The sequence below is a fragment of the Strix aluco genome, chromosome 4, assembly GCF_031877795.1.
Source record: "Strix aluco isolate bStrAlu1 chromosome 4, bStrAlu1.hap1, whole genome shotgun sequence".
Taxonomy (NCBI): domain Eukaryota; kingdom Metazoa; phylum Chordata; class Aves; order Strigiformes; family Strigidae; genus Strix; species Strix aluco.
In genome coordinates this window covers 113,419,307-113,707,664 of record NC_133934.1, presented here as the reverse complement: position 1 = coordinate 113,707,664, position 288,358 = coordinate 113,419,307, and the positions used below count along the sequence as shown (strand labels likewise).

At 39.8% G+C, this 288,358-nt stretch overlaps 4 protein-coding genes and 1 long non-coding RNA gene across 10 annotated transcripts in view; 4 read left to right on the top strand and 1 right to left on the bottom strand.

Moving 5' to 3' along the window:
- The first annotated feature begins 2,330 nt into the window (after positions 1 to 2,330).
- Positions 2,331 to 36,214, top strand: TC2N (tandem C2 domains, nuclear). Of its 3 annotated transcripts, none has more exons than XM_074824956.1 (12): positions 2,331 to 2,450; positions 17,601 to 17,727; positions 18,393 to 18,623; positions 21,793 to 21,957; positions 24,980 to 25,071; positions 25,674 to 25,749; positions 26,775 to 26,875; positions 27,734 to 27,850; positions 28,714 to 28,905; positions 30,796 to 30,910; positions 31,384 to 31,583; positions 33,939 to 36,214. In XM_074824956.1, exons 2-12 carry the CDS (start codon positions 17,661 to 17,663, stop codon positions 34,047 to 34,049), a joined length of 1,467 nt encoding a protein of 488 aa, XP_074681057.1. In that variant the 5' UTR covers positions 2,331 to 2,450; positions 17,601 to 17,660; the 3' UTR covers positions 34,050 to 36,214. The 3 variants fall into 3 exon arrangements, with proteins under 3 accessions (XP_074681057.1, XP_074681055.1, XP_074681056.1); XM_074824954.1 differs by having other exon boundaries at positions 18,390 to 18,623; XM_074824955.1 differs by lacking the exon at positions 2,331 to 2,450 and adding an exon at positions 2,670 to 3,149 and having other exon boundaries at positions 18,390 to 18,623.
- Positions 36,215 to 56,615: 20,401 nt separating this feature from the next.
- LOC141922427 (uncharacterized) lies at positions 56,616 to 58,923 on the bottom strand. Its single transcript, XR_012622983.1, has 2 exons — positions 58,782 to 58,923; positions 56,616 to 57,046 (listed from the first exon to the last, which is right to left on the bottom strand). It is a non-coding gene; the product is annotated as an uncharacterized LOC141922427 (long non-coding RNA).
- A 51,172-nt stretch (positions 58,924 to 110,095) lies between these two features.
- Positions 110,096 to 156,329, top strand: PPP4R3A (protein phosphatase 4 regulatory subunit 3A). 3 transcript variants are annotated; one of them, XM_074824951.1, is made up of 15 exons: positions 110,096 to 111,474; positions 119,327 to 119,382; positions 129,217 to 129,315; positions 131,787 to 132,404; positions 141,571 to 141,648; positions 141,748 to 141,864; positions 142,363 to 142,479; positions 143,816 to 143,947; positions 144,039 to 144,141; positions 145,425 to 145,583; positions 146,826 to 146,995; positions 149,423 to 149,565; positions 152,170 to 152,360; positions 152,888 to 153,114; positions 155,456 to 156,329. In XM_074824951.1, exons 1-15 carry the CDS (start codon positions 111,333 to 111,335, stop codon positions 155,567 to 155,569), a joined length of 2,466 nt encoding a protein of 821 aa, XP_074681052.1. In that variant the 5' UTR covers positions 110,096 to 111,332; the 3' UTR covers positions 155,570 to 156,329. The 3 variants fall into 3 exon arrangements, with proteins under 3 accessions (XP_074681052.1, XP_074681053.1, XP_074681054.1); XM_074824952.1 differs by lacking the exons at positions 110,096 to 111,474; positions 119,327 to 119,382 and adding an exon at positions 119,756 to 119,939; XM_074824953.1 differs by lacking the exons at positions 110,096 to 111,474; positions 119,327 to 119,382 and adding an exon at positions 128,458 to 128,504.
- Positions 156,330 to 169,792: 13,463 nt separating this feature from the next.
- Positions 169,793 to 277,344, top strand: CCDC88C (coiled-coil domain containing 88C). 2 transcript variants are annotated; one of them, XM_074824949.1, is made up of 31 exons: positions 169,793 to 170,271; positions 170,378 to 170,478; positions 178,762 to 178,870; positions 216,111 to 216,180; positions 227,849 to 227,907; positions 229,528 to 229,611; positions 230,910 to 231,050; positions 231,834 to 232,018; positions 232,604 to 232,685; positions 233,140 to 233,298; positions 239,352 to 239,498; positions 240,865 to 241,009; positions 243,744 to 243,925; positions 247,396 to 247,533; positions 248,977 to 250,047; positions 252,364 to 252,491; positions 253,407 to 253,548; positions 254,134 to 254,322; positions 254,681 to 254,842; positions 256,357 to 256,634; positions 261,364 to 261,507; positions 263,012 to 263,198; positions 263,438 to 263,583; positions 265,004 to 265,093; positions 265,933 to 266,171; positions 270,088 to 270,270; positions 270,595 to 270,663; positions 271,456 to 271,524; positions 272,295 to 272,596; positions 273,574 to 273,789; positions 275,019 to 277,344. In XM_074824949.1, the coding sequence occupies exons 1-31, from the start codon at positions 170,212 to 170,214 to the stop codon at positions 276,030 to 276,032; spliced, it is 6,291 nt and encodes a 2,096-aa protein (XP_074681050.1). In that variant the 5' UTR covers positions 169,793 to 170,211; the 3' UTR covers positions 276,033 to 277,344. The 2 variants fall into 2 exon arrangements, with proteins under 2 accessions (XP_074681050.1, XP_074681051.1); XM_074824950.1 differs by lacking the exon at positions 273,574 to 273,789.
- Positions 277,345 to 287,409: 10,065 nt separating this feature from the next.
- Positions 287,410 to 288,358, top strand: part of GPR68 (G protein-coupled receptor 68) — a 17,126-nt gene continuing 16,177 nt past the window's right edge. Inside the window, exon 1 of the mRNA XM_074821572.1 lies at positions 287,410 to 287,426. The gene's annotated coding sequence lies outside the window, so the exon portion shown is untranslated. The remainder of the gene's footprint in view (positions 287,427 to 288,358) is intronic.

Genomic DNA, 288,358 nt, shown 5'->3' with positions numbered 1-288,358 from the left:
AAACAGCCTCAGCAACAAGTGAAAGAGTGTGCTGTGCAGAGGTTCAAAACAGATGAGACAGGCCTCACTGGGGGATATGAGAGGTGAAGCATAGCCCAGACTAATAAATTCTCCTCTGTTGGCTCTGCACGGGTCTGCTCAAGTGTCTCAGCCCTGCATTTCTGGAGCTGAAAGCGCCGTGGTTTGGCACAGCCAGACAAAACCAGCCCAGTTTATTAGCTTGGTCTTAGTACTGGAGCTACCCTGGGTGGAGGCAGCATGGGGAAGGCAAGAACAGCTGCAGAACACTAGGAACTAGTGAGAATGAGTGGTTGCAATGACAGTCTGAGATGGACACGGAGGAGAGAGAGGCTGAGAGCAGGCATCAGTGAGGCATGGGAACATCACCAGTTTTCTCAAGCAAGGTTTAGTTACAGAAAGATTAGCAAGTGATAGAGCAGAGCATGGGGCACTAAGCTGCCAGGAGGCTGGCAGGGAAGAAAAATCGTATTTTCAGCTGACAGAGAGGTCTAGGGAGCAAAGAACAGAAGTAAATTGGTATCACTGCTGATCTTCAGTCTAGATTTGTTTGGGACAGAAATCTTCTAAGGGAGGGGGGAGGTTTGTTTCCCATTCCAGCTAAAAAAAATCACAGCACAGTAATGTTCTCCCCCTCCATACAAAATCAGGTCGGCCATATTCCTTACCATGCACAGCTGAATTTTGTGCTTATTGAAATAAACTTCCCAATTTTCAAGCAACTGAAAGCAGAGTGGAACGTGTGTTCCAAACCATCAAATGAGCACTGAGGATGTGAGAAGAGGCCCCGTCAAATTACAGAGGACAGCCTTGCCTTGAGAAAGAAGGAAGGTAGTCTTGCAAACTGGTTTTGTCCTTTAACTGCCTTGTCAAAAATACGTTTTTAATGTCCTTTCCTTCATCAGAGAGGCAGCATGCTGTCCCAAAGGCTGCCTGCTACTGCAGTGCCAACTCCAGCCGCTGGAGAGCCACTCAGGCAGGACTGGAAGTTGCTGAAGAGCCTGAAAAACCCTTGAACGTGAAAATGCTGATGTAACCTGATAGCAGCAAGCTGCATACAGGAATGTTATCAGTAGTTAAACAATGTACTTCTATGAACAGTGAAAATAAAGCTGTTGGATCATGTAAATTAATTCAGTGAGACGCCTTGAAATGTGTGCTTAATGAGCACCTCAGGAGGACTCAGATAATTTTGGAAGTATACCAGGTTACTGGTATTTCTTTAAAATAGTGACCACACATAATTGCACGAGCTCCATTAACGGGAATCAGAGCCACTCCGCTGTGTGATACCTCAGTACTGTGTGACTGGCTCTGTGCAGAGATGAACAGAGATGCTTTGTTAGCTCAAATATTATCAGTCTGTGCTTTTGGAAAAGGATCTCTCCTTACAGGGGCTCTGGAGCTCGAAGTAGCTGTGTTACACTGCATGACAACAAGCACGAAATGGTGAGTTAGCAGCAGGACCGTGGTGCTATTAAAATAAAAAATCATCATAGAAAAACTGCAGTCCTGGTGGATGGGGAATCCACCAAGGCTGCAATTCAAGAGTATTGGGGTGACTATAAAACTTCACTGACTGGAAATTTTAATACTCTTAGAGTGTAAACAGCATTTCCTTGAGGAAATACTCCCTTTTTCCTACTAATGCAGCCCAACTTCTTGCTCATATTTGCCTCCCAGGGTATTTTAGCACTTCTAGTTCTTTATCAGAAACCAGAACTGAAGAGGGGGCGAGACCACCCTGAGTCTCACAAAACTTTTGCTTCCTGCAAGGAAATTTCTGAACCAGGATTTCCTGGTGAAATTTCTGAATCAATCCACTGTGTGTGATCCATAAATTATCCTACAACTATGCACTCTGTGGCAGGGGCTTTCTCTCACATGTCTACATAAAGCCTGACTTGACAGGGATCCGTACTCCAGCTGGACATGCCATATATGAAGAACATTATAAAAAATTAAAAATTCACTTTTCCTCTCTAAAGTATAGGCCTGGTTTTGCTCCCAGCAAAGCGAGGGGCTGCTTTGGCACCGACTTTGCCGGTGTCATGGTCCAGCGAGAGACGAGGAAAAGTTACTGGCAGCTATTTGGAGATAAATCTGCCGCTGTGAGTAGCTTTGGTGAGGTGGGTGAGTCCCAACTCAGCGGGGAAACTCCCCCTCCGCGATAGGGATCGGTGACTAAGCGCTGTGGGAGCTCACCTGAAGGGCCGTGCGGGCGGCGAGCCCGGCAGCGCCTGGCTGGGCCGAGCAGGCGGGGGCCGGCAGCTGCCGGGCGGGAGGAGAGGCCTGGGCGGGAGAGGCAGCGGGCGGCCGGGCAGGAGCCGCGGGGCAGGGCGCGGCCCCGGGGCAGGGCGCGCCCGCTGGAGCTGTGGGCAGCAGACGGCCGGCGGCAGCCGCGAGCGGGCGGCGGGGCGCCCTCCCGGCAGGTACCGGCCCGGGGCGGGCGGGAGCGGGGAGCGAGGGCCGCAGCCCCCGCCCGGGGCACCGCGGCGCCGGCTCGCTGAGGAGAGGGGGGCGGCGGGGCGCGGCGCGGGCAGCGGACGGGCGGCAGGTGCGGCCAGGGCCCGCCGGGGAGGCCGAGCGCCGGGCCGGGCCGGGGGACCTGCCCCGGTGGCCGTGCACAGCCCGCGGCCCCGCCGTGGCGGCCGCCGGCGGAGCACGGAGCCGGGCGTACCGCGGCGAGGCGGCGCGGGTGTCCCCTGCGGGCGGCCCTCCTGGCCACCGCCGCGGGTGGTGGTTCGCTTGCCTAGTCGCCCATCGGAAACGTGCCGCTGGGCGTTCTGATTCCAGCAGAACCACTCGGTTGCCCATCTCCGGCAGCCTCGGTGATGGTAGCACACCGCAGCCACATGGCCGTGCGTGAGAGCAGTGGGACGGAACCAGCCGGGAAGGATGGCTTTTGTTGGGCTGTCCTGCTGAAGTGACTCTCCATATATATCACTGATGTGGCTGAATATAACGTAACTGCCTTGTGTATTGATACCTGGAGTATTGAAGCGTGAATAGACAGCGGTAATTTGCAATTTGTAAATTACTGTTTTCTCACTGTGCATACAAGGCTCCTGAGAAGCAAAACCTAATGATCTTCTTTACAAACCCTGATGTATTTCACCTGGTGCATACTGGTAGGTATATTGAATGGGACAGCACGTTTTTAAAGTCAGAATTCTTTAGCATGTTGATCTCAGGTTTTCAAAGTAGGCTAAAACTTGACTAATTCAACTTGCAGAACATGAATTGCAGAAGGCAGTGTTACTGGGCAGTTTGTATTAGAGGAGATGCTGCACATCTGTAGTGCCCTTGCCACCATGCTACAGTGTCAGTGGGGGTTTGGGAGTGAAGACCTTTCAGTGCCTGGGGTTTGGTTTTTTATGGCTGTATGAGTGTTAATTTGACAGTATGCTTCCAAGATTTGGCTTGACTATATTTTCTATCAAGTGACAGACCTTGAGAAATGGAGGCAGGTAGAAAAACAGTAACTATATGGAATTACTATAGAAGTAAATCTTCGTAAAAATTAGGTCCGAGATTAAATTGTACTTAAAACCGTCTCAAACTGATATTGCTGTAAGAAAATTGTAAAATCCAAATATTCTGTGTAGATTTATCTAAGCATTACCATCATCAAGAAAGAACTAATTAGATCATGTTGTCTAGGAACACTTTAGGTAATTAGAGATCTGGTTTAGCCAAAATTCAGAAGGAAGTTGTGAATACAGCTGGACAGTTTCCTTTCTGTACTAGATGAAATTAGCATCAGAAAATACATTATATTTACTGAATTTACAACCTGCTGTATCAAAGAGCACTGTTAAAGCAGCAGTCATGATAGTAAGCAGTTTCAAACTGTCCTGTTCAAAAGCCACAATGTACTTCTTTAATGCATACCATACTGCTGGATTCCTGGATGGTTTAGATCACTCTGGTTATTAAGCAGCAGTCTGAAATAAGTATCAAATTAAACTGGTCTTGTAACTCTCCTTCAATGTGGAACTGTGCCAAATGCCTCATGTGATGCATTTTTCTAGATAAGGATGGAAAGGTTGATATCATGGCCATTCCTACAATGTACGCTTCCAGTCAGTGCTGTTGTAATTGTGCAGGAAGAGAACTGGATCTCAAGGGAATACACTGGGCCACAGCTGTCAAGTCCTTGGGCATCTAAATGATTCTGTGGGCACCTGCTCCTCAGGGCTAGATCCTTGCAGTCCTAACCCTTGGTCTCAGATCTGTGCAGGCTCAGGTTTTTTCCAGTAATACTCGCTTGAATGTATTGAGGTCTGCTGCTTTATGTGGCTTTAGTTTTGACAGTGTTGATTAGTCACGTGCCCAAGTTGTCCAGGGATCCAGAATTTCCTTGGCAAGTTGTTCTTGGGAGAGCTCAAGTGTCTTCAGATTACATATAAATGATCAGGACCACTTAAAAAACATGCAGGGGAGAATATTGCCATACCTTTTTTTTTTTCCCCCCCTTAATATTCTTTCTAGGCTTTGTCTGGAGCTGTTAACCAGATGTGAAGAGCCAAGTTCTGAATTTGCATCTTTCATTTCTCGAGAGAGTACTAGAACCATAAACCTGTGTGTTCTAGGCTGGTGGTCTCTGACTCCTTACTTACAAAACTGTTTCGCCTTCCTTTCAATACAGAAATATTCATAAGGTGAGCTGTGATCCTACAACTCAGTGGCTAGGGCATAAACCCAGGAGTAGTGAAGTTTGATTTCTTGTCCTTTTTCCAACTGTATGTTAAATATTAAAAATATATTTGCAGAATACATGTGGTTAAGCAATATTGAATTTCAAGAAAAATATATTTATTTTTAAAGTGTCCCTTGATTCTTGCAAATACTTATAAAAATCATACCTACTAAAAACACTGCACCTAAAGGGTATGTTGGACTCCACAGAAGTCCCATCAATTCCACTGCCCTTCCCTGCACTTAATTTAGGTGATGGATCCCCAGGTGACCAAGTCCTCTTTCTTCTTATGCTCTGGAAAGAGTGAATGTGGGCAGGATTGTTCAGTCAGTCATGTGTGTGTAAGCTATTGATTTACAGAGTTGGAGAAAAAGCTCGGACTCAGGTCTCTTTTTTTTTTTCTTTTGTCCTAATCATTAGGCTCAGTCATTTTACTTGTTTGTTCTGTCACTTGTGTTTTGTATCAGCTGGCTTGATTTTTGCTCAGCCTCTCTTCATCGTACTCACAGGTGTTTTAGTTTCAGATGTACTTTACTCAAAATGTGCTCCCCAGGGTTGTGGGCTGGCTGTGAAAAGGGCAGTCCTGCTCTGGCCCCCTGCTTTCCCAAACACTGTGCATTCTGACCTCACCTTGTGCAGTTTGTTTATTTTGGTGGTTTAGTTTTGCATCTAATCAGTGAGCTGGGCCAACTCATGGTGCAGCTGCATGTTTACTAGATCTAACAGGAATGGTTGTTGGCAAGGGAGAGCCAAACTGCCCCTCCGGTAGCAGCCAGCCCTTTAGGCAAGTTGAGGACAGGCGGACGCAGCCCTCATGTGTGATGGGCAGAGCCTTAGAAGGGCAGCCTCCACTAGGAAGCCAGGCTTTGGCTAGCTTAGGCCTACTCTCTTCCTGTGAATCCTACATGCTCTGGTTTATACCAGAAGTACCCTTTGACTTTGGTGGAAACATTTATTGAACTTGTTTGCTTGATTAAAATGCTATTTACTTCATTTAGTGAATTTTGCATGATGCGTATCCTGACCTATTGCTCCCCTCTTCAGACTCTTGTTTAATTTTATCAAAGAGCAACTTTGTTTACTCTGAATTGCTATCTCCCAAGATACCTTAATTCTGGTAAATATTCCCTCTCTAATCTAAGTAGGACAACACCCAATCTCTGTCAGCAGAGAACCTAAGATCTCGTCTCTCTAAAGTGAAGGGCAAAGCATGCTTTAAGTAGGACAGACTGAGTTTAGGTTAAGCCGTGTTGTTATTCTGGTTAATAATGCTATTCAGGCTCCCTCAGAAAGATTGCTTATGCAGAGAAAAATTATGTTGATAGCATTTCGTGGCCTGGATGAATCTTCAGACCTAAACTGAAGAGCCTCATGTGGGAAGAGGTTCAAATTCTGCGTTTGGTTTGAGCTCATCTGTGTTGCATCATATCTCTTACTCATGTTAATACGTTGAACTGTGCAGAATTGGTGAGGAGACTTCTCTTAAACTTAGTGTGTTTGCCTGTCATCACAGCTGAAGTTTACATGAATTCAGTGCCAAAAAGAAATTATGTCAGCAATCTGATGCTTATCTTTCCTGTAAATTGTATCCTGGTGATTTTGTTTTGAAGCTTTGTTTTTCAGTGATCTAATAGCCACACTTAAACTGGAGAGAACAGATATTTAGGCCCCAAACGAAGGCTCTTGGTGTTTGGGGGGGGTTGTGTGGTCATTGCAATGAGCTTTGGGTCTGGCCTGAAGAGCAAGTTCTGGAAATGCTGCTTTGGCAATTAAACTAGATTTGAAGTCCGAAAAAGCAATCTAGAAGGACCATGACCCAGTGGCCTCAAAACCTGTTAGGCATTTAAATTAGTTTGGCACCTATGCTTTGGATCCTGGAACCTGGCTGTGGACTTGTACAGTGTGCTCTAGCATGGGCAGGTGGGTGCCTGGCTCCCTGCCCAGCTCTCCTGGCCACTGGGCAAGGCAGAGGGTGGTGTGCTGAGCCAGCAGCCCCTGTGCCCCCATTGACAGAGCATGCTGGGGAAATGTTAATGCACACGTGTAGTGCCTCAGCTTCGTCTGAAGTGTGGCGAGCTAGAAGGCTGCTTGGCCTTTGTGGGACAGTCTCCTCACCAGAGCTGTGGGAGGGTCCCTTCCACCTGCAGGAATGCAGCCCCTCGCTCCCACAGAGCCCTTGTGCCTGCGGGCTGAGGGGGCTGGATGTGGCCCTGTCCACCCTGCTTGTGGAAGCTGGGCCAGGGTGAACAGTGTGAGGTGGTTCATGTGGCCGGAAGGTGGCCCAACCCTTGACCAGGGGCTGAAGGGGGCAGATAAGGGGAGCTAAGGGGGGGTTCTCTTTAGAAAATTCAGGCATCTGGTCTGCTGTGTGTGTACTTCTTCTGACGAGGAAAGCACCTGCCATATAGAGAGGAGGGTTAGTCAGAACAAAGTTTAAAAGTAGCTTGAGCTATGAGTGATTATGTGGTTAGCAGTGAACCGGTACAAAAACAAATGGTGTTTCCTATTTCTGAGGGATTCATAAATTGTTTAGTACTGATCTTCTAGGTGACAACAAAACATTCTCAAGACCAGTTTCATTCGCAGTAGAGGAACATTCAAAACCTTTTACTTCTGGGTTGGGTTTTTGGTTTGGTTTTTTTTTTTCCAATTTACTTTTGCAAAATAGGATTGTTGGTCTCTAGGTTGGGAACTCTCTGTCAGTCTTCTGTTCAGGTTCTCTGTCTGCTCAGCAGTGACTGGAGTAGCTAAAAAGTTTCCTCCATGAAACCTTGATTAAACTCAGAACATCTCCCTGAATCATCCTGACTTTCATTCAGTTCAGCTGGTATGTGTACTTCCAGATCTAGTTTCACCAGCATGTGAAATCATGGGTCAAAAATATCTTGTGAAGAGCATTGATTTAAACTCAACAGGATTAAAAAAACCCATACATTCATGGTGTAGCTGTTGCTCACTTTGTAGTTAAGCAGATCTTCCCTGAGAGTAAAAAGGGAATGGTAAGTTCATGCTGCCAACTTCTGCTCTCAGGACCTCTGTCTTCTCAGGAGGGAGCAGAGCCCCACCACTGTGCCCCATAGTTGTAGCAGCATTTGGCCAATAATAATTGGGATGTTAAATGCTCCCATAAAATTAAGACAGTTCTGATTTCTGCTGTTTTCTCCCAATATCTATGCAAATTTTTTTAAAAATACCTCTTTTATGCAGTGCCTGGTTACCACTCATCTGCCTGGGCAGCTGCCAACTACTCCAGCCAGTACTGCTCTCTGAGAGGCTCTGCTGGGGTTGTTAAAAGCAAAAAATAATAAATACTTGTACCTTATAAAGATGAGATCCTCCTGGACTTGTATTTTAAAGTGTGTTTAGACAGCTTCCTGAGCTCAGTGCATGTGCCCAGTGGAGCCATATTCCCAATCTGGTTTGGATTTGAATTAATTAAGATCAGTTCCCATTTCCTGTTCTAGAGTAATTAATTTAATCTGTTTTCATATGAGTTGTACTTCAGTCACCTGTTTCCTTTCTTAATCTCAGCTATAGTCTTTTAGCCTTCCTTTTATACAATTTATGTATTTCCTTCCTCTCACTACAATGCTGTAACTGGTTATAGAGTGACAGTGCGGAGCAGAACTGCTGAACAGGGAATCATCATCCTGTGGAAACTCCATAGTTTAAAGGAGTTTTTGTTTTCATCATGAAACAGAGGAGTAATTATATGTAAAATAACTATTAAATAATTAGCGTAAAATAACTAATAAAAACCTGCTTCACCTAAAACAAAGCAGTAGATGTGTATGTGCATGTATAGATGTATATATAAAAAACTAGTCCATCTTGACTCTTGTAGGTCAACAGGGTTTCCGTAAAGTAGTTTTAATGGTAATGAAACTATTTTTCCATGCAAAACTGTTTGGGTTTTCTTCTTTTTTTCGTATATACAGGAGGAGCTATTTTTCATTAGCTGTCTGGATACTATATGAGTATCCATGTGTTTACTGTGTGACTCTGTAGTCATGGCAGAGGCTGAGGAGTCCTGGATGCCATTCAGTGCTCTCTTTCAGTGTTTCATTGGTTTCCAAGGGCCATCTCTTCAAAGCTAGACACATTTAGCCATGTTAGGGTACTCCACTGCACAGGCAGATGCTTTTGGCTAAAATACCTTCTTCTTGACTGTCCTATTGAAAAATGCATCCAGATGTTTCCAGTTTTCTTTGGTATCAGGGCTATAGAGAGACGGCTGACAGTTCTATTTTTGTGGCCTCCTGGCATTACTGCAGAAGGAGAAAAAAATTGGATTAAAATCTGACACAGAAAACATAAAGAAAGTCTTAAGTTTTAAGTTAGATTATAAAGTAACCATCGGTGATTTTTTTCCTAATCTGCTTAGAGCAAAGGACTTATCTTATGTTGAATTCTTTCCATGTTCTCATCAAAAGCCAAGTTCTTTTCACAGACATTTTAGTCTCTTAAGTTTTCTTTACTGGTGTCCTGACTTCAACTCTTGCTTTGCTGTTTTCCATCTGAATCCAAAGTGATCTGCAGTCCAACATAATGGATTTATTCTTTTGTGTTTACTGCCCCAATACATACCATATTGTACATCCTTGTCCAAGTCAGTGAATTTATCTACAGTTCACAGGAACATTGTTGTCAGTTCAGTATCTGGATGAATTGGTTACTTGCCTAATGCAGCATTAGGAAGAAACACTATCTCTATCAACTTTTACAGCCCAGAGCATAGGGGATTCAGCATATTAAAATCCCAAGTTTTACGCTTTATCATGGAATAGATTTATGATATTCCCTTCTTAATTCAAATATAAATCTCCCATGAGAAAAATTGGCTCAGATTTATGGAAGTTGTTCTTTTGGCCCTTGTAAATGATATTATTAATCTTCTGCATACTGGGGCAGGCTTGGATTAAATCTGCATTTAAGGGCTGCAGGTGCAAGGCTATAATGCTGAGCTAGAGTCAGGGTGTCCCTGGGGGCAATGTCAGAAGGACGACTTTGGATCATGTACTCGTGCCAGGGCTTGTTCCCGTTCTCCAAGGGGTGCCTGGAAAGCAGAGGCAGTTGTTCCTGTAGCACAATAGCTCAAGCACACACACCTGCTCGGCTTTATTTTTCTTCAGGGAAGTAGGCAAGAGCAATTAGTTCTTTGTGACGTACTCTGTTTGGTGGTCTGTGCCTGGGCTACGTGTGCAGATGCTTTGAAGGCCATTTGGCCTCTTCCATTCTGGAGCCCTGGGAAGGAGCAGCTGCTGAGCTGAAGGAGACCACAGCTAGATTGCACAAAGTGCCCTTTCTGTAGGGTTCAGCTCAGGGCCTGCATGAAGGGAGGCATATATTAGGTCATCTTTGTATAGGCAGAGAAGCTGAAGGGAGAAGGGGAAGTTGCAGTGGGACACAGCATGGTCTCTCACAACTGCATTTTGGAAGACACGGCTGCTCCAGGTAAAACTTCTGTCCTGGTTCAGTTAGAGCTGGACATCCTCAGCAGGAGAACATATGAAGCACCTCGTGGGATCAGAGAGAGCTCTTCTTTTACTGCTATGAAAACAGCTCAGCTAAGAATTGACTTCTGAGGTGGTTTTCTTTGCCTCAGAAGAAGCCTGCTAAGGCTGAATAAGTAATATATTTGTACAATTGTCACCCCCAACTGACAGTAGTGAAGTATTGAGCACTCCTGCTGATTACAAGGGGTTTAAACTTTACGTGCAACTGTTATCTCTAGGTGAGCCCAGCAAACAATATCTTACCTGAACACTATGACAGTCACCAAGAGGGACTGTGGAGATGCTCTCTGCAGGCTCCCATCCTCCTCCTCTCCTCTACTCGCTCAGAATATAGTCAGGAGGATGCAGAGGCAATGGTGAACCACTAACCATTCTGGATCTCAATGCAATGCTGTGGAAATGAGAGCAATCTTGCCCTTACAAGTATTAATGAAATATATTCTCACCTTAGATTATCCTTTGACATTGTTGAGTTTGAGGTGTGTAGTTCAGTTGTGGTATCAGCCTGAATAAAAGTGATCAGAGAAGTGGGATAATGTTTTGAGAAGAACTGTATAAAACAGACTTGAATGCTGTAAAACTTACAGGTTTAAACTTCTCTACATGGCTTGATTTGGCCTATTTAGCTTACTGAAGAGAAATAGAAGGTTAGATCCTAACAATTTAAGATCTAAATGAATAAAAGAGATACTCCTGGTAATTCACACTGTTAATATAGCAAAGACCTAAAAACTGGGAAAAAAGTTAAACTGGAAATAGAGTTAAAGTATTAGCAGTGAAGGCAGTTAGCTATTGGAATATTTTCTGAAATAAAACCCGAGTGTCTTCCTGCTTAAGTTGCTCAGTGTAGTGCAGGAGTAACTGTTTGAAATCCAGTGGTGTCAGTAACTGAGGAGGGTGGGACAAAAGCACATAACGGGGCCTTCTGGTGAATGAGAGGAATTTGCAGGACGGGACCGTGCTGGTTTGGACCAGTGGTCCGTTCGAACCTGTAAAGCTTCCCCCAATGGGCTGTTGTGCCATCATTTACCAGCACGGGAAGGTGCTTCCTGTGCCTCGGCAGTTAGTGGTTTGTTTGCATCATGGAGCATGACACTTCTCCCAGCAACTCTTTACCATCTATTTCTGTTAGCAGATTTAATTGTGTAACTACTTAATGGCAGTAGGCTCTTTGCCCCAGGAAAGCTGTGCATCATAAAATTCCCATCATCTAAAACAGGTTAATGATGCGTAGTCTTTTTTTTCAGTTTTAAATATGTAATTACACTTTTTCTTCATTTATCTGCTGCACTGGGAGAGCTTTGCATCCCTTCATTATGTTTCTGTCAAACTGTAAAGTGTCTCTCACAAGAATGCCTCTCTGGTTGTGTCCTTCAAAAGCCTTCTCATAGCTTCTTTTTTTCTGTTGTGTTACTTAAGCATCTCCTTTGTGTTCCACTGCTTTCAGGCACAAAAGAAAGGAAAGCTTCACGTTTTCTTCGTTTCCTTGGAAGGCAGAACTGGAATAATCTCTGTGTGCAAATTCCCAGTGTTTTCATGCTTTTCCTTGAGTTGTGGTTACAAGTAGCGAAGGAAGGTGTATGTACAGACGCACCCCTAATCACTGCAGATTGTTGTGGGATTCTCCTGAAACAGGCATAGACAGGAGCCTCTTATCATGTAGCTGGTAGGTGTGTGTTGGCATGATCACTTTTGTTTCCTTTTTTTTTGCCCCCCTCTCTTCCTCCAGACAATCTAGTACTGCTATAATGAATACTGCTATAAATGCTAGTACTACTATAATGAATAGGAACAAAAGCTTGTGTCCTGTCTTTTCACATGCTGACACCCACTTGAAGTGCCTCTCCCTCCTGTATGTATGGTACAAATCAGACCTGCCTACAGTCCCCCCAAAAAAGGGCTTGTTTAAAACTCTGAGCTTTATGTCTTTGGCAAGTGTATGCCCATGCATGGTGTTGTGTGTGTAGGTGTGTGCATGTGCTGTCCTTGCTGCTACAGTAACGAAGTACCTGAAGGCAAATTTCTCGAAACCATTTAAGCTGTTTCGCTAGTGTTGACCAGTTTTGAGATGCAGAGGTCACAAGCCACCGCTCTTCAGATGAAGAGCTGTGCTCAGACCAGTGCACAGCTCCAAGATGCTCTCCCCCAGAAACAAAACTGCAAAACAGCTGGCCGTGGAAGTTAAAGCTTTTGCAGCATCTGCGCCGTCAAAAAAGCATCCGTCTGACTTGCAGCAGAAGCAGTTTTTTCTGTGCTGTGGTTTTGTTAATCATCTGGAGACCTGTGGTGGTATTGTTATGCTCTTTGAAGGATTTATATGACTGGGATTGACTGCATCTCCTGGATCTGAAAGGCAGAAAGGCACAGAGGTAGCATAAACGTGGTGTTTGGCTGAGGTGTGAACTGGCAAGGTTGAGCTCGCTTTCTCCACAGGCATGTCTTCTGATGTTGCAAAGTGTCATGTCTCCACTGGGGCTACTGGAACTGTAGACGCTTATGTCATTCAAGGATCTGTCCCAAATGCTTAATAACAACCCATCATCCCTGTTTCCGGATATTTTCTTTTACACCTCCTGCTTTGTGAGGACTTACTGCTACTGGAAATTTTACCATGATGTGTTTCTGGAACTCAGATCTGAGAATGCATTTTACACATTTATGTCTGGCAATAAATTTCATAACGTCTGAAACCTCTGGTTTAGCCAGCTTTCCCAGTTTGAGATCAGCTATTTCACCTTTGTGTCTACTGAATAGTTTTAAATATGTTACCTGTTCAAGTTCTGTGGAGCAGTGCTGTGCCTAAATGCAGTAAAATACATTGGCAGCCTACAAACTTGTTGCAAAACACACCCTTTCATCGTAGGGCAGCAAAGACATGACATTTCTTTTCAGACTGCTTTCAGCTTTTAATATTTAATATTGTGATCATCCGTTTTCGATCATGTTCTTTTTATTTAATAAGCTGTTGAAAATATTTACTTTCTTCTCCAAACATCTCGTGTCTTGTAACCATTCTGGAGGCATCTGGAACTGAAGTCTTTGATACCCTGTTTATCTGATTTTAGCTCATTCAAAATTTCTATCAGAGAAATCTGGAAATCATTAAGATAATTTATGTTCCCCATCTAAACCCATTAAAATAGTAGTGATTGTAATTCTCTAGGCTCTGTGTATGTGTGTGGTTGGTTTTTAAACTTTGTTGTTTCCAGGATGTTCTAATAACCTTGGCTCTCCTTCTGCCTTAGTGTGGAAGGACTATTGCTGAGTTACATTTGATTATCTTACTTTGGCTTGATACTGAGAAGAGAGAAATGAAAAAAAGCTTACTGAAATCAGTGGAAAACACCAAGAAAGAGAGAATTTGAAACAGAGTGATAAGATCTGACTTCAGTTCCTTCTTCTGCTGCAAGTGATTTGATTTCTCTATCTCAGTTTTTTGTCTGAAAATCAGGGATAATTCTCCTTTTCCTCCTGTACTTTTCTCAGTCTAATATCTCCAGAATGGAGGATGTCTTTGACGTATGCATATTGCCCAACAAAAACTGACCCCAAAACTTAGGATTCCTTGACTCTGTCTCTAACTTCTAGTTACAATGGATGGCATTGCTGTACTTTTTTGGAATTTGGTGGTGCACCTAAAAAATGTCTCTATGGTTCAGGTTTATTTGGTAAATTTATTCCTAGACAAATGCATGTTAGCACAACCTTTTAACAACTGTTAAATTATATACTGAGGTTTTTCGGGTAGCTGACACCAGCAGAAGGTTCTGGCATGTGGGAGAAGTTTAACCTTTGATAGAAATGTCAGCTTCTGTCAAGATCATGAAATACTTTTTTAATCTTCTACAAGATTTTTGTTCATTTTCAGTTAATAATAAAATTGAATAATAATTCAATTTCAGTTAAATAACATGCAAAACAACCTTCTAGATTTCTCTCTGTCCCACATGGTTAAGACAAAAGTTTTGCATGGAATGAAAGTTGTATAACTGATCATAGGCAACTTGGGAAATACAGATGTGAGAAAGTAAATGAACTGGGAGCCAAGCCATGTAATTTACTGCCAGGATTGCTCTTCAGAACTAAAACAAAAGCCCAAATATATTTATCTCTGTAGCTTAGTTAAGTGAATTAAAACTTTAAAAAGTAATTGAGACCATCCGTGTCGTGATTTCGCGAACAAAGCAAAGTGCTCTAAGCAGAATGAGGGAGGACTGTAATGTAGATGATGTGTCCCTCAGCAAATGCTACCATTTTTTTGTAATGTGGCTGTGGTATAAGTCTAGGAACACAAGCGCAAATTTTGTCATTGAAACCAGTACATTTTTAAACTTGAAAAAAGTGTAAACTGTGTTCTAGTCTCTTTCTCTTGGAACTTTCTTTTCAAAATACTGTATTTAAGCTGAAAATGAATGGGAAACTCTTAAGCTAGTGTCTATGTACTTTGGCACTGACTACTGAATATTACCTTGCCTACAAAACGGTAATCTGTAAATAGTGTACTCTCTTCCATACAGTAGGCAGTGATGAATTGCTTTATATTTGTCTTCAGATAGGAAAAAAAAAAAAAAAGTATGAATGTTTGCATATTGATAAATGCGAAAAAAAAGATAATAGTCAGACTGTCATAGGTTACTTGGTGTTACTGTGAAAAACATGTTTTTTTTATAGATAGAAGTACAAAAGATGTAGAATTGCATTATTACTGTTATATCCTCAATACCCTTATGTAGCCTTTTCTTTCTAGGTAAGGCACTCAACCCCGAGATAGAAAGACAAGTGCTTGTGACAGACAATTTACATTTGTTTATTTGCTCACGTTAATGGTTCCAGCTAAACAATTCTGGGGAGAGAAGTTACTACTGTGAACTGAATTTTCTCTGATGCAGAAAAACTAATTTTTCCACTTTATGTAGCTGGAAAGCAGGGCGGTTACTAACATTTTGGTTTCTCCACCAGCAGTAGCGAATAAATTCAATCTGGACATTTTGAGATAAAAGACTGTTTTCCCTGTGCAAACTGCCACTGAGGCTTAGATACCATTGTTGCAAAGCTTAGAGCAAACAAAGCAGCTGTTTCAGCCCACTTTAAACATGGTGAACAAGAGTAAAGCATATTAACTCCAGCTGTGTACTGATAACAGCTGGGAAGGAAAATCACTGCAAGAGAACCTTAAAGTAAACTTTGAATTCTAGCAGGCTTAGCTGTCATGAGTGCACCTTCAAGGGAGAAGCAGCAGTGAAAATTTGATCCTTAGAAACATAGAGAATTTAATGAGAAATTCCTGTACGTCTTTTTGTGCTTATGTAAAGATGCAGAGCAGGTTCTGGAGTCGGTGGCACTGCCTCTGAAGATTCTTCATGCAGATTTCATACTGTACTTACACTCATGGACAATTTTAAGATCAGGACAAGTACTGAGTGATGGATTCTGTGCAGAGTAATGGTGTCCCCTTTAAAGCAGGCTATTGCACCCCAGCCCTGTCTGGTTAGAGACTATGCTGTAATCTCTTCAGTAGTGTTCTGTTTTCCAGAATAATGTGTACCAGTATTCAGCCTACTTCTGAGGTTTTTATGTTCGGGTCACTTGTGTTTTGTTAATTTTGGTCTGTTGAGCACAAAGAGCAGTATAAAACTAGAGGCAATAATTAATTTCACTTAGTGGTAAGACCAGCAAAAATTATTCAGAGAAATTGTATTAAACCAAATATTCCCTAGGTCCTTGTTGCAGTAGAATAATGGTTTACTTAGGTTTAGGTCTAATGGGAATATATTTTAAGAATTTCCTTCTAATCAGTACTTTGTTATAGCGCATGATTAAGAATAATTCTGGAACAGTTATGTAGTTGTAGTAATAAACCTTCATTGTATTTCACACTAGTATTTTAGAGATAACAAGTTAATTCAAGGCTTCCTCATGAAGCCACGTGCTCTCAGTGACTCTGCAAAACCTGTAAGTTAAAACATAAATAGCAATGCTGCGGTACTGTAGAGTGCAAAAGAGCAGGTCACTAAGTATATGCTGTGTTTGGTCAGTATTTGCAAATTGATATGTCTATTGATAACTTCCAGTTGCACCCTACCCATAGAAATAAATAATGTTAAGACAAGAAAGCACATGTCTGCTAAGTTAGATTAAGTGTCCGTAGCTTAATATCTTAATTGGCATCCATCAGAATTTTGAGGGGCTTTTAATGAAAGAAAAGTTTGGGGGGTATTAGTGTTGTTTCCATAGTATTTGTGTGGTTCACATACAAAGAAAGTGACGTCACAGTTCAAGCTGCAGGTGGGAATGGGTTCTGTGCTGGAGTGCAGAAGCTTTCAGCAATTTCTTGCGATTGAAATAACCGAGCAAATGTGTCCATTTTTGTGTAATTGTCATCTCTCTGTGCTTTCCCCCTTTCTCTCACTTGTTTTCTTCCCCATCCCTTCAGCTTATGTTCACATTCTGTTTGGTGTCTCCTAACCTCCATGGAGTTGGACTCATGTCTTGGGTATGTTCTGCAAAGAACCTTGTGTACTTTAGGTAGATGTAAAAGGACTAGACTTAGACAGCTAAGTTTTGGACGGGAGGCAATGTAGCTGTCTCTGTCCCTCTGAAAAGAGAACATAAGGATATGAATAAAGACATTTAAATGAGGCCAGTTAGTATTGTCATAAAGTTCTTTTAATGTTAACCAGCTGTTACAGACTTGTTCTCATTCTTTAGTAGAGTGCATGCCTCTTATTTTGCTGGAAGTCAACGCGCTCTATTTCTGTATGCATAGCAGACAATTATATAATAAAACAGGTCTTCAGTTTCATGTGTATACAATTATGAGAAAGCAGTAGTTCCTCAAAGAAGGCAATTTTGGCATCATTCATAGAGTGTTTTCAAATATAAAGTATGGAGTATGTTGAGTGAAAAATGTAAACGTGTATGGATGTATGTGAAAATAGTACATGAGTGAAAGAGGATAGGAGAAACATGAACAAGGGAAACAAAATAAAAACCACATCTTGCAAATGACTTGACAAGACCACTTCAAAACAGCTGTAAAGCTGAGTAAACTCCAAAGCCCAGTGGGACACAAAAATATGAGGAGAATTTTAGTACTCCTGAAAGGCAGGGACCTGTCTGAGTGGATCACTGAAACTACTTGAATGCCGTACATTGAAATTATCTCTTTTCTTGTGCTTTTATATAAAAAATAATTTGGCTCAGTGAGAGAAATCTGATGGCTGTGATCCTTTTATGACTGAAGTAACTTTCTCACTGACCCTGGGACTGTGTCCAGTAAGCAATCACTTACTAAATAACTGATAATATTGCATTTTGATTTCAGTTATTCTCATTACTACGGTTTGTTTTATTGTGTTTTTCAGGTTTGATAGCTACACTGAATCTTTGATTGTAGACTCCTCTAAACTGCAACGCTGAAAACAATGGCAACAGAATGTATAAAAAACTGCTGTAAATGGTGTCTCTGCATGGAAAAAGAAAAAAATGATCGTGAGTTCTGACATAATGACATTGACTAAGGGTTTTGCTGTTCTGGCTTCATTAATGATGAGACTTCCTATTAATAAAATGATTGTGTCACCCCTGATAAACGAATTGTTTTACAAAATCCAAAATTTTTTCCATACCTCTACTTGGAGATTGAACACATGCTTGCTAGTGTTATGAATTGGAATTGGAACTGAAAAATAACACTTGTCTCTAGTCTGCTCCTTGAACCCTAGAATGCTGTCCAAAAAAGCCAGCTTTTTTACCCAAGGTTGTGTGAAGGTCTTGTGTCTTTCAAAGTCTAAGAGTGAACACTTTTTTTTTTTAACTCTCTGCGTATTTGCTGTTAGAATTTTCTTTGGTGTCTTAGTTGTTTGAAGAACTCTTCTGTGATACAAGTGTATCTCTTGTAAAAAAATCATTTAAGAGCAAGGTAGCTATAAATATAGAAGCTTGGGTAACAAAGTGTTTGGATCAGTACAGGTGTCATGAGGATGAATATCTTTACCAGGTGCTAGTCCTGAATGCTGGTAGAACTGAATACTAGCAGCCGTTAAGTAATGTATCAAGAACAGATCCTATTAAATAAAAGAGGTCTGTTCATAGTATTGTTCAAAACTTAATGCACATGTGGACTGTCTGTGTTTCTTGCTCTTTATTTTTAGCAGTTTCCATGGTGCAGGAATCCGAAGCAGTAGCCGGAAGCAAGCCAACTATTGTAGAGAAGCCTCCATTGTCTTCTGTGTCAGTGAAGCGTCAAGTTGGCTGCTCAGAGGATTATCTGCTTTCTAAACTGCCCCTGGATGGTCAGGAGGTACCATTTGTGGTCCCTCCATTCAAACTGGCTTATGTACAGCCGAAGAACCTTCCTAGTATCTCACATGCTGGAGGGATTCAAGGTAAAATATAAACAGCATTAGCTTCTGCTACTTCTTGAAAGTTGTCAAGTATTTCTACTGAAAACATATGTTTGCAGAACTCTAGAAGACTGGTCCTTGTTTCTTACCTCTCTGGACACCCAGAGAGGTTTTGGGAAGGATGTCATCCCACTATGAATCTCTGTGATGCTGCATGAATAAAACAGAGAGGGAGGATTGCACACCAGTGCTCATACTGAAAGTAATAGAAGACACATGAAGGAAACAGATGCTTTAGTAAAGAATTTATTGGAGGCAAGGAAAGACCTAACACATCCTCAGCATCCAGATCACTCAAGTAAAGGAGGGTGGTCTGGCTTTCATGTTTAACGTACTGATATGTTTTAACATACTAACACATATTCCTTTTCAAATTTCACCAATAGATAGCATGTGCTACTACATGGTGGAATTTTTTGCCCCTATTTCCTCCTCTTTTTGCTGCTCTTTAGGAGACCAGAGGTCACAGATCTCAGTGGTATAAGGTTGCCCATGATACTATGATTCTTTGCTTCACAACAGGCTTGTGCTTCAACCTGTCAGTCCGATGCGCAAACTGCCAAAATGATGCACATATTGCACACAGGCACAGTGGCGTTTTAAAAGAATAGGAGCCTGGCCCAGTAACATGAGTTACAGGACATATGCTATTGCTAGGCTCTTGGTCCTGCCGGGAGATGCCTAGAATTAGGTAAGGGAAAATTTCGGCACAGGGGCATACCTGAATGGTTGTTTTCTCTAGAATTGCTTTGCCTCAGTGGCATAATATGCTGGTAGTATGCTTTTAGTCCCATGTGATTGTATTTCTTTTCTGAGGGTAGAAACCTAATAACTGAAAAAAGTCAACTGCATGTTACATAATAACTAACGCAGTACTATCTTAACTTTTTTGTGTTTGTGTGGTTTTATTCCCACCCTTCTCTCTTCTCCCTTGCTGTTGCTTCTTTTTTCCTTCTGCGTGCCTATTATCAGACTTCCTCCTCACCCTCACCCACCCCTTCTGGTAACACTGGCACCAGAGCCAAGCTAATCAGCCTAGCAGAGCTTTTCAGTATAGATTGGTCATTCTGTGCCCAGTCTTTTTAGTGGGCTTTTTTTGTGATGTCTGCCTCACCAGATATGGACAGGCAACCTAATAGCTGGAGGAGGCCCTCCTCATCTCTGAGTCTGATCTCCTTCAGCCTTCCCACTTGCCTGCTAGTTCTTGTAAGTCTGTATTTGGACAAGGTGTGGAAGTGCAGGACATGATCCTGGTAATCCCCTTTCTTACTGGGTCTTGGTTCAGGCTCTGCCTTACTTTATCCTACCTCATCCTCAAGATACTGTACAGAGAAGTCCATCAGGGATTCTGAGGCATGTGAGTTCTCCAGGGAGAAGGAAGATGTGTCTAACAACCTTTAGATAAATGTTTTCTTTGTTCATGCTGTTCTACACAATCTTACCAGTCAGTGAGTTATAAACCAGTGACTTGTATTCATTGGGAATTCTGCATCATCATCATTTCTGAAGGACCTGGTGAACAGAGTGGTCCTTAGGCTATGAAGCTGGCAGATCTTCTAGCACAATGACCTGACTCTTCATCATTGTCTCTCTTGAGCAAGTATTTTAAATTCTTGAACAAATATTTGAAAAGTGGCTCTTATGTCAAGTAGGCAACTTCCATTTCTCTTTCCAAATATAAATACTTCTTTTTTTAAAGTACAACTTTTTAAGCCTCATTAAAGTTGTGTTTAAAAATGCAAAGTTTACTTTTTCGGGAGATTTACTAAATGCAGTGAAGTGTTCTGTCATTCCTTCTTCACATTAGCCAAAGCACCAGCATATTCAAAAAATGTATTTAGAGTATTTTCTTAGACCATTGTTAAATATCTGTAGAAGTCCAAGTTCTGCTCTCAGTTCCATTCCATTTTCCTTCAGTGAGACAGGACATACTCAGCATTAGTTCTTGGCATCCCTTCTGAAAGCAATTAAGTTCTGGCAGCCTTTCTCTTCAATACTCACTGCAGCGTGTCTCATGCTCTCACAGAAGTAAGCTAGCAGGAAGAAGTGTGCTCCTGGTCTGGAACACTGGCTTTTCCGTCATCTGTTGTGTAGCAATTCTTTATGGCCTCACTTCTAGCATTCATCCCAATTTACGTCATGCTGAAGCCCATTATACTTGAATTCTTGCTTTATCATCTCTCATGTTCCATCTCACTGTTTTAGTTATTCTTTTTTACTTACTCTACTAGCACCTGGAGGAAAGGATTTTACTGCAATGATAGTTTGCCTCTTATGCTGCAACATATTAGCAGACTTGAAGGCACTTTATACTGGGGTAAAGAACTCTTTAACCAATAGGTTGAAGTCTAGGGAGGTGAAGTGACAGAAGCAAATGTCAGACTTTGGCAGAGTCCAGGTCACCCTATCCCCATTCTCTACTGTACTGTTATATGTGTCTTATTTTTGCTTCAGACAGACAAAATGAAGCACTACAGCCATGTTCTTTACTGTTCTGGTGACCAAGACGTGCATGTTTTTCTGAAATTATTATAAATAAAGGAAATAAAAATAGGGCAGCTGTGCTGTAATGGGCTGAGTAAAAGGCTGGGATTCAGACATTCTCAGATCCGTCTACTTGTGCCTGAGCCAACGATTCAAGTCGTTTTGGACCAGTGATTTTACCACTGACAGACTTCCTATGGAAATTGGATGACACAGAGACTGCAGTCACAAGTTGTATTATCTTTCCATACAAGACCCTCTTGAAGGTCTGGAGATCCATTAGCTGAGTGGGAATGTCCTGAATAAGTCAGAGGTTTTCTGTACACATGGCCTTACTCTCCCTGTTAGTTTCTGTCTTGCTGTCTGTCTTCAGAGCCTTCTGTATTTTAACTAGTTAGGCATTTATTATGAAACTCCAAGACAGGGTATACATAGCTTTTCATGGCCAATTTAATTCCAGTGTTTGCTAGCACACTGTGGAAATCTGACATAATGCATATGTGTGTTTTCTTTACTTTTTCTTTTTTTTTTTTTTTCCATTTCCCAAAGTAGATAATACTGAAATATTTTGTCCTTTGCCCTGAAGGCACTCTGCCTGCCTTATGAAGCCAGGCAGCATGTGTTATGTCTGGAACTCTTGCATTTGATGTTTATTTGTGCTCTGCAGAATCTGCCAGAGCCTCATTTGGTGACCGGAAAGCAGAACTGCACAGCGTGTACCAATGGCCCCGCTATGACGTGTACAACCCCTTCTATTTGGAGCATCGGGTTTCGCCAGATCTGATTAGGCGCTTCCAAGCAAAATCAGATCATAGGAAATTATATGGATCAGGTGAGAAGGACTGCACTCTTACTGTTCTGTCTTTCTCCCTTTCCCAAGGTTTATAGGTAAGACAAAAAAGCCATTAGTCTGGAGAAGATTACAGCAGTTCTCAAACTGACCTGGATGCTGCAGACACTTCTTGGTTGGTGAATCACTCTGTGGAGCCAGCTCTGCTTGATTTCCAGATGTGTTGTTACTTTCTGTCTTTTGGGGTCTTGCATGCATCATATGAAGGTAGACGAATTGGCAAAGCAAGCTAGCCTAGCTGCTCTCAATCCAAAACAGGATGTAGTACTGGAGATTCCAGCTACCAGTAATAGGAGTGTTTGAGGGAGACAGAAGAAGGAAGTCGGCAGTGTGTTGAGTGGAGAAATGCCTGAGGAGTATATATATGGAGAGAGGAACAAGCATCAAAAAACATCTGGGAGCAGATGATAATCACAGGTGCAAAATGAGAAATGATGCTGTATGCCCACTTTTTTGTAGTTTGCTTTCAAAGGTGCATAAATGTCCCCACTTCTGTGAGATAGTAAGTTTAGATACAAAGTGTTTGGCTACCTTGGTAAAAATTTTCTTCTGTGCTGTTCATTGGTATATGTATCCTATAATGAATGTTTAGTGTAAAGTAGATGACTAGCTTGCCGTAAGTGATTGCTAATGCAAATGCATTCAGAAAACTCACACACTCGAAGAAATGTACACACCTCTATCAAATCGGAAGCTGGCAACAGTATGCATTTTTAAAGATGTTTTATTTAGAATGGTATAGCATGCTTATCTTACAGCTGCAGGAAATGTCTCCGTCTGTGTCCTGTTTTAAAAATAATTCTGAATCACCATAGAGACTACATGAAGAGACTACTCCATATATTATTTTTTTTTTAAGAGAACAAAACACATGTAGAATTTTGCTGTCTTTAAGGCATGTGGTTTTGCTAGGCTTTGTAAGCACCTCTGGTGGGAGCCAAACGGGTTTTATAAAACTGTCTTGAACATCTTCCCTTCAGTTCTTCATCTCTTTTTCCATTTTTCTTCAAGCTAAGTAAACACTTCACTAGTTTTGTCTTAGTAAGCTTAAATACAAGAAAGGTCACTGTAGTGTGTCTAGAGTACAGTTCTAAAATGCCTCTTCCGCCGGAGTTTTTTGACAGATGTTTCAAAAGCTAGATGACTCTTCTCATGCGCATTCATAGACTATTTAAGCAAAATTCTAAACCTATTTTGTTGCAGCAAGTGCTATGATACTTTACACATGTGAGGGCTTGAGAACTACAAGAATGTGTTTATTTGGAAGGTATGAAGAGAAATTCTTGAATTTTCATGTGCAGTCCCTTCTCTTCATCTTAAAAAAAAAACAAAACAAAACAAAAAAACAAACAAAACCAGCAACAAACTGAAAAATTGATTAATATTTTCCCAAAATTCTAGTTGTTACTGGTAAACAACATATGTTTATGGTTAAAATTTTTCTGCTTTTTTATGTTTTACAGCCAGCTTTCTCAGTCATTTTTTTCCATTAAAAATGTACATTTTTGAAAGAGGCACCATCTCTTCCCCCACCACCTCCATGTTCTTTGAAAACTTGAAACAGCGTATCATACTGTTTTTAAAGCATTTCAGTGGTTGGTAACCTGTAGGCTCAAGTGAATGTTTCCCACTAGTTTGTGAAAGTCATGAGTACTGAATATGAAATTTCCATAAACATAATCAATTTCAAATCAAGTAATGGGCTGGTCTCTCCTATTTGCTCCCATTATATCAAACAAGGTTTCTAGGCCTCGTATGATATTATAACGCTATTTCTACACCAGACTCAGTGAACAACTCAGCCCTTTTGTGTTATGCACAAGAGAGAATTTGGAACTTACGCCAGACATACAGATCTTCATTAAATTTTATCTAAATTATGTTGTCACTTTTCTTTTCCTGCCATGGGTTGTCAAAACTTTCTTCACCTTTTGTTCTCTTCTTTGGGAAAAGAAAAAATTAGTCTTTATTGTCACATCTCACAATAAACATAATTGGCTATTTCTTTTGATAGCAATAAAAGGGAAATACATTTTTAGTAATGAGTGATGTAATTCTATTAAGCTATGATCTGTGAACTGTAATGGAAGTCTTCTGAAATACCATAACAGAGTACTGCAATAAAAAGCAATTTATTGCATCAGAGAGTCCTAGAAGTTAAACCATACTGCTTTCATTCATTTCAGTATGGTACAGTTTTGAAGTTGGGAGGCTTTGAAATCCTCTTGAACATTACTTGAGTCAGCAAAGATTCCTGAAACAGTGGCATTAATTCAGCTCTCATTTTCTACTGTTGTTGCATGATATGCATAGACAATGTGCTTTAGCTCTGTATTCCTTTGAGGTCAAAAGAAAACTGATAGGATCTCCTTAACCACCTCCAACTGCTGAGGAAACTACCCTTCTATAAAATAAAGATCTTGCTTTTGTGCCATAACAAGTACCTGTCTCTAAGAGTTAAGACTTGCTTTGTTTGAGATCTAGTAGGAGTGCAGAGTATGGTGCTTTGGCACTGTGTTCAGTAAAGCCAGGGAGATGAGGCCAAGTTTAGCAGGCAGCATGTTTCTGCCACTGGGATCTTTACCGTGGAAAAAGTTAAAAAAGGAGACCAGGCTAAACCCCAGTTCTGGCTGACTAGATTTAAAGACAAGGCTTTTATGTTTTGCTAAAGCATCTACTAAAAAAACATTTCTCTTGAGGCAATAATTTTGAGTCAGGCTCCCCATTCTACTGATGCTACCAATGTGACCAGTAAGTTTGAACTATTTCAAAGATGGAATTGATCAAGGTATTCTGATGTCTTGTTCTCTCCATTTTGTCATTTCAGGTAAGTGTTTTGGGAAAAGGAAGTGGGAAAAGGTGCTGATGTCCTTCCTTAGATATTATTTAGCTAGGTTTCAATTCTGCCATAGGTCTACTTAAATTTTTTAAAAATCTTCTTTTTTTTGTTTTTTTTCTAGCAGTGATGCTTACATGATTTGTATTGTTCTCCTTGTCTTTTTAGTCAGTGATTTAAGGCCTAGTGCTTTGCCTGGATCATTTGATGTAAGTCGTTCAATGTTTGATCTCAGAAGCCCACCTCATCGATTCATGAAGGTGAGTTCCCTTGTAACTTAGATTATACTGATAACTCTTGATGTATCTGTTCCTGTTGCATTGCATTTTCAAAGTAAACACTGAAGGGCATTGTACTATGCACTGGAAGGACCAGAGGGAAAAGTTCAGTGTCTTGACCAGCTTCAAGAGGCTGTTTCCTGGTGTCTTCTCTGACTACTGCCGTTCTGGCCCAACAGAGCTGTTGAGAAACCTGAGCAGGCTGTTAGGCAGGACAAGACAGACAAGAGGTTGTGGTTCATCATCTTGTGATTTCTCCCATCAGTTGCAAAATGGAACATTAGAAGTTTCCGTTGTTGCAAAAAACACTGCATTTTTCTTCAAATAATCGTCTTTTACATAGAGAAGTTGCATATATATATCAGTGAGCAAAAAAAAACCCTGTGCTGGCCATCTGTGTCCTGTATTAGCTTCTTGTGTCAAAGTAGTAATTCCATGCTACTGAATCAAGAGATTAGTAGGGAATGCGACAATTGTTTGAAATTGGGTGTTGTTTCATTTTCATCATGTCTTGTCTGATGGTAGAATCTCTCTGGCTTTTTGCATCTGTTGCTCTGAATGAAGTGACTTTTTTTTCCCCCCAGAGATATGATTCAGTTTCCAGTGTACCTAGCAGTACCTCTTCCAGGAAGGATTCGCAAGGCAGTAACAGGAGTCTGGGTAATGTATTATCTGTTCACCTTGTAACGAAGTATTTCCCTTGCACTTGGAACATTAAGCTGTCTAAGATGTCTCTACTGTTGGTGACTATTTTTTTTGAGATTAATCTGATTAGCAAGTCAGTTTGGAGATTACTTTGCAGTTTGAAATTAAGAGTTTTGGACTTGCACCTTCCTGTTGTCAGAAGACTAAGCAGGTGAGCCTTTCAGGAGTTCTCATGCTTTTGAAAAGTTGATCCCTGGATTTGCTACCCCAGTGGACTAAGAAATGACAGATGTTCTGTTAGAATAGAATGCAGCACCTTGGTCATAGCTCTAGTCCTTTTTCATGTATTGGTGTTTTTCTGTGGGAAGTGCCTGGAATGCCATACCCATACGACACTGAGAATTTGACAGGCAAGAATATTGCATGCAAACCTTATTTATGAAAGAATGCTGAAGAAGTGGAGATACTGCAAAATAAACACTCAAAAATTAATCAAATCCCTACAAAAGTCACCCTGCTGGAAATCAGAATTTCACCTAGTCTCCTCAAAAAGAAGACTAGGGGGCAGTGACCTAGTTTCAGTCATGACAGAGAAACGCTGAATATTAAATGGCTCTTCTGACTTGGAGAAAAGAATAATAATAAAAAGTTTACTAGGCTGGAATTGAAATCTGAGAAAGATAAAAAGCAGGCCAATTTATAAACTTTACAGTGGAAGTGATTAAGGGAAGTGATAGATCATAAATATGTTCTGGGTGTCTCAGGCACGTGTGGTTTTTTTTCCTTCTGTAAGATGTTTGAGTATGATACAAGTTGTTAAATGCAATAGAGATAACTGAGGTAAATGTGAAGGCTTTTAGCTATGCAGAAGGTCAGGGCACAAGACTTCATGGATATTTTGTCCTTAAAATGTAGGTGTTAAGATATTTGAAAGTTATTTTAAGAGTTTTCAAAGATAGGCAGTCTACTAATCAGTTCCTTTATTCTTGGAATGAACTTTTAAGATGTTGCTAAAAACACTAATTGGCTTTCTTCCATAGATACTATTACATTATCAGGTGATGAACGAGACTTTGGAAGACTGAATGTGAAGTTGTGTTATGTTTCTTCTGTAGAACAGATTTGGATCACGGTTTTACATGTAAGCAAATATAAATAACTTGATTATTATTTACTCAAATAGCTATTTTACTATACTTAGTGTTAATTCTCATTAAAGTTGGCTCTCTTACTTTAAGGAATACTTTTACAAGAAAAAGAAAATGACTTCAAAGTATTAATGTTAATAAAGTTCAGTCAAATATAGTACTGGACTTCATTCAAAGTATCTTCCTCTCTGTTTTTTTTTTTTTTCCTGTTGCAATCTCTGTTCCACTGCGGTCAATAGTAAAAAGTAGTATATAACTCTTTATGTTACTATACATATGTTCTGATTGTGGAGTGAGGAACTGTTCAGCATACATAAGAAAGCTGGGCTGGTCCTGCTGTAGAAATTTTCCTGTGGAAATTTGGAAGCAGCAAATTGGAGCAACTTTGAAGGCAGCATTTAACTGACTTTAAACATAACAGCATAATAGCACTTTGAGGACATGTAGCTTCTTGTGACTTTTTTGTTAGCTAATGTGATACTGTTATGCTGGCTGTTTTGTACACTTCCAGGAACTGTGAATAATTTTTAGGCAGTAGATCTCTGAGTAGTCAGAAACCTCATAATTGCATCAAGTGATAAATACTACGTAAGGGATTTCATGATTTATCTGTTGTCAGATTGCCGCATAGTGAAATCATTAAGATCTACAGAATAACTTTTTACCCTCTGATTGTGAAAAATAATTATTAAATGATCTGAAGTGACACAGTCATTACACTGGCTCTGATTTATATTCAATATTACAGGAGTTATGCATAATTCTAGAACGGTGTAAAAGACTCTATTTCTAAGTAGGCTGAAGGCCAGAGTCTTACATTGTCTAAACTGACTGTGTTTTCAATGTTGCAGTGCAAAGACCTGAGCTGGCCTTCTAGCTGTGGAGAAAATCCTCGTATCTGTGTCAAGGGAATTCTCACACTGCCCAAACCAGTGCATTTCAGATCTTCTGCCAAGGAGGGGTGCAATGTAAGTAGAGGCAGGGAAAACACCAAGAAATCTTTTTTCCCAAAAAAATAAAGGTGAAATGTAAAATTATTTTTAAAATGGACCAAACATCTACTCCTATACCACATTTGCTGTGATGGTTGCCTAGGTTCAAGTTACTTCCCCCCCACACCCAACTTCTCAAAATTCTATCAAAATTCTTGTTCCACTTCCTCTCCATTCCTCCTCTCTTGCATTGTGCTGCTGCCCTCCTCCTCTCCCAGGTCTGCAGGACAGATAGGCTCATAGGGGACTGAACCATGAACTGCTGGCCTTGGCAACTCAGTGGTGGGGGACTGAAGGAAGACCGGGCATACCTGTAGGTGCACATGCACTCCAGGGAAGGTGGATGATGTACTGCCTCTCGCTAGCGCAGGAGACAAGGTTCACACTTCCTCTCTACAGAAAGCAGTAATGTTGCATGGGACAAGACTCCTGATAGTGGCAGTAAAGGAATATTAAGGGGGTGGAAGGTAAAGCAACGTAAACCTCCCATAATGTGAGTCAAAGGTGAAATAAAATAAAATTAGCAAGAGAGACTGAAGCAAAAGGCCACAGGAGAATTTGCTATGACAATGTGCATGTGCTGTTGTAAAGCTCTGGAAGAGATGGCCTCAACTTGTTATGGTAGTGAAAAATAATCCAGAGCTTTGTCCCTGCCAGGGTGTGACAATGAGGTGGTGAGTCTGTGGGGGCTTATCACTGTAAAAGCACACTTTTCCATAGCAAGCTAAAATGGTAGCGGTGAGCAGTGGCTATAGGACCAGGAAGCCTTGGTTTCTAGGTGTCAGTCTCGGTGTAACTCTCTTACAATGGTGATGTTACCCCTCTGTTTTTCTTTCTAGGACATTGAATTTATGGAAACTTTTGTATTTGCTATTAAACTGCAAAGCCTGCAGGCTGTCAGGTTGGTATTTAAAATCCAGACACAGACACCCAGGAAAAAAACAATTGGAGAGTGCTTCTTGGCGCTGCGGGAGCTGAGCTCAGAGGAGTCAAGTCATTGGCTGGATATATCTCCTCCTTCCAAAGCACCTGTAAGTGCCAATACTGCGAAAGTATGCTGTTATATCACCTAGAAAGAGTTGTTGGAAATGAAAGTAAAATAATTCAGTACTAATTTAATGTTAACAACAAACAGAGTTTTTATTTTTTCTTTTTTTTTTTTTTTTCCTTCCACTTACTTGGGGAAAGGCATTTTGATGATGAAAAAAAAAGACTTTTGAACTCTGCACATAGCTGTTCTGGTCGTAAACTGCAGCTGTTTCTGGGGAAAAAAGCTAGAGCAAGCTCCTCCACACCAAGGCCCACAGCTTGAGGGAGGGGCATTCTGGGGAAATGTTCAGCAAAGGACACGGGTTAATTGCCTTTTCTGACCAAAAAAAGCATCAGAAGATCCTTAGGACTCACAGCAAGAGCTCAGAGCAAATGGAATCTGCTTTTGTTATGGAAGAAAAGTGCTAAGACCTTCAGTGGCTTGAAACTGCAGAGATAGCTGTATATTTAATATTCAGATTGCATGCTGTGAAGTAATAATTCAGACAGTTCATTTCCATTAGTGTAATAAGAAGCAGGTGGTTTTCACAGTGGGATTTCCTTTCCCCCTACCCTCACTTTGTTTGTTTCCTTTACAGATTGTGTCTAGACGTTTGTATTTTCAACAAATTAAACTTGTATTAGCGATTCAAAAGCAAATTTTATCTGTGTGTCTGAGTAGTATGACACTCCTGATTTCTGAAATAAGTTACACTTGACATTTTTTTAGTTCTAATAAGAATAACCATATTGCTTCAAAAGCAATAAGATTAAGTGAAGGAGGAAGCTGTTTTAGAAACTGCTTCATCCCTGAATCATCTCATAGTTTCTCTCTCTTTGTTGGCTTTCCTCACCATTATATCCAAGAGACCTCCAGACACTGCTGGAATTCATCCCTGTATTCCCCTGTGAGGCAGCAAACTACCCTACTTGTCGATAGAGAGCCAAAGCTCAGAGTCTGGCTTCCTCTCAGGGTTACACAGAAATTTTGTGGCTGAGCTGCAAAGGGGATTTGGGTCTCTTCGATGAACTGGCCTGACTTCTCTTTATCTGACCTGTTGCTCTCTTGCTTGGTGCATTTTGCTTCACTGAAGTGCATTAAAACTTGAAGGGGAACCAGGACTAGCAAAGTTTTTTTAAATGGAGGCTGTCAGGAAAGCTGGATCTCTGCTGGTCTTCTTCAGCTGTTCTTACAGTGTTCAGAGTGCATTAGCATCTGACAGGAGAGTAATGAGGATGCCTCAATGCAACTTTGCCACTAGCAAAAATTCTAAAAAAATTTCAGACTGGAGATCTCAGTACATACAGAGTGTGTGGGGGGGTGTATGGGTAGGCATGTAACACACAAGTACTTCCATATCATAGGAAACTCCACAGCATGCAGTTACCCTGAACATTCATGACATTAAGCGACAGGACCTGGTATATATGCAAAGCATTGCAAAATTCAGAAGCATGGGAGGAGAACTCCAAAAGTTTTTGTGTTAGTGGAGCATACCCGGTCTGTCACTTCCACACGCAGGTTTAGTAGAGCTACAGCTGCATGACCGGTTTTCCCTGTATGTGTCTGCTCTTACCATTGAGGAATCTTTTCCAGGTGAAAACTGAGGACTCGTTTATTTGTCCATTATCTCTGGCTGCAGCCCACGAGGGCCATGTGTGCGCTGCACATAAGCAGTCCATCAGTGGAGCACGTGTACTGCAGTATGACAAGTGCAAGATGCACTTGCTTACTGTGAATCTGCAGGTTGTGTATACAACACATGCTTATATTTCTGTCCAGGAAATCCCAGATAGAAACGTGGGAGCCCAACATATGACAGAATTCCTGTGTTTCCTGAGTTTATAAGCAACTTAATCCAGATGTTATAGCAACATTCTTCTGCTTGTAGGTGTGCCATGCAGAACTTCAAGTAGGAACTTGTTTTCAAGCAATAAACAGGAGGATTCAGTTACAGATTCTTGAAGCACAAAACCTTCCAGTTTCATCTACACCACTGTCTTCAAGTAAGTTAATCAGCTGTCTTATGCCTCCTGTCTAAAAGCATTTGTAACAGGTAGATTGTTGCTCAAATGGGTTGGCAATTCATAACATTCCTTACAAACCTCAGACTAAGATATTGTGCAGTAGATTTCCATCGCCAAGGCTTGTTTCCACAGATGTCTTACTTGATTACTTTTTGTTTGGTTTGAAGCTATGTGTTTATGTATTTTGGAAGATTTTTATTCCAGTATTAATCCTGACATATAAGAGCATTAGCTTGCACTTGCTGTTTGGATACTGTGTTAATCAATTCAATATTATTGAACATGGTCTGTTTGTGTGACTAGTCAGGAAAGCTATTGTACAGTTCTTTTGGCCAGACTTTTGGGAAATTACTGCAATCTGAACCATACATGTGGATCTTGTCTGTTCCTTTTGGGTGTGTTTGTGAGTAACCCTTTGTGTGCTATGCCTTTTTCCCTCCCTTTTGTGCTAGATTTCTTTGTGAAAGTTGGAATGTTTAGTACAGAAGGGATGATCTATAAGAAGAAGACTCGTCTTCTGAAGTCAACTAATGGCCAAGTGAAATGGGGAGAAATGATGATTTTTCCAGTTAGCCAAGCTGAACAAGGAATTAGCTTTCTCATCAAGCTCTACAGCAGAAGCTCAGTGAGAAGAAAACACTTCCTAGGACAGGTTGGTTTCTGCAAACTGGCATGATATCCTTTACTTAAAATTCAGTTCCACAGGTTTCTTGGTATGAGTTTTAAAATACTTTAAGGTGGCATATAGCAAAATAGTAAAGTCTAATAAACTCTTCTGGATGTAACCCAGGAAAGAATAGTAGTGCACTCTTAAATATGCATAAACATCAGAATGGGAGTTGACATTTGAGTTTTCTTTTAAAAAGAAATCCTTAAGTCTTTTTTGTGTGGAGTATTACTATGTGAAAGATTCCTTCCTACAGATGATCTCCTCCTTGCCTCTAGGCTTTCTAAAGAGAACAAACATAGCACTCACAGGAGCTCCACAACCTACAATGTACTGTACAGAAGAGGGGTGTGCTGGCTTACCATACCAGTACACTTACAAACAGGTGTATGTAAAAGGAAGTATCAATAGCTACAATATCAGACTGCCTTCCTGGGTAAAACAATGCCAAAATCAGCACATTATTCTAAATATGTATGTTCAAGTGATAACATACGTGACCAAATATAAAATAATTGTTTAGTTGAATGATTTTCTTTCCTCTCTCTCTTTTTTTTTTTTTTTAAACAGCTGGAACTTCAGTAGTATCTCTTTAAAAGCATTTGTGTGATCGTATTTATTTAACACAGTAAAGCTTGGTAGTCTGGTCTCTTTTTATTCTCTCTGTCCTCTTCCCCTGTTTGTTCTAATTTACCATCATTCTGTCTCTTCTTTCTCTCCTTTTCTTCTTGGTATAGTGAGCCACAGCTGTTCTTAATGCTTTGTGCTTTTGCAGACCCAGCTAAATTTAGTAGCAGAATTTTAATATATGCATAAATGAGTTACGTAGGATTAATTTTGAGACACCAACTTAATGTCTCTTGTGAGGTGAAGGACTATGCTATCCTTAAGTACAGAAAATGGTACTGTCCCATTCTGGTGATGTTTCTTGTGCCTGCTGAAGACATGCAGTTATAGGAGATGCTGATGTGCTATAGCAGTGATGTGCCAGCAAGAGCTATGTGAAGTGTTTCCATTTTATGGAGCCTCATGTCACACATGTTCCATCTTTCAGTGATTCCTGTTGGTGGAATTGGATTTGGAATACGAAAAGGAAAAAAGAAAAAATGTTCCTTTTAGCAGTGCTACCTTGGGGTGAAAATAACTGGGTATGATTTTGCAGTCACTTAGCAATATGTGAGGTCATCTCAATCTGACGAGTTACATTTAATCATGGATCTTATTTTTAGGGGGAGGAAATGAGCTACTTCTGCTCCTCAGAGGTTATTTGGAAAAGGTTGTTTCAGCTCATGCAGGCAGACATTGCCACATAACACATGAAGACATAAAATATGGCTCAGGGAAAAATGTACTTTGAGCAATTGGCTGGGTAGCTGGAAAAAGATGAATATAGCTGGATCTATTAACTTTATTCTTCAGAGAATGATGTTTAATTGGATGCTGTTCTAAGCAGACAATACTTAGATTAGGCTGCTTTTACAGGCATGTCTTTAATCATGAGCAATATGTATATTGAATCTCTGTGGATGAAACATCAGCTGTCTGTGGTATTCTGGAAGACATTATTCTCACTTCTTGAGGACTCATGCCTCAGCAGTGTAGGCTAAATGTACTTTACGGTGAAGGTTTCTCAGAAGTCTTAAAAGGACTCTTCTTGGAAGACTTGAGGAAATAGAGTCCTGTAAATAAAGATACCTACTTACATAAGCAGAATTCTTTTGGCAATGGGGGCTGGTGATAATGTTCCAGGGGAAAACTTCCTACTTGTACCTCATTTCCTCATTTAATGGCCACTATCCCTTACTTGAACAACAAGAAGAATCGGACTCTTACTGCATGACTATGTGTGGTATGGGCATGTTAGTAACCTCTCTGGAATGCAGGTTTGGCCATGTCTCTTGGAGTGTGCAATTTTAAATGCTTATGAAAATGCTGGAGAGCTAGCTCGGGATGCCAAATGGCTTGCAGCCAACTGGAGTTTGAATGCATAGAGCCATCTCTGGCCCTGATGAGCCCTTGACCCCAGCACGTGCATTTGAATGGAGCAGGGAATGCTTGACTTAAAACATCTTATTAAGTAGAGAAATGTTAGTATGTAGTGAGTTCTCTAAACTATTTTAGAGGCTAAATTTAAACCCAGACTCCCTGTGTTCCCAGCTGAAAGCCAAAATATGTTAGTCCTAACAGAACTGTGTTTGTTACTATTATGCTTTGGTCACAGTCTACACGCTGTATCTCGTTCTACACTTCCATGGCATTTATTTGGAACTAATAAAGGCCGGGCCTCTGTGTTCTATCACGTAAACTCAATTTTATTTTTCTTTTTGTTTCTTACTGCAGATCTGGATAAGTTCTGATAGCAGTAACAGTGAAGCAGTAGAGCAGTGGAAAGATACTATTGCCAACCCTGAAAAAGTTGTTGTTAAATGGTACACCATTGGTCCATCTTGAAGACTGGAGGTGAAACTCAGGACTGATTTTTCTACAAAGATAGTCCTATGCTGTTAAAATAGTATAAATAAAAAGAAAAAGATGGTCTACACAACTTCATCAGAAGTTCTCCACTGCATCACACCTCCATGGTAACAGAAAATTCAGTTTCAGCAAGAGAAATACTGGCTAAATATTATTAAGAAAAAGACGTAGGAACTGGGCAAAGTGCTCATTTGATTTTAAAAAATCCACCTTGAAAAATGTATTTTTACCCCTTTCAGGCTCCATAAGAGCACAGAAATCCAATCTTGGAGAGAAGTAGCTTGAATCAGCATTTTCTTCACTAGTCACTGACATCATCCTCATCTGCAATCTTGTCTTTGGCAGACTCCAAAGTCCATGGGAATAAGTTGGTCTGTGGCTTGATCCTAGGTACCTCTGAGCCTCTGGGGTTACACCTGTGTGGCCACCATTTATCAGAGGAACATGTGCCTGAGCAAGTGGGAAAGCAATGGCAGTAGGAGAAGGCATAAGGGGATCGACACAATAAGGCAGTAGCCAAAGGCTTTTCTAATCTCCATCTTTGAAGATGGAGATGTTCGGTACCCTGATGTGCCTGTAGCTTGGGTTTTCCCCCATCCTTCTCTCTAAATGGAAGGATTGAAAGAGAATGGTTTCTCTGACTAACTGTAATCTGCGCAAGTGGGGTCCTCCAGACTTGCTCTGTTTGGGTGAATTCTGGTTGGAATCAGTAGAATAACACAAAGAGGCAACGGCCCTGCCTAGGATCAGGACCGATATTTTTAGATAAACTACTTTCTTAAAAAGAATTCTTATATGTAAACCACATACTATCTAATCAACAATGTTCTAGCATTTGCTTACATTGCTAAAACCCAGACTAACATGTATGAAGGAGTAAGCAAATATTTACTGACATAAGTGCTTTTTGATATTAATTAAAATGCAGCTCAGTAAGGGACTCAGACTTTGTTTAAAAGATGGGCTACTACTGCAGAAGTATTTGTTACATGTCTAGGATACTGAAAAATTATGTGTGGGAGTATATTTTTCTTGTTTATAGCAAGAAAAAATTACCATATTTTTATTGCAAATTATATTTTTCCTACAAAATCCTAAGATTATTTTTCTATTAGTCCCCATATTTTCAGGGGTTTATTCACAGTTATTTTTAAGGTGGGAAAATGCCATGTATATAATCTTTGCACTACTGGATTTAAAAAATATACATATTCCATTAAATCCACTGCTTGCACATTTACTGTTGGCTGTCTGGACTGTACAAATATGTATGTTCATATAGGTGCTGAATAATTGTTTGAATGGGATCCAAGTTATAAAAAAGATACATCTGACATGAACTATAGTGGCAGTGAGAGCACTTGCTGCTGGAAGGCAAAGGAACAGCGGGGAGCAGAGAAAACACTGTAACAGGAAAGCATGTTGTATTTAAGCATAGAGCTCAGAGCATCTTTATTTTAACTTTTTTGACTTTGAGAGTCAAGAAAAAATGGAGTCTCTTATTTTTTTTAATCAGCTGATAATTGAAGCTTTTAGAACTTCAACGATCCAGATTGTTGTTGAAATTTAGTATTTCGAAAATGGGCAAACAAAAGGATTTTCCTAGGTTCTTACACATTCTGCTTGTTGATCAGTTTTTATAAATGAACTGAAAAAGTTTTTGCATGTTACTCAGAGAACAAACATCAGTTCTAGCTCTTACTGACACTCTATGCAAAGCTCGCAGTAGGCACAGAGGGTCTTGACTGACAGTGTTAACTCCCAGCCAGTTCCAACACTTGGGATGAGCCTGGCCTGCTGGGTAAAATGAAAAAAGGAACTGGACTGAGCTGATATTCTTGGAGTACCTTTACTTGAATGCGTGGATCTTTTTTACACATTGTGGCTGAATTGCAGTAAACAAAAGTGCAAGCTAACATTTCCTTATGCAGAATGCTGCTCTATTTGAAAAAGAGGATGGGAATATCCCGATGTTTTGGAGGTTCGATTACCATGGCAGTGGTTCTACAGATACTGTGTAAAATGGACTTTTAGGGCTGTTTTAAGACACATAGCCTTTTAAAGGCCTAATTAGTAATGTCTTCTTTTTCCTATGTTAATATTTAATCTATGTGTTTATAATAAAAGTTATGAACAGAAAATACTCCTTTTCTTTTTTCCCATTGTTTATACCAATGTTCACCAGCATCTCAAAATGAAGTTCAAGTCCTACCTTTTTCTCTGAGAAAATTCCAACTAAGGAACTATATTTCACGTAGTGTTACATGTAGGGGAGTTGGCTGCTAACACACTGAAGAGATATATGTAGCCTCTCTTTGCAAGGTGCACGCAGGTACTAGAGCACTCTGGAGAACGTACTCTGGGGCACTGCTTCATCCTGTGCTCATTCCGGGGCTTTGGGGTTTTCTGCATTTGTCTGTGCATTCAGGTAAGAATTCAATGAATTCTTAATAGCTGGCTCAAGACACTGTGCTTTTTTTTTTTTTTTTCCTACTAAATCAGATCATTTAAGCTGCTTGTTGCCCAGATTTGTTCCTCAATTTGTCCAGAACACTACAGTGTTCTTGAGGAAACTGTATTTCAGGTTTAGAAAGCAGAAAGTCCTTTATTTGTCTCACCACACAAGATTTGGCTCTGCTGACTCAATGCACACGCCATTACTGAGAGCATGGCAGTGGAGCATTGGGATGTCCATCTCTGCGTGCGCTCCAGCTTTGTTGTATGGAGCGCGGTGGAGAGGGAAACAGGCAATACTTGGCTGCAAGATGATGAGGAAAACAAACATGTTGCACTATATATTTTGGCTTTTTTTTTTTTTTTTAATACTGCTGTGTCCTACTTGTGTCCTAATTACTGACTCCCTAGATCCTGGGAGGAAGCCAGGAATTCTGTTTGCTTTCACTACTGAGGAAAATCAGCTAAGGATGGAGAGGGACCTGCCCAGCTCAAGAACCAAAAAGTGCCCATTCATTGCATCAGCATTTACCTTGCAAGTAGACCAAAGCTGTGCTTCAAACAACCCATCACCTGAAATAATAGTCCAGTCTTCATAATAATGCCTGTTTTGGTGCTTCTGAGGATGCCTGCCAGGTAAAGGGGTTGTCCAGAGGAGTGCTTACAGTGGGTTGGAAAATGAAACTCTTTTGGAGGATGGGGGCTGCCATTATGTGAGGTTATCTGTATAAGAGGTGCAGAGAATGTATGGGAATGGAAAATGGCTGGAAGGAGAAGTCTCAAGTGCACGTTGAGAAGACACTGGGGTGCATGCACACTGACACTCTTGAACAGAATTGTGAAAAATCGAAGATAATTTGTGGTGTAGTACAATCAACCAGTTAGATAAACTTACTAGCTGTCACATAAAGCATTTTTCATTGATGATTCAGTGGGTCTAGAGCTTATCAGTATGGTTGTTATGTTAGACAGCAGTCCTGAAGGAAAAAAATGAAGCAAGGGGATACCTGCACGTTCCTAGCACCAGTCCCAGGGCACAACTGGCTTTAAATTGGGGTGTTCCAGCAGATGTTATTTCAATTTGAATGTCTTAAAAGGCCAGTTAGAAATCACCTGGGATGTCTTGCTTTGGAAGTGCAGAATATTTTGCTTTACTGCTTAGTGACTGCCTCACTATAAATGCATGTGAGACTTTGGCTCCTCTAAATTCAGCTCCTGGCTTATTTGAGACTAAGGCAGTTTTCCAGAAAAGGGAAATAATACATCATTTGAAGTCCAATCTACAACATAAATTAGCAAGGAACTTTATGTACTCTAGGATACATGCAAGAAGGAAAAAAGGTGTCTCGGAGCACTCTTCTAATGGTGACAGCTGTATGTTGTCCCTCTAATGCATGCTCAGCCACTATTTTGATAGTTACATCCAAGATTAATGTCACTGAAAATACTGTTATGAAAGCTGTTTTGTCAGTTCACTTAATTTGTAGATAAAAGGCACACATGGTATATAGTTCGATTTGCTGTTGCTTCTATTTAGTGACTCACTCAGCTTCCTAACATAACAATTTTGATGAAAGCAGCAGAGGTTCAGAAGCTGCACCAGTTTTATTTCAATCAGCTCCAAAATGGATGTAAGTGAACTGGCAGAACAGTTATGATCTTATATTAAACGTTATTCATACAGAGATCTGTGCATGCTTAGAAACCAACCATAGACTAAACTTAATCAGATTTTCCAGAATGTGTGTATATAGTTGCACTGGTTAATCAAACAATTCTGGTTTAAGTTTATTTATTTATGATTAATAGCATTCTGTATGTAAACGAGGCCAACAAATTTATTTTTCAAGTCTTTACATCTCAATGGCACAGCATGGCATTCCTTTTAAGGAAAAAATATGTAAGATTCTACCTCAAAAGCTGAGTGGGCGTAACAGTTTGTAAACCACATTATCATAAAACATTACATGGAAAATAATTGTATTTGAGTATGCAATCTTCTGTGATCACAATATAAATAGGGCCATGTTGCTAAATCCATTAGACATCCCTGATTTGTTCTTTTATTGGCAAGACATTTGTATAAAACTAAAGGTAATTTTGTAAGCATTCAATTAAGCACATATGCTGCTTGACTTGAAAACTGTCTGCCCCATGGAGGTTGCTTTTTGAGTTACGAATTGATTTTGCAGCCAAAGCATAAAGTTGTCTAGAAAGTGGGAGCAGGGTTGTCCCACTTCTTGCTTTCATCCTGCCAACATACGTATGACATGGGAGGCAGGCTGAGTAGTTGTGGACAGCTTGGTGTAAATCATTCTGGACATGATATACCCCCCCTTGTTTTTCCAGTTTCTGCTGTAAAATTACATCACCATGTAAATACAGCCCTGTACATGATCTCATGCTTGGTGCATGGAAAAAGCCATCACAAAATCAGCACCATGTTCCACAAACACTGCTCCAGCAGATTTACATTTTCTCTAGCACCGAGGGGCACGCTATCTCGCAATCTAAGGCAAAACTCCCATTGCGTTCAGCAGAAGCAACCAGTCTTCAAAGCTGTTTTAGTTATTTCAGCATTGATGGTGTTTATCTAACAAAAGGTTGCACACAGCTTAATTTTTTAAATATTTTAAAAATAGATAAAAATCTGTTCATAGTGATGTTTCCGTAGAAACTGAATTTTATTGGAAGTGGATCTGCATCTCTTAAACATAATGCAATTCTTTTCATAGATTTCAGTGGCTTTGAAACAATCTTCTGTGCTGATTTTTTTCCCCCATATTTCTGACTGTGCAACTTTTTCCTTCCTTTTATTTGCTTGTAGACTGCTCTTCTCCCTCAGCATAAACAAGTCTTTAAATGATGACTGCTTTTTGCAATTAACTTTCTGCTTTTCTAGTAATGTTTCCCACTTCTTTATCTAGTATTGGGACCAGCATTATGCATGTCCTACTTTAGATGTTTAAAGAACTCCCTACAAGGAGGCAGCTCTCAATCCTAGGCTTTGGATCATGTCTGATGCTCTGTGTTTCTGAGCTACCTTTGCTTGCATCTTTGATGGTGTAGTTCTTATGGAGCTCCCTGAATTTCTGTGTTGTCTACTACCATTAAATACAACAATGGGACAAATCAGTTGTAACTTCTTGTTGTGTACCTGGGTATCTTCACTTGCCTTTCTCATCCTCCAAAAATTACCTTAGGAAATTATTTTGGGTGATGCGAAGAAGCAAGCTGTTTGTGCTTCTGGCCTTCGAGGACAGTGTGGTTGTTGGACTGCCGTTACCTGTGCTGTGAGGCAAAGAGGAAGGCTCAAGGACAAGTCATAAAAAGCTGCACCTCCAGGTGGAGGGAGGCTTGCACCTCCTGTATATATGATCTGGGAAATGCTGCTTAGCCTGGGGACTGGAATGCCTTGCCAGATGCCCCAAGGGAGGGGTCATCATATTGTACTTTTTATGCTTATCTAACTAAATAGGGAAATTTTCCATAGGAGGAATGGTATGGTTCACAGATTTCTATGAAGCACAACACTGACTGAAAGATCTTGGCAGTCTTTGAAAAAAAAAAAAAGTCATAGGAATGTACTTGTTAGTTTTAAATATAGCCAAGCTTTGTCACTTCTCATAGGAGAGGAGTGAATTCTTAGTCTGTGATACGTAGCAGAAGAAGAAAATGCATGTACACCCAAACCAGGGCTGGGTCTCCTCTGCAATGGTATTCTTAGTCCTTCAAACAACTGAGGTGGAACCATACACGCTTATCTGCCCCTCTTCCTGCAGTAAGGACAGGTTGGGTGAGGGATTGTTAAGGGCAGGGAGTGAAGGAGGTAGAATAAAAGCAGTGCTTTTGTTTTGAAAAACATTGTTTTTCAAAGCAATGTAACATGCCTGTAACTATTGACAAAGCTCTTAATTGACGTGACTTAAGATAGATGATTACGCATTTAGATATTTGCATAGGTTCTTTCAGTGCCTCCCTGGCATAAGACTGAATTAAGTGCTTTAATTCTGCTGTGTTCATTGACCTTTGAGCTCTAGACCTAATTATGCCTGATTTTCTATGGATTCTTCCCTTGTGGTTGATTGACTTTGGTGTGCAAATTGGGGTAGACCTTCTTGAGTCTTTTTGCTGCACATCAGGTAGTTACAGAGGTTCTCTCCCAGATAGATTCTCTGATTTCTAGGAAGAGCTCATTACAGCTATTCCTTCACCTGGGAAACTGGGAGCTGGCTCTTCCTTGTCTACCTGAATGTTGTTGGGTTTTCTTGAAACCTTTGAAAACAGAATTATCTGTGACATCTCTGCTATCAGTCAAATTCGGCTGCAGTGACTAATGGACTAAAAAAAATATTGTGGGCCTTGGAGAGAATGAGAGAAAAGATGCTATGCTGCTTCAGGACCCTGGGGCTCAGCTGTGTTTTCCTCTGTTCTGCCATAGGCCAGGGAAGCTTTTCAGATTGTTGCTGATCATAATTCCAGCATAGTTCTCAAGGCAGCTCAAGCAGTTTCACTGAAGATGCATTTGTTAAAGCATGGATATTTTGGAGCAGTATGCTATGGAGCTGGCTGCTTGCTGGGGTGTCACAGTAATGCAGTTTTAAAGATCTGGGTGAAGAGAATTTTGATGTACCTTGAAATTACCATTGACTAAAAGCAGAAGCAGAGGTTTAATTAGGGTTAGTATGAAGAAATGCTTTAAAGGCTTCATTTTTAGATAATAAAATAATGAGTAGCAGCAAACATCAAGTCCCCTTCTAATCTCCAGCATGTACATCTAATTAAGACTCCTTTAAAGCTCACAGGCAATAACAATGACTTTTTTAAGCCACTAGCCTTGCTACATTTAACTCGGCGCTGAGATTGAAAAGTCCCATGTTCCACGGGCAGAGTGCTGACTGGCAGCTACAAACTGTCCTAAACCTTAGGAGCAGGATCTGAGATTTCTAATCATTGTTTTCAGATCTACCCTGTGACTTGTGCAATGGAATCAGCTTAGTTTCAGGTAGTCTGGCTTGCTTTTGGAGCACATACCTTATTGAGAGTTGTGAGTATGTGGATCTAGACCTACTGCACAAACATGTCCAAAGAACTGGATGATTGAATGAGGACTCAAATCAAAAGTTTGAAGGGTTTTTTTTAAGAGCAGGACAGATGAGCCCAAGGAATTTTGGATGAAACTGCGACAATGAAATCTGCATTTGTGATTAACATGACTGGCTCGAGCTGATAAACCCATGTGGGGGAAAAAAGTGGGTCAGAATGCCCATGAAAGAAAAGTAGGGAAAATTCGATAAATATAGAGAAAGGGCTGCAAAAATCAGGATTAATACACTCCCCTAATTTCAAAGGCAAGGAAGGAGAGTCTTGGCGATGTTAGGGGCACTTTAACCAAGCTCTTGTGCTAAGGTGAATTAGATCCTGGGAGTAGAACAGGATCTCTGAGGCTCTAGTTCTTTGCTGTGACTTGTTAGAATTTGCTGTCTCTCCACATTATGCATTTTGTTGACCAAATGCAGCCCTGCTGATTACCATTCTTTAGTGTAGACAAATTGCATTGTGTGTATAAATTAAAGCCTTAAGTGTGATGAATTCAAAAGCTTACCACAATGGGATTTCTGGTATTAACTCTGCACGTAATGCCAAAATTCATAGAGAAGGAAATGTAACCTCAGTGTGGATTCAGTATTCTCTGTCGCACAACACTGTTCCTTGCTGTGGGAGTAAAAATCCTACAAATACGGTTTTACAAAAATACAGCAGGTGCTGATATTCTCGTTGAACTGAGTGGTATTTATGGCATCAACTTGTTCTTGGCTACTTTATTTCATCAGCACTTTGTTCCCTTTTCCTGCCTGCACGTCTCGTAGTTGCCTAAGAGACAAAGCACAGTCAAACACATCCAGCTGTTTTACTTCCTTTAATCAGCCCCTGGAAGGTCATCAGAATGACAAGTTTCTCCTGCGTTTTAGAAACGTATGTCAAATCTGTTTGCAAATGTCCCTCTGTATGAACAGATCAAAGCACTAGCCTAGTCAACAAAAGCAACAAGCATATTCACCATGCCAACTGCATCAACCCTTCAGCAGGAATTTTGGCAGAACAAGCCATGAATCCAACATTCAGGTGCAGATCCTCAGCTGCTGTAACATAAACTGGACTGCAGTGGTAGATCTGAGCCAGCTCATCTTAGCTGGAGGTCTGGACATGCAAGACACAGAAGCTACAGTCTTCTGCTAAAAAGTAAGAAGATTGTGACTGCTGCTGTTCATTCCTTGGAAAGCTTCAGTGGGCTGCACTGGGGTCCCAGAAGTAAGTGTTCAGGACTGGAAATACACTTTTAGCAGCTCATGTGAAAATTGGAAAGAAGAACCCTCACCTATGATTGGGACTGATACAGATTTATTCTGCATGGCCTTTCATATCCCTGGAGATCCATGATTTGCTTTCTCAGTTTTAGTGTTTCCTGATTAAGATACAGCTCCATGATCAACTAATAAGCCTTATCCATTTCTATCTGTCTTATTAAATAGGATTCCTTGATGTGACAGGGAAGAGGGAGGTAGAGGGGAAGCATATTTAGTGTGATCCTTGTCAACACTCCAATAAGTTACTTTAATATTTCTCTGAACTAATTGTCTGTGAGCTGCACGTGGGAGGCCACTTTTACTCTAATAAAAAAGGTTAAGATACTGAACTCAGGAAAAAAAATGGACTAATTCAAGTTTTTGACACAGACACCGAGTTTGTTTCTTTGTGTGATGCAATGAAGGTAATTCTTTCTTACCTCACAGAAGAGACCTAAATCAATAAATACATAAAATATATTGCTTATTAATGACAATATGGTATTATATGTCCTTGCCTATGTTACTAAATACCTCAAAGAGTTAAAACAGCAATGATTTTTGCAGACATTCGGTTTTCTTCATCTGAGCTCCTGCATTTCTGACTTTGGGCAATGCAAATAAATTGGCCATATTTGCTTTGAGTGAGACTAAATTTCCTTTATGCAGTATTCAATAACTGGTTTTCTGTAGAGGATGTTTAATAACTTCTTTTGTTGACTGAATTTGATCTAAAATCTGAATTCTGGTTTCATTTTAATATTATGTTACTTGCTTATCTGCAGTACGCCAAATAAAAATTATATAGGTTGTCAGAAGCAAAGGTGGCAAAGCATTTACAGGAAGGGTAGATCTTGAACGATGCAGAACTGATGATTGAGCTGTAGTTCTAACAAGTTCAAATACAACCCTGGAAGTGGTTAAGTGTTTGAGGTTGTTCAACAGTCTTTGCAAAACAATGTGATGCTTTCAGTCCAACGGTGTCTCCTTCTCTCTGCAGAAGGTCTCTGCAGCTGTTAAAAGAAACAATGGGAAAGACAAGAATGAAATTAGGATTATTCTTCGACTGTGGGCCTTTTGAGTCAGGCTTGAGGAACACAGAGGCATCAAATGTTGAATTGCTGCTACCCATGCTGTGTAAATTTTGTGCTAAATCAAAGGACTTTGTTCTCCAGCTCTGTTGCCAGTCATGGGACTCAAATCATAGAATCATAGAGTGGTTTGGGTTGGAAGGGACCTTAAAGATCATTCATTTCCAACCCCCCTGCCATGGGCAGGGACACCTTCCACTAGACCAGGTTGCTCAAAGCCCCGTCCAACCTGGCCTGGAACACTGCCAGGGAGGGGACAGCCACAACTTCTCTGGACAACCTGTTCCAGTGTCTCACCACCATCACAGGAAAGAATTGCTTCCTTACATCTGATCTAAACCTACCCACTTTCAGTTTAAAACCATTACCCTTCGACCCATTACTACACTCCCTGATAAAGAGTCCCTCCCCATCTTTCCTGTAGCCCCCTTTAAGTACTGGAAGGCTGCTATAAGGTCTCCCTGGAGCCTTCTCTTCTCCAGCCTGAACAAGCCCAACTCTCTCAGCCTGTTCCCATAGACAAGGTGCTCCAGCTCCCTGACCATCTTTGTTGCCTTCCTCTGGACTTGCTCAAGCAGGTCCATGTCCTTCTTACTCTGAGGGTGCCAGAGCCGGATGCAGTACTCCAGGTGGGGTCTCACAAGAGTGGAGTAGAGGGGGAGAATCCTCCTCTGCAGGGCTGCTCTCAATCCACTCATTGCCCAGCCTGTATTTGTGCTTGGGATTGCCTTGACCCCTGTGCAGGACCTTGCACTTGGCCTTGTTGAACTTCATATGGTTTGCATAGGCCCACCTCTTCAGCCTGTCCAGGTCCCTCTGGATGGCACATCCCTTCCCTCCAGCATGCCGACTGCACCACACAGCTTGGTGTTGTCATCAGACTTGCTGGGGGTGCACTCAGTCCCACTGCCCATGTTGCCAGCAAAAATGTTAAACAGCACCAGTCCCAATACTGACCCTGAGGAACAGCACTTGTCACTGGTCTCCACTTGGACATCAAACCATTGACCACAACTCTTTGAGTGTGACCATCTAGCCAATTCCTTATCCACCAACTGGTCCATCCATCAAATCCATATGTCTCCCAATTTAGAGACAAGCATGTCATGTGGGACAGTGTCAAATGCTTTTCACAAGTCCCGGTAGATGATGTCAGTTGCTCTTCCCTTATCTGCCAATGCTATAACCCCATCGTAGAAGGCCACCAGATTCGTCAGGTACAATTTGCCCTTAGTGAAGCCATGTTGGCTGTCACCAATCATCTCCCTATTTTCCATGTGCCCTACCATAGTTTCCAGGAGGATCTACTCCATGATCTTGCTGGGCACAGAGATGAGATTGACTGGCCTGTAGTTCTTCGGGTCCTATTTCCCTGTTTAAAAATGGAGGCCATGTTTCCCCTTTTCCAGTCAGCAGGAGCTTCACCGGACTGACATGACTTCTCAAATATGATGGATAGTGGCATAGCCACTTCATCCGCCAGTTCCTTCAGGACCCTCAGATGCATCTCATGAGGTCCCACAGACTTGTGCAACTTCAGGTTCCTTAGATGGTCTTGAACCTGATCTTCTCCTACAGTGGGTGGTTCTTCCTTCTCCCAGTCCCTGCCTTTGCCTTCTGCATCTTGTGTGGTGTGGCTGGAGCCCTTGCCAGTGAAGACTGAGGCAAAAAAGTTGTTGAGTACCTCAGTCTTCTCCATATCCCGAGTGATCAAGTCTCCCTTTTCCTTCCAGAGAGGGCCCGCTTTTTCCCTCATCTTCCTTTTATCATCAACATCCCTGTAAAAGCTTTTTTTGTTGCCCTTGATGTCCCTGGCCAGATTTAATTCTATCAGGGCTGTGGCCTTCCTAACCTGAGCCTTGGCTACCTGGACAGTTTCTCTGTATTCCTCCCAGGCCACCTGTCCTTGCTTTCACCCTCTGTAGGTTTCCTTTTTGTGGTTGAGCTTGTCCAGGGGCTCCTTGTTCATCCATGCAGGCCCCCTGGCAGTCTTACCTGACGTCCTCTTTGTCAGGTTGCATCACTTCTGAGCTGGGAGGAGGTGATTCTTGAATATCAACCAGCTTTCTTGGGCCCCTCTTCCCGCCAGGGCTTTACCACATACTACTCTGCCAAGCAGATCCCTGAAAAGGCCAAAGTCTGCTCTCCTGAAGTCCAGGGTAGCGAGGTTGCTGTGCATTCTCTTCACTGCCCTAAGGATCTTGAACACCATTTCATGGTCATTGCGGCCAAGGCTGCCCTTGAGCTTCAATGTATTATGTATTATAATACATAATATCTAATAATAAGCTTGCAAAAGTTCTGATGAACTGTTTTTGTGCATTAGAGTGATTTCTAGTTTCTGTGATCCTCAGTCTTTTACAGGGGAGCCAACAATGCATGCTTGGAAATTCATCTGCTAAAAAATTAGCCCAGCAACCCCCTCCCTGGGATTTAAGGAGTTCCACAGTGCCCAGACTTACAGGTACTACAAGCCCGTAGTCAAGTAGAGCTATGCTAGTTTCAAGGATAAAATTTTGAGAATTTGGAACATCAAAAAATATTTCACTAACAAGAATCTGAAAGGTTCTGAATCTGCAACACATAAAGGTTGCAGTCATTACAAAGCGTGCCCAGGGAAGGAGTCTGGAAATGGGGTATGCCTGGCACTTGGGTGCCACAGCCTCCTGGGAGCACACCTGACAATGTGGTGCTTGAGGCTTTTAGTACTTCTTAATGGAGATCTATTTTATAATTAATGGAAATTAATTTAGGCTGTCTATTAAACTGTCTTACAGAAATATAAGGACTGCACTACATGTAAAAGTGAAAATTACTAAATTAACATTTTTAGAAAGAGAAGGTGAAGTATATTGCAATCTTTCAATTTGGAGGAGTTCACTGAGGCCCCAAGAAGACACTAGATCATACCTGGAAACTAAGATAAGAAACTGCAACACTACAAACTGCAAATAATTTGTGATAAAACCATTGGACTTTGCAAAGCAGTGGCAGTCATCCAGCTCATAAAAGCTTGTGCAGAATTACTAAGGCTATGACAACATATGCAATAGGTGATCCAAAATACAAGAAGAAAAGAAGGTTAAATAATAAAGGCGTGCAACACTAATGAAGAGGTCATAGGGGAAAAAACATGCTGATTCCCCATGCTGCAGCAAATAGCACAAGCTAAGACAATGCTCAGCATTTTGATGAAAGTGAAAAACCTGCAGTAGATTGGACAGACACACAGGAGTTTCCTCATGCCAGTACCCTGTGCACAGATGAAGACAGCGGCATTGCTACCACAAAGAAATTCTTTATGGGGAAAGGATCAGGGAGCCATGTTGTGACAGGTAAAGCACATGGTCCTCATGAAAACAATATAGCTGAGAAACTAATGGGACTGTGTTTATGTTGGAAACTGGCATCCAACTGCCCAGATGTCAGTTAGAGCCAGAGATGGTAAAGAGGGAAAACCCCAATATTCTGGAGTTCTGGGACCTGTCACTTACTTGGCATCATACATGCATTTACACACACACAGACATATATATATATATACATACACACATATAGTCTGGGAGACAAAGGGTCTTGGTAGCAGCATCATAAGAGGTGGTCCTGTTGTTGAATGAGCTTGTTACTACAAGTAGAAATAAACCAGCCAACAAAGAAGGTGACACTTGATTCAAATCCCACCCAGCTAAACAGCACATTTTGCCCAGGGACCCAGAATTCTTATCATCTCCCTCAGTGAAGCTGGCATCTTTCTCTACAAATATGAAGCTGGCAGTCATTGAGTTTCAGACACATATTCCCCACAAGCCTATGCCAAGTGCTTCCATAGAAAAGGCTGTCCATCGCTTTGGCAGCAGATCTCTTTGTTACATTGGTTGTAAATGTAGAAAGAAGGTGCAAAATAACATGAACTGTGAAGGGGGCATAGCTCAATATCACGTTTGTAAGGCCAGGTATAGGGACACTATAGACTCAGCCAACTATCAGACAGAAAGAAAGGCACGTCTTGGTACCACCATCCCAGCCACTGGTGTATGATATGATGGCATTGATTCCATTCAATTTTCAGTGTGCAATCATGTCAGGGATAATATTCCAGGGTGCTGAAGTTAATTGCTTAATTGCTGTTTATCCAAGCTGATTGCAGGCCTCCCAAATTTTATTTACTTTAAAAACATTGAAACATTTCCTGATGCCTGTAATAAATTAGCCTGCTGTTGAAATTTACGGGAAGGAGGTAGTAAAGGCAAAACTATAGCATGGTAATTTCTGGAGGTTCATACTGAAAGCAGAAATGGGCACAGTGCACATTTTCAGAGTGAAAGTGGTATTTGTGCTTCAGAATAAAGATAATTGAACTGGCAATATAGTAGTGTTGCAAAAGTGGGAAATACTGTGCTGAGACCATAGTTAAGAGTTTTGCACAGATGACACAGAGCTTCACTTGGTGCTGGGAAAGCCCCAGTTGGAGGATGGTGTCAAGCTGTAGTCATCATCTTTCAAGACAGATACAGACAAAATTGAGAGTGTTTACAGGAAATTATGACATTAAGAACAAGAAAATCTGACCTGTGAGTAAGGATTAAAGGTACTGGGTTGTTTAAGATGGAAAAGAAAAAGCATAGAGATAAAATTCTAATATACTAGTATGCAAAAGTCTGTTGAAAAGCACAACAGAGAATGACTGCTCTCTATGTCTGCTAGTGATGAGCCGAACATTCACATCATCACAGATGACAAGGAAGTTTCAGCTAGAAAATATCTGCTTCAATTTTTCAGACTGCCCAGCAATGTGTTCATGTCTCTATAAGATACTGAAGCAAGAAGAATGTGATACCCGTGTATCTTAAAAGTTTGATTATTGCTGAAGACGAATGAAAAGGTGGTTTTCTTTATTTCTTTAGTTTGCTGGCCTGCAGGAGAGTCTTTAAAAAACAGTTCTTACCAGCAGTCCAAAAATTATATATGAAAAGTTTTTAGTGAAATTAAAATAATATCTCTTTTCATCTGGCTTTTTAATCCTTTCATGAAAGGATCTGGCAGTTCTCAGAATTAAGACTGACAAAAAGTTACTTTTGCAAAGGATATGTGAAGCACTCACCTTGCTGATGACAAGGAAATAACCTTATATAATTCACCCATTGGGTAGATATATATTTCTGATACAGTAATGGTCCACATGGTAAATATAATGTTAGCTTTAGCACAAAGCACAACTTTCAGCAAACACAGCATCCCTACCTTTTGTTTAATCCATTAATTCCTTATTGTCTGTTCTGTCCCATAAACACTCTTTTGTAAAAGCTTTCCATTACATCAGGTATAAGCAAAAAGCTAAAACAAAGGTTCATTGACTTCCTCAGCCAGGGGCCTCACCATGCATTCCTTGGGCGCCTTTCATTGCAAGGGGTGTGTCAAGTATGCACAGGGTTCCTTGTCAGGCCACCAGCCAGAAACGGGAGTTTATAAAGTGTTACTGAAAAGGTTTAGTAAATGCTGGATTTTGATCTCATTTTGGAAGCTCCCTTTGTGATTTTCACTGTCCAAGTCCACTTTCATCAGTTTAGTTGTTAATGGTGGCATTTAATGAAACAGGATGAAGATGCCTGCAATAAAATCACGGTGGTATACAACTGGGGTGGAATTTGTTCCAGATCTCTCTCCTGGAAACAAGCAGGACCATGCTGAAATCAGTGGAAATGCTTTTAATTTGTTTCTTTTCTTTTTAAGACTCATCCCATGGTACCATCAGTTTTTTTGACTTAGCAGCTGGAATCTGATATTTCTGTCTATGGGGACAACAAGAATTTAGTCAGAGTGAAGAGCTATGCTAATAATGTCGAACAAAACACTGGCAGCAAGAAAACATATTCTGTTCTTGGTTTAAAGCTGAATTTGCTTTGAATTTACTTGGTGAACTAGTGGCTGCTTTGAACTTGAATTCTGTTGACTTATTAACATGTAAAAGGTAATCATTAAAACCCCCCCATATTCTATATTAATGGGACACATGCATAAGGCAAAGTTTAAGAAGGTGCTTTTGGTTCATCTTCTCTAATGTTACTGTAATGCATAGTTGGAAACTCAAGCAGCACCACTGGAGACTTTAAAAATCAATTTGTTTACGTTTCAGTCCCAACCTATTCACATTTATAGTATAGTCTGTGTTTCCAGATGAAAGTAATTAAGCACATTTTGAATTTCAAAGCCCTTCTGTGTTCACTCATATTTGTTAAGAGTTTGACGCACAAGCAGCTCTTTGCTGATTCCTGAACGAGTCCAGGTATAACAGGACCGGGCCTACCATGTCTTATGTTGATTTTCTGATTACGGTATTTTATTACACTTAACTTACACACTGAAACAATTTTTTTTTCTTTTACAGAGCTTCCTGTTGGCAACGTGACATTGTGTGAATGGCATATAATCTTGACTCCTTTTGCAATATCGTGTGGTCTAATGCCAACTTTTTGTTTAAAAAGGGTGTGAAAGGATTTGACCTATGAGAAAATGATGCTAAACATTAACTGTGACATCATTTGAGCGCCTGCCTCATGAATAACCCCGGATACTCTCACAGATGCAGAGTAGAATAGAATAGAAACTTTTAAAAATCAATTTCAGCAAGAATTCTGCCATAAAATCCCTTGTGTCCTTTCTGTCTTTAGTTTCTAATGTAAGTAAAAGTTTTGTTCTTGTTTGATGAACAAAGAATGTTTAGCTGATACCAAATACTTAATTACTATAAACCCTATGCTCTGGACAAAGGCCAAGTATGATAACCACACTTTCCCTTAGTAAGGTTCTAATTAATTTCGTAAGCTGTTTAATGTGGTTATCAATTTCCCATCTGTACTTGTTGCACAGCATTGGTAGATGCTCTTACAACACCTGTGATTCATCTCTGCTCAGCTGATTTTGTGAGTTTTCCTCTGGGCCCAGAAAGCTTTGAAAATGTATAGGTTGTCTTACAGCAATAAAACCATCACAACAGAAATAATGAATAGAGATTTTTACAGATGAAAATGAATACACAGAAGACCTTGTTTAAGTTTATTTTCTAATTACTTAGACCTTCTGGCTTGGAATGAATATTTATTTAAATAAAAAAGGCAATGGCCATGAGCCATTCCAAGGTTTGCATGTGAAGCACTGCATGAAAAATGGAACAGAATTAAGTGACTTAATAGAATACTTACTGTCATCTTCTCTTCAGAAGCTGTTTCTTGTGGAATAGACAAAACAAAATACTATTATTCATCTCCAGTGCTAATTGTAAAAGGTTTAGGTCTTAAGGTAAGGTGTCAATGTGAAAAGCTCTGCCTTTCCATCCAGTCATTATTGCACAGATTTCTGCTAAGTGCTTCTTTGTGTATGGCTGAGGGGAAGAAAGAGAACTGCACCTAAACCTTCAAGTCTTTGGTTTTAAAATATTATATCCCATTCAAACAAAGCAATAAAAAGAATTTTAATGATGGAACTGACAGAACCGAAAATATAGGGGAGGAGGTAGAAAGGACTAACTACATCTCACCAAATTCAGTCACTGGAAACAGGGCTGGGGAGATCAAAAAATGGACCAAACCCACACTGTAATTGAATTTTTGGTTTCTGCATTTCTCAGTAAATCAAAACTCCTGCAGTAGAACTGCGCTTTTTGAAAAGACCTTCTACCTCCAGTGACTCTGGACAGAGTTGTGGTCAAAACTAACTTTAGCTGAGTAACTGCTGTAGGGAGGAGTTTGTCTTACTCTGTCAGTAAGACTGAGGATGGTGGTCCTTACACTCCTGTCATGGTTTAACCCCCACACAGCCACTCACTCACTCTCCCCCATGGGATGGGGGAGAAAATTGTAAGAGTAAAAGTGAGAAAACTTGTGGGTTGAGGTAAAGACAGTTTAACAGGTAAAGCAAAAGCCACGGGTGCAAGCAAAGCAAAACAGGGAATTCATTCACCACTTCCCACGGGCAGGCAGGTGCTCAGCCGTCTCCAGGAAAGCAGGGATCCATCACAAGTAACAGTTACTTGGGAAGACAAACACCATCGCTCTGAATGTCCCCCCCCTTCCTTCTTCTTCACCCAGCTTTATATGCGATATCCCTTTGGTCGGTTGGGGTCAGCTGTCCTGGCTGTGTTCCCGCCCCACCTCTTGTGCACCCCCAGCCTCCTCGCTGGTGGGGTGCAGAGCAGAAAAGGCCTTGACTCTGTGTCAGCACTGCTCAGCGGTAACTAAAACATCCCTGAGTCATCCACACTGGTTTCAGCACAAATCCAAAACAATAGCCCCATACTAGCTACTATGAAGAAATTTAACTCTATCCCAGACAAAACTAGCACAACTCCCTTGAAATGCTAAGTAGGAGCGATTTTAAAAGAGCACCTTTTCTATGGAGATAATTGCCCTTTGAAGCCAATGGCATTATTTTTGAAAAGTAATGTCTTATGCTATGCTATTCCTAAGGAAAATATATTTTGTATTATGAAATTACAGAATCATCATTAATTTTACGTATTTTCTTGATAAACTATTCATTGCACCAGGTACGTTCCACAAGGATGGAATATGAAAGAATACCTAAGAGTAAGTCATGCCCAAGTGAATATGGATAATAGAAAGCTGATGTGTGCTTCTCTGTTTGAGTGAGTTTATGTGGTTATTTGCTTTATGTGTATCTACATCTATATAGAAGTACCTGTAGAAGGAACTGTAGAAGAAACGGGTTGTGTACAGTGTAAGGCCAAGGGAAGAACAGAGAAGCCCAAAAGGTACCAGGCAGCTGACACATGAGCAGTAATGCTGAGCTTGGCTAGATGCTTGTGCTACTCTGGCAATACCAAGTATTTCTGAAAACTGGTTATTCAGTGGAGTCTGGCTACTTTTAAGATGCTCTGGAGTAAATGAAACCAAATATAACTTTTTTTCACAACTATCAAGTTAAAGCATGAGACAGCAGTGACTAAAGTAATTTTCATGCTCAAATGATGTATTTTCTGTATCTTTAATGTGCTAGATTTTCATTAACCCAAGTTTCCTAGGTTTATCGTATTTAGTTAAGGAGTAATAACAGCATCACTCTAAAGTCATCTGGAAAGAATTGTCTGGATTTTACTCTACATTATGAAATCCATTTTCAAGTAGTTTTGTCAGGGAATATAATTCCCAGCATTGGTTGAAACAGTTTTGGCGGAAAATTAGATCTTTATTAAATGCACATTTTTAAACAAAAAGCCTGCTTTCTGGGGAAAACCTTGTTTTCTTTTAAATTAACTAATTAAATACCCAGAACTAGTGTTTTAGCCAAAAGCTGAAAAGCCTCACTTTGGAAATACTCCCATCTCTTCCCATGGGAGTTGTAGCTCAAATGCCTCATTGTCCTTTATTAGGAGTTGCTCTCTCTAAGGAGACTGCAACTCCAAGGAAGCATTGCAGGCAGTGCACAAGACAGACATAATCACAAGCCAAACGTGCACCCTCAGTTACAGCTCCAAGGACTCAGCAGGATGACATCTTCTAGACTCAAGCTTTTGGGACTCTTAGGGAGTAGCCAGCAATGTGACTCCCTCTTGTGTTCCAAGATTCAATACCTTTTCTGCAACACAGAATTTCCAAGAGCAGTGGAAAAAAATTACTATTAGCTTGTCTTCCTCCTTGCTCCTTAGAAACTATCATTATTCATATATCTGAACATGGGAACTATACAAGATTTTGATGTTGTGCATGTTTGGCACCTGGTCATACTGGTCCCACTATCTTCCAGAACTGTCATCTGACACTTAACTTAAATCATGTCATACTCAGTGTCTGTAAATTTGTTTGCATATACCAATTAGAATTTATATAACCCTTAACAATATTGTAAAAGAAAGTTCACCCACAAAATATCCATCAGCATAGCTTAATAAACAGCCTTATCTACATTTACATTAGGCTTCCAGTCTTTCCCATTCAACATATGGTTTCACTTTGAAAGAGCAGACTTACAGTAAACTGTATCATCAGTAGGCTGATAAATGCCATAATTCGTAACAGTATGTCTGTTGGAGGAAGATTTCCCATGCCTAGTGAATGCTTAATGGCTTTCTAAAATACTAACTTTCTTCATATATTTCAACACTGAGTACTGTATATGGTAAAAGAAATTATGATTCTTGCCCATCTCTCCAAGAATTTTAGCTTTTCATTTATTTTACAAGTACATACTGGTGTTTGGATACTTAAGAGAGACCCTAACCTCAAGAGGCAAATGGGATTTTTATTCTACCTCAATGCCCCTGGGTTTGCTACTCTTGTAATGTGGCATGTTAGAAGTTCTGAATAGGGTAATTTACATTTCACAATGCAAGTGTGGTGGGATTACCAGGTCCCACACTGGGTGCTAGAAGGTTTCTGAAAACCTACTGGCCCAGATGAAGACTTGGGCCTGCCTGTATCAAACATTTTGTGTGGAGGTCAGCTGAGGTGCAGAGGTGACAGACGTCCTTGAGGTTTTTGTGGCTTCTTGTGATTATTTTTTTTCTTTCTTCATTTTGTGAAGCAGCAAAGCTGGACATCACCAGAACACATACATGGTTAACAGGTGAGGAAGCCAGTTCCCACTTGAACCATCAGTGTCTTTTGCCCCAGGCAGTGAAACAGATCACTGCAGTGAGACTATTTGTATGTGGTAATTGTGGATGCATCTACACAGCCCCAAACGGAGGCAACTACACACTCCCTTAAAATAACAAGGCTAGTGCAGGTCAGTGCCCAGTGCTTTGTTCTTGTAGACTCCAGTCTGCAAAGAAATGCTCCCAGAAGAGTCTGCTCAGGTAACACATATATAAAGTGGTATAAAACTAATCACATTGTAGGGCTTTGAGTCTGCCTGGTAAAGTACTGCCATGACCTGTAAACATGGGAAAGGATTAAGGTCATATCAACATGATGACGCAGGAAGTTTATGACTAAGTTAATCATCCTGTTTGAAATACAAATTTACACCCGTCAGAAAAGCATGCAAAGGGGCTACTAGTAGTGCCTAGAGACAGAAATTTCCAGGTTCTACTCTCACAGACAGGGCAGCTGGCAAAGACATATTTTGTAAATGGAACAGATGTAAGGCAGGAGAAAATGGGACTAGAAAATCCAGCACCACCCCTTCCCTGAGTGGTTCAGAATGCTAAATCTAGCAGAAATAATCAGCCTACCCTTGGTGTTGGATGACCTATGCCTCAGGATAGCAAGTCATGGATAATTTGGCAAAGGAAAGAGCTGAACTCTGACTAAGCTTTTCATCAACCTTACTGCATTATTATAAATAGATACATTTTGCAACACCCTCAGGCAGATGAGGTCACAATGCAAATGATGATCCTGAAGGTACATGCCAAAGAAATGCTGCATTTGGGGCTGTTCCAGCCTCTTGGGAAACAAACAATTCCTTGTGTAATTGCCATTGTTGCTGGGTTTGGCCATGGGTCCATAAGGGCACTGAAAGTTTTTTTCTTTCATGTCCCCTAATTGAGGCTTTACCAACTAATAGTTGAGACATTTGGATATCCAGATGGATGGAATGAACAGTTTCTCCAGCTCCCAACAAGTAAATACTATATTCCAATTCAGTGTCACGCTTTAGGCTGATGAAGTGCTGGAACTTCTAGGGAAGGCAAGGTACCTGGAAACGCCTCCCTTCCCAAGTGATACTGGCATGTTCCTTTTGTGACTGACTGATATGAAAGGTGCTTTAATAACACACTTTCACTTTACTTCCATTCAGCCTAGATAGAACTGTAGCTCATTTCTTATCTGCATGAGCCTTTATACTGCTTCCTGATTAGTGTGTCATCCATGATCAAGACTGAGAATTTCGTCTGCAGCTGCTGACAAATGTTCTACAACTCACAACAAAGTACAGATTTTACAACCCACCCAGTTAAATATAGCTCTAATCAGCCATAAGCTCGGTGTCTCAGATATGTGATGGGAAACAGATAGATGTTGCTGCATCTGATAGATGAGGCAGCAACATATACAACCTGTATTATTCTTAAGTTCGAAGAGATTTCTATGAGAAAACAGTGGGAAGGCCTAGCATGCCAATGGACTGAAACATACCTACTGGGTAATATGTTTATATGAGTCTGCAGGAAAAAACTCCTCAGTATGTAGACCTGATTCTGTAGCCCCTGCTCAAAGTGCTAATTTGAAGCAACATTTTAACTGGTGCTACTGAAAGATATGATCCAGGAAACAACCTATCAACAACATAAATAAAATCAAGCTTTGACAATTCTGCCTTTTGAAGAGCAACTTGAGTAGCTCATCAAAGGAAGCAGGGTGTGCTGGGATATAAACTCCCAAAAGACACATCTCTTCAAACAGATCAACAGTGGAGATCAGCAATTAATACTGACTTTGAAACATATGGGGAAAAATATAAACAACCTACTGAGATGCAGAGGTCAAGTTCACCCTCCTAGTGTTACTGGTTTTGGCTGGCTATAGACTTAGAAAGCTTGGTTCATATTTCCATGATTGTCTTCTCAATCGTAAGAATAGTATCTCTTTTTCCTTTTTTTTTTTTTCTCCTAGTAGGTTTTACAGTAGTTCATAGATTCTGTGCCAAATTCTACAGCATCAAAATTAGGATATAGCTGAATAAATGAGAAGTTTGGTATAGACCGATGACTGTTTATTAAGAGCTTTTCTCTCTTTCACTTTGCAGTGCACAATGAAAACCAGTCTCAGAGGACTAGCAATTTAATAGGACCATGTAAAAAGATCACATCAATGAATAGGTCTTTGTGAACTGAGTAAATCTGAATAACAACGGGTTTTTTTCTTACTCTAAGATCTTTTGTTTGTTCCATTTGGCCGTTTATGACTCCTTTGGCCACTGACAGATGGATTCTGGTTCCTCATTCCATGTACATGCAAAATTCTTTCTTGAAGTTCAGCCAGAGGATCAAATGTCCAAGAAGTAGGATCAGTCTTGTCATCGTCATTTCCTGCAGCAATAGTGTCTTCAGCTGACCAACATTTAAGATTTATCACAGTTCTTCTTTCCTTCTTTTCTTCTTTTAGTTGCAAACCTGTTTAACCTGTAACCAGTACAAAGTTGTTGCTTGTAGAAGTGATGAACTTAAGTCTTATGCAGGTAGTCATCCTATCAGGACAGCTTAATCAATTTTTTTAGCAAATTAAGTAGCCCCATTGAGACCAATGACCACATTCATATTCTGGAAATACGTTCTACGTTTTATAAAAGCCAGTTGCATGTTGTCTTTCAGGACTAATATCACAGTTCTGTAAGACTGTACCATGAGAAATGGAAGACAAACATTTTGGCCATTGAACTGTAGCACAGTTTGTAAGCCAGAAGTCTTCTCCAAACAAGGTATCAGGTACAGATTCATTACAGAATTCCTAAACATTCCCATGATGACCAAATAAGAATTGAATAGTTATATCTACGTTCCTTAAATTTTTAATTTTCATATAAGTTTCTATGAAAAACATTTGCTTAAAATATGGATCATGTTTTCTGAAACTTCTGCAAATCCATATGGCTGGTTTTGTGCTTTTGTTTTTTTTGTAGTCTTGGATTTCAACATCAATTATTCCCATGGTTATGTTCAACATTCTTCTCTAAGCACAGTCTGGTATCACCTAAAGTGTGTTTTGACACCACGACTTTAGTTAAGAGATGTAGGTTTGGATTGTTTTGGTTTTTGTCTTTTAGTTTGTCAATACTTAAGTAAATGTGCTGAGACTGTAGCTTATTACACACACTACATCATAGACAATCATATTTGCCTTTTATTTTGTATTACCCAACTCTTTTTATTTCTGTTGTCTACAAACACAGAGCTGGCACCATCTTTTCCATCTATGTATGTGATGATTACTTCAAAGAGACCCTGACTCACTTCTGAAGCTTTCAGTATCTAATCCAAAATTAACATGAAAAAAAAATCACATTTTTAATTTAAACTCCTGATCAGACATATATATTCTGTCAGTAATTCCATTCAGTGTTGCTCTTAAATACTAAAGTGGAGCTAATTAAAACCCTGCTTGTCCTTAAGATGTCTTTTTTGCTGTTATGTGTGGATAATGACATACTAGCTTTTCAGTTCAGTGGCCAAACTAAACAAATGGAAAATAATTTTGGTTTGGGTAGAACTGAAAACATTTTAGTCAACCCAAAACAAAAGGGTTTATTTTGGTTTCTTGTTATGCATCGCCTGGAAAATCAAATTTGAAATGAAAATGTAATTTTAAAACTATTAATTTTGTCCCAAGTTTGCAGCAACAACACGCATTGACCTTTCTGTATATTTTCAGATCATGAGAAAACTTATTAAGCGGCATCAGACTTTGTTAATAATGGTGATGTTCTGAAAGCATGTTTTCCAGAGAATCTTGTATTGGCTAAAAATAGGGCTCACTACTCTGCTGTGAATATGGGTTAACAAGTTTTCTGTTTCTTTTAAGGAACGCTGCATTTTAAGAGGGGAAAAGCCATTCAATGTTTCTCGTCGCGCCAACAGGAACTCCCTGGAGTTCTATTTATTGTCTGCTGTTGAGGGGATTATTTTTAAAACTCAATTTTTATTCTTTTGCCTGGCTGTCCCGCACATCCACGTCCAGGCAGCTCCTTCTGCTCAGAACCAGTTTCCCCAGTCCCCACAGCCGCGTTCCAAACCCCGCACCCCAGCGGCTCCTCCGGCAACAGCCCCTCCTCCGAACCGGCCTGCGACGGGCCGGTGAAGCCGGGCCGCACAGTCCTCGGCACTGAAACTCGTGCCTATTAACTGAACTAACTGCCTTCACCTGGCTTCTGTCGCACCTTCAGAAGCAGTTCGCTGTCAGGTAACGCACGCTTGCTCGGCTAGGAGTTGTTACTCCTCCAGCGGTGCCTGTCCCCGGCCCTCTGGGTGACCACAAGCCGCCCGCCCACCGCGGGCAGACAAGATGGCGGCTGTCCCTCGCCGGCGGCCGCGGGCTGCACTCTTCCCCCACTGCCCTCCGAAAATCATCGGCTTGATCTCTTCTGCCACACAGTGGCTACTGTGGAGAACTGCCCGAAAACCATATGGGAGACCTTTGATAAATCGGGAGATTTGAAGGGAGATTTAATTCCTCCCCCCCCGCGACCCCGTTTTGGCCGAAGTGCAACTAACCGCCCCCTTCCTCCATCCCTGTGCTCGCACACCACATCCCGAGCCTTCTCCCAGGGTCTTCCCAGGCTCCTCAGCTGTTCCGTCCTTTTCAGGAGGAAAAAATAAACACAAACAGTAATGAGCCTGATTTATCCTTACACCCTTATTATCTCATAAACTGATCCTTTGAAACGGGGCTAAGAGCCATACTGGAATCTGCAGTGCTCTGCATGGCCGGTATGGCTGTGCAGACATTCCCGTGCTGATGCCCTTCTGAGGACCAGGTATTGCCACCAAAACAGGACTGTTTACCCCCCTCCACACTCACAGGGGTTATGCGTCTCCCTGGGATCTGAGCTGATGCAGCACAGGGCTGTGTACTCATACCAAATTGCTCATTAGCTCCAGTCTCGTAAATGGGGAACTCTACTGAACAGTACAGGCGCTGCTGCAGGTGCTGCTAAAGTTGAAATCAGATGACAAAGGGAGTTGTATAGCAAGGAAAGCAATTCCAGTAGGTAAGGAAGTAGCCTTATATCCTCATAGTTGATTTGAAGAGAAATAGGTCTTCTCAAATTGGTTTGGCAATTTCAGTCAGGTGAGGGAACCTGCTGCTTTCTTCATTTTAGAGGGTATGAATAAGCCGCCAGCAGGGAGCCTCTTTTGATTCACGGAACTGGATTTATGGTGTCCACAGAGTCTTTGGTAAGGAGCATACTGAAGTGAGGAGCCATTTGAAACATTTGTCTGGTGAGCTGGAAACACACAGATTTCACCACAACCTCAGAACAGACAGAGATTGGGAAGTGTTTCTATATACCAGCCCAGCTTGTCTTCCTAAAAGAGATACACAGAAGAGACTACATTAGGCTAGATCAGGTTCACCCCATTGGCCAAGAAGCTTGTGAAACCAGTGTCTTGCCTTCCACCCCATTGCTGATACTACTTGACAGAATTAGTTCCTGATCTTCCTTGAAAAGAACTCTCTCCATTTAAGGTTACAAAATGTACAGTCAGGGTGGTATTACTTTTCATTTATACTGTCCAAGAAAAGTTCAGTTTAAAAATATGGCTCGGTTATGCCATTCCATTTGCTGAAAAAATTGAGGTTCCATGTTACTTGAAAAGGAAAAATATTGGCCCTGCACTTCCAGCAGTTCACATATACATGTGCAAAACAGCTGTTTTCTGGGTTGACTGATTGACTTCTCCATCCTTCTAGGATCCAGATTAACGAGAGACACTTTCAATCATTTTTATCTTTGCAATAAGCATGTAGAACCTACAAGACACTCTCTTCACGTATTACTCCCTGACCATTATTATTCTTATTCTATATTATTGAGGGGTCTGATTCATTGTCTGTTGAAGCCAATGTCAAATTCTCCCTTGACTGAATCAAGTGGTCACAGATGAAGGCCAGGCAGGGAGCAGGTCTCTGTTCTGCCAAGTTTCAGCCAAAGACACACACACACAAAAAGGTAATACCTCTCCCAGAGAACTTACAGTCTAAGATAAAAGACAGTAGTAGTCTGCCATTTCCTGCTGTTTCTAATGAACAGTTTGAGGGTTCATAAATCTCAAAGACTTCACTGCAAAAAAATTCTTCATTTTTAACATAACTGTGCTGATGCAGTTCGTCTGGGACATCCTGAAATTTTCCTCTCCCCATCTAACGAATGACATTCCAGCATTAGTTGAGAGACATGTAATAGCACTAGAATGAACTTCAGAAAAAAAATATTTTTAAATGGATGCACTCAGCCAAGCACTTTCTGTGTTGCCTGTGCTAATTCTGGAGCTAAGTATATTTGAATAGAAATGTATCTCCTTAACCTTTGTTTTCTCATTTGGCTGAGTCTACAGTGATCCTGTGTTCTATGTTTGCAAAATGAGATTTGCTGCTACAGATTTACTGCAGGGTCAAGTATGATGAAAAAGTATGTTGAGAGAAAGCCAAAGCCTTCTTAAAACACAGATGTCTTAAATATTACAGATGTCATCCATGTTTAGCAGATAGGGTAGGGGGCTGGATAGCTAATGAGATTGATGGTGAGTGATCAACCTTTCACTGTTAGACCACCAGTCCTAAACAAGCACAGAATGATGAGAATTACCAATTACATGTTTGTATCTGATTATATGAAATATGTTTGCTGGCCATTATCCATTTCACAGTGAACAAATCTGCACTTCTTAAAAACCTAGAACAGCATAAGAACTCGTTGCTTTATCACAGATACCAACTAGTATAAAGCCTTTTTTATTTCAGCAGCAGATCCTTTAGATTAGGGTTGGGGGGAGAAGCATATATTGTTCTTAGGCTGCACCACTTCTACTGCTAAAGAGTGCAGGCCTCGGGAATGTTGAGAGCACCCAGTAGTAGTAAGAGATTTAGAAAACAAGAAGTCAGCCAAGACTAGTTTATGGAAACTTACAGAGATTAGACTCGGGGACACCACTGACCTTTAGATATTCTGTGATGGGAAGGGAGTATGCCATTTACAGTAAGTATTTGGAAAGCTTTCACAGCTTCCTTGAGACTAAAAGAAAGTTTGGCAGTATGGACTGCACTATGACCTTCTTTATCCTTCTCAGTGATTGCTGTGTTTTCTTCATGGTTGACTTTCTGGTGAGAACTGAATTTAGCAGAATATTATCATACCTAGTGATTTATTTCCTTTGAATTAAAATTCTCTTTCATATAAAAGTTTCCTTTATTTCTGATTTTTTTTCTCTTCAAATATTCTTTTCTGTTGTTTTAAATGGTAATTTTCTTTATTAAGTACAACTTCCCACTGCTTATTTTGTCACATTTCACTGGCTTATCATTGCTTTTGCAACACAATGTTTGGCAACTATTCCTCTCCCACACTGGTAATATACTGATATCATGATGACAACATGGTCTTATTTTTAAGAGACTGACCCAACAACTTCTGTAATACATAGAAACCTTTGTAGGGATTACAGTGTGCTTTGGATCAGTGTTGGATATCAGAAATTGAAATTCAGAGATCAAAAGTCTTTTCCTGCCTATGTCAGAGACATTTTTAGGTGAGTTAGGGACAATAGTTTTCACTACTGTATCTTATTTTCACCATCTTCTGTGTGAGTGTGCCTGTCTGCATCTCAAGCACATTGGTACTCAGCTTGCTGGCATTTTAAAATACTTTGAACATCTTTGCAAGTTACTTGCAATTACAATTAATTCTGTGAGCTGAGCATTGATGTTAAATTGTTCTAATGTGCGTACTGGGACAAGTTAGACTGTAAAAGACTTACTGCTGTTGTCCTTTCATAGTCCTATTGATTTAAGAGGCTGTTCTGATGTTTTATAAATACCTATATTTGTATGTATGTATACATGTACATTAATATGCACAGGGCATATATCAGCTATGTAGGGCAGTAGTGTCAGTACTGTTTTTATTCCTTCAGTCAGTTTCTGCTTCCATCTGTTGAACTTCCTCATTTTGCAGTTTGCTCCAGTGGATGTTTGCCATGGATGACCAATCGTTTCCTGGTTTTATTACCCTGTATTTGAAGCCCTCTCTCCTTTGCAGCGTAGGAGGACACAGGAGAATTTTAGATATGCTGATACCATCACCTGTGAATAGGGCTTTACTATGGTTTTGTCTTTGGCCAACTACTAGAACTGCCTACAGTCATGTCAGCAGTATATTGCTGCACAGCTGTTCATGGCACAGTAACTCACATCCACGCTTGGCTCTCTCTGTGTTTTGTAAGAGAAGGGAGAAAATGCTAAGCATTCGGAGCTGACTGATATTGTGATCTTTACTCACTATCTAGAGAGTAAATATGCATACTCATAAAAGAAATAGCATCTTAAAAAATAGGAGCGTTAGCTATTCTCTTTAAATTTTGTTCTTTGCCACGTCTGGTCTGGAGTATAAGAAATCTGTCATAAACCCGTCAGAGGAAATAATGTAGCTCACACCAATTAACAGTGTGATCAGATGATTGCAAGCAGATGTGTGAGGGCTGCTTCAGATGTTGCCAACCCCTCCATTCAGCTGGCTGCGAGCACCCATCTAATTGTTTGCAGGGTGAAGTGGGACGTGTTAATCCCCCTGGAGGAAAGGGAGCTCTGGTTGTCAACCTTATTAAACTGCTGATGGGAAAACACAAACTGCTACTGCTGATCTTCACGGGATCAGGTAAAATGCAGGTGAACTTCAGCTCTGTAGTGACTGAAACTATTAAGGCAAGACTGCTGTCCAAGGGATGAAAGGAGACAGAGCCAACAGCCCTCCGACTCGCTCTCAGGGGGATTTGTGGCTCTGCTTCCCCCAAGGGGCAGGGCTAGCTGCAGGGGACAATTGGAACCACCAATGGTCACCTCAGGCATGCCAGTGTGCCCCAGCCAAGGGGCCGTGGTGCCTTGTTGCCAGCCCAGCAGAGCACGGACAAGGTGGTAGAGAGATCTGACCAGGTATGGTGGGGATAAAGAAAACATCTCTCCTGCTGCCTGCATTGCAGCTGTGCTAAAAGAAAGAGGTGGTACCTTAAATGCAGGGAATAACAGGAATAAAGCTGAAGTGAGGGATAAGAAATGTAATTCGAGAGGAAGCACAGATGTGTATAGGAAGGCTTGCTAAAGGAGACAAGGTAACAGACTTTACATTTGTACTATACCTTCTTACCTAGACCTCAAAGTGCTTTCTAAATAAAAGCTCTCCTGATGCTTCCTGAGATGGATGTGGAATATGTGATGCATGGGGAATGAATAACTTGTCCAAAGACACACAAATTCAGGCAAATCCCTATTCCCTCCTGCTGTTGGTTACTGCTTCCTACTATCTCCCTGTCTCACTGTGAGTATGTAGCAACACTAGGCAGTGTCAGATAGGCAACATGGGTGGTGTAAGAGCTAACTGGCTTGCTCACAGTCAACAAGGTGTCTAAGGCAAGAAGAATCCAGATGTCCTCAATTCCAACAGAAAGGTGTTGTGAAATATCCTCACTTCTTGTAGAGCTGATGGAAAGAAAGTCTCTTCTCGTAGACTGTTAGATTTTTAACTCTGGAATATTTTGTTTGTTTTAACAGATGGAATTGCTAGTTTTCTGTATTACAGTTACAACAATTTTGAAGGTGTTTCCACTGTCTTCAGGAGCCCCTCATATTGTAAGAGGCAAGCTGACCTTATTATTGAGTTGTCAGTTCTGTTAATTTGTTGATTAAGCAGCACAAGTAATAGTTACAAAATCACTTGTGAGACATAGTAGTTAAATGCTGGAGTAGGAAGATTAACTTTACAAAACATTTTGGAACATCCTAGGTTCGACGTGATGTACAATTTACTTCACAGTAGAATGGTGGGTAACATGATTTTTATATAAACAAGGACAATTCATTCTTTTGCTCACTCCAGTTTAATTTCTTTCTTGTGCTTGTCCCTAATTCCTTGTTGTTTCCTGAGGCTCGTACCTCTTCCTTGTTTACATGGGAGGCACCAGAGGTGCTTCATCGTCTAACCCAAATATAACTACCTGCCATTCTGCTATAAAAGTCATTTCCAGTCTTGTAATGATGTGATGATAGGCTCTTCAGCAACGTGCTGAGTCATGCCTTAGTGCACAACGGGGCTGTGCTGCCATCCAGAGGGACCTCAACAGGCTGGAGAAATGGTCTGACAGCAACCTCCTGCAGTTCAACAAGGGGAAGTGCAGCCCTGTGCCTGGGGAGGAACAAACCCACACACCAGTCAGCACATGCTGGGGGGTCACCTGCTGGAAACCAGATTTGTGGAAAAGGACCTGGGGGGTCCTGGTGGACACCAAGTTGAACCTAGCAATGTGCCCTTGCTGGAAAGAAGGCTGGTGGTATCCTGGGCTGTGTTAAGGCAAAGCATTGTCAGCAGGTGGAGGAAGGTGATCCTTCCCTCTGTTCAGTGCTGGTGAGGCTGCACCTGGAGCACTGTGTCCAGATCTGGGCTCCCCAGTACAGGAGAGACATGGACATAGTGGAGGGAGTCCAAGGAAGGGCCATTAAGATGATTAAGGAACTAGAGCATCTCTCCAGTGAGGGAAGGTGAAAAGACCTGGGACCATTCAGCTTGGAGAAGAGAAGGTTCTGTGGGATCTCTGCACACCCTCCCTTCACGTATTTATACACATTGATGAGATCCCCATGAACCTTCTCCTTTCAGTGGTGCCCAGTGACAGTGTTACTGATTTGTTATTAATTTGAGTTGATGATTTTTGGTGATTTTGATAAGGAATGAGTAAGACTAATCAATTAAATGGAATTTCACAGGAATATCAGTTTTTATAAAAGATAGTGATGTAATGTTTTAAGTAGTCCTAGAGATCCTGTATTTAGTTTAAACTAACCATACAACCAGTTATGCTGCTAGACGAGGTATCATTGTTAGACTGTTCGGTAAGGACAATTTATTGCCCTGTAGACCAGGTGTTCTAAAAGTTGCATTAAAATCGCAATGTGAGCCAAAGTCCTTGAGTCAAGGGCATTGGAGGGTCTTTCTTTTAGGTCAGTAGTCTGTGGTGGTCACAAAAGCAGCCCCCAACTCATTTCAGGACTCAAGTGCACATGACTGGAAAGAGGTGGGAATAAGAAAATGACTTACAGGAATAAGCATGTTTATTTATGAGAACTTGATTAACATGTATTACTGTATCCTATATAATCAGCATGCTACACAAGTTAGGTGTGCGTTGTTGGTGAGACAACTCCCATACATACCCGGCCGTTAATAAAAGAGTGTCTGCTTATCTACATCACATTGGTGTTGATAAGTTCTTTTATCTGGTTTTAGTGACAACAGGACCAGAGGCAATGAGCACAAACTAAACTACAGGAGGTTCCTTCTGGATATCAGGAAACACTTTTACTGGGAGGGTAACTGAGTACTAGCATAGGTTACCTGGAGAGGTTGTGAAGTCTCCATCCTTGGAGACATTCAAGCTGTCTGGACATGATCCTGAGTACCTGGCTCTCTGTGACTGCACTTGGTCAGTGGGGTTGGACAAGATGACCTTCAGAGGTCTCTTCCAACCTTAACCATTCTGTGATACTGTAATATGATGTTTTGGAGTTTTCTTGTGAGTTTTTCTTGTATACCTTACTAACCCTGAACTCCCAGGTGAATTCTGGTAACATGCTTTTTTCTTTTTTGATGCTTCTAGCTTGCCTAAAATACACTTTGTCCTGACAAGGAACTGGCCACAGCAGAACATGGATTTGTGACATCCAAGCTAATTTTTTAATCCCTTTCTCACTGTAGATATATATAGCATGGATGTTCCTGCCTGTTCCTTCCAAGAAAAACAAATCATGCAGATTAGAGACAGTTTTCTGTATGTTCTATGCTCTTGGTGAGGTTTTCCAGGCTTTGTCCTATTCTACCAACCATGTTAACCCAACCTCATTAGAACATCTGGAAACATCTGTCTTCTTGTGAGAAGGCAGATCAACAGAAACTAGATAGATTACAATACAGCTTGCTAGTGTATGTTGTACAGCTCTAGTTGGAAGATATTTCCAAAATTATATACTAAGCCTTTCTGGTGTGTGTTTTGTTAGGGTGTTGGTTCTTTTTTTAGTTTTGAGGTGGTTTTTTTGTTCTTTGGGGTTTTTTTTTAGAAGCTTTTGAGTTCTGAGGTTTGAACTTTGGCTTGTTCGCTACTGTTTGGGGACTTGTTCAGAATTCTGCACTGTTAGGGTGTATATGCATGCCTTCTCAAAGCAGGTAGACTTTATAGGGAGATAAAGAGTAGAACCTACTCTGAATGTCTGCTAGAAGCGTAACTACATCTAATTTAACATATATCACTCAGCAGTTTGGATGGATGAATTATAAAAGGAGCCATAAAATGCATTTTAGCATGAATTAGAAAGTCAGCATGACGTCTGCATTCATGTTAAGGAATTACATCTTTAGAAGCTTCTTTAACAATCACAGGAAAATCTCCTGATTCACAGGTGTGACTTTTCTTTTATAAGGTGTAGTTTCACCTGGGTTAATCTATTACAAGTTTCTTTTGCAAAATTGGTATTTGGCTTACAGCTATTTTTGCAAATTATTTAAGTGACTAAAATGTATGTGTTGCTTCTCTCAGAAGGGAATAATACCAAATACTCATGTTTTAGTAACAAAATGCATGATGCAAATGCAAGGTCTAAAGCAATAAAATTGTTCCTAGATTCACATAAACTGCTAAGTTCCAAGTCATGTGTTCATATGTAATATTTGTGATTTGTTCACTTAATGTAGATAAAAATATATATTGTGGTTTACTACCTTATATTTGTATTGGGAAGATTGTAATGAAGTACCTATTAAAATGAAAATTGTATTAAATCAGGGAGGGATTACCAGTAGCAACTTTAACTTTTATTACATTTTTTTACTGTCCTAATAACCTTAATATACATTTAAGAGGCAGACTGCTGTTTTGATTTTGGTGATGACCACATGTCATTTAAAAAAGTAGATTTTCTTAGATATGGAATAATGTTTTTTCTTTTATATGCCCATTCTTTATTTGGGTAATAGTATTATTAAAGATTTGTTTAGTCTATTGAGAGAAGTTACCTCAAAAAACAATTTGTGTTTTATGCTTTACACAATCTTTGAACGGAAGTATGCAATTCATTGCACTGAACAGAATCACTTAATTAAATGTGACTGTTAGTAGGTGACCTCAAAATTTATGTTCAGTAATGTACTTCACACACAGTTTTCCTTTGAAAATATACCTGGAAATGTGCATTTGGTGTTGCACTTGGCATCCAGACATGGTCCTTGGCAACAAACTCTAGGTGGTCCTGCTTGAACAGGGGTGTTGGACCAGATAACATCCAGAGGTCCCTTCCAACTCCAACCATTTTATGATTCTATAGTAAGAAGTCTTTGGGCATATTTTAAACATGCACTCAGCCTGTCGTGACACAGACTGTGTTCCAGTTTCTTTTCTGTACCAATAGCAAGCTCAGCAGCTATCAGTCTTGCATCCAGATTTTGGTTTTGACCTTGCAAATGCATATTTGTCACCTTCAACTAATTGCAACCTATGACTTCAAATTTGATCCTAAATGTTCTCCACTCGTAAATTTGTCTTAATGCATAAAACATACAACTTGCATATGTTAACTTTAGACTGAAAGTAATGATGTATGTGAAGTTGTTGTCATGAAGATTATGGCCTCTATGACCCCAGACTTGTGGCAGCATATCTACTTTCAAGGACAAATAGTGTGTACAAAGAAATTAAATCAATTATTCATCTATGAAGTCTGTTAAGTGTTTGATTGATTTAATTGCAATGGAGGGATAGAAGAAGATTTCTCAAGTTAAAACATGTATTTTTCCTTCTTTTTCAAAGAAAACCAGCTGGCTTTTATATAGCATAAATGAGGAGAATAATTTGGAAATGAGAAAGAATCTTCTACTGATGTATAACTCTGAAGGGCTTGCTTCTACCATCAAGATTATGAACAATACCCATTCTTGAATATTCCACAGAATCACAGAATTCCACTTCAAAACAAAACAGGTTTTGCCCATTATATGTTTGATTAGCATAAGTTATAAATTAGTTTCAATGACAATACTAAGACAATTGTTTTACTAATTCTCTGTTGCCACAGAACTTGTGAAACCTGTAGTTGTGATTGGGACTATGTAGATACCCTACCTGTCATTTATTCTTTTTTCTTGTTTGCTAGGCAGCTGGGTTAGCTTTGCAATTGTCTCAAAATTAGAGACCAGTACAAGAGAAACATGCTTAAATAAGGCTTCATCCACTCTCATTCCTTCATTCCTGATACAGTATTTTGAAGTTCAGTGCTAGAGTGAGAAACTTGGTGATCGCTAATGGAAAGTAAGTGAATACTGGCAGGTAGTGGCCATTTATATTAGAGAGGTGAGTTGCAGAATACAAATATGGAGTGGGAAGTTAGAAGCTGGAACTTCCAGGTAGAAGTACTGAATCTCTGTTGCTCAGAAAAGAATGCGTGCTTTAAGCATTAAAGTTTTCATGATCTTCTGAATATACCATTGTAGCTGCTTGTGGGAATTAAATACAGAACAAACAAGAATTTTAGGTTTGGGTTGTCCATGTAGCTCCCTGTAATTTCTGTAAACTTTGACCAGCTCTCAAAACTGAGAAATTCTATCCAGTGTAATGTCTAAATATCTGAAATTCCTCCCACTTTGACACAAAAATACATGAAAATCAGTGAAATTTAGTCCTAGCTCAGACACCTCTTGAAGACATTTCTGATGCTCTAACTGAGGCCTAGACACTTTATGGCTTACTTATGCTCGTATCATCACAGCAATGTCTCATACTCTCAAGTGATGAAGTTTATTCTCCAAAAGCTCATGATACTGATGCAGTATAGCTGTTCTCATACAGAGAGAAATTATATTGGTATGGATTGTTTTGACTGGCACAACTGATTCCACATCAATTGGTCTAATTATTTTTCCCAACAGGTACAGTTATACTAGCAACATATATATATACATACACACCCCTCCGTATGTTTATATATATATGAACACAGATCTAATTATACCTTGGTGTTTAGGCAGAAAGTTCTGTGTATGTTTAAGGACTGGTAAAGGTACCATAGTGACAGTTCTATCAGCACAAGCTGCTCAAAGAAAAGAAGGGGGAAAAAAATATTGAATCCAGGTGCACAAGAGCACATATCCAAAGGAAGCTGACTGCCATCAACTAAAGAAAGGTTTGATATGCAGTCAGGGCTTAATGGGGCAGATACAAAAACATAAAAGACTCCAAGGTTTCTGTGAACCAATGGCGTTCTGATGTATCCCCACTGACTTCAGCCAGAGATAAACTCAAGGAGTACGCTCTGAAGCTTTTCGTATCTAGCAGCTTTTATCCTCAGACTTAGTGCTATAACAATGCAGTGAGTCATGGGCAATTAGATATGTAATTGGGGAAAGGGATGTTTTTAAATATAGCCATTTCAAGGAAGTTTTAAAGTCTCTCTTAAATACTGGCTTTAATTTCTAAAGCAAACTGGAGACAGTGCAAGTACTTGGGATGTCGTTATTCCCAGTAAACTTTACATATAGTACTAGTAAGAATTTTAAAACATACCTCATATCAATATGTTTTTCTTTGGATACAATTGACATTTTTTTCTGTAGCTATAATGCTCTCCCATAATTAATTAACTTTCCTGCCTGTGTTCAATACTCTTTTGATTTTGTTGTCACTCAAATATTTGCAGATTTTTTTTTTAATCCACTTACAGTGGTATCATACCCATTCTACAGGGGGTTGGTTTTGCTAGACATTCCTTAAAAATAAAATTTTTGAGTTTTCTTTATCTTCCAAAGACTTTGCTGGTAGGAATGCAGTTACTGAATGATGAACAAACACATTCATTGCTTACTAGAGCAGAAATGACTGGAGTTCAGTCTTTCTAAGTTATTTTTTAATAACAGCTCTCCCCACTTGAGAGTTCATGACCAGAATCCTGCTGGCATATTTGGTTTGAACTGCTGTGTTTTGTCGGGTAACAACCTGTTTCTTTCAGCATTGCTGCTGCTCATATTTGTGTCTCATAAAATATCTGGGTTTTGTATTGTATTTCTTCTTGCAGATTGGCTTTAACTTTCTTAGGTTGAATCCTTGATACATATTTTTTAAAAAATAAAATTCTAAGACCTTTAGATGATTTCTTAGTGCTCATTTATGCCTGCAAACTTTCCTAATTTGGTGTGTAGAGACATTAACACTACCATTTCCTGCCAATATTGCAGATTTTTAAAGAAATCTGCTTGGCACTAATCACTGTGATGTTGCATTAAATACCCTCCCAGTCTAGGCTGCCAACAACTTACTCCAGAGAAGTGGTTTTTTCAGCGTCTCCATTGCAGTGCTAATGGTGGTATGCTGCCATTGGGGTTAGGAGGAGTTTCTAAAATCTTTGCTGTTACAAAACTGTGTAAGTGTACAATTGACTCAAAGTTCTTGATGGTAGTCTTCTGCCTGGTCTACCACTCAGTATCGTGACAAGAGTAATTTTAGGTAAAACTCAGTATTTATGTAGCAAAACAATTGGCTTTCCAAACGCTGTAGTTTGTAATTTTATTTTCTTTGTACTCTTTACCTAGCTTTCACTTGATGTGGCCAAGACCTTTATAGTGACTCTTTCGCATAAGAAAACAGTATCTGTACTTGTGAAATATCCAGCTATATTGACTTATATTCCTCATATTCAGCTAACTTTTTATATTGTTTAGCTATGCATTTCTTTCTAGCTACATACTGATGACCTTGCTAGTGATTAATTGCTACTAAAAAAGAGATCTGATGGCACAGGGAAGAATGTCCCTTCTGTGAGTATCATTCTTCTGTGGTATTTTATAAGATCAAAACATTTCATTAATATTAGCTTCATGTTCAAGCAGACATTGTTTCAATAGAGGAATGGTTTGTACTGCTTGGAATCCTTCAGGGATTAAATATATTTGCCACTGAAGGAAGGTTACTGGATACTCTCAGAGGTGAGAATAAGATAAGACCTAGTCCTTTTATATGTTGAAACCAGAGGCTAAATTCAGCGTACTATCCCAAACCTCTTTTTCATTGAAATCCAATCCCAGCCACAGCAGACATGAGGTTTCAGATCTGGCAGATCTTAAGGTTAGGTTTGCAGTCTTCATAGTGTTCCTTTTAATACAGATGCATGTAAAACATAAGTTAAGAAATACAAAAGCTCTTAAATTTTATAAAGATGCTTTTTGCCACAGTGTGTGTACTAATATTGCAGGACAAATATGTTTAAAGAATTTGAGCTTTCTGTGTTAAAAGCATGGTCTTATATTTCAATGATGTTTCTTTTCTTGATATGTGTTTGCTAATAAGTGTATTCTTCCTTTCATGCTAGAGAGACTTTATTTTCTTACATGCTCACTATACTTATACTCCTATCTATGATATTTGTTGTTTTATTCCCCAAATCCATAATATCTCAAGACTGGTTCATATTCATACAGCTTATTCATGCTTTATCTGTTAAGCAGCTGGACATTTTTCTTCGATAGAACCTATTCTTCTGTGGAAACTTGGTGAAAAAATATCCCCTGAAGACCTTGATGATGTAATACCTTATGTAATAAATATCACCTGGTTAAAATCCCCTTGTGCTGATGATGTGTAGTCATTGCTCTCATCCATAGTTCTGCAGCTCATGGTAAGTGTAGATCTCCAGGATTTCAAAAAGGCACAATTAATCTAACAAGTGAAAAGCAATGAATATGTGAAAGAACTCTCATGTTCTGGATTAGCTATGATTTATCAAATTACCTTCTACATTCTGCTGTGTCCTCTTTGCAAAAACAGTTTAGCCAATGAAACAGTCTGGTATGGTTTGATTAAAATTCAGACATAGCCAGATAATAAAGTAGAACTATGTTCTCTGTATTTTTATGTTTTATAGCTCATTTATATATTCTCAATCTTCTGTTGAGTGTTATTCCTTTGTTTAAAACAATGCACAGCCTAAAGGGAAAAAAAATATAAAAAAACCCCAACGGATTATCTGAGATAGGAAAAGATATTCAGAAGTCTAGGGTAAAGGAGGAAGAAATGGATAGTTCTGTAATATAACAAACTGCACAGGAAAGGCCTTTTGAGCATATGCTTCCAGAACAAGGGCCCTCAGTGAAGACCTTCCTTTTTGTTTTAAGGCAAGTTATAAATACTTTGTTGACATCAGTATCTCATTATGTGTTGGGACAAAGAGTAGTTTGATTTTTTTAAATTTTTTTTTTCTAAAGGGCTATGGCTTTTTATATAGACAACAGCCCTGATCTCAGCTGTTGTTCTTATTCTCTTAGGTGGGATTCAGCTCTGGATTTGTTTATGTGCAATGTGGATATTACTTCTGGCTCATTGCCTAAACTATAGTCAAGGGAGAGAAATAAGCATTTTTAGAGGGCAAAGTTCTTCTCATCTAACTTTAGATGTCTGTCTCTGAACAGTGTGTCTGGGTAAAGTGTTAACTTGTGTCTGTAATATTTGTCTCAAGTCTAAAACGATTTTTTAAAACTACTCACCTACTTCTCCCCAGATGTCCTTGCAACTTCCTTTCTCATCTAGGCAATGCTTGCCACTCTGTCCTGTGTTTTACTTTGTCCTGCAGACTTTGTCTAAGTTCTTTCCACTATTATCCCAACATTCAGCTTTTCCTATTCCTTCCCAAAGCTGAAAGTCTCATGATTTATCCTCTCTTGATTATTAAATTATTTTACGTATTAGGCAAAGTTGGAGAAATCTTACACCTTCACATACACTCAGTGCTGATAGAAAAGAAAAAAACAAACCCACAAACGCATTTCCTTTTATCGCTCTGATCTCCCCCTCTACTGTTACTCCACCCAGAAGCTGTTTTTTCTTTAGCATGAAAACTCTTTATGGCCTTTCCTTAATCCACGTTGTCTCATTCAGTATTTACAATATACCTGTGATGCCTTGTCCATATACCTGTTGAATTTTCCACTAAACTTATTTTGTTTCTGCAATGTTACTCTTCACTCTTGGAAGAATATGCAGACACTTTCAATGCTGTCTGATTATCATTTCTCAAATCCCTCCTCAAAGTAATCTTCTGCACCAACAGTTCTATTAAAAGTATATTTAGACTACTGTTATGCAGAAACTGTTGCCTCTCACGCTGAACAATATCTCATTGTTTCCTGTCTTCAGGTATCCATTATGTGTCTTGCTTAGATTTTAAAACAGGGATCATTTTATATATTTATTCTGTGTTTGTACAGCACAAACCAAACAGAGACATCTCAGTCCTTTATTAGGATTCCCAAACATTGTGGTAATACAAGAATCCATTGCAACAATACTGAAATTACTAAAGTAATACTATTTTTTGTAGCACTTTCCAGAAACATGTATATTTTTACTGTTTTTCTAGATAGGCACATGAGGCACTGAGCAGAGATATACCTGGCTCCAGTTATTCAGTTTATTGATGGATTTTATTCCAATATCTAACAAATAATCCCCTGCCTCAGAATTTGCGTTGATTGTTATCCAGGTCCAGGAAAAAAGTCACACTATACAAAAACATTATGCAATTGATGTAGTACGAAGGCTTTAAAACATCCTAGGAAGGTGGATGTGATGAGCTAGTACAGGAAATGAGGGATTTGCTAGGTAGTTGCTTGAAAAGTAGAATGGTCGAATGAATCATAAGTCCTAATTCTGGAAGAACCCAGGGTGATTTTTCAGTCTTACCTTTACTGTAACACAACCTGTAGAGTTTTCCAAGTTTGCTTCTAGAGAAAGTATTAGTCACGCTGTCTCTGTCTTTCTTCACTCACTAGCTTTTCCAGGCATTGGTGAGTTCAGCCGTGCTTTATAGAGTGGAGCCTAAGAGACATAATTTTTCTACAAGTCTTAGAAAGTAAATGACTGGTTAAAAAAGAACTTATTCACATGCCCATGAAGGGGAAGTAACAACCTGCACATATCCTTTAATAGACATCACGCAGGAGATCCACAACATAAGTCTTCCATCTCATTAAGCTAATTGTGTCTTGTGACAGTGTGATATTTAGAGGCATATCTGTCTTTTATGTGTCCTATTAGCATGAACAACTTCAATATTTAGCAAACCAGTTTTATATACCATTCTATGATCTGCTGAAATATATACAGACTCTAGTGTCTGCAATGCCAATAAAAGTGACTGCTCCCATCTAATAGGAAATATAAAACCAACAGAAAAATAAAAGTAAGTGTAATTCTGCTCTACACCAATAACTGTAGACAGGTAAAAAGATATTTTCCCAGATCCAGAAAGTTCAAAATAGAATGTAAATAAAGTAGTGAGTGGAAGAATAAGATGTAGGTAAAATTACCAATAATTTAAGAATAAGTTTCATATGCTATTTAACAGCGTATTTATCAAACACGGGTGATTTATTTGAACTACCATACAAACATTCTGTTGAAATTTACCTCAATTTTTCAGAATGGTTTTGCAGTCGCTTACTTATTAACTGTGTTGAAACATTGGGGTAGAAATTAAGGCAAAAGCAGTTGCCACGATTTCTTGTTGAATTTTTCAACAAGAACTGAGAACACTACAGCTCTTTATTACAAAACCTGACAAATTCACATGGGAAAAATAGTATCTCAAGAGGTGAAAGGCAGAATTAACATGTGAGGGACAAACATTTGATCATTAAACTCAAGAAATAGCCAACTCAAAGTCTTTCTTCTTACACCTTCAAACTTTGTTTTATACATATATATGCATGTGTGTGTACATATTATTTCCTTGTTCCTCCTTCTTTAGTTCCCATGTTTAAGTTTTTAAGTTATTTTTAAGTTATTTTTAAACTTTTTTGCTTCCAAGTTCCATTCCCACCCTTTCTGAAAAAGTATGTGTGCTGAGTAAAAATCTTTCAAAACAAGTCCAGAGCAAGATGCTCACAGCTCCTTAAACTGAATGCTGCCCAGGATGCTACTGTGAATTGTATTTGAAATGAGGAACATCTTTTCTTTTTTCTTGCATGGTGTTAAGCACAGACAGTTTGTACTAAATAATAATGAGAAATCTATGTTCCTAGCAAAGGACTCATGCTTGGCATCAGTTTATTCCAGGTGGAAAATAAATCTGAAGCCAATTGATGGATTTATGTCAAAATGACTGATGCTGATAAATCTTTGTGAAAGGAATAAACCTGTGTATTTGTAGAAGTTAAGCACAATAACAGCAACAGCTAAGACACAGAAGTTTGAAATGAGCTTCATTTTAATTCCAGTGGTCTCAACCAGCATTTACTTGGGACTTCAACAGGCAACAGTTCTATGAAAGTTACTGTACTGAAGCATTAGAAGTCTTGCATTACTAGACATCGTTCTAATTTACTCTTTTCATGCTAATAGTGTTTCTACCTGAATAGGGAAGTGCTATATATGTGTTCTGGGCAAGCAAATATATTTCCTAAACAGTCTAGCATTAGAGGAGAGATTTTTAAATAAATCTCTCTTTCATGTCAATTTTTAAGTTTTTGTTTTGGGGGGGTTTTTTGGTTTGCTTTTGGTTTAGGGTTCATTAAAGGATAACATTCCATTACTGTAGCCAGTGCCTATGCCACTATTACTTTGTGACCTGATAATAAATGAAAAAAACAAACAAACATAGAAAAAAACAACTGTGGAGACACCAGCATATCTCTTTGAAAATCATTACAATTTGTGCTGTCTTTATTGTGTGCTATCTTTATTCCTTTCTCTCCCTAGCTCTCTAAAGTGGTGCTGCTTGGCTTTGAAATGGTAAGAAACCTGGAGATGTAATCCGTTTTCAATCTTCATATTTGCAAATCTCTTTACATGAGTGAATATTTGTTTGAAAGTATTTGAACTCTTTGGGACAAAACAGCTCAACTGTTTAACATCTTAACATTGAGACATTTTAGGGTAAGCCAAGATATTAGAAAAATGCAACTTTGGATTGTAACTCTGGAATTTAGTTGCAGCTACTTGAATTTGGCTGGGATGTTATCAGTGGATATTCTCGTAGGAATGCAAAGGGATGTTTTTAAAGAATGAACAAAGCTTTGATTTTCTGTATAATCAGGATAATTAGATCTGCAGCAGGTGGTGCTGCTGCTGTTTGTTCAGACATTTCGCTTTCCTGACTAGAACAATTCATGTGCTATTTCCTTGAAGGTCTTCCAGAGTGCTGACCTATTCAGTCTTTCTTAGCTTGAGGTCAAGCTTTAAGGGATCTAGCTATATCCAAATACAACAAATCATTCATTTTGCCTGCCTGTGATTGAAAGTAAACTTGTGTTATTTATAGATTTATTTTTATGTCAAAGGAGATACAATCTCTTTAATGATTTCTTTCCTTTAATTTCTCATGGAATGATTATATACAGTGCAAGTATATGGTTTAATCACCAGTGTCTAGCTAACAGAGAAATCTATAAAGAGAATAGATTTTAAATTTAAGAGGAAGAGAAAAAATAACAAAAATCTTAATAAAGTGCATTCAGAAGTTAATTTTTTTTCAGCTTCTCAATTTCAAAATTGTGAAGGAATTCATATCCCACTAAACTTGCACAGAATTTGTAGACCAAACTCCCCAGTTCATGTGAACATCTCAATTCTTAATTGCCAAATATCTTTTTATTTTTAGAGCTATTTAATGTCTTCAATTTTCTCCTGCTTCTAATATTCTTCCACATCTCCTTGTATCTGGCGAAAGGAACAGAAGCCTATGATTTTGTCACGTCAGTACAGATAATGGAAGAAAGAGCTGGATGACAAAAATCCTGCGCTTTCTAACCGTGCTCCGTCAGGCAGAGCCGTGTCCCGCTCCCATGCGCTTCCCTGCTCGGCCGGCCGTTGCTGAGAGCACCACCTTGTGCACAGAGAGCAGAAAGCACTTACTGCTCCAGCCAACGCCGAGAGGTGACAGCTGAGGAGCTTCGCATTGCTGAGATGAGGATTCTGTCTCGGCCAGTTCATGTAACATTCACGTGAAACAAAGTTACTCACGTCTTGGAAAAAAAAAAAAAAAATAGATTGTGTATAAGCCAATGTATCTGTAGACAAGTATTCTAAAAGATACACTTGTGTCACCCATCCTTTACACTTATTTTGCACAAGCAAGGTAAGATATTCAAATACCAGTGCTTATTTTCTGGTTCTTAATATTGTTTTGCACAGTTATTTGAATTCAAAACGGTTACTCTTGCAACTTTTGAGAACTCCAGATCACAAGTCCTTCTCAAAAGTGTCTGTGAAGACCACTGAGAGATCCCATCTGCAGAGGTTGCCATGTCTATGCCCATGCAGTGTACGGTAAGTTGAAGGGAACTATCCTTATGACCAAAATTAGGCTTTGTGATTACATCACTATTCCTTGTCTCATTAAAGAGATGACTAGGAAAGGACTCAAATCATGACCAGTATAGATAAATGTCTGGGGAATTTCTCAAAATACATACCTGAGTTTCTGTTTTCTTTCCCCATGCCCAAATACTAGACTACATGGATCTTTTCTCCCTTTAAATGGCTGTTATTTTCTTATATACATAAATGTACTTTTTGTTTCTTTCAAATAGCTTTTATTCTTTCAATACATTGAAGAACACCCCATAGATGTGCTAATGTTCCCTCTAAAATGCCCGAAATACACCAGTAGGCACATCCTCTTTTGTATGCAGAAGAGAGACTGTATCATTAATATTTGTTTATTTGTAAAATCACTCAATTATACAAAATGTAGAACCTGTTTTAAAATTACTTAGCACATAATCTGCAAATTTTTTTTAAAAAGATGGTAGATTAATGAAAGTTTCATTTACTCTAGAGGATGTTGTTAGTGTCACATTCTCTGAAGGTAAGACATGGAGCCAGCTAAGAAAATGGAAGGTTTACATTCACTTAAACAATACACTGCGTACAAGTTTGCCTGATAGTTTAATAATTTTAAGATTCCTATTTTGTTACTAGTCCATAAATACTGACATATTGTATCCCAGGATTAGAAATTTTAAACGGCTGTTTAAAAATTGCTTTCCAGATTATTTAATCCATAAATTCTAGTTCATACTCTGTCCTACTAATCTTACTGATTCATACTGGTAACCTCTGGCCCTTTTAGGATCAGTGAGGTACCAGACAGCTGCAAGTAGTTTTTTGCATGGACTTAGATGGAGATCCAGGGACCTTAATTCAAAAATCTTTATCAGAAAGAATTTGTTATACCTATAGGAAAGGCTGCTTAACTTTCACCTCCCAAGTTTTCCATCTGTTGATACCAGCTGAATGATTACATTTCACCTTAGTTTCAAAAGAATGTTAACTTCTATGCAAGTAAAGTTCAGGACTTGAATAAAGCTAAGTATTGCTGAAGAGTTTTGTAAGAAAACATTCTACCTTGATACTTACAGACCTTTTATTCAAGTATGTGACGCTAAACTAGTTTATGCTGAGGACCTGATTTTAACTTTAGCATACAGAAACAGAGCAAACTCAAATGAGCCCATTCGTAATGTCAACATGCAGAGTTTACTAACAATGTACTTTCTTTCCCTCAGGTGTCAACCTGTTTTTATAGTTATGACCCCTTCTCTAGTTGGACAAGTTGCCTTCCTGGAGGAGTCAATGACACAAAAACATGTTCCAAAAGAGTAATAGTGTTTCTGACTGATTATGAGCAGAATACAGGAATAGATATTTTTTATGGTTCAAGTATGTTATAAACATAGTATAGATATGCAAAGCCAGAGAAATTGTCCCTGGCTCTATAAATTAGATTAAATTGATCATTCTTACTTGTCATTCTAACATACTTGAACAAAGAAGGTTGCATGATGTTAGTGAACGGTTTAGGCAAGACACTTCAACCCAGGAGTTCTTGGTGCTGTTAGCAGCTTCTTTACTGTACAGACAAATTTCTAAATTGGGGCAATTTACAAGAACTTAGAAGAATCTGTTCACTGTGTGAAGTTCAGTCTGAAAAGATTGAGGAGAGGTTTAAAGGATGCAAATGCTTTTCTGGTTTATGTTGTACTTCTGCCTGATAGATAATTTCTCCTAAGAGTCTCTCAATTTGAGATCTCTGTCAGTGATGCATTAAAAATTGTAAAATAAGAATGATGTATTTTTCTTTTATTTCTGTGCTATTTCCTCCTTCCCATACACAGGACCCAAAAACTTAAATGACAGTATCTCTTCATCAGCACAATTATTTTGATCTGAGTGAGTTCTTAGATTCATCTGGAAACACAATCTGCTTCTCCAGGCTTCCCACAGATTCAGCTACAACTCCTTTGATTTAGCTACAGCACCCTTCCCTCTTCTTAAAAAATTTTAATCTTCCAAACACAGAAAAAATATCCTTTCTTGAATATTACAGGTGACCATGGAGTACTTGTATTTGACCAGTTAAAGGAAATACACATTTGAAATCAGATATGTAATATTACTGCTTTCCTTTTCCAATATATGTGTCCTGTTTGCTTTCTCCTCACTTTAAATTAATTTCCAACTTAAGTGTACTGCCTAGCCTTACTTTTTTGGCAGTCCATATAACAACTGTATAGCTATTATACTATTATCTCAGCTATTGATACTTAATGTGCTATTTCTCTTCAGAAAAAATCAATGGTTGTTATTTACAGTATAAGAGATCACAAATTGTATTGGAGTCCAAAATTTCCAGTGTTTGTATTTCCAAAGACCAGAGTTTTTGCCACATGGAATGTTTTTTCACTCACAGAGTCATTTCCTCTATGTTTATGGAAATGAGGTGTGTATGCAAAGAATGTAATGTTGATTTTTGAGTGTTGTTTGTTTGTTTGTTTGTTTTTTATTTTTAGGAAGTAAATGATCCAAATCTGTTGTTAGAACTGTTTTGGCAAATTTCATGCTGATTTCAGTGGAATCAAGTTCAAAGTTATTAGTTTAATTCATTTTTCAATTACTGGACTCACTCTTTTTCAGGGTTTGTACCATCTCTGTCAGTGGTCTCATTTAAATTTGTGAGATTTTCTGAAATAATAGTTATTCAGCATCAGTACCATTGGCAGAAACTGATCTTTAGTGAGGAAATCCTCCATCTTAGTTTTTTGTAGAGACTACTCAAGAAGCTATCTGTAAATAATTTTTTGTTATTGGGAAATCTTGAATCAACAGGAAGAGGTTTTTTATACACAAGGTTCTGTGTTCTGTCAGCTTGGTCTATGCACAGTAGTTTACAGGCAACTACTAAAGTAAATGGCACTTTTACACTTGATGGAATAGACATGTACTCCTTTCAGAAAATATTAATTAACTAATAAACAGTCTCTGTAGTGGCTCTGCATCTAAGTATACCTAGTTGTTCAGCAGTGACTATTTATTTAACAGGTGTGGTTGTCTAGTGATGGAGCCAATTATTTTCAATTATTAATAAGCCTGGAAGTTGAAAAAATTATAAAAGCAAGCATGTGTGTACAGTCATTCAGTCACATTTATGATTGATAAGGGAAGCATTTTCTCCACTAAAGCAGGTGAGGAATTTAAACCTACTTTTGCAGCAAAGCAAGGCATGACAACTGCATGAAAAAGCTCCTGCATTGACCAATCTTCACACATACCTTGTTAATGCCATTTTACAGTAAACATGTTCTATACAGAAACATTAATACTTCCTGTTGATAAATTCTGAGTAAACTGCCAGGTTAGAATAGTTGACAGACAGACAAGGATTGTAGAAAGTAGTAGTACTGTCTTTTATTAGTTGTGGAGTTGGCAGAATCAAGCTTGTAATCACACAATCCTTCACCTAGTTGAAGAGCAGCAGGCTTCAGGCAAAGTTAACTGTTAACTGCTAACATACGTTAACAATGTACAAAGACAAACGAGGAAAGTATAATATGTGTTTGTGCTAAGCATGAGGAGTCATGCATCACTGCTTGCTGAGAGGCCATCAAAGGACACAGCAAACTAGTCAGTCATATACATATATTTCTTGTTCACCTGCTGCAGAATGCAGATGACTGCAACCAAATAGCTCCTGTATGTCATTGTATGGATCTTAACACGCATACTGTCCTTTCTCCTTTTCCATTTGTCGTAGTGTGCTATGTATAGCATACTAGGATAAAACTGGCTTATATAGATTGTATCAGGAAAGTATAGATTTAATTTACTGTCTTTTAATTAATCTCTTCACTTGAAAAAAAAAAGTTAGCCCATGTAAGAAGAGAACTCTTTAGAAGTCAGTTTCTATGATATAACAGTGATTCACCAGTCCAAGAGCTGCTGATTTTAGCTAAATGTTTTTGTACTGTACTTTGCCATGAAGAAGAAAATGTGACATCATTTTTGTGTAATGACAGTCCTGTGAGAATCCAAATCGTTTGTTCACCGCTCCTCTAATATACAAAGAAACCTATTGAGTTAAATGTACATACATGAATTTCACTGTAGGAGGGGTATGCTGATGCTTTAGTAAGATGTAAGTTGTGTGTGAAAGATTATGGAAATCAGTGGGCATTTTACCATTGTTTCTGCCATGTTTTGAGCTGAACCCTAAGTTTTCCAATCCTGTAAACAACTATACAGATGTGAAGCCCTTTGTTCTTGTAGAAACTCCCTGAATTTATTAGACATAAGTATCCACCCCAATGACCAGTGCAGGATGATGCACATGGTATCTTTTCAAGTATCTTAGGAAAAAACGTTACATTTTCTTCACTTCCCAATTTGCTGTAAAGAGGTTCTTTTCTTCTCCTTACTAATTTACTGTGAAAGTGTTTCTTTAGGTGTATGTCAAAGCAAGAGGCTTGATTGAAGTACAGAACCTCACTGCTACTCCTGTATCAGCTTAAGCAGCATGACTTTTGTCATCTTCTCATGTGCATTATTCTAATTTATTGCCTGTATTTCTTTGTGGTTTGGAAAAATATGCCAGGTCTGAGACTAACAGCAAGTGTTGGCAGTTTGTACTATAACCATTTGGGAACTTTGCATCTAATTACTTTGAATAAGTTAGTCTGATATACAGAAAGCTAGAAATATGGAAGATAGCTGTTTTAACATCAGTGGAAGTCAGCTGTCAAAAAAATTTAAGTTGCAAAATATCCTTTAAATCTGTGAGGAATAGTTTCTTTGCCACTGCAAAACTTCAAGAAGATTTGGTTTGTGCAAGAAATTGAATCAAAAATATCCTTATTGTATGGAGAAATGCCAGGCTGTTGCATATATACAGCTGTATGTACATTTTAAATGTATAAGCTGGGCTGTGTGACAACTGTTCTGCACTCAGAGTAATATTCAGAGAATAGATAACCAACTATGAATCCTGTAGTACCATTCTACCAAAAAGAGATTGAACTGACCTCAGTATTTAGAGCCCCTCTACAGCTCTCTCCAAATTGAGCATGCTTGAAAAGGCCTTTTAATCCAGCTCGTGTGGACAGGCTGTAATTGTCTGATGCTTTGAGCATTCACTTCACCCATGGAACACAGCTGGGTCCCCAGTGCTGCTGCATAGGCAGACATTAGGTGAAAAATTAAATTTCTGACTTACAGCTTTTCACTTATCCACACTGAATTTCGCTTGTCCTTTTATAATCAGCCACATAATACCATGACATCCCTCTGCAACTCCACATAGTCAGACACTATCTGTACTACACTTAGAATCATTAGTGAATATCCATTACCTTGTTTTTCATTCCTTTCCAATTCAGTTTTGAATAAATTGAACACAAATATGTTGAATGCAAAGACTGTGGGACTCTACAAGTAACCTCCCTCCCATGAGATACGGTGCTACTAACTGTGCTGGCATAGTTAAGCCTTCTTTGCATACTTTGTACCTGACCGTTAGTGTTCTGCTGATGATGGCATAATCAGAATATCGTACCTTTTGATTCAGTTTAAGCAGTGCCAACCATCATCCAGCTATATAATTCTTGTACCACTTACTATTAATTTTTGCTGACACTTTAAATGATCCATATGAAAATGGTCTAAAGGAATACCTTGGTTGCTACGTAGAGATTTTTGACAGCAAACACACAGTTCAGCTAGTTCTTTGCTATAAAAAGGAAATACTGACAGTATTGTAGATTCAACTATTTGAGATCAACTAAATGTAACTTTTAAAAAGATAGTTATTCTATGGACAAGATGTCCGTTACAAGGTGAGGAAGCAGCCACTTTCACAGAAACTAATTATTTTCATTATTTCCATTTGACAATAGTTTTTTTGATTGGATTATGTGACATCAAATAAGTTTATATATTATAATACCATAAATGGAGAATAAATAAGAAAACCATTTTTTTTCCTGAGCTTTTATGAAGTAAACAAATTATTTGACCATGTATTGTGCCCACGTAACATATCACTGAGCAGCAAATAGTATTTTTTGAGCATAATTCAACCAGCAGGAAAGGCGTTATCAAGAGCTCAAAAATCTATAACCTCAGTAAAGGTCAGGTGATACAGATACAACATATCAAGATTTGATATGCTAGTATTTAATACTTTCAAACAGTAACTAGCAAAAAGTCATTGGCGAAATACTTCATAGTTTCTATTTTTACTTTTTGGATATGCTGTTTTAGAAATTATAAATAAATAATAAAATATTCTAATAAATGTGAAATTTCATAATTTGATTGTGGAAGTATGGTTGAATATGGCATTCTTTGTCAATTATTACTTTTTCAGCTTTTCAAAAACAGATTCACCAGTAGTAATTCTGATTCATGCAAAACTTTGCCAAAACCCTGTGAATTCTCAGAGAATGTTAAAAACCATTGTTAACAGCAAAGATTAGAAATATTACTTCCTCCTTGATTGCTGGAGTGACACCAGCAGCAAATAAAGTGATTAAAATAGCATTTTAAGTTAGTAGTGTCAAAGTTAGTAGTTCTTGGAAAACTACCAAGTAGAACAGATCTCCAGTGGGAATTTTGTTTTACGTAGGACTGAATTTGGTCCCTGAAATACAATGTCATGGGGTTTGTAGAGCCTGTGTTTATTACTTGCTGTCTTTCTACGATGTTGTGTGTTGAATCAGCAGTTTACTGGTACAATAAACTTCAGCAGACTGTCATTGAGACCACCAGGAGTGGACCAAGACTTATTTTCAGCCGACCCATTAGTGTTTGTAGTTATATCAGCATTTACATTTTGTGCATTAATATAATGTTCATTCAAGTGATTCCATACTCCTTGGCAACAGGCTCTTGAAGTATTCGGTTTCTTTCAGAGAAAGGGAAAATGGGGGGAAAACTGTTTCTGTTTTTAAAACAACTGAAAAGACTCAAGATGTCAGAAATCACCTCCTCAGACTATGGAGCGTATCTCATATACCAGTAATGGAATACATCGAGCTCTGAATAGCCCTCTGTTGAAAGTACTTAGCAGTTCTTCTTATATCATTTTTGGGGCATTTTATTCAGCCCTCAACTGTCTTTTTGCCACTCAGTCTGAGAGGACAGATCCTTGTATTAATTCTCTAAGGACCACAAGAATAGATTTCTTGTTAAAGGAAGCTAAAGTCTATGGTTCACTATTCCAATGTCTCTAAAGAAGAATCCTCCTTCAGACCAACAGTACCAATTATTTCCTTGTATTTGCATGCATAGTTAACAGTACAAAATGGGCTGTCCACACTGATGATTGGCATCTCTGCTTTGTCAGGAACAAGTTCTGAAAGCAAGGGCACAGCCTATTTAGCCCAAACTAGTGGGTGTCCTTTAGCTCAGTATTGATGCCATTAATATTACAATTTCTAGTTCCAAAGATTCATATATTCCTTAGTCACCTACACGATTCACACAGAAGTCTGGAAAAGTCAGGAGATCCTTTCTTGAGTGACATCAAGAACTAACAGATGCCATATACCTCAAAGTTAGAAACAGTGTCTGACTTTTTGAGTATTTATGCAACTCAGTCCAAGCAAATCAGTTGTTATCAGTCCTAAAGATGTCTCTTCTTATTATTACCTTATCAGAAGTTTTCAGAAACACCCAATGAGAAACAGGAGTTACACAGCAGCAGTGGGTATGGTAGATTATTAGTAGCAACAGTACCTGAGATAATCTCTTATGTTACCATCATTTCTATTAATCTATCATACTCACTGAAAAAATCAGTTTGACAGGTATTGTAAGAGATGTCAGTCAATCCCGAGAGATTCGTACCCTTAGCTACCCCTTTCTAGGAAACCATTTGAACTATTCTCAGAAGCTGCATAATAGTAGAATTTCCATATGTGGAGACACTACAGTTTCTGCCTATCTTGCATATCTACTTTACTAAAAATGTATTTTTCTTCCACAAAAGTTCATTGGATTCACAAAGATGGGCCTGTGAAAAGTGGTTCTTCAAGTGTGTCCACTGTTAAGCTGATCTATTTTTTCTTTGTCTCTAGCTGTATCAGTTGTTAGCTCTATTCCAAACTTTTATAGGTAGGTGTAGGTGGGAAGAAGCATGGAGATAGGGCATTCATTCCCATATGCATTTAATGTAATCATTGATGTGTATATAAACAGAGTAAAAACTTTGTGGTCTCTCAACACTACTTCACCATATTCTGTCTGCCATGAAGTTTACATGTGCACCATAACCTAACTTTCTTTGTAACATTCTAAAGGTTTGGGGTTGTTTTTTTAAAGAAATTCTGTCATTTTAAAGAAACAAATTCCCACAGCTGTTGTCTTCCCCAAACCACAAATTTCTGAAGAAATGGTTTCTGTGTACATTTCAGATGTCATTGTACAGAAATTTCTTACATTCTTCCCAGCCTTTACTGACCTATTTAAGGACCAGGCAGTTTCAGCTCAAGTATGTGCCACCTTGAACGAATGTGTGTTCCAAGACAGCTCTTTCAGAGGCCACAAGACAGATTACTGTGCATTTTAGCAAAGAAAAAGCAATTTATGCTGTTTCTTATGGGTACTCCCATAAGAGAGAGATTATTGAAACTATTCTGTGTGTATGTGCATGTACATATCATGTATATGCATATAGACGGACTATAAGACTGTAAGTAATTTTAGTGGGGTTTCTTAGTTTTAATTTGATAAAGCTGCACTTCACTCACTGAACAATTCAGCACCTTCTGCCAACAGCTGCAGAATACATAAGGATAAGGCTACGTGAACTAGGAGGAAGGTAAGTAATTGCTCTTTGTCTTTTTCAGCAGACAAGCAAAGGGCATAAAATTAAAGATTCTAAGCCTGTCCCACCAGTTGGTGAGGACCTACTTTTAAATATTGTTTCATCTGTGCAGGTCATCTGACATCAACAACTGGTATTTGCGAGTTTGCTTTGACTTTGGAGAGTTTTTCTTTAGAATTTGTAAAAACAGTGTGAAAGACACATGCTCTTTACTTAGGAAATTATCCAACACAATAAGAAAATTATACTTCTTGTCATTATAGGACAGTTGGAGTCGCTCTGATAGTGACTTCCCACCAGGATATTCTTCACATTATTTATCCTCTGTGATTGTAAATGTTCTGGAGAAGCTTCCCATTGAATCTGAAGGAAGCAGTCCCTGCATAAAACATACATTAACTGTTACGAAGGGCTTAAAGGACACTAGCATTCCACTCCACCTTTATAATCCTGTACGCTGCAGATGCATTTGATCACGAGTCATGAATTTGGTACAGTAAAAAGGATATTAATATACATTTCCTCTTATTTCAAGCCATGAATTGCAGTCCTGCATTGTAATACCACTGTTTCCTATTCTAAATAGGCACACTACTTCTTTGGGGGAGGGGGGGGAGCTTCATGTGAAATGCCGGTGCCAGAGAACAGACTAGTTAAAAAGCCATTGCCTTTAGCAGATGCAAAGTATTTTACGTCTCTGACAATTAGTAGCAGCTCCCAGACCACAGTTTCTCCTCAGTTCTGAACTCAGCAGGATTCAAAAGATCCTACACCTTACAGAAGCAAAATTTTCTTCTTGGCAGCTTGTCAGAGTCCAATAATTTCTCACCAGGTTCTTTTAGATATTCCACATGGGGAGGATTTAATGTTTAATATCAAGTTTACCTATTTGGTATATTTGGCATTACATGGGGGTTTCATTTGGCAGAGTGATACAGCAATGAACTGAAATCACAACACAAGCATAATATAACAATTGCAATATTCAACTGTAGTTGAATCTCAATGCAAGTGTGATTTTCATTACAGGTCTCTGTATGCTCACTGTCATGACACTTGGAATCCCAAGCCACCTGGAAGGAATAAGTGGATTGAAGCCAGCTCAAGACCATTGCTTCCTTCAAAGTTTATTATTTGTCCGATTTTTATGCTTTGTGTTGGGCTGAGCTACCTATACACTGCCCACCGGCCATCCCCCAGTTCTGGTCTGGCTAGCTTACGACATTATTCTTTGTTAGCAGTCTCTCAGGGAACCTGATGATTCACTGGTGCAGCTCTCTTATCTAAAACCAAGGTTACTCTCCAGTCTACCTGTTATCGAGATATGTTCAGCTTGCTTTATTTTACATTATTCCCTGAGCTCACTGGGTTTTGCACATCTTTGGGGCCATTGTGGGGGTGTGCTGGTAGCTGAACTGCCAAACTCCAGAGTCAGTGGATGTTTGTGGCCATACCACTTACAGCTTTGCTTTCCTTGAGAAACGGTAATAGCTGGCTTACAGAAGTCCTTGCTGAATCCCATCACCACAAAGCCCAGCATGCTACAAGCAGCCTGAATAGCAAGGGATGCCAGAAGCTATTGCTCTGTGAGTAGCAGCTTCTGCCTCACACTTCTGCTGAGCTCATAACCTAAGCTTTTAAACTCATAACAATTTGTATTAAATTCACAAACATTTTCCACTTATTTCAAGCACGCATATAAATGTGATTATAGGTGTCTATAAATAAATAGGCACTTAAACATTATTTTCTCTTTAGTTGTGATATGCTTTGAACAGAATCATATAATCATTTTAGAAATCACTGTAGTATATTAAGATGCTATCAATTACCAGGTGGTTATTGGCACTCCAAAGTCTTCTATGAGCTCACAAGTCACTTCAAGACCTTGTGGAAGCAAAATCCACTACGGTTCAAATTCAGCTGCCTGTATCTTAATCACCTTCAGCAATGTTTTAGTGTTTTACATGTTAGTATGGTAAAACAGGGGAGTGGAAGAGTCATTCGTCCATCCATTTTCTTCATCTCTCTTTGAGTTGGCTGCAGTACAGATCACTCAGTGGGCTGCAAATCAGTTGAGGATGAAAATGTATTGACTTTAGATAAAAACAATCCAAAAGTCAAAACTGTACTGTCTGATTTTCTGAAGTATGCTAAATTTAGTAGGCATATTGGTTCAAATAAGAAAATAAATTAGTAACTGAGCCTGGTATTTCATTATAATGTGCATACAAATGTATGTTCTTTCGACACAAGAGGCATTAAGCACAAAGTGGGGAATTTTTCTATCTTTCTAAGCCACTTTCAGCCAGTACTCAGGCCAAGAAGTTTAGTCTTTTTCGTTTTACTTAGTGTTTATTCTGCTATTTCTTGACTTCTGCTCCTTTTTCTGTCAGTTCCTGTGTTTTTCTTTACTCTTTCTACTTCACTTTCACTGAAGCAATGCTCCCTTTCAGCCAGTCTCTACTCTTTGGGCATAGCTTGTCCTCCACTTTTCCCATGACTTTGTTTGAATCCCCTCAGATTTCAACTCTTTCATAAAGAAGCTCAGACTCTTTTTACATTGCTCTTAATGAAAGGTGGTTTCTATATCTATCAGTACCACAAGTCCAGTAAATTTGTAACATCCTCATCTTCTTTCAACTCACGGTCCCGATGAGATTTAGAAGAACATCATTATAAACAACTCTTTCCAGCAAAGCAACAAACATCTAATTGAACATTTTATGCAGACTTAACTATATGTATTTGTTTGTTTGTTTATTTATTTCCACTTTTTTTCTTTTAGTTTATATTCACATCACCAGATTAAAACAACATATTTGGATTGAAATCGCCATGGAAATTTCTCTTTCCTTTTTGTTTTTTGTTCAGCTGCCAGAGAGTAGTTTCTTTTAGTGAGGCCCTCAGGAATGATTAACATCTCCCCACAGGCAGAGGCCTAAGCACATCATTGGCACATAGCCTGTTTAGGGTCTCACATGACATTACTGGGCAGAGGCCCTATATCTGTAAAAGAGTCTTTTCACTGTGAACATTCCTTAGCTAACACAAATACTCACGTCATTTGACAAAGGTTTTGTGATTCCCAAGGCGTAATGAGCAGTTTTGAAATAGTGATACAAACTCAAATCTTCCTTTCCCAGACCTAGTGCGGTGAGTTGATACCTTCTTTGGTCGCTTCTTTTCTCTATTTTTTTCTTACTGAATCCAAAAAGGTCTCACTATAGTGTTCTGAGGAAAGAATACTGCCTTCCAAATGCCTCTTTTTGCCTAATTACTTTCTAATTACACCCAAAGGTGATATTGTTATCTGCCCTATAGGAAACTCTAATTCAATCTAAATTTTCTCAGTAGCTTGTAAGATGTTTTCTCTGTTTCTCACCGGGAAATGTTGAGGTGAATGGTAAAGTATCAGCTTCTCACAAAGTTCAGCCTTGTGCCAGATGACCACCTATGTCTTTGTTAACTACATGTTAACCAGAAAATTTCTGGTTTCCTTGCATTCATTTTCAGCTGTGACCTTGCACTGGACAAATCTAAAAGAAATTCCAGAAGCTTCCTTTCTTACATCCTTTTCCTATCTATACAGCAGTTACTAAATTTGTTGGTTAAGATTCAGCAGTTGCAGTTCCCCTTGCACTATCTGTTATTTGTTGGAAACACTCAGCACAATTCCAGGGATATATCTTGCTTCTGAACATCAAGAAAGTTTGAAGCCAAAAATCCCCAGAAATCTTGGTCATAAAGCTGAATTTACTTAATCCTTTTTTTAAAAATTTAAATTAAAAGATACTGCATCAGGTAACCACTTTCAGGATTTCTACCCTGTCAAAGGAGAACATTTCCACTACAAATCAGTTGATTCCTCCAACATACCCATTGTCTGAGTCTTCATGATTCTTTCCTGAGACTATTTCAGAACCATTTATAGTGAAATCCTGACAATGACTTCATGACAACTGTTGTTCAAATAAATATGAACTAATATAGGGATGCTTATTTCATAATGGATGGCGTATAGATGACATCCCATTGACCACTGAGTAAGAGCAGCTAGATGTTGGAAGGCTAATCCTACAGTAGGGTATGGTGGGCATGCACCTGCTAGTGTATTTCTAAACCCATGGACAAACAGACATCTAAATGTCCCTTCACATAGTAGCAGTCCACACTGAAATTAGGTGCAGGTAATCTATGTTACCCTTGCTTACATATGACCAGCATGTCTTTTGGAAGCTCCACAGGTTCTGCATGGAAGTTGCTATTGATTCAGTTCTCTAGAACTAAACAGAATTCAGTCACTTCTTTAATAATTTCTTAAATAATTTATGAAGGGCAGCTGTTACATCTGCCAGTTTCAAAAGGACTTAACCCTATCCAAACAATATTTTAATAACTTTTTAAACAATTTTCACTTCCTCACTGTTGTAAATTATTACGGAGATTATTAGTATTTAATGTCACATTCCAACAGTGTCCAGGAAACACACAATGAAAGTAGAAAAAGACATATGAAGCTAGGTGGGTTGTGAATTTGAAATGTGAACAAGGAGAGGCTGGTCAGCAAAAACCTTCTAATCAACAAAAACCTTCTAAGATCTGAGCTGATCATATACCTCCTGATGCTTTCTTCCCAGAAAGGGAAACTACAATCAACACCTTTGAAGAGGCAGTACACTCTAAGCCTGAATTGTCCTTCCTTTCGTGGAGTGTATGTCTCCAATTCCTAAACTTTGGCTAATTAAAAATAATAATCTTTAGTTAATTTTTATACAGTACTATTTAAAAATTGTTTGTTTTAAAAGCTGAAACTGAATAATTTTGTAAGACAAAAAGAAGCTACATTATCCTTAAATTTTCTTACAAGTACGTGTAAGGTGATTCTGCACAGTTCACTTAGCAGCAAGTTCTGTACTACACCTAATTTTCTTTTTGGAGTAGCTGTTGAAATCAAAATTGAAACATACAGAGCTCCAGACTTGACTCTTGCTGCAGTGCACAAAGCAGAGTTTGAAATCACTTTGCAAGGAATGGTGCAGTCCCAAGAAGATGTTTCTATGTAATTTCTTGCCTGTGTGTTGATCAGAAAGGCAAGCATAAATTAAAATAAGGTTGTGGTTAACTAGAGAACTTTGTTTCTATCCCATATCCAGCTGTAGCTTTGGATTGGTGCTTTGAGGGGAGACAGTTTTCATTAATGCTTTTAAATGAATTATGGGATATATGCTGTAATCACATAACTTTATACCTCATGTTAAAATGGAAGTGCTGATCACGCCATTGATTCTACCTCTAATGGTGAGATTGCTGTAACTAGCATGAATTTTTTAATCATCAAGCTTGATTATGAACATTTTAAACTGAAGTTATAGGGCAGATTGTGTTGCTTTGTGGTCTTTCAAATAGCAGGGATAAGGAATTATTCAAAATTAAGGTCATGATTTGGCCACAGAACGACAATGCTAAAAATAAACAAGAAAACTTTAACTCTTTGCTTTGCTTCCCTTAAGTAAAAATGTGTTTAGAAGCGCTGATGTGGAAAAGACAACAGTGATTCCAGGGAGCAGTATCTGCCTAATCACCAGAATTCTGGACAGTAGAAGTGCTATAGCAGAGCCCACCATGCCTGACAAGGTGCCTTTTGACAGAAGCTTTGTATCCAAGCAATGGTTCTTGCAATACTTTGGTACTGTAAATAGAAAAAAATGGGACCTGAAGTTAAAAGAGTGCAGATATTTGATGCAAGACTGTAATAATATAGCAAAGAATAGTATTAAATACTTGAATCTGAACACAACCTACACTTCCAGAATCAGAGCAGTCCCTCAATACACAGTAAGAGACTTAGTATTTAGTCCTTTTTTTAAGCACATAGTTTATGTGCAATACATGAAATGGCCATTTGCTAGCTTGTGTGACTTTGCACAGCTCAATAATCTCAGCAAATTTAAATTTTAGGAATGTCTATTAAAATATTTCTTCCTTACTTTCAAATGCTATTACCTGGGAAATGTATTCTAAATGCTCATATTCAGCCAAAAGTGAATCTTACCAGATTCTGTCTCTCATCTTTTCTACAGAGAAATAGAAGCACTTTACTGTGGCTGTTATGGAACCTTTTAAGTCTCTTTTAATTTGGCAATGTCCATACATGTGTAATCTTTTGTCAAATACCTTCACACTGGCTTAATTTAAAGTCTTAAGCTAGCTATAAATGTAAAGTCTATAGGTTCATCTGTAATTTTGATTCTGTGTCTCAAAGCTAATTTGAGAAGTGGACACCATTTCACTGATTTAATTGGGCTACGCAGATGACCCTTTGTTTTCATCAAAGAAAAATGGCTTTTGACAATTTTCAAAAGAATACCATATAAATAAACATAAAGACATTTAAAATAGAGCTGAATGATTTATTTTTTAAAGTATTTATTTATTCATTTTCTATTGCATGTGGACATAGTTACTGCCCCTGACTCACATACACAACTTCTTAAACAGTTGGTCCTTAACAGATCATGGAATAAGTCAAATTAATGGAACAGAAGCAAAGAGAATGCAAGTAACAAGAGATCAGTGCTTAAATAAAATCTTAATCTAACAAAACAATGTGTGTGGTTTGACAATTATTTTAATTGTGTGAAGAATATTGTGGATTTTAGTGATATTTGTTTTGTAAAGCAAGTTATTTCTACTGGTAAAGTTTGCATGGTAAAGTTGTTTAGGAAGACATTATCATAATCACTAAGATAAACATCTCTCACCAAGACCTGAGAAGGATAATTCTGCACTAACTGGTCTTGACTAGTTGAAGCTGGAGTTCACCCTGACTGGCCATTTGTTGAAAATATAAGTACAAGGTAGTGTTAGTGGTGTTCAAATCACTGAGGAAAACAGTGTCTAGATAAGAATTTAACATTCTAAATCAGGAGGACAAAACACTTCAAAGACATATTTCCTAAAGATTACAGCATTTATGAATACAGGTCCCTTTGGAAAATTAGAGATTTATGCTTTTAGATCCCCAAGGCACATCTGAAAATCCCAACTCTCACCTGTACAGAGGGGACCATGTCCTGTCTTATGCATCTGATATGATGTGAGCTACACCTAACCTATCTGGGGAGGCAGGAAGGAATTCAAGGTATTCCTGACACTGCAGTACTTTATCCTATGCTGAGCAAGCACCCTGCTGATATCAGAGAGTAATACCAGGATTGACAGCTGATCATGCTGGGAATAAGTGACCTATCAAAATGCCTACGTAGTTCCATAAGGAAATGCTTTCACGGAAAAAGTACGCACACCCTTCAGGAATGTTAAAATCTTGGTAGTCAATTTATTAGTTCCAGGCCTAGTTATTAGTTTTAGTGGTACCTGTCTGACCTTCCTGCTTCTTAAAGGAAAAACAAGTAACTGTGTTGCTGCCACTGATGGCTGTGTACACTGGTGGCTGTGGCCTAAATTGTTCCCTCCCATAGCTACCAAACGAGTCCATCCTCTGCATGTAAGCCCTTCATTCTGGGTTCTCACTCACTGCACAATGACTTTGCAGCTTAATAGTTGGACTCTAGTCTCTGATCTTAAGACTATTGTTATTAGTCACTGGAGTAAGAAATCAAAACCAGTTCCAGCCATCAGCCAGGAACTTGGGACTCTCTCTTCCCCCTGCAGTCCTATCAGGCTGAACCATCATGCTTCCCCATGCATCCTGTATTTCTGGCTTCATTTCCCTGTGTACATGAGTAACAGCAAGTATTTCAGCAATAGGAAAGATGGAGGCAGTTAACATGCTCACCCAGCTTTATAAACTAACAGGATGGTCTCTTGAGAAAAAGGTTTGGACTTAGGCTGTGGAGGAAGTTGAACCTCTTGTACTTTCTGGGTGAGTGCTCCGACTGGTAGACTACTGCTAATGATCAGCGTGCCTAGCAACAGCTGATTTTGGCAAACTAAAGTAGCTACACACACATTTTAAAACTGAAGAGGGGCACTTAAGATTCCTTTTAACTTGACTGAATGTGCCAACCCGACAGATCTCCTTAGGAAACTGATGTGCTGCTCCACTTACATTTGGATCCCTGGTAACTTATGTGAGAGCTGGGCCATAGACCAGAGCAGCCTGGAAATGCTCAGAAAGAGTGTTGAAAGAACATGACAAAGGCAATGGTCACAAAAAGAAACACAGAAAATCCATTTAAACATAAGAAAAAAATATTTTACTGTGAAGGGTGGTAAAACACCACCTGAGGACTCTCCATCCTTGGAGATATTCAAAACCTGACTGGACAAGATCTGCAGCAGCCCTTTCTAATGGATTCTGTTTTGTGCAGGGGATTTAGATTGGGTGGGCAGTCTCCAGAAGTCCCTTCCAACCTCAGCTGGTTTGTGATTCTGTGAACACTGAGAATTTGAAGGCCAAACAGAAAGGCAAACTCTGGCTTTTGGTGCTTGAAACTCAGATAAACCCTATTTTAAGTACTCAAGTCCTCACTGAGACTAAAACAAAGAGAACCAGCTGTGAAGAGAACTTTATTTACACTTGCATGTATTTTCTTTCATGCACTAACATGGATAAACTTAAAAAGAAGTCTGTGTAGGGTGTGTGTTAAAAAAGAAACAACAAAAAGACAAAGGGAACTGGCTTGTAAGAAAGAGTTAAACCCAAGGGCTGGAGAGCTCAAATCAGTGGAAGTCAGAAAGAAAATTTTAAAATCAACACTATGTACAGATTTAAAGTGTGAAATAAGTGGAGATTAAAATGCTACAGACAAAGAAATTAAATATGCTTCCACAGTTACTTTCATTGCCCTTGGCTACAGTATAATAAAGGACTAGTGAGACAGTGAGCCAAACTGGTAAAGAAGCAATTACTAGTATTGTGGAGGGAGTCCACACAGAGTTACGATGAAGAAATTTTCTCTATTTCTTTCACATAGCTGAGAATGGAAATAAGTTCTAGAGCTTGAATTTTTTTTTTATTTATTTTCTTGGGATTTTCTTCAACTACAGAGAACAGAATACTGAAAACATATCTTCACTTTCTTGCTCAATTTCACAGCCTATACAATGTTTCAAATGCAATTAATAAACCTTGTAATTGGCAATCCATCTCTACTGGAAGTGAATGCAAAAGAGGACTGGGATGAAATGAATATTTACACACTGGAATTCTCTGTCTGCAGCAAACATTATAAGTCAGTAAGGGAAGAAAATTTATTCTGAGCAATAGCCATGCTTTCACCATTCATTTATTCTGAATGGTTATTCAAATACAGCATTATTTTATTCTGACTATTTTTTGTAAATGAGGGAGTTACCTTTAGACTGAGTCTGAATGATGTATTTATGTAGTGTAAAAAACCTAATCATGTAAAATTTTACTGAAATTTCCTGATCGTCTTTTCTCAGTCCTTGGATAGAACATTAATATATGTCAACAAAGCATTCCTTTACATAATGAGCATTGTTCAAAAAACATTTATGAAATATGAATATTCAGGTAGGAGTATCCCTCTTTGGTTTTGATTCAATCTTGTTTCTTTATTATTACTTCTTGTAGTTCCTTCATATCATCCTCTAAACAGCCAGTTTCTTTCTGAACTTTCTCAATTTGGAGTCCTTTTCCTATTTGATTACATAGAAGTGTACATTTAGTTATAAATATCACATGAGATGTAGTTCAGAAAGATTGAAGGAGATCAGACTACAGGCATTGGATGAGATCAATCTTGTAAGAATGTCTTCTGGTGGAATGGAACTACTTTGATATAGCAGGGAAGTCTTAGATGGGTAATGAGAGGTTTCAAGAACTGGAAAATAAGAATCTGAGAACTCTCTCACACTGACAAGACATTAGAAAAGGTTGTAGAACAAATCAGTTAAAGAAATAGTAAATAACTGTCAGGGCATAGAATGGTCATTCAAGAATTTCAAACATTAAATTCTTCACTTGAAAATTGCGGTGTGTAACCTATCATTTCAATCAGCTAGGAGAACGGAAGATGGGAGACATGCCACCAGTTTATAAAAACTACTTCAGGGGTGATCTGAGGAACTACAATACCCAAAGTCTGACTTTCATAGTTTTGACTTTCAAACTGATTGAAATTATTGTAAAATAGAACTAGTAGAAATTTGAATAAATTAAAATATGAGGGAAGAGTCAACATGGATTTTAAGAAAGGAAATAGTGTCACAAATGTAGCAATCATGAGGCTGAGCTAGTGATTTTTGCATATTTAGATTTGTAAAATGCTTATTTGAGAAAGGTACCTTACTAAAAGCTCTTGAAGAAGCTAAGCTGTCATGGAACAGGAACAAAGATCATCCATGGGCTAGCAACTGGATAGAAGATTGAAATAAATGATAATTTTTCACAAATAATAAAGAAAATAGCCAGTGGGGTACCACTGGATCTACAGAGGACCAGATCCTGCTGTACAGCCTATTCACAAATGACAACAAAAAAGCATATACTGAAGCAGGAAAGTTTGCAGAAGATAAGAAGTGCTGCAAAGTCACAACTAATGCAAACAACAAGGAGTTGAAGAAAGTTTTAACAAATGCTGAGCAGCCAGACAATAAAACCTCTCATATAATGCATGTTTAACAAATTCAAACAAATTCAAAGAAAAATACAAAACAGAGAGCTCTTATCTGTTACTACTCATGAAATGTATTTGGGAGTTATCTGGATAGGCAGCACCATGCTCTGTGGCAAGAAAAGTCAAACTGAATATTACAATTATTTCCTAATGAAGTGAATAGAGAACAAAACAGGGAAACATCACAATGCTCTTGTACCAGTCTTAAATCTCAAATACATGCATTTTTGGCCATTCATCTCAAAGACCAATGTAGTAGCACTAGATAAGACACAGAGAAGTTAGGCAGTACTGATCAGAATCCACAGGTTCTATACAAGGGAAACTGAATAGGACATTCCTTCACGGAAAAGAGATGATTAAAGGTGGATAGGGCATAAAATCAGTGGTATAAAGATGGTGATTCATTGTTTCTCATAAGTGCAAAAGCTATATAGTAATTTGAAACAAACAAAAGGAAACCCTTCTCTTTTTTACATGTTGCTTAATTGAATTGCTGAACTCATTGCTAGACGATGCTTTGGAAATCAAAAGTATAGATAGGTTTAAAATGGAGGGTATGTCCATTGTTTGCTATTGAATTCAATGGTCCAAAATGCTTTAATAACTGATTGACCACTATGTATTATCCTGTATCTTACACTCTTTCTCTGAACAGTCGCATCTGGTCACTGTACAGAATGCTGAAATAGATGGACCTTTGGTCTGACCATGTGGCAGTTCTTACAGTCCTGTGACAGATACTTTTTCTTTGACTGTTCAGTGTCATGCTGAGGCAACATCAGTTGAGCAATATGAGAAGTTCAGTATAAAAATAACATCCTTTTCAAAGTATTCTTTCCGTTTGTATCTACCAGCCCTCTCTACTGTGGCAGGCATTGCCAGTAGCTAAAAATACACAAGCCCATAAATAACATCAGCGCAAATCATGTGTGGCAGTGATCTGCTTGTACCATACTTGTTCACATCATTTCTGTTATCAGTTTTACCAATTCATAACTGGCAACTACTTCCCCCAAGTAGTCTGATAAAAATATGGCTTTGCCACATACACTGAAAGCCAGCAAAATCAGGTTTTGTTACATTGGAAGTAGAACTATGGATTCTTCAGTCAAAGACACCTCACTAAGCACATTCTGCTATGAGGCCATTCCTTACAAAAAGGGGGATCTGTTAAATGGTCTTCTGGTCATTACTGCAGAAGCATTACAAAGGGAAAAGCCAGTTTTGAAATGAGTGGCTTCAAGACAAACAAATTCAAACCAGTCCCCTTATACCTTGCACTAGGTTAGTAGGCAGGAGGAGCAAACTGCAATGCAGATATATTTGCCAGTGCAAACATAGTAATTACTACATTCTTTTAATTGGCTATCTTTGTTTTGGTGTACTAATTTATTTTCACCTATAATGTAAACATACAATAGCTGTGATTATCCCAGAAGCATTGTGTATTTGTGATATGGCAACACATATTAGAACACGGAAGAGTGACAGCATACGTGGGAAATAATTCATTACATTTATTCAGTTCCAATGATTGCTGAACTGTGGCTACAGAAAGATCCAAAAGATGAAAATGATTCTCCTTTCCTAAATGAACTGCCAGTAAGAAAGCTAAACAGCCATTAGGTGGTGCCTAGGAATTGGTATAGAAAGGGAAAGGATTACCTGCTTCCTAACTTGTGCATTCATTTTTTGCAAAAGAACCAGAAGCATGTGTATACTTATGTGCATGTTTATCTGAAGAAGTTGTCAACAGCCTACCAATTTCTATAGTGAGAATGCATTGTGCAGAAGTAAATCAACAGGCAAAATCAGACACTGGATTGAAAAAGTCCATAAAAGGAGATCATTTTTAATGTATGCTAAAATATGCCATTTGCTATTTAGGTTGAATAAATTAAACTGCTAGTTTTCATGTAACTCCATGACCTCCCAAGGTTTTTATTTTCAGTACAGTGTTTTTCTTAAAAAAAAAAAAAAAACCCACCAAATTTCCCTTGGGATCCCTAAGTTCTTCTGCTATGAAAGATCTGAACTGAGATAGCTGGAGGCAATAAACAGCACAGTTCCCAATTATAATATCATTCACTGTACTGCTATTAGAAAAGTACCATTTAATTGTCATTCCATAAACATCTCCTGTTAAATGGCACTTTGGCCACAACAACCCCCAGCAGCGCTACAGGCTTGGGGAGGAGTGGCTGGAGAGCTGCCAGTCAGAGAGGGACCTGGGGGTGTTGACTGACAGCCGGCTGAACATGAGCCAGCAGTGTGCCCAGGTGGCCATGAAGGCCAATGGTATCCTGGCTTGCATCAGAAATAGCGTGGCCAGCAGGGACAGGGAAGTGATCTTACCCCTGTACTCAGCACTGGTGAGGCCGCACCTCAATTACTGTGTTCAGTTTTGGGCCCCTCACTACAAAAAGGACATTGAATTACTCGAGCGTGTCCAAAGAAGGGCAACGAAGCTGGTGAAGGGTCTGGAGCACATGTCGTACGGGGAGCGGCTGAGGGAACTGGGGTTGTTTAGTCTGGAGAAGAGGAGGCTGAGGGGAGACCTCATCGCCCTCTACAGCTACCTGAAAGGAGGTTGCAGAGAGCTGGGGATGAGTCTCTTTAACCAAGTAATAAGTGATAGGACAAGAGGGAATGGCCTCAAGTTGCGCCAGGGAAGGTTCAGACTGGATATTAGGAAGCATTTCTTTACAGAACGGGTTGTTAGGCGTTGGAATGGGCTGCCCAGGGAGGTGGTGGAGTCCCCATCCCTGGAGGTGTTTAAGAGTCGAGTCGACATAGTGCTCAGGGATATGGTGTAGTTGGGAACTGTCAGTGTTAAGTTAATGGTTGGACTGGATGATCTTCAAGGTCTTTTCCAACCTAGACCATTCTGTGATTCTATGTTTTTTTGCCTTAGAAATATGACTTATTAATGTGTGTGATTATATTGACATATAGATTTTAGAAGAATAAGTATGTCTTATTTGAATGAATTGAATTATACTAGTTGATTTTGAACCCCCTAAACTCCTCTGTGGAAGCTGTCTTCTCCTAATGCACTGTCCTATGGGAATTATAGTGTGGGCCCACATCACCTGTTTACAGCTGGGCTGTGATTATGAGACTACATCTCCTTCAGCAGAAGGTGGCCCTGCTGCCCAAACCAGGAAATGGCACTTTTATTTCGATCTGACTCACAAGGAAACCTTTCTTATCAATCAAGAAGAAACAAAATATGTAATGGAAACAGTGACCCAGCTTTTGGTCTGCTTGATAGCAGACCTTTTGTGAACACCAGAATGCAAAAAATACCCACCACTAGACAAAATTATTAGTCAACTGAAGATCCTTACTTAAATCTTTCTTGATTGCTTTTAAGAGCTCCATAGGTATGTTCCTTCCTAGCCTTACTTCTGCTCGATTTTATATTAGAAATTCATCAATTTTTATGGAACTGATTGAAAATGGTGTCAAATGTTTCTGCTTAGCAAAGCCTATATTTTGTTTAATTTTTTCTTCTGCAAAACAAAGAATTCATCAATGACGATGATTATTTCTTAAAAGGGATTTTGGCTTTTCCATTTCAAAGTATCACCTATTCCTTGACTTTCCCATTGTCACCTGTCTGATGAATTTCAGGAATCATAAATAAATGCAATTTATGTCATTTATAGTCACTAAATGTCATTGTGTCAATATAATTGAGCGTTATTTTAAAATAACAATCATACCATTTCTTATGAAAAATAAATGAGTTGTTACATGAAAAGCTTTACTTGTGCAAGTCCAACCTCAACTCTTTGGCTGAACAATATCCTGATCATGTATTTGGCCATTTGCAGAAGCAGTTTCCCTCGAATATTGCATTATAGCTTTCTAAACATGGTAAGACGAATCCATTTTGGTCAAACTCAAGCTCCACCTAGGCTTCACCTGACAGTTACACAGAGATCTGCAACCCCTGCAGCTCTAGTCTCATCCCTGGGGCCTGTCAACACTCTTGACCTACCTCCTCTTAGTGTGCATTTCTAACAGGAGACAATCAGCACAAGGATGGCACATTACCTCCCATTCAGTCTCCAGCCCTCTGCCTACCTGCAGAGAAGTTTCTAATGCAGAGAAATACTGCTGGCCTGTGACCTTTGTGACCCCACAGAGGTTGCATGCAGAGGACATTTATCAGTATATATTATTAGTTAAGATGATGTTTACTGATAGCCAGAAAGTGCTTTTAAAAGATCATTATCCTTGTTTTTCAGTTGGAAAATGGTAACACACAAAGTTCCATACTGTGGTTTGGGGCTTCATGAATCAATGTTTTATTAAAAAAATAGACATAGATACAGGTCTTAGCTCAAAACACCTGTAGTCAAACAGAACTCAGAAAAGGTAGACTAAGGAACTAATGAAATTAATTCTAGCTCAGCTTTTTATTTACAAAATACTGTGTTGCCAGAACACAATTGATACCTACTACATAAAAACATCTTTTCTGATATTCCATCATTGAAATTGCTTTCCTGTGGTGACCATCCACCTTCCACCTTGCAACCTAGCAATTTTGTTCTGAAATACTGAAGCAGGACAGAATTTCTGCCAAGCTCCCAGATTGTTTTCATCTGAGGGAAAAAGACCTTACTCTTCTACCTCTGTGCTGAGAATAATTTAGGTTTTGTATGAGACATAAGAAATTCAATGCATTAACACTTTGATATAGAATTTTAGTAATAATTGAATGACAGTTATTTTAAATGGTTTTTGTTTGGATTTATGTTGAAGATGCTGTGACCTTTTCTGAAAAACATTTTATTTGGATATTAGCAATTGTATTATTAGTGGACATTATCTTTGCAGCATCTCTGAGACAGAATTATGATGGAATCATGAAGAACAAAAACCATAAATCCAGGGGGAACAACAAAGGATCACCATTACAACAAGTACTGCAATTGCTACTTTTGCCTAGGTGGAGGAGCAGTGTTTTCAAATTACGTACAAGGAGATACCGAAAAGATAAGTTATTTCTGTCCCTGCATGTTTATTGAACCTCTTACAGATGCTTTATGTTAAAAGTAGCTCCTGATTTGATAATATATTGCTAAACTTCTGGAATTTTTATTTTTACATATGTAAATTCTCCATTAGAATTTGAGTTATCATTCCCAAATTGTTTTTGAAATCTCCAGAAATGAAATGTTTACAAGACTTTTTATGCAGCATATTTCAGAAAATGTAAAGAATTCTCACTGTACTGTTCTAGTCAGTATTAAACACAAGTAGTAGAACTGGGTAGAACTGAGATATATTCTTATGGATTACAGATTCTCTCATGATTATTTTCTCAGCTTCTGTCACCAATGAAAGCTGTAAACTTCAAAAATAAAACCTGCATGTTAATTAGTTTAGACAATTGTTAGTGAGTATTCAATAACTATTAAGTAATATCTATGTAGTAACAAGCTGCAGTGATGATTAATAAAATGGCGAACACTTACACTGTCTTTGGTAGCAATGTCCAAGTGTGCTCTTAATCCTTTGTTTAGGACTATTTATTAACCCTGTTTATTTAGGCCTATCGGCATGCATCAGGCAGCCACAGAGCAGAGGCCTTAGGGCCGTGCAGCACACGTAACGGCATTCACACTACACTTCAACGCACTGGGGCACGAAAGCTGCTGTGCCCCCATTGCACCTCACTGCTGCAGACCTTACTAGCACAGACACCACTCCCAAACTTCTTCCTCCTGCACACCCGCTGATAATCCCCACACGCCACTAATGCTTTTGCCCATTAGTTACAGAAAGTCTCTGGCTTAAGAGCTCTGCTTTGAAGCTATCCATATTCTCTGCAAGACAGCCTGGTAGTAGGTTAGTGCATTGGACTAGTACGTCAGACTTCAGCATCCATGTCGCCTTGCAGCAGAGCATTCCATCACTTTCTTCAATGGGGTAGGAAAAAACACCTCTTTTTCTTATTTTTGACTATCCCACCCACTCACTGAACTACTTGCTCCTCCATTCTCATATTGGAAAAGACGTTAAACAACTGACCCTTGCTGACTTTCTTCATGCCTTTCAAGATGTTACAGATGTCTGCCACACCCTGTCTCCGGCATGAACCAGAAAGGAGCCAACCTGTATGGAAGATCAGGGGACTAGGCTGGGAATGTAGAATCAGGAGAAATTCAGTGTGACTATTGAGGCACACCCATTCCCAAACAATATAGGTTGTTATTTCTAGGTGGCAATAAGAGCAAAAACTTCAATTTTGCAATTGATCTACTTAGCTTCATTTCTGGCTAGAGAAGAGATGCAATATGAGGACAGTGTGCATTTCCTTCCCTAAATGCCTAGCCTCTGTTACTGCAGAACTCATCCACAGACTACGGAGCCTGGGTGTCAGGTTCTCACCTCTGCTTCAGTAGCTTCATATGCAAAATGCAAGATACTAGAGCCGACTTAGATAATTAGTAAAGTAATCTCTCTAGTGGTTGGATGTGTTCCCAATCTGCCTGCTATTCATATTACCTAGTTGCAACTTGTACCACAATCGTTCCTGCTCTGTGCAAGTCTAGAATTATTTGCATTTTTAAGGTCATCATTGTCACGAACACTGAAGTGACTCATTAACTTGTAAAACTGAAAAAATAAGCCTATATTTGAGTTGCTGTCAGTACAATGGCTGATTCTAAAACACTTCCTTCAAAAAACTCATCTTCTTCCTTTTTTTCCCCAACATTTTTTCAGGTTTCTGACTTTTTTTTTTTTTAACATTTATTACATACAGAAGTATTGTTAGTTTCAATAGCTTTTGTCCAGGAACTTGATCCTAAACTTAAACAGGTCCAGTCCAGTCATCCCAGATGACTGCTCTAATTAAAGTATGAACCTACTAAGACTCTGTGTGTGAGTGCGTATAGATGAGTGTCTACCTGTTTGCATCCATGTGCCACTGTCTTGCTCTAGCTCTGACAATGTCCCTTCTCCTCCCCTTTTTATCTTTCTCCTTTTTCACTCCAAATCCACCTATGTAATTCTTATTTACACAAACCGGAAACAACATTAACAGTTTCCACACTCACCTCAGGATGTGCCTGAGGTAATAAGGAATTTATTTTAACAAGAGTATTACATTTGTTAGTAATTTTTTAGGTGATTATGTAGATACATAATAGGAAAATGGGGCTAGTTTTTTCTCTTCCGGATTTCCAGTGGACTTTCAAAGCTTCTTGGAAACAAGGTTATGAAGTGGGTCTCATCCTTCCTGCCTTTCTATCCATTATTTTCTCAAAAGACTACCAACTGTATGTGTCTAAGAGAAGCCTGTTGCAGTCTGAGTTACAGATAAAGTACTGGAAACCTTGTTAAAAAAGAAAAGATACATGGGAGCAAAAGTTAGCCATAGGAAGTCTGCCATAGAGAAAGGAAAAGAAGTACTCCATAACATCTTACTAAAAAGGTTTAAAAATACAGTCAACAGGCACAATAATAAATGTAAAAATAGACATACACACTGCATAGTGACAGCAAATGTAATTCAGATGTCTCAGAGTTCCCCTCTCAAAACAGGGGGAATTTTCACTACTGAATGAATGAATGACCCAGACATGTTCCCTGCATCCAACAGCTTCAGCAGTGCTTTGAAATCCTTCAGTCTTTGATGATGAGGCCTACATATTTAGATAAAGTGTAGCATTTCTAGAGAGGCATAGAGGAATTCAAAACAAATCTAGCCTTTGCATGACTATGCAGTTGCACAGAACTCTCAAAAGGCAGCTCTGCTTGGAAGACTAGGGTCTTTTCAGCACTATGAAAATTAAGATGACAATATGGGTTGAAAGAAGAGAGATGATGTTCCTGCTGAGGGGATTCATATGCACAGTATGTATGAGGAAGTCACAGAATTTTAACTGCTGACCTACAAAAGTTCAGGTTTGTGGTTCAGGTACAAGAACAGGGCTACTGCTTCTAGGGGATCTGCAGCAGGATGTGAAAACTGAGCAGCGGCATCTGAGACATGATTCATAGGGTATACTGCAAATGAGTGCATGCTGCAGGAATCGGAGATGTTGAAGTGCAACAAATGGATCTGCAAAAAAAATAAAGTTCTTCAGAGCGGTCCTTTCTGACCCTCTTCAATTTCTTAAAACCTGTTAAGAGTGAGGATACCAGAATTGTAGAACACGGCATTAAAGCTGCTTTTAGTCCTGACATTACATTCTTCCACAGTTTGTTAGCTTACAGTATACCCAAAAGGTATTACAGACACAGCGTGATGTAAGAAATTTGTGTTGTGTTGCTTGTTTACTACGCAGCCTAGCTTCTTTGAGAGCTGCCTTACTTTTTATTCCCATACGTGTGACCTTGTATTTGGCTGTATCTGAATGGTTCCATTTAGGAGGTATAAGTCAGAGCACAACCAGGCCATGCACCACCAGGTCATGGTGCCCCCCACTCTGGCTGCCCAAGCCGTTCATCCATCAGCTCTTGAATCAACACTGTTCACAGCTCAGAATTTCAAGTTAAAATGTCATTGTTTGCCTTAAAAATGCAGAGATGACTGGGAGGTGCTTACGGACTCACAGACATTTGTAAAGCTGGAATAAGCCAGAAGCAGCTGCAGTAACTTTCCCAGCTGTCCCAGGCTAAGCCATTCCTTCTCCTCCATCAGAGCCTTCAGCAGGTGAACCTGTCTGTTTCTGATCACTATCCTCAGCCATACGTATAATTCTTCCAGGCTGTCATACACAGTTTTTATTCACAGATTTTACGCCGACTTTCTAATCATTACTACAGATCCTAAATAGCATCAGTCCTGCTCTTGATTTCTGCTCAATCATCTAGAATCATCTCCACTGATCGATAACTCCTTTTGAGCTATGCCAGTCACCTTGTATCTGACCCATGCAGTGGGAGCTTTCTTCCTAGAATACAATGTTGATTTTCCAGAAAATACCCAAGAACTACCCAAGTATATTATATCTGCACCACTACCCTTATGAGCAACATTGTAATTTAACAAGAAATTAAACAATTTTTTCCATAAATCCACATCAGCTGCTATTGCTATATACCTTGTAATTCCGTATTGCATTCTGTATCAGCATTTATTGTCTGTGATTGATGTCAGATAAATCATTCTATTATTATCTGTGTTCTCACTTGTTTGATTTGAATACTTATAATCAGTCTTCATGTCTTGCAGAATTTCTGCAATAATTTAAGCTTTATTAAAAATCAATAAGGTTTCATGTTTTCTGAGATCATACATGCAGTATGGACTCATAATTCATATGGACTCTCAAATTCAAGTTCTTTAGGACCTGTGTACTTGAAAATGTTTCTGTCTAAGAAAAATGTTCAGTATCCTTCTTAATAATGACCAGGAAGACACTTAATCATCATCATATGATACAAATATATCATACATTCTTTCAAGTATAGAACAAATTTATTTATTCAATAGTTCTACTTTTTTGTATCAATATGTCGTGGTCTGAGCCCAGAGGGCAACTGAGCACCACACAGCTGTTCACTCACCCTTTCTCCCCCAGGGCTGGGAAGGAGAAAATTAAGCAAAAGGCTCAGGAATTGAGACAAGGACAGGGAGGGATAAGTCACCCATTACAGTTAAGGGCAAAAGACAGACTCATTAGGGGAAGAAAAAGAACATCACTTTAATTCAGACACTAACAACAGAAACACTTAACAGACAGAATGGGACAGTGAGAAGTATTACTGTATCTTAAAAATACCTCCCCCCACTCCTCCCTTCTTCCTGGCTCAGTTTTGTTCCTGATATCTCTACTTCCTTCCGTCAGCGGCGCAGGGGCAGGGAATAGGGGGTTTTTGGTCAGTCCACCGCTCCTTCCTCCAAGGAGGGGGAGCACTCCTCTGTGTTCTTCCCCTGCTCCATGTGGCGTCCCTCTCATGGGAGACGGTCCTCCACAAACTTTCTCTGTTGTGAGTCCTCCCCATGGGATGCATTCTTCCTGAGATGCTCCAGTGTGGATCACATCCATGTGTTGCAGTCCTCCCAGCACTGAACACAACAGTGGGGGCTACTTCTTCCCACAGAGTCCTGGCCTCCTTTAAGCACAGCCACCTGCTCTGGTGTGGGGTCCTCCACAGGCCGCAAGCGGTTCTCTGCTCCTCCGGTGACCCCCATGGGTGGCAGTGGGGTGGCCCTACTGTCTGACCACAGATACAGGGGGGCTCTCTGCTCCAGCGCACCTCCCCTCATTCTCTTCCTTCCTTTCACTGACCTTGGTGTTCACATAGGTGACCTTCCTGTAACTTGTCCTCAGAAGTCCCAACCCTCTCCCAGGTTCCCCTTCTTAAATACGTTATCGCAGAGGCTCAGCCACCATCGCTAATTGGCCCAGCCTTGGCCAGAGGTGGGTCTGACTTGGAGCTGGGGAAGCTTTCGAGAAGCTTCTCACAGGGGGCCACCACCATAATAACAATGTAATTTTCTTTCCCAAATGATAAGCAGATATTGAAAGAAAAAGTTATCTTGTTCTTTATTCTAGACTGTTGTGCAAGAGGACCTCACTGGTAAACCCAGTTTAGGCTTATTCCTATTACATTGATCCATATGCAGTTATTTCCTATGAATATGAGAACTTTAAAACTGTATTCAATACTCCATTTCCTCATTTGTTGCTCAATTCCTGGTGGGTCAAAACCTCTGCCAGGGCAAGGTCCTTTATTATTTATAGGAACTAAGGGAGCCTAACGTTTTAACTCAGTTAAGAATGGCCTCTCACGATCCCTGCAGATATTTCCTCCTGGACACAGTCCATCAAACCTCTGGAAATGGAGAGAAGGAATTGACACACTTTTGCCTTCTAACTCATGACTCTAAGAAAAATAAACTCAGTGTTTTTTTCTTTCACATCTCCTTTCCAGCATGGGAAGTTGCCCTCAATGCTCAACCTTTCTTCTGGAATCACTGAGGTAGAAACATTTGAAAACAATAAAACCCCTTGCCAAATATAATGAGAATTGGGATAAAACCTGACAAGTGGGCACTATTGTTGGGCTCAGCATTGTTCAGACTGATATCAAAATAATACAAGGCCAATTAAAAGAAGCTTAACCCAAAATTTTCATAAAGCAAACTATGCAAACTGAAATCTGACTGAACTTGTTTTCAATTCACAAAAAACCCTGAAAAAATCAAAACTGCAGTGAGCAGCGGTCTATACTTAATCTGATGGCCACAAGAGGGTACAATTTGTAAATTGTAAATGAGTATAACAGTCCCAGGGAGGTTTCTCTAAATGACATCAATCTTTTTTGAAGTCACAAAAATCCATCTCCAGAACTGCCTCAGAGAAATTCTGGCACGAGTGCGTCCCCTTGAGGGATGCACAGTTCCCCAAACCAAGGCGTCGAGAGCCTTTTTGTGCACATGCTGCATGACAGTTTCCCTCCAACCAGGACCCATTATTTGCAGTTCTCAGACAACCAAATCTTTCAAAACCTTTCACTGCATTAGCCAAGAACACCGTAATAAGAACAACTGAGCACAACATACCTCCAGCTACATTATAGATGCCCAAACAATGCTCTTGAAGGCATTTGTATTCTTAACCAGTCCTCAGGCACCAGAGCCAGGCCTGAAAGCAAAGGCCAAATGGCTTCACCTGAGCACATCAGGTAATTGGGCATCAGTTCTGGAGCTGGACGCTGTCTTTCTCGTGGGGCAAGCAAAATAGAAGACTGAGAAAGGAAAACAGTGGTTGACTGGAGGCTTCCTTGTGACTTGTAATTGATTCTGGGGTGAAAACTTGTAATCTGTGGTTTTGGCTCCAACCAGCCCCAGTATAACTCACTTGGATAAACAAATATCAATACTTGTTTGAAAGTATAAAATAAATTGATCTGAATATATAAAGTGCAATGAGCTCCCATGTACGCAGCATATCTAGAATATACTCTGAAATGGACTCTCTCAGGCAGTGGTGTGTCTGTGGGGTCCCAAACGAACTAGTGTTTTTGCATATTTTAGGGAAATCTGTCAAACATATGTTCAGATGTTGGCAGCAGCGGCAAAAGCAGAGACTCGACAGCTTCTGTTTGTTATTGCAATTGTTAGATCCTATCTCTGTCTATGGAGATCCAACAGCCGCTCAACCAGAAGCTGTTTAACTTTCGGATCACTCAGTAACGTGTGACAGGAAAAAAAAGAAAGGAAAAATAAAACCCAAACAGCCCTTTTGCTAGAGGACCGCTCCAGCTGTGCTCACGAAGCGGAGACGCCCCGAAACACGGTTCCCGGTGCAAGGCAGGGAGGTGGGGGGCGGCAGCAGCTCCCCGCGGGCTCCTCTGCGGCGGGACCCGGGGCCGCGCGTTTGCCCCCGCGCACACGTGGGGCCGCCGGCGCACCCCGCCCCGCCCCGCCGCCGCGCTGCCCGTCACCCCCCACCCCGGCAGCACCCGCGGAGGCCCAAGGCGCCGCGCAGAGCGCGGGAAAAGCCGCCGCCGGGCGCAGCAGGCAGCGGGGGCACCCGGCGCTGCCCTCCGCGCCGCCTCCCCTCCCGCTTCCTGCGCCCGCGGAAACGGCCCGGCCAGGGCTCCACGCGTGTCCCGCCCGCGCAGATCCGAGCGCGATCCCAGCAGGACGCTGCGTGAGGGCGCTGCGTGGGGGCGGCGCTGGGCGCGGTGCAGGGCGCGGTGCAGGGCGGTGGGGCTGCGTGGGGCCCGGCGGCGCGTACCCGCCCGTGGGCGCGGAGCGCGCCCCCAGCCCGCTGCCCGCTCGGGGCCGCTGGCCCTTTAAATGCTGGCGGGCGGCCCGTGCCGCCACTGGTTGGGAGACCCCGCGCCTCCAGTGAGAGGTGAAACCAAGATGGCGGCCGCGCAGTGACTGAGGCGGAGACGGAGCCGGTGGGAGCCGGGTTGGACGGGCCTCGCTGCCCCGCACCGCGCCGCACTGTACCGTGCCGTCGCCCCCTCCGCCGGGCAGAGCGCCTCTCTGCCGGCCGGGCTGCTGAGTGTCTGGAGCGCAGCCACGCCGCAGGGTGCGCTGAGAAGTCGGGACTGAGTCGCCGCAGCACCGGGAGGAGGAGGAGGAGGAGGAGGAGGAGGAAGAAGAATATGGCGGCGGAGTCGGGCTGGGAGTGAAGCCGCCGCCTGCGACCGGAGCCCATGGGGGAGACGGGGCGCTGAGCCCGCCTGCCCGCTTCATCCCGCCCCGGGACAGGCAGTGCCCGCAGGCCCCGGCCAGCCCCGGCGGGAAGGAGGGCGGCTCCTCGGAGCCCCGCGCTGACGGACGGCGAGCGAGGGGCTTCGGGCCTGGGCAGCTGCTGCACAATAGAGCCGAGCTCCAGGCCGGGGCGAGCGGCCCCTCTCCCGCCTGCCTCCCTCCGCCTGCTTCACCCCAGCCTCGCCAGCCTCCCGCCTCCTTCCCGCGCCAGGGCCCCGGCCTCCAGGGTCGCCTGCTCTTGTCACCCCGGGCCGGCTGCCTGCTGCCGCCCGTGCCATCTGCTGTCCACCGCTGCTTCCACTCCCGTGGATCTGCTTCTCCTCCAGGATCCCTTCTTCACCGCCTCTCCTGCCTGCCCTTCGCCCTGCAAAGAGCCTCTCGCCTCTCTGCGGCTCTCCCCTGCGTAAGCTTACTCGGCTTTTGTGCAGCGCCTGACTGTGCCTGGAGCAGCTCCCCTTTTACATCTTTGCCTCTTTTTTTGTTCCCCCTCTTCCCCGGCACCCCCCAATCCTCTGATGCCCTCGATAATGAGGATCCCGTTGGAGCACTGAAGAGGAGTAAGAAGAGCTTGCTTGGCGTGCCTGTTTGGGGCTACTACCTTCTTTCCCGCTCCCCTCCTTTGAGGGGGGCCTAGTCCCCGGTCAGCCTCCTGCTCCTCTAGCAATTGCAAGCCAGAGTGGTGGCTGTGGTGTGGCAGGCGGCAGGATGACTGACACCCGGCGGAGGGTGAAGGTTTACACGCTAAATGAGGACCGCCAGTGGGATGATCGAGGCACAGGGCATGTGTCCTCTTGCTACGTGGAGAGGCTCAAGGGCATGTCCCTGCTAGTCAGGGCAGAGAGTGATGGTAAGTGTGTGTGTCTGAAGGTACAATCCTTCCTCGTCCTACCCAGAAAAGAAACTGGGCTTAGCTTTGTGTCTGTTGCCTTAATGTTTTGCAGTGTAATTCAAATAAGATTCTTAAAAGCAAGTAGGCACTAACCATAGTTCATTTGTGTTAGGCCAAGTGAAAGAAATGGAAGATAGCCATCAAGTGCAAGCATAGCAGCCACTTGATTCGTAGTCAATATGGTGTTGTGTACAAAATATGTTCAGGTCTTGTGGTCAGTGTTGTGTGGGTTTGGATATCTAGTGAGCTATTGCTAGACGTCCAATGTACTCCAGTTTCAAAACTGATCATTGGGATATATCCTTCCTTAGATGTTTCTGGAAGTGATCCCGTTGTTAAACGAGTTGTTAAAAACTTACATCACATATTTTAGTATAGATTTTGAAAAAGTCATTGGATGGACAACACCCTTTTTTTCTTTGGTAGCAAGAATTATGCAAGACATTCTAAAAGCTATCAACAGTTATCAAGGTACAGTTGTTAGAGTAGTAAAGACAATACAGTGGACAGAACAGCATTTTCAGACATGCTTTTTTTATGGAATGGTAGTTCTCAGTCCTTCAGCAGTTCTAGATCTTCCTGTAAATAAATTTAAAACGATGCGTTATCAGCTTCTTCACATTTTCTGACAACAGATGACAGTAGTATAGGTTGAGTAGTAGTAGTTTCTACCCTTGTAGCTACATGTTTGGGCTAGTCTTGATTATTGGTTAAGTGAGTCCATGACTGCTATGATCAGACTAGATTTTAAAATGTATACTTTGCGGTATCTAGCATGTGCCATTTTGCTAGTAAAGTCCGTCAGTGTATGACTTATTATTTCATTAGATTTATAGCTACTGTATCTAGTGGCTTGTAGATCTAGTTGTAGCTTGTGACTGTCAAAAGACCTTGTAATTTTCTGTAGTTGGCTTTTTCGTTGTAGGAATTGGGATGAAAAGCAACTTGACAATCATTAATTCTTACTGTTTATTGCAGTTTGTCAGAACTTTCTCAATCTCTACAACAAATATCATAAACTGATATGGAATAATCAAACTTGCATCTGAGCAGGATTTTGATAATTGAGCTTGATAAGCATTAATGTCAGGGTTTTGTAGTTTCTTGATTATACTTTAAAAAGTTAAACTGATACTTGATTTTATTTATTTTACACTGAAGAAGATGCATTTACAGTTTGACCAACTTCCCAGTGTAAGAGAGGGAGGGAGGTAAAAAGAAGGTTATCACTAAATTTTTAGGCTAATCTTTACAGTGTATTTTGTTGTAGATACAGTCCTTGCTGTCTACATGGCTGATGTGCTCATGTTTAAAAGCTGTCATGTCTTTCATACGCTAAACAATTTCCTCATTTTTTTTTTTTATTCTTAGAAAAGAAAGTAAAAGAACTGCAGTTCATAACCTGCTTGTGAAGAAATAGCCCATTCAAACTAAAATCCCTTTATTGACTTTCAGTGGGATATGTATGCTTAAGACTGATTAGAACCTGAATTGGACTGTTGTTCATTTACAACAAATAAACTGGCAACATCTGGAAGAAGGAAAATACAAATTGGTATAAATGATCCCCAAACAAAGATGAAGTCATTACTTTGTGTTGCATAGTTAAGATACTCTAATTAAAACAGAACTGGCTCAAATTTACTAATTGTACCTAATATACAGAGGTATATTTAATAGGATACACACATTAGACGTCTCTCAAACAGCATATGTGTACTTCAAGAGTATTGAATAATATACAGCGCTTAAGTTCTTAATTTAGTAGGTAGTATCAGTCCTGGGTAAATGTGCACTCTATTAATAGGCTAGTTTTTCTAACTTGCTTGTGTAAACACCTCATAAAATTTTATTTATATTTTGTTTACTCCCGGTGTCAATTGTTTGTGGGCTAATTTTGAAGGCAAATGTAGTAATTTTTACATGTGAGCAAATGGTTTGGAAAAAGGTAATGCCAGACTTACGTTTTAGGTACTATGCAATTTGCGTGCTCCCTTGTGTGCTTTTTTAACTAAATGAAGTAGTTAACTGTGATTGTTTTTTTTTCCTAGTTATCAAAAACATACAAATACTAGGAACCTGACCTATACACCGTTTGCCTCCATGTTTCCATTGCGTTCATGTATTGTCTGTGAGCTCCTCCTCTTTCCACAATGAAACTTCTTCCTTCCTCCTTTTCTAAACCAGCTTTTCCTAGTGTTTGAGCTGAGATTCATCCTGTGCACGCTGGCACGTTCTTAACTGGCTTACTCCAGGAAGCTGACTGAAAACCTCGGGATCTGCCTGAAGTTAAGGGCTCCGTTTCCTGAGTGGGGGAGGCCGTGGGGGATGTTAGCAGTAGTTCCTGCTGTGTATGGGAAATTCCCACTCCTGTTAAAGGGCCAGTTCCGCTGTGCACAGAGCAACAGCAGAGTTACTAGAGGTTCATTTGGCTGATCATGTGGGCTAGCACATAGTTCAGTCTTTTGATTGTGCAGCTGTGACTTGGTGTAGCTCCCTAGCTGCTTTACAAGTGCTTGAGATTTTATGGCAGAGTCAGGGTGCTCAGATAAGGGAGCTACAATCAGTATGCCAAGTCCAAGGTAAGTTATCGTTGGAGTTGAATAAGAGTGCAATTTTTTTATCTGTAAGAGTGGTTTTTTTCCTTGAGTTGGTGTTTGTTTTAACACCATCTCAAAAGAAAAGAACTTAAAGCAGATGAGTGATTTATGTTGCTATTGAGATGTCTAATGCTCCCAGGGACTGAAGTTTTTTAAGAGTCCTTGCAGGCAATTTGGAGTAATCTATTACAGTACAGAAATACCATAAACTGCTTTCAGATCAGATATAATATGCTTTGAAACAGGCAATTGTATTTCCTTTTTCTTTTACAGTTAAACAACTATTAACGTTTTTACTTAAAACCCTGAAAAGTTTCTCTGTGTGATTCCTAGTTACAGTGTATTCTACTTGAATTGCAGTAGAGCAATAGTGAACTGTTACAAATGATCACGTTCCATATGAGTTTCTGTGTATAATAGAAGCCTTTGATTTCTTACCTGTTTCTCACATGTATTTTAGGCTGCTGTGGCCTGCCTCATTCTTAAAATGTCTATGTGCTTCTAGATTTTTACTGCATGGTTTCAGATTGCTTTTTTTGTTCTGAGCCCACATGACCGAAGTGACCTCTAAAATTAACTTTCCTGTTCAACTAACTTGGATTAATTTGAAGGCTTAAGCTTTTAATTAAAGTTTACTAGTCCTGTAACTAAACTTTTTGACAAGCCAAAGTGAACTCGCCCATTGGAGGCCATATTTGCCAGCTTTCTTTTAGGATCTAATCACTTCTATTCAGAAGTTGTAGTTTGCCACTTCTGAATTCTGTGTGTTAATGACTTGCTACAGGGTAGGCATCCACATCCTCACTGTTTCTTTACACTAGGTATCAGTAACCCCATAATACTGGCAGGAGGTTTAGCCAAAATTTGGCCTAAGTTTGCTTTACCTTGCTCAAACTCAAGGGGTTAATTTTATTTATTTATTTTTAAGAAAGCAACACAAGATTTTGTGGTTATGTACTTACCTTAGGTTAAAATGAAAAAAAATGGGAGGGGGTGGTTTTTTTTTTGGTTTGTTTCTTTTCTCCTGGTTCTCCCCTCTCCTTAACATTTGGGTTTCACCCTTCAGAAATGTGTTAGACTAAGGAATAGTCTCTTGCGAATGCAGAGCACATTCGTGGACCTCAGTTTGAGCTGTTTCCTCAGTTTCTGTGGATTGGTTTCTGTGATTCAGTAGCAGCAGAACTGATTGCAGAACTTAAACCTCTGTGTGCATCTTGCAAAAAAACAGGTATTGAATTGAAATTTTCATTTAAACATAAACATGTTTATGCTGGTGAGAGGTAAGGAGTGACACTGACCTTTTCTGCTTTTGAGAAAGGATCCACATAACAGTTTGATGGGAGAGGAATGGTATTCCATATCAAGAGGTCTCCTCTGTATGCATATATGTAAACAAGTGCAGATTTGTTGTTTGAGACTACTGGCTTGGGATATTTGATGTTCTGTAAATATCTTTGAAAACAGCATTATATAGGTCTGTAGGTAGTCTCTTTTGAGGAAGTCTTTTCCTATACATGCATTCCTTTCACAGCACGGAACAGTGGTATTATACTAACAAAAAAACCCAGCTGTGCTATATTGCATTACAGTGGCAAATAAAAGAATTCTGCAAATCAGTGTTTTATTCTTTATAGGTGGTTTCAGATGTTACTTTCTGGCACCAATGTTTTGCAGTTACCTTTACAAATTTGTTCAGTTTAGAAGATAACTAATCTGCATAATTTTGAGGTCTCTATTGAAGCTTGTATTAAGATGAGTTTCCAGGTCTTACCTAACTTTGAACAGAGTCATTGGGTCAATGAAGATGAAATTTTGTTGGTGTATTTTGTTTAAGTAGACTGGGTAGTCTTAGCATATTCTAGGATAGTACCAAGAGAAAAATATCTACATAGAAAATAATTGCTTATGACAAATGCAAGAGTAAGCATCTTGAACAGCATCTCGGAATCAATACTGATAATTGACTTAATGGAGAAGAGATTTATTTGCTGTATGTTAAATTTCTGTAACCTTTTTCTAAAGAATGTATTTGTGTTATAGACATGTTACTGTTGCCTGTTTCCCTGAAGCAACTAATAGAGACCTAAGACTGCTTCATACTAGGAGGGGACCTGATCCTATAGAGCTTAGTGTATGAAAAACTCATTGAACTAACTAATAGAGCAGTCACTGATTTTTTTTTTTTTTTTTTTTTAATTATTGAACCGTTTTTGGGGAACAAATTGCACCCAGGGAGCATCAGATTTTCCAGAAGGATGCATTTGGGGCAGTTAGAACAGTTTATGCTTTGGTATGTTTCTATCTCCAAATCATATTTTTCTGGTTATTGTCCGGAATGGTGAGGAATAAGTTGAATCATGTGGTAACGAGAAGCAAGTCAAGCCTTATAAGGCTTGATTTGTCTTTCCTGCAAGCATTAGGTTTGGTAGAGAAGAAATGCTCTTTTGTGGAAAGTCTAGTAAAGAGGTCATTCTCTAGTGTCTGCTTCTAGCCTGGAAAATGAAATGTCTCCATTCAGTTGACTTCAAGATTATTGTTTTAAAATAGTATTTTGTCAAACATGGCATTCAAGTTACACATATTTTGCTAATTTCAGATTTTCCATGTCTGTAGATCTGTTCAGCAGTTAAAATATAATGTTGAAATTATTAATCGCTTTTAATTCTTATAAGATTCTAATTCACATTTGCTGCTATTAAATATTTCTAGGCAGTAAAGACTTTCTAGAAGTTACCACAAAATAATATTCTAAAACTTCAAAGCTGAGGCTTTGAAACTGAAAGTAAGATTGAAGTGAAATACTGCCTATAACTGATGATCATAATGGAAAAGGGAATGCTGTTTTTAGATGTTCACTAGGCAAATCGAAAATTCAGAGCTCGAGACCATGGCCTAAGTACCACAGTGTATTGGATTCACCAGTAAAGCTCATCTTAAGATGTTTCACTTCTCTGTCCTGCTCTGTAGTTTGTGATTTTTATTTTTTCTTTTGTTACGCTGTCACACTTAAGCTGTTTTGTTAACAGAGCTGATGCGGGTTAGAAAACTGGAAAAACTTCTGAAAAAAGAAAGGATAGTATATGTGGTTTTAGGGGAAGATTGCTTTTTCGTTGTCTTGTTTTCCCTTGATGGCTGTTTAGTTCAGTTTTGTTACTGTATTGTATCTTAGTTTGTAAACAGCTCTTACTGCAAGAGCAGCTGAGACAGGGCGATAGCTTCTCAAGCCAAGTTCATTAGTGAGGCTGCTTTCTTGTAGAACAGATGACTTAGAAGCAGCCATCACAGGTAAGCTACTTTGTTAGTTAAAAAAAAAATGTATCTGATTATCACATACATAATAAGCTAATGAATATAAAAATCCATGGTAAAACTTCTAAATTCATGAAGTAATAACCTTTCTTACCCCACCTGGAGTACTGCATCCAGCTCAAGTCCTCAGCACAGTTAAGACATGGACCTCTTGGAGCAGGTCCAGAGTAGGGTCACAAAAATTATCAGAGGGCTGAACACCTCTCCTCTGAGGAAAGGCTGAGAGAGTTGGGGTTGTTCAGCCTGGAGAAGAGAAGGCTCCAGGGACACCTTATTGAGGCCTTTCAGTACTTCAAAGGGGCTTACAAGAAAGATGGAGACAAACTTTTCAGTAGGGCCTGTTGTGATAGGACAAGGGGGTAAACTGAAGGAAGGTAGATTTAGACTAGATATAAGGAAGAAATTTTTTACAATGGGGGTGGTTAAATGCTGGAACACGTTGCCCAGAGAGGTTGTGGATCCCCCCTCCCAGGAAGTGTTCAAGGTCAGGTTGGATGGGGCTCTGAGCAACCTGATCTAGTTGAAGATGTCCCTGCTCATTGCAGGGGGGTTGGACTACATGGCCTTTAAAGGTCCCTTCCAACCCAAACTATTCTGTGATCTTTGTTAGTAAGTAGCTATTCTTTAGGAAAGTGGGGTTTTTTTGTAAATGTAACCTATGAGATTGAGGGTGATGATACTTAGTAAACAAACATTGGTTTGGGATATTTTTTGTTCCGGATTTTATAATTGCTATAAATTGGTAGTGAAAACTAGCTAGTCATTGTTGATTCTACTGTGAGATTTGGAAGTACAGTTTTCAGTTCCGAGTATGTTTTTCAAATCCATGTAATTTGTTTTCTTGTCTTCAAGTAGTCAAGCTCTCATATTTGAGGTGGTTGAAGCATTTTAATTTTTTTTAGTGCAGATTTTGTGAGATATTTGTCAAATGTTCTAGTAATACAAGTATAAGACTGCCTTGGAACTGTAGCTATGCAACTGAGAAGTTGAGACTTAAAGAAAGTTTGGACTTTTCTTAAAGAATAAATTCAAGCAGGTAAATGAATGGAGAAGTGCCTGTTTAAAGGGATGCTTGTGGCCCTATGTGTTAATTACAGGGCTGACTATGCTAGTTAATTTATTGGTGGTACTTCATGTATGTTGAGTAAAGCCATGCAGATAAGTAAATTTAAGTCACGGTTGTACAGAGTCCCTCATGCATTGGCATTTGTGCAGCTGAGCAGCAAGGTAGATGAGGGAAGTGATTGGATCAAAAATAAAAGCAGTTTTAAGGGTTGTTTTCACCTAGATCAACCCTCCAAACCACTTAAATGTGACCTGTATTAACAATAACGCTTATGCAGAAGGCAGGGCAAGAAAACACAGACATGAGAATAGAATTGCTGTTCTGTGTCTTAAATCAGTATAAGCTGCTGTGAAAACATTGTTCCTAAGCTTATCATATGTGAAGTTCTGTGGTATTGGCAGTCATAATGGTTGCTCTAAGCATTAGTTTCTAGATATGCTTTCCAGCAAACAACTTTTAAGAACGAATACCACATGATTAGCAAATTTCATACAAAACTGTAGATGATCTATGGAATGCAGTTGTGATGCTTCTTGTGTACTGATTTTATGCGGACTTTATCATCTCTAAAAAAAATTTCTGTGGAAAAGTTGTTACTAAGAATAAGAAGGAGGTTAAAAATCCAGTCCTTAAAACACTGTTGAACATTCTGTACTATGCGAACAGTATCTTTGAGGGGAAGAAATGAAATATAAAGCTGTAGAATATGGGTTTAACAGGCTTATTGTTGGGAGGAAAGGTGTTAATACCTACTTGAGGAAAGAGTGATCAGGAAATTATGTTGAGATTGAAATTTCAGTACATGTGTAAATAAGTGGAACTTTTTTTTTTCTAGGCTCTCTTCTTTTGGAGTCCAAAATTAACCCGAACACTGCGTACCAGAAGCAACAGGTAAACATACTTTTTTCCTCACGTTTGAAGGCAGGTTCTTTAACTTCAATAATGCAGTCATTTTTTTTGCCTCCATTGCAAATTATATTGTATGTTCTTGTACCAAAAATTGGAGGCAAAGTACTTCTTGACATTTTTGTGTGTTTCAGGATATGTGTTTTATTTCTGTGCATTTTTTGTGAAGTTATCTAGATAACTTGAACTCTGTTTTACACAAAAAAATGCTTTGGGAGAGACAGGCAAAGCATAGTTGTGAAAATCACAAAGCAGCTGAGGTTTCTGAGGATTATAGTATCTGGAACTTAATATCATCTGGCTTTTTTCTTCTTTATATTTCAGATACTACAACTTTCAATGTATTTCATTTAAGAGAAGACTAGAAGGCTTTAAAGCTATTTGCATGTTTACCTTTGTTTGACTTTTACTTGGAAGATGGATATGGGTTACTACTGCTTCAAAGCATTCTGTATACATAAAAGCAGCTTCTCGCCTCTAGTTTGTGTCTTCAATTATTTAAGCCATACATTGTGAGCCCCTAAAGAATGCTACTGAGATGGGTGAGAAGTGAACTGTAGGTCTTGCACTTTGTTTGCTGTTCTTATCTCATGGATGCTGAGAATTACCCTTAGAGGTTAAGAAATGCTGAACCAGATTATATTTTGTTGCCTGTCTGGTCAGCTCAGACTTGCTAAAATCCTGTCAAGTACAGTTAATGTATTAAAACACTCTTGTCTTCAGCTTTAATAGTTTATTATAAGCATAGACATACTGTAGCTTTGCTCACAGGCAGTCCCAGTGGTTGTGTGGCTGCAGCAGTTTGTAGGATTGTATGTTGAACTGAATGGGGAGAACCAGTCTGGGTTAAAAGTGTCCTTGCTTGGAAAATTTAACCTGTGTCTGCCCCTTGATATAATTCATCATGCACCATATAAACAGTCAGCACTGAACAACTGGTAAGACTAATGTGGGGTGGAGAATCAATTGCAGGGAGTATGAAGGGACAAGACCAGCAAAAATGCTAAGCAAACTAACTCCTAGTTGTAATCCTGACTTGCTTGAGGTCATGGTTCTGTGATAGAGTAACCCAAGCTTTAGGACTCCTAAAATGACACTGAATATCTCACAGCTCTGTGGCATAAAGTGCTGATCTAGTGTAAACTTGCTTTGCTGGTATAATCTGTTCAAAGAGCATTGAGGGGTGAGCTTTGTATCGATAGGCTTTATGCCAGATCAAACATGAACCCTACTTAAAGTAGGCATAAAATTGTAAGACTGGTACAAACCACCACATGTGCCTGTCAGTGCAACAGCATTTCATATCGGTGCTCACTGCTACTCTGGGTCAGACGTGTATTGTCAATACTGGTGATTGTGAAAACATGGTTAGACAAATAAAAATATTAAACGTGGATCTGGCCTGTTAGAACAGCACTGTACATTTTCTATGCTGGAGAAGGAAAAGTGCAGTTCTTAAAGCTTTCAAATGCTGTGTAGACAGAAATTTGTATTTGCAGGATTGTTCATATTATTTAAGCAAAGCAGTCTCTAATATAGGTTGAATGTAGGGCTTCACTCTGAGCCGTAGAAATACCAGATCTTTCTTGGCGTGTGTATTAATCCTACGTTACAGCACATTACCTTTCAGGTGAGGCCTAGTTATCCTTTCCCTTAGTAAAAGTTCAGAGTTTAAACCTGATTCCATATGAGCTAAGCTTGGAGTTTAGCAGCTGAAAGGAAGAGTTTCTTCTTTCTAGCTCTGCTCATAGAACTCTGAACTGCCTAAACTCACTAAATCACAAGAAAATCAACTTGGTACTCCAAATCCCTCTTCAAAAACTGGTAACTCTACGACAGCAGAAGTTTCAAGTCACCTCACACAAGATCCATTTGTGGAACTGTGTGATGGAAGAGTGAGTGAGGTCTTCCCTTTTTGGCTGCAGAATGCCACTTAGGTTGCCTCAGCTACTAGTGAAATTGCAGTCTGAGATAGAAGACTTAAAGTTCCAGTTTGCCTGCTGTTGTCAGTTGCACTTGCAATTTCAAGAAAAATCTCCTAGAAACATAAGACTTAACTTCAAAGTAACTTTCCAGTGTTATGGTCTTACAAGCCTTTTATCTCAATCTTGTTGTGAGGGTGAACCTCCATTTCCTTTTAAAGGGGTACATAGTCATACATCAGAGCTGTTTTTACTGTGACATGCTTAGCATGTGACTTGTGGGCAGTTTAGATACCTAATGAAGTAAGTGGATGAGTTCTGACTTTTGTCTAGGCTGACACAAGGTTTGTAAGAAGAAACAATCTTTTATGGGACCAACTACCGTAATTTGTGGTTGGAAGGAAGGAGAGATGTGTGATAGTTAAGCTCTTGGGGAAACACTATGCCTATGCCAGTTGCTTCAGGTTCTTCAACAAGCCTATAGATACTTTTGTGATAAACAGGGAAATTTTTCCACTGGTGAAAGAACCTTCTACTTATGCTGCACTTCTAGTGCCAGTGAGAAACTGATTGTGTCAGGGATTGTTGATACCGCAAATGATGCAATCTCAGCATATACATGTGTATATTTTAATGATAACGGTCACAGCTTAGATCATTATTTGGCAAAATAATAGTGTGGAGACCTGAGTACAAGTCTGCCATGCTGCTTCTGTTCTCTTGGCATGTAAAACATCCATGGAAACCACAAAACAAAACCAAACCAACAAAAAAACCCAACAAAAGCCATACCCTGTGAACCTGAGTTTCAAGTAAAACTTTGTTAAATTGTCTGCTTTAGATTTCTTGGAGTTTAGGATTGAAAGCAATGACCACCCTTTATTGTGGATTAATTGGGTCTCTGCAGATAAATGTCAATTGGTGGCAGATAGCAAGTGTCTGCTTTTCCCCTTGGAGAGGAAGAATACCTGACAGATCTCAAGACCTGCTTGGGGACTCATTTTTCATATGTCAACACAGTCCTGAGATACTTCAGTTTGCACAGTCTAGTCCCTGCTCTTCCCAGACTTACCTGCCATCTAGAGGTTTGGAATAATTCCTTAAAGCATGAAACACATAGGCAGTCTTAACTACCTTTTCACTAGTCAGATAAATTAGATTAGTCTTTCTGTCACAATGAAGAGTCGTTTTCTGCTGTGTGTTCAAAAAGAAAGATAGGTCTATGTGTCTGATTCTGTAACATACAGTTGCTACCAGTGGAAGTTTTTGGATGCTCCATGTACATCCTGACAAACTCATCATTACTTCTACTAGAACTAGTAGAAAGGAATCTGTATGAGGAAAACAAGCTAGAAAGAAAACAACTTGAGAAACTAATGTCCAATGGCTCAGAAAAGGGACTAATATTTCTTATGTTAAGGTACAGTTTATAGGCAGAAGATTTCTTCTGAAAAAGCAAAATGCACATCACTACAGCCACTTGGCCTCCTGGCATGCATTCTTTTTTAGGGCTTTATGTTAAGTTTTATTGGTACTCTTATTTTAAAACATTACAATAATGGTCCTAAAACTTTGGTATGGCATATACTGGATTTAATTATGGGTAAGTAGCACAGTTTAAAAGCAAATTTTGCTTAGTAAGTGGAATTTAATTGTACTATGGGTTGCTGGACCACAGACAGAATACTTAGTTTTCCTCTTCTGTAGTTGGTTGTTTTCTTAATATACTAGTAAGGATAGAAGATGTTTTGATTGTAATGTCCTGGTGAAGTTGGTTTACATGCTTCAATCCATGCTCTGTTTTTTTGTGTTGATTTTAAAGGCATTAAAATGACACAATTCCCGAATGCTAGTGGTAGAGGTGCTGTTCTTAAACAAGTGACCCTTATACAGAAAATGAATAATTGCACTAGTATTTTAGGACAACACACCTCTTCATATGCAACCTTAAAGGAGAAATAAATTATATATATGTAGCATTTATCTAGGGAGAAAGCTGATATGGGTGTGGACTGGGGTATATACTCTTAATATACTTTGGCACTGCTTTATCAATTGAACAGTGAAGACTTACATCCCCAATTTTATTTTAGATACATCCATGTATGTCCTGTAACCCAGTGATGAAGTATGTATTACATTCTTTTTTGACTGAAACAAGGAAGACTTGAGTTGCTTCCAGCTACAAAGTCTTGCCTCTGCACTAGAAACTTCAGTGTCTTGTGTCCTCTGCTTTTGCAGTCCCTTTTTCAGTTCCTCACAAAAATACAAAGCTTAAAGTCACCCAGAGTACCATCTACTAGCTATATAGCTTGAAGGTGGCTATCCTTGAATGATGGAGAGCAGACTTACTAATAACAAAGCTAAGTTTTGAAAAGATCCAAAAAGGCACTGACAGATGCTCAAAGATGATGAACTTCCTACCCTTGCTGTCAGGACAAGCTTGCCAACAGTGAAACTATTTCAATAAAATCTGTGCCTACTGTAGCTAAGACAGTAAGGAGGAGTGTGTGGTTTTGTGGGGTGAGGGGAGAAACAAGGGGAGTGACTACTCTTGCTTTTGGGGTGGATTGGTTCTCCGTTTTAAATGATCACATGTTCCTTTATCTTCACATGTGTTTTTCTGTGAAATCTAATTTTTCTGCTGTTTTACGGTGTGGTCACTAGGCCAGTGAGTCAATGTTCTGTTACAGAACTAATAAACTGATTCTATTTCATGTGATTCATGGGAATGCAGCTATGAAATCGCTAACTGGAAAGTCACGTATGATTGTTGAGCTTTCATAGAAGCTAATAGAATATGTTCTGCCAAAAGACTGAGTGTGCCTTTGATTAGTTATTCCAGTTTTGGGATAACTTGTTAGCACATCCAGATGTCCAGGTTCTAGGTGAACAAATGCAAAAAACCAAATACAGAACTGAAACGATATTACATTACTGGGGCGGGGTTTTTTTGGCCTGAAGATTCTGCTGCAACCTACCATGATAACTATATATATTTAACTTAAAAAACCTGGATAGTGCAGTAGTTTATTTCATAAGCAGAAAGCTGCTTATGAAACTGTACTTGCTAGCAAGATGCTGAAAGGTGGCTTGGCATGTCCAGGGAGGTGTCTGTAACTGTAAACGATGTAAGGGCTTAGATAAGGAAGACTAGCAATCAGGCGCTCCAAAACAGGGAGAAACAACCTTCCTGTGTTGAACTTCCACTGGGGACCAGGAAAGTGTTGTAGGCCTAAATCGTTTGAGGACTAATAGGGAGAGATTAATTTGCTTTTTAAGACAGAAAGCAAGAATTTATGAAAGACCCATCTAACTTGCGGGATCACTACTTCTTGAGAGTAGCCTGAATCTTACAGGGATGCCAAAAGAGTATTTTGGAGCTGCAGAGAAGACTACTATTCTCCCTGGATGTGAACACCAGTGAGAGGGCACTGTCAAACAATAACAGTTTCTTGATTTTGTCACATGAGGAAAGAAATCTTAAATAAATCTTATAACAGAATCAAATCCTGAGTACTAGTTGCTCTGAAATTCTTTATTCTGAAATTCCAGAGCTTGCTTTGGAGACTGTATGAATGCTGTACAACACACCTGCTTATCAGCTTGCTAATAGTTAAATAAAACTGATTTAATGTCTAATAAATGTGTGACTTCTGGTGAGTGTTATGGTGAGAACTTGAGACTGATAGTGTGTATTCAACAACTTTTCTATTAAGGAAAGTAAGCCTTTTGGAAATAATTTCAAAAAATGAGGAGAAATCCTATGGTACATATTAAGCCCTGTCCATCTAAGTACAATTGCCACTGCTTCCTCACTTGAACTATTGCAGTAGAATTTTTGAAGGTTAGCTTCTTATGGTTGAAGTCTCAAATATAGCTGTAGCTCACAGTAGTGCTTCCCTGAAATCTAACTACTTGCTCCATGCGGACTTGATGCAGCCAACAATGAGACAAGCAGTAGAGAAGTCCCTGATTGTATGCTGAAGAAGTTTTGCCTCAGGCTGTAATATTATTATAAGGATAAGAGTGCAAGAAGTTAACCTCCATTGGTAGAAATTATAAATACCTCTTTATGGGAATGTTAGATACATTGTTCTTCTAAAAAGAGGCCTGCTTAGAATTTTTGCTTAAAATTAAGGATTCCTGGTTATATCTGAGCAGTCATAATGACCAATATGAAAGAAGACAAATTCATAAAAGCAGTCCTAGGAAGACAGCAATTTTGTATGGGCTAAGGTAGTGATGACACATCCAACCGGCACTGTTGTCAAAGTATTTTTTTGAGAAGCAGCAAATGATTTTCAAACTCGGAATAAGATTGTGAACTCTACATAAGTAGTTTCCTGATTATCAACCTATTTAAAAAAGATCTTGCCAAGAACTCTAATGCGTCTTGAAAAATGTGATGGTCTAGAATGCTCGGATTCTTGCAGAGCGCTTGGTATAAAAGCCTTCAACGATAAAGCATTTGTCCATGTTTATGACTTGGTTCACACAATGTAGCTATGATTTAATACTGCAGTTTCACATTTTAATTGTGTTTAATAAGCTAGGTAAGAACAATTTTAGATTTTTGTTTTAGTCATCCCATCCAGTTCCTTGTCTAGAGGCTAACACTTTCTGTGTAATGAAAAAAAAAAATGTTTTTATCAAACTGAGCCAGAACTGCTTTTATGAATCATGTAAGATTGAAGATTTTATGATCATAGAGGGGTAGTGTGCAAGACTCATGTCCTTACCTCTAATCAATAGCTACTATTACTAAGCATATTTACTCACACTCCTGCTTTCTCTTGGAATGGAGGAGATAGTCTTAAGAAATTTCAGTTGCTTTTTGGAATTGGAAGAAGTAATGTTTGACATTTGGAAGCAACAGATAGTCCTATTCCATAGCTGAGAGGTCCAGAGTAGTTAGTGGATTCAAATTGCACTTGAGGGGATTTCAGATCAAACATATAGGAAGATTCCTTTAAATAAAACAAGCAGAAACTAAACTTTTGGGTTTTTTATCTTTAACTACTTCTAGAACTTCCTTCAGTTACTTCTCCCTACCTGTGTAAGTCTTGTACTGCTCTTCTTGATAATTATAAGTTTTGTAGGATTAAAAAAATGAAATTATACCAATAACTGTCCGTGTTCAACAGTCATTTTAAACTTTGACCAAACCGTGTATTATGCAACAGAGTGAAATGCTTTTCTCACTTTGTTTCATGTTCTTTTTTTAAAAGCCCCTTGAGGCAAGAAAGGATGTATAAACAAATACTCTCTTACTAAAGGTCCAAAGAGTAGCAATTGATAGATTTCTGTTGACGCACTGATCTATAACATGAAATCCTTGCGTGATAAGACAATAGATAACTAATAATTTGAAATTGTTATTATTGGTAATTGGAAAATACTTTTCTAATATTAATAAACCAAACTTGAAGATTATTCTTCTGCTACTCAAGTAATTTTTCAGCAGTTTTTTGGTTTTCTTTCCAAAGAAGAAACAATTTTAAAACATAATCAGAATGTGTAGAGGTGAAAAAATACTGTTTGAACTTCCACGTATAATAGTAGACGATCTCGTTTAACAAGAACAATTGATATACTATGGCCAAATACACTTCTGTACATCTGTGACTATAGTTTTCAAAAGCAGCTTTACCTTTGTGTTTTCCCTTTCATTTTTCTCTGCCTGCCTGCCTTCTGTCCATCGCTTCTCTCCCCAGAGGAAAAAGACAGACAGACCTGTCTTGGGCCAGTGCTGGATTTTATTCAGAGACTTAGAGCTTTTGTTTATTCAACTTACTGCAGTTAATGTAAATAACACTGTCCTTATTTCTGTTCTTTTAGTCATTTCCCTATTTGCTAGTCATGTTCTTTATAGAGAAGAAAATCTGTTTTGGTCTTCCTTTGGAAATGGCTTGCTTAGAAATCCAACCATTTTCACTTAAATAGAAATGTAATTAGATAGGAACGTTGCAAGTTCTGCTAGGGTCTACTTAAGATTTAGTGTTAGGGTTGGGGTTTTTTTTTAAATGGAATAAGCACTACTCAGTGGGAAGCTGAGGAGATAGTGGTCTTGAAAATTACTGCAGTATAAATACTTACTGCAGAGATTAATGTATTAGATTTTGAACCTGATACATACAATGAATACTGCAGTAAGGTACATACTGTTTTTAAAAGATGGTTAAAAAAAAAAAAATCTTTTTCTTTTGGACCTTCCCTTTCTGAATTTTTGTAAACTGTTACTTTTCTTACTCTATAAGAGTCAGCAGTACTAGGTGCTGTCAATCTGTTATTACCAGAGTATTTGCACCATGACTTGTCTGGTAGAGAATAAACCATTAATTGTGATTTTCTTCTTCCTTTTGTATTTTGGAGGTGGTCTTCCTAAATCCCTTTCTTCTGTGTACCACCTCTTCCTCAACCCTTTGGAAAAGGAAAAGGTAAACTATTTGCCATTTGCAAGGTAAAGCCGGTAGTGCCTCTGAAGCAGTATAGCTGCTCTGGTAATGGCAAATTGATTATATTGTATTGCTTGACTGAATCCTAACGGAGCTAGCTGATCGTGCTATTTAGACTATAGTTTAGTTTAAGGAGTTTTCTAGTAAGTGCATATGGAGATCTAAATGTACAATTCCTCTTTATCCTCAGTGTTCATTTTAATATTTAAAATAAATTAAGCCTAATTAATAAACTGTCTTAAACTTTATAACTGTCTGGCAACTTAGAGTGCTTTTGCAAATATTTCAAATTAATTCCTTTAGGAATAATCACTATAAGCAAAATCTATCCTTAATGAAGCAAAAATATTTTATGGTTCTTATTGAAATAGAAGTAGAAGAATTCTTCTGTCTCTTGTCCTGGTGACTAAATGCATGTTTTGGCACTTAGCTGGAATAATGCAGTTTCATGGGGCTGTATATATTTAATGTGCCTATATTTCAGCTAGCTGTTACAGGAAGACAAAATACTTTAAAAATAAAACTTGATTCAATATGTAAATAATGCAGATTATATTTTCTTCTCTTGTGTTTTATTTATTCTAACAGTTATTTAGCAGACTGTAAACTACTGCATCAAACACCTTCTCAGTGTGACATACTGCTGTTTTGCAGCATCAGCTTCCACTTCCATATATTGTTTTTCCATGCAATATGAGGGCTCTGATTAAACTCTTGAACTATTCTAGTAAGTAGATGAGAGCTTAAGTGTCTGGGTAGTAAACATAGCTAAACACGGTTTCAGCTAACATCTAGAAATCTGGGGCAAAACATACTTTCAGAATTAAAGTTTGGGATGAGTAAAAATGGTGTGTGTGGTTCAGTGTAACAGGTATGCATACTCTTGGGCAGTTAACTCTGCGTATTCAAGTTTGTTCTTGTTTAAAGTTTGTAGGCATCTTGGGGCTGCTTTTTAAGCAACTGTTCTGTGCATTAGCACAGTGTCTTCTGGGGCCTGTAAAAAATGAAAAAAAGATTGTAACTTTGATCCTACAAAAGATGTTGTTTTATGTAGTCCAATTGAAACAGATTTTTGAAAAAACAACCACAAAACCGGTTACTTCTGTTACCATATTTTATCAGAGGATGCATTGAAGTGCGTATTCTAGATCAAACTTTCTGAGACTTACAATATTATGATCATGTGAATTAAGAACGAAAACTTTCAGTATCTTTCTGGAACTTCCTTATTATGATTTATGGAGAAATGTTTTTAATCCTAAGAATCTCAGAATGTATAAAAATCTTACAAAGAATGATGATTACATTTGTATTGTAATACTGTCCTGTCATAATTAGGTGTCAAGCTGGTTTTGTTTTAAAATTTTACTCTTTAAACACTGTTCAGGTTTGTAAAATCTGAAATACCTTGCCTGAAAATACTCTTCCTCTCTTTAAAGGATACCTTGATTGTGTGGTCTGAAGCTGAAAATTATGATTTGGCACTTAGCTTTCAAGAAAAAGCAGGATGTGATGAAATATGGGAAAAAATATGTCAGGTAAGTTTGATAAATGTAAGATTGAGACAACCTAAATCATCTTAATGTTTGTGTTCAAAATTTTTAGGCTGTTCTAAGAGGTGAATCTGAACAGAGTACATAGAAAGTAAAAACTACCATCTTAGCAACCTCCCCCAAATGTTGCATTTTTGAGTTTGAAAACTTTTTCCTTCCTCCAGAAATTTGATATTAACTTAAACTATGTTTGGGGTATTTTTTTAGAGCATTTTCAGGTCTTTTTGCTTAACATAACTTTTTAGATCTATTATCACCCAAGGAAGTTTAGCTCAGAATGAGTGCTTAAAAAGTTTTGTAACAATTAATTTCATAATTAACTTTTTCCAGGTCAACCAGAAGGGGAAAGGTTACCTGTCCAAAGTTTTATTGTAGAGAGAAGAATGTGTGTGAGCTCTTAGTGAATTTTATAATGTATTTCTCATGGATTTAACTAGAGTTTATTCACATTTCTCTTTCTCCATTTCTCATTCTTCTCTTATCTCATTCTTCTGTTTCAGGTGAGGGGATTATTGAGTTTCTCAACAGAGCTTTTTTCTATGTAAATATGACAGTATGCTTCTATAGGGTCATGGTATGAAAGATTGATCTGATAGTTGAAGTAGGAGATAGCTCTATCCCTGTATTACCACCTCAAAGCTATAATTCTTACAGTTTAAAGAAATCAAACAATTTATATGTAGAATCTACATATTTGAATATGTGTTAATTAACTCATTATGTTTTACCACGACCAGATGACTATAAAGTTACTGAATCAGTGTTGTTTCTGCATAACATTTGGTCAGGTATTAACTATTGACCAACACTCAAAAGAGTTTAGTCAATATATTCACTGATGATAGTTCAATGTGTCAGTTCTTGTTTAGTTTTTTCTTCCATTCCAACCATTACAGCTTTTCTTAATTTCTGTGCTATGTTAGGTGGGATTTATCTAAATTTGCCTAATTCTCTATGCGCACTCTCTTTCTCTTCTTAACAAACATCTAGCTTTCCACTCTCTTTGGAGCTTGTTCTCACTGATTTCAGAAATAAAGCAAAAGAAATCTGGTTTCATAATTGCATGTGTGTAGATCATTCCTTTTTTTAGGAATGAGTCTTTTCAACAGTTTACCACTTATGTAAATAAATACAGAAACTTATGTAAATAAGTACAGAAACATTTCCAGGAACCTTAGCAGTCAAAGGACCAAAAGTTGGGGACAGAAACAGAATGGGGGAAAAGGGAAATTGTGTTCTTGGGAAACACCCAGATAAGAAGTCCAGCTTCCTCAGCCTCATGTAAAGATCTAATATTTTTGTAAGAAACCAGTGTCTTTACATCCTGTTTTGAGGCCATGCTATTGTATTTGTGTGTAGTGTACTTTAAAGATCTTAAGCTTCCTCAGTCATTAAAGCTTCTTCTAAAAGGAAAACTTTGAGACCACTTACACTGGAACTGCTTGCTGATATATAAGCAGAACAGTATGTGGGTTTCAACAGCATTCTGGATTTTAATCTAAGTATAAGCTTGTTGTTACCCATGAAAAATTATTTCTCCCAAATTTTTTTTGCTGATTTTCAAGATTAAAAAGAACAGTACCTTCTACCATTCTACATAGCAGTGCTTTTCTGAATTTGACACATCAGACTCCAGATACTACAATTAAGATGTCATTAAAGCTGAAACACTCTGGTGCCCAAGCATGTCTTTATTCTTTTTCACTAATGCGCAGTTTCCATGTCGTATCTCTGGAAGTATCTTTGCAGGTCCTGTGCCTTATTTTTCTGACAGCTCCAGATTTCCACTGCTCTTTTGTTACTGTTTGTTTGGGGTTTTGTCTTCTTAAGAGGGGATTCTGTGCCTCTGTTGAGTATTTAGAAAGTGCATGGTAACAGATTTTGACTTGCAGCTCTCCAGAACTGAAAACAACAATTAAATTAACGAGACTGGCCTCTCTCCTCTGTTTGAGGTAGCAGAAGCTTTGAAAAGCATCAAGAGCAGCTAAATAGCCTATAGAGAAATGTTTAAAGCTATCACTGCAATCATGTAATACTGGTTTGCATTTGAAAATCTGTCTGCAGATAGTAAAGACTGGAAACAAATAGCTTAGTTCAGTAGTCTATTAAAAAGTTGTTGTCCCTATTAGTAATTATGAATTTTCTTTTTTGTTTGAAGTACTTGGAAAATATAGCTTTTTGCTTTATTCTTCTTCCTTTTTGTAGAAAATAAATCAAGTTAAGTCTAATGTAGGAATAATTTTGTAAAGACTTCTGTTTGAAGAAATCTTTTCGTTATCTCTTATTTGCCAAACCAGCTGTACTCGTGTCTTAACATTTGCACTTCTATTTTGGCCATACAAAGAAAGGGTGTGTGACATTAGAAATGGTATTTTTAAAAAAGCTTCAAGTAGCAGTAAAGCTTCAAGTAGCAGTAAACATTAAGCTCTACTTTTTTAACACATCTTATTTTGTAGGTTCAAGGCAAAGACCCTTCTGTCGATATTACTCAGGACCTTGTCGATGAATCTGAGGAAGAGCGTTTTGATGATATGTCATCACCAGGTCTAGAATTGCCGTCTTGTGAATTAAGTCGACTAGAAGAAATTGCAGAACTTGTGGCATCTTCACTGCCTTCACCATTACGCCGTGAAAAACTCGCACTAGCGCTGGAAAATGAGGGCTATATTAAGAAGCTCTTAGAAATTTTTCATGTGTGTGAAGACTTGGAGAACATTGAAGGACTACACCACTTATATGAAATTATCAAGGGAATTTTCCTTTTGAACAGAACTGCACTTTTTGAAGTCATGTTTTCCGAGGAATGTATAATGGACGTAATTGGATGCCTAGAATATGATCCATCTTTATCACAGTCACGGAAACACAGGGAATTTCTGACTAAAACAGCAAAATTTAAAGAGGTGATTCCTATATCTGATCCAGAGCTGAAGCAAAAAATACATCAGACATACAGAGTACAGTATATTCAAGATATGGTCCTACCCACTCCCTCAGTTTTTGAGGAAAACATGCTATCAACACTTCATTCTTTCATCTTTTTTAATAAAGTGGAAATAGTTGGTATGTTACAGGTAAGTTTCAGAATTTCAGTCTCTTTATTTGCACTTGAGCAGAGAAAGTTGGATAATTTTTCTTGGAAAGATTGAAGTGCTTCGGTGGAACCTTCACTTCTGTCATTCTGAAAGCTGTTTTGAAGTATGACATAAAAGGCATGGATTTCAGTACTGAGCTGTTAAATATATGTTCTTAAATTTCACATTTTGGACTGGATTCTCTGTAACTGATTTAAATGGAGCAAGCACATGTAGAATCCTGAATGAGGTTGGTTGGAATTAATAGTACTGTTTGCATTTTGAAGGGTTGATTTTGTTAGGGATTTTTTTCTGTATTTGGGACTTTATAGGTGCTACAATTAAGGATAATTCTTGCCATGTTACCATGATCAGAAAAAAGAAAAAAAAAATCAGATTGCTTCACCTAAATTTCGCAAATATAATCTCATGCCAGGATATAACTGTTTCTAATTTTGAAGTAAATTAAATTAGTTGTTTGGAAAGTACAGGTTCAGAACATAACATTGCCTTAGGTGCTTGAATGTTTTCTTAGTTTGTCTTAAGTCCCTAAATAATACTGCTTGGAATTACCAGATTTTCATGATGTATGTCTTACTGCAAATGTAAAGAGATTATATGATGCTTTGGATATTTTACCCAGATGTCTTAAGTACTCTGCACCAACCCATGAACTTCCTGAACTGTGTAGAAGCAGGTGGCACATCTCTGTAACGGGAGATTCCTAAAGCTTTCAACTAACTCAGCCAAGTGTTACACCATATGTATTTTGGTTTGTAGAAGTTAATTGTCATTACCTGAATTCTCCTAACATTTAATAAGTGAATAGCCACTGTCTTTGTAGGGGCTGTCTGAGGAGAAATGGACAAAGTGCTAGATGCTGCTGGTTACCTTAATCATATTTATTGTCAGTTGAATCTCAGAATGCACCCTGTTTAATTTCATGGAAAATACAGCAAAGGATAGTGAAAATTCCTTTTGCAAGCTCATACAGCAAATCATTGTGAAAACTAGGCCTCCAGACATTTCATCCAGCACGCTCAGTTGATTAGAGTACGGATATTGTTTAATCCACTCTCTCAGAACTTTAATCTGTCGTGTCAAGCAGCCAGATGCGCAAGATGTCACCCGGGCTTAGCAGCTGACGCGTGTGCCTTGTGGACAGGCCATCACTTACTTATTGGAGCAGCCACTGGAGGCCTAGTGGAATGCCTGGGACATCTTCAGTAGTACTAGACCCCAGCTTATGCTTAACTGAACCAAACTCTTCATGTCTGTATGTGTGTCCTTGATAAAGAGTCGGAAATATGTATCTGAAACAGTCAAAAGGCCTTAATAATTTTGGAGTGGCCAGTTTGAGAAAGTTTATAGGCCTGACTTTGAGAGAGTGCTGAAAAAGATTCAGTTAAGGGATCTCAACTTGAATATCCAGTCTGAATAGTGTCTCTAAAATATCTTGACCTCTTTCCAAGGGTTGCTAAAAGCAGAGTCCTGAGGATGATACATTTTGGCTTGAGGAGGGAGGGGAAGAATAATTATTCAGGAGTCTTGGTGTCAGCAGCTGATTCTGAGAGGGATCTTGAACTTTGAAAAGGAAACTGGGCAAGGAAAAAGGGGACCTGATCCTGCAAAATCATTAAGGGTTTGTTTGCCAGAAATCCCAGGGTAACTTGGTTGAGGACTAGTGGCTGATTAAGTTTGCTTTCTTCTGTCTCTTACCACCTGTGTTATGTTCAGCTTGGGTTAGAATATTGAGGTTCAGTGTGGTTATGAAACTTGTTAATTGCAGTTTACAGTTGAAATAGAGGCTCAGATCTGATTTTGATTTGTTGTGTGACCACAGGTTTCTGAACCTTCACTTCTGTTGCTGTTGTGTATGGTTGAGAATAATGCTCCCTGTGCAGTGGAGCCAGAAGAATTAGCATTGCATTACTTTACAAGTTAGATAACTATTTCAAATTTTTAAGGTGCTTTCTACAGCTTTGAGGAGCCAAGAGTGGTAGCACACAAGGAAGAAAATATGTCCTGTGCTATATTGCATTTCCTAGTCCTTTCACAGTACAGCTCTATAGCATTGAGGGGGAACTCACTGAGTTTATAAATAAGAATCAGTTGGAAATTATTTGACACTGTTCTTGGTTTTGAGGAAATTAAAGAGGCTATCACAAAATAAATGCCCATTGCATTTCGAAGAGATTAAAAGGCTTGATTGATTTTTTCCAAGTTCTCACAGTGTAGCTCTAAACCAGGTTTAAACCTGCTTACCTGGCATTTATTTATTCATGCATATTCAGAGCAGTATGTCAGGCTGTACTTTTCTGTAATCTCTGCCCCCTAAAGTTTCCTTCTCCCCTTTCCTTTCTCCACCCCCTCTTCCCACAGTCCATGTATAAAATGTATGACACTGTTTCTTCTCATTTCTTTAAGCAGAATAAATAATGGTCTGAAAACAAAATTAAAAGACTGTTTTTGTTGATTTCACTTCTATATTTCGTAAGGTCTTTCTTTCATTAGTGTATGGTTTAACGTGAATTTCTGTAGCTGGTTGTATCACAATACTTTGGTGGGGGTGGGGGTGTTATTTCATGAAAGATTTAAAGTTGTCTGTAATTGGAGTTCCTGGCATTCATTATTTTAGATCCTGCGAGATCCTGGTGTTCGCTAACCTCACGTGTGTACTTAAGAAGCTGTTTCTTTTATAAGTCATTATTAATTGAAGAGTTTCTGGGATGCTTCATGTAGTTTATTGGGACCCATGGATGAGTCTCAAGTTCTTAGTTAGTTGATGCATAATACAGGTGGTTAATACTTCTGCTGCTAATTCTTCTGAGGCTGTCTCTCCTGGGCCAATGTGGCAACAGAGCTGTCTTTTTAGGAAATTTTACTTGTTGGATTGAAAGTAAACTCCCTGAGCAGCTAATATCCTGTGACATACTGCAACTATTGCGTGTACAACTGAGTTGTTTTATATTCTGTTCTTTTCTCTCTCACTGGCTGTGAATGAAAGGAGAAGACAAACTGTTACCTTCACCATGAAAAAAAGATGAGCTCTAAAGAGCCCTTTTCATGTCAGGCTGTGTTTTAACTAAAGTGGCACTTTGCAATACCCTCATCTCAAATTAGTTACAGAAAAGTGACTAGAAGTTTGTACAAGACTCTGTGCAGATTGTGCCTTATGCTTTTTGATAGGCCGGGTGACTTTATTCAGAATTACCACTGTGTCTTTTTTAAGGTATTTGGTGTCAAGGTAGGACATTTAAGGTCGTTAAAGGTCATTGACATTTAAGGTCAGTTTTGCAATTATAACTAGTGAATTCTGTAAATAAGAATATGCTGATTCTTAAGAATTCTGGCTTTATTAGGAGAGATTTTTGATGTCTTTAAAAAAAATATATATATAAATTCTGTAGTCATGGAAGATACCCGCTTCCGTGATTTTGCTTTCTTTGTTAGTTAAATAACTTTTTTCCGTTTCGTGGTAAAACCAAAAATAGAGAATGGGTTACGTTTGGCAACTAGGGTTATGAACTGTATTCTTCCCTCCTGCTTCACTAAGGTTAGCTTTCCCATAATCTTTATAAAAATGCTTACACTGATGAGCTTTTCTGAGAAATGGAGGTTAGTTTATTTGTGATGTAGTTGTCTAAGATCGGTCATTTTAAGTAACTATGTCAAGATCTCACTAAACTAAATACTGTTGGTCATGATGGATAGTAAACCCATAATACCAGTATTTCCAGTCTACAGAATTAAGTGCTGTGGAAACCTACTCAGTTACAGGTTTTATGATTTGCTGCACCTAAGATATGAAAGAGGTATATAACATTTTTTTCCAATTTCAGCCCCTCCTAATATGCTCTTACTGCTTGGGGTCCAGCCTGTTCTAGTCTTGAGATGTCATAGCCACCAAGAAACCTTGCTGAAACATGGAGTTCACCAAGTTTTGAGAGTGGGGGTGGGACAGGTAAGTGGTGTTTCTTACTTTATATGACGCTCTTTTGCAATTTAAAAAATACATAGTAATGTTCACACTGGAGGCCACCAGTTCTTTCCCTTTGCATTATTAACTAGTTCTTAAAAAACAAAAACTTGCAAAACTGCGCCATAGAGTGAGCAAACACTGTTTCCTTCAGTTCTCTCCCCCCTTTCTCATTGCCAGCAAGATCCTGCAGTGTTTTTATCTTCCAGAATACAGAATATTGTTAGGATTACATTTGAGTATGTGCATTTAGACTTCAGTCTTCTATTTTCAGGAAAGTGGAGAGTGGAAGGGGAAGATTGGACATATGTTAAAGTAATTTATGTGCCTAGTAGAGCAGTGATCACATGGTATTGCTGTACTGGTAAATCAGCTTTTTTAAATACAGAAATCATGTTACTGATAGTCCCTATCTCCCCTTTTCAATACCTAAAAAATAGCAGGCATTTACGTACATCTGTATATTTTACTGGATTTATATATAACAATATGTTGGCTTTAATTTTGAAAGAGGTTTTACAGATAGTTACTTATTCTTAACAGAACCCCATGGGTGTAAATGTAATCATCAGTAGCTGTTTGAGGAAGAATTGTGTCAGTGCATGTTGATAGTTTTTCCCAAATGTATTAGGATTGGAATGGCTCCTGCTGTTTTGCAGTAGTTGTCTCAGGAATAACTCTGGAGATTTACTTTCAGCAAAACTTACTTTGCAATAAAGGATGCCACTTGTTGGGGGAAATGACTTGGTAAAAGAAGTTAGCGAGTGGTGCATGCTAATGATTTCTGAGATTAACTTCTTTGTAGAAAACTTTTTTCAATGTGTACGGAAACTCCAACAGTGAATCCCACTGCCGGTTCAGCGTGTTGTCTCAGGTGGAAATAGCTTATTGATAGCGAATGAAGGCATGTGTGGAAAGGCAGTCTGAGATAAAGGAGATTGAAACATTTTGAACTATGAAGTCTTCTGATGTGGTAGCAGGAAGGAATGTATGTTTGAGTCTGTAATTCTGTTTGCTGGTAACATTTTATGAAACTTTCACTTTCTGGGCTGAAATATTATTTCTGCCTAAAATGAATATGGAGGTGGAAAATGGGATGGGAAGTATACTCTTTTTTTCTAGCTTAGGTGTCATTGAGTTTCTTGTTTTTGAGAAAGGGATATTTTTTGTCATTTATCTGTAATAACAGACGCAAAGTATCTGATAACTGAAAGTTAATTGTATTTAAAAGAGGTCTGCTTCTGAAGAATGCTTTTTAAACTGCCTTTTGAGAGGAGGAGGCCTGGCATAATTCTATCTTCATGAAGATGGGTTGAAAGGTATTAAATCCTAGGAGCATCTACTTAGATCTTCCAAAAGCAAAAATGCATATATTTAGTGTTTGGTATTTGCATAGTTTAAGTATTGCACATTTAATAATTTCTGTGCATGGGAAAAATAGCTACATTCTACAATTACCCTGTAAGCTATTGTTTGCAGTTTTCTTCAAAAACAGTTGTGACCTTTCTAAGATAACATCCAAATGGGTTTTGATCCTTTTCTGCGTGAAGAGGCCAGATCCCGCAAAGAATTATGCGTTTGCACTGTGTTCACTTCACAGACGTATTTTGGGGTTTTTTGCAAGTTGGAAAAAAAACCAGAAAACATTTAAACTTGTGTAATTCTAGCATTCAGTGTTGGTGCTTTGTGACTTCTAAAATAAGTGAACTCTGCTCTGAGATTGTACATTTCTGTAGATTCTGGTAGTGTTGTTCAGGAATGCATCTTCAGATATGCTGCCCTTGTCAGTAGTTTTACAGCTTGAGAGAGAGAATCTTGTATTTAGAATGTTCATTGCAATCACAATTTTTCTATGAATGTGAGAGGGTTGGGGGTTTTTCCCATCAATAACAACCTGTCTACCTTTCATTAAGCATCTGGAATCAGATAGCACCTAAACACATTTCAGGGATAACATATAACTGTGAAGTTAGTAATAGGTTGTTTTTATTTTCTTGAAATAACTGTCATTTACTGCATATTATCCATGTAAGGGTAGGATGTTTCGAATCACTCAGTTCCATCTTAATTTGATTTTAAGTAGATCGCTTTTGTTCTGAGGCCTAGAGATTTCAGATAATCCTATTAAAAACTGCAATGTATTTAATGGGGTTTGGGAGAAGAAATGGTGTGGGAAATGCTTTGATATTATATTTAATACCGAATTGTAAAATACTGTATTGTAGTATATACGTGGAAGGTTTAAAAATGTTTACAAACAGAACTTCTGCAAATTATTCCTGAAACATTAAGTGTCAGCACTGAAGTCTTCATCACTTCCCAATGTTAGGAAGCGCCCCCTCTGCAAGTCCCAAGTGCTTGCAAGCCCAGTAACAGGGTGAGTGGGTTGGCGTCAGCTGTGGGTGGCCACATCTTGAACCAGGCAGGGGTGTGGCAGGATCTGGTGGGAAAGCTGAGCTGGGGTCCTGCCCATGCGTTCCTGCCCAGCGAGGCCCTGCCTGCCATGCTCTGCCGTGCAGTGCTGGAGGGGCAGCTTTCCCGGCCACCTCTGTCTCTGGGGCTCTGCAGTGGGTCATAAATGAGACCCACGTAACACCAGCAGTGCAGGGTCTCCTCCTCTCCTTCCACATTTTGACTTAAAAAAGAAAAAAATTGATACTTTGGGTAATATTGAGTACCTTTTTTATGCAGGAGCATGGTAATCATGGCTCTTGACATATTTAAATACTGAAATTTCCATTAATTTTTCACAGTGGTCATTCAGAGATATTTCTGTGGTATTGACTTGCACTTACTGTCAGGTATTATGAAGGAGGTGAAAAGTTCATTTCACACTGAGAATGGAAGTAAGAGTTACACTTTCCAGTTGAGGATAAGCGTGCATCTTCTCAATAGTTTTGATAGATGAGATTAGTTTTACATCTTGATCAAAATAGCAAAAAGAGAAATGAAAGCAAACTACTTAGCCTTTTGTTAAATGCACTGCTAATCATGGAGAATAACTTGCATGTTCTTCAGAAGAACTGGCGTTTATGTTTTATTTTTTGGTTTTGTGCTGATTTTTTTTATTTCAGTAAACATCAGTCTCTCTACTGTGGATTAGTTATGTTATCTGTAATGTCTAATGACTTAAATGTTAGAACATATAACCATATAACAGCTGGATAGCAGGTAGTCAAACATCCTTGTATTCTTTCATCACAGCTTAAGTTATGTTTCTTGAAATCAAAGACCTTAATAGTTGTTTGAATTACTCGAGTGTGTCCAGAAAAGGGCAACGAAGCTGGTGAAGGGTCTGGAGCACATGTCGTACGAGGAGCGGCTGAGGGAACTGGGGGTGTTTAGTCTGGAGAAGAGGAGGCTGAGGGGAGACCTCATCGCCCTCTACAGCTACCTGAAAGGAGGTTGCAGAGAGCTGGGGATGAGTCTCTTTAACCAAGTAATAAGTGATAGGACAAGAGGTAATGGCCTCAAGTTGTGCCAGGGAAGGTTTAGACTAGATATTAGGAAATATTTCTTCACAGAACGGGTAGTCAGGCGTTGGAATGGGCTGCCCAGGGCAGTGGTGGAGTCCCCATCCCTGGAGGTGTTTAAGAGGCGGGTTGACATAGCGCTGAGGGATATGGTGTAGTTGGGAACTGTCAGTGCTAGGTTAGTGGTTGGACTAGATGATCTTCAAGGTCCTTTCCAACCTAGACGATTCTGTGAATGCTTGAGTGTTGAAATCTGAAAGTCAAACTTCACGTTTCCAGTGCTTGATCCTCCAGAGTGAGTTTCAGTAAACTTCAAATGAGGCCTCTCCTATCTCTTTTTTGATTTTGAAGCAGTATGGAAATAGGACCTGAAATTGTGTCCAGAAATAATTCTTTTTCATTATCACTAGATCAGGTTAGAAGCACAGCATCAAACAAAAGGAAATGTGGCATATCCTAAATATAGGGTTTACCGGTGAAATGCCGGTAGAGTTCATGCCAACCTGTTTTGGATTTATCTATGTTGTGCGGTGTCATGTGTAGAGATTCTGGATTGGGTTTTGACAGTGTTATAGCTGCATTAGCATGGGGTGCTGTTGGAACTGAGGTACTCATTTTCTCAGAAAGGCTGCAAGGTGAGCCTGGATGAGGTACCTAGATAATTTGCAGTGTAAGAAAGTTTATGTGGATATATGGAAATACTTTTATGGTTCTGCTTTATTCTGTGTAAACACAAGGAAGGCAACTTGAGTGTCTAGCACTGCTATTTTGGGATGGGGGGATATTGCATGTGTTACAGACTTCCCTAGAAACAATGCTGTCAACTTTTTGAAAAAATCTATTCGTATCTGATGTACAAGTATCTTTTTCAAGCAGGTGCTGTCTTATTACTGTATAATATTGGGGAAAGGATGGGGGAAGGTTTATTTCTGGTTTAATAATCTTCTAGTTGTTACAACTGTATAGGTTATGGGAAGCTAAATATTGCTGCTTCTTTCAGTCTAAACGTATGTTTGTAATGTGTTGGCTGCTGTTTGTAGTTTTGCTAAGGTACAGCAGCATGAAAAATATCTGAATGGTTTTGATTGCTGCCAGCCAGCATGCCCAATAAATGTGGTACATAACAGGAACAGTTATTTTGATTTGGTTTCTAGAATTGACCCTTTTCACTATGTTGGAGGGAAAGAATCTCACCTCATTCTTGCTGTTAGGCAGCTCTCCCTTAGTTGCATCCTTGCTTTAGTTCTGCTGCAAAGACCTCATAGCATTCCAAAGATATATGTTTGTGTAGGGCTGAGTGGGAGATTGTTTATAAATACATGTAAACAGTTGAAGCAAGGGTATTGTAGTGTGGTTTAGGGGGACAGGCATGTGACAAGGGGGAAGGAAGTTAAAGAACTCATAGATGAAATGATGAGAATGACAGTAGAAGATAGAAAAAGGACAGCCAAAAGGCAACATAAGATACATCATAACTGAGAATGAAGTGTTGGGGGGGGTGGAGTGGTGTTGAACATGATAAAAGCTCAAAAACAATATTCATGTTAATTTGTTTGAAAATTGGATTAGAACATTGATACTGGTATGATTAACTACAGTACACAAGCGTATGTTCTCTTAATTACAGGAAGCATGGTTTAGAAGAACTTTATATTATACTTGGATGCCTTTTCATATTGTTAAATAAACAAATGGTATTGTTTTGCCATTGTAGGAAGATGAAAAATTTCTGACAGACTTGTTTGCACAACTAACAGATGAAGCCACAGATGAGGAGAAAAGACAGGAATTGGTAAGAAATCTAAAATATACAGGAATTGGGGACAGTTACTACAAAGTGATATGTGCATTTTTTTTAATTACTAACTAGTATATTATTCCTGTTTTTCAGGTAAATTTTCTGAAAGAGTTCTGTGCGTTCTCTCAAACACTGCAACCTCAGAACAGAGATGCATTTTTCAAAACCTTGTCAAATATGGGCATACTGCCAGCACTAGAAGTCATATTGGTAAGTCAGTTCAATTTTATTTGTGATAACAATTTTGTCTATCTCCAGAGAGCTTTTTATAAAAAGTAAGTATGCCAAACTCCAGTCACATGGTTTTCTGAAGTGTTTGCTTTGTTTGTCTTGTCTTAGCTTGAGATTCAGAACATTTAAAATATTTTTGTAAAACTTTAAAAGCAGTTACAATATGACATTGGTAAGTGCCCTGGCTTTCTCATATTTATGTTTTCTCATTCGCTTTCCTATCTTTACATGCATCTTGGTGTACAATTAAGTAAGAAAACAGGGAAATAGACGAAAGGGCAGGGAAACTATAAAATTTATTTTGCCCGACACTTGTCAAATGTACAAAGAAGAGGTTAGAGTCAATTCATTTTTAGAATACAGTTTTAGTAATAGTTAGGTATGACTTTTAAGTAGGAAGTAAAAGCTATATGCTTTATTTTTCATTCCATTTAAGCCTTGTAAGGAAACCTAAATGATTTTATTTGATTTTTCCAGGGTATGGATGATGCACAAGTACGAAGTGCAGCCACTGATATATTCTCATATTTGGTTGAATACAACCCATCCATGGTACGGGAGTTTGTCATGCAGGAAGCACAGCAGAATGATGATGTAAGTAGAGGGTCCCCAGAAATGTCTGTATTGTTTTCTGAAATTACTGGTTTATATTTACAACTCTATTAATGACATGAGCCTTAGTTATGAAGTATGGAATACAGTCATGATGGTTACAGGATACTGAACTACCATGTTTCTAAAAGTTCTGTTAGTCAGGCGAGATGGATTGTTTGCCTGTTTACATATTCTTGTTCTGTTGTGTGTAAAGTAAAACAGGTTACCATAAAACACCATTTTGGTTAACATCAGCTGTCATACAAGCAAAACAAAATGTTTTTGAATGATGGCCTCCTTAAAATGTGAAATAAAAATTTCATTCTTGACCTTAACATGTACATACATTTTTAATTTACTTGTAAGAAACCTGTGTTCAGTTTACTGTCACACATGTTGAAAGTGGAATTACAGTCCTAAGTGTTTAAGAACACTTTTTGACAGTTTTACATTTCCCAGAGATCCTCTGTAGCTGACTAATACAAAATGCTAGCACACAATTAGCGGTAAGAAAGGTATTTCAAAGTGGTATTCAGTGGAGAAAAAACATTGTGCTGGCTTTTCCATAGAGGAGATAGTTAATGTTTTTTCTTGTGTCAGCTAAAAACGTGCTGGAGAACAGGAAGCTGCTGGTGCTGCTGCTTCTGTATGGGAAGAAAGGGGCAGCTGGGACAGGGAATATTGCTGGTGGTTCCAGCCATTTGATGTGATGACTGTCATCTTTTATGGGGGACAGTGGTAACCACCTTTCATGTAGGGATTCTGAAATGTAAATATTATTTTCTACTTTTATGTGTTATTTTTGTTTTCTGCAAATACATGTTGGGGTTATTTTTAGGTGAAAATAATCTCATCAAGTTCAACAGCATTGTAAAATTTACTGTTGTATGTTTCTGGAAATAAAACTCGGTATGTGTTCTAAAGGGGGATACAAATTAGAACTTCTGGTCTCTGAAAATCCTTCCAGAAATCAGTTGAGTTTTGAGACCGTTAAGTATCTGCTTCTGTGTTTTTTATCTTTTGGTGTTTCAGTTCAGACTAAATTCTAAATTAGAGTGTTAATTTCAGAACCATTTTCAGTTGCTTTGAAAGATTTTTCTTCACTGCTTGCCTTCTTACTGTTGAACCACTGACCAGAATATGTCACTGGAATGTAAAGTTAATTTGTTTCTGTTAAGCTTGGGGTTTTTTGTTAGGTAGTTCTTTATTTTTTATAAAATCTTGATAGAGTGTCATTTTTAACCAGGCGATAACCCTTTTAGAAGGTAATTTCAGATTTGGGGCAAGGGAGTACCATTAGAATTGATTTTTGCCTTTTTTTTTTCCCCCCCGTTAGGATATATTACTCATTAACCTCATTATAGAACACATGATTTGTGACACAGATCCAGAACTTGGAGGGGCAGTACTTCTCATGGGTTTGCTTCGTACTTTGGTTGATCCAGAAAATATGCTTGCCACTGCCAATGTAAGTAAATACCTTCAAATGAAATTATATTTGGTTTTTTAGAATATTTGGCGATGTGTTACATACATTATTACTTTTTTTTATTCTTTAGAAAACAGAAAAGACAGAGTTCTTGGGTTTCTTCTACAAACACTGTATGCATGTTCTGACAGCCCCTTTATTGGCCAATACTACAGAGGACAAGCCTAGCAAAGGTAATACCACTCTGGGTTTTGGGCACATCAAGGCTGTTAAATGGCAATGTTTAAAATAGAATAACTGTCAGAGAACGTTTTCTGTCTTAAAGAGGATCTGAGACTATGATACATAGTTCAGAATAAAATGTTGATTAATGATTTAGCCATTTGAATAACTTATAAAATTCAGCAAAGAAACCTGATTTAAGAAGTGAACAGCATTTGCTGCAGATCTTCCTCCAACAAAAATTAAAATATTTGTATGATTTTCAGTAACTCATGGGGCCGTTCAGTGACGTAGACTTGTAAACATGCGTAAATATTTTTTAAGGTCAGGGATACTAGAGAGGATGCAAAATTGCTCCCGAGAAGGTGTGTATCACGATACTGTGCTGAATTCGAGGATATTGGTTTTACATCAGTCTAAAAAAGCAGAGATCAGTGATGAAGTTACTGTTCTTGATGGCTACTAGCAGCAGTACTGTTTGTTTATCAATAGTATAACACATCCAAAATGGATGTAAAAGGAGATACATAAATGATACATAAATGTTCTCTAAACTGTTTAATTTATGGTATAGATTTCCAAGGGATTAGTTAAATTAATCTGTTTTATCTCAGCTGACTCCCAGATAGATTGAAAGCAAGATGTTTAATATTTAAAATACTTGTGTTCTTTAATGGTCAACAATCTGGCAATATTTTTAAAAAGGTAGCACTGCCTTTTAAAAAAAAAGATTAAATCTAATCTGTATTTAATTTATTGTCTACTTAAAAGCAGGATTTATGTTTTGTATATGCTGATATGATTATGTCCTAGAAGTATTAAAAGAGCCCGAGATATTTCTTGCATAGTACTTCAGTTAAAAGGCATATTAGATCACATTTTTGATACAAACTTAGTCAAGGAACTGTGTGTATAGGACAATACTTTATGATCTAGACATGCGGACATCATGATGAGATTTGGTTAAATAGGCCTGACCGCTTGTGTTAATGTTAAGTTCTGTACTCTCTGAACCTTCAAACACTGATTTAAGACAGACAAAATGTAATTGTTTCTGTAGTTTAAGAGGGTTTCCTGCCTTATCTGTATAAATAGAAAATACTCAGTCCTTGACAAGCTTGTTCAATTTCTATTTTAAAGACTAAACATACCCTGCAGCATATTCCCTAAACTATCTGTGGGAATATACAAGAACTTGGAAATGTTGACCAGACTGCGGTTGGATATTTGCAGTTAGCTTCTGAAGGCAGTATCCTAAATATGTTTAATTATTTTGGTTTTGTTTTTATTACAGATGATTTTCAGACAGCCCAACTCTTGGCATTAATACTGGAATTGCTGACTTTCTGTGTAGAACATCATACTTATCACATAAAGAACTACATCATTAACAAAGATATCCTGCGAAGGGTACTCGTTCTCATGGCTTCAAAGCACGCTTTCTTGGCATTGTGTAAGTTTGAAAGCTAAAGAATAAACTACTATTCTGTGAATGTGAAGTGTTATGTATCTTCATTCTGCTGGAAGAAAACTATTCACAAATCAAGACAATTTGTGACTGAATACAGAAATTCTACTATTACCCTCTGTGTTTCTCATACCAATTTATAGATATGTCAGCTAGTATTAGTAAATAATTGTGCATTTATAGATGTCTTTTTTTCTAAAAAGGTTTTTTCTTAATGTAGAGGTGAATTGAAAAGATGGTGTCTCAATATTGAATATCATAAGAGAATCATTGTAAGTTTTGATATTTTTTAGTAGAAATTATCAGAAGTATTTAATTAGACATACAGTTATCTGACTGCATTAAACCGCACAGAAGCTCAGTGTGCTGCTCTTCAAACTCCAGTAGTTTCTTGACCATGCTCAGCACAGTAATAACAGTGTGACTTAATTCTGGAGGCAAGTAAAAGATTTTTTTCTATGATTCCATTGTGCACACAGAGTAAAACAAAGCCTAAAGCTGACTGAGCAGTACCATACAATAAGAAGTACCTTTCAAATTTGTAACTGAATCACCAGAGTTTGGTTTTAGAACCCTTGAATAATCTTTTTTTCATGTACCTCTAGCTGCTAACCAAAATGTGCTGCCTTACAACAAGATGATACTCTACTTTCTGTTTATGCATGGACATTCACGTCCTTGTGTATGCTTTGGAGTTTCAGAGCTTTAAACTGGATATAAATTAAGTCTTTGCTTTACTACGTGAAGAAAATGTCATATACCAATTTAAAAATAAAATACTTTTCATCCTGATCAATTAGGACTTAATTAAATGTAATCAAACTTACACTTGAATAAAAGGAATGATAAGCAAATTTCCCAGTTCTTCTACTGAGAAAATATTTTACCTTTATCACAAGTAATTTTAAAAATCGGAAATACACCTTTATGTTAATAGTAATATGGTTAAATACTAGTATATTATTTTGTCAGCGAACAGAGGTGGTTTCACATGTACAATTATGATGGAGGATTTATTTATGATAAAATAGATAAGTAATCTTCAGCAGTTTAGTCAAAACTGTTGAGAAGCAGAGAATAGCTGAATGTATTACCTGGTTCTAATAATGTAATGCTGTATAAGGACTGAGGTTGCAAATTGCCCTAACTAATGCTGAGTAATTTCTGGAGTTTTTTCATTTCACATTTAAGAATTTAAAAATTCTTTTGACAACACTTCTGTTTCAGGTGCCCTTCGTTTCAAGAGAAAGATAATTGGGCTAAAGGATGAGTTCTACAACCGTTACATAATGAAAAGTTTTTTGTTTGAACCTGTGGTCAAAGCATTTCTAAATAATGGTTCCCGTTATAATCTGATGAACTCGGCCATAATAGAGATGTTTGAATTTATCAGAGTGGTGAGTGCTATTATATGCTGAACATAATTACTGTATTGTTTAATCTTGTAGTTCAAGACGACTTCTCTTTTTGCTTGTACCCTAAATTACGTTTTCATAAAGGGACCATATGATACTGTATTTAAATGAATTTTCTTTTATATCACTGTTACATATTTGTACATGTTCTTTCTTAAGTTCAAACAGTACCGTGACTTGAAAATTAAATTCACTCGATAGTGTATTCACAGTGCCCAGATTTGCAAAGGCAGCACTAATCAAGTTTCACCATGCAGATTGGATGGGCCTGTTAGGACAGGAATGTAATTTGAAACTGCTGCTACAAAATCATCAAATTTACCTGTGCTCTGTAGTGTCAGTTCAACAGACTATGGAAACATACAGAAGAAATACCAGTCTTCTTTTTTATTATATTAATTGAGTGTTACAAAGTTCCTTCCATGGGGAGTTGGTTAAAATATTCACACCAATTTGGCTGTCTGTACAGTACAGTTTCTTCACTGTTGTTTGCATCCAGATTCTGACAAGATGCTGTACAGACTGTAAATGTGGTAAGCTAGGGTGCAGACAGTCACAAAGGAGTAAGTGGGTGAGGAAAAAAATGAGGCTTTGTCACCTCTTGAAATCTTCTGTGCTGACCTCTTTCCTCTGACTTAGGACTTAAGGTAATTCAAGACTGAGATGTCCTGATAGTCCTGGAAAAGTTGATTTAAAAATGGTTTTGAAGCTATGAAAAAAGTTAGTCCATATAGGTGGCCCTGACTTCTGTGCTGTGGTCTTTCAGTACTCTGTGAGATCGGGTGCTGATTCTACAATTCATGCTATGGAGAAATAAATAATCTTTTATTTTTCTTATCTTTCTTTTCACATAAATACCCAGGTTACATTTCCAGAATACTTCTTGGTATCTGTCAACTATTTTTGTCATTTTTTTTAATCCAGGTTTGTTTTCAAAGAGAGCAAATAAAAAAAAAAAAAGTGTGCTTTTGTTGTTACTGATGGATTCATAAGAGGTGACCTTTGAGCATGTAACCAAAAAAAAGGAAAATAATCAGTGTATTAAGATTTATGTTGCTTTGCATCTCCTTAGTAGATGGTGGTTTAGGTGTTTATTCTGCAGTGTATTCCAGGGGCTGTGCAGTGCTAAGAAAGCCAAACAATGCACAGGAGCAATTTTCCTGCTGCACTATACAGACCTGTGCTACTCTCAGCTGTCTAGGGTGGCTTTGGGGCAGCCACAACGCTAACTGAAATAGCAGAACAGTTGGGAGGCTTTTGTGAAGGACCTTGACCAGCACTGTATGCCCTCAAGGGTAAAACTTGATGTTAGTTTCTGATGAAAAATACCTTCCTTGTTCTCATCCTAAACAATAATTATTCTTACATAAGTTTATTTGCACTGAGGAAAGAAATAATATGAATGCTAAGTCTGTATCTCATAAAGATATTTTTAAATTTACTGATTACAACAGGTATTAGTTAATCTATCAATATAAAAATATTTATAAGTTAGAGTGGGAAAGACCTTTTAGAATTGGTTTTGATATAATTTTCTATCAGGGTTTTAGGTTCTGTTCATTGTATTTTGAAGGAGATACTGCTAGAAAATTGCTGCTGTTATGCCTGTTTCACCAATCAAATATTTGAAGCTCTAGATTTTTAACTACACTTGCATGCATAATACTAATTTTTGCATAAACTAATTAATATGATGCTTTGTCATGGTTTAAACCAGCCAGCAGCCAAACATCATGCAGCCTCTTGCTCACCCTCCCCCACCACAGGGGATGGGGCAGAGAATTGGAGGAATAAGGGTAAGGAGACTTGTAGGTTGAGATAAAAAAATTTAATAATTGAAATAAAGTTAATAATGATAATAGTAATAATAGAAAATACAAACGAGTAACGCACAATGTGATTGCTCACCACCTGCTGACTGATACCCAGCCCATTCCCAGCTAGTGATCCCAGAGACAACCTGAAACCACAACCTGGAAGCAAGAGAGAGCTTCCCAGCCAACCCTCCTCTATATACTGAGCATGACGCTGTATGATATGGAATATTCCATTGGCCAGTTTGGGTCTGTTGCTCTGGCTATGCTCCCTCCTGGCTTCTTGTCCACCTGTGCATGGGCAGGACATGAGGAGTTAAAAAATCCTTGACTTCTTAGCAATAACTGAAACCATCAGTGCATTATCAATGTGTTTTTTGTATCAAATCCCATACTGAATACAAAACACAGCACTATTCTAGCTACTAAGAGTAAGAAGAGGGGGAAAAAAACCTAGCTCTATCCCAGCTGAAACCAGGATATGCTTCATATGGAATGTTTAAAAATAATCTCTCATTTCAGTTACTTTTTATATTGTATTAAATAAATTAATTTCCATGAAAGTAAGTTACTTTATGTTCGTTCATTCCTATAGGAAGATATAAAATCGTTAACAGCTCATGTAATTGAAAATTACTGGAAAGCACTGGAAGATGTAGATTATGTGCAGACGTTCAAAGGACTGAAACTACGATTTGAGCAGCAAAGGGAAAGACAAGATAATCCAAAACTTGACAGGTAAAATGCACTAGATGCTCTTATTAGTATATTAGTGCTTTAATTCTGGTTTGAGAATTAATATTGGTAGGTTGTTCTGTGATAGTGGGAAATGTAAATAATTTAGACTCCTGCTTGCATCTCAGGCATTGTTGAATTTACTTGATATAAAAGTGTGATTTCCAGATCTCTTGCTTCAAACTATTGATCAGCTTCCAGCTAACATTAGTTGCTGAACCTCCAGTGATAATGCTAAGTTGTCATATCCTAAAGTTATGTACACTATTGTAATGAGGCTGGAAGCCTATCAAGTATCTGAAGTTCATTAGCTTAAATAACAAGATTTCTACTGTTTGATTTGAAAGATTGTTCAGTTGTGAATTGTCATTCTGTGGATTTTTCCTTCGGAAATTCACATGTCAGATTTCCTTTTAGTTAGTTGTGGGAGTAGATATTTAGATATGCTCTACCAAAATGTCCGAGAAATAGAATATATGAAGAAATTTTCAGAGGATGCTTTTTTGTCACTGTTAGATTTGCTGATGGAGTAAAAGAAAATCTGATGTAACACTTGAATCATTCCTTCTGTTTGCCAGAGCAAAGGTCCCTTCCTTAGTACACAGTTACTCAAGGTTAAAATGTTAGGGTGTATAAAAATAGGAGGTTTAGGACTTTTTACTCCATTTATTTTTGGTAAATGATATTACTTTTATGTGTAGTTTCATTAAACAAAATGCACTGCTTGTTTAAACAGATGTGTTACTCTTGAGACTTGTTAGCAAGACTTGGTCTGTTGTCTTTGAATTAGTTTGAAAACACATTAAAAATTAATCCTGATTAGTCATACTAGGATATCTTGAAATTTCAGACTTTTATTTTATTTCCTACCACAAGATTTTCTAACCAATATTTAAATTTGAGACTTGTATGATTAAATTGAGAGTATAATCGTCAATTTGTTTTAAAATGTTGAAGCACTTTCAAGAGTATGTGTGGGATCTGAAGTTTTCAGTACTGATGTTTTACAGGCGAGATATTATTTTGGCTTGTGTCAACTAACTTTATCACTTAAACAGCTGTGAAATTCAAGCCTACAATTCTTATATTAATGCCCATGTTGGAAAGAACAGCCAGTCACTTCCTTTAGTAATTTCCATCCAGTATAGGAAGTAAAACATTAGTCTTTTCGTGGCTTAAGTTGAGCTAAGTGACTGTGTAGTTGTGCTGCAAGAGTTTATCCAACAGAAAATTACAGGTTCAAGAGGTTTGTAGCTCAACCAGCCCAGTTTTTACCTTCTTCCTACATCTTATATAGTGTCTGCACAAGCCCTGTCACAGTCCTTAATAAAATGCAAAAATAACAGGAGTCTGTTTACACAGTTTAGCAGAAAATAGTTCAGTAAGGAAGGAGGCCAAAATTTTTTTTTGACATGGACCACAAAAGCATTCAGAAGAGTGCCATTTAAGTAATAGTTTTGCACTATTGTTGATCAACAATATAGTTGTCACCTGTATGTTGTTGAACTTGAATTCAAATGCAGTAAAATGATGCAGTATGTATAGATCCAGATGATAGTGTTGGCAAGCAAATTATTCAGAATTATTTTTAAGAGTATATTTAGCATTCTTATTAAATACCTTGTAATTTCTTATTTTTTTCCTTCAGTCAGTAATGCAAGATCTTTTCTCTAAACAGAATAAGTCTAGATTGTATTACAATATTAATAATATTTTTATTCCAATAACAGAGACTTTATGAAAAACATTAAATTTCAGACTTATATTTTGAACTACAGAAAGTTTGTCAAGGGTTTCACACTTTTGTTGGAAATTGACCATTAGAATCAACATTTAGCAATGAAGAGAGTGTTTTCAACCTCTCTTCCACTTCCTCTCCCTGTTCTTCAGAGAGCATGCACACCACTGCCCCTCTCCTCCAAGGCCATAATACTGCTTCTGTGAGAAAAAAGAAAAGGAAGGTGGAGCTGAGATATACTCTAATAATAGATCAAATAGGGAGGGGAAAGTAGCACTTTGTATCCAAGGCTCTGAAGAATGGAAAAAGCTGATAGTGACCAAAACCTGAGGCAGAGGGATGTGGCAGGAAGAGATAGCTGTCTTATTAATGTATCTATTTTTAACTGGAGTCATATTTAAGTTAGATTTTGGGTTGTTTTGGGGTCTTTTTATCTTAACACATTGGACCCCAAATATTGACAAGTTACAAAGTATTTTCAGAAGAAGAGTCTGCAGTTTCTAAAGTCTTTGTTTTACAACTTTTTATTTACCAGTGCAAACTGTTAAACCAAGCCTGAATGCATTTAGTGTGACCTTCATTAAAATTACTTTTAATAGTGCTGTTTGTAAGCTGTACAATTTTGGACAGATAGAGTAGTCTGAATGTGCTATTAGCAGAGTTGTACTTTATTTGATTCTTTATAAAGAAAAGGTTTTAATGGTATTTGCATTGAAAATACAAAGATTCACATTACAGAGTGATTTGCTGGTATTTTTATTGCTCCATAGTATTTGTATCTGTAAGCTGTCACTGTAAATGCCAAGTAATTTTATTATTAATATGAGTTGTTTTTTGAATCAAAAGTTTTAAAACTTCCTGTTCTGCAGCATGCGCTCCATTTTGAGAAACCATAGGTACAGAAGGGATGCAAGAACCCTCGAGGATGAGGAGGAAATGTGGTTTAATACTGATGAAGACGATATGGAAGATGGAGAGGCAGTGGTGCCCCCTTCTGACAAAACTAAAAATGATGAAGATATTATGGACCCTATCAGTAAATTCATGGAAAGGAAAAAATGTAAGTGATGGGGAGAAGAATGTCATATGGCTCATGCAGAAGCCATAACTTATATTCTTTAGTCCTACTGCAATGAAGGATTTGCATGTATTTATTCTGAAGTTCTTAGATTTTGAAATTCTGACACCAAGTTGGTGGACCACCCTTTCAAAACAAGTTTTGTTGTCTTTACAAGTTGAATGACACAAAATATTGCTGTTGATTTCTTAAAGTATTTGAATGACAATCTTAGCTGAAAGTCGAGTTTTCCTGTGTTTTATCCAGGTTTGTAATTCAAAATTTTCAATGTAAATGTTGAGGTGATACCATTGGTAGATTAAAAGTGTTCATTCCTGGCCAATGACAACAGCTGGTGAGTAGTATACTAGTATGAAAAAAAAAAAGTTTATGATGACTCACTTTACCAAGTTTTACATAAAGTATTCAGCCTTTTCTCGCACAGTGGAGTGATTTGTAATCAAATGTTTTTCTCAATAATATTGCTTTACTTTTGCTTTTTTTTTGTGTTTTATTTTTTTTCACTCCAGTAAAAGAGAGTGAAGAAAAGGAAGTTCTTCTGAAAACTAACCTTTCTGGACGTCAGAGCCCAAGTTTCAAGCTTTCCTTTTCCAGTGGTACAAAATCTAACCTTACCAGCCAGTCATCTGCAAGCAATCTGCCTGGATCCCCAGGGTCTCCCGGATCCCCAGGGTCCCCTGGGTCTCCAGGATCAGTTTCTAAAAGCACATCTCAGATGGCAGCTATTACAACTAAGGTAATTTTGAATGGACATAGGTTGACTTCACTGTTACAGACTAGGAATTTGCTTTAGCATCATTCTCAAGTTTGTGTGAATTCTGACATGTTAAGCAGACAGTAGTGGACTGTGGTTTGTGTGTACTTTTTGTCTGGCCTTTAGCATTTTTAAGGAGATTTGACATGTATATAAAAAGAAGAAATAAAAGCTTTTTTTAATGCCCAAACTTAAAAGTATGAAGCATACAACTAGTTGCTGTTTGCAGTGATCTTTACTGTGAAATACAGATAACACTTTACTTTTATTAAATTGCACAGGGATATTTGGTAGGTAGAAATACAGAATTACTTCAGAAACATTGCCAAATTTTGCCAGACTCTATGATGTCCCACCACCCCCATTGAGAATTTCTATTATTATCATTTTTAATATTGTTCAGAATGCTATAACTGTCACATGTGACAGAAATAAAATGTATTATGGAGGGGTGGTTGCTGTAAGCCAAAATGTAAACAATTTTTAATATCCTAGCATGACTCTTTTACCTTTTGAAATAACACATAGTTTTGAGTTGGAACATACTGAAGTAGAAGAAAGGCTATTTAAAACAGTCAGTATAACTTTCAGTGAATATCCAAACCCAGCATTTTTAAATACATTTTAGGACGCTGTTGGATTTTACCAGATTTTTGGCTAAAACTCTATTTAAACCATGTCAGGGAAATAGAGTGACTGGTGTTTTCCCAGCACTGGGGGACAGAAAAGGTATTCGGTTCAGCGTAGCTCGGATAATGAGAATTTACTTTCATAACAAGTGTTTTTCTGAAAGGTCGGGTATGTATCTCAGGTAGCCTTGGAATAACTCCGATTTATCCTTATTTTTAATGCCACCATACTGCTTGTTCACCTAACTTCTAGTAAAGGCAAATGGGTTTTAGTTTTTTTCTTTCTTATAGTTGAACATGGCTTAAGAGTTTGTGTTTGGATTACCTTCTGTTGAAAACACCTGAATGGGAAGAGTTTGGTTGATGGAAGAACTAGGAGACACTTCCTCTAAATCCTTCTGTGGATGAAGGGGAAGCAGATTTATTTCATTTATGAAAAAAATACAGTAGTTAGTCAAGCACTTTTTAAAAGGGATGGAATTGGCTTGGAATTTAGTTCAGTCTATTCTGTATTTCTGCAGGAGGCTTGTTCTCTCACAGACAGTATAATTCCTTGAATCTGAAATGGAGTCTTTACATATGGAGCGTATTTCAGACACTATTGGCTCCAAAATTTCAAGTCATGGTGGCAAAAGAAAAATGTTCAGGTTACACTGAATATGCAGTGCACTGAAAAACCATTCATGGACTCAGGCATAAGCTACCTTCTTTCAGTAAAATGTACACTGTTTATAAATGTGGCACAGTCGCAAACTAGAAACAGTGTTGAAATTGGGTTTTTCATTAATTGTCTGATCCTGTTATTTTATGTGTAGAATCCTCAGTGTTATGTTCTATGTGACTGTACAGAATGTGTGTAATTGTCTATCGAGTTGTATTTTGGTATACAGTTGGCTGAAATTTTCTATTTTGGATGTCTGTCATTGGACACCTGAATAAGTAATGGTAATGTGATCTTTGAGTATCAGTAACTGCCATTGTAGTCAAATGCTGGTTAAGCTTTAGAAATTGCAGTGCACTGTAGTTAGAGGAAGTTTTAGAAGTTCGTACCACTTTTTAATGGGTCCAGAGTTACCTAATCTTAAAATTTGTGGTTATTTGCAATAAAAGGGAGTTTTTAACATCACTAGATGAGCTTTAATTTTCAGCTGCGAAGTTGTTTAAATTTTGTAACCTGTACACCTCATTCCATTATATTATACAAAAAATTCTTCAAATTACTACATATTTAAACTAGCTTTTGTGAAGACAGGCTGTGTTCTAAAAGTATTGTAATTCAAAAATTCAAATTGAAGGATATTCTGTATTTCTTTCTGAAGTGCTTCCAGATTGCTCGTTGCTGCAGTCAGCTATGCCTGGTAAAAAAAAAAAAAAATTACATCTTTATGGATAGAGCTGCAGTGACACGTAGCAAAACTAAGTAGATTTTTGGATTTTCTTAAATTTCAATTGGAAATATTTCTATCTAGTTGGATAGGTAAAACTCCATTTTGGATTTATTCATTTAAACATTTTTCAGACAATGTCATTTTCCTTCATGAAGGATTTATTTTTATTTTGCTTCATTTTATTCAAAACTTCATGAATCAATACGCTTATGGCCATATTCTGTGCAAACATCATTTTCTAATACAACGTGAAGTATCAATGTGCAAACATTTTCTTAATTATAGTAATTGTGTCTGTCTTTGTAGGGAGGCCTCGTTGGGCTTGTAGATTATCCTGATGATGATGAAGAGGATGATGAAGAAGAAGATAAAGAGGAAACTTTACCTTTGTCAAAGAAAGCAAAGCTTGAGTCATCATAATGGCAACTGCTGAAGAACATTACCAGTTGGGGGAAGGATATTTTTTCCAAAAACAAAACAAACCCACAGCAAAGCAGCAATCTTCTGTGAATTACTGTGTGACACAGATCAACCTATACAAATGGATTTCTGCCAATCAAGTGCCAATTCAAAGGAGCAGAAGAAGGAGAAATATTTCATTTAGGGGAAAGACTTATGCCTTTGAGCTCTCCAGCTTGGACCACATGTTGCCCTTTTCTCAGGGAAGGAAATGGAAAACAAAAAAAACATAATAAAAAAATAACAAAAAAAGCCAACAGGGCAGGAGTTTTGTTAGTAGAACTCTGGATTGGCTGGTCAGTTGCTACAATCAGAATATGCTTTCTTGGACCATATGAGACTTCTGAAGAAACGGCGGTTTTTGCCATAATTCTTCACTAGTTAAGAATGCCAGCAGTTTCTTTGTATAAAAGAGACCTGCCTTTGAAATCGTACATTCTGAACATTTTAGTCAAGCTACAACAGGTTTTAAAAACCTCTACGGGGGAGGGCCGAATATAAAGTTTCCTCTTTTTTTTTTTTTTTAAATCTGTTCCCTTTGCCCTTTAAACTGCAGATTTTTTTTTGGAGGTGGGGGATTTGTTTGTCCCTTCTTGATTAAAGATTGAGTGGAATTCTAGATGTGGTCACTTTTGTGTCATAATTTTTTTTGCCCCCCTGAGTGTATGCTTAGTTGTTGAGTATATATTTGGGACCATTAAAATTTTTTGATGTAATATAATCACACTGTTGTGCTGGTACCTGTTTCACCCTGTGTAATTTTGTTCTGCATCACAGTTCTTAATATGTTTAGGATTTTATGGAAGATGGTATAGTTTTTATTGGAAAAAAAAATCTTACCACAATGTGCATAAAAGCAATATTATTTTGTGACTAAATATTTTATATTAAATTTTACTTCAGCAACTGTCAAGAAAAAATTCAGGGAAATAGGATGGAATAAAAAAATTGAAACCTATAAATACAAAATTAGTATTCCAAAGAGACTTTGAAATTTCATAACTCAGAACAACGATGGTAGACTAACTCATCAAAATGCAAGATGGATGATTTAGGAATACCAATATATTGACTCATTTGACTTACAAAAATAAAAAAAGAAATAATTAAAGCTGAAGAAAAATGGCATTAGTGGTATTTTTTTAAAACCTCTGATTCCCTTTGGAATACCAGTTTTAGTAAATCAAAGATGGTTGTAGAATAAACTCTTTATAAGGATACCATCTTTTGAAATTTATTCTAACACTCAATTGAAAAACAGTGATTAAACTTTGGGTCTAACTCAATGACTACATTCTTTCCCCTTTTTCCAAAAATCTAAATAATATTAATTTGAAACTAAATGTTATATCCTGCTTCATTACTGCTTTTACAGAAGATGGCTCTGATTGCACAGCAGTGCTTCCTGTGAAGGGGAGTTTATTCAGTTCCTTTGCAAACAAGAAACCCTTCCTTACATTTATTTTCAAGAGTTGACTTCCTTTTGGACATTCAAAGCACCAATGTTGCAACAATCGTGATGTTATACATTAATGTATCGCATACAAATAGAAATAAGAGAAATGAAAATCTGAGGCTGGATCATACATGATCACACCCAAGTGTAGATTAGCACTTTGTTCCTGAAAATTGTGCATTGCATGGCACATTCTTTACTAACTACAGAAGTCAAAGCTTTTGTGCTTGGACTTAATTAATACATATTAGTAGTTTCAGATTTAAGTAAGAGAGAGTACATTAGGGAAAAATTATTAGCTATGTTTTCCTCAAAAAGTTCATTTGAAATCACTTTCCAAGGTTGAATTTTTACAGTGTGTTTGAAATGTCTGTGACAAAGCAGTTCTCAGCAATAAATTTTTCAGAGGGGGCAAGAGTTGAGCGCTTGGTAGCTACAAGATGAAATAAAATCTTCTGCTGCAGTATGAGAGTTCCCATGCTGTCTCAACAACCTGTCTGAAACCTGATTTTTGCAACTTTGGTGTCAGAGCAGATATCGTGACAAGGAAATCTGTAATTTTGCAGGTTTTCCTAATTAGCCTGAATTTAAATCCTTCCCAATCTGTCAAACTTTCCTTGAGCATAAAGCTCACAAAATTTATCCATACAGTCGTCTTCATGTACTCCAGGATGTATCTCAGGCAGTCATTCTTCTGAGTTGGTCGAAGGAAGATTTTTTTTTGTTAATGTTTTTCGTGTTCCTTCAGCTATTGGGTGCTTGATTTTGTGATGTTTGATGCTGCAGTCTTCTAAACTTTTGGATACTTTCATAATACTTGTAGGAGTCTTGGATTTTGGACTTTCAGTACTTGAAGCATTACATTTAACAGAAGAAATGCTATCCTTGAGTTACTGGGTTCAGTCAAAATAATAATGGAAGTAGGAATATTTTTGAACTTTTTATATTTTTATGAAGCTTCAAAGGACTGGCAAAATATTAAGCTGCACATCTTTTCATGCCGTCTAACTTCTGTTAGATGGTTAATTGTCTTCCCAATTATCTAATGTTTGTGGCCTGACAGGATGTGTCTACACTTAGATGATAATATTCATGGAAGTTGGAAGTAGGTGAGTTGGGGACAGTGGTGGGTGTGCTTTTGCCCAGTGACTTTCACTTTTGTATTCATGGGAATCTTGAAATATATTTCAGGAAGAAAAGGAAATACTGGGATTGTGAGAAATGATAGATTAAAAAAAAAAAGTGAGTATGAGTTAAGAGGTGGAAAAATTATGTTACGAAAGAGTGTTGCATTCTAGAGCTTTCTCTGGTCTGATGGGGGGGGGTTTATTCTTAGTTTTAATACCATTTGTCCACATCCTAAGAGAGCTGCATGTATATTGTATTAAACATGGCTCAGTCATTCTTAATTGCATTTTAACTGTATCCTTAAGTATGGTTTACAGGGTAAACCCTTAAGTATTGTACAGGCAAGATCGAATGTGCTTGAATCATCAGTACAGGCCCCTATATTCCTTCAGCGGTTGAAAGACTCGATGCTGGTTGCTCTGATGTACGCTTCCTAGCTTTGAGCCTGGGTTTGCTGGGGATACCAGACAAAAGTATATAGATACCTGGTCCCCCAAGGAAGCACACCCTGTAACCTGGAATATTTGCAGATTTTCTTCCACTGTACACAGAGGGCAGCTGCATTCAGGTAACAGTGCACGTCACTGAAAAACAGATCTCCTGTGTCATGAGAGGGAAGGGATCTGAAAGCTGGTGTATCTAAGGATAAATTGCTTCTAAAATGTACCTGTCTGTAATATACCTACTTGGTAAACAAGATCAGACTGTTCATCCATCTCTCATAGTCCACCCAGGTGAGACATCATGTTCTCATGGAATCAAGTGTCAAGTAGGTCCAATCCTTTTAACGTACCAAGGATGAAACTGTTCAGATCGGTTTTGGCTGTGTTTTTACATCTCTGCAAATTTCAGAAACTGTTTAATGAGATAACTAACATAAGAGTCTGTTCTCATATTGCTGCTGTGGCTCTATGAGGGAATTAGCTACCTTTCAACCCAGCACAAGTTACATCGGTTGCCTTGCTGAATGATGTCTCCTAGCATCTGTAGAGTGGCCGCAGGAGTTCAGCCTTACCTTTATCAACCATTGTACAGCTGCAGAGGCATCCTGCAGCAATGCTGTCTATGCTAGGGTAGTACTGCAGTTCCGTGCCCTCAAGATATCAAGACCCGTTCCAGGTAAGATGTGAAAGTAGGAGACCAGATGGGTTACTGCTTGGGCTCTCCCGCAGCGTACGCATAAAACCAGGCAAGCATTCAAAGAAGAGAAGTTATCAACAACTCAAGTTTTTCAAGATAAGTTGTCCATGTGTGTGTTCCTCATCTGCTCCTACTGCTTTCTCTTTTTGACGTCCAGAAGAAATGAAGGTATATACAGCTTATAGTTCAGTCCAGAAAGGAGACAGGGCATGTGGGCATGTTGCAGATACAGCAAAACCTGTGGAAGAGCTTGTAATGCCTGCCTTCAACCATAGCCATAATTTAAAGTCTGTTATTCATGTGAGGGAGGCATAACTTACTATATTTTCATAGGTGGCGAGCTTGTATCTCAATTTAATATTGTTCTAGTTGCAATCACATTCATTGGAGCATGTAAATCTTGTGGGGTTTTTATAGTAATTAAAATAATAAAACTATTCAAAGCTGAAATGAAACCCTGTGGACTGCTGGAAAAAAGGCAATTAAAAAAAGGGAGGGGGGAGATGTCTTGTGGATGCCAGTTGTATTTATGAACAATGTAAAAATAATACATAAGCTAGTGGATAATATATACGTATAAAAAAAGGCAGGTAGAATGCTACTCGCAAATGATTGAAATAGCTGCTGGTTTACAACGTTTTCAGATGTATGCTGGCAGCCTCACTGTGCACCGTTGCATCTCCCGGAGATGTAAGGCATCAGCCTGTCTCAGAACTTCTCCAAAATGGCTCCATGTGAACAACTTTTTGTGGTTTAAATTGAGACCTGGAAATTATTAGGTACAGGGTGGAATTATGCTCACAAAAATGTGCATTTGTAGTATTGACTGGGGATGATTTGGGCTGAATAACGTTGATTTTGATACTCCACTTGTAAGCAACTTACATGCATAAAGATACCGTATGTGGGCTGCCCACCTAAAAGGGTTCAGAAGCATTCTGTGGTCCTGTGTATGACTGTTCGTTAGCATTGCTTCTGGAAGCAGGTGCATACCAGAGCCCTTACATTATGCTCATGAGTTTTCAGACAAGGCTACTCTTTTCTCTTGTGTTTCAGATGTACACTTCAGTGACTGAAGTCTTGGAAATTTGATTTTAAAGTGTGCTTACCTCAATAAGGCTTATTTTAAACCTACTGATGTTGAGTGGCCTTTTACCATCCTCCTGGACCTTCACTCTGTCACTGAATTGGAGTTGAATGGTCAAGGATCCCCAAAGGAAGCTATGAGTGGGGATGTGCAATTTGTTGATCTCACCCTTCAGCAGGATTTGATCCATGTTGTGACTAAGGATGCGGAGGTAACTGGAAGCAGCTCTTGATGTACTGATTCACAGGAGTCTATGCTATCAACAATTAACGTTTGGGAGAAACCTTAAAAAAACCTACATTTTCAATCTGCCTCTACTTTTACACATCTGAAAATGGTGTTAAGTTAGATCATCTTATCCTGAAAAAAAGCTTGTTTCCTCCCCATGGCTTTCCCACCTCCACAATTCCCCCAAAACAGAAGTGACTTCCTCTGCTGCCATCAGGTGGGGTTTTGTAGATTAGCCAGGAGAGCTGGAAGCTGCAATTCTTACTGAAGAAATAACTGCTGATTAAAACCAACAACAGAGCACAGCTTTTGGCATGTTTGAGTTGAGCCTCAAAATGGAAATAAATCTACTTCTTCAAGGTCTACATTACCTGCAGTTAAGAAACGAGGAAGATGTAAATGTTTGTTTTTCATGGGCAGGAGAACTAAGGACCAAAGCTAATAATAGAGTAATACAAGTGTTTGTCTTCAGAAATTTTTATATGTGCGTGCTCTTTATTATAAAGCACCTTTCAAATTTTGTTAGTATTTATATAGCTAGCCATATCTTTATCTGAATATATAGGCACTATTTAATCTTTAAAGCATGTGTTCCTTTGGAACCAAGTATGGAGATGCATGTATTTTGTTCAACCAGTTGTGTTGTGGGATTTATTTTTTGATACAATTGTCCAGGGCCATACAGATGTTCTGCACAGCAGAGAATAACCACAGTCCTCACTGGTCACTGTTACGAACAGGACTACAGGTGGAACCTCTCAAGTACCCACCTAGCTGACCTTTGGACTTTCCTCTTGCTCAGTTTGGTGAATAAGATGAGCTTTCTATATTTGGACATTCAAAAGAAGACCTCCCCGTACAGTGAGGTGCCTGACACCAGTGACCTAAGCTAGACTCAAGCCTGTAGGATCTGAACTCCACACATTTAGTATGTTTAATTTTCCTGACTGAATGGTATCTAATTCATGTTAATCGTGTAATAAGGAAGAGCTACACTTGCATGACATGTTTGCATGCAAATCTATCTTGACAGCTCTTTAGTTAGGAGATATGTGACTGTGGCTACATGGTATGTGATGTGATATCTGAAGAAAATGGCTGTGGTAGTTGTGTAGTTTGTTATGAGCTGTCTTTTGCAGCGTGTTGCTAATATGAGGGTGCTTGATTGTAACCCCAGGGAAAAACACATTCCTGCCTCATAACCTGGCAGCACGAGGTGCCAGATGAAGTGCCTGAGGGCTTTATGGGGAACACACTTCAGCACCTTGTCCCTGAGCACAGCTTGGGTCAAGTTCTACCCAAGTCGATGCCCAAGTATAATTTTTGACACCTAATAACTGTATTGCTCTTTCACCTTTTGAGACAGACTCAGAGTTCAAGCTGGGAGGGAGACCACTTGCATAGCAGTAGTGTAAGGGAGAAGCAAGGTGCCAGTCTTTGGCAATCCAGCGGCAAGAGGCGAGTCATTTTGATACCTGCGGCCATATCTCCTTTTGATATCCAAGAACAGGATAGGCCTTCTCCTGATGTCGCTATCAAAGTTAGGAATAATCAGAGCATCAAGTTTGCACGCTAGACCTGGAACAACAGGCTAGTTAGAGCATCTCCATCAAAAGACAAATCACCTTTGTATTGTCAGGCAGTTATGCCCCTATACCATGAGCTGACAATGTTGTAATAGACTGCAAGATCTCCTGGTTCTTATCATAAACATCGGAACAGCAGCAGAAATTCTACAGAGATTTGTGTGGGTGTTTATTTTGATTATATCATCCCTAATGAGATTACTAGAAATACTCCCCTTTTCAGTGTGCCGCAAGCCTCAGTGGATTCTTACAAATTTCATTCATCTTGCAGTTTACCTTCATAGTGAAGCAATATGACTCAAATTCAGGATTGCTGTTAATTTCATCATTTTAAGGAAAAATTAAATACATGCCTAAATATATGGATCCTCTTAAAGGGATCAATTATTTCAGGAATGAAGGCTATCTACTTAGAGTTCTGCAAGTGTAGTTACAAATTTCCATAGACTGTGGGAAATGAACTCTCTTTTCTGTATGGAAAAGATCGGCAGGCTACTGGTGATGAATAAAAAGTAGCTGAAGAAAGCCAGGTGGTTGCTAGAGTGCCCTTGGGAAGCCTCTTGTAGAACTCTGAAAACAGCCAGCTACAGACGGCTGTGATGGCTATTAAAATCCAGAATACCAAAAGACACCCAAGGTAGGAGATGCCACATTCAGCACATTATAACTGAGGGCATAAAACTGCTCACCAGAACTGCAAAACTCTTACTCCACAAGACCTGAATTTGTAGTTTACTGACACCTTTGGGGAGTCCTTACAGTTACCTGCTCCAAATGTAAAAGCAAGCTTCAGCTTGCCTCTCCTTCTCCAGAGCCATACCTGGCAATCTGAGAAACTTTGCCAGCTAGGTGTGTGATGCTGACAGCTAAACCATTCACATCACCACCTCATCTATTTCTAGCCATTATCCAGACATTTGAAAGGTACTCTACCATATCACAGCATAGCCCACCTCTTTATTACTGGTTGGTTGATAGACCTTTCCCACTGAGCGTCAAGGCTTCCTCTACTGCAGTAATAATACACTATGGCTGTTTTAGGGTGCTGCTGATACCAAAATGTGTCTGGCAGCTTGCAGTATCCTACTGGCCTTTGTAAAATATTAGTAAAGTATGGCTAGATGGCTGATGTAGATCAAATATGACAGTGTGTACAGTGTAGTGAATACAATCACTACAACACGTGTCTGATCTTCTCTCTGTGCTTTTGGACACCCCAGCTCCTACTACATCAAATAGTGAGACAACTGAGTTGTGCTGATTGATAACCTGCCTACAGGTCTTGTGTCAGACTGTGAGGACAGGCAGGAGGTGTGTATAGCCAGGGAAGAGAATGGCTTTTGAATAGTAGCATCACCAAAATAAGAGTCCTTGCATGCTCTACAGTGAGTTTACAGTCACTACACTATCTGTGAAACACCGGTGTCACAATGCAAGTAACAATTATCTCAAGCATTTGTAATTGAAAAATAATCTCACTTCTAAGAGAGTCAAGCCCATGATTGATTTAAAGTCAGTTTCTGTTCACACTGACCTTCTCTTTTGCATAATTCAACTAGAATCAAAGCCACCTTCTCTGTTTCTGCACATTAAGTCAGTGCATATGGTACATAACCACTGATCACCAATTTTTACCATACTCTTGTAAAACAGCTATCTCTAACCCCTTCTTTGGGGTTATCACTCGACAAACCTTAGTTTTGTGCCTTCTGTCACAATGCCTCAAAACTGGAGTCTTTAATTTTGTTAGTTCCTCAAATTCTTAAAATTCTTCCTGTGTCAGTCTGACTCTTGCACACAGAAGAGAATCTGGCTGCTGTTTGAGCAGGTAGCATGGACACACATTTCTCTATTCCCCACGTTGTTCACTGTTCCAAGAAAAGGCTCTCTTGGTAGATACGAGGTGGTGATCCCAGTCCGACTGTCATCTACCTCCCTGCTGAGGCTCTGTTAACTTCTCCTCCTTGGTGTGTCTTCCTTGCACGAGTTTATGCTTTTCTTCAACTCTAACCAGTCTAAGTGCTTTCCAAAGCCACTTATAAAATCTTTGGTTGTACTTGCCTGTTATTTTTACCTGTTCCCCAGTGCCACCAGTATAGATATTGATACACTCTCATATAACTAAAATGCCAAAGCGGCAGTCTGAAGAATGAACAATTCCCCAGAGCACTGGATCTTCAGAATCACATTCTGGTTTTATAAGGACATTTGCTAGTGATGACTGTTAGGAATTGATATTTTCAAGTCATCAGTATTAAATCTTTAACATGATCAAAAGATGATCCATGCAATACATTTTAGTTTTTTCTATACTTCCCTTTTTCCCTTTAGAGGGGCCAGTATCAGTCCCTAGTGTGGTCCTATTGGTTCTTCTACTCATGATTCTCAGTTAACACTGCTGGTGTAGTTCTTCTTTTACCTCCTGCCAAAGAGAGAGAAACTGAGGCATGGCAATCATCTGCCTCTTACATTCTGTGCCTCTATGAGAACCCAACCTTTTGAACAACGTCCCCAAGCCTTTACACAATTATTTCAGTCCTTGCCTCTTCAGTAATCACCTGCTCAACAGCCCCTACCATGCCTTTAAAACCTAGGAGACACTTTCCTCTCTCTGCTGCCGCTTCAAATGAAGTATTTCCCCATTTGCTGGACATGTAGTTCCCACACTCCCATACCTAAGCTCACCGCTTTAGATCACCGCAACCATTCCTTGTTTCTAGCACCTCTTTAGCTTTTGAGTCTAACTTAAATGAGTTTGTTTTCTTTTTCCTTCAGGCTCATGAGCATTTCTCCACTGCTGTGGCACTCATTGCTTCTCTGAAGGGTTCAAGTCAAGGAGGTTATGCCATCATTCCTGTGTTTGCCTGGGATATGAGTACTTTCAAGTTCATGCAAAAAGCCATAAACCACTGCTGCCCCTTCATCTTCTCCCCATATCTTTTGCTCAGTATTAACTTTATTATTTGCCTCATGTATTTGACTCTGTGTCTCTTTTCTACGGACTCAGATGTTTATGAGGTATTCTCCCCAAACTCCCTCTTCTTGTATTTTAGATTCTGTATTATGTTAATCTTGTCAGGAGCCTACACAGCTGACTTAAATTTCAGCACTGAATGAACATCCTGCCCTGTATCAAAGGTTAATGCTAGGTTTTCTGGGAGTTTCTCTCTAAATGTTTTCTTGCAGATACCAGCCACGGAGACTCTGTAAATCACCCACATCCCCCGCCTCCCGACACACATTCAGATTGATCTAAGGCACATAAGGAAATAATTCTGGGGTTTTGTTTGTGTTTTGGTAGGACATATAGTTTTGTTTCTTTTCATAGTTCACATAGTTTCATATAGTTTTGTTTATTTTCATTCAAATTTCTCTAACACAGTTTCTTTACCACCTTTGTCCAAACAAAATGAACGATACTGAAAAAAGCATTTCTGAATTAGATGTTGTGAGGAGCAAAGCTATTTTCTGGCTACCTTCTTTTTTTCCTGGCACCCATTGTTTACAACTCCAGAGTCTAAAGTAAACTTGCTTCATAGCTGAGAAGTTGGTTTATGAACAGTAGAGTCATATTTACAAGAAAGCTGCTTAATGACAGTCCCAAGCAAAGGAGGAGAAAAAGCCCTTTCCTGATTACCATGAGTTTAACTCCTGTATTGTAACCTCGTGAATTCTGTTATTCCCATCCCTCAGCGACTTACACTTCAGACAGCAGATGAATGGTGGAGCTTTGTTGATGGTTGTAATCGTTGCTAGGGGACAGTCTGAGGGAGGTGAATCATGCCATTTACAGTCAGCCTAAAGGAACATTTGGAAATGCTTGAGCTTAGAAATTTCCTTCTGTGGTCTGTGTTGCTGAGAGTCGGGTGCTTTGTGGCTGTGGGGAGTGCTTTAGAAATCTACCATGATAACGGAGGCATTAAACGTCCTGGTATCTTCAGTTGCTTATACCTTTTTATGTGTTTTAAATTGTTGTTCTTGTGTTTCTTCTTTAATAATTATGTTTTTAGTTAAAAGCTGACCATGTGTTAATGGTATCAAAAGAAAGTTGTTGCAAATCACATTAAAATTAAATACTACAAATTTTCATCATTTCTTTACTGTAAGAAGCATGTTTTCCAAATGCAATTGCATGTACATGTCTGGATATGAACTTTCTTCAATACATTCACAGACATTTATTTTCCTGGACATATTCACGAGCATTTATTTTATTTTGTCTGCTGTGGGAAGGCAGCAGCTTCAGGTAACACCAGAAATAAGCACGTTACCTGAGTAACGTCACCTAGATAGCTGAGGTTTTACAAGTTGCGTCTTTGGTGAAGCATGAGGTGGGTAAATGAAAGCGCTCATACTATAAATGCCAAGTCACAGGTTGGAGAGAACACAGAGGAAGCAGTACACAACCTAGCTGGGGCTGACAGGTTGGACACAGAATTACCGAGAAGAAAAAAATCCAATGTACGCAGTTTGGGAGTCTAATAGCTAGGGTATGGTTTTTGCCCAAGGCAGGCAGTCTGGCCTCCTCGAGTCCTGCCCTGTGTGCCCAAGACTGAGCTTGGCAGGGCTCCAGGGCAAGCCTGGTCTTGTTCCTCTCCAGGTCAGCAGGGTTTTACCGACACGTAGCGTGCTTGTGTGGGCAGCTTTAAGTCTGTGGCTCAAGAGAGCACTCAGACGGGGGACCTTAGAAGGCTCACGGGTTCGGCAATGCTCAGCGTGCCTCCACTGCCCTTCAGCGCTTCAGCTGAGGGCTGGAGACCCTCGCAGCACTCCCATTCCCCCTTGTCGGGCGTGCTGAAGGAGTTTAACAGTATTTGACATACTACATCAGGGGTACCGCTCCTCCAAACAAGAAACATGTTATTTCCTACTGTTGTTCTGCTTTCAGCACCGGTGGTCAGCACGGAGCCCGGCCCCACCCCCAGCCCGGAGCCGGCGCGCCCCGCTCCCGCCCTCAGGGCGGCACGCGCCGCCAGCGCCGCCGGCCGCCACCGCCAGGGGGCGCCCGGCCCCCGCCCGCCGAGCAGCGGAGCCCGCGGCCGCGGCCCCAGCCCCGAGTCCGAGCCCGTCCCACCCCGCTCCTGCATCTCCAGCACCCGCTGTGCTGCTGCTAGAGGCCGAATAGTCCTTGTAACACACGCGGTACCCTTGAGTAACCTGTGAGCATCTGGCACCTAACAGCATCTCCAGGAAGATTTCCTGGATAAGAAGTTTAGTTACTAGAACTGTGCTCCACGACGTGCCTTCCCTTTCAACTATCTGTATTCTGCCTTCTCTGAAGGGAACCACATATTTTTCAAATATTAACTTCTTTTTCTTTTGACTCTATTGATTAACGTCCTCTGTTGTAAGTCCTGCAGTAGCAGCTTTAAAATCTTGTTTAGTGACATCTGTTCACAAAACAGGAGACCATAAGGCTTCAAGTATAGCAGTCCGTATCTCTGAAGTGTTGAGAAATTATTAACCATTCTTCTTTTTCTCTCCACACCTGATCAAGGGCTGTTATGCTCAGAAACATGCCTATTTCTCCTTCCAACTACAACAGGTGGTTTCCTTGCCAGTCTTCCTTCTTTCCAGGTTCAGGCTCGCACAACAAAGGGTTAATTTAACAATTTGTACCCTCCTGGCACATCCTCTCAAGAAACCTGGAGTTAAGCTGGAGCTGTACTGGCTTGTAAACAAGTGGCAGTTCCCATGGGCCAGGTCTGGCCAGCCACCAGGCGTTACCCTTCCTTGGTCTACAGGTTTGAGGATTAAAAATAAATCTCATGCCTCACACAGTGTGTTCACCAGCTAATTTAGGGCCATTCCCGTGTAATAATGGGATTCCTCGAAACGCAAACCCGCAGCCGGCGGCCGGGGCCACTCTAGATTTCTTTAATGAGGAGCCAGGCGGAACCCCCGCGGGACCGACCCCACGGGGGCACCGTGAGGACGGGCGGGGCGGCCGACGGGAGCCGCCCTCCGCGGGCCGAGCCGGGCGGCGGCGAGGGGGGGCGAGCTGGCAAGTTTCCCTTTCTGCTTTGTCCAAGTCCGACAGCAGCAAACACAAAGCCTGAGCTCGCTCATGTATCGGCGAGTGATGCTACCACCAAGTGCAGGGTCCTCGGTACGTACCGGGCTGCCGAAAACAAGGATCCTCATGAGGGAAATCATTAAATCCGATCTTTAGCGGGACAAACAGCCCACTGCAATGAACACCAGTGTCTATCATTTGGTGATTGATTGCTTGCAAACGGCTCAGGTCCCTCAGGCAAAACAACAGATGTCCCTCCCTCAGCCGATACACAGACACACATGTACCCACCTCCCTTTCCAGAAATATGTATGGAAGATTAAAAGATTAATAATAAACTGAATTTCAGATATGGTTTGCCTGTGTAAAATCCAAAATAAATGTTGAAACTTTAGTATGATTAAAGAAGAACTAGGCAAAAGGCATTAAGAAGTAGCTGATGCAAAGGCAATAGCAGAGATAAAAGACGGCATCTGTGAAAAATAGACCAAGCCACCAAACGTGAAACCTAGCAAAAGCAAACCTCACCATCCAACACCACGCATGTAACGGCTCGACTTTATGACTGAATCATATTTTCACAAAATCTGAGACTCGGATAAATAAAGCAGGAATCATCCGGATTACCTAGGATTATTTTTTTTTCCTAACTAAAGATAGAATACATTCTGTCCCCGCAGGAAAATAATTCCCACGCTGGGTGGCAGAGCCGCCCCGCCGCAGCGGCTGCGGGAGCCGGGGCCGCGCCGGGCCGGGCACACGGCGCCCCGGGGCAGCGCTGCCCGGCAGCCTCGGCACCCCCGGCCCGGCCAAACCCGAGCGGCGGCACGCGGCGCCGCACTGCGAACGCGCACGCAACAGGCTGTGCCGCTCATGTTCCCTCCAAGTTTTCCTTTTTAGTTTTTTTTGTGCTGCAATAAGGGGCTTACACTGCACGTTTGGAGGCACCCCTAAAGAAGCTGTTCCCGCGTGCCCGAGTACTTTATGGGTAGCTTCGTGCTTAAAAAGCAGAAACTTTAAAACTGCGCACTAGCGTTCCGCACCTGCCTTGCTCCCCAGCAGAGGCGGGCGTAGCGCGCCTCGCAGCTCCAAGCAACGGGCGCAGGCGGGTGCGCAGGTACAACCGCCACGGCACGGTCACGGAGCCGCCCACACCGCGGGGCCCCACATCGCCTCGGCTCAAGCGGGGGAGCGAGGCCGCCCCTCCCTCCCGCCGCTGCCGCCGCCACAGAGGGGCGGACAGACGCCGCCGCTGCCCCTCCCGGAGGCTTTCGGCCGGGGGATGCGGCGGGCGGGGGCAGTCGCTCCCGGGAGGCGCAACGGACGGGCGAAGCCGGCACGGGCAGCTCGCCCCGGCGTCGCCTCGCGGCCCGCCCCCGCCCTCCCCCGCGGCCGCCTAGGGCGCCGCCCATTGGCCGGCGCTGACCCTCTCCGCGCCTCTCATTCGTGGCGGGTCGTGCCCGTCACGGCGCGGCCGCGGCTCGGGTCTAATTGCTGGGGCAAGGGCGCGCCCCACCACAGGTAGTGCCGCGGCGGCGGCGGCCGGAGCGAGGCTGAGGGGCTGCGGGGCTGCGCCGCCGCTCGCAGCTGTTCGGGGCCGCCCCGCGGGAGCTTCGCGCCTTTGGCGCCGGCCTCGGGGCGGGGGGGTTCGCCGTGGGCGGCTGTGCTCCTTCCAGCCCTTCTCCCGGCGTCCTGCCTGAGCAGCCCCTCCTGTGGCCGCGGGGCGAGCTCGGCGGGGCAAGACCCGCCTGTTGCTGCCGGGAGGAGGGACTGCAGCGGCGGCGGGCGGCCCCGCGTCTCCCCCCGGCGCGGGGGCGGGGGAGCGATGAGCCGCGCATTGTTTCCCCTGTAGGCAGCGCCCGGCGGGCAGCGGGGCGGCGGGCTATGGGCTCCGCGCCTTTGTCTCCCGAGTGAGCCGGCTCCGCTCCCGCAGCCTCCCGCCGCCAGCCGGGCCCCGGCGACATGGACGTGACCGTCTCCGAGCTCCTGGAGCTCTTCCTGCAGAGCCCCTTAGTGACCTGGGTGAGCGAGGGGGGCGGCGGGGCGGCCCCGGCCCACCGGGGGCGCAGAGGGGGGTGGCTGGGCCCTCCCGCCATCCCCCCAACCCCGCTGTCCTTCCTCCCGGCAGGTGAAAACCTTCGGGGCCCTGGAGAGCGGGGACGAGGACAGTCTCGGCGTCTACATGGACTTGGTGGATGGCGTCGTCCTGAACAAAATTATGCTGCAAATGTGAGTGGGCTCCCGGCGGAGGGAGGGTGGTAGCCCGGCGCTGAGCGGGGCCGGGCGCGGGTGGCATCGGGGCTGCCGGGGGAGAGGTCGCTTCTCTGGGTGCAGCGTGTCCCTCTGGAGCCGGGCTGCGCCCTCCCGGCTGCCACCGGGCGGCTCTGGCAGCGGACAGGCTGGAAGGGCCGCGTGTAGGGCGAGAGCACGGACTTTGCGTGGGTTTTTTTTCCTTCTGGTTGCTCTTTGAAATTAACAAAAACAAGGGGAAAAAAATCAAATGAATCCAGTCCGATAAAATCTACTTTAATATTTTTCTAGGGTGTTTTCTGGGTGGTATGTATTTTTTGCTTTTTTGTTTTTTTTTTCCTAAAAAATTACTTTTTCTCAGTTGTTCATATATGCTTTAGGGGGAGGTATGTGGCAGTACAAATAAGGAAATGAAAGTACTTTATCATACAAAACTTTACTGGGAGGGTTTAATCTGAAGTGTGTCTACTCTCATGTAAACTTTGATATTAAATACATAATTCAGGGGGAAAAAAGAACAATTTCAGTGACGGCTCTTTCAGGCAGCACTGTAAGGATATGTCTTCAGGAATCTTATAAATAAGTTAAAAGAGCAAACACTGAAAATACTGTAACATTGAAGTGAATTGTTGATGGAACTTGCACATTTTTTTAACCACATCCTTTCCTGTTGCTTGTCTGCTGCATGCAGATCCTGACTTCTGTCTTTGTATTTGCTTTTAAATATTCTGAAATGTATCTGATAAAGAGTTTGTAGGGACAAGTATTTGACTTTCGGGAGAGGAGACTTTGGAAATCGCTCAGTTTTGGCACTGCACTTTTAAGTGAATGAAATCAGTTGAAGCTCAACCAGTGATTTGCAATGTTAGGCCATGGCCAAGCACTTAAATGAATTCATATTAGAATCTTCTAAGTGAAATTCTTGAAAAGTAACTGAAGAAGTCTGACAACCCATGCCCTACCTACTCAAGTTGGCAAGTTTTGTTATCTTCTGGTACCTGGCTGCTCCATCTGAGAAGGTAATCAAATTTTCTTCTGGCTTGATGGTACTAACAGTGGCAATTGTGAGCTGGACCTTAGTGAAGCTTGTGAAGTTTCATGATTCAGAACAGAATCCAGATCACTCAGCCCGATTGGGGATAACGAACTAGTAATGTAAAATGTTAGCTGGGATGGACACCTGATTTAAAGAGAAGACAATTTCCAGCATTTCTCAAGGAGTAATTACACTGTAAAAATAGAACTTTCTGCAAATTAGAGCCTTGAGTATGAGTGTTCAGATCTAGACTTGTAGTTTTCCAAGTTGTGGGAAATTGCATTTTGATTTATGACCGTTGTGTTTGGCACAGAGGTGATCAAGGAACGGCAGCACTTGAGTCTGCTGCAGGTTTAACTAACTAAACTATTACTGTTATCTAATCTGTGAAAGAATCTTATTTCAAAACAAGCAAAATTAATACTTAGTCACTCTGAATTTTGTTATTAAATAGGCTGAAGTTATGTGGCTTTTGAATGACTGTGGCATTCTTACGAGTGATGTATTTTAGAAGTGCTTTATCAGGTGATGTATGCAAACAAATATTTTGTAGTTGGCCACTGAAATATGTCTAAGGAGACATAAAATTGTTAAAGTCTGTGGAGCAACTTAACAGCCCTCTGGGGGCAAGGAGTGAACAACAGATTTTCATTGAAATAAGGAAGATAAACATATAGACTGACGGTGTGCAGTGACACTAGTTGGCATTTGGTTGGATATCATGCATCTGTGAGAAATCCCTGTCATGTTTACTTGCCTTAAGCAGTCAGGAAAACAAGTTTCTTTCTTGTATAAAACATCTCTGTCAGCAGTGTCTCAGAAAATGTAAGTGGGGGAAGCACAAGCAGTGTGAAGTAGGAAACTGTCCCATTATTCACAAACAGGGTTTTTTTTCCCCCTTTTGAGGCAGCTTTGGCAGTGCTTCCAATGGTGTCTAAGGAGCTTGAAACCAAGAGCTTTTCTACTCAGGGCCCAAGACTGTTTAGGTTAGGAAGGATTGTGGTTGTATTTATGTATCCCAACCCAGAAAGACGCTCAGGAGAGGTGCTGACCTTCACTTTTTTCCTGACTTAACCTTTAGAAATTGCAATGCAATTACTGCTTGCCTGTAAATCAGGAAAGCCTTGCAAGGCGTGTTTCTGCCCCACAAAGCTTTCAGAGTAGAAAAATAAATGTGTGTTTTAAAGTGCTTGCTCACTAGTTTTTCAGGTCCTGGTCCCTGAAGATGACTTTCAGTGCTTTGCTCGAGATTTCTTCCTGATGAAATTGTATTAATGAGGGCTTTTGATAAATCTGCTAGAATTTGATACGCTGTGCCGTGGTAGTGTTGATTGCCTGAAAGCACAGATGCATGCAGTGGGTGTAGCAGAGTGAAAGAGCTGGGCTCCTGATGTGGATAGCTGTCACCTTACTTGTGTGTGTTATTTCACTTTTATTTTTTTAGGTTAAATATCCTGCTTGCCTGCTTACTGGAACACAAATAACACAGGCCCATGAGCTTGCATCTAAACACCAGGTGTGATGCAGTACTTTGCTGCAGATCAACAGGTTTCTTTCAGTAACGATTTCAAAAGCCAAATTCTTGGGAATTTCATTATTAAAAATAAAACATTTTCATCCTGCAGCTAAGCAGATTTTAAGTTTAATTGATGGCCACCTGTTGAGTGGAGATTGCTGAGTGAAAGTAAGGCTTTAGCTGTTTGAGGCATGAGTGGGCTGTATGAGTTCAGTCAGCCTCTAGTATCTGTTGTAATAGGTTGGATTTTGCCCAAATGCTCTCTGGCAACTTAGAGTGGGTGGAGAAGATCCCGACTGCTTGATGTTGTAGTGGCAACGTTTTTTAGGCGGTGGGTTCATATCAGCAAGGCAGCTGTGTCACTAGAATATGTAACATCTATCGCTTTTCCTGCCTGCCAAGTCCCCACTGGCTGTGGAACAGGAGGTGAAAGTAGGGCTGTGCCTTCGCTCCATCCTCTTCAGAAATGAACTGCCCCCAGGCATGCTAGCCCTGCATAAACTGTAGTTTGCTCAGGCACAGCAAATGTAGCCATGGTGCAAGGGCAGAGGAAGGGAACCTGGCCTGGTTTAGGCAGATTCTGGCCACAATGTGGTTGGTAGGTAACCAGCTGCTGGTCTTTACTGGTGATCCCTAACAAAGAAGACCCTTTTAAAAAGAGAGTTGTGGGGATTGCTTAGTTCTCAGTAGTGGTGCCTAGCTGCTTAATGAGCTAAATCTAATAGGAAGAGACAGCAGTGTTTGGTTTCCTCACTTATATTTTAAAACAAGACAAATTTTTTTTCAAGTCATTTTGCTGTAAATGAGTGGTTTCCTTTTCCTGTGCTCTGTCCAAGTGTATACCCCAACCTGATCATGCATGAAGGACACGTTGAGTTTTGCAGAATTACAGTACTGACTGAATACTCTGCATACAAAAATGTTTGTTGATCTTCAAAGTGGAAGTGCTGTGTCCTGAGCTTCTGTGTTTCTGGTGGATTTATGTATATCGGGTTAATGAGCTTCTCTGTGGACAAATTTTAAAGAACTTTTTTTCAGATGGCTGTGTGTCACTTCCTGGTGTGAAACTAGCACATGGTGACACTGCATAGACTGCCTTTGGTGTTACAATTGCAGCTGTGTCATAATGTCTACAAGCATAAGCAAATATTTGCCCTGTTTAACTTGTTATAGAAAGTTTTATTTGGGGTTTGGAGTGGGGGTTTACACATGCAGGCACATAAACTTGTTCTAATTTTTCTAATTGATAGTAGATTCTGCTTTTCTGCTAACATTTAGCAAACAGAAATGTGTATTGGGAATATGGCTGATAAAACTACTTTTATTAAAACCGCATAATAAAGATGCACAATAGTAGGTTTTTTCCTTTCAATCGCAGCTGTCATGGTTTGTGGTACTGTCAATCTGTCATCTTTAATTTAGATCATGTGACAGGAACAGCCACATCGTGAGTGCCTGCTTCTTGTGGTTTGTAGCAAATGGCATTAATACCGGAAGGTTGAAGATGTGCATCCTTTAATTTAAAAATCTCATTTAGAGGTGCATTTTTCTACCATTTTCCAGGCAAATTAGAAACCCTGCCCGGCTTAGTGGCGTCATCTCACTTGATGATAGAGGAAGAAGTTGGATGATAGGAGAATTAGACTGGTCCAAGAGTGTTGTATTTTCAGTTAGTTACCTGCAGAGCAAAGTGCTGTGGGGTGCTGGGCACACTGGGCACAGTTGGTTCCTTCTGGAGTCTCATAACCCTTGGGCCCAGCTTCTGGGCTTCCTCCTTACTCATCAAAATTACTTGTCAGAAATTGCTTGAATGGGATTGTCATTTTGAATGTTAAAAATGAAATTTTTTTTTACTTTCATTAATTGGTGGCTTAAGGGGTTGCATCTTCAAGCACTTGTGCTGCTGGCCCCATGCCTGCTGAACTTATCACTTGGTCTCTGTCTCCTGGCCCTTCCCTTCCTCTGTGCTCCTGTAAAAGTCATGAAGGTGTATAAACCAGAGAACTTCTTTAGAATGTTCGGTTTTATACTAAGGTTTGAGACTTTCATTCTGTTTATTTGGCTTGGGTGTTTTTTACTGGTTTGTGAAGTACCTCCTTTAGTCACACTGCCTCAGTCTTACTTGGATAACTTTCTTGATCTTGAGGAGTAGGTGGTTTTTTAAAAAAAGAGAATTGTAATTTTCATTATATTTGTGTGTAAGGGCAAGACCAAACATCAAAGGGCTGAAAAAACATCTCATTGAGGTTGTGTTCAGGGATTTTTTGGATACATTCAGACAGGAATTTGTTTGGGTTACCTGGTTAGTGTTGCAAGAAATCTTTAATTTTCAATAGGATCCTTGGAAAGAGTTGTTCTGTAAAATTCTTCATAAACAAGTTTCACCAACCAAACAAGTGCTATAATGTGCAGAGTGTGGTACCAACAGCTCTGTTTTCTCTAGGGTAGAAATGTCTTTAAATGCAAAATTTGCCTCTTGTGGTGTAATTTTACTCGGGTGCTTTTTTTCCTCAAGATCTCTGCTTCCCCTTCCTTCTTTTCCCTGCTGTAGATCAGGCTGCTCAGGTTGTAGTGTTTGGAGTTCCTCAGTCTCTCTAGGTTTTTAGCCTTTTTCTTTCACTTCTCTTGAGATCGGTAAGCATGTGTGCCTGTGGGTTTTCTGGAGGCTCGCTCCTTCCCTGAGCACTGGTCACCTTAGGCCTGCGCAGTGATGGGGTGTTGCCCCATTCCCGTGCAGCAAGGCCTGCCCACGTCTGGGCTGCTCTCCACTCCCCTTCGGAGAGGAGGCACCGGGTGGGTCTGGATCTGCTCCTGCAGCAGGAGGCCCATTTGCTGCCACTCCTGGCTCCTCTGTCTCACTCCTTCCACGTCCTCTGAGATGTCTCAGGAGCTGGGTGAGTATCATGGAGTAGGCAGCAGCAGCAGTATAGTGTGACATGGTTATTCTAGGCAGAGGAAAGAAAATATATTCTTTCTGAATAAACATGTGCCTCGCACCCTTGATTCTTCTAAGTGTTCATGTCCGTGATTATTAGGTCAAAAGATGTTTTGCCAACTGGATAAAACTGAGCTTACCTGGTAAATGGAAAAGAATAAATCTTTTTTTTTTTTTTCTGGAACCTCCCACTGCCTCCAAGAGCAACTTTCTGCAGCTCCTCCAAGTTCTCGCTGTGGAGCTAGGACAGCTGTAGTTAGTACTCAAGCTGATCTGGTCCAGGATTAAGAAAAAAAAAAAAAAGATGGTAACGAAGAAGAAATGTGATACTGCTTGTTGAGACAGAATTTAGTTTTCACCATGGAGACAATAAGCCCTGTGGTAGTTCAAAGCTATGCTGGCCTTTCACGTCTTGTGCAAAGGGTCCTCTCTGAAGTGAGCTGTGGTGCTGGATGAAGTTAGTTACACAACACATTCAGAAATCCAAACTGTCACTTTTTTGACCTACATTCTGTTTTCAGAAAAGCTTTTAACTTGTCTGTGAGGAGGAGGAGGCAGGACTGTCAGAGTGACACTGTGTGCTGTGGCTTGGCTTCAGGTTAAGAGGACCCTGAGGTCAGTGGCATTAAGGGCTCTTGGGGCAACCAATTACCATTAATGAAGATGATAGGATAAAACCTCCAGAATTGCTTCTGAGGGCCTGATCCTGTCAATGCTTATGTTCTTGTAACAGATGACTAGCTCCACTGTGCCAAAGGATGAGCAGGTCTTGTATTGGGAGGAGTTGTTCTGTGTCTTACGTGCTTTTGAAGACCTCATCCAAGTCCTGCAGTTACACTGCCTACAGCTGTTGAAGAAATTGCCTCTCCTTTGCTGTGGCCAGTGGGTGTGTTTGTGGATTTTTGCCCTATTTTGTGCAGTTTTGGGAAGGGTTGTGGAGTAGTATTCTGCTATACAGCCAAAGCTTTCTCTTCCTGGCCACAGACTGGGGTCACTGCCAGGCAGTGGCATGGCAGTGTGCTGCCTACATGAGCTTTCACATGGAAATGAGAACTGTAGGCTGACCCTTCTGTTTAGCCAGCTTCTCTTAACTGTGTGTTGCTTCCCTTTTAGCTTCCTAGTTTGTTGTCGTGACCTTGCCTAAAAAGGCTAAGCATCCAGCTTCCTTCAGGATCCAGATGCTCAGTACTGAAAGCAAGGTACTCTCTGAGTTCAAGCCCAGGAGCCAATTAAATTTCTCCAACTTGCTGTGTTGCTGAAGTCCCATACTGTCAAACTGTGTATGAGTATGGCTTCTGTGCTTCTGTATCTGAGCATCAGTAAAATATAATACTTATTACAGATTTTACTTTAAAAGCTTGTTAGTTGCCTCTCTGTTTTCTTTTTTCATAATTTGTTACAGTGCCAATTGGTATACAAAATCGTTTGCTGCTGTAAGGGCTTTATAGGGTCTTGCTAGTTTATGCCAGTGTCAGTTTTGGTCATCTGTACTTAGGTTTGCTTGAACCCTGGTATATAAACACTGTGTCTGTTGTCTGCTGCCAAGGCAGTTTTCTCTCATCTCTGGAATATCTATGTATTCTGTCGTATTTATACACATAGCACTGCTTTAACTAGAGAGGTGCTTTGGGATGGCTGTGTGTTTTTAAAAAAAAAAAAAAAAAAAAAAGAAAAAGCTCTTTGACATACTTGTGTAAACTTTGACAGATATATTTTAAAAATAAATATTGGATCAGTTCCTCTTTTATTTCCTTGTCAATGGCTGAGTTCAATATTTGGCTCAGGAAGAGCTGTGAATGGCTTAATTAACAGCCAAAGCAGAGCTCTGGGAGGCAGGTGTTTGGATTGTGTAGGAGTTTGCTGATAAGAGTATTGGAGAGGAAATGCATGGCTTTGATCTATGGTATTGGCAGATAAAGGTTTTCAGGTTCCTTTTTTTGCAATGTGTTAGGGTGTACACAGAGAATCTGAAGGTGCACATTCATATTATTTGCAGCTTTTTTCCTGTGTTTTATTTTTTTATTTTAGAAATAAAATTGCTTCAGGTACACTTTTGATTTCTTTTCCTTTAAAATCAAACAAAAACTTCAGGTTTCTTTCCCTAAAATTTTTCCACCAACTTTTTTTCGTCTTGCTTATATCTCTACCATGTTTATATTTTGTTTATATCTTGAAGCCCTGTAGAATTAGAATCCAGTAGAGATGTTTTTTTGTGATACAGTGGGTATATGAGAGAGACCTAGTTAGATGATATGGGTGTAATAAAAGTGCAGTACTCTTTTTTTTTTTTTTTTTTTTTTTTTACTTCAGTATATAATGTATCTGAATTTTGCAGTTTTCACAGTGATCATTGATTGAATGCTAACAGCATTCTCTTGTCATAAAACTCCAAACTGAAAGAAGGCATGGTAGTCTTTCCTAGGTTTACCTTTATTTAAATAAGGTAAAGCCCTTATCAGAGACTGCTTTGATCTAGTATGCACAAACTAAATATGCTCTTTTCTTTGGGGAAATACAAATAAGGAGGGAAGCTGCCCTGAACTGCTGTGTAGGTTAACCTAAAGTAGGTTACTTTGTGGCACATAGGAAGATTTCCAATTTATACATAGGTGCAAAGGTAATGAGCTTATTCTATCATGAATTAATGTATATGTATCCTGTCAGTGCATTTAATGGGTTAATTAAGGGTTTTCCTAATGGTGCATTATTGAGATGCTAAGTCTTAGCACTGAATAAACTAGTAATACTTTATTTTCTTTTTTTTTCTTTTAATAGAGATCCTCGACCAACCAACCAACGTGTCAACAAGCATGTAAATAATGACACCTATCTTCGGGTTCAAAACCTGACTATCTTAGTCAGAAACATTAAGACTTACTATCAGGTGAGAGTTCTGCTCATTGATCTGTGGTGATTGCTATAACATTTCAGCTAGTGCAGGGGCTGATGGCTCAAAAAGAAGCTTGCTACAGGAAGTGGAGAGGAAATGGAGAGGAAATTGTGTTTGTGTAAAAGTACTTTCAGCCATGCTTTCCTTATGAAGCAATACAGCTACCTTCTCTATCCCTCAAGGCCAGAGGCTGCTTCCTTGCTCCCCTCTTTTTTTCTAAAGAAGAAATTGTGCTTGAAAGCTGTGATAGCAGTTGGAGATACATGTAGTAAAAAGGATCCTCTGGTGGGGTTGTGGGGGGTGTATATGTGAAGGGATTTGCTGAAATTGGAATAATATTTTTGGGTATAGAACTTGTTTAAAACAAGTAACATTCTCTTAAAGGGGCTGCCAGCAAATAAATTGTTATGAAGAAATGTCTTTAGCGCTAGAATATAAACCTCAAATTGATATACTATTAGGAAAAATAAATCTGTGATTATCTTGTATGTAGACTTCTTATGCTGTGAACCTGTTCTTAGGTGTTAAAGCAGTTGTTTATTCTGAACTTCTCTAAGATATTTAAGTGCAAATTCTCACAAATAGTGACCATCAGTGTTCCTCTGCTATAATAGTGCTGCCCCAAAACCAGGGTGGTGACAGCTGAACACTTTTGCACTTTAGATACATGTTGGATGCTGCTGGAAAGCCATAGGAGTGAATTCAGTTACTCTAAATAGAATTTCTGTATACACACTGTTGTGTATATTTAGACTTCTTAGTGAGAGGGGTAACTGTTCTGCTGTTTCCTTTTACACATCTTTTGCCAGATTTGAATGCTGTGCAGTATAAACCAGGCTGAAAGCACTGAGGACTGCTAAAATGCTCCTCTGCATAAGTGTCTCAATCATATAATAGAGAAAACAACTAAACTGCAGGAGTTGATGTCAGTGTGTTCATCCTCGACTCTTCATCTTTTCTGTACAAAGCCAATACACAGTCTCTTCCATATGTCTTCAAAATACAGGAGAGATGTATTACTTAAATACAGTAGTGCCTTTTGATGCCCTTCTTTTCCAGAACTTGCCTACTGCTATTCCATGTTATTGCCACTACTTTGTTCTCTGCTTCTGGACTTGATTAGTGATGTGTAAAAGAGAGAGGGACTTCTGAAAAAGTCAGTTGAGGTGGATGACTCATCTGTGCAAGTTCCAGCAGCCTGCTAGAAAAATTAAGTGTGTAACTCAGGTTTGAGATGATGTAGGAGAATATCATGTATTTCTGAAGACAGTTGACCTGTGTCTTGATTGTTGAGAACTGGAGATGCTGATGCAGTGTGGTGTCATTCCTGAGACTTGTGATTTTGAAGGGGAAATTCCATTTGGTCATAACTAGAGACTGAAGGTTTTTTTGGTTTCTGTTACCCACTGAACAGTGTAAATCTTTATGGAGTCTAGAAGCAAAAAGGACTATGTTTAAGGACAGGGACAGGACTAGTCTTTCTTGCTCTTTCCTCACCCCCACAAGATTTACAGTCTGAGAGTCTGGTTATTCAGGTGTTGAAACTCTAAAGCTTTTTATTCATGTGAGTTCTTTGCCTTGAAGCTGATAATCTGACCTCTTCTAAGAGTACCTGAAGAGAGAGGAAGAGTCAGGAAAGAAAAGTGATTCAGAATCATGTGAGATGTTGCTTGGTGTCTTGTTGACGTAGCTGTTGAGCTGTGTAATCATAATCCAGTAAAGCTAGCAACAACTAAAATAGGTTAAGACACAGAATTTTCAATGGGAAACAGTAGTTGAGGCTTGCAGTAGCAAGCATAACAGGGATATTCCTGTTGTAGTCCAGAAATGAAGTACTATGGATCTTGCTCACTGAAGACTATATATACGGTATGTAGACAAAGCAGTTGAGAGAGCCAATCATTCTTTGCATTTGGTCCTGAAAATGTGTAATTACAACAAAGTAATAACAACAAATGTAAACAACAAAAACATTTTTTTGTGTGTGATAACATTATATAAGAAACTTATTTGTCCTCGTCACAATCACATCTTCAGGACAAATCCAAGGTCTTGATGCTAATCTGAGATTCCCTTTCATGTGGTAGTGTGCAGCCTTTAACTCTCCATAGTCTGGGAGGAATTAAGGCTATCCATGCTATAGCCGAGCTCTGTGTGTGATTGATGCTGAGTATAACGTTGCATCTGTAGTAATGTCTCTGTTAGATATTTGGATAGTTTCTTGTGTTTTACTTCAGCATCTGATATAAGTAGCTTTTAGTAGTTTTTTTCAACATGCAACTACATGGATGCTTTGGAATATATTAAATATTGTTAGGCCTCTTCTCTCCTGAATGTTAGAGATTTTTTTTTTTTAAATAGGTTGAAGTTTTGGGCATTATCTGAAGTAGTGTTAATACATTATCTTCAGTTAAAATGAGGGTAGTGTCTTAGTAACTGAAAATATGCAATCAAATCTGATTGCAGGCTGGAGGAATTGGAGAAGTTCCTGACAAACAATAGGAACATGAATCTGCTGTTTCCTCAAGAGAAACAGAAGCTCTAAAAATACAGTGTTGGCCTTGACATTTTACATTCCCTTTCACTTAATGGAACCAAGTCAAGTTTATGACGTAGTTACTGAATTTGGTCAACCAGGTCACCTAGAAAGAGGAAAATGCCACCTCATGCTTTATTGGAAGACATTGATAGCTATGAAAGAGTACTTGCCCCTCTCTGCACTGGGCAGGAAGTGATCAAGAGTATGATGTGAATTCATGGTACTGCAAACTGTATTTGAGGAAGGCGACGTATGTGTCTGCTAAAATTAACTCTGATATTCAAAAGCTAGTTGACAGATCATATAATTGTCTAGCATGTTTGTATCTAATAGCGGATTTCTTGTATATTTATATAGCTAATGTCTTTGTTGAAGTAAAAGTCTCATTAATGCAGATGATATTAATTCAGGAAACAGGGACAGGTCTAATCCAGAAGTGTGAATCCAGGTAGTCTCTGCAGTGTTGAGGCCTTCCTAATATCTTAGGCTGAGGGTCTCTGCTGGGAATGACTATGAACAAACAAGGTTTTTGGTGGAATTTGGCTTTGATTTGAGCCATAAAGATCAGTTCCTATCTGTGCTTCAGCAGGTGTAACTTGGGAGGGGTAAATGCAATGGAGAAGCCTTTTTCCAGTTCAAATAACATCTCATTTTTAGAAGTTTGCTAACTGAATTTGTTCATTAAAGAACTTTCTGAAGAGCTGCCTTCTCACAACTTTTAGCTGCATAAAACTGCATTGCTGATGGCTACTAGGAAAAACATTATGACAAGACTCTTAAAATCAAGGATTTGGTGTTTGTTTTTTTTTTAATTGCGTATGTAACATTTGTTATGGGCAGTAGCAGGCAACATCTCTGGATTTCCCACTCTGAGCTGTTGCACCTTTGCAGGTCTGTTATTGGCTTGAGAGGCCCCTCTTTTGAAACCAGGCAAATGACTCATTTTGCTGTGGGATTTCATGAGCATTCAAGAGAATCTGTCATTAATTGCATTTAATAACTATTACAGCACTGGTTCACTGGAGAAATGGCTGGTCATAAAACTTCTGGAATTGGTGCCCTATCTTGGAAAAGGGCTGAGCATGGCAGAATGTATTCATTACTCAGTGTGATTTTTATGTGTTTCTTCTTGCTCTGACTGAATTCAGACACTTGGCTGTCTTTAAACTGGAATTCAAAATGGTTTTGTAGGGAATAGTTTAGTACAGAGAGTTACAGGTTACTGTCTGTAACTGTGGTGAGGATGTTGATTAAAGGGGTCAATAGAGAACTGAGTGTATTGGAGAAGAGATACTCATCCACTTCTCACTGGTGCAGGTGTTGTGCATCCTGGTCAAAGGATGAAGTCTTTACCCCATGCTACAGCTAACCTATGTATATGGAATAGATTGACCTCCAGCTGTTGTCTGCTGCCTTGTGTTGATAACATAGTTGGGAATGTTGGTCCTTAAGCTGACACTGTCTAGCCCAGTACAACACAGATGAAATTATCTTGCTGTTACTGAGTTCTGCCTTCACTTTGAAATGCTTCTGTTGAGCTCCACTAAAGCTCATCTACTGGTCCAATTAAGTTGGTTTGAATATAGTTCAGCTGCGAGTACTGCAAGACTGGACTGTTTGGCTTCACTGAAATAAGCACTCCTGACCCTTGTTGACAGTGAGTTGTTATGGCCTTGTGCTGCTTTTCCAAATAGTGATTAATCCCAGCTGTGGCAACTATCTTCATAGTGGTGTGACACTGTCTCTCTGTTACTGAGAGAGTTTGTTGGCAATGTTTTAAAAAAGACAACAAAAAAAGGAACAAAACCCCCCTTAGGCTGCAATGACCTGTGCAAGAGCTATGATTGTTGCTGGTTCTGTCACTTCTGATGATGGAAGAAAGCTAGAAAATCTGAGGGCCATTGGCCTTTCCCTTTGCCATGCTGTGGGGAATATTTAAATCCTGTAAGTGTTGGTACTTGAAGTGTCCATGTAAGAGCAGCTGCCCTGATGTCTGTAACACTTGGACAGTATGCTCAGACCTAGAGAGTTTTGGAAGAGACCTAAGGCAGGCTGGCAGGGGAAGCTTGAAGTGGATTTGTCCTTCCTCTGCTCATGTGTAAACCCTTGGATTGAGGGTTTTTTCTAAGGAACTAAAAATCACTTTGATATCAGTTTATAAAAACCCTAAAATTATGAAAGGATCTGTTTTGATGTCAGCTAGTTTCCTAAACTTCAAAAATACCAGTAATCACTCCAACAGTATATACTTCACTCCAGCGAAAATTCGTACCGCTTAAATGAAAAACTTGAGGTTGATAGAAGAAAAAAAGATTGTGATCATCCTTTGGCTAGTCCCTGCATGGTTATTATGGTCACATCTGGAGTACGTGGATGAGAAATGCTGTTGGAAGAAATGCTGCAATGTGGTCATGGCTGTATTTTTGTTGCCTGTACTTTCTGCAGTTGTGGCCACTAAATACCTAGCAGATTGCTTCATGTTTCTAAATAGGAAATATCTCTTCATTTAAAAAAAAAAATCATACTGACAGTTCTGAAACCAGTTGTGACTGTGTGGCCTTGAAGCTTCAATAAGAAACTCATAACCCTTAGCATTTACGTTGAAGTGGGGATGTGGGGGAGTAAAGACGAAACTGTTTGCTGACTTTGTAGAGACACTATATCACAAATCCAATCCTGCTGTTTGTATCAGCCATGTTAAAGGGAGTTAGCTGCCTGTGAGTTTGGCTGTTACTGTGAGCAGTTTGACACTGGGGCTGTAGTAGTGCTATGTTTCTAGCCCCTGGAAAAGAGAAACCGTTTTGTCTTGAATCTGGGGTAAAAGCTGGTTCTCTTGGTGGGTCAGCAAAGGTCTTGCAATACTGGTAGCTTCCAGATCAATAAACAACTCCTGCTTCTGTAGTTGAAGCATTGAGTCAGGTTTAGAGCTCTTGACTGGACTGCAAAAAGAAATTCAAACTTGGAGCTCCAGATTTGGGCACAAGTTATGAACTGGCAACTGTACTTGAGCTATAAATAAAGTTCTGGAAGTAGCAATGTCCTCTTTTGTGAGTTGAAATCTTTCCCTACTAGGCAGGCTAATTCTAGTGGGCTAGTAATCCAGTCCTTAGCAAAATAAACACCAAAATGCTAGAAATGCACATAAATGTTCATTCCCTGAAGTCAAAAAGCATTCCTCTGTTCTGAGGGACAGAGTTTGTACCCACAATGACATACTGAATTAGGTGATAAAATAAACTTTTTTGCTAGCCTTGTCCATTTAGTGTGTTAAAACCACAATACATCTGGGTGACTGCTTTCCTTTGATTCCTGTTTCTTGGAAATCTTAATTTAGCAACTTGGCTTAAGGGGGGGACCTTTCCTCATCTTAAGCTTTAAATTCCAAGACTGGTAACTGAGAATGTCAGCTTTCTTGAGGAAGATACAAGAAGCTTCAGCAGATAAGATCTTTCTAATTCAAATACTTTGCTGATCTCATGCACTCTTAAGAGTATGTTCTTTCCGTTTTCTGTACAGTTAAGCAGGCTATATGCATACAGTCTCTTGAATTGTTTCTGCGTTGAGAATTGGTAGCTTGCAGATTCTTGTGGTCTTATGTTGCAGCTGCATGTAGAAACAATGGTGAACAGCTGCTGAAGCTCTCTGTATCTTATTTTTTTTTTTACAAGTGTACAATAAATAAGTTAGTATGACAAGTTAGTAGTACTAAGGTACAACTGCAGAGATGCTTTGTGTTTCAGTAATGCAGTGGACTAGGACTGGGGAGATGCTGCCACTCTGCCACAGGCATGACCTAGAGGAGGACCATATTAGCCTTGTATTTGCTTCCACTCCTATTCTTCATTTGACTTCTCTAGTTAGTTTAAACTTGCTACAGGCATAGACTGTCTATATGTATTTATGCAGTACTTAGCTTAACAAAGACTTGTTAATTCTGCAGTGGCAAAATTGTTTTGAGTTGGGTTTTCTGTCCTGCAGTAGCATGATCATAAGACATGAAGGTTGCATGTAAGACTGGTATTGTGAAGACATTCAGTTACTACAATGGTGGCTACAGAGCAAGGGAATGACTGACCTTGGCACAGATGTTCTGGGAAATGCTGAACTGGTGATGTTAGTCTCCAATTTAGTCCTTTACCTGAAAATAGTGGTACCACTCTGCTGCAAGTGGAGTGAACATAAGAACAATCACAAAGATCATGGTCTTTTTGTATAGGTCCTGTTATAAGTGTTTCAGTGAGAAAGAAGTGGAGACAGGTGACTCATCAGACTGTCTGATGCTTTTTCGGTGATACTTGTCTTGCATATTTCCAGAAGAACTAGACAAAACAAACACTTCTGCCCCAGAGATGAAATAAGTTTCTGTGGAGATCTGAGTAGTGTTCCCAGGTTGGTGAGAGCTGCCATTTCAGGTGGCTAGTATGCTGCTGGACACCTGATTATGATTACTGGCTGTGATTCTAGGATGCATTTCAGCTGATTGAATTATGTCTGGAAGTTTAAGGGACAACTGAGCTTAGAAACACATTTTTTCCCTTGAGGCTCCACATGTATTTTAATATGGAATGAAATAGTGACCTCAAACAGATGGAAGAGAATAGGTTGGCTTTTAAACTACTTTATTGCCTGTAATTTCCTGAAGCTAGAATATGGGAAAGACCAGAATAGGCTGGCATGTGTCTTTGTAGTCTTGTCTTTGTTTTGCTTAATAAGCTAGAGGGGTGTGAATTCATTGTGCAGACAGATGAAGAAACCAAGCCAAGAAGAGAGGAGCAGTGTCCTAAAATATGGAGGCAAATGGAGGTGACCTGTAAAAATTTTACAGTATGGAATAGCTGTTTGGTTCCCATGCAGCAGTATTTACTTAACCTCTGACATGTTAATTGAAAACAATTCTTTGGATGTCTGAATTACAGAACGCATCCACTGTGTCCTTTATAAGGTTTAAAAAAGGGGTAATGTGAGAGTTTGTGTGGCTTTTCTTAATGAAAGCCAAGGCCTAATGTTAATCTCCTAGGCCACTTCTGTGATTACCAATGCTGAAGTGACAGGGTGTTTCAGTCCTCTACTACATATATCTATTTTTGGGTATTAGGTTTAGGACCTGTTCAGACAGTCTCACAAGCCAGCCATGTTCAGTCATGCTGCCTAGATTTCAGTCAAATGTCCCATTTTTATCAGCTGAAATTTTGTGAAGGAGGGAACTAAGTTTTGTAGAGCTTACCAATTTTGGATAAGTTAGAAAATAGCCTGCATGCCACTTGTAGCTGAGAACAGCTTTGAGATTTATTTTTGCTAAAAGATAATAAATGAAAGTTAAAGATTGCTTTATTGCGTGTGTTTCTGTAATGAATTCCATGTCGTTTAGTCCTTTTCATTAAAAAGTCTTTAAGGAGACAAGAAGATGAATTTCCACAAATCTATAAAGTATGGTTGTAAAACAACCCCCCTAATTGCATACCAGTTCCCAAAGCAAATAATTTCTGCTTTTTAATGGCAGGTAGCAAGTGCAAGTGATGTAAGTTCTTATTTTATTTCCATGTTCTGTCTGTGAAAGTGTTTAATCCAGTGTGGCTTTTACTGAGGATATTGTCACATGCTGTATCGTGGGACACTGGATTCAGTCTGCAGTCTTGCTTTATACAACTCTGACTCTGGGTTAGGGTTTGATGTCAAGGCTTGTTCCCATCAGTTCCAGTGATATCTGTGACCCTGTGGCATGGAGTGAGCGAAGGTGTCTCTTTGTGCCTCTAATTCAGCTGGCCTAGGCTTTCCACACCAAGAATGTTGTAATTAGCTTTTGTTACAAAGGTCTGTAATGAACTCTCACCTTTTTGTACACTGCTTTTTTTTTTAATGACTTATTAGATCTGTAAGCAATTCTTCCACACTGTGTTTTCATCTGGGATGGATATTTGAGATGTCTTTCAAAGCAGTGCTTATTTGTTTTGGAGGAGTGATTATCAGTTTTGGAAATGTGTGGGAGATCTTGGATAGAGTATCATATCCAAATGCAGACTTGTATTTAGTTATGAAAACAAAATGTGGTTTGGCTTGTAAAGGTCTGCTCAAGTTTATGTTGACTTCCAGTACTTTTGACAAATGTGAATGCTCTTGGGCTAAGAAACAGGCAAGCAGGTTATGGAGTCACTTACCCAGGTTAAGAATCATGGGATTTACCCTTTCAAGTGGGTCTCTGGACCTGAGGAAGCAACAGCCCTGGGAACAGGAGGAAGTTTTAGTCTGCTAGTTTCTTGCTGAAGACAAACCATAGGAAAGGGTGTATTTCTCACTTTACATGGTGTATGGACTTTAAGCCAGCACAAATTAGGGAAGGCACCTGCTCATGAATGCACAGAAATTGAAATGCTGTCACTCGGCATACTGTCACATGCATAGATCTCACATTAGCAAATATGTTGGTTTTTAAAAGGAAGAATTAAAAAAAAAAAAAACGACCCCAAACTCTGAAGAGTAAATAAAACAGCAAATTAATGTGTACATATGCTATACTTACTTTATTTATACATAAGTAGAATGACTTTTTTATAGCTGTTTGAATATAAGCACTGTGTGAGCTGGTGCCTCTCCTGTTTCCCATTATTATTAAGAGATGGAGCTGAAGGGGAGTTAAGTGTTTAAATTCTGCTAGGTCCTCATATGGCTGGTAAAAGTGCCTAAATAAAAATCTGCTCAGCAGACTGAAATGGCCCCTGTGGAGCTGTCACTGTCTGTTCTCTTTCATAATTAGCATTATTAAAAGTCTCTAGATGTGTATTTAATTTGTTTTTTAGACTTAGAATGACATCGTTGGTGCCTGTTAAGTGATCAAGATAAGTGATAGACATCTGCTCCTTTGGGGGTAGGTAGTAAAGACTTGTGGTCTTTGCACAAAGGAAAAATACTGTATGAATTCAATTTAAATGTCTTCCTGCCCTGTGAAAATGATTTAGTGGGTTATTAATATTTTTAAACTACATTAGGTGGTGTTCTTCATCTCGAAAAAGTCACCTTTATTTACCTGATGTTAACTGATTTCAAAAACATCTCAGTTTGCTGTAAGGCTGAGAAGCAAAAGAAGGAGGATAAATTCCCTGTGGCACTTTAAAGAGTTGTTTTGTTGTTGTTGGCTTTTTTTAATGGTGATCCTATTTGTAGTATATCCACTGGAAAAGCATTTGTAAGGGAGTGCAGCATCAAATTTGTGTTGCAGAAAGACCTGTTTGGTGCACAGTGTGTGTCAGAAGAAGAGAGGGTGGTACTGAGGTTAATGCCTGGTTTATTTTGGAGCAGCTGTGTTACAGTAAAGCTAAGTGGCTGGAGTCCCATGAGAGGCAGAAGCATTTACTGCTAGAAACTGGAAGGAGGTGAGTTTCTTTCGAAGTTTTGATATTAAAGGCAGAATTACTATGTATGTTAAAAGGCTCATTTGTTGGGATGCAGGTTCCAAAGAAACAGAATCAGTCCTGAAAAGTGAAGCATGCTTCAAGTTTTTTGAAAAAAAAAAAAAAGAAACAAATCAAAACAAAACCCAACAAACAACAAAAAAACCCACCCACAAACAAAACCAAAACACAAACAAACCCTTCTAATTTGACTGGTTATCTGTTTGAGTTACTTGGAATCTCTCAAGACTGTGTAGTTACTTAAAAGCAGAACTACAGTTTAACTACAAGGAGTTGCCTTTTAATGTAATAACTGTCTTAAGGTCACTTCTTCAATTTTGATCTTTCAAGAAGTGGAAAAAAAACCCGGCAACAATCAAACAGAAAAACCCTACCCTGTGTGTTCTGGTTTTTCCTGAATATGAAAAAGCTGTGTGTTGGTACTGAAGGCTTAGCCTTTGTTTTCAAGGTTTGTGGTAAATGCTTATCCAAACAGCACATGGATGTAACTTTACAGTTTTACATGCAGAAGGAATGAGTCTGTAGTAGAGGACCACAAAAGCTGCCATTATTAGAAGCTGTGCTTACACTTCAGTGCTCTGGTGCTTAATCTAGCTCCCAGCTTCCAGTCATGCAGAAGAAACTAAACCAGAGTGCTTGGTGAAATTCTCTGACTTGGTTGAGCTGTCCTGCATTTCTTCCAGTATGCATTTCCTTTGTAGCCCGAGCCAAAATCTTCATTGGAAAGGCAATTTTGATCTCCCTTTTTCACTCAGCCCTTTCTCTTTAAAAATTGCTGGGTCCGAATTCTGCACAACTGAGGGATTCAAATTTCAAATCATTTGCTATTGCTTGGAGACTTGCTTCCATCAGATGCAGCTGCAGTTTGGTTTCTTTGTTTCTTAAAGCATCTCGATTAACTTGCAATTGCACTTTCTTTGTATGGCGTAGGACCTGATTTTAGGTGGCACTGACTTTCTTGGACTGACTTGATGCAACTTGAGATGCTGAGCATCTTGCATGGCAGTCTTTAAGCAGTTTTGCTTTGCTACTGCTGGACATTGTGAAACCAGAGCTATCTGCCAAATCATGGTTTGTTTTGGCTCTTCTCCTTGACAGCATATTGCAGCCTTTACCAATGTCAAGGTATTTATCACACTTTATCAGTACTTTGAGATTTTGCAGTGTTTATGGCAGCTATTTGAATATCTACAGAAGGACCTATCCTGACTTGCCTTCCCAGGCTTGAGCTTAGCGGGACACCTAGTTTTGGAAGCTTTGAGCGCTCTGCCAAACCTGCTGGTAAGAGATGCTTTCAGATGAGAGAGCTGAGTTGACATGACAGAGTAAAAGCAGTTGTTTTTGTAACAGTCTGAACTGCTCTGCTCTTCCATCATGCAGACTTTGCAGTCAGGCCTGTACTCTCACCCATTTATAAAGGACAGATCATTTGAAGTTTCTTTTCGGTTTGCTTATAAACAAGTAGAAATACACTTATAACCAATGACTTAACCTCTTGAGACTAAAGAGATAATCTTAAGTATCAAATATGTTAAAAAACCCTCATCTTACTGATATTCATGCAAGTCTCTCCCATCAGACTGCATTAATCTTAATTCCTTAAAGTCTTTTGTAATTTAAAGTTAATAGTGAAGAGTAATTTATTTTTAGTTGGCTAAAATGGTGCTTAAAATACAAACAAGTTCCTAATTTGTTCTTTCTGTTAACGGATAGCATATAACTCTCAATTTAAAACTTCAGGATACAGTTGAGTCTTGGCTTCTTCTACCAACCATATTTAATATGCAAAGGAGGTAACAAGTTGATGCATTCACATTTGTTTTAAATAAACTTTTTTTTTATGAGAGTTCTTACTGTATGTCTGCAGCACCACGAAACCAGAGGCTATAGCTTACTGGTGGTATGTGTGATACATTTGCATAGGTGAATCTGAGATTCTAAAGCAGTTGTCTGACCAGTGTGCCAAAGAAGGTTATCAGGTTAGCCCTAAATTTAAGTTGTTACAGTTGGGTATTTTTGAGTATGTAGTGTCATACTTCTCTCAGTTTGTGTTTTTTGTGTTTGTGTAACTGGTAGAGAGGTGCTGCTGAAAGATACATCTGCATAAGCAGAGAAGAGGCTGGGAAATACTCAATCCTTGTGTATTTCATCCCAAAACAAAGCTGTTTTTTTAAACACCCCCACCCCAAACCACAACAACCCTGTGTCAAAAATTTGCATCAAAGACTACTTTTTGAACTGTAGGCTTTATTGCATTTTTTTAATAATTTTTGTTTGGTTTTGGTGTTGTGTGTTTGTTTTTTTTAAAGTAAGAGTAAATGCACTGTGTGTGTATATGCTGTGACCTTACAGTTGCTTCCCTGCCTATCTTCTTTCTCTGCTGGTACCTACGATGGGGAGTGGTTGACCACCACAGTGTTCTTCTGCTAGGGTATGCATGTTTTCTCTTTGTTGGGATGACAAGGAGGAATGGTTCCTGCCTAATATAGTACCAAAAAATTGTGAAAGGGACAAGCATACAAGTCTGGACATACCTGGAAGTCCTTTCTCACCATGGAGATCTGTTGTACTGTCAACTTAGTCTGAGAGTTATAATGAACTGCACTTAAGTGTAAAGGAGGAGAGCTGAAACTGCAGAAAAATACTGCTAAATATTTCACACTGACCAGTTAAGATGCAAGATGTTTCTGAGGTGTTTAATGCAACAGTTATTTAATATTTCAAACATCAGTTTGATTCTAGAGTAACAAAAAAAGATATGGATTAAAATAGTAGATTAAAAATAGTATGGATTTTAACTTTTTCATGCACTGATAATTTTGTTTTAACTGTTGTCTTATTCCACTTTCAGCTAGGACTATCTTTTTCTTTTAAATCCCTCTTCCTCCATCCTACCTTCGCACCCACCAGGTAAACTCTTTAACTTGGCCTGAAATGTTTTGTTTGGGGCACTTGTAAGAAAAGCAGAAGAAAAGAGGTAGTTTTACAAAATGAGGAAAAGTGGTATCAAGGCACACCTGTGTGTCTAATATGAAATAGGTTAAGAATATGAAATAAAATAAAGGGAAGAGTTGTCAGAGGAAAAGACTGTGAATGCCCTGATCTCAGAACACCTGCACTCTAGATGTTGATAGATAGATTTGCTTGGGAGAAGGGGATGATATGAGATATGATCTCATTTGCTGGGTTCATGGCAGTTATTGCATCAACAACTTTGAAATTTCTGCTCTATTGCCAGGTAAATTTGTTGATACTGATGGTGACTTTGACTTACCTAAAGCATTTGAATTCATATGAACTGAAACACACAGATTCCCAGATTTCCAGAACCTACAGCACAAGCCTCCTGTTAGATGGGTGCCAGGTTCAGAACTGGTCTTCTCTGTCTGTTGGGTGTGTTGGGACTGTGGTGTAGGCATAAATCATTTCCAAGTCAGTTCATGCTGTGTAGGGCGTATGGCATAAGGCAGCAGGGAGTCTGCCTTCAGGAGGGGTGACCCCCTCATCGGATACCGTTTGAACGTGTTCCCTTGTGAATGCTTATATCCACGCTGCCTCAAGAGACCAGAGCTTTGCCTCGTGGAGGGGCGTTTGCTCATGGTTCTGGGTTCTTGCTGTTTTGTGGACAAAAGGAAGCTCCCATTGAATAGACTTTCCTCTTGCACTTAATGGCTTGAATTTCTCCAGTTATTTGTACAGTGACAGAAGCTATTTTTTTTCCCCAGGTATGGCACTGGGAATTGCAGTCATGGTCAGCTGCTTGAACAAGGCAGCTCCTTCCCACATAAACTCTGAGGCTTACTATGCTAATAATGTATCTTAATGTGTACCAGCAGTACCTAGCTGCCTAGCATAAGACGTGTCATTTAATGACTCTGTATAGGCAAAGAAGTTTTCAAATGCCATGCTGGAATTACAGTGCGGTGCTTTTTGCTGGGTGCTCTGAAAACTCTGCTAGAAGGGTATTCTCAGCTCCTCATGCTAGTCTTAAATTAAGAATGGATGTGAAAGATTTTTGTACTCTGTGATGTAAATCTCAAGGCCTCAGTGAAGTTGTGCGTTCATAAAAAGGCAGAATTTGGCTCTTAACATTAACTGAGATCCGCTCACTGCACTTACTATTGTGAGGATGGGGAGAGAGGGAGGTTTTTGTGTCAGTTTAAGCACTCCCAGTTTGTTTAATCATCATCCGCTCTGTGTGATACAGACCCTTTTGAGTTCCACATCTTTGGCACACACTGCTGCTGTATCAAAGAGAAATTATGAATGGAGTGAACTGGTTTCCTGGCACTTGGGAAGCTGTCTAAGTTTGTGCTTAACAGAACAACCAGTCTGACTAATGTAATACAATATTAAATACGTAGCAGCCTAAAATAATTTCTGTTTGCAGGGACAAGCCTTTTACTTTTTAGCATGCCATCTAAGCAATTATTAAACAGAGAAAAATAACATTTTTAAAAATTATTGTCCTTCTAAGGAACCAACTAGGAGAGGGTAGAGTTTAACTACTACCTCTCACCTTTCCCTTTAATGACAAGTCATTAATTTTCCTTTGATATTCAGAGCAAGTCTGTTCCAGTTCCCAAGACATATGCTGTATGCCCTCGAGGAGAAAAGCAGTTAAGAATTACAAGGAGTATTATGCTCCGTAGAAATAAGCAACCTGCTGAAATAATAACCTGCTCTGTGCTCCTAAGTCTCTCTGTATGAATCAGGGCTTTTAAGTGGTGACTGATACACAAGGAAAATGTAATCTTTGAGATTAACAAGGCAGCCACACTTGAGAGAGGAGAAATAAATTTATTTTCATGTTCTCTAATGCTGACCTTCATGCAGGAAGATTCAGACTTGAGTAACTGCTTAAACTGTTGCTGGAAACTTTGAGATAATATGGCTCTTCCGCTAAGGCAGAGAAGGGTACAGGTTTAGCTGAACATACTTAATATATTATGTTGTAGCTCTAATAGTGCAAAGTCTCATTTTCTGACTGTATTAATTACCTAGGATTTCTTAGACTTACTTCGTTGCAGAAACGTGCATTTTAACCAGTCTTGCTTTCTAAATACCTTAGATAACTGTTCTCTGTAATAATTTCTCTAGCTTTCTCAGTTGGATAAGTAACCCTGGTGAAATGATTCTTATGATGTTTTAATGCCCTGTGGTATAGGAGCACCTCCTGCTGTGGAGTAGTGTCTCATTCTTGGCCACTGGATTGCATGCAGACTGGTTTGGGAAGAGCTTGTAAACACAGTAATTCACTTTGAAGAGCTGCTGTGGATCTGTGTCTCATGCCTGTCTGGACCCAGGAATTAAACACTGTCTTCTGCATTAACCACTGGACTGCCTTCTTCCTCAGTTAATTGTATACATGTGAAGAACAGCACATATGATGAGGCTGATGCATTGAAAACACACATCAAAGTATAAGTTTTAACATTTAATTGCAAATTTACCTAGTGAAAAAAGTTAGTGTTAATTAAAGAATCTGTGGGTATTGAGTTTGGAATTTAAAGTTCATGTTGTTTGGCTGCTAGATTTTTTTCTTAAAAAAAAAAAGTAATTCCATGAGGTGTCCAAGGAGAGAAAGTAAAGGCTTTACACGTCTAGCTTTATAAAACTGACATATTTTTAATCCTTAATGAGGAGTGGTGAGTTACAAAGCAGTGGAAACCTCTTTGCATTGTGTACATTCATGAAGAGGTGCTCATTAAAAATGCATTTTTAGTCACCACCTGTTATTTGTTTAATATGGTGTGTGGTTTACTGCAGTGTTGTATTATTTTTGTCGTCATTCTTTTCTAAAGTCCATTATTCATCACTTTGAACCATATGGGCAGAAATATATTCTGAGCATGTGATTTCTGTACTGGCCATTCCCTAAGGAAAGACTCTACTGTCCATGTTTATGACCAGGCAGTGAAGCCTTTAGTGTCATCTTTTCATGAAGATTTCTTGCCTTCTGCATACCGAAGATGCAATTAGGAGAATCACAGCTGTGATGCTACAACAAGGTAACAAGGGGACTGCACTTGATGAGGCAGCAAAGGCCTCTTTGGTCAAATTCATAACTAAAAACAATTATTTTGGAAACAAGCGAGAGCTTTCTGCAGGTCCCTTGTCCCCCACAAACCCTGCTTTTTTTTTTCCCATGGCTTGCACCTGACAGTAGGTATGTGCGGAGGTGTGTGTGTGGAGCAAGGTGTATGCTGACCTGGCTGCTGCCTGGTATGGTAGCCCTTGCTCTTCCCTTGCTGGGAGAGATACCCAAGGGTCTTCTCTGTCAGAATTTCACAGAAACTTTTAAAAGTTGATTCCTCTACCCCCTCTCATAAAAATCAGGATGAAAAATGCCTGTTGAGTTGCTTTCATTCCTTCTTGACTGCTCCTGTTACTGTAAATTCGGTCTCAAAAGAACCCTCTAAGAGTTAGTTTGAAGTTTTTAGAAGGCAGGCATTCTTTATTGCAGTGCTGGATGCACAGGGGATCATTCCACCTAACGTGCATGCACTAAAACAAAAGTTTATCCTTTATATACCTTAGACATGAATATTCATACGTTTTCCAAGAAGTTTCCACATTTCTGCCTATCTATTACATTTATATAATGCTGCTGTTGCAAAATTACACTATGCATGTGTGGCATCTCAGGTGGTTGTTCAGGGAGTTAGGCCCCTACTCCTTTTTCCTTTTTATCGTCATTGAGTCTTTGGAGGACAACTTCTCCTTGGATGTTTCCCAGCTCTGTTGTCCAGCCAAGATGTTCTTTCTTATCCATCTTGTTTGAGCATTTCTGCCAGGATGTATCTATTATCAAGGTTAGGATATGTTCTCTGTACCTTTTAATCACTTAGGCCTTGTTAAAATGAAGTTAAACATTATTTGGTAAAAGAATTTCGTAATATTTAAGGTGTAATGGATCACTAATTCTAACAGGTCTCAACTTGCAGGCACCAACTGCTTGCAGGCATCAGCTAGCAGGCATCAACTCCCCCCTTTGAGATTTATAGGATAATGTAATATCCTCTAAGTCTCATTCTGTATCAATTTCCTACATTTGATACTAAAGCATAATTGTGAACAACAGTTACAACATTGAATCATGATACATGTTTGAACTCAGATATAGATTATCATTGTGATCATCACAAACAAATTTTTGAACCATGCCTAATTTGGTAGCCAAGAAGTAAGTTTGTGCCACAATTTTTCAAAGCCTCAGGACGTATTGTCCTTGGTGGCCTGATGCAGAACCTTCGTCTGTTCCTAAATTTCTGCCAAATCTGTGGAAATTCTACTATTCCGATTTACGTATACACAACAGCTTGTGTTAATCACAGTGCAGACACCCTCTTGTGAAGCCAATAGTAAATCAAGGGCTAGTAGTATTACAAAATCGACCTGAGATAAACTGGACACTTCAATTTGTAAGGACGATCTGTTATAGCATTGTGAGTCTTTCTGGTTTGTTTAAGGAAGATCCTCACCCATCCACTCTGTTCATCTTATTAACTTGTTATATTTGGACTAGGGCTCCTAGGGTACACACTTCTTTTCATCCTAGGGGTAATATTTTTCCAAGCTTAGTTACCACATAGTCAATACCATTCTACTCCTTCTGTTTGGGGTATAGGTCACCTAACTGAGGGTTTAGTTTTGTTTCGTTTAAATTGATCTAAGAGGGGTAGATCAAATTGGCCATCTACATATTTCGTGTAACTGTTACACCCCTTGGTTACTCTTACATCTATAGCATTGTTGTTTTTACAGTATAGAGTGGCATCATTTAGATGACATCGCTGTATGCAGGTATAGTTATAGGATACTTGTGGTTCTTCTATTTGGATTTCTTGTTGAGTAGTCATATTAGCACTGCCCCACTGAAAGTCTGCGCTCATTGTAATTTGTCCATAGCTCTGGCCTTGAGCAATGGTAATATTATCGTGTAAGGAGGTATCATCAGGGATTGGAATCCTTGTGTACTCTGGTGTTCCTGAAGAGTGTTCTGGTAAATGTGTACAGACCTAACAATAGATTCTGATTCTATTTTGGCTCTGGCCAGACTTGACCCATGGCTATCATAATTGTCACAGACCAAACGTAAAACTCAATCACGATTTCCTTACTTACAATTTAAGAGCAGACTGCTGCTCTACTACCCGTGGGGTGGGAGAGGTAGATATGGCAAATATCATTGGTCATTTGTATTGGAATTGAAACACCAGAACTGTAAGGTGGGAAAAATCCATGATGAGAGTACCCAGGCCCAAACCACACATGCGTTCTGGGCTCGGGGTGTGGAAATCCATTTTCTTGCTGCGTATGCAGACCTCAACTCCGTTGGACCAGGGTAGTGTAGCCATCAGCTCCAGCACTGACCACAAGGGCTGCGATCAACAACCACGACCAGCTTCGTATTGCCGGAACCCTGGGAGTAACACAAAGAAGGCACTTTCCTGTCATGACAGAGACACCATCTGTGAATTGATATTACTAGAAGAGTTGCAAGAGGAGAAGACAAAATGTATACAATTCTGTTACTTTATTTTGGGGCACTTACTCTGTTAGCTAATGCTGTAATTATTCTTTTAATATATGTTTGTTTGCCTTGCAATTGTTGTGGTAGACAGTCAGCTCTGTCTTCTGATTCCCCAGAGCCATAAGCAAGTTTTCAAACTTGGCCTGGGACACATTTTGATTTCGTAAAACCAGTTAGATTGATATATATTATGGTTAAAAGAAGATGTTGTTAATAGCATAGCTACTGTGCGATGCATGATTATATGTACTGTCGCTTCTTTTTCTTCTATACTTCCTTCTGTTATGTGCATATCACCCCCATGGACAAGGACTATGAGGACTTCAGGAAACAGTACCAATCAGTGTTTAAGCCACGGGGTGGTGGGGCAGACAGATGCACGGACATTTGCCTTAAACATTTCTTGGTACAGGGAAGCAAGAACGAGACACCTGTTTCCGGCCCTACAGAGGTAGGACTGAACAATATGTTCTGTAGTTTTGATGACTATCATCAACTAACTGCGCAGGTGTAGGGTGCTAGGTCGTTGACTTTGAGGAAGGGTCTTGTATAAGGTGACCCCAACACCACACTCACCATGCATATGCATGAAGTTTCTTGAACCGGGCAGAGATTTTGGGACTCGGACTGTATAAAAATGGTACCATCAGGAGTTAGGGGGACAGCCCCTACCACTAAGACACCAAGAGTCAGGATGACCAACGGGACACCGCTGGATCCACATGTGGTGATTCTCTATCTCTCTCTGTCTCTCTCCCCTCCTTTCTTTCTCTTTAATGAATTGTGACTAGATCCAAGTAAAAACATGTAGCACAGAGCTTTCTTATCCAGTTATCTAGTTAAGCAGTTGTCATCGAGTTATTGTATCTAACCACTTGTCTTGAGTTTTGTGTTAATAAATTGTTAAATTGGTTGGCTGGTGTCATTTCACCAAATTCTCTGTTCCTCAATGTACTTTATGTTCTTTCTTATCAATTTCTCTCACCAAAGAGGGTGGGATAATTACCTGTCCAGTGGTCATAACGGCCCATCCGTTCACCTGCTCTTTGGCCTGTAATTTAGTTATCAGTTTACCACCCTTTTTATCATACTTGGGTGGTGTGTCTGGTAAAATTATTTCTTTTTCAGGTACCAGGGCTAGGATGCCTTTTTCTGCAGCTTCCTTTGCAGCTTTATCTGCCAGTTGATTACCCAGTTCTAGTGTGGTTTTACCTGACTGGTAGGCTTTACAATGCATAACTGTAATTTGCGATTGCCTTTGGTTTTGAATGCTTTCCAGTAATTTTTGGATCTGGGGGCATGTTTAATCACATGTGCTGTTAACAACCCTCTTTCTTTCCAAATAGCCCTGTGGGCATGGACTACCCCCAAGGCATACTTGGAATCTGTCCATATGTTGGGTTGTTTCCTTCACTCAGGTCTAGTGCTTTCTTGAGGGCTATTAATTCGGCTTTCTGGGCAGACACCTTTGAAGACAAAGTTTGTGAATCTGTTACCTTGTCAACGGTGGTTATGGCATACCTGGACGTTCGTGTTCCATCTTGAACAACGTTGCTTCCATCGGTGTACAGCTCCTAATATGGGTTCTCTAATGAAGTGTTCTTGAGGTCTGGTTGACTGGAGTAGACTTCTTCGATAGTGCTCTGGCACTCCTACTTGGTCAGTCAAGAGAAACACAGCAGGGTTAACAATTGAGGTGGTTTTAAGTTGAACATCATCCTGTTCTAGCAACACCACTTGATATTTTAATATGGGGCTGGAAGCTGGCCTCCTTTTTGTTCTAACACAGTAACTACCATGTGTGGAACATATACAGTAATCTTTTGTCTCAGAGTAAACTTGTAGGCTTCCTGGATTAGCAATACTATTGCTGCTACCATTTTAATTGCTTAAATGTAGTTCTGCTGTTGTCAGTTCGATCAAGATACTTGTTGTGGGAATCTTTTAACATCTCATAGAGAGGTTTCACTAATAATCTGTAGTTAATGATCTATAGGCAGCACCATCCCACCATTCCCCAGGAATGCTTGTAATTCTCTCAGTTCTGGGCTCAGGGAGGCAGCAGATGACCTCTTTGTGCTTGGATCCTAGCTGTGTCTGGCCTTTCAGGATTCCAAATCCCAAATATGTAACTGATTTTTGGGCAATCTGGGCCTTGTCCTTTGACACTCAGTATCTACTGATGCCCAGGAAATTCAAAAGGCTTATGGTCAGGGCAAGACATTGTTCCTCAGTCTCTGCTGCAATCAAAATATCATCCACATACTGTAAAAAGTTCTTTGGTGATTTTCTTTTCTCCAAATTTCTAACTTTTTTGCCTATTGATTTCCAAAGATTGTTGGGCTGTTCTTAAAGCCTTGAGGTAAAACTGTCCAGGTATATTTTGTTTTTCTCCCTATTTCTGGATTTTCCACTCCAAAGCAGAGAGCTCCTGACTTCTAATATCAAGGGGAATGCAGAAAAATGCGTCTTTCAAGTCTCAGGCTGTGAACCAACCCTGTTCTTCAGTGAAGGTTGTTAACAATGTGTATGGATTTGCCACTACAGGATGAATATCCTGGGTTACCTGATTTATTACCCACAGGTCCTGGACCAACTGGTAATCCTTACTATTGGCCTTCTTAACCAGTAAAATGGTGGTGTTGTATTTTGACTCACATTCTACTAATAACTTGTACTTTAAGAATTTCTCAATCGTTGGCACCAATCCATTTCTAGCTTCCAGCTTTAGAGGATACTGTTTAATTCTTACTGGGGATGATCTTGGTTTAAGGTCAATTCTTACTGGTTCTGCTCTTCTGGATTCTCCCAAGACTCCTCTGACCCATACAATAGGAATCGCAGCATCTTCTACTTCTGAAGGTACCTCCTGTAACTCAGCTTCCCTCTGTAACATAAAGACTTGTGCATCTAAAGCTTTATTTTCAGGAATATGGATTTAGACTTTCCCTTTTTCAAAAGTGATTTATGCATTCAGTTTATTTAATATGTCCTGTCCTACTAGTGGCGTAGGGCAATCTGGTATATAAAGAAATTGATGGGTTAACACTCTGTTCCTAATTCCAAACTTCAAAGGCTGGAAAAACAGCTGATTTTCCTTCCACCCTGTGGCATCAATCACTGACATAAAGAATTTGCTCATGGGTCTCTTACAATTATTTAGTACTGAATATGTTGCCCCTGTATCAACTAGAAGTTTAACTGTCTCATTTCCCAGTTTAACGGAAAGCAGGAGTTTGGCTAGGGAGTTTTAATTCCTCAACCCCTGGTCCCTGTCAATTTGAGTCTTCCATACTGATCATAAATAAGTCTGCCTCTGAAGTGGGTGCAGACAGGGGTATCCAATTAACTGATTGTCTCTTTGGGCATTCTTTTTTTTTTTTTTTTTTTTTCAGTGTCCCTTTTCCTTGCAGATCACACACTGATCCCTTCCCAGAGAGATTATCTTTCTTGTATTTCCTCCTGGTTTTTGTCCCCTTGGGGAAACTTCTTCCCCAGAGGAGGTCTGTGCTTAAGCAAAAGCAGTTGCTAAAATTGCAGCATTTTCTGTTAACTGAGATGTTGATGTTCCAGACATGCCCTCTCCTTTTGTAACTTTCTTATATTTGGTGCTGACTGATTTATGAACAAAGTAGTCAACTGTTGATCCTGTTTATTCACCAATCTGCCTGCCCCTGTATTTAGATGCCAGTCTGGCTTTTATGCTGACATAAAACGATCTGGACCATCCCTTGTATTTAGCCCTCTCTTCCTCCTCCTGAGCATTTTCCTACCTAGTCCTACCTGCCCCCGGACTGAAACCTTCCTCCTCCTCAAAACTATCCAAGTCACTATCTCTCTGTTCCTTTTACCTTCTGTTCACACCCTTTCATTTCTCTGATACATGTGCTGTCTGCCGTTTCTCTTTCATGACAGTAGCATGTCCAGTAACACTTGCATGAGTTGTACACACAGAGCAGAGTATGTGTATAGCGTACTACAGTATATTTTCTCTTTAATGGGGGGCAAGGGAATGAATAGATGGCAAAGTGTCCTTTTTCTTTCTGTGGTGTGAAATCTTTTATTTAACATGACCAGTGGGCAGGTTTTATTCTCATTCTTCTGCCCTCTGCACATATCAAAAACCTGCCATACAACCTGGTGTAATCAGCAGTCTGCTCACAGGAGGCCCTGAGTTTGAAACAGCAGGAGTTTTGCAGCTTGGAGCTGAATGGTGTTGGCAGAGCTGTTTGAAGAAGTTTGCTTAGTTCCTGCCCGCGTTGTGCTGAGCCAATTTCAAAGGGGCTGTTGCCTCTACCTCGTGAGAATGACTTTCGGTCCAAATTCACAAGGAATCATGTATCTACTAATCTGAAACGTGGCAAACGCTCTTTTTATTTTCAGTTTCGGTTGTGCCTCTTTCTGTATTGCTGCATAGAAAGTGACATCAGTGACTGTAGATCAGCTCAGGGGAAATTCCATTTTTTCACTACTGTCTGTTAATATTCAGTAGTAAATTCTGGAGACCTAGCAGATCTGCATGTTTACACTGTCAATAGAAATTGCTTAGCTTGGAGATTCAAACTTAAATGCCTGATTTTAGCACCTTATATTTATCATATGCCTTAATATTGTGGAGATACAAACATTGGCTTATGCTGAGATTTAGGGGAATGGTGAATTCAGGTAGTACTACTGAGGTGCCAGAGCATCTAGATTTGCATTCGGGTACTGTATTGTAACTGCTGGATTTTCTCTGATTATTTTATCCTAATAGTAAGCATCTGTTTATCCCTTTAAAATTAGTGGGGGCTGCATGTTTTCTGAGCACTGAGAAGTAAGACCATTAGTCAGATGTCCAACGTCAAAATGCAAACTATTTCTGTAGGTTTGAAGAGCACAAATTGCTTTGCTGCAGCATTTCTTTTGGTGAGTGACTGCAGTAATTCCCATAGAGCTCCAGTTTCTGATCAGCCATTCATCACTCAACCAATTCATGATGTTCTCAGCAAAAAACAGGTTTGTCGACGTAACTCAATACCTCCACCAAAGTATGTTTAAACAACGATGGAGAGTCATTTTAATAAGTTATGTGAAAAGGTGTGTGTAAACCAGAACAAAAGAGTCCTTACTCCAGCACTTAACATTGCCAACATTTTGGAGTTTGCAGTGGACCTTTCCCTGTTCTACAGCTGGATCTCCTTGCCAAGGTTTTGTGCTTCACTGAAGTTAAGGGTGTAAACACTCTCTGCTGATAAAATATTGCTTGTGCTACCTTTCTCTGATTGTAATGCCCCTTAAAATCTCGTCCGAGGGTGCTTCTAGGACCACCGAGGAGGTTTGGCATGCTTTGAACACTGCTAGGCTTAGATCTGCTGCTCAGTAGTTGCAACAACTATAAACTTGTGTAACATGTATCTTTTAAAATTCTAATAGTCTTTATTTTTACAGAGCAACGCAGGCTAAATGTGCTAGACCGTAGGTGGTGTTGCTCTTTGCAGCCTGAGGCTTGAATTGCTCTTGCCTTGAGCAATCTTTCTGGGGATTTACACGCCCCTCCTCTGCTTTCAGCTAGCTGAGAGGCCAGCCCATCACGGCTGCACTGCTGTTGTTTTGTGATCTGGTTGATAGGGAGCGCAAGTCACTTAATATGTCGTATTAAGTTTCCCTCGATTATGTTGCTTAAATAGTAAACCTGAGCTCTGCTAATGTAGGTAAGGGATAGGATCCACATGTGAGGCAGCTTGGAAATTGCCTGGAAACATACATGCCTGCCACCTTCATGTGCCATGAAAGGGCACTGAAGATTAAGAAGTATACTTGAAAAATTGCTCTAGTAATACAAAAGGGTTTTGCTACTGTGCATAGTTCTGCTTTTTCTGCCTGTAGCCAGAGCAGCTCCTTGTGTTTGAGGGTTCTTGCTGGTTTTGAATCTTGTGACCATTTTTAAGGTTTTCCTCAGTAGATGCAAGGTCTTGAAAGTCACTTTTTCAATTTAGTCGAGGCTTTCGTATGAGTACATGATAGATAAGGCTTGCTTTCAGGAAAACACTAAATATCACAGCTTAAGAGAAAATTGTATTTTGTTGACATAGAAAATCCAGTGGTCAGAAGCCTTAGAACTGGCATAGCAGGAGTATTAGATTTTAATATTTTCTGAATGTTCATAATAACATAGTGACACAACTCCTGTTTCTGTGACAGATGGCATAAAGAAAAGTATCTTCTAGGGTGCAACTGCACCCTTCACATTTTTTTATGATATCATGGGTATTCCCGGGGTGTTGTACGCATAAAGTGTGCTGTGACTACTGGTAAGTACTGATGAAGAAAAGTATAAACCAGGGAAAGTATTTTTTAAAAATGCGCAACAATTATTTAAGCAGGTTTTCTACATCAGAAGCTCACCTTTGCTGCTTAAGTCTGCCTAAGCTGTCTGCTAGGGCTGTTGTGAAAGAGAACTCTTAAATTGAGGCCTGTGGTATGAGGCTGGTGGGGGAGCAAGAAGGGTAAAGCTCTGCTGATTTAATTTATATTAACAGTTACGAGTTATCTGCAAGATTCACAGTAGATTACACAGATTGTATTAAACAGGGTTAATCAGTCATTTCAGATACTTAAAGGAGCACTGTTAAGAACTGGCAAGAGTGAAAATTCTTCTTGAGAGAGTGTTTGCATGTGCAAGCATGCATATGTGTGTGAATGCATAGCCTGGATTCCCATTGATAAGTAAATTTTGCCTAGCAGCTGCCACACAGGGACATTGGCTGTTTCCTGTTTTGTGTATAGGTGAAATTGTGGCAGTTGTGGGAAGTGACTTTTTCCTTTCTTTTATCTTTTTTGCCATAACTCTTCTTGAATATGAAATATTACTCCTGCTGTGTAGTTGCAACAGTAAGGAGATCTTTGTTATCTTGTGATATTAACTGCTACTTGAATTGTGGACTCATTGTGGCTTGGTGGGTTTTCACCATTAACTTTTAATGTGTTTTTTCTCTTGCACATGTGTGAAATAGAGTGTGGAAGGTGACTGGGTTTTGTAAGAGTGTATAGGATGCATCAGTCATAAGGGAGGATATAATGATTGGAGATTTAAGATTTTAATGTACCACACCACGTTGTGTTGTGGTTTTCCTTGTTCAAAATGTTTGAGTTTTCACTTTTTTTTTTTAAGGGAAGTGTCAGAGCAGCTAATTTTTTTTTTTGTATAATTTCTCAGGCTCAGAGTAACTTGAGTAACGGGATTTTCCTGACGCTGAAAGACTAACCTTAAATTTTATCAAGTACACAAAGTGTCACACTTTGTCATTTTTGAAGACTTTTCAGTGTTGTGTGTTTAAGAAGCCAGCTTGTTGCTGTGTGTTGCGTGGTAAAACTAATGCTCTCGTTGCTAAGCCATGGGACTCTAAATGCTTGAACGTGGGACAGTCTTATGTATAGCAAATCTAATGGTGTTTCCAGAGGATTTTGCTTGTCCCAGGTTTGAGCAGGTGTAGTAATTCCAAGTAATAGTGGAGAGAAGTAATGGAAACACATGTATACGCATAACTGTGTGTGTATATATGTATATAGAGACATATATGTACATCAATTTCTGCTAGAGCATAGTATTTCTGTTGCTATGTGATGCCCAGAGGGTGGGGGCAATGAGTGAACTTGGCTGAGATGGGGATGGCACAGGATGGGACCCGAGCCCCAGTGTCCTGCAGCTGAGGATGTATTGGGAATGCCCCAGGTACCCACTTGGACCCACTTGCCTTGGGCGGCTGATGAGGGCTGAGCAGGGCTGAGCATCCTGAAGCAGCATCCCTTTTTGTCAGGGTAGCTCCAGGCTGGCAGTTTACAAAGGGGTCAGATGCCAGTGAAAGTCTTGGGGTGGGACCGAGGAGGAGGTTCCTCTGTCACCTCCTCGGTAACAAGTTGGGAAGACCGGGGAGGCTCTCCCTGGCAGCCAGACCTGGTAATTGCCTGTGGGTTATGCCTGACTTGGCTTTGTCGAGGTGCAAATTATTGGTAGTAAGCTCTGTGAATAGTCAAGCATCAACTCAAATGGCTGTGTCTCCTTCGTATAGTAACTGCATCCCAAGGGGGTGCTCAGTAACTCTGCAGTTAGAAGGGTTGTTTGCTACTGAAAACAAATAAGCCTAGAAAATCCAGAAAGGGAACGATGAGAGGCCCAGAGGCTATTTTGAGGAGATGACCCCTATTTCCTCTCCCTGCCCTCTCCCATTTTATTCACTATTAGCTTTTACCACTGCTAGTTTCTGTGGTTGTCTTTTTTTTTTTTTTTTTCCCTATTATAACTGCAGCACAGTGCTAATGGTAAAACTGGTGATTGACACAGTAAATGCTGGGAGTGTTTTCTTTCACAAGAGTGCTTGGGTTACTTTGGGAAAGCCACATAAAACTTACTGCAGCTTCTGCACCTGTACAGTGCAAGAAGCACTGATGGTCTTTGAAATCTCTTGCATGTTAGCTGCCTGGGGCAATCTGCTGGCTATAAAGAGAAACACCACTGTACATCTGTGCGTGGAAGAACCATATGGTCTGACTTGAAGCTTCTCCCTCTACCCACCTTAAGAAAAAATTTGCAGACTGCTGCAAATCTGGCAAATCTGACTAGGAACTGTCTGGGTGTTTGACCTTGTTGATATTGGGTAAATTAGATGATACTGATAATGCAGTGATATGTTGAGGTAATGATGTTGGATATAAATTCTGCTTCAAAATAATTGGAAGGCTCATAACATTAACCTGGAACGATACCCCTTGAAGTTTTCTAGGAGTATTTGACTGGGGCAGGCCTGAACTGCGAGGACTCTACATTATTGGTATTTGAGATTTTAGTGCCCCTGGTAACTGGTTTATAACAGGAGTTTGCCTGCAAGAGAAAGCTCTCAGTGATGAGAAGGTCATGTTGTCGCAGGAGATGAATGAGAAAACAGCTAACGTAATCAGATGAGTAGCATGTATGAGCTGCTTTGTTTTAACCTACAGACATTATCAATAAAATCTTTCCTTCCCTGTACTTCCCCAACCACCTCATTTGTCCTGTAGCATCTTATTGTTGGTCAGGCATCCTTACAGGGTGGGATAGCTTGTCCCTGTACCTGCTATGCCTTCTCTTCAGATCAGCTGAAAACTTCCCTCTCCTGTAAATCCAACATGGATTTTTGCATGGTTGTTTGCAAATGCTGCAAGAACCTCACTTGCCCATGCTGCTGTCCTCTGTTGAAGTTTGATAATAAACTGATGGCATAGTGACTGTTTGCATGCTTTCTGAAATGTTAATTTGTTGTTCAATACTAGGTTGCCCGTAAGCTGCCCAAGCACAAGAAGGTTTAAGCTTGTTGGAAACTCATGGTTAAAAATCTTTAAGCTTTTGGAAATTAATCAGTTTAATTTAAACTTAATTGATTTTAAATTTTTTTTCTTCACATTTATATACATGTTAGGGGGCTGGGGAGAGAGAATAGGATGAGTGCTAACAGACCAGTTGTTCAGTTCTCTCTCTGGTATTCCTCAAGCACTGTCACAACACTTTTCTTCACTGGGAGAAAAAATTGTCTTGGGATTACCATTTTTCCTAAATTACAGACTGCAAGATTTTCATGCATTTCAAAATGAGCCATGTAAACCGATAACCTACATGTTTTATCACATAAAATCGCTGTTGGTCATTACTGCCTGAATGCTGTCCATATATTTACTGTTCCTCCATTTCTAGGTGTCGTTTTCCGCATTTCTCCAGTACCATCCATTCAAGTTTCTCAAAATGGTTTACCAGTGTAATGTGAATTAAATCTTGTTTATTCAGGGAGTATTATCCTGGAAAACTGAGCAAGTTTGTGCTTGTTTCTAAGCATTATCTACTTTATATCTGAGCAACTCTGAGGATGTTTGGATGTAGTGAAAAGGCATGGCACCATATGCTAACAATGAGAAATATTTTTTGTGAGCTGACCCTGTGGCAATCAAGAGGGCTACTGAGACAGTAGGATGTTACTTAGCATTAATAAGAGTGGCAGGGTAACATCAGCTTGGGTTTTTTTTTGGGACTGAGGGATAGATTGAAAATTACTGGCGAGTTTCTGCTTCGAACAGGACCTAGGAGTATCAGTAACAGCAAACTTGGATATTTGTTTTACTTCTGTTACCCTTAGTCATTGATGAAATTTTGACTCGTGCATTCACGTTGAACTCGATCACCTCTGTTAGGCTTTCTGTTTGCTACTAAAATATGTTCATAACAAGGAATTAATTAGAAATCATGAAAGTATCCCATTCCTGTGTGTGTGTCTCCTCCCAGTTTTATTAATTTTTTTCTACTTTCACAGATTTGTTTTCTTATTTAAACTTTAATGGCTTTGATTTGACTTTTTGATATTTGTACTAGAGAACCTCAAAATGGATCTTATCACAATTGCTTTGCCCTTCTGGAATTAACAGTTTGTTTTACAGTTTCCCCCAAGATGCATCATTCTCTTTCAAACAACATTTATACTAATAAATGATACTGGCAAAAGTGCAAAATGTGTGTACGTTTACACTACGTAGCTTCTGTTCACTATTGATCTTTGGGAAAGCAATATTGCTGTGATGTGTAACTGGTATTCTCGCATCTTCCGATCTCTGACTCCTTTGTATTCCTGTACACTTGGCTGCTGCTTTTTCAGGCATTGCATTATGATTGTCACTCCAGTGGTTGGCTACTTCTTTGGAGTTCTTGGTGCTTTTTCAGACACTGGGACTCATATTGCAGTGTTGAAGTTGCAATGCAGATCTCTCGCTCTGAACCTCTAAATAAGCTCCACAACTCACTGTATGCTTGCCTTGGGTTGATTATTTTTGCACTTCTTCATGGCAGTATAGAAATTGTGTTAACAAATTCAGTGTATTTTATGTGAACTAGTATCATGTGCCCAGTTAGGTGTTTACTGTCTCTGTTCCATATAAACATATAAAACCCCAAGTTTTAGAAATACCTGTAATAAGAAGAGTGATAGAAAACACATCTTGTACATAATCTTCCTAGAAATGCTTTTATTGAGTTGATGTTTGTTTCTTGATGGCAAACTGTATTTTAATATTGTAAATATTTTCACTCCAGTGAACAAGGGCGGTGGATCAGAGTTAGTACCTCAGAGCTCTGCGTGATTAATGTACTTTGGTAGCAAGCTTCGGTGTTAAAGACTAAAATATACTTGCTCAGTTTTAGAGTTTGATGTGAAAACTTTTGGCTTTATTATTCCAGCAAAATAAGCTCAAACCGCATATGGGAAAACTGGCTTCCTTTTAAAGCAAATGAGTGGGCTTGCTGCTGAGTTTCAGAGAACTCAGAAGTGCTTCATGTCTGTTCTGATGGCCTGTGATGTTTCTTTTTAATGTGTGTTAGGCTAAATTATTACGGTCCTTAGAGACCACTACAGATTAACTGGAAGCATGTTGAACAGATGGATTGCATTTTAGCTAGTTATATTTGTAATGTCAAGTGACAGGCCTTTAACACAGCACATTCCATATGCCCTGTTACTGCATAAACCACCCCAGGACAAATCTAAGGTGAAATAAAATAGAAGTCAAGTAATTTGTCTGGATACTATTATAAACATGTGAAGTCACTTGCACATGATTTGTAGGGAAGTTGAGGATAAATCAGTAGGCTTTTTATTTTCAGTAAAGTAGGTAAATTAGTCAAGGGTGCTGCTGGCAATAAAAGCAGGAGAACACAGTGCTTCACAATTGGATTTTCTCTTCTCTGGGTCAAATCAATATTGCCACTAGGCACAACCATAGAGCTGTATGTTGTATTAACATAAGTGATTCATCTTGGAGTCAGTGAAACTAGGGTAGGAAATCTGCTGTTAACATAGCCATTGAACGTTTCACTTCATACTTTAGAAGTAAATGTACATTTTTGTATTTAGTTTGATTTAAGAAAAAAATATTTCCTCTGCAACTGGTGTGTGTAGGAGTGGCAACTTCTCCATTATTTGTTCCACTGGGCTAGAAGTAGAACTAATTGTGTCCTAAAATAGTTTTTACATATATAAAAGTACCTTTATTTAAATATACATAGAATTTTTGTTATATGATGTAAACAATGTGCACTGTAAACAATTTTAATTGATCTTAATGCAGATGTTTTTATCAGGACTTGCTTGCCTTGCCCTCTGATATCCAGAGTGGTTTAGTTCTGTGCCAGCCTGGAGCAGCTGATTTAACCAGTTCATAAAGCAGTGACAGTGTGCACAATGGATCACATTATAACCACGGAATCTTATTTTCATTTCCTTGCTCTGTTGCATGTTACTATTTTTTCGTCAGCCTACTGACATCTTGCATATATATGACAAGCTCTTTGTTCCAGGGGTGTCTCACTATGTATTTGTACAGCTTGCAGCAGATGAGGTTTTGCTCCTGGCTGGGACCTCTGCACTACTCTAATACAAATAACAAAACCTGAGCCATAACAATGAATTGGGTGGATGATTGTGTCTTGGTCCTTTCTAGGTTTTTTATATGATACTCTATTATGTGCCATGCAAATTGTATATGTGTGATTAAAAAAATATATTTATAAGAAATAAGTATACTTCTACATTGAGTATATTTCTGTTGTTTTGTGGGTTATCTGCACCCCGCACAGGCTAAATGTAGCTAAGACTAGGTATGATTCCTTCACATCCCCTCCCACTGAGATCAGTCTACGATTGTCAGAACTGATTATTTTCAGCAGATGAGGCAACAGTTATTTTAGTGGCTTTTGGGTTTCCACATGAAGGGTCTTTAGAAGTGTGCTTTGTAATTTGCTGGTTTTCAGGAAAAAAAAAAATCCCTTTAAAGACAGCTAATCCTCTAGTCCGTTGCATAACAAATATAATTGTTGTGGAGATGAGCGAAGTTCTTAGTCAAATTTTGTCATGTATATAATGTGTTGGCAGGGAGACAGTGAGTACTGAGTCACATGCACGGTGTCATCAGGCTTGCTGGCATGGTAAGGTGTACATGGAAAACATCTCAATAAAAGACCTGTTTGTGTTTCACTTCCTTGTCATTCCCCTGCAACAGCTTGTTTCATCTTGTCTAATCTTTTGTGGGACCCTGTTATACAGGTTACAGAATCTTGCTATAAATTATTTGCCTGACACCATTAATAACTCCTCAGATAATTATAGTAAAAAAAAAAGTTTATATGAGAAGACAAATATTTTTTTCCTTTAAAATAACCTCCTTGTTGTAGGCTGCAGAATAACTTGTTTTCATTATGATATTAAAACAAAACTGGAAACTTTGAAAAGCCATATGTAAAATACAACCCTGTGTCTCAGTTTGCAGTCTAAAATATGTTGAAATGTTAAAACTTGTTCATTAGCCTGAGTGTTCACTTTTCCTTAGAGTTCTGATTCCAGAAAAGCTTGAGTTCAGTTGTCCCTTGGACTTGGAGTGCGCCTTGCCTGGGAAACGCAGCTCCCAGCCTGTCTTTGTGGTAGCATCCTTAAGATGTGTAGGGGCAAAGCTGCCACCCCATCCTGCTGCTGAGAGGCTCTGAGCTGGTGCAGATGACTCCTGCTGAGACCTTATCTAAGCATGTAGTATCTCCTTCACCAAATGTTTCCCACTCCAAGGATGTTTACTGATCCATACTGAGCTTATCAGAGAAAGATGTCGGTTGTGCTGCATAGATAGGACTCTGCTGAACTTTCCTCTGTTGGCCTGAGTTGCCGCTGAAATGTAAGCCAGATGCCCTGGCTAGGTAGTGCTTGTGCTTGCTGGTATAAATAAAGCTGGTGATGGTTTTTCCTCATGGGCATTTTAAGTAGGAAAGCACCATTTGGCTTCCAGTCAGCTGGGCAATTAGCATTTTATAGCTAAGCAATATACTTAAATGGAATTGCTTGGCTTGAGCGTTGAATTACAATGGCCGGTAGACTGCCGTTCTTCTTACATAATTTATTTAGTACTTGCTTCTTGCTTAGGATTCACGCAGAGGTTAATTTAATTCTGCATGAGAAGCTAGTAGTTAGTTACTCTACATTAATGCTGTGTTGTACTGCAGTGCAGGGGAAAGTTTTTGTGTAGACTTTGTATTTGCCTGGTCTCTCAGTCATGGAAAGGACAATTTTGCCTACTCCTTTCCTAGCAATGTGTTCTTTGCAAGAGTGGTTGGCATGCTTACATTGGGACTTAAAAATGAAGCCAAGAACAATACCTTAAGACCATTTTATTCCATGCTGTTGCACTTGTATTTTTAAGAAGCAAATGTGTACTGAAGTCTAGTATGGCCCAAGAAGACTTTGTTTCTAAAAAATTACAAGGGGCCCATTTGCCCTGTTACAGGTAAATAAAACGTTAATATGTGACCATGGTGACTTGAGAGTGAAAGCTGCCACTACATGTCTTCTGATGATCTGAGGCAGAGAGCAAACATCTGGTGTGTGTGATCTTGAAAGGATAAAAAGAGTAGATAAAATGTGCCTCAGCACTCCAGAAACGAGTTAGAAACTTTTAGATGGAGGGAATGAATGTTTGTTCATGCTCTTAATAAGCCTAAGCACTTAACTTGCTGCTTAGAACTTTATCCTGAATCTCATAGGTGTCGATTTTTTTTCTTAAAGCCCTTGACTGCTAGAATCAATGTGGGGGAATCTTGGCTTTACCTTTTTCAAAGCTTCTTTCTTAGCAAAGTGATTGCGAAGAGCTGCAAATGTGAAGCGAGTGCACAGCAAGGGCTTAGATGCAAGAAGACTGCTAATGAGAACACAGCATTTATTTATTTATGTTTAACCTCATGATTTCTAGGTAATTTAATAATGTTTTTGAATCCTTGGGGTACCAGTCCTGGAGTGCCTAGCTGCTTTCAGCAAAACTTACCTCTGGCTTAGGCAGTATCCTTGTTGTTGCTCAGATCTGCCAGAGTTGTCTCAGCCTGCTTCATGTTCCACATCTTTGCAGGCAAGGACAGCAGAGAGCATGATCAAGGACTGAACATCCAGTTTGACCTTCACTTAGAAAGCCCTCCCTATCGATGTGGGGTCATGTAACTCAGCATGCAGAAACCTTTGTGGACTTTATCTACTGAGTTTGGGGGTCTGGCTCAAGTAGTGTAAGAACTGGCTGCTGATCTCTATATTTTTGCGATAGTGGTGTTCACCTGCTAACTAGAAGAATCCATTCTTGCAACCATCACTGCTGTCAAAAGAGCTGAGATTTTGGACAAATCTATTCAAGCTTAAAATATCCTGATCTTTGGTAGAGGAGCATTTCAGACATCTACAGATGCTGCACCAAGGCCCAATGGGGTTTTGTTTTGAATTGGATTCCTTAACACTTCCAATACCAACCTTATGTTTTCATGGAAATCGCATTAGCAACAGCAACAAAAAAAGAGGCAAACCGTAGTCTGAAGGACTTGCAGTAGCTGGCCTCCAAGTTGGTTAATGGTCTAGGTGTAAAGCTGGCAGGTCGGACCCTAATTGTTCTAATAATCAGGGAGATTGTTACCATATGTTGTTGCTATAACCTTTACTGTTTAACCAAGATTTGTTGTGCTGTAAAAATGATTAAAAGGTTGTTCACGTGAGGAATTAGATTTTTTGCTTGTACAATTGCTCTCTGGAGTACTGTGGGTTTTTGCGGGCTATTTAAAGTGTTTGAAAACCCTTCTTTGCTCTCCAGCAGCTCCTGCCTGGGTGTGCTGCCCCTCGCCATGCCGGTTGCCTGAGGCAGGACACATAAATGCCATCTCTGCCTCTGTTGAGGTGTTTCGCAACTGTGTTTGATTTCAAGTATAACAGCATCATTTTACATAATACAATAACTTGCTGTCCTTGTGGGGAAATGTTGCATTTTTATCTCCCATTTCTTTTGCTGGCTGGGCTTCATCGGTGTGTCCAGGTTAACCCAATGTCCAGTGTGGTTGTACCCTGGGAGACAGTCGGGTCTGTGGAGCCTGTCGTCCCTTCATGCCAGTTCACACACAGGCTGTAACAGCACAGCTTCCTTCCTGAAGCCCGAGTTTGACTTTGCAGGGCCTTCAAGGTGGGATGGTAAAATGTGAGGGGAACAGAGGCCAGACTGAGGCACAGCATTTTACTTGTTAATCTGTGTTATTGCTGCTTCAGATAAGGAAAACAAGAAAATATTGATAAGTGGATAAAAATTGAAGAATTCCTGATTAGCTCTTAGGGGAGGGGACTTTGGTTATATTTCCAGATGTGGGATTTTAAGCAGTTGATCTGAGACACAGTCACATTATCCCAGCTACTGAGTCAGTTGTTGGTTGTCAGCTGAGCCTTACTGACTTTCTGTGGTTTTAGTCTGGACAAAATCTGAGCTAAATTCATCAGTGTCAGTGTAAGAGCTTTCAGTTACCACATTTTATCTCACACTTGCTGTGCGAGTGGATGGTTCATTGGTGCATCTCTGTTAGCAGATAGTTTATTAAACTGAAGTAACTTTGTTTCTTTGACTCACTTTCCTGATCTTGAAAAAGGAGGGCAATTACATTGACCTTCCTTTATAAAGTGTTGAGATCTACTGGTGAGCAGCACCACCTAACAGCTAGGTATTATCATCATAAGCACTAATCTGAAGGAGAAGGCATTTAGAACAGTAAAGATAGTTACCTGTTTAAATAATTTGTTTTAAAAATAAATAGGTCAGAGTATCACCTCTTGCACCAATTTGAATCTTTCAATCTGAATTAAGAAATCACTCTTCGCAGGCTTGGGGCCATTTCTGCTTGTATTCGGTGACTGTCGGATTCTTGCCAGAAAATACTAAATTAAAACAGCCACAAGGGCATTCACTTGTGGTTATGTTGGATGGTATACTCAAATAATTTTACAGAAGGAGCTCATGGGAATGTTAACAGCATAAAGGTTAGCTGTAATGTCTTTTGTGTCTGCCAGTTAAATAGCTAGCGATCTGATGATTACACAAAGACAACACAAATTCCTTATGCATTCCTGCCTCAGTGCCGCTCCATGGCTGGGTGACTGGAAGCACAATTCTTTCTCTTTTTTGCCATGGAAATTGCTGGTTAAAGCCCAATACTTCCATATATGTAAATTCTGTTTTTTTGTTTAAAGTCTCAGTGCCATGCTGCATTGTCATAGCAGATATTGCAGTCCAGCCATGTGCTGTTAAAGCCAGTGGGTTTTGCACCTGTTTTGGTAACAGGTGCAAACAAACTTTGTTTAATGTGTATCAAATGCACAAACTATAAAATGCATTTGGCTAATGACTCAGCGAATGCTTGGTCTGCGTTAGCCAAACTTCACATTGCATAAAGGTTTGTAGAGCCTTCTTTCTTAACAGCACCAAAACCCCCATCAAGCTGTGACACCAAGATGTTTCTACTTTATCCAAAAGAGAAACTGCTGAGGAATACGTTTTGGGTATGGATCAGAGGAAAAAGGAATAAAATATGTCCAAAACATTTTTTTTTTTAAGAATATCCACTCTGATTACTTATCAAATGCCGCAGGCTCAGTGAAATACTTCCTCTTTCAGTCAAGCTTAATTTTCCTCCTATGGTAACTTTGAAAGCAGAGAAATAACAATGGGGTAACTTGGAGGGGAAGTGTTTGGGTGAATGGGTGATTGTTTCAGGAAGTGTGTTTCTGTGCTTGGCTGCAGTACTTTTTCCCCTGGCTCTAAATGCTCTGCAAGTATCAATGCATGTGCCCTCCCAGTGGCCTAGAGGTGGGCTGGGAAATGAGACAGGCAGGGAAAAGGCACCTGACAAACATCTGATACAGTTGTATGTGCGAACTTTTGTTTCCTGAATTCCAGCATGGTGTTTTAATCACACAACCATTTTCCTCATAGGCTTTTTATGTGAAATAAATACTTGTCTGCAAAATGTTTTATTCGGGTCATCACAAATGGGTGCTGGTAACTACAGGTTGAAGCTAACAACTGTACTCCTGTACTCTGTATGTTACTGAGGTGCATGGCTGATAGTATTACTATGCAGCGTTCCCTTTGCAACGTATTTATTTGTCTATATTTAAGTGTTTTGCCTGCCCCAAGGCTTGTAGCCTTTCCTCTCCCTTAAGCCTGTTCTGTCATTTCAGAGTAGCTTCAGGCAGCTGACATTTAACCGTCGAACCTGACCAAGCAATGCACCTCCCTTCCCTCATCTCCCTCAAAATAAAATGACCTTTAAACAAGGTTTATGACATACTTAAATCTGTTTTACTCCTCTTTAAAAACAATGCAGGCAAATCTAGAACTTTAAATCCAGTTTCTCTGAGCAGTGCCAGATGCCTATTCTATAGCTTTCCCCCACACCTACTTCCCCAACCCATCATTAAAATCTCAGACCCATGAAATAATTTGACCAATTATTTGAATTACTCAGACTTCACAGAATGGCTTAGGTACCTTTGAACCAGCTGCATTTATATGCCCTGAAACATGACAGCAGCTGTATGTTGAACATCAAATGAATACAGGTCATGCCTGGGGTAAAGGCATGACTGATTGGTGTGCCTGGCATGGCCGCACATTTATCCTGATTAGTGCCATGGGACCCTTTAAGTTCTATATTAGCCATTGTTAAAAGAGGCGGTTAGTGTAGGCTAGCTGTGCAACCTGATGCTATCTTCAAATAGTGATTTCTCTCTCAAGTGGGGCTTCCTCTTGTGACCTCTGACCTGCCAGTATGTTAAAAGCTTTGTAATCAGTGGAGCTCTGTATTCTTTGTGGTGTGATTGATTGGGATTCCTTCACACTGAACTTTGCCTGTTGTTCTCTTTTGTTTAGGAGGTCCTCCAGCAGCTGATTGTAATGAATTTACCAAATGTTTTAATGATTGGCAAAGATCCTCTTTCTGGTGAGTAATTTGTTGGGTTCTTCACTCTCCTCCTCTGAAATGCTAAATGAAATTTGTATTTGTTTTATTTTCTTAAATTAGAATAGAATCATAGAATTGTTTAGGTTGGAAAAGACGTTTAAGATTGAGTCCAACCATTAACCTAGCACTGCTTAAGTGCCGCATTTATACCTCTTTTAAATACCTCTAGGGATGGTGACTCAATTGCTTCCCTGGGCAGCCTGTTCTAATGCTCGACAACCCTTTCTCAGTGAAGAAATTTTTCCTAATACCCAATCTAAACCGCCCCTGGCGCAACTTGTCCTATCATTTCCTCTTGTCCTATCGCTTGTTAATTGGGAGAAGAGATGGATACCCACCTCGCTACAACCTCCTTTCAGGCAGTTGTAGAGAGTGATAAGGTCTCCCCTAAGCCTCCTTTTCTCCAGGTTAAACAACCCCAGTTCCCTCAGGCACTCCTTATAAGTCTTGTGCTCTAGACCCTTCACCAGCTTTGTTGCCCTTCTCTGGACGCACTCCAGAACCTCAGTGTCTGTCTTGTAGTGAGGGGTCCAAAACTGAACACGGTATTTGAGGTGCAGCCTCAGCCATGCTGAATACAGGGGGGGATGATCACTTCCTTAGTCCTGCTGGCCACACTATTTCTGATACAAGCCAGGATGCTGTTGGCCACCTGGGCACACTGCTGGCTCATATAGAGCTGCCTGTCAACCAATACGCCCAGGTCCTTTTTCACTGGGCAGCTTTCCAGTCACTCTTCCCCAAGCCTGTAGTGTTGCATGGGGTTGTTGTGACCCAAGTGCAGGACCCAGCACTGAGCCTTGTTGAACCTCATACAGTTGGCCTCGGCCCATTGATCCAGCCTGTCCAGATCCCTCTGTAGAGCCTTCCTACCCTCAAGCAGATCAACGCTTCTGCCCACCTTGGTGTCATCTGCAAACTTACTGAGGGTGCACTCAATCCCCTTGTCCAGATCATTGATAAAGATATTAAACAGAACTGGCCCCAATACTGAGCCATGGGGAACACCACTGGTGACTGGCCATCAACTGGATTTAACTCCATTCACCACCACTCTTTGGGCCCAGCCATCCAGCCAGTTTTTTACTCGGCAAAGAGTACGCCTGTATGAGCTATGAGCAGCCAGTTTCTGCAGGAGAATGCTGTGGGAAATGGTGTCAAAAACCTTACTAAAGTCTAGGTAGACAAAGTCCACAGCCTTTCTCTCATCCCCTAAGCGGGTCACCTTGTCATAGGAGATCAGGTTAGTCAAGCAGGACCTGCCTTTCACACACCCACGCTGACGGGGTCTGATCACCTGATTGTCCTGCACGTGCTGCATGATGGCACTCAAGATGATCTGCTCCATAACCTTCCCTGGCCCTGAGGTCAGGTTGACAGGCCTGGAGTTCCCCAGATCTTCCTTCCAGCACTTCTTGTAGATGGGCGTCACATTTACAAACCTCTGGTCAACTGGGACCTCCCTGGTTAGCCAGAACTGCTGATAAACGATGGGAAGTGGCTTGGTGAGCACTTCTGCCAGCCCCCTCAGTACCCTTGGGTGGATCCCATCCGGCCCCATAGACCTGTGTGTGTCTAAGCGCAGTGTATTAGGTCACTAACAGTTTCCCCTTGGATTATGGGGGCTTCATTCTGCTCCCCGTCCCCATCTTCCAGCTCAGGGGTCTGAGTCGCCAGAGAACAACTGGTTTACCATTAAAGACTGAGGAAAAGGTAGCATTAAGTACCTCAGCCTTTTCCTCATCCTTTGATGCTATGTTTCCCCCACATGCAATAAAGGATGGAGGTTCTCCTTAGCCCTCCTTTGTTGCCAGTGTATTCATAGAAAGATTTTTTTGTATTGTCTCTTACAGCAGTAGCCAGATTAAGGTTTAGCTTGGCTTTGGCCCTTCTAGTTTTTTCTCTGAATAACCTAACAACATTATTGTAGTCTTCCTGAGTTGTCTGTCCCTTCTTCGAAAGGTCATACGCTCTCTTTTTTTCCTGAATTCCAGTCAAAGCTCTCTGTTCAGCTAGGCTAGTTGTCTTCCCTGCCGGCTTGTCTTTTGGCACATGGGGATGGCCTGCTCCTGCGCCTTTAAGATTTCCTTCTTGAAGAATGTCCAGCCTTCCTGGACTCCTTTGCCCTTCAGGACTGCCTCCCAGTGAACTCTGTCAACCGGGCTTCTAAATGGGCCAAATTATGAACATGCTTTTAAACAAACTATATGTATTTGTAGCCAAACTACAAATATTTGAGTACCTCTGAGTCTCACAGTTTAATCTAAGATATAACACTTTTTTACATACCTGTGCATAAAAATATAATATCTGACATATATGTCTGCATGTCATACACATGTGATAGTGGGTTAGTTCTTGTCAAAGCCAGAGCAGCAACTGTTTGCTTGAAAGTCATGTGTCTGTTCACTCCTCACTGCAAGTGACCAAGGATGCAGTCTGCCATGGGAGAATCATTTGTCCTCCAGGTTTTCTGTCCTGTGTGCCTGTATAATCAGTTCAGTTGCGGCGATATGTACACACTGGAAGAGTCTTGCAGAATTGCCCTAAAGTCTGAAGGAACTGTTGCAAATGAAATGTGGGAAGAAAAATATGTGAGGATGGAGAGAAAAATACATCTGTGACACATTGGAAAAAGAGAATGAACAAGGAGAAAAGCACCTCTCTGCTTATGTTGTCTAGGCAAGGATATCTGTCATAGGAGGTATCACCTCAAAAGCAACCTGGAAGCCTATGAGCTCGTGTCCAGAGTCTTTGTTGAGACAAAATGAAAGCTGTTTAGCCTGAAAATGAAGTTGACTTCTCCTTAGAATCACATTTCTGAAATTAAAGGTTTTGTTGCTGTGGGTTTTACTTTTTCTTTGCATGCCCGTTCTGTCTCTGCCTTAGTCCCGTGCTAGTGCCAAGGACAATGTGTTTTTACCAAAGAAGGAAAACTGGATGAACCCTGTCAGCAGTGATGGGGAATGACATGGTAATCAGCATCTCCAGAACAAACAAATGGCAGAAACTTTGGCAGAAGATTTTACTTTGCTGCTCTTAGCAGCAGTAGTGTGTGTATGTACAAAAAAAGCGGTTTATATCAGAAAAGAATATTTACTTACAGATGTTGGATCACTGAAACTTGTAGTCTTGGCACTTCTGCAGTAAAATCAAGCTTGAAAGTAAGGCATCTACTTCTTCAGCAAGCAGATGAAAGTGTGCAATGCCAATCTTAATTCTCCTCTACAGGCTACTGTTATGGGTAATGAAGAAAATAAAAACAGAAGAGCTGTTGCTTTTCTTGTCATGTGGGCAGTGGGTAGAGCCTGGGCTGCTAGCATCAAGAATGTTAGGGAATAGAGATGTCTGGACCAACAGGGCAGTATCTCTGCTGGCTAAGTGTCAATGGAAAAGGCTGGCTGGTTTCTTGTCCTGGCCATTCCTGAGTGACAGCTGGCAGGAGACTCATAATGCAGTAGCCACGGTGTTGGTTCCTGGGGAAGCTGCGCACTTGAAAGCTGTGCTGTATTTAGCTATAATTTCACATCCTTGACTTGCTGGTTTTTGTCAGCACCTTAGATTTTTCTTTCTTTGAAGAAAGTACCTGATGTGTCTCTTGTAGAAAAGATGTCCATGTGTTCTGATCTTCCAGCTCCTTTAATTACAACCAGAAATTTTGCTTCACTTTGACATCTTTTAAAATGTGATGGTTTGGTTTTGGTTTTGTTTTTTTAATGTGGTCTTTTAAACTATTTTTTTATCCATTGCTGACTTCTCACATTCTGAATAATGCCAACCATAAGAGGGGATAAAGAATGCAGAAATGTCTGGATGTCTAAAATTGATGGGGCATGTGTATATAAAAAATGAAGTTCTTGTTTAGCCATATTTTATAATGGTTTTGAGAACCAGTCCCAGCTTAGACACCTCAGAGAAGGGTGGTGAACAAAGACTTGAGATGTACTTGCTCCAAAGAATGTATTCAAGGAGGAGAGTGTCTGAGGGATAGGATTTCAAGAGAAGCTCATCTTAATCTTAGGTAGATCGCTGGTCAGATGTGCTGAAGGAATGGTTAGAGAAGTGGATAACTAGAACTTCCTTCAGGAACAGGAACCTGATTGAGGGCTGATGGGAAGCTCAGAAAGAGGGAACAGACAGGAGAAAGCTGAGAAGTTGGTAAAACCAATACAAAAAGCTAAATGAAGGAATAGGCTGCAGTGAGCAGTATGGGTGAGTGGTGACCAGGTCACTGTCAGGTTGATGTCTTTGTTACTGAGCGTCTTGCGGAGAGGAGTGAGAGGAAGGCAGAGGCACTTGGAAGGGGAAAAACAAGTGAAATGAGAGATTGTGTCAGTGAGAGTGCTAAAGGAGGGCTGCAGACTGAATAGAGACGTGAGGACAAAGCAGTCATCAGCATGGGAAGTGGTGCTTCTGGCATGAATACAGAGAAGCTCCAGGGAAAGCTGACAGAGAAGTGAGGAGACTGGGGGTAACAGCAGTATGGGGAGAAGAGATGATGAAGATGGTTATTTGAAGGAGGTGTTTAAAAGTGGCAGGAATGGTAGAGAAGAAACCTCTTTGTGTCAGTGATCCAGTCCAAGACAGAGACGGAAGGAGGAGAGTCCTGGAAGAGGCATCTGCAGAGACAGTGCTGGGTGGTATGGGGAGCACTAGAGCTGGAGACTGAGGTGGAGGTGGTTTGCAGGGCTGGCGTGGATCTGAGAGGCTGCACTCCCAGTTTTGTGTTCCCTGTCCTGTAGGTAAGTTACCTGAATGAAAGGTCCTTCTTGACCAGAGGAAGAAACAGTGATCCCACAATCAGATTCCTGGAATAAATACAGTGTTGCTTTGTACTGTTTGAGCTGGGAAGGCTCCTAATAACTGTATTTACTCCATAGGTCCAAGACAAGAGATCGGTTAGATCATTCAGTATGATTCACTGTGTAACAATTTCAGTGACTTATTCCTTGTAGCAAGCCCACGTGATGTTTTGCTATGCATGTTTTTCAGAGCTGTCTGTTCACCAGTGCTATCTGCAAATTTTACTTCTTTTTCTTCTAAAACACAGCCAAAACTTACATGTTACTAAATTATGAACTGAACAGCTCTAAAGCTAGGAATGCTGTTCTTGCTATTTATCTCCCATTTGGCACTCAGCAGTTGGGACTATTGAGGGCTTCTGTAGCTCTGCTTTGAATATGAGACTATTGGGAAAACAGAGCTGCCACCACTAAAAATGTGAAAGCTAGGCTTTTGCATAGGAGAAGGCATATGTCTGCTGGGTTTAGGAGCTTTACTTGCTTTCATGTCCTCTAAATAGTTTTATTCTAAACCATGGCAATTTTGCCTACTTCAGTTCATTTGGCCATGGGCGTAAAAGTTGCAAAAATATTTATACGATGATGAAGGCTTTGACTGTTTCCTAGAATATAGGGAGCTGAAAAGAAACTTGAAAGTTTAGTTAAAGGGTTTGGAAAACTTTCCCAGGAATCTGACTTGCAGAACGATGCAGCTGACATTACTGGATTTATCCTCTTCACTGCACTGTACAGTAGACAGCCACTACCATTAAATTTTGTCTGTTTTTGTCTTCGTGTTTTTTCTTACTTGAACAGCTTTTTCAATTCATTACTGCACCACAAATCCTCCTGTGCTCAATATGAGAATCATCAGCGTAATAATCTATACTGTAATCACTTGTTATAATTACCTCTGGTTTTATCATGCCTTCTAAATGGCCACTCATTCATGTGCCCACACAAGGGATATCAGTATACAGTACTGGTCCCAAACCTCTATTTAGAGGTGTTGTTTAATTTCTTAGTTTCTAGACATACTTAGTTTAACACAGCTAGTGAGTGTACTTAGAAACTGATGGCAATTAATCCTTTGAAACAGTCATAGTTAATTGGGGGGGGGGTGTGTGTGTTTAACTTTTTTCAGACCAAGAATGGAAATGAGGTTTTATTTGCCTGAAGTAGGCTCATTTCTGTTGCTTAAAAAAACTTTGCTATTTAGATCCTCTTTTCAAATTGTACGTTAAGGTTGTGAATATGAGAGGCCAAAGTCCCTGCTGGCAAGTGTCTATAGAGACTATTTTTCATTAAAATCATAAAAGATGTCTACACCCACTGGGATATTTTTTTCATGTCTGGTTTCCTTCCTCATTTTGTTTCACAAACCTCTAGAGGAACAAAGGTTCATAAAATATGAAGTTAATCACAAAACAATGCCTCAATAGTGTAAATTTAGCATTCAAGCTTTTCTCACTCAGGATGTTGCTACAGTTGGGAAAAATGGCGCTTGTGTGTTCCACCCCTTCCCACCTTCTCTGCACATCCACCGGCAGCTGTGTGTAGCACTACAGGCACTGGTGCTCCCTCTCCTCCACTGGAGGAACATCAGAGTCAAAATGTGCAGAAAGAAGTGGCACAAGCTCAAGATTTCACATGCTTGGGCTCTCTCATTCCCATTTTCTGACATCTTTCCTACCTCTCCTCATTTTTTTTTTTCATCATCTGTATTCTCTGTACCTTGATCCTCATTTTTTTTGTTGTCTCCTAAACCCTCTGCCTGCCTTCTCCCAGAGTCCTGCCATCTGTTTCCCACCTTCCGTCCCCTATGAGAGCAGAGGGATCTCCTGGCTCTGGCACAGTGAGATTCCCAGCATGCACAAGTGGTGCTCGGACTTTCCCTCCCTTTGTTTTCTAGACAACCCACTGGCTCTCTCCCACAGTTGGGAGCAGATGGTCTTTCTGCAAATCCCCCAGGTGGCTGACTCCCTTGCAGGCACAAACATGTAGCCTGAGAGCAGCTGCCCTGGAATTTTCAAAAAGAAAAGAGGTTGTTGGTTTTTTGTTTGGATGGTTTGGTTTTTTTTAATTACCATCTTTTTGTTTGTGCTAGTTTGAATCCTGTCCGTTTGTTTCCGCTTGTGTGTACCTGTCTGCCAGGAGCTGTGCCAGACCTAAGTGTTTGCATCCTAGGTCATAGGAGGACACTGTCTTGGTAAGGTCAGCTAATAAGCCTGGGTGGACCCAGCAGACTTTCTTCCCAGCTGTCCAGGTAGGACTTGTGACATCCCAGTGAGCCAGCTGAGGGAAGCCTACACATTCCTGCTTATGCAATTACACAAGGAACTTTACCACCTTATTAAATTAGCACAAATCAAGCCTTTTGAAAAGCATTGCAGAATCATTCACTGTTGAGGAGCCATGACTGAATTGGGGATAAAGATCACTTGCTTTTGTTCAACATGCATTTCAGGATAAATGCAGTGTCCCGAGTGTAGAACTCAGCTGCTGCGCTGCGTAATAATCCTAGATGTGCTTCTGATTCACTTAGTAACCTTAGGCACTCCACTTAAGTGTGTGGTATCTCAACTCTCCTGTGGGTGAATGAAAGGGGAGAGGCATAATTAATCCCTTCCTAGCTCATTCTGAGGTTTAATTGAAAACTCTCTCTAAAGCACTTCAGATTGGTAGAGAGGTTTTTTCATACTGACACCCTATTTCTTCTAAATATCTCCTGTAAATAATGTTATTCTATGAGGCTTTAAAATGTTACTTGAACCTAGCTTGAGTATGAGTGATCTTGGAGTGCATTAATGCCAACAAAGTGTCTCCACCCCATGGGAAACAATTTCTGAATGAAAGCCGAAGTAATTGAACTCTTTAAACAGTCACACATGGTCTTCTGAAACACTTGTATGGTTGGCAGAGTAGATCTGCTAAGTAGACCTTTCAGTCTTAAAAGTGTTTCTAGTGGGCAGTACAATTGCATTTTCATTATACATGCATAGCATGTCTGCAAGCATAAAATAATTCATTAAAAAAGAAATCCTGGAAAAATTCTGACAGCTAGGTTTTCTGTGAAACTTGCCAGTGGGGAGAGAAGACTGCCAAATGTTATATTTAAAACAGTAGCAAACTAATAATCTCATGATTACCGTGAGTCTTTTAATTTCTCACTCCTTTCTATAAACTGTATACTGTAACCTTACCTGCCAAAGGGGCCTGTCCTGTCTGCCTCAGCTTCTCTTCCTGGTGGGAGGGCCCAAGTGAGGACAAGGTCTCAGAATGGTATTTCCAGGCAAGGTCAGTCCCTGGTGGGAGAACAGGGTTGACCTTGCTAAGTTACTGTGCAGTAATAGCTGAAGGTGTTTAACCTCACAGGGCCATGCAGCATCACCAATGCCCATTTATTATCTCTCAGAGAGAATAGCAAAGCCTACTGCCTTTGGTGCAAAGAGGTGGAGTGTGGTTTGAATGGCTTAAGTAGCTTGCATGTCTTTAGGATGGTGTAGATACTCTAACTGTTGGAAAATAACCCTGATGTTTTCTAAAATGAGTGATTTCAAGCCACTGGGCTCACCCTGAGGATAGCTGTGATGCCATGTTGCATGGATTGGAATTTATGGTCAGCAGATGGAGGTGCCCACATGTCATGGTTTGAGCCAGAGGGCAACTGGGCATCACGCAGCTGCTCATGCTCCCCTTTCTCTCCAGTGCTGGAAAGCAGAAAAACAAAAGACCGAGGAACTGCAGATAAGGACAGGGAGGGATGATCTTACCCTTTAAGGTACAGGCAAAATCCAGACTTATTAGGGGAAGGAAAAAACCCATAAAATTTAATACAGACACTAACAGTAACAACACTTAACAGACAGAGTAGGATTGTGAGAAGCATTACCACAACTTGAAAACACCTTCCCCCATCCCTCCCTCCCTCCCTTCTGGGCTCAGCTTTGCTCCCAATATCTCTACCTCCTCCTTCTCCAACAGCAGAGCAGGGAGCAGGGAATGGGGGGTGCAGTCAGTCCTGCTGCTTCTTCCACCTCAGTGGGGGGAAATTTCTGGCATTCCTCCCCTGTTCCAGCGCAGTCCCCTCTCACAGGAGACAGTCCTCCACAAACCAGCTCCGACATGAGTCACTCCCACAGGTGTGTGGGTCACCCCCGCGTGTTGCAGCCCTCCCAGCACCAAACTACAACAGTGGGGCCTTCTTCCCACAGGGTCCCGGCCTCCTTCAGGCGCAGTCTCCTGGTTCAGCGTGGGGCCCCCCACAGGCTGCAAATCAGCATCTGCTCCACCAGTGACCCCCATGGGTGGCGGGGGGGTGGCCCTGCCATCTCACCACGGGATACAGGGGAGTCTCTGCTTTGGCGCACCTCCCCCCTTCTTCTCATTTCTTCCACTCACCTCCATGTTGGCACAAATATTCTCCTTGCAACTTCTCCTCACAACTCCCCCAACTCCTCCCAGGTTTCCCTTCTTAAATATATTATTGAAGAGGCACAGCTAATCAGCCCGGCCTTGGTGCAGAGGTGGGTCTGACTTGGAGTCAGGGGAGCTTTGAGACACTTCTCACAGGGCCACTGCTGCAGCCCCCTCCCCTGCTACCAAAAACCCCACCACTCGCTCAAACCAGGATACCAGAGTATGCCAGGGTTAGAGCGCTTGTCTGGTGTAATCCGGAACAAGCAGCCTGGTGGCTACTCCTTCAGTCTCTCATGGAGAAGATGTTCTGCCCTGAGTAAGTTTGGGAGAATGAGACACACTCAAGTTACTAGCTCTCCATAAGTTAGCAACTTGTTCTTGTGTCCCACAGGCATGTTCTGTATTTAATCCCTGGTCTGTATCTGCTCTGAAGCTGATGCAGAATGAAACTCAGTGCTGAAAGTCTAATGAGAAATCAGTTTTGTGAAAAAATGTCTTCTGACCAAACTAAGTGTCTCCTTGGGCTAGTAGTGCTCCCAAAGGAACAGTTTACAAAGTAACACATTTTTTTTTTGTTCTTGCTGAGGGTTTTTTGTGACACTGTCTACATTTAAGGTTGTTTTACTCAGAATGATACAGAACAATCAGACTTTTCACAGACTGAAATACTATTTGTATATTAAATTGTAATTTTTCTGAAAAACGTAATCTATGTATGCTGCTAGGTACAGGGAGAAGAGTAAGAATGGTTGTACGTCTTTCAAAAACAGTTTTTAAATATTCTGCAGGAAAATAAACAATATTGTATTTACAGGGCGAAGTGTGAACTAGCATGTTTTAAATACATCTGTCTCTGCAGAAGAGAAGAATTCCTGCTTGCAAAATCTAAATGATTAATAATGTGGGACTTGGATATTGAGAATTCTAGTGTTGATTCGTGCAGTATACTGATAATTTCTGTAGGGCATTATTGAAACATTTTAACGATCAACATTCCTAGAAGTTGTTGAAAAAATTATTTAACAAGTAAGATACTTAAAGGCTGGTTTAGGGTATTTGTGTGCCCTAAAATCAGGAAATCAGAAAACAAGTTATTTCCTAAGCTGCCTGCACGTGGCCACAGTGGCTTGCAGGGTTCTGAGAATGGAACTAACCCCTGTGGTAATTTAGGTCAGTGTGCCTTTGTGTGTCTGCGAGGCTGCGGCAGCTTAACTGATGAGTCAGTTTAAGTCCAGTTCCCCAGCCCTGGGTCCTGCATATGCCTCTAACTTTCTCCCAGTGCAGCCTTACAAGGGCATGGTGTTGGTGGAGGAACACGGTTGCACTCAGAAATTATTATCTGTCTATTTAGTGATAGGAACAATTGAACACACAAGTAAAGCAGGGTATAAAATAGAAGCATTTATCCCACAGTTTATACGCTCTATGTCAGGAAGCATGCAGATGTATGGGGATGAAAGAAAACTATGTGGCGTGGATGAGGACAGGCTTTTCCTGAATTTAACTCCATAATGATTTTTTATTTCCTCATTGAAGCTCCTTGCCTTCCATCTCCCTTTGTCTAACTTTGATATACATAATTTTCTTTACCACCTAACAATCCCCACATTAATTTTGTTGAAACAAGATCCGGAGTTGGCTCAAAGCCACAGCAGTTCCCTGTGTGCAGCTTTCTCTCTCCTAACCTTAGGAGGCGACCGGCAGGGCTGTTGGTCACAGCAGGATTCCCTGCAGTAACAACCTGTGTGTGTCTCCTCTCCCCCACAGCTCCCTGAGCATATGGTTAGCTGCATATTCTCCCTTCTACATCACTCATTTTTTTTTTTATTCCTCTTAGCACATGGGGTTTGCGTTTCAAAGTGTGAACAGCCTTTGATGCAGAACAGAGGCAAAATTTATTTGCTTAAAACATCTCTCAGAGAGAATTTATGTACACAGAATGGCATTCAGCTTTGGGAAGTCTGAGTAGCAACTATTTTACAGAGAGAATTTAGGACAAGTTCTTTCTTTGAGAGTAACCCTCCTTCATCACTGCCCAGGATGTTTTTGTTTTGTTTTGGTGGGTTTTTTTGGAGGGGAGGAAGAGGTGGTGGTGGTTTGGTGGGCTTTTTTGCACCCTTGTTAATCATAAAACAAGGGACAAACATCGGGCATATGCATTGAACTATTTAAAGGATTAATTTTTTTTTCCTGCATTGATCAGAAGAGCCTCAGAAAATGTAGGTGAGGATAGCACATCAAGGAAAAACAGTCTTGCCGGATTTGGGATTTTAAACTAATCCATAAGAACTGTACTATTACATGGAAAGTATGGTGAGATCATAATGGGCCGCATATTGTTCAGGCACTTGTTCAGAGGTCTTATTTCTCTTTTCAGGTGGGTATTTTGGAAAGGATTACTTGCAAGTAGTTAATTTGATGTACTGATTCCATTTTTTCTTCTCTAGGTAAAAGTATGGATGAAATTAAGAAGCTGCTGTTGTTGATTCTGGGATGTGCTGTGCAGGTGAACATTCATTAAAGGCTTGAAAAATAAGATTTTTTTTTTTGAATCTGTTATTTTTTTCTGGACTAAGAATATCCACCCAAAAATCAGTGCTGTATGAACAGATCTCCAGCTCAAGACAGCTTGCGAGCTGAAATTGTGAGAAGACACAATGGGTGAATGAAAGAAATGCAGGGGAAAGGAAGCACACTCTGTGATAGCAGTAGTCTCAATTTGTTGTCAGTGCTTAATCAGCTGCAGGATATGTACTCTTGCAACTAAGTAGTCGACTTTGATAACGAAGTGGGAAGAGATAAGCTTTGAATAGTGTTCTTGATATCAAGATTGGTTTTGGTTTATTTTCTTGCTGTTTTAAAATACAGAGTGGAACAGTACATGTTAATGCCAAACAGATAAGCCAAAGGTCTGAACATTTGTTTAATGAATCCTGATTTTATTTGCATCATCTTTTGATTGAATATTACACATAGAAAATCTGAAATGAATAGATACTTTGTATATTCATGTGGGGATTTTTATGCATTTGTTAAAATAAATAAACAGGCAATGTATATGGGAAACTTTTCAGAAATGCATGACAGTTACCAGATAAAGAAATCAGTGTTCTGTGGCAGTAAACAATGGACTCGTTGCGGGCTACCCTTTGCTTATAATTGACCTTGTTTGTAGGTCTTTCTAGTGTTTTTGTCATGCCTTAGGACACTTACCCAGCTCAGCTATGTCAAGTCAATTATGTCAGGGTAAAGCTGTCTACGTATAGCTGCTTCGAACTATCTCAGTGTTGCATTGCAGCACAAAGAATAAAGATCTGATCTGGCAAGCTGCTGTGCATCCTCAGACCCCATTTACGGATCTGAGGTTCCTCCCAGTGAAACAAATGGTTGAGACTCAGAATCAGGCCCGGAAAGGACACTGTAAATGAGTGTAAAAAAACTTTAAGTAGTGCTTAACTTCTCCACAATGCAGAGTTGTTGCAAGAAGGCAATAATGTTGTTAGTGTACAGTCACAGATACGCAGATAGCAGATGTCTGCCTTCTGCCTCTTTTAAAGTCTTAAGTAAAAGATTTACTGTTTGTCTGAAATGTCATTCATTTTTATTCAGAATGTTTCCTAACCCCATTTTTTTTATCTAAAGCACATGTTGATTTAGTCCAACAAGCAACATTATGCATTGATGTGAAAAGTATCTAAAGTGATGCATCTCTTTTCGTTGCCAAAACCAAGAAAAATGCAAACAGCAAAGCAGACAGGTTAAATGATGCAATGTAAATGTAGGTTTACATTTGTGCAGCTCCATTAATGAAGCTATGATGATTTTCTCCGGCTGTTGCCCCACCTCTTGATCTCATTATGTGTTGAACTTGTTTCTAAAGAGCAAAACCAGCCATTTAACTTAGCCTTAATTGTACTGACTGTAAAAAGTTTAAATAATTTAATGCATAATTCAGTTCATGCTCCATATGGAGCAGTGAAGTGTTAGACCTTCTAGTGTGACAAAGTGTAGATCTTGAACATTTTGTCGTTAGCAATGTGGGGATTTTTTTTCTATTTAAATGAAAAATGGTGCAGTAAGTTTTAGGGTATGTAGCACTGTTTCAGCGTGTATTTTCTTTTAACAGTGTGAAAGAAAAGAAGAGTTTATTGAAAGAATAAAACAACTGGATATTGAAACCCAAGCTGCTATTGTGTCACACATTCAGGAGGTGGGACTCTCAGTATTGTCTATTTTGACTTTTAATCTCTCCCTTTCTTGACTTAACAGGGTTTTTTTGCTATGAAATATTAATGCTTGGAATTTCATAATGGATTCATGAACTTCACCCAAAAAAAAGATTGAACGTGTTACTGCAATCAAATTATACAATGAAAATGATAGATACTGGGAACATTACTTGGCTCAGTGGTCTTTTAAAGAGATGCAGTGGTAAATGCCTTGTTTGCCAGTTATGGGCTATGTAGAAGGAATTGTTGTAAGGATACATGTGTACTATTTCCAAAAAGCATGTATGGCTTAGGAGCTGCAGTGCTGTAGGCACTTAGTCCCCAAGTCCTGTGGTATGTGAGACACAGATGGTGAGAACTCAGATGGTCTTGAGAAGCATACTCTGCAGCTGAAATTGGACATAAACTCTGTTTTTAAAGAGAAGTTTGATCCAATGAAAGGTTTCTATAGAGGGAAGAAATACAGGTAGGCATTAGGAGCCGGCTTGCTTTGGAGACCCAAAGGAGAACCGTGCAGAAACAGCCCGGGCTGAGTGTGCCTTGCCGGGAGCAGGCACTGGCTGTGGCCAGGTGCCAGTGTGTGCCTGTGTGGAAAGCCCCGTACACTCAGATTTGAGGAACAAATAGTGAAAGTCTAAGACAGGAATGTTTTTCTTAACACTTTAAAAAAAAAATCAGTTCTGCTTTAAAAAAAAAAATCAGGATGAACTAAGTACATGGTTATGACAAAAGCAGGAACAGTCTTTAACTGAGCTTGAGAGGCTTGCCTGATATTTCTGCTAAACGATTCAGAGAAATCAGTTTGGGTAAGATAGCAGTTGAAAGGTACATTGCTAGCAGAAACCAGAGACATTTCTGCTAAAGGCAGCTTCTCCCAGCTGTTTCAGACTGCAAATTGCAAATTCATTGAAAGCAGAGCTGCTTCTCAGTGAGACACCAGCCTAACTGTTCAGTCCCTTCAAATCCCTGTGGTGACCATCTCAGTGCTTGCAGTAAGACAACTGCATACTTCTAATACGCAATCACATGTGCTATTGATCATAATATTATCTGATCACTTTTAAAAATCAGCCTTAATAATTATAAAAAAATCTAAATACCAGAAATTGCTGGGTAGTGTTACAGTTAAGGTAGTTGTTTATTATTTGCTACCTGGTTTTGGTGAAATGTGATATGTTTTTTAATTAATCAGTAGAAGAACCTGGAGGATGCAGCATATATAGCAAACAAATCTACAAAACAACCAGTGGAAAGACATTTTTTTTTTTCCTGTTCCTAGGTGACTCACAACCAGGAAAATGTCTTTGACTTGCAGTGGCTGGAGCTCCCAGATATGGCCCCAGAAGAACTAGAGTCCCTCTCCAGGAATATGGTTTTCCACCTTAAGAGGCTCATTGATGAGAGAGATGAATGCACAGAAGTACGATGACTTATCTCTCCAATCTAGAGCTCATGTGAAGCAGCAGATGGAGGCTCTATTCCTTTTCTTGTCTTGTTTGTGCACTGGGTTTCTATTTCTTCTGCACCTTTTTACTACACCTCTGAAAGTCTGTAGAAAGATTTTGAATTTTCGATTGATTCTTGTGTAAACACTAAGGTGTGGTGAAACAATTGGTAAAGAGGAGTGGAGTGGTCTCTCCATGAAGTGGAGACCAAAATATTTGAAGTTGTGACTTTGTCTTGAGAATTTTGTCTCTGCATGTCTGCTCAGTCATTCAGTTTTGAGTGACTGCTTGTCTGTCTCTCCATTGGTGTCTACCATAATGTGTTCCAGTGTCTTCTCTAGTTTTTTTCAATGTGAAATGGCCATGTCTGTTGCTGACTCATCAGTTCCTTTCCCTTCAGATCTCTGAATGAGGCTTCTCACCTTCTTTAACCTGTTAATTTTCTGTCATGCTTTTGGCTGTGATTGTGTTAGTTAAAACTGTTAGTTGTTACAGGTTTTTATGAATTCTCCAAGCAAAACTGCTTATTTCGAGCATTGGAGGGGGAATGTTTTAGTGGTCTGAGCATAGTGGAGATTCCTTTCCTCCTCTGTGTAATCTTCCCTCCTGACTATCACTTGAATTCTGTATTCAGCCAGAATTCTGTATTAGCCAGGCTAATAATTTTCTACATTTATAACTCATTTTTAGATATTTGAAAAACAATGTATAATTGTCCTATTTATCTCTTGACACTACATACTTCTCTGTATTTTCAGGTCATTGTAGACCTCACTCAAGAGAGAGATTATCTGCAGTCTCAGCAACCACCAAGTCCTCTGAAAGCACCAAGTCCAGATTCTTCACCAAACCCAGCCAGCCCTCTTTCGAATGAAGACAAGCAGCACCTTGCAGTTGAGCTGGCAGACACAAAGGCTAAATTGAGAAGAATCCGGCAGGAGCTGTGAGTCACTGATGATTTGCGCTTCTAGAGAGATTTGTATATTTAGTCTTGTGCATCCTGAAAATGCACGTGCCTGTCAGCTTCAGTACACTGGCCTCCATGAGAGCTCTCAGCATCATGTCTTTCAAATATTTCATTCATAGCAGTAGGAAGTATGGGTGTTCCATCTTTCTTCTTTCTTAACTGGTCTTTAAATACAGAGTGATTGCTACTTCCATTTTTCTTTTTGTCTCTCACCTCTCTCTTCCAGTCTTCAAAATGCCAACTGCTAGCTGCACTTTTTAATTATTAGTGGGAAGTCCAGAGGCCAGTGAAGCTAGCTATGACAGCAGTAGCATCAATGAGATTTAAACAAAGGTACTTAGTATAAAAATAGAGTTGTTAACTCAAATCCATGATAAGTATATGGTATCATGAGAAAATACCTCTTGCTTTTATGAAGCTGTCATGACTAAGAAGCTCTATGTTCAGAATATGCTAGAAGATTTCTATTTTCCTTTCCAGATTCCCAGCAGCATCCATATAATCAACACTGTTTCAGGATAAAAAAAAAATTCTTACTAAGATTTTTCCAATTCTTTTCAGGGAAGAGAAGTCTGAGCAGCTTGTAGATTCTAAACATGAAGTTGAGCAGCTCACCCTAGAGCTGCAAAAAATAAAACAAGAGGTAAGATGGGCTCATTTTACTGTTACAGTCTTCCCTATTTAAAAAAAGGCACTTTCAGTGTGAGGCTAAAAATACTACTATGCCTATTTTTTAATGAAGAAATCAAGTTACTCCAGCAAGCTGATGATTATGGCTATGGCATAGCAATGCTACACTTTACACTTCACTGGTGAGAGAAGTCTCATCCGTTCAGCTTGCAAATAGCCTAGTAATGCCTGAAGCTTGTGCAGCATCAGTCATTAGAAATGTCAGAGTCCCAACAGGCTGAAGAACCTCTCTGTCTTGTAGAGAATTTACTGACTAGCAGAAGAGTTCTCTTACACCTGAACCAGGGGAATGCTATTTGCCTATGCTTAAAATAAGTAAGTAAATAAATAAAAATAAAGTTTAAAGAACATGCTTTAAATTATTAACTAAGATTTTTTTTTTCCTGCTTATTCCTCTCTTGTCACAGAATATCCACCTGGCCTCAGATGCTCGCTCTGCCCGAGCATACAGAGATGAGCTCGACTCTCTGAGAGAGAGGGCAAACCGTGTGGAGAGACTTGAGATGGAACTTGTTCGGTGCAAAGAGAAACTTCACGATGTGGATTTTTACAAAGCTCGCATGGAGGCAAGTGAAAATTGGGAGAAAGATTTGCAGAGTGATCCTTAATGGCTCATGTGTCATTTTTCATTGATCTGACTGTAGCAAAACATCAGAGTAAATGGAAATGTCATAACATATGTCATAGTTATTGACACAGCAACATTAGAACTTCTTTCAGTGGCAAGAAGGACTTGGTGCACAAACCCATTAGTTTTAATAATCTCTGCTTAGTTCAGCATTATGTGGCTAAACAGGACAGACCTTATCGGGATGCTGCTTCTGGAAAATCCAGGCCTTTAGTCTAGCCTTGAAAATTTGCTCTTAGGTAAAATGCCTGTGTTCTTGAGTTGTTCCTTTGACCAACATTTTAAATGTCATGTATAAATTAGCTAAATTAATGTCTGGGTGTTTTTCCTTAGGGGTTTGTAGCAGATGCAACTGTTGTTAAAATGGGTGGGCATTTTTAAGCATGACCTCAGATGGCAAATTCTAGCCAGCCCTTTTTGCAACTGTTGCTTGTAGTAGAAAGAAGAGAAAATTTGGATCTTCCCTAGTGCCCTGAGTAGGGTATGTCAATGAGAAACATACAGCTTTGTTCCAGCAGTAATGCCAGTTACTCAGCTTAGTTACCTGCAGTTATGCCCCTCCTAGAATTATTAATTAACTTAGGTGGAAAGGACCTTGAAGATCATCTAGACAAACTCATTGCTCACAGCATGGCTGACCTTAAATTTAGATCAGGCTGCTCTTATTTTCTTTCTTTTCAGTTCTTTGAGCCATTCTCATCTGAACTCTCAATACCACATGCATAACACTTAAGCCAAAGTTAAATAAATATCCAGACTTGGTGAACATATGGAGGTTCAGTAATTGACCACCTCACTATAATTAGATAAAATCCCAAGTCTGAGGTAGAAGAGTGATGCTGAAACTCGCATTTGCCAGACCTCTGGCTGAGAACACAGACCTTACTTCTGCTCTATAAACTCTACTTTGTAGGTGGTTTTTTTTTTTCCCTCTCTAACCTAAGGGGCCAGCTAGCTGCTGCTTCTTATGAATAGGTTCACTACAGTGGATGGTTGTTAAATGTAGTAATAGCCTGCAAAAGCCTGTCTTCCCTTTCAGTAATTCCCAGTTTACATTAGAAGCGTGTAGCTCTGTCTCTCTCTGTTTTCCTCCCTCAAGCTGGCAAATCAGTTGTGCGTTAACCTGGCACACTACCTATCAGTGTGGCATCCTGACATTTCCCTTTTGGCAGTGCACTGGAGTCACTTAGCTTCTACTTGCTACTCAGATAATTCAGCTGGAGCTAGGAGAGCAGTTTTTCAGTCTTTGTCTGAGATCAAGGGAGTAGATATTTCTGTTCCTGAGTTCTCAGCCTCCTTGCTTGTCCTAGAGCCAGCAGTTCCCTGCTCTGCTGTCTGCATGCTAGTCTTGCTTAACATACCATTCAGGAAAGAGACCTCCACTTCAGTTTCAACTTTGTTCCAATTTTCCTCATTCCCTCTTCCACCTGTCAGTTTTTGGTGAAAGTGTTGAATGTCAGAGATGAGTGCTGGCTCTCCAAGTATACCTCCCTGAAATACAGTAGTGAGACCAAGATTATTTCCCATTGATATGGCACTTTTCCAATTCTGGGCCACAGTGGGGCCTCTAGCAATAGTTGTCGCTGCTGTAGGGACTGAGGTCTTCTAATATGAAGCAGGATTGCACAGCTGTCTGCAGGCTGCTCTGTGGTCTAGAATAGCCAGAGAGTTTCACATTCTCACCACTCCCTCTTCCATCATTGATCAGGTCTTGGCACAGCCATGGACTGCCAGTGTGGAGCAGTGGCAGTGTCAGGCAAACTCCACTGGTTTCATGCTGATACATTCAGAGGATTCCACAGGGCACTATTCTGTCTTTTTTATGGTCATGGAGTAGCACAAAGCCTGTGCATAGTAGCCAGTATCCAACTTCCCATGGTCCCTCATCTGTCTCAAATCCTCTGCCCCTCTAAAAGAAGGGTTAATGGCTGGAGTCAGTTCAGCATCTGCTCAAATTCCTCCCACTCCCTCAAAGACCTACAATTTGGCTTACAATTCCAAGTTGTAAGATTTGTACAGGGATGTAACATGGTAGAGAATTTTACTACTAGACAGTACAGTGCTGATTCATCTCATGGCATTTACTGGCTGTGATTGGCTTCCTAAGCTCTAAGTCTTAAGACTTGAACAAATCTTAGAGACACAGCAATGAAAATGTAGGTGCGTAAAGTACAGCATAAGCCACTTTTCTATGGTAATGTGATACCTTAAAGCTCATGGAGTCTTGACAGGGATGTTAATAAGCAGTACCAAATGGATAAGTGAGAAGAAAAAGTGGTTTTACCTTTGTGCATCAATGCAGAAACCTATTAAATAAACACTTAAGAATCTTTTCCTTCTTGTAGTTCACATACACATTTGGTAGTTTGAGCAAAAAGCATGGAATGTGCTCTGTGTATGATACCGTGACAAGCTTTAGGAATTGAGCGCAAGCTTACAACTAGTTTCTGAAAGCACATAATACAAATCAGCAGTGGCGGCAGGAAGAGATTTAAGGAGCTCTTGCAGGGAGGAGTGCAAAAGGAGCAAGTCTTTATGTGAACGTAACACATTTAGGCATGTGTGTTGTTTTCCTTCTCTGTATGTCTTGACAAAGCTGTTCAGAAATGACGTTTTAATTTGACCATTGTTCAAGGAACATGGATATGAATATGCTCTGGAGACCTTCCTGCTGGGGTGGCTTAATGAGGTTGAAACTGTGAATGTGGAGGAGCAGGCTTAGTGCAGGGCTTCCTCCAAGGAGGTGCTTCTCTCCAATGTAAAGCTTCCCTCCAGCATTCCTCTCCATTGAAACTTGTGCAGCTCCAGGAGATCAGATTATTTTCTGAGGCCAGGGAGTCTGCCTTGCCCATTATTCCTGCTCCTCACTGCAATCATGTTTCCATGCGGGATGATGGGAGGAATTTCTGTGAACGTGAAAAAAAGCAAAAACATCTCTTATGTTTTCATATAGCTGTCCAAAGCAATGTTTTATTGTCACAAGGTGTTAACTGTGTCATGGCTCAATACGGCAGCTTCTGAACGGCCAGAAGGGAGGTTTTGAACTCTGTTTAATAACTAGGTCTGGATGTGTGTGCAAATTCTCTAGTGTCAGATTTAAACAATCTGATTGCTACTTTAGTTTCTGAAAATGTTTTCCAGTAGCAGCACACCCTGATTGTTCAACCGCTTACCCCCAGCGATAATTGTAACCATATGGGTACATACTGCACATTCTTAAAGCTATTCCAAGGCACAGTGATACAGGATCAAAGCACAATATGTAATTTATTTTAGAAATTACAAAAGCAGCATTATGTATGTTGGATATTAAACCGTCACAATTTAAGTGATATAAAACAAAAGGTTTTTTTAAGCCCTTGCCTAAATAAATTCAGTGTATTTAAAAAAAAAAATCCACAACCAGCTCTTTTGCTGTCAATTTAAAAACATTTACAGAATAATGTTGGTGGGTTTGTTAAGCACCACTACCCTATGACCATCACCTGCTGATTGTCTAACAAGTGCGATTTGTAGCCAGACACGTTTTTAGGTCAACTATGTTATCCCAGCAACTTCTGGGAGATGTTAGTGCTGACATGTTTTAGTTAGGACAGTTTTACCTTCCAGGCCTTGAGATGTAACTCTACAAAGCTCCCATGGAGTAATTACTTAAATTACATGAACTTTCCAATATTAAGACAACCTCAGATCATGGGTACACCAGTGAGCCATGTTGACCTTGCCATAGGAGGATTTCCACCAGGTTATTAATTAAAGATTTCATCAGAACTGCTTTGAACTGACATGTCTACCCCTCCTGGGCGCTTGATGGAAAGTGCTTCGGTCTTCCATGTATTGCAGCTCCCAGTGATGTGTGGTTTGTACCACAGCCTTGATATGTGTATGTGCTTGGCACGTAGCTTGACTCTTCATGAGACACTAAAATAACTAGTTCCTGCTTGGTAGGCAGTTCTGGGAATAGTTCTGAGGCCATGTTTTTGAGGTCAGACACCACCTTACTTCTTAGGGCTGTGGTCCAGATTGAGTGTGATGATCTGGCAAACTAAACTCTTGTCATATTGCTGTTTCATTTCAGGTATTCTGGCAGCTTACATGACACCCAGAACTTTTTGTCTTGTCTACTTCCTCTGGTCTGTCATCTGTTAGTGTCAGCCTTTTTAGTTTGCCCACCCCGAAGTGACCCTGTTAGATCAGACTTGGCCCAAAATGCTGATTCTATAAAGTTAGTGTTTCAGTATTGTTATTATTTTAGTTACTTGCATACTCAGACATTTTAATTGCAGTAGTTGAACCACTTCACAAGCACTAACATACTTGTCCTTTTAATGCTACTGAGGTAGGGAAATATATTTCTTCTCATAGTTTGCAAGTTGGTAGTTGATGCACTGGGAGATCAAGGACAATATGGTGCTGCATAAGGTAGACTTTCCATATTATGTCATCTACAGTCAAGATGCTGCAAACAACTAAGACTACTTTCTATATAAGGCTATTAAATCACGGTGACCTGTATTATCAAAAGGAAAGGAGAGTGGCTGTCTTCAGACACTCTTAACTTGTGCTTTACAGCTATCTTCTTTTTTCTTTTTTTTCCTTTTTTCTTTTTTTTTAAATAACTGAACCACATAAGGCTTCTTAAGGCTGGTTCTACCCTGAAAAATGAGAAAGTAGTTGCTGATTAAGCAGTGAAAGTGATTTGCTCATGCCTGGTGATCTTTCAGGAATCTACTTGGTTTGGATGTTTGTGGTCTGAGAAAGCAGACATGAACACTGATGAGACTTCACATTTTGAAGACAGTTGTCCAGGAATAAACTTGTCAAGCCATAAGTGTTTCATCCTGCCTGTGTGCACATTCTCTGGTTTTGCATATTTCATTGGAGCAGCGGGAAAGGAGAGAGGAAAGCAAAGCGAGAAAAAGGGAAATTTCTTTAGAGAGTCAAGTAATCTACTTCTTGCCCTGTTGTAACTCTTTGGGGCAAAAATCCTTCCTGTATACATTTAATCTTTTAAATGCTGGTGTGTTCCTGCCATGGAAAATTCTGTCTCTGACTCAAGACTTATCTGAGGATCAATAAGAGTAAAAGCTAGCACTGAGGTACTATAGCTTGAAATAGGACATAATTTAATAAATGTGTTTAAAACATGACCAAGAATACATGGCTAGGTTTTATGCTTTGAACATTTCCTGTTTCTGGAGATAAGATACTTGAATACACAGCTTCATTTGTTGCTTTGCAGAGAACGTTCAGAGCGCAATGTAATTAACTTGTTTCTAATGCTGTTGCTACAGCAGAATAATAAGTTAAACTCGTACTCAGTGAAAACAGATCAAAAAGGTGATAAGCAACATGGCTTGTGCAATTAATGCTCGTGTTTATTGGGGCTGGGGCAGGGTGTGTGTTAAGTGATAAGTATAAAACAACTTCTTTTGTTTAAGTGAATTGAATTTCTGTTCATGAGAGAGAAATTTTAATAAACAGACATTTACATGTAAGTGTACTGAAACAGGGATATTGCCATAGTATATATTAATGGATAGTGCTCCCCAGCATGTTTTGAATACACTATAACATGTATAACTTGAAAGTAAATAATCTATTTTGAAACAGGAAAGTGGAAATTATGATGAGTTTGCTAAGGAAATGGTATTGTAACAGTGGAATTGGAATTGAACAGTTGCTCCTCTGTGTCTTGAGTCTCTTTGGTGCACCTCTTGATCTAGCCTCATATAAAGCAAAAAGAACTCCATTAAACTTCTAAAATTCAGGAAAAAGCAATAAGAAATATTAGATTTACTTGCGTTAATGGCTCACAGATAATTAAACATAATATCTCCCATAAAAATATCAGGTAAAAACTTTTTTATGAAACCGAGAAACATGTCAAATTTCTTTCTTGTGTTTTGCAATGTCAGTTTATGAAAGCCACCTCATCTCTGAAAAGTCAGTTTATGTAAAGAAATTAACATTGTTACCTTTTCTCTGTAGGAGTTAAGAGAGGACAACATCATATTAATTGAAACAAAGGCCATGCTAGAAGAACAGCTAACAATGGCAAGAGCTCGTGGTGATAAACTCCATGAATTAGAGAAGGAAAATTTGCAGTTGAAATCCAAACTTCATGATGTAGAGCTGGTATGCCCTCTTTTCATTATGCTAATTTTTGAACTTCTGTTTTTATACTAGGTCACAGATTCATGTCACAGAAACCAGTGGAAACAGGCAAATAAATCAACAGTGCTTTTAGAAGCCTTTAGTTTGAATTTTGTGTACATGAATTCTTGAAATACTGTAATCTTAACATTGTAAATATTGCAATGCTACTTTGTGTGAGACTGAATTTTATGCAAGAAGGTATATCACAATTTTAAAATACAGATTGCTTTCATCCGTATTGGTAAGGGAGATGTTAAAATGTGTCAGTTAAGTAGAAATCTCTTAGATACAGGAAATGAAATCTACTGTAGGAAATGATCTTTCTTGTTGGAAACAAAACTCCTAGCCATTACAGTGAGTTTAAGAATCCATTACTACCATAAAAGCCAGAACATTTCAAAATTTATTTCTTTGTAAATCAGACACATGGCTTATTGCTTCATATACAGGAAAACGTAAGAAGTGGCATATTATTGTGTACAAACAAAAAGCAACATTGGATTTTATAATCCCACTAGAAATCATAAAGAACTCTTTCATCTCTTGTATTTTACTTAGACGTCCTCCTCTTACTCACTGTGTTTTGAATTCTTGTGGGTTTAACTGTGTAGGGGTTTAGCTGCATAGGCCTTCCAACAGGGTCTGTCGGAAACAAAGATGTTGAGGGTGCTGTGTGGAGTTAGGTTTAATAACTGATTCAGGGCATTATAAGGGTCACATCATGCTCCAGCTTTTCAAAAGTGGACAGTGATTTTGAATGATGCTTTTCTGGGTGACTTGAATTTTTGTATAATGCTTTCTGAAAATTTGGGACCCTCTCAGGCACCACTTAAGCTCCCACAAATGCAAATGGCCAAAATAATCACAAGGAGCAACGATGGATTCATTCTCCGTATCTGTTTTCTGGATATTTTAAAACCCAGATTATGAGGCAGGTGTTACTTGCCAATCCATACGTCTAGTGTGTCAGTGCATGATGATACATGGTTTTGAAGAGCTTAGTTCTGGAGACAGCTTGAATCCAGCCTGCCTTACTAGCCCTGGCTTATACTGGTCCTGTCATCACCCAGTATGTTCTCGTTCCCGTCATCCTCCCTCCAAGTGTATCATGGACCTGAGCTGACTCTGAACAGGGCCAGTCTGGTGTCTTTGCACTGCATTCTGTGACATGTATGGTAGCCCACAGCAAATGTTTAATGCTGTACATGTATTTCAGTGTAAAAGCACAGGGTATAAGGAGATTCTTCTACCTTCCAACATGCGTTGTGCTTGTAGCAGTTCAGCTGCCAGAACAATCTTATGGATAAGCTGAATGTGTATTTTCATTCATGTGTGTCTTTCACAGGACCGGGACACAGACAAGAAGAGAATTGAAGAGCTGCTGGAGGAGAACATGGTCTTGGAGATCGCACAGAAACAGAGCATGAATGAGTCTGCACACCTAGGCTGGGAACTAGAACAACTGTCTAAAAGCACAGATCTTGCAGATAGTGAGTACCAGCTGGGGTAGCTGTTCTTGTGTTGTTGTGTTGATAGTGTTGTTGTGTTTGTGGTCTCTTTCAGAGTAGATGGGAACAGAAGTCCAGTCCAACTTGGAGAACTTCCCTCATTCAGCCACTTCACTTTGAACTTAGTTTTTTGGAACTTCTAAAATGTATTCATTCTAGTTTCTTTCACTTTCTTTTGAAAGCATTAAATTTTTTTTCCTTTTATTTTATTTGTCACCAAGAGAATGACTTTTAAGTAAAATGATTTTTGAAAAGCGACTTTGTAAATGAGACAGCAGAAATGTCATACCAAACACTGGATATTGCTAACTGAATGGCTGGGAGGATTCTGTGATCTTTAGTATTCTTTAGTACAATTAGTACAGACAATTAGCTGGTCTTTAAGTCCCAGGAAGTAGTGTGTGCTGAAGTCATTTATTTTTACTAGATACTGAAAAATGTGTACAGTTAAAATAACTGTTTTTTTTGAATGGTTGATTTGATTTCTGGAACTGTCACAAACATAACTAATGCTTCCTTCAGTAGTCAGGTTTTAGCATTGGTTTCTGTGTCTAACATTCATTCTGTCCATAATACCAGCCTAAATAACAATGCTAAATGGAATGTGGGAAATACAGCTATTTCTTGCAATTCACCTTGCAGGTTTTATCGATTACTCACCTGATTCTGCTAAGACTTATGTGTTTGGCTTTATGTACCAGGAACAGTTTAACTTGAAGACAAAGGAATAAATTAGAGTAAGCAGGTGTTCAGTTTTCAGTAAAGCTGTCTAGAATAGCAGCTTTGTTTTGTAAAAGAATGTGTGCCTGATATCAATTCTCAAATCTACTTGCTGTCTAGGATCTGAGTTCTCTTTACAAAGATTAATGGCTAATTAATTGATACTTTTAATTAATAATCTTGCAAAGCAGGTTTACCTTAGCCTGAGGAGTGACTGGCACTCTATTCCTCCTTAGGTGTAATCAAGGATATTGCTTATTATATTAGTCAGTGGGGAAAAAACACTGTCAAAACTTACAAGTTTTGATGAAGCTTATTTCAAGAGAATGTAAAACTATCTTATATTCTGGTTTGTTTCAGATAGCAAGTTTTGTCCCCTTCCTGATTTGGTTTCACAAGTGATGTAATGGAAGGAAAGATGCTAGTTTTGTTTTGTTACCTCTTATTTATTAATTTCTGTGAAACGTAACTTTCAAAATTTGCTCAACAGAGCGGTTTAAAAAAAAATGAAAAAAGATGAGATTCCTTCACTGCACTGATGATTAGCATTTCAGCACTGCAGCTCCAGAACCTCTCTGATTAACCAGAGAAAAAGAGCATAAGAGGAACTGAGAACATCAGTAATCTTTTGTATTCAGTAGGAAAAAGAAATTAGTGAAGGAAGCCTGATTTTAATGCGAACACTAAACTTTGAAACTTTACATTATTTTACAGAAGTGCTGTCCTACTTTTACAATAATTCTCTTTAAGAAGTTCCATTTCAATGCACATTGCTGTTCTGAATGCAACTTGTTTGTACAAATGAAGTCAGTCTGCAAAGCTCTTCTGGAAAACCTCCTGTTCCTAGATTTCAAGTTGAGTCTGCAAGGGTGGCAGATAGCAGAAAATTTTACCTGCTAGTTTGGAATATTTTATTCAAAATCATTTAAAAAATAAGCATGGGAAAAAGTAATTTAGATGGGCTTTGCTTCAGGACAGAACTCAACTGGAGTATTTAGTTAATGTTTACTATGTGAGTCTTAATTTGTCCAAAACTTTCCAGGTGATGCTCCGTAAAAGAGACAAATGGGATTTTACCATTCTCAGAAACCTGTGAGTTCTAAAGAACTCAGTGTGCTGTATGTAATACTGCTGATTAATTATCAGGAATGAATAATTTTATGAGACTTGAAGACAATGTTAAAGTCAAATTCATGTGAAATGTGGTTTTGAGGTGAAGGGTAGCAATTATTCCATGTAAAACAGAGGGTTGCTCTTATTCAGGTGCTGAGCAAAGAAATGAACAGAACAATGAGGCTTTGCTGCTAGGAGTTGAGGCTGAGAGGTAGCGAGACTTTTGATCTACAGACATTTAGAGTGAAATAACATCTCTGTTGTAAAACTTGCGTAAATTTAGTTAGTTTTGAGATTTCAACTTCAGACAGTTGTCTATGGTCAACATTCTGATGAATGTCTTGTGCCTAGGTACCTGTTAGTAAAATATCCTCCTTGATTCAGCATATTCTTGATGAAGTAGCTGTGATGATAAGCATTGGAACTCGCTTTTGTAAGAATTTTTTCCATGACTAAATATGATTGACTACCTAAGTTTTCATTAGCTTTTGGAAGTGTACCATCTTGCTGTTTTAGCAAACACTTTGCAGTGGTTTTACTTTCTGCCTCAAATTATTTTCTCTGATGGAAGTATGAGAGCATATCAAAGTATATTTTGCTACTAACACTAAACACACTGCTAACATGGCTAAAGCAACTTGAAGAAGAGTTAAGAAAGTAACTTTTAAGATGGTTATCTGTTCAGATACTTCCCTATTTATTAAAGGTCTTAATTGTTACCTTTGAAAATGGGTTCTGTTTTTAACAGTGTTTACTTAGCAGTCAAGCTGAAATGATAAGGATCTGACTGCAATTATCTTCATACAAGTGAATCTTAAGGACCTAGGAAAGGATATGTTTGTGAACTGGTTACTGCCATCTTCTGATTCTCATGTTTCAACAGCCAGAAAGTCCTTTGTGTTTGAGTTGAATGAATGTGCTTCGAGTCGCATACTGAAGCTAGAGAAGGATAATCAGAGCCTGCAGAACACAATCCAAGAGCTGAGAGATGCCTCCTTGACTTCCAGAGAGAGCAGCCTAAAGTTTGTGGAACTGGAAAAAGAAAATCAGCAGCTTAGCAAAAAGGTAAATTTGCTCACAGGAACAGACCTCTCAGGTTTTTAAACACAGTGTACCCAGGGCTGTATGGCATTCCTGAACTGTGAGGGATTGCAGGGTATTCCCCAGAAGACTGGGCATGTTTCGGGGCTCATCTATTTAATTGCATTGTAACACTGGTGTATTCTATTGCCTTCTACTTCTGCCTACATACATGCATCTTTGTAAGCAAAAGTGACTGTTCTTGTTTTGTAAAAGCTGTTTTTCAGTGCTCATTTGCCCCTGTCGGATTATACTATCGATTGTGTCCCTTTTTGTCATCTTATGGCAGTCACTACTAGGCAAGGAAGCCATGGCTATGTAGAACTATTTTGTTTGCTTGAAAGTTTTAATATTGTTTCCATGAAAGTTAAATAAATCACACAAGTGAATTCCGGTTAGTGTATTTTTAAATAAGTCTTCTTTTGCTGTCCATAGTCCTGGACCACCTCTTTCTTTTTGTCTTGTCCTTTTGGCTATTAGAAGTTCTCTTGTGTCTCCCTCTCTGCAAAGATCTTTTAATCTTTGTAACAAACATGAAAGTCATCACTTCTTCAATTTATTTTTATATATATGTGTGTTACACTCTATTATTAACTGTGATTACATTTAGCTTAAATGCCAGCTCAGTGCTTGTCCTTGTGAAACAGTGCTGAGTTCACCCCCAACCACTACCTTTATTTTTGTCTGGCTAGTAACTTGCATCTTAAACTCTGATTAATTGAGCCAAGTGCCAGTGGGGAAGGAGGATGCTTGCTAGTCTGAGTATAAAAAATTTCCATGTCAGTGTTTTCCACATTCCTACCTTTGCTAAACTATTTAGAATATAAGGCTCATTTCTCCTTTTCCTATTATTGCTGTAACCTCTGTGTGTGACACTGAAATGAAGATTTCAGACCTCTCTGGCCTGCCTATGGGCTAACTGAATGCTTTAACGAACAAGGGGAGAAAGAGTCTGTATATGAAATGCTGGTCATGGATTGTAACTAGCAGAGTGCCAGTTTTTCTGCAAAGGAGAACAGGTATACATCACTGCATCATTCCATCTTCTGGAGGGATTCTTTTGCCAAGTTGAGATACCGGTTCTGCTTCTTGGCTTTCTTCTGTGAACAAGAAAAACTGCAAAAATTCAGTTTACTGTAGTCCTCCTTCCACACTCCCATTTATGACCTGTTGTGTATGAGTAATTCACTCCAGCTCTAATTTACATGCTTAAAATTTGAGATCAAGGCATATAAAGTACTCAGCAGATACCTGTGGTATACAGCAATTTAAGTCACTTGAACAACTGTGGTCAACCTTTGGCTTTGCCCCAGGCACATTCCTGTGGGCACCTCTTGTTCTGGCACTATATTGGTGCCAACAGTTGTGATTGCAGAATTAGTCTGATGTTTTTGATGATGATGAATGCGTTGACATGGTGGGGTCATTTATAGGTCTGGTAGTTAAATAAGGCAAAAAGCAGTAGTGGGGAATGCCTGGGTGGTGAAAGGGGACACTGTATCAGACCAACGAGTAAAAAAATGATAAGTAAAACTACTACTATTGAGAGCAATTGAAATGCATGAACTCTTCACCAGAGAAATACAGAATATGATAGGAGCTGTTGACTGAATAGCACAGGCCAGTCAAGCTGCTGGACTTCACCTCCCATTCAGGGAGATTTGGGGAAAAATGCTAGTAGACAGTATTCTGTAGTCTGTGCAAGACATACAGTTGTCTCTCAGTGTACAGAGACCTGATACTTGATACGTAAAATAATCTTGAGATGTTTGAATTTGGTTTTGGTTTTTAATCTTCTGTTTCTCTAGCGTGTTTTTATATTTCTCTCACACATGTATCCCCTTACTTAGAGGGTATGCATGTCCACAGGAGGTGTGCTAGGAGAAAGGGGAATAATAAGGGAAATAGCTGATTCGTTGCAGAATGGTTACTACAGTAGGCAGAGGAGAGGGCAGCAGTTCTAAAGGACTGTTAAAGACAAGCACATATAAAGTCATAGGACAATAGATAAATAAGTTTTTTTTCTCAAATGTTGTGTGCCTCTGTGTTTGGTGTTTTTTTGATAACTTTTCTGAGATACCCATAGTAAAATTTTGCCTCCCTAAAGTGGTTTGAGTGGAGTCAGATTTTGTCAGTCTGAGACTTTCAAAAAGTGTTGTTTCAGTATGCATGGCTATCTTGGAAGGATCATGTAGCCAAAACAGGATTATTCAGGTGGTACAAGAGGAGATGATATGAAGGAAAAGTAATGTATATATTTTTTTTCCTTTCTTGCCAGGTTTTCAGATGAACTAATAATAGAAAACCCTCCTTTCAGGCATAGTCAAGTAGTAGCAGTCCAGGCACCTTTATGTTTTCTCTGCATTCCTGACTTCTTGGACTGAAACAAGCTGTAAACAGTAGTTTCTTGCTTGCCTCCAGTTTTCTGAGAGGTGCCAATGAAGACCAGCTATTGCTGAGTTACTGAGTTTGTTCCAGCTTTCTCTGAACAGCTCCTTTGAGGCCAGTGAACCTTAACATGGTTACATTTCTAACTGTTAAGCCCTTCTTATCTCCAATCTGGGCAGCCCCTGCTTGTTTAAACACTTCCTGTAATGAGGCACGTGTTGACATAGGCAGAGCCCAGCCTGCAGCTATTTCCCACTTGTAAGAATTATTGTTAATACCTTTTTCACTGACATTTTCACTGTTGGCAAAGTTCATAATAGCAAAACAAAAAATGAGCTGATACTTGTGCGGAACTGTAGGTGCTCACAGTACTTTACAAGCATAAAAAGGATTATTTCTTGACTTGGGGAGTCTAGCTCTCTGAACCTCTCGCTTCTAAATACTGAAGAGCTACTGCTTTTCAGTGCTTAGCGCATTATGAGTACAACTTTCAAAAGGGGAGGGATCATTTATAGTAGGACTGGGACCTTATTCACAAATCATTCAAATCCAGTATTGTCACCCACTGGGGAAAACAGAGGGCAAACAGAGCACAAGAAGAGGGAAGGCAAACTTGGAAACTCCAATGCTTTTCCTCTGTTCCTGATATTATTTTTTTTTTTAGTTCTGTTGCTCACTGAATCGTCTTAATAACTTTCTCTGCATTTACTGGTAGATTAAAGCATTCAATGGTGGAGACACTAGGATGAGTCAAGTCCCTCAGAAAGGTGAGCACTAGAAACTTAATCACTGACAACAGGAGTGCAACAGGGCATCAAGCAGGCCGGTGAAGCATTTCTTCCTGCTGTACCTTATATGCTCTGATCCTAATAGGCATGAAGGAGACTCTTGGCACTGTGAGAAAAACAAAACAGTCCATTTCCTCCTCTGAGACTGCAGAAGGGAGGGATTACATCTTTCAGCCATAGTCCCCATCTCATTCTTCTCTGGTCTTCAGAATAACTTTAAGTGCAAACAGTCATTGTGTCAAGCTGTGTCTGGTGTTCTGGTGTGTTTTCTCCACACAGATTGAGAAGTTGCAAAATCAAATTGAGAAAGAGAAGCAAAGTAATCAGGATCTGGAGACCTTGAGTGAGGAGCTGATAAAAGATAAAGAACAACTACAAGTCATCATGGAGACTCTAAAAGCTGACAAAGACAGACAGGTGAAAAATTCACAAATGTAATATAAAAGCATATACTCAGTAGTGGTAATTTACTGATGGCATTTAGAGCATCTGGTTCTCTCAGGGAGATAGGTCGGTTTGAGAGCCATTAAGTTCAGGTTGAACTTGTTCAAATGTAGGTAAAAGTCTTCAAGCAGAAAAGCCCACCATGTTTTACTAGCTACTGCTCCTGTTACCACAGGGGGATCTGCAGGCTGCTGTAAGACAGACCTTCCCTCTTTGAGGAAAAGCGCCCCGGACCTTGCTAAATGGGGTACCAACAAGTTTTGGGATGTGCAAATAAAACCCCTTTTTATTGCAGAAGATTGCTCCCTGCCAGCTATATGTCCTGATTGGTTTGGGTTTTTTTAGCCACCCAACCCTTTTTGCTCTAATTTAAAGAGGTGCTGAGAAAGCATGTGTGTCTTCTGGATTGATGTTTTAAATGCCCTCAGCTTTTACTACTATGCTGCAGTTCATGTGCAGTGCCTTGAAACTATCCTGTTACAGGTTCATTCAAGATATCATCTGTATTAATTTGACTAGTGAAGAAAATACAGACACAGATCACTGGAGACTAGTCTGTATATTTTCAACCTGTATTAAATTTTTTTAATTTTTATATTTTAATTTTTAAAGTTTTGTGGGGTGAAGATTAAATAACAAAATGTCTTATTTGTGTAGTGCTTTTTCATCTTGAAGGATTCTTAATCAGACTTCTACTTGGGAAACTGTACTTTACCACCAAAGTTATAAATTTCAGTTAGGACACATACAGACTTTTTGTGGTAAGAATTAATGAATGCTTCATAGGTAGGGCAGGAAGTAAAACCAGAAATATCCTCAATCTTCAAAAAAGGGTAGATTCTGATTTAATTTCTGTGGATGTTGTCTAGATAAGAATCAAATGCAAATTGCAGTCTAAATCTCAACTGTTTCAGCTGAAATTTGACCAGTGTGGTAAATGTATTGTTGTTACAGAAAGTGTGTCCTTAATGAGATCTATAATTGCTATAAATTTTCAAACATTTTGGGGTTTCTCATGCCTTATCAGAAATAATTTATGTCTTCAGATCCCAAAGACAAATGTAAACCTAGACAGAAAGGTACCCTTTATTAGGAATGATTCCCAACAAAGCATCTTCTCAAAGGTGTTCTCTGAAGGTCCCCTGTCTACTTTCTCCCTCTGCTTCGACCTTCTTAGCTGGTAGCAGGAATATAGCACTGTTTTTAATTTGTTAGAATTGCGGGTTACCAGAGGTAACAATTTTTTTCATTAGTTTGGGTTGTTGGTTTTAGTCTGGGAAAACTGTTGAGAAATTTTTCTTGGGTTAAATGAACGTGGTTTTGTTAACAATCATCTGTCTGCTTCAGGACTAATTTATACCACACTTTATAAGGTAGATGAGTAACATTTGCATGACTTTTTTATTGTTTATGTAGATAAAGGACCTTAAACAAGAAAACGATCACCTTAATCAAGTGGTCTTATCCCTGAGACAAAGATCTCAAGTGAGCAGTGAGGCAAGGGTAAAAGATATTGAAAAAGAGAACAAAATCCTTCACGAAACAGTTACAGAGACTAGTAGCAAACTGAGCAAGCTGGAATTTGAGAACAAACAATTGCAAAAAGATTTTGACCAAGTTAAAGAAAAAGTGGAACGAGTGGAAGAAATGGAAAAAGAGCTTCATCGGCTGGAGAGGGAGAATGAACAGCTCACAAAGAAGGCAGCAGCAATGAAAATAGTGACAGAAAAAGTGGAAGTTCTCGAGCAGGAGAATGGAGATCTCGAAGTGGAAAATAGGAAGCTAAGAAAATCCCTGGACACGTTGCAGAATATTTCCATTCGGCTTGGGGACCTGGAAAGGGACAACAAGCAGTTGGATGAAGAAAATCTGGAGCTCAGGAGGGTGGTGGAGACCATGAGATTTACCAGCACAAAAATGGCACAAATAGAAGCAGAAAATAAAGATTTGGAGAGGGAGAAAGAGGACTTAAGAAAGAATGTGGAAATGTTAAAAGCAATGAGCAAGAAATCAGAGAGGCTGGAGCTAAGCTATCAGAGTGTCAACTCTGAAAACCAGAGGCTTCAGCAAATCCTGGAGAACAGCAGCAAAAAGATCCAGGAGTTAGAAAAAGAAGTACAGGGAATGGAGAGTGAAAATCAGGTCCTCCAGAGAAACCTTGAGGAGCTGAAGATTTCTGCCAAACGACTAGAAAGGTTAGAAAAGGAAAACAAAGCCCTAGAACAAGAAATGGCTCAACTTGAGAAAGACAAAAAAACGCTAGAGAAAGAAACAAAAAGGCTTTGGCAGCAAGTGGAGCTGAAAGATGCTATTTTGGATGATAGTACAGTAAAATTGGCTGTTGCCGAGAAAGAAAACAAGACACTAGAAAAGGAAATTGCTCGATTCAGAGATTCATCTAGTAAGCTGAAAGAATTTGAAAAGGACAATAAAGATCTCATAAAGCAAGTTACAATTGATAAAAGAACACTAGCTACATTAAGAGAGGTAAGCAAAGTAATACTACCGGTTTCAATATGATGCTGGTTTTTATTTCAGTGCTGTGAAGTACCAAAGGGAGACATCTCTCCCATGACTATTTAATACATGAGCTAGGAGATCTTCACAGCTTTAACAGCCATGACTGGATAGTGTTGCCTTGGAAAGTGGAACCTGCCAAAAACTGCGATGTACTCCTTTGTGTGCACAAACACAGTATCTCCAAATGACATCTTTTTCATGCAGAATAGGGTTTTGACACAGCTCCCACGTGGTAGCTGTAAACAAAGACTTTGATACTTTCACTAGCCTTGTGACCACAAAATTGTTTGCTAACATGAGAGCTCCAGCAGGGGAGATTGACTCTTAAGCCTAGAAATTAGAGCACTTGTTGAGGACACATTAACTTCCCTGTTCTAAACCAGACTTAGCAAGAACCATCCCAGATGACCAACCTAATCCTTTCAAATAACAGCTGCACCAAGTTTTTTCTTAACAACTACGTACAGCGTTTTTCCCCAAAAGCTTCCCTGCAGAGTGAGAGCGTGCTAAGCAGCTCTGTTCTTAAGCAGCAGCAGTCTCTTCCAGCACCCCTCTCCACTGCAGAATGCAGTAATTGCACTTTTCCTAGTAGTGATCTTTTAAAAATACACACATTGGCAAATTAATGATGTGTGTGCCAGAACCTGACACTCTAATAAATACCTATGAGCAGATTAAGGTTGTTGCAACTTGCCTACATTGTCTGCCCCAGTTGCTGTTGTCCTGCCAGAAACAGGATTTCCTGTGAAAGAGCATTCAAAGGAAAATGGTCAATGCTGCGGTAGCTCAGTGAGATAAGTTTAGCAAGACTAATGCCATAAGCAATTACTTACTTGAAGATTTAATTTTACTTTAGTTTTTGAAGCATTAGTGTAATTTTGAGGAGGAAAAACAGTTTATCAGAGAAAATTGAAACCGTCGCAAGTTGTGTTTCTATCCAACTTTCTGTAAAAAGAAATAAATAAATAACATTACTGAGAAGGCTCCTCTTTAATCTTCCCCTTTTGCACGTTTCCAGTGGTGCAGACCCATACAGAAGCATATCTTCTTTTCCTTAGTTACGTCCTGTAGATTCTACAGAAGGAGTTTGTGGGTGTTGAAGTGACCTGTTTCCAGTGCATGGACTGGCACTGACCTTAACCCTACCTTTTTTTTTTTCCCTTGCCATGTGAATGAATACGTGGCTAAATTTGTGATATCAGAGGAATATTGAATACCTACAGTTTATGTTTAACAAAGTATTTTTTAAAGTTTCGTTCTTGCTTCTGTTTAATATCCAAGGATAATTTTTTTCTTACTTGATGTGCTTCAGTAACTTTGTTGCTTTTTCTTCACACCTTAAGAAAACTTTTGAGCAGAAACATGAGCAATGTAATTCTCTGTGGTATATTTCCACTTCAGAGAATTTTGAATGATAGGAATCTTTGAACTTGCTTATGCACCAAAAATAATTGTGCTTTTTAAGCATGGAGACTGGTATTATGTCTTCTCAGGCCATTTCCACACAGACCACTCTACTGGCATAACAGCAAAACATTGTCCCAATATACCTTCTGGTACAACTCCATCAAATCTCCTCCTCATATGACTTCCTTGTCTGGTTCTGCTTAAGTTTCTTCCAAAGAAATCTAAATGAAACCAGAATGGGCCAGAAGATACCAGAATAAGTGACAAAGCTCTCTAATCTCCAGAGCTGTACTGTTACTCTTACATGACAACGTAATTATGCTTTTTTAATTTTGACGGTAATTTACCATGTGTCAGAAACTCAGAGTCAGTAGTAAAAATGGACTATTACCAAGTCCCTTGGTAATAACATCTTAGGTATTATTTCAGGAAACTTTCATACTGAAGTCCTGTCACTCTCTCTATGTGCCAGTGTTGGCTGGGCTTTTCAGCACGGCTTTTTGTCCTAGGTGAGAGGTGGGAACTCCCTCTGCTGGTGTCCCCTGACCTGCACACAATCCCTTCTGTGGCACGAGGGCAGGGTGTCTCCTGGCCTGCACACATTCCCTCTTTAGGCAGGCAGGCAGGATGCCGGTGTTGGCAGAAGTGATTCAGTACAGTGAGCAAGACAAAGGCCAAAAGAAGCATTTTTCAGATTTATTCCAAGTAAACTATAAATAAAAGCAATCAGTGTAATTCTGCACTCAGCTGTCACTGATGAAGAATTTTAGCTGACCTTGTGGGAACTAGGATTCAGTACTTTTTAAAAAAATCAATAGTGCCAGATAATTATCACCACCCTTTGCACAGCAGCTAATCCTGTTAGTGCTGTTACAGGATTTGGTCCTGGAGAAGCTGAAGAGTCAACAGTTGTCTAGTGAGCTGGACAAACTGAGCCAGGAACTGGAGAAGATAGGATTGAACAAAGAGCTGCTGCTACAGGATGACAACGGCAATGATGACACGTAAGGAAACTGAGCTCTCTTAGTCATTCTTTTGACTCTGCAGGCTTTTCCTCAGCCTAACTCAAGCCCTTTGCCTTCTTTTTTGGTTCTCATCTGTCTCACTCCAATTACCCTTACCAATTTTGGACATAAGGTTTATTTTTCTGTAGCAAGCTTGGCAATATACTGCAAGTTTTGCAAAACTTTTTCATGAATGGAAGGAAGAAATGCCATTTTCTCTCTCCCTGCTGGCCACTGTTGCTACAGTCCCCCTCTACTGCCCAGTAGAGTAGCTGGGTAGCTATTTCAGTGTGTATTCCTACTCATATTCTCTTTACAAGTAAGAATAGTGACTATTAAGCAGTGTCTGTCATTACTCCATGTAACTGGTGATCCAACCACCTGTTAATATAAACACAGATGTTGCCTAAGAAATTCCTGATTACAAGGAATTCCATTGCAAGTCCTATAGTAATGAACAAAGAAGCCTCAAAAACCCATGTGTATGTAGGCCTGTTGGTAAGACCTAATTACAGAAACATACCCAGCTCATAGGAGTCTTTAGAATCTACTGTGGATTTTTCTCCTTGTCAAGAGTGTAAAAAAGAGACATGAGAAGAAATTTCTGTAGCGTATTTAGGGGGAAAAGAGAAAAACTTACTTTCTTTTAAGTTATGTAGCTCTTTAAATATTTCTGTAGAACCGTGGTGGTGTTACCTCTATTAAAGTTGATTGGATTTTCCAAAAGCAGGTTCCCCAGCTATAAATATATCAGTAGCGATCTGGGGCAGTAGAGGAAATAATTTTCCTGAAGAAGCAAACACGTATAATGTAACATGTGGTGAGATTTGGAGTGGGTGAATGTGAAGTCTCCTATACAGATGGTGGCTCATGTGCTAGTGGCAGACATTGGAAAGCTATTCTCATGCCTTTCAGAAAATACAAGATTCTGGAGAGCAAAACTGAATCAGCACTAAGAACAACACTAGCAGTGAAAGAGGAAAAAATTGCAATGCTTGAAGCTCAAGTGAAAGACTCTCTGAACTTGAACCAGCAGTTACAGAATGATCTAAATGTGGTAAGAGGTTAACTGATTTTTAATTTTTCACGATGTAGTTCTGCACAGCCACGTGCATTTCTTTTTTTTTACTTAGCAAGAACAAATTATCTCTACTTCCCCCCCCCCCACCCCCTTTCCCCAAAACCTTTTTTGACTGGGCTGCTTTCTCTTGCCCATTTCTATATAATGGCAGCAATTTCAGAAAAATTGTTGGGCTGGAGGCATGGCGGGAGTGTTTTTTACATAACAGCTATTTACAGATCTCTGGTTTCCCATGTTTTTTTCATTGCCATGGTCTTGTTTATCTGCCTTGTTTAACGAAAGTGTAGTCTGAGGAAGACTGCAGTTGAAACATCTCATCTAAGAACAGTCTGTTTGTTAGGTGACAGTGAGCTTGAGTTAAAGGGCACCTGACTGGAGGCTGAGAGACATGGATTCCTCCACCTGACTGTGTCTCAGCTTCCCCATCTGTGAAGTGAGGGTAATGGTTGTTGAATCCCTTAGTCCCTACAGTACAAGAGAGGAACTGCATATCCCATCATAATTAATATAAAATCCCACTGTTAAATCAGTGTTGAAGGTTGTTGCTTGTTGGCTTTGCAGGTAAAGAAGGACTTTGATGCACTTAAGCAGACTCAACAGGATGGGCAGTATGCTCAGAAGTCACTGAGGTATTCTGCAGAGAAAGTCATTCCCAACCACCAGATGAATGAGAAATTGGAAACGGGACACCGAGAAGCTACCATGGAGCTGCTGAAACTAAAGGACAGGGCAATTGAACTGGAAAGGAATGTAAGCCTTCTCCTTTTTGCTGTTATCTGTCAGGAGTGGGTTGCTGGGAACTGGATTTTTGAGCCTATAGGAATCTGGTGGGTTTTCTGGAGCACGTAAGTCTACCAAATTCCTTGGGTATCTCTTAGGTCTGCATGGGACTTTAATGCTGTACATATCTTGTATAACATCATTGCAGTGATTAATCCTGTGTATAACATCTGTTCTACATTCATTTAATGCTGGGAAGAGTTTGCTTTTACACATTTGTTGTAGAAGGATCATCACTAATTGGTTCTTATCTTTGATAGGAGTCCAAATGATCAGGACAGTTGTTTCATTTCTTCCTGACACCCCTTCAATACCATCTCTCTTTCAGAATGCAGCCCTGCATACCGAGAAGCAGCTGCTTAAAGAACAGCTGAAGCATCTGGAAACACAGAACGTCTCCTTCAACAATCAGATCCTGACACTACAGAAGCAAAATGTCTTCCTGCAGGAGCACAACACTGCCCTGCAGACGCAGACGGCCAAGCTCCAGGTCAGGACAGCCTTGCACCTCTGTGCCAGGAGACTGGATTTGATTACAGTAGTGTGGAGAAGATGACAGCTAATCAGAAAATGTTTGTATTGGTCGGCCAATGTCATGATGTAAAGATGAGGCCTGTAAGGTGGAGCTTAGTTTGAGGTCTGAATTTCTCCAAGCTAGGAGGGAAATTGGCTCTGTAGCTAATGTCTGGTAGCTATCTTCATAAAGAAGATAGTTACTTAGAGAGAAATTTTAGAAATTAATACAGCAAAATCCAGGTGTGTTGTTCCAGAAGCTGCCCTTCTGGGATAAAAGATCTTTGCTCTTTTTTTCTGTTAATGCTATGCCTGTGAAAGAGCTTGGAAGAAATGGGAAGAGGACACAAGTCTGCTCCCAAGAGACATTATAGCAATGAGTTCCAATCACAGTTTTCATACTTTCAGACAAAATGACAAACTTGCTGGTGGAAAACAGATTCTCTTAAACATCAATTCTGAAAAAATAAACTTAGCTTGAGAAAAATAACAGTTTTAAAGGGCAGACTGAGAGAGTTAGGGTTATTCAGCCTAGAGAAGAGAAGGCTCCGGGAAGATCTTATAGCAGCCTTCCAGTACTTAAAGGGGGCCTTCAGGAAAGGGGGAGTGTAGTGATAGGATGAGGGGTAACGGTTTTAAATTGAAATAGGGTAAATCTAGTATCTAATCTAATAAGGAAGAAATTCTTCACTCTGAGGGTGGTGAGACACTGGAACAGGTTGCCCAGAGAAGTTGTGGCTGCCCCCTCCCTGGCAGTGTTCCAGGCCAGGTTGGACAGGGCTTTGAGCACCCTGGTCTAGTGGAAGGTGTCCCTGCCCATGGCAGGGGGGTTGGAACTGGATGATCTTCCCTTCCAACCCATTCTGTATGATTCTATGGCAATATTGGATTAGCTCTATTTTTTTTTTAATGTGAATTTTCCTTTTCAGGCTTTTTTCTTGCATGTTCACAGATTATTTTTTTTTGTTGTTCTCTTTAATTATTTCTCACCTGTAATTCAAATATAGAAGTAACATATAAAATCAGTGTGCTACCAGTCTACTGAAATCAGACTTGTTAGGAGTGCTGCCCCATACACAGTTGTGCAGTTAATTTTGTTGAGTTTGGGTGAACTTAAGTTTTCGTGTTTTGTACAAAAACACAGGGTAACTTTTGGCTTTGTACATCATTGTCAGAGATGCAGTTGGATTGTGAATATTCCAGCTCATCTTGGTCTTTAGGCTCGAGCACTTCTGCTAGTAAAAGTGTTTTTTCAGTTTGGAGGTTATTCTGATACTTTTCATACTGCTGATAGTGTGGCTTTATATGTTGCATACTACCAGCAATACGATACCAAAATGATGCCAAATTGTCCATAGATGTCTTAAGTCTATAAAACAATGGATGCATTCTTGATTAACTCTATACAGATACAGGCTGCTACTACATGTTTGTTGTATGTACCAGTAGGTGTAAATAAGTAATGCCTGCTTTTTATTTGAGAAACTTTAGGTAGAAAATTCAACCATCAGCTCCCAGAGTGCTTCACTGATGGCCCAGAATGCTTTACTCCAAAATCAGCAGACAGCCAAAGAGAATGAGAATGAAAATCTATTGAAACAGAAGGAGCAGCTGAAAGCTGAGTATGAGTCATTGCTTCAGGACCATGAACACCTTGCTTCACTGCATGAACGGCAGTCTGCAGAATATGAAGTGCTAATAAACCAGCACAGCTGCCTGAAAACGTTACACAAAAACCTGGATCTGGAGCACAAAGGTCTGGGTGAGAGGTACGCTCACTGCTCAGGGGTGTAGTGTAGTTGGATGTATCCATGTTACAATTTTAGCCTTAAATGTTGGTCTCCAATTACAAATGTAAATTACTGAATTGTTCCCCTAGAAAAGTGTCTTCTTGATATCATTAGGAGATTAGATGGAGATATTTGCAAAGCTGTAGATTTTTAGACCTCTAAAGGTGGCAAACCACAGTTGACTGGTGATGTTTTGCGAACATGGGCTTGGGTCTTGGGGATGCTTTGTCCAAAGTAGCTTAAATGGCTTTACTACATTTAAAGCTCTGTGCTATAATAGCATACAGCCTTAAGAACCTCCCAGTTCTACTGTGTGGGGGTATCTTTTCTAGTCATACAGGTCTGTAATTCACAGGTAATTACCTATGTTGTGGGTAGTATGTATCTGGAGAAATTTAAATCATTGCAGATTGGGTGTGGCATCCACCTCATGACAAGGGAGGGTCTGTGAAGGAAGCTGTATTGAGCTAGCTGTGAGATAGTGATGTATTTATTTTCTTCTAGTTCTTACAATCCAAGGCTTTCACTTCAGGCCCTTCAATTGAATTGTGAAATCAGGGTAATCTGTTTATAGTTTAGTCTCTAGTCGCTATCATTTTCTGACAGCTGTGTGTGGATAGAACAATATATATAATGTACTGCTACATAAAAGCCGCTCTGCCTACCCCTCAAAACTTTTCTTATACAATTCAGTGATTTTCCTCAAAATATCTGTATTTAGTTCAGTTGCTGTGCAAGACCATGAGTTGGGTTCAGAGCAACTCAGTGATGATCTTTGAGGGTGGACTAAAAACTGGTGCTACACTTTTCTTCCCAAAGACTAAGGAGCTGGCAATACAGTGTGCGGTAGATTTTGATAAAGTACAGAAATAAACCTACTGTGATTAAAATATCCACCAGGACTGTGTGACAGGACAGCTGCTTGGCTGTCAACTAAATGAGCTGTAAGTGATTACACAGACACTGTTCCTGCCTACCAAGTCTCTCTCAGACTGATTAATGGTTCTTATTGATTCAGGCTTTGCTTGAGATTATCACACTGCGGTGTATTGAGGCAGTTTGCCGGGTTCATTCTTTTCTTGATAAGTACCAATTATTAAGCAGTTCTAGCCTAAGGAAAAAGTGGTTTTCTAAAAATAGGTTATCTCTAGTGATAAATGCTCAGGTTGCTGTTGTAAACATTAACAATTTGAACTCTCTGTTACCGAGATGTGACAGCTGGTGAGAGATGTTGCAGCAGAATGGATGGTGGCCTTTTCTATACTCAAAGCAGGTTGATTTTGGCAGTTGTAATAGTGCAGTGTCCTACACAGCAGATCAGTCTCTTATCAAGGTGATTTGTCCAAGGACAGACAGCCTGTGTCTCCATTTGGCTGTCAGAAAAAAGAGACAAGCCACTTTTTTTGTGTGTGTGTTTTGTTTTCCCTCCATCATGTGCTATGGGCAGCTCAGCTGGCTGAGAAAGCAGAGGGGAGAAAGTCAGAAAAACAGCTGTAAGAAAACTGTTTTCTTCTGCCACTCTGAAGCATTTAACTGCTAAGATGAAATACCTCACTTTCAACTTAAGTTAGAATGCACCACCTGCTAAATGTTCCCAGAGCAGCTCAGTGCAGCCAAGAACTTTGCTCCTGCAGTGTCTAAGAGACAGGCTTTGCTTGTCCCAACTCCAAGGTAATTGTTTTTTCTCAGCTGGTGACAGCACTGTAATCATAGTTCTGTTGCTTAAGGCAGGATTGCACTCCTGTGCAAACCCTATGACTGCAGCTTGTCTAGGAAAATCCACAGAAACTTTAGTTAGCTTGTGTATTCTTAACACTGTGTACAGCCAAGGTCCCCAAGGTTTGTGTGGTTCACTAATGCATTCTAACCACAGAATATTTTCTGCACCTGAGCAAACTTCATTAAACCTCCCTTGGCTCTGTCTGCACAGTATTAGCACTGCAGTGGGGATTGAATAATGGGTTGCGTGTAACTGCAGTGAAATGGCCTGTCATAGCCCAGCAAACCACAGACCTGTGGGTTTGACTTAGCAAGAAAAGGAGTGTTAGTATGTTAGGATTGTTTACCATGAATAGCAGTTTCTTGACTTTGCAGTGTTTGGCTGACCATCTCAGCGAACACAGAAAGGCTGGACTCTTGCTGCATTTTTAAAATTACTTTACCTATTGCACATTACTAAGGGGAGGTGGTAATTTGCTAGCTGCAGTTGATTAGCAGATCCTTGAGCAATTCTTTGTGGCTTACTCTGGAAAAGTCTCAACTGCAGAGACAGTGGAAAAACTCATCTCACTGGAAAAACAGAATCCCTGCTGTGGAGGGTTACATATTGCAGGGACTTGCATTATTATGTTACCAATGCTGGCTGGTAATTGTTTTTCTGGGTTCCTTTTGCCACATGCTTTCTATCATAGCTGAGCATTTTTAAAGTTTTCTCAGTCACAAATACCTACCCACAGTATTTCTCCTAACAAAGCAGCAGAAACAGCAAAAGCTGAAAAGAGTAAAGAGGAATATGATTGTTCAATCCCAGGAACAGACTGTGTCAGAGCCAAAATGAATTTTATTTGTATGTATAAGAAAATATTTTAAAAATCCCTTTGTCCAGGTGCCTTATGCTTAAAATAAGTGGTGTGAACATGAATGTTGAATAGCCTACAGGATGTGTAACCTTGCCCCCTGTGGTAGAGGCTTGTCAGGTTGCACAAATCCTCCTCAAATGGTTGACTCCATGCTGAATCTGGATTACAAGAAAATTTTGCCTGGGAATTTCATTAGGGCTTCAGAGATACAGAATCACTCGCATTTTTGCAGACAGTCTCTTCTTTCTTACTTTTCACCTAATACCTAGCAGAGCATCTGTGGTCTACCTCAGGGGTCCTCATGCTCAAAGGCAGCATGTGGAGCTGGGCCAAGCTGATAAAACTGGACCAGTATACTGCTTCCCTCTAAGTAGCCCTCTTTAAAAAAGAGAGGACTTGGTTAAAAATGAACAGAGTAGCCCTATCATACAGAGAAGGCAAATGAATTAGCAACACAGTTTCTGCAGAGGCAGCCATGGTAATCTGCCAAGGGGCTGACTGTGGAGTTTGTCTTCTCAGACTCTGGATTGGCATGCACTCTGTCTTAAATCCTTCTTGGAGCTGGATGTGAAACCTTCCTCTGCTTTCAGGTTCTTCTATTTGTTGTACAGACATTGAATTTGAAATGTCCTGGAGCTGAATGGAGGAAGAAAACAAATAAATAAGGTTAATTAAACTCCACTGCTGTTACTGGGAATGAATAGCAAAAAGCAGCTTTTGTCTGGGAGACAGGTACTTTTCTGTGTGGCCCTTCAATGGACTGGAATTTGGGACAGGCTGTAATTTGACCCTGGGATGAAGGGAATGGTAGCTTGAAAGAAAAACAAGTTGGCAGGAGTCAGTGTATTTGGTGCTGTCTGCTGCTTTTGTTTTTGTTTTGAGGTTTTTGTGACTGCACAGTAACTGTGCTCTGCATTCATCTCTGCTGGGATGAGAGTCACAGATAGATGATGCTTATTCTCTCTAGCTTTTTCAAGCAATGCTGCATCTTCCACTGCTGTTTTAAAATTGCTTAGAAGGATGTTTCTCTGTGACAGGCCCAGGTGTATCTGCCCAGGGGTATTTTGGGGCAGTATCATTTTATCACAGTCACAGAAAAATGTGCTGATGACACTTGACATTCACTGCCCCAGTGTCCCCAATGGCTTCTGCTGGTGTGTGTGCATGGGCACAGACCCTGACAGAGGCCACCAGAGGAAAAAAAAAAAATTTCTGACAACAGCTTGCTGTTCTGCGAAGTGGTCTCAAACCACCTCATTCTTTGCAGTGTTTTCCAGATACAGGTGGTGTAGCAGTTCAGGGAGGCTGAGTCTGCCTAATCGATGCCTGTGCCAAGTATCAGGGGCATTCCACACCTCTGTTGTTTTAGCATTCCAGAGATTGAAATTAAAGACAGTTGATGGCGTCTGCCCTCTGTCTCTGTCCAGCTCCTCGCCCTGAATTTATGCCCAAATTATATAAACCAAGTAACAGTGGAAGCCTGGACATGAACACCAGTGTTGCTCTTCTTACTAATGAACAAGTAGAGCCACTCAAGCAGGTGGGTCAGCCCCTGCTTAAAGGTGTTTTGCTGTCAACTCATCTGTCTGGAATATGCAGGAGATTATTATCTATGCAGGATGCTATTACCTATGCATATAACCTAATATGCATTAGGTTGTTACCTAATAAACTGTTGCTCATTCCACTGCTTGGTTGTTGCGTCTTGGCTGCTGCTTTCTGCTTTTTAGTTAGGTTTTTGAAACCCGCCACCGACAATTATTTGTGAATGGGATTCCAGTTTAATGGTGCAGTTTCCACTCACCCTGGAGACCCATGTTTTTTACCAAATTATCAGAATCTGGAATTGAAATAGGGTTCTGGCAATTGTATTGCAGTGTGCTTAAAAAATACGGCTTTATTCTAAAAGCCTCCCTGTTGACTTATGGACTAAGCTGAATTTCCATGCATAGTGTGGAATTCATCAGCCTTGGTAGATGTTTAACCACACAAGTGTGTATGAAACTAAGCAGACAGGAAAAAAAAAAATCTTTTCTAGTCATGGTGGTATCACCTATTAAAAAATTTAAACCAGAGGAAGAAAAATGTTTAAATGAAAGCTAAGAATATGCTACTCCTCTTTCTTACAGATACAACAGTTTAATGAAACACAAGGCAGAATTGGAAGAGTTGGAAGTAGTTTTAAAGACTGAGAGAGAGGTTCTGCAGCAGGAGAGGAGATCAAATGCAATAACCACTGGGGAAAATCAGAAGCTGAGGGAGGAACTGGACAGGTATGGTTCCCTTGCTAAATTCTTGTATATATCATTAAACAGTCAATTATGCAAAGCACAGTTGTTTTGCTGTGTTAACTGTATCTCCAGCATACCTTCATTAATGTGTCCATTAATTTTTCTCAATTTCTGTCTTGTTAATTTGATCATTTTGTTTCTCATTTAAGATTATCAGCTTCATGGACATCGTCAACAAATACTGTTATTCAGTGCTTCAAACATGGTCTGATCCTGAGACTTTCGCTCATTCAAAATAGGCTTCCACATGTGGTTCAGTTCACAACTGTTTCTGTAACGAGTTGTTTCCAAGCGCTTGTCTTTAAGTAGAACTACAAATACCCAAATTGCCCAATAATATCTAGAGTTGTGTGAAATGGTTCCTACCCAGTTTTTTTCCCTTAAGGAGAACTGTGTGATGTTTTTTACACAATGTGATTTAGTTCTAGGAGTTATCATTGCTGTTTATTTTCTGCTGTCCAGAAAAAGCTGCCATTTGTTAATACTCGAAAGAGACTTGATTCTTGTTATTAAAAGTGGACTTAGTGATTCATATGATCAGTGGGTGACTGTTAACTCATGTCAAAGGCCTTTTGTGAGATAGCATCTGAACTTTACATAATGCAACTGTAAAACGTACCCTGCCCCCCAGTCTGTATCCCTACTGGAGCTTTCTCAGTTCAGTGCCACTGTTCATACTACAGAAGCATTTTGAGAAATAGTTTGGTACAAATAAGGGGCCAAGGTCATATCAAGTTAAAGCAATGTCAGATTGAATTGTATTTTAAAAATCACATGTTAAGTTCAGTCATGAAAGTTTCATATGCTATCCCAATTGTACTTTAGAACACTGCAGAGCTCTGCAAAGGAGTTTTCCTCAAGCTTGCTGTTTTCAACTCAGTTTCTCTAGGGACAAAGGAAGATGTTGCAAAATGTAGATTGCAATGCTGGCAGAGAGCAAGGCTTAACTGATCTGTCAGTGGATACAGAACCTGATCTTTTTTATTTCTCTATTTAATTTTATGCCTTCATGATTTGTAGACGTTTTTAGATTCACCAAAAGCTATAAAAGAATACCACAGTGACATCTTACAACATTGCAATGTTTCACAGTTCAGGATGCTTTAATGCTCATATTTCATGCATCAGGAAAAGATTTGTGTGAGTGTTCTTTCTGCCAGATAGAACTGCCTTTATATCCAGATGCTCTTAAATACATTGTGCCTCAGAAATTTGTGGTGTGTTTCTTAAACATTGAGCAAATAGCAGTTTTATGTTTCATCTATTTTGCTTTCAGTTCTTTTGTACATTTGAAATATTTTATAATGCTATTACTGCTTTTGTAATAAAATTGTATTATAGGCTTAGAATAAAAATTTCTTTAGGAGTTAGTCTTTGGAACTTAATGCTTGATTTAGTGACAACTGCACACTGATGGTGTGGTCTTTGAATGTGAGATACATTCTATGAACTGTCCTTATAAGCCTGCTGGCTGCTTCATGTTTAGGGTGAATTTCTTGCACAACCAGCTAAAGGCAGAGTATGAAGGACTGCATTCACACACTAAAGAGCTGAAAACTTCCTTGAACAACTCCCAGCTGGAGCTGAATCGTTGGCAGGCTCGCTATGATGAGCTGAAAGAACAGCACCAGTCCATGGATATCTCTCTGACCAAACTGGATAACCACTGTGAGGTGAGTAGCTGTAGGTGGGTATGCTGTTGGGTTCCTGTTAGAGAGCTAACATTCATTGTGTGAAGTTTTTGGCACACTGTATAGAGGTGGTCAAGCTATGTGGTCATAATAACACCCCCGTATACTCTGAAGTTTATCAATTTGTATCCTAGGTTGCTATGCTATTGTGTTAGCTTGATTATGGTGCACTTCCAGGGAAGCCAGATGCAGAGGAGAGATTAATCTATTTTGTTTAACAGCTGCTGTCCCGTCTAAAGGGAAATCTGGAAGAAGAAAACCATCATCTCCTGAGTCAGATTCAGATGCTGAGCCAGCAGAATCAGATGCTACTGGAGCAGAACATGGAGAACAGGGAGCAGTATCATGAAGAACAGAAACAGTACATGTAAGAACCTAGAGATTTGAATTGTGAAACACAAAAAAGTCCTCTAGACAAGCATAGAATACAAATCATCTATCGGGAGTAGAAGGACAGGCAGGGGAATGATAGGTCTACTTGATACCTGGATATAAAAGGGGGTGTTTAGGAGGAGATATATGTAATGGGGAGAAGCTACAAAATTTCTTTGCATTGCCTTTACTGCAAAGGGATGTTCAGGCGACACCTGGACAAACACAGCTCTTTTCGAATAATATAGATGAACCCATGTGGAAAACTTAGTTATATAAGATGGAATGCTGAACCCAGTGGTACTTCTCAAAGGTTTCTGAAGAGCTTGAGTAACAGCTGTGTTGCAACAAAAATTTAGTCCTATGAGTCATTTTATATTTAGATTCCTGAAGAGTAGCAAATATTCGTACTCTAGTTTTTATTATTTGCATTATAAGAAATACTTCCTTTGCTGTTTTTAAGGATGCAAGTGTCAACATATATTGCTGTGTCCCCCATGCACAGGGTGACAGACTTAAGTGAGATGCTCTGTTTAAACATTGTACATTAACAAAGAATCCTGTTCTTACTGCAGTGAATTTCTCTTACAGGTATGAAAGAAGGAAGAAAAGTGTTCTTAATCCCAAGAACTTTAGTCTAAGCACTTCAGGATGATGTGGGAGTTACTGACTGGGTTTTATTTCAGTACTAGATTATATGGTTGCAATACTAGAAATTGCTGAAATTGGCTGAATACAGTTCAAATGTACTCCAAGCATATTTATGCAGGTGTCTGACAGTTCTGTGATGGAGGTACATTAGACCTACTACTTGAATGAAAAAAGATTTGCTAGCATCCACTGTGCAGGTTAATAAAATAATAAGTAAAAAAAAATAGTACATGGCACTGCTGAAAGTGCTTTGACACTGCTCACGGGAGACCAAAGTAGTCTTAAAAAGGTCAAACATTATTTATTTCTCTAGTTACCACAGAGTAAGTAGAACAGAAATAAAATACCCAGTTATTGTGTAGACAAGAAGTTCAAACTGTGTAAGGACCTTAACCCTTGAGTAGTTGTCAGTGATCTGTGAATAAGACTGAGCAATCAGCGAACGAATTTTCAAAAACAAAATAAGATTAATCTTAACACCCATGAAACAAACACTGCGTGAGTTATTAGTGACTAATCTAGCACCAATCTACTGTTGTTCTTTCACCTTTCATGCTTATTACACAAAAATCACCCATCAGCAAGTTTGTTAGGCTTTTGCATTTGCCCTCTCATACAGTGAAAGAGCTCAGTAGGATTCTGAAGGTTATGCGATAGGAAGATATTTGAGTCTCTTTTCTCTCTTGGTGGCTTTTGGTCTTCAATTTTTTTGATCATGCTTAATTTCATACAGCTGGTTCAGAATGTGCTTTTCCCCCTCACAGTGATAAATTGAATGCCTTAAGGAGGCACAAGGAAAAACTTGAAGAGAAGATAATGGATCAGTACAAGTTTTATGATCCTACTCCAAAAAAGTAAGTCCCATATGGGTTCGGTTCTGCTATTGTTATACAGATTCGTAAGGGTGAGAAAGGTCTCTTCATAACTGGAGATAACAGAAATTTCATCTGAAATAAGGACAATGTCATCTCCACTTCTCTTTTCGCTCTCACTCTGCAAGCCATTCCCTGAAGCAGCAGGTTGTGTTACAGCAGGTTGTGTTGATAAAGAGCACAGTACCTCATGTGGGGCCCTCTGTTTTAATACTGGATTCTGAAAAAGTATTAACTGGAAAAGAGCCACTTTGTCCTGATGAATATTGTCTTGTCCCTAGAAGGGGAAGGGACCCCCAGTATGATAATGGAGCAGCAGTCGGAGCTTCCAGAGCTGCTCTTCCAAAGGGAATGTCAGAAAGTCTGTCAGAAAGGACTTTAAAAAATTATATTAGAACAACAAAAAAAGACCCAAGCTCATTCCATCACACACAGTTCTGACTTGATAGCCTGAGCAAAGAGAGGGATTCATCTTTAAAGCAGTTTTCATTTCTTTCCTTCTCAGTCTGTTCCTGTAGTAGAGCTTTTCACACTGTTAAAATGTGGGTCCATATGTGTAGTGTAGGTTTCTAGAAGAGGGAATGGTTGTTTTTCTCACATTTCTCATGCTGAAGAAATATTTCTGTAAAATAATTTTGACTTTGGGAGAGAAATGGATCTCAAGCTCTGTGAAATTCATGCTGCATCTTTCCAGCCAATTAATGACAGAAAACAAATAAGAATGTAGGATGGCTTGATGGCTTTAGCACAGATGTAAACTTCTTCAGGGAGTATTTCTTGTAGCATTTTGTGAATCCCATTCACAAAACCTGCTTTATCAGGAAAAACCACTGGATTGGAGCCAGAGCCTTAGTCAAACTAATCAAGCCAAAGAAGGAGACTACAAGGGAGCGGTTGAAACCAACAGCAGAAAGCCCTCCATGGCATTGTGAATCCCCTGAGACGGTAAACTCTCCATCTGCCTCCCAAAAACTGAAACATCAAGAGACTCAAGATAATACTTCTCAAGGGTCAAACTCTGTGGAAGAGAGAGAGAACACGGGGGGTTCTTCAAACAAAGGTAAGGAATGCCCAGCCTAAATTCATGAGCTGAACAGTATTTTTTGAAAAGATTTTAAAAATATCTTTTAATATAAAGGATATGTTAATACTCCATCACATTACATTGTATAGTCCTTTTTTTAGTAAACTAAAAGTTTTAGTAAGCAAAAAATCCCTGAACTAAAAGGCTGAGTAAGCTAGAAGTTTTTGTGTTTTGGTTTGGTTTTAGTTTGGTTTGTTCCTTTTATCTACTTCTCCCTTCAGCTTTTGTATACAGTTTCTTGTTTTGCTTGAATGTATTGCAAGTTACGGAATAAGTTGGTGGAGATACTTCATTTACTGGGGTTTTGCAACAAAGCAGGTTAAAGTTGGACCATACAATACCATGGTTCATTAGCAACTATTCTTCAAATGGGTGATAGCTGGTCTTACAGCCACTGCCAGGAGATGGCGCACATGCAAAAGCAATAACAACAAATGCTAATTGACTGTAATCTAATTATTTTGGCGAATGATACCATGTTTTGACTTAGAATCAAACTAAGAATTTCTTAATGTAAAATGATTAAATAAATTTTTGAACACTCTTAAGGCAAACATAAGGAAGATGGAATGATTTATTTTTCTGTTTAATTAGTTCATACAGTAAATCAGGCATTCCTAATTATGGGAAATTTAGAAAAAAGCTCCTCAAAATAAGTACTCTGTGATCTTTATTAAAGGTAATATATATCACAAGCTTTGCTTATTCTATTGAGATCACTCAGCTTCTATATATAGATCATTGTCTTTCCAGAACACTTTCCAAGAAGCAGCTTTGAAATTAATCCTTAAATAATAATTCCTGTCTTCCTACTGGGGAGTGTGGGAAACAGAAGGGGAGCAGCTGAGGAGGGTAGAACTGTTGTTATAAACTACTGCAAGTGCCTGCCTGGCCGAAGTTTTTGTATTGATTGGGCTTTATTTTTCCCTTTTCCCATTCTATTCTTCAAGGTCGTTGATTCACTTAAATTAAAAATGCATGTCTCAGATCATCCATGTGATTCCCAGAGGTGTTAAGTGTTTAACATGCATCCAGAATTCAACTTGGGAATTTGGTCTTGGGTTTCCACAAAACAAGGCCCTCATGGAGTGCCAGAGATAACAGAAAGTCTCTGGGACTTTATTCTTCTTGATGTTATTTGAAACATGCTTATGTTGAGATGAGCATCAGTGTTAAAGCCTAGAAGACATCTGGGAAGTTTGAGTATATTATCACCAAGTAACATGCACACCTATTTGATTTTACTTTAAGTAAAAACATTTTGGGTGATCTAACAGTGATTTCTTAATGGACTTGCTTATATTTTATGTATACATGTTAATCTGTGCATTAATCTTGAGTCAGATTAACTATGCGTTAATCAGTCCTCCAAATATATGTGTTAGTCTTTGTTTAGCTTTTTTTGGTTTTACTGGTTGTGTAGTCTTTAATCTGGTTTAAGACACTTTAAGTTTTATTTACAAGGTTTTCTTTACTTTTTTTCTTCTTTTTGGGATACCTGGGTGATAACAATTTAGCTGCGCATCGCAAAAAGATTGCCTTTTTGAGAAGCAAAATCAAGGATAAAGAAAAGTCTCCTAAGTCTCCATCGAATCATCAGTCTCTCTCTAATCGGCTCCGGTTCTGGTCTTCTTCCGACATCCCATCCTCTCCTAATGAACCTCTTTCTTTCCCGGAATTGGGAGATTTCTAACACCTTCTCTTTAGCATTTATCTTAATTTATTTCTGACAAATATTTTAAACTAAAAAAAAAAAAAAAAAATCCCATGTGCCTTAAAAGAACACACACCTTAATAGAAACACTCAGCATGTCTTTACAATACTCTTAAGTACAAGCACAGATTAGCGAACATGGACTTAAGTTTTCCTGTAGAAGATGAATCACTATTGCACACTGTGGATCATTTCTTCAATGCAGCACATTTTTAGGGGACCTCATGGCATACAGTTTGCGTATGTATATTGGCTGTGGTGCATGTTATAAGTAAGTGAAGTTGCTATGCGCTTCAATATTTTCTTGCAATCACATACTTGCATCGTGTCCAGTCAAAGTGTTGAACTGATTTGCTGTTGCTATGCTTTCTACAGTGTCGTAGTCCTACTAAAATACAAATCTAATATATAAGTAGTCTCAAATCCTGGAGATTTTTTCAATATTCTGTGCCACTAAATGCTAAAACTGGCAGGTTTTTTAACATCTTTGTCTGCTTTTAAATACTCTAGCTTTGAATATAGAGTGGAAGCTACTGGGAAAATTATTCTCTGCAAAGTGTCTTGACGTTTGCATTCAAACCTGCTGTTTAGCAAGGTTTTACACTTCCAGCTATGAAAATTCATCTTGAATTGAGCTAAAGTTTCAGTTTCTGCTGCTTCAGTTTTGACAGATTTTTTTGGAAGAAGAAAGTAGATTTGTCCTCTTAAGATTGGGAATAACCTTCATCATGGATCCATTGCCCAGAATTCTTGTTGCCTGATAGTCATGACCTGGTGGCTTCTGAAATGAATGTGTGGGTCCAGTCCCCACTCTGGTTAGAGAAACCTATGCAGCACAGGCAGTACGCTACTGGGAGCTTAGCAGAGAGGCCAAAAGATCTCATTTTCCCTCTCACTCTGAGAGTTGACCCTCTGTGACACAACCAGGGACACTGGCACAGTAGCCTGTTACTGCCCATTTTGGGATTTGTAGAGAACATTAGTTTCCAGGGCAGTTAATAGTTCTGACATCTATGGAAGGTGTTAAGTGCATCTACAAATTCAATTAGAAATACAGATTTGCGTGCCAAGCTTTAGCCAGTAATTGCCCCTACAGGCATGTCATAAACATCAATTCTGAGAGAAAGTGCCAGGCCTGTGCTATGGAGCCCACGCAGACTGTGGGAGAAAACATTGTTTCTGAAATCAGCTTCCAGGAGTCATCCAAGATGACAGTAACTTGGTCCATTTCTCTAACACAACTTTGCTGTTGCTCTGTGCTTTGAGCTAACTGTCTGTCCATTGTCTCTGCAAGGTGTTTATTTTGACCACTGCCCTCTGCTGTGTTTTCGGCATTTAGTTACTACTAGTTAAGCCAAGTACTCCCTAGAAATATATATAAAACTAGAATCTTGCATCTCATTAAGGGTGTTTCCTACAGTAAATTCTTGAAATTGTTTTTCTATTTTATGTGTGCCTACATTCACATTACAAGAAATGGATTAACCTACCTCATCACTAGGAAAGATGTCTTCAGCTTTCTGAATCAAAATAATATTCTAGCAGGTAGATTTTGTTGTTCTCACGCTAAGATCCCAGGAATTCCGCTTAAAAATCATTGCACCAGAGCATCATAAGAGCAGCAGAGTTTTAATCTTGTAGGGACTGAGCTCTTACCCCACAGCAAAGATCTAAACCTGAAAGCAATTAGCTTAGTGTGTGGATCATGCTAGATAATTTCCAAATCAGCATTATTTCTCTTTGAATAAGAGCGTGACTACTGTCACTCTTTCCTTATTCTATTTTATTACTGAAGCAAGTGCTTATAAAATGTACCTGCAAGGAATAATTTTATGGGAATTTTACACCTCACTTATCTTTTCTGCATTCATGACTTTGCTCCTTTTCTTCTTCCTTTCACAGTAATTGTTGCATGTATAATATCAACCCACCCACTGGCACTAAGCAGCCCTTGTCACTCCCACACTTTACAGAGAGCACACATGATTGAAAAACTGGTGGCAGAAATTTCCTATCCAATACTGAACTGTTTATGGAAAAGCTTGCAAAACTAGCGCCTCTGTTGTGCAGTTTCTTTGTGCCTGCTTGTCATGTTTGTATGGGCAGATAAATACAAATCTCCTAATGCTATTTTTCATTGACTGTATGATTGTATTTATTTACCTCTCTCCCCCTCAGTGCTAATGGACCTAAAGCAGAAGAGGAATTCCCATCACGGAGGCAGCAATGATGATGTTGAAATCTCAGCGGACTCTGTGACAAAACACTGCTGGGTGGAGCTGGGTCCCAGGACTTACTCAACCTCAGCTATTCATCTGCACACTTCCACCCCTATTTCCAGGATCCAAAACAGACCAAAAGGTGGGCAGTGCATTTGATGTACCAGCTGTTAGTCCAAGTCAGCCTACTCTGTAGTTCCTGCTTGGGTGAAACATGGCTTCTACTGGCATTCAAGTACAAAAACAGAGCACTAGTATTTTCACTCCTACTTTATCTGCTCAGTGGTTTAATTGATCAGATACTGGGTTTCCTCACTCTTGTAATGTCATCAACTTGACAGACCACATTTGGATGTCAGTTCTGTGGTTCCCTGCCCAGTGATTCACAGCAGTGGTGAGAAGGTGGCTGCTCTTCCAGTGTTGGCTCTATAAAAGCCTCTTGATTGAAGTTTTTTGTTCTTTTCAGGCTATAATTCAGAAGATAATCTATGTGAACAGTCCCCTGAGGTAGAGCTTGCAAGCACCAGACAGCACGGTAAGCTTGTAACATACACGAGTGCTTTAAACCTTTACCTTAAGACTTGTGTCATTGCATCCACATGAGCTGTCCCGGAGCGTTTTAATTAAACTTAACGTGATAGAATGTAGCAACACAACACCATTTTGGGAATGTGGATCTAAGTACTTCTATTTTTCTATTAAGAAGCTTTTAATGGATGTTTTCCCAAAATAAATTTTCAAAACCAATGCTGACTTTGAGATGAGTTGCCTTGCCCTAGCAACAGACCCTTTAATGCATGTCCTACAGATTTGTTGCTGATTTTTCTGGACAATGTTCAATTCCTTCCATAAGGGAGTGAATCAGCAATAAAAAATATTTGGGGTGTGGAGTGTGGATGCATGGCGGGAATGGTGCAGCAGGAGCACTGCCTGCTTAGAGATTTGTGGAAGACTTAATTTGTAGGCTGGTTACTAGCTCCTTCTAAAGAAACAAACTTGAGAAAGAGACAGCAGCTTATTGTTGAAATTCTTCAGTATTTACATTACTTTGTTTATAGTTGCCGTAAAAGCAAAACCCAGAACATAATTCTTCGTGCAAAAAATAAGTGAGAAGAACAAGATGGATCCTGAATAACTTGAGTTGAAATATGAAAATGGTTTCTACTCTGTCCAGATTTTGGCATCGTGTGTATATTACATTGTTAATGTTTTCAAAGTGACTTGGTTGCACAGGTCCTATTTTCAGAAGGCAGACTGTAGCCAAGTCTTTTAGAGAATCAGAGGAACTTAAGATCTGTTTGTTCAATGCTTGTTTTGTATTTTTCAGTGTCCAAGCCAAACAGTTTAGAGAGCAGTAGGAATGCTTCCAGCAGTAGTTCACCTCTCAATTTGAAAGGTAAAGCTTTTACAGCTGAGTTCTGACAAACAGGAAGTGAAATTCCATGAAACTGTGCAAAATGCCGTTTTCCTTCCAATTACATTTGAAGACTGTTGTTTTGAAATTGTAATGATTATGCAATCTGGACGTGGCTGTCTTGGGAATCAAAACTGCTGGCAAGAAGTATTTTTCTAAGATTGATTCTGGCAAGGGGTGGATTTTAAGGCAGGCAGTCTAGTTTTGCTTCAGTCTGACTGGCATCATATCGTGGGAAGTATCAGGCCACTCAGACTTTCTTTACAACAACAGGTGTTCTTACTCCGTACACAGCTTGTGTATGGAATTGGGGTGCTCTGGAGATTTGCTTTTGCTGAAATTGTGCATCCTTGAAGGATGCCAGGTGACCCAGCAGTGTGGAAAAATCCACTTTTTGCTTTTCCACTGCTAGGTTCTGGCTCTCAGATCACACGCAGCCAAGATTGGGAGATCTTCTAGTGGCACAGGGGTGGTAAAGATGCCCCTTTGCTATCTCTGTTATGCCTATACTTTGGACAAGTAGCTGTGTTTGTTTAACACAGGGGCTCAAAGTATGTACTGTGAGACGTTTACCAGTCCTGGTGTTTCGAAGTTCTGACTGTCTTGAGTTCTATGGGAGAAGAAAGTAAGGTCAAAAATGCCATCTAGTCCGTGTGGAAGTGTCCCTGGGTGAAAAAGTTCCTATCTCAGTGAGAAATCTACTGAAATGAGGGAAGAACAATGTCTTTAATGATATTTATGTTTCTCCTCAGGTTCCTTAGATCATATCCATGGTAGAACAGAGAGTCTCAGCAGTGAAGATACGGTGCCAAGCAGAGAGGCACCAGCCTTGCTCCGAGACACCTATCCCTTTCGCTCCGCTTCTGCTGTCTTAAGCCCTAGCAGCAGGCATGAGTTGTCCTCCCACAGAAATGGTTTGATCTCTTATGATATACCTCAGAAGAGTACTCCATCCCAGTCTTACACAGGCAGACAACGGTCTGCCTCACCTGGCAGTGAGATGGTAACTTTGGAAGAGTTCTTGGAAGAGAGCAACAGGCTGTCCTCACCAAGTGTAAGTTAATAGAGCTAGACAGCCCATCTCAGATAACAAAAAACTGTTCAAAGCTGATTCAGGGGAATGAGGACATAGAGAAACAAGGAAAGTTCATATGTGTGGAACTTGCAGAGAACTGTTGAATCTTGCAAATTGAATGAAACAGTTCCAACAACTAAGGCAAAATTAACTTTCACACAGCACTCTGCTAGTTTATTCTGGTGTATCAGCTATGGCAAGTCAGGCAGATAATTCACTGCAAGTACTATGTATTGGACTGCTGGGGCTTTCCAATACCAAACACTTGTGGTCAAGGTGTTTTGTATTATATCATCAGTTCTCAGCTCCAAGTATTTTTATTTGTGAACTGATAAGTTTTCTGTGGAATTTTCACCTGCTAAAACTGTAATTAGAAATGAAACCTAACAGTAGTTTTCAATTGAAGTGCAAAATATGCAGTTATTAAAACTGTCTCCTAATCTGAAAATACCATCAGTGCATTTGAGAGAGATTATTTTTCTTGCTGAAGGAAGTTCTTGATGCTTTCACCATGCTGTGTGTTGTATGCTGACTGCCACTGTTCTGTTGGTTCAGTGACTGCAGGAATATGCCACATGCTGAAGTGCTTTGTTGGAAATGATATGTTGATTTTCTAGATAGCATTTGTCTTTTACTGAAGTGAGGCTGTGCAGTATTGAGCATGTTCTTAATATCTTAAGAACAATTCACTGATAGTGTAAGTGAGCAGATGTTTCTGTTTCATGAATGCCTTGGTAACAGTATTGAAATCAACAGAGCTGTACCATTTTATGGCATCAGTAAATTCTGGTCCTTGAATTTTCAGAGCAATATTTAAACATACCTCCTATTCCCTCATTATCCTAAATACAATTCTTAGCTTTTAGAGATGTCTAAAATTTTACTTTTTTTTTTGTCTGTAACTACATGACCATGTCTCCGTTTTCATTCTTTCTGTCATCCTTGTTCCTTTTCAGCGTCGGCGCAGTTTAAATGAGAGTGAAATGATTTCATTGCACCAATTTCTGTTAGAAGCTGATGCACTGTATCCCTCTTGCTACTCCCTATGTCCTTCCCTCCATCAGGAACCTTCGCAGTCACTCGAATCGGTCCTCAGTCATTCGTGTCTCGACAGCGTGAGGCACAGAACAGGCAGGGGAAATAGGAGATCTACTTCACTGTATATCCCCAGGGTATCCGTTGTTATTGCTATGAAGGCAACAGCTCCCAACTTAACCGCAGCTTTTGCTAGCATATTAATACCTATAGAAGCATACTTGTAACTCTTAGCTGTTATTTTGAAGGCTGCCAGATCACTTGAATTAATTGCTCATAAAGTATTTCTAGTGCTTGTTCATAAACATGCGTGTTTTTGGAAGACTAGTCATTCTGTAATGTTAATGTGCGTAACAGAAGTTTAAAGTGAAGTTAAAAATAACCCTAACGCTTTAACATTTAGTTGAGCATAGAAATCTTCCTGCTGCACTATCGCCGTTGATGGTGTTCACTTCTAGCAAATGAGTTTTGTGACTGGAAGAAACGTTTGGAATGGTAGTGAAATGAATATATTAAGCTTTAACATACTCCCTAGAGAAGAGTAAAGAAGTAAATTCCATGAGCTTGTTTCAGCACGTTTTTTGTGAAAACAGCATGTTCCATAACTACTCTGAGCATGCCTCGTACTAATAGTCTGATGGCAGCTGATCAAATACCACCGGTTTTGGATTGCATGGACCATCCCCATGAAACATTCATCATATATTTTCTTTTACTGCCAGGTTAATTGTCTGACTTGAAATTTGCAAGTTAATTGTGGACAAGCAATAATTTTGCAATATTTGTAATGATTTTTTGTACATTTCATTATATTGTACATGCAGATTTTAACATGTATAGTATATTGACTGGGAGAGGTGAGGCGAATCCGTGGAGAAGCAATGAAACTTTTTTGTAATGCTAGCACAGCTCCCCGGGATATTCTCTCCTGTTGTATCCCTGAAGTTACAGTAGAGTGTTATCTAGATGAACTGTATTTTGGAAGATGACAGCCCATAATTGATATCTGCTGATACCAATGGCTGTCATTAATATGATACTGATGTTACAGTGACAGTGGCTGATGTGAAAGGAAGGAAAAGAGATACTGCCCAGGTTGTAGGCAAGATGAATTTTTTAAATTTAAGACAATTAATCTGGCAAACAAGGCTGTCATGATCTAATTATGATAAGCATGTTACTCCTTGATTTGGATTTATATCCATTGTAAACATTTATATCTTCTGTTCCCCTCTTTAAATCTAAAATCTGTGGTTGTATTTGGGTTGAATTAAGTGGGAAGATTATCTGAACACAAAGCTCTGCATGATTCTTTAAACAAAAAGTGTTGTCATTAATGTGGCCTGTGCATATTTTCTCACACCAGGACACCTCCAGTAACAGAGATGACTTGCTCAGCGATTATTTCAGGAAAGCAAATGAGCCTTCAGCTACTGGGAACCTGCTGGTTCAGCCATCCAGAAAGGAGGCTGCTAAGATGCCCACTAGTCTTGTTGCTCCAGCTGTAAAGATGACTATCGCCAGTGAAGAAGGAAGAACGGCTAAGCCTGGAAATTATATGAAGCCAAACCTCAGACAAGTTGAACCTGAGCCTCTGGCAGACTCTCAGGGTTCCCTTAAGCTTCCTCACACACCACAGCACCAGTCTGCCAGTGGGATGCGGCAGATGGCACAGCCTCAGCAGCTTGGAACCGCGAGCAGGAGGAGTACGTCTCTGAGCAGGGCATTTAGCTTAGCCTCTGCAGACCTCCTCAGAGCCACTGGCCCGGAGACGTACAGGCAGGAGAGCCCTCAGAAGTCAGCAGCAGACCTGCGTGGAGGCAAGGATGCTGTCAGTCAGACCCTGAGGGCTTCTGTGCCAACGAGCTCCCAGGCAACCTTAAGAGAGAGGCCACAGTCTGCAAAGGTAGCAGGTTCCTTGCAAGGTGTCGATTCCCGCTGTCGGCAGCTTGACGCGCGGCGCCTTTCCCTGGCCCCACCGAAGGATGAGAGGCCGCTCTCCTTCCATCAGTTCTCCGCCTCACCCACTGCATCCAGCAGCAATCTCAATGTGCAGCAACAGGAGCGTGTGAACCCTGGGCAACACTACTCACCCACATCACACACTACCTCTAAAGTCAAACCCAAGCCAGCCCCTCATACTGGGGAGGTGGCCACGGTGGCCCCTGCCAGAGCTGTTTCCAGCAGCACTGAGGGAAATATTTCCCTCGGGCAAGGCCAGGGTGATGCCCTGCTTACCAAGTGCCAGGGTAAGGTGCCAGAAGGCAGTGCTGGGGCTGTGGAGGAGCCCCTGAGAGGAAGCAGCTCCAGCAGCGCTCCTGGGTCTCCAGACCCCCAGGGGGATCAGCAGACGGTTTGGTATGAGTATGGGTGTGTGTAACCCACAGATGCAGCTAGTAGTATGTGTGTTTGGCATTGCTGACGTTCAGGTGGTATTTGACTAGACACTGTGCCAGGTCTTAAAAGGCATCTCCTGCATGCTGCTCTGAGTGTTCTCCAGGTACTGTTTTCTAGTTGGACAAAGTATGATTAAGAGAAACAAGGAGCACAACCCCAGCCTTTCTTTTGACACTGTTGTGCCTAAAACAAAGTGGAAGCCTGACCTAATCTCACAGCAGGCTTGGCAACTGATTCTCACAGGTGCTGAGCATTCCCAACCTCCAGGAGAAGCTTAGCAGGGTCCTCTGTCATTGCTGCAATGTGTACCCCTTCTGTCTGCATTAAAGAAGAGTTTCACAGGTCATGTGTGTGTGCTGAACCCAGCCCCTCCATTGATAAATAACTTAACCTACTGAAGAGGTCATGTAAAAGCCAAACTTCTCCCCCAAAGACAGAACCAGACACTTGGCTTGAGTAGTTTAAAGAGAAAGCTGAAGAGCAGAAGTGTGTGGCTTTAGCCATGGATCTGTTAAAATCAATTGTTCTTGCCACAGCCACATTTTATAGAGGTAATGTGTAGACTTCCAAGGGTCACATCTTAACCTTCCCCGCTGGGACTGTGTAAACACACAGAGGCCAGTGTAATCACCCTGCTGCCTTCACTATAGCTGCAGCTCCGTGGATCCTTGACTCTGCAAGCCAAGTGGTGCTGCCTTTTGAAAATTGTTTTATCTTTTATACAAACACTGGAACTAATGCAGCCTTTCAGGGTAGATGCCATTTCAATTGCAAAGGTGGCATCTCATGTACAAAAGTGTCTTGTAAGTATGTATATAAGAAGCTCAAGTATTGTGTAGGAATGCTGTGTAAATTGTATTATTACATCCTTGTGTGCATGACAGCTCACATCCTAAGCAATATGTGGGATTTTGTCTCTTAGAAATCCTTGTTTATGTCTCCAAGAACTTTGCTCCATATAGAAAGCAAAATAATTTTGTATACATGTGAAAGAAATATACTTTTAAAAATCTATTTATGTGCAAAGAAGTTCCTTGTATGTTTCTGTCCAGAGTGTCATCAGCTGCTTATGTATATATGATCAAATGTGTATCTTTAATTCTATTTCATGTTTGTAAAGCTGTTTTTCTTGCAATAGACTAAATCCTTAAAAAAAATACTTGTTTTGTTGGTTCAGATTTAATCTAGTAAAAGCTAAAACTGATTCTGCTGAGGATGTTTTTGTTATCTAGTATGCAGTAATCACATTCTGGAAACTACAAAATTGTTTATAATAAAGATTAAAATAAAATAGATGGATGTTGTACTTTTTTTTCCTTGGGGAAAAAAAACAACCCCATGATTCATTGTGCTGGATGAGATCCGTCTGCAATAGCTTTGTGTAAGCCTCAGTATTGATTTACATCTCTATGTGGCAGAGTTGCATTTGTTTTTATAATGTTGCCACAGAAGGCGTATCAGAAATCTTTCCATTTGATTGTAACCTTCTTACTGAAGACTTTAAGAGGATTGATCATGCAAATTAGATGACCTCCAGGACACTGTGGAATCAGGCCATTAGATTTTTATTCTTCTCTGACCACTTCAGACCGTGCCAAGCATGCTGTCAGTTATGGCCAAGCTTCATCTTGTACAATCTGTTTCGTGCTTAACTCTCAGGATGCCTTACAAAAGTGAGAAATTACTCATCTTTGAACATGAAGAGAATGACAAAAGAAATTTTCTGCCTTCTCTGCTATTTTAATGGCAAACCATAGTTTTGCAACAATTTTAAAATTATGTGCTGTACAGCAATTTTAGAACATAGTGTGAGTGTTTTTGGTAAACTGAAATCCTTCCAGAAATTGTCTCTCAACATTGATTCTTGGAGAGATCACTAAAGGTGAGAGGTGTTTCTCCCTTGTTTCAGCTGCTCTGTGGAGACATGTTGCCCAATTGCCCTGCAAGGCTGGACTGCTGAGGAGTTGATCTGTGTTACTGTAGATCTGCCTTTACTATAAATACCTGCTCAGTTACACTGTAGCTGTCATTTTCTGAGTTATTTACAATTATTTACTTTCTCAGTTCTAGTGATTTCAAATAAAAATGTACTTAATAGTTACATAGTACCTTTCAGTTACGGGGTAAGTTTAAATACAGATGTCATAACATGAAACAACTGTTGAAGCACGCAATACTGTGGCACTTGGGCTTTCCTGAGAATGTTAAGGAAAATTTTGGTAATAGGTGCCTGTCCTGCTGCATCAGGTGCAGTCATTTTGCAGTCTGCACAATTCATTTAATTGTTTTCAACTCTTCTTTGATAGACACAGTGGCTCCCAGGTTGGCGTGCTCCCGCCGTGTGCTGCACCATCAGGTAAGAAACAGGGTGGGTGGGAGAACAAGGCCTGCCTGCAGCCAAGGTGCTGCTACTCTTTGCCTTTCTGGGGTGCCTGGAGCAGTAATCAGTAGGCCAAATGGGTGTTCTGGTGTGTCAGAGCTAACACGGGAGAGAAGTCAATCATGTTTAGAGAGAGTAATCAGCAAATCCTCCCACCTTTGTGCTGATGGAGCTGGGCAGGTAGAGCTGCTGTGAGGTGGCAGGAGCTGCCGGGAGAGGTTTTTTTGTGAGGAGAAAAGAGGAGGGGGTAGAGATGCCAATTTCAGGCTTCGCAATTCCTTCCACAAAGAAAAGGGGAACTGCAACAAAATAGCGACTGTTTCAATTTGCACAACTTTGAAGGCTACTGAGACCTGCTGTGCGCGGGCAGGCAGTCTGGCCTGGTGGCTGGGAGTGCAGGCAGCAAGCTGGCGAGCTGGCGAACCACTGGCCACAGCCGTGCGCTGGTACGCCTGGAGCACCAGGGCAAAGGCACCTCTCTGTAGGAGCCCTGGGCTTCAGTGCACCGGCTTTTCCCAGCTCTGCCTGGCAAAGGGCTGTAGGGTGCTGGTATTTCCTGATGTGGGGGGAAGCGCGTGTGAAGATAGCTAATTTATGTGTGCTAAGTAGCACTGACAGTGGTTCTGGATGTAACACTTCAAGTAACGTTCAGTAATGGAATGCCTCAGTTTGTATATGTGGCTCATTAATTATCAGTTTTCTCCTAAAGGACAGATTTTTGAAGGGGATTCCATCCCAAGGAGTTAGCTAAGTTGCCGATAGGTTTCTGAGAAAGCCAAGAAAGCCATTTCATTCTCTGCTTTTGGCAACACCCACTCCCCGCAGCGTGCTCAAACTCTGAAGTCAGTGAAGCTGTTTGACGCGAGGAAACAAATCTTTCTTAAAATTGCACGCACTGCATGATGATGGTATTTGCTTGAAGTAAAAGATATGGCTGCTGTGGAAACTGCTCCTAGGGAGTTGCATGCTCCACAGAGTATTTCCTTACCAAAAAATCTGAATTCCAGGTCCTTCACAGAGACACCATGTCATGGAAACCTTTTTCCTATTAGATATTCTTCAGCTGTTCCTCAAATCTGGGAGCTAAATGTTAAGTGAACAGACCTTTTCTGATTTCAGTTAATTGAGTGCAGAACTTGAAACCTCCAGAGAAACAATTAAAAAGTAGAATTTACTTTTATTGTAATGAAGTTCCAAGTGTAAGTGCATTGTAAAGATGGCTAGTACGTAGCTCAGAAAAATGATGCATCAAGGAACACCATGTGGTTGGAAATTATTTCTAATCATCCAGATGTTTGAGGACATATTAGTTCAGCCAAAGGTAAATTAAGACAGAACATGGAAGAAATGCTCCAGAAATTTAGTTCAGTGAAATTACTACAACCTGGATGTAAAGAGATCAACACAATTTTTCTTTTTTTTTTGGTTAAACATGAACCCATCTGTGCTGCAAACATTTGAATTATGGTTTTGCATTTTTAGATGAAAGGGGGAAAAAATCAGTTGTGGTAAGCTTCACCAAAAAAATTTTTATCCTAACAATTGCTTCTCTGCCCATCAGAGTTGTGGAGTATCGGATCCTGGCAGCACTGGAGATGTTCAAGGCAAGGTGGAAAACTTGGGAATGTTTTTACAAATCACCAGTCCCAGACAGAATTAACCTGACTTAACAGTGCAGAGTGAAATAGTTCAGTTGCTAAAAATAACAAATGGAAGTTATTGTTATGAAGGGTTGCTAGACTGGAGAAATAGACTGGGCTGCGAAGGTCTTATCTTGAAAGCTGGTACTAGAGTCTGCCATAAGAACTAAGAGAGAGTGGTATCAGCTGAAGAGTGGTGAAAAAAGCTATGATTTGCGAGAGTACTGGCAGGAGTTTAAGGTGAGTGGGAGAAGCTATGTCAAGTTTTGCAAAACTATGTGGTGCTTTTCCAGTCACAAGGATTTCTTCAAAAATATGAAGAGAACAGTAGGTAACAGAAAGCTGCTGTTTAAAACCCTCTCAAATGGGAAAGTCCTTAAAAGGCTAACTTGGGTCCTAAAGACAGTGAAATGTGAGTTGATGAACTGTGACACAAAGTTGAGGTTAGTTCAGATTTGAAGGATTGCAAAGAATGCCATTAAAGAGTAATATGGATGAGTGGGCACTCCAGTGGCAGACTACCTGTGCTTACCCCTGCTGAAGATGTGGAAGGGCCAGTTTATTGACTGTTGGTTGGCAGGGGGGGCAGTAGTGGTGGGGAAGTGAAGTCGTTTTTTACTGACAACAGGACAATGCAAATGTGGTTATTCCACAGAAACTAGGAACCTAAAATATGTCCAAAACAAAGCACAGAATGCCATGGAAACTAATGTCAGCTCTATCATTCCCAGATGCTGTGCTGATCAGCTCTAGTTAAAATACTTGCATGTTTTCAACCAAAGACTATCATAACTGAGGATTATGCAGCTCTGATGGTGAGGCTATGCCAAAGTACGTAATGCATGTGTTGCATACCAGAATGAGGAAGAGTAATAGATCTAAGCATTGGCATTAGCCTGTGAAAAGCATGTGTTGCACAAAGGGAAAACAGAAGGAGCCCAGCTCTCTCTTCAGTGAGTGACACCCTATGGTGTGATCTGAAAGTCATGCTAAAGCAAGAGAGTGCTTAGGAAGGGAAAAATGAAGCTATTGGCAAGACTCATTACACCAGGCTCTTAGGGAATCAAATAGATTAATATAATATCATAGTGTTTTAATGCTGTTGATTTATGTTATGAGATAGTTTATGGGAGAGCTAAACAGCCTCTGCCTTAAGAAGACATCATCAGGTAAGATGTAAGAGGCTCTCCTTCCTCTCCAACATCAGGTGCTGGCTGCCTTTGGGTTCTGGATGGAGCTGGGCTACCACACTAGGAACAGTGGGCACCTCTCCATGTGAAAACCCTGAAATTTACAAGTCAAAGATCACCTCCCTTTTTCAGTGGTTGGCATGCTCCGGAAGTGAGAGACACATTAATGGCAAGTAAAGCACAGTTTGTGTTTGGGAACACACTGCTAAGGAAGAAGAAGAGAGTTTGAGAAGGATATTCCAGCTGGAGAAGCACAACTTCCCAGTGGACTGCTGAGGCATCTCTAGAGACTTGCATTGCAGGGAAGAGGGAGTTTTCTGCAAGTAAATGGGAAAGTTTGTCTGTGAGGAACCAAAGTGAGCATTTTGTTGTGCTTCTAGTCTGATTGTTTTACCCTTCGGCAGGGTATTTTGAAAGTTATGGGATGTGGAAGTCTGTGTTCCCTTGCTGCTTTAAATAACTCATTTAAATTATCCCATTTCTTGTTAAACCCATGGAAAATGCTCCCCTACACCTTTGCAAACAGATTTTTTTTCTCTGGTTATCCAAAACTTGGAATTTGCATGTGTGTGCACTGTGAGCCCATAAAATACCTAATCCATTGATGTGTGTGTTCCAGAACCACTGGTTACATGGGAATGTTCTGCTGCAGCATCTCAGCCTTCTACAGAGATGGAAAACTCCCATTCAGTTTGAGAGTGCTCCTGTAGGACCCTTTTGGCTATTTGTGAGTGAAAGTAGAAGAAATATTGAGAGTCAGGGAAATGTCTGTGAAGGGAAAATCTCAGGAACTTTTTTTTAGAACTGCAATCCTCTGAATAAGGATTGCTTGCTCATAGCAGTGCAAAAGCCTATCAGAGTTCAAGAAGCATCTAGATGATGCTCTTAGTCATATGGTTTAGTGTTAAGTAGCCCTGCAAGGAGCAGGGAGTTGGACTTGATTCTTATGGGTCCCTTCCAACTTGAGATATTCTATGATTCTGTGAACAGGCAAATGGAGAAAATAAGCAGGCACAAGCTGTGTGGGATAGACCTTGAGGTGGGCAGAAGTAGGAAACTATGAGCACTTCTGATTTCGCATTTTGAAGGAGCTTGGGAACCACCAGCATGGTGAGGACAGACAATTTCCTGCTGGTTACGAGGTGTGGACACACTCCTGTGATGAGCTGCGGTGGTCTTAGCCTGTGTCACCTTGCTGAGCTTTAATTTGTGGCAGAAGTTCTCCAGTTTTTCTGAGTTCCCAAAGGTCTTGACAATCTTTTTTTCCTCCTTCCAGAAAGTAGCTGCTGAAGGTACCAATTGAGAGCCAGTTTGGTAACCTCTGAGCTAGGAGAGAGTTTATACACACTGAAGGATGCTCTCACAAGGAGGATCCCTGGAAAGGAATAAGGTAGATTGAATTATGAAAACATTGGTACCCCAAGCTAGATTACCTGGCCCCAGATTGTATTTCTAGCCCTGCAGAGCCTGGCTGATACCCAGCCAGAGTTGTGCTAACCAACGTGAGATAGAGCTGAGGCACTAACCCACCAAGTCGACTGAAAGGCGCAGCTCACCGGCAGTGGAGGCTGCGAAAGGGGTCCCCTGCGTGTCCTGGCTCTGTGTCGTCTTCCTCTGTGGGATATGACAATGAGTGGGATAAAAGTCTGGTCAACAGACATTGATAGCAGAAATTGAAGTCTTTAAAATAGTTAAGGATTGGGTACAACTTCGGAGATTCACCATTTGAAGGATGGAAGCTCCTGAATAACCAGTGAGAGACCCCACTGCTTGTGGGTGGCCACAGGCCTCACATATTGTCACGGGTATCAGCAGCCCTTCTTCAGGCCAGTGCTTTTCATCAGTGCTGGCCTTGACAAAGCCCTCATGCTGCTGGCAGAGCACTGATGCACATGGTGCTCTGCTTAGCAAGCACTTGGGCTCTTCTCCTTTCTTTTGTTTCTTGGGAATAAGAGCTTAGTGCTTTTCTGTTGGCTTGGAAGACAGAAATGAGCTGTTGGCCTTGTGCTGAGTCTAGGGGAATGGGAACCCTTCAGGCTCCGAAGGGAAGCTGGGAAATCCCATTAAGTCAGACACTGAGAGGGAGGAGAGGGGGTCTAACCAGCACAGTGGCAAGGGCAGGGACCTGAAGTTTCTTCTGGAGGTAGAAGGGTGACCTGGATGATTGAGCTTATTTGTGAGATGTATGTTAGGCAATGGCATTTTCCACTGGGAACTCTTGAAGCCAAGCTCACCGCTTGGGACACATTCTGGGCATAAATTCTAGGACATTGGTCCATGCATCTTCACAAAGCACCAGGAGTGCATGTCAGAGGACTGCACATGTGCCTTGCAGAGTGAAAACTGAGACCTGTGGAAAAGGTTAAAAATAACACATGGTACAGTGCAGACTGGGACAAGAACAGAAACAAGAGAAAATAGGATAACAGATAGATAAAGCAAGATGCCTGGGCTACAGTGAAATCTGCAGCAGTGTTCCCTCTTGCACTAGCAGCTGAAACATGTGAAGCGTTGTGTTGTATAGCCACTCCTCAGCGCAGTGTAAGAGCTGGACCCACAAAGGCTCTAGAGATGGTACCAGGATGGAGGGAAGAGCAGTAGCAAGTCCTTGTTTCTCAGCTCCACAAAATGGGAATGTGGGTGTGGATTATCACTGCAAAAGAGAGAAGTTATTTGTTTTCCTCCTATCCTCATAAAAGTGGGTGCTTGAAAGGATTTAAAACAAACTTCATAGGAAAGCTGACCCTTACAGGCAAAGCATAGATCAGATAATTGGATTTAAATGGAGCCAACACTGCCACAAAGGGCTTCCCCTGGAATACACTTAGAGAGGGATGATGATGACTGAAATGAGATCAACATGAGTGAGCAGAGGTTGGGAAAACATGGTCTGTGAAGAAGACTGAAAAAATGGGGTTGTTTAGTCTACAAAATGAAAGTTTAAGAGGGACAGCATGATTAATCCTCAGACATTTAAATGATTAACATTGAGAAAGGTAGCAATAGACTGTTTCATGTTCATTCACAGAAGGACAGGAAAAAAATAAATGAATTGGAAACATGGAAGATTAACATTTTTATATTAGTGCAAGCTTTTTAAGAACAAGCCTAGCCAGGGGATGGAGACATTACCAGAGGAGAGGTAGAATCTTCCTCAATGGCAATTTAAGAGAAGAAGCTGAAGTTCTGGAGGAGGTAGTCTAGCTTCCCTTACTGGACCTCAGAGTAAGGAGATGGTCTAGATGACCTCTTTCCAGCTGCATTTCTGTGGCATCTGTGACATTTATAGCACCAGGTTAGCTCCATTCTTTTTGAAGCTTGGTGCTTCTGGTTCTGACACATGCAAGCCCAGAGCTATTCAATTCAGTGGAGTTACTTAATCATCACACACATTCAAATGATTTGACCAAAGCAAGTGAAAAGCAAGAATTGCCACTTGCACTGAGTAATAGCTATTCGTCAGCTTTAATAGCTGCTGCATAATTCACAGAGATAAAAGGCTACAGAAACTGTCATTTCTTTTCATTTCTAGAGTTTTAAATATGGCCCAACATGCAGTTGCTGACTGTGTGTGATGGAGGCTGTGGTCTGCAACAGACACTGTTCTGCCCCTTTGGAAGTGACAAGGGCAGGTGACCACCAAATCCCTTTATTTTAGCGACTTGTTTTACAGCATCTGCATGCCGAGACAACCAAAATAGAATGACTGGATGAAAGGAAAGCAAATCAGAATTTTTCTGGAGTTTATTTTGACTGCAATTTTTTGAAAAGGAGATTTGTGGAAGTGACTGTTTCTGCTCCACTTGCAAGGCCTGATTTACCAGCTGCACTGGTCAAGTGCTGCCTTTTTAGCACACTCTGATAGACATATATTGTGTCTGATGACCAATGCTCTGGCTCTGCTTTCTGGATAATCTGGTCACCTGTATCTAACATCTGTCTAACACATCTTTGAGCATGTTTGCAGTTCAGCATGACAGAGAATTGCAGCCAGTGTGGGAACTAGGAAGGAGATACTGCCCATGATGTTCCTCCCACCACTGTCTCTGCTTTCCCTGGCACCCAGAGGGATAATCACTGTCTGTGGGTCTTCTCAGGACTTGTTCCCCATCTGCAGCCTGGACCCTGCAGGAGGTGGAAATGCTTTCCCTGCAGCCACCAATGAGACCTGGATACCAAAGTGATCTCTGCCCCTGGCAGGCTCTTGGGAAAGACAAGTAGTCCAGCATAATGCCCTGTTGCTCCTTATTGAAGAGTAGCGCCCATATTACTAAGGAAATAACTAGACTTAGTTTTCTTAATATCATCTTTAATAAAGTCTTTAAATCTAATAAGAGCTGTGATATCCAAGGGTATGTAACTGTGGATTAAAAGGCACTGGAACAAATGTTTTACTTTGCTTCCTGAAAGATCCTGCTCTGTGTGATTTTTTAAATGTAAGTATTCTTACATAGGTATATAAAAATACATATAAATACTAAATGAGTGCTAAATAAAAAAAAAACAAAAACAAACAAACAAAAAAAAACAACCAGAGGGGGGAGCATTCCAAGTAGGCCTGATAAATTTGATATAAACCCATCATATTCTTTAGTATTGCACAGGGTGTTCAGCCTCTGGCTGTGCTCCCAGGAGCCTGTGCCTTGCCTGTTCAGGCAGGTATGCTGTCTACATCTCTGCCATCCTCCAAGCAGCATGGTGAGCCTGAAGAGGACCATTCTGTGCTTTTTGCAGCATTTTCTGGCCATTTTTTCTGCTGCATCCCTCCTCAGAAACTCAGAGAGGTCCCTTAACCCCACAGATTATTTTAGATCTCTGATCTGCCGGAGGCCCTGGCAGAGGAAGGGCTCTGCCATCTGGTAGCGTGTCATACCTGAAGAGCCCTTTGCTTGTGTTTGGAATGAGGAGTTATTTTTGATGCTGGTTCTGACGTTAGCCATGGGTACTCCTGGAGTATTTCCAAGTTTTGTAAATGTCATTGTATCCTCTCCCTAGTGTATTTTAGTTTGTTTGGGTTTTTTTTTCTATTTTGTTTATGCGCTTATGTCACTCTGCTTTCCACCAGGTTGGAATGGAGAACATGTCTCGGAGTACCCCGCACAGGAGTCCTATTTCCAGACTTACTGTCGCTGGCTGCCCTTGGAGTACTGTTGCCCCATTACAGTGAGCAGACGGGAGCTCTCGTTAGGCACGGTGCTGAGTGCGCAGTGCCACTGGGGTCCCTACAGCAGCACGGCAGAGTGCTACATCAGGTGAGTTATGTACCAGTTCAGAGCCTGAACTGGTAACAGCTTTTGTTTCCAGCTTCAGTGATGTAATTCCTATCTATCTGGTTTTTTTTTAAGGGTAGTGCATTTCAGTTCCAAAGACAGATACTCTAATACATATCCCATAGTGCAGCTTTCACTCCTACAGGAATAAGAGTAGTGGCATGAGTTAGCAGGAGGTCAGCTTTTACATCTGCTACAGTCTTCCTGGATGACCTTGGACCAGCCCTTTGATCTGTTTATGCCTCAGTCTGTCTTGCTGTGTACACGAGAGAGGAAGGAAATCCATCCTCGCAGCCCTTGCTCTTGCACAGTCAGAGAAGACGCTCTGTTGTGCAGAGATCAGCTTCTGCTGTGTTTGGACATAATGAAGGTCTGATCTCAGCAAGCTCTAGAAACAATTTACTGTAAATAATACTAATAACAACACTAACCCTCTGTATACTTTGTAATATGCCTGCAGGAGACAACATCTGTGTGTGTCTAGATAAGCTGTAAGCAGCAGTATTGGGGCTTTGCACCAGCTGCTGTGATCATAGTGCACTTATCTGCTGGTTCGTGTCTGTGATGGTAGGTATGGGTGTGAACACCTCTCTATGTGCATTGCAATCTCCGTATTTAGTGTCTGCTTTTGGCACTCTCATCTCTTTTATTTATGAATGAGAGGGTGAGGGAGGAGAGGGCTGGGCTGGGCTGACTCCTTTGCAGTTGAACCATAAAGAGCACAGGAGCTGAAACACAATCTCCTCCTCCTCCTTCCTTGTGCTGTTTCATCGACAGCCTCGCTCACAGCTGAGAGGAGGACAGCCTCACCAGCAGCCTGAGCAGGAGCTGGGAGAAGGGAAGTCTTGTGCTCTTCACACTGCGGGGAAAACCTCTTTGTATAAACTCTACTTACAGGTGAGTTTCATTTTTATCTATTCATTCTTAAAAGCAAGTTAATTTTCCATCATTGAGCCAGGTTATACAAGGTTATGACCCCTGGAAAGATGGCAGGACAGTTTTTTGGCTAGGTTGTTAAAGCAAAACAACAAGGCAGTCCAAGGACTCAACCAAAGTAATGTGTCCAAAAAAATTCACAGCTTAAAAATTAATTTGCTTGGCAAGTTCCCGCTAGTGGGAACTTTGAATAAAAGTTCTTCCAGAAAAACTTCCTTGAGTTCCGCTTAGGCACAAGGAGAGGTGAATGTTGAAGTTGTATTGATGAAAGGGAATTGTTAAGATAAATCAAAAAACTGTTTCATGTTTGCAGTGGGGAACCAGAGCAATAGCCAGTAGATAAATTCCAGTAGTCATTTTCAGAGAACTTAGTAGGATTGTGTAAGTTGACTAGATATAAGCTATTTTGAAGGACTAATAAGCAATTTAAATACTTCATTTCCCCTGAGAACACAAGCCAAAAGTTACACCTAACAGGAAACTGCTAAACTACATACCTTGGTGTGTGGGTGCTCTGCACCTATATAGATTTGTCTTTGTATCTCAAAAGTATGTCATTGCTGTATTTTCCAAACAGTAAGCCACTCTTCTTGCTGCTGTTCAGAACCTGACTTGAGAAACTTGAAATGTGAAAGTTTGTTTAGTGAAATGAAATCCATTCAGTCAGAAATTAATCTTTTTTTTTTTTTTAATAGGGTTGAAAACCTTTGTTCATTATTGTAGGTTGCCTGTGTTACGAGTACATTTTTCTGGTTCTTGACAATCTTTGTAAAGAAACAGAAAAATTAAATCACTGAGCAATCAGCTTCATGTGTGCATGGGGAGGGGAGCTGAGAAATACAGAATTTAGAAGAATATAACAGCCTTTTCCTGTCCTTTTGTGTTCAGAACAC

Excerpts from the sequence above, each read along its gene's own strand:
- TC2N (XM_074824954.1), top strand. The coding sequence starts at position 17,661 with ATGGCAACAGAATGTATAAAAAACTGCTGTAAATGGTGTCTCTGCATG. Across the intron at positions 27,851-28,713 it reads CTGCCAAGGAGGGGTGCAAT|GACATTGAATTTATGGAAAC; the intron begins GTAAGTAGAGGC and ends TTTTCTTTCTAG. Across the intron at positions 31,584-33,938 it reads GAAAACACTTCCTAGGACAG|ATCTGGATAAGTTCTGATAG; the intron begins GTTGGTTTCTGC and ends TTCTTACTGCAG.
- PPP4R3A (XM_074824951.1), top strand. The coding sequence starts at position 111,333 with ATGACTGACACCCGGCGGAGGGTGAAGGTTTACACGCTAAATGAGGAC. Across the intron at positions 141,649-141,747 it reads AGGAGAAAAGACAGGAATTG|GTAAATTTTCTGAAAGAGTT; the intron begins GTAAGAAATCTA and ends CCTGTTTTTCAG. Across the intron at positions 145,584-146,825 it reads GCACGCTTTCTTGGCATTGT|GTGCCCTTCGTTTCAAGAGA; the intron begins GTAAGTTTGAAA and ends CTTCTGTTTCAG.
- CCDC88C (XM_074824949.1), top strand. The coding sequence starts at position 170,212 with ATGGACGTGACCGTCTCCGAGCTCCTGGAGCTCTTCCTGCAGAGCCCC. Across the intron at positions 216,181-227,848 it reads TGGCAAAGATCCTCTTTCTG|GTAAAAGTATGGATGAAATT; the intron begins GTGAGTAATTTG and ends TTTCTTCTCTAG. Across the intron at positions 271,525-272,294 it reads TTCACCTCTCAATTTGAAAG|GTTCCTTAGATCATATCCAT; the intron begins GTAAAGCTTTTA and ends GTTTCTCCTCAG.